At 48.1% G+C, this 270,344-nt stretch overlaps 3 protein-coding genes across 24 annotated transcripts in view; 1 reads left to right on the forward strand and 2 right to left on the reverse strand.

Moving 5' to 3' along the window:
• Positions 1-25,286: 25,286 nt before the first annotated feature.
• On the forward strand, positions 25,287-32,141 carry RMI2 (RecQ mediated genome instability 2). Of its 2 annotated transcripts, XR_003793255.1 has the most exons (3): positions 25,287-25,587; positions 28,761-29,698; positions 32,057-32,141. XR_003793255.1 is itself a non-coding variant. In XM_029221349.1 (2 exons), exons 1-2 carry the CDS (start codon positions 25,287-25,289, stop codon positions 28,907-28,909), a joined length of 450 nt encoding a protein of 149 aa, XP_029077182.1. In that variant the 3' UTR covers positions 28,910-30,178. The 2 variants fall into 2 exon arrangements, 1 of the variants encoding a protein (XP_029077182.1); XM_029221349.1 differs by lacking the exon at positions 32,057-32,141 and having other exon boundaries at positions 28,761-30,178.
• A 26,717-nt stretch (positions 32,142-58,858) lies between these two features.
• Positions 58,859-233,344, reverse strand: LOC114894854. Of its 17 annotated transcripts, none has more exons than XM_029221940.1 (73): positions 233,223-233,344; positions 209,874-209,927; positions 208,243-208,403; positions 203,074-203,144; positions 201,099-201,264; positions 200,888-201,022; positions 200,022-200,196; positions 198,007-198,152; positions 191,744-191,847; positions 189,506-189,671; positions 182,338-182,523; positions 182,058-182,210; positions 180,482-180,626; positions 177,992-178,150; positions 177,054-177,178; positions 174,406-174,600; positions 167,833-167,988; positions 167,058-167,242; positions 165,948-166,130; positions 164,741-164,832; positions 163,261-163,424; positions 160,994-161,153; positions 160,682-160,761; positions 155,946-156,132; positions 154,705-154,860; positions 154,147-154,280; positions 152,791-152,949; positions 146,866-147,046; positions 141,476-141,687; positions 139,684-139,872; positions 139,124-139,263; positions 137,923-138,085; positions 137,724-137,810; positions 135,374-135,511; positions 135,159-135,278; positions 133,942-134,034; positions 130,429-130,646; positions 128,210-128,394; positions 114,420-114,728; positions 113,526-113,755; positions 113,313-113,450; positions 112,244-112,321; positions 109,673-110,026; positions 108,461-108,820; positions 106,877-107,230; positions 104,800-104,931; positions 103,776-103,919; positions 103,566-103,682; positions 101,750-101,957; positions 98,972-99,138; positions 97,434-97,546; positions 96,298-96,379; positions 92,816-92,953; positions 90,043-90,205; positions 87,696-87,817; positions 86,971-87,111; positions 85,416-85,529; positions 85,186-85,314; positions 84,399-84,560; positions 82,869-83,033; positions 79,846-80,014; positions 79,243-79,427; positions 78,922-79,014; positions 78,566-78,770; positions 77,101-77,285; positions 76,922-77,019; positions 74,504-74,688; positions 71,691-71,896; positions 71,374-71,572; positions 70,517-70,737; positions 70,121-70,237; positions 69,835-69,976; positions 58,859-59,562 (listed from the first exon to the last, which is right to left on the reverse strand). In XM_029221940.1, exons 2-73 carry the CDS (start codon positions 209,887-209,889, stop codon positions 59,558-59,560), a joined length of 11,415 nt encoding a protein of 3,804 aa, XP_029077773.1. In that variant the 5' UTR covers positions 209,890-209,927; positions 233,223-233,344; the 3' UTR covers positions 58,859-59,557. The 17 variants fall into 17 exon arrangements, 14 of the variants coding, with proteins under 14 accessions (XP_029077773.1, XP_029077777.1, XP_029077774.1 ...); XM_029221944.1 differs by having other exon boundaries at positions 70,517-70,626; positions 71,374-71,554; positions 113,313-113,465; XM_029221941.1 differs by having other exon boundaries at positions 71,374-71,554; positions 113,313-113,465.
• A 12,787-nt stretch (positions 233,345-246,131) lies between these two features.
• The window catches only part of LITAF (lipopolysaccharide induced TNF factor), a 110,796-nt gene continuing 86,583 nt past the window's right edge, over positions 246,132-270,344 (reverse strand). For all 5 annotated transcript variants that reach the window (XM_029219668.1, XM_029219665.1, XM_029219666.1 and 2 more), the window contains 3 exons: positions 253,459-253,683; positions 250,762-250,918; positions 246,132-247,729 (listed from right to left, as the gene is read on the reverse strand). In XM_029219668.1, coding sequence (XP_029075501.1) covers positions 247,621-247,729; positions 250,762-250,918; positions 253,459-253,678 — 486 coding nt within the window. In that variant the 5' untranslated portion in view covers positions 253,679-253,683 and the 3' untranslated portion in view covers positions 246,132-247,620. The remainder of the gene's footprint in view (positions 247,730-250,761; positions 250,919-253,458; positions 253,684-270,344) is intronic.

Genomic DNA, 270,344 nt, shown 5'->3' on the forward strand with positions numbered 1-270,344 from the left:
TCTTTTTAGAGGCACTGTTCAACCCACTCCATGGGAGATGCAGGTAAATATGCTGAAAGGACTCAGGAAGCTGTCTGAAAATAACAACCAGGATATGAATAGTAGTTATATCAGCCTACAGCCCAGTGCCAGGCACACTGTGGGTGCTCAAAAGAATGTCTACATTTATTTCCATATATAAAATGTTCCAGCTCAGAGAAAACATTTGGGCGCTGCGGTTTTGCCCAGTTTAGAAGTTTTAGCAAACGCCAGTGGGTTTGACTGCAGCTGGGACCCCTTCTCTCGGGACTTTGTTGAAACCACCTTTAGTCTCATTCTCCGCTTGGGAAACAACCACTATTCCAGCTTCAGGTCTGTGCAAGTCCCTCCTGTGACACTTTGCCTGCAAATTGGCCTTTGTTTGCCCAGCCTCAGGCCTCCGCTTCTCCCTGCCTAGACACCGTGCCCCGGCCTTCGCCCTCCCGGCTGTTGAGATGTGTTTTGTAAAAGCGCTGGCTCTGTCCACCCCCAGCTCCAAGAGGACTTGGCCAAGTCTGGCCTGTTCACTGCCCCGTCCTCTTGCCTAGAAAAGAGCCAGACACTGGCCCCTACCCACCTTCTTACGCATTATGTATGGCCCCCTTTCAGTTCCCAGAATTCCAATCCTGTTCCCACCTCAGGGCCTTTGCCGGGCTGTTCCCTCTGCCTGGAATGCCCTTCTTATCATCAGATCTCAGCAAAATGTCACAGGTCTGCCCTGCCCTCCCAGGCACAGGGAGCCTTTCCCAGCCTGCTTGCATTCTCTGTCCTCCACACAGCTGGACGGTCCCGCCTCCTTATTTGTTTGCCGCCCTGTGCCAGATCTCAGTCCCCTTGAGAGCAAGGACATGGACCAGCTCATGGCTGCAGCCCCAGTGCCTGGCAAATCACAGATGCTCAGAGAAGAATGTATTCAGTGTATGGTTAGGTTCTTACCAGTGGGCTTCAAAGGATGGAGAATCCCCTATAATTATAGGCAAAAATGTGGTCACCATAAAAGCATTTCCCATTGTGTCCATCAGATTCTCTATGGGGTGGGCACTCCCCAAAGACTGAGAAGCACCACTTGATTTAAAACACTGATGAACCCATCGCCTGCCCTTGCAGTCGCTCTGCCCTCCCATCCTCATTCCATTCATTCTACTCGTGGTTAAACAGAGGCCAGGCTAAATAACTAAATAACATGAAGGAATGTCTCAGTCATTGGATCATTTGAATCTCATGGTGCCAGGCATACAGTTGGCACCTCATTAATGTTGAACAAGTGGAGGGAGGAAGTCAGATCCACTTCAGCAGTTCCGTCTGCAGGACCCTGGGCTGGTGACACAATCCCCTCTCTGAGCCCCAATTTCCTAGTCTGTGAAATGGTGCTCATAAGACCTGCCCTGGAATCTTTTTTTTTTTAATTTATTTTTTATTGCGGTAACATTGGTTTATAACATATGTTTCATGTGTACAACATTATATTTCTACTTTTGTATACACTGTAGCGTGCTCAACACCAAAAATTTAGCTTCTATCCATCACAGTTGATTCTCTTTACCCATTTCGATCCCCCGCCCACCCCCCTGGTAACCACCACTCTGTTCTCTGAATCGAATTGTTTGTTCTTGTTCGATGTGTTCATTTATTTTGTGTGTGCGTTTCTGTTGTTCTTTCCATTCCACATATGAGTGAAATCATGCGGTATATGTCTCTCTCCGTCTGACTTATTTCACTTAGCATAATACCCTCAAGGTCCATCCACCTCATCACAGATGGCAAGATTTTATCTTTTTTTTATGGCTTGGAGTTTTGAAGGAGTGACAGCAGGGATTCTCCTAGTCTGTCCAGGGAGCTTTACAAATCCTGTCCTGTCCCCTCCCCTCCAACTAATTGGATCAGTCTGGGATGGGGCGGCCACATCAGTATGTTTTAAAAGCTCCTGGGTGGGGACTTCCCTGGCGGTCCAGTGGTTAAGCCTTTGCCTTCCAATGCAGTGGGCGTGGGTTCGATCCCTGGTCAGGGAGCTAAGATCCCATATGCCTCGAGGCCAAAAAACAAAACAACAACAACAAAAAACATTAAAAAAATAAATAAATAAAAGCTCCTGGGTGGGACTTCCCTGGTGGTGCAGTGGTTAAGAATCCGCCTGCCAATGAAGGGGACAGAGGTTCGATCCCTGGTCCAAGAAGATCCCACATGCCGCAGAGCAACTAAGCCCGTATGCCACAAATACTGAGCCTGCGCTCTAGAGCCCGTGAGCCACAACTACTGAGCCTGCGCACCTAGAGCCCGAACTCTGCAACAAGAGAAGCCACAGCAATAAGAAGCCCACGCACCACAACGAAGTGTAGCCCCCGCTCGCCGCAACTAAAGAAAGCCCGCACACAGCAAGGAAGAACCCCCCCACCACAAAAAAATCAATCATCAATCAATCAAAAAAAAAAAAAAAGCTCCTGGGTGTATGACAGAATATCATTTGGGGATAAAAATGAATGAAGTCTCTTTATCTGTGCCTCTATTTCTGCCCTGCGAACCGGTTCATCAGTACCTTGTTTCTAGGTTCCACATATATGCGTTAATATACGATATTTGTTTTTCTCTTTCTGACTTCCTTCATTCTGTATGACAGACTCTAATTCTGGATGTGGTGGGGGGTAGGGGGTGGAATGAATTGGGAGATTGGGATTGACATCTATACACTAATATGTATAAAATGGATAACTAATAGGAACCTGCTATATAAAAAGTAAATAAAATAACATAAAAAATGAGTGAAGTCTGACACAGCATTGTAAAGCAATTATATGCCAATAAAGATGTAAAAAAAAAAATAATGAAGTGCTGACACATGCTACACCGCGGATCAAACTTGAGAACATGCTATTTGAAGGAAGCCAGACACAAAAGACCACATTTTGTATGAGTCCATTTATAGGAAATGTTTAAATATGAATCCATAGAGGCAGAAAGTAGACTAGTGGTTGCCTAGGGCTGGGGGGAAGTGATGTGGGGCGGGACCGTAAATGGGTACAGGGTGTCTTTTGGGATGATGAGAACGTCCTGAAATTGATTGTGGTGATGGTTGCACAACTCTGAATGCACTAAAAAGCACTTTCAATGGGTGAAGTGTATGGTTTGTGGGTTGTATCTCAATAGAGCTGTTATTTTAAAACTTTCTAGAAGAGAAAATCTTCTCGCCCTGGCCCAGAACCATAGTGTTGGGGCAGGTGAGCACAGAGGACCCGGTACCCACGGGCCCCCAGAGGCAGAGGAGGCCAGGATGAGGTGGGAGCCGGGTAGTTCCAAGCGTGGACTGTGGCCTCTCCTGCAGTTTTATTAAAATGCAGGTTCTGGGGGTCCACCCCAGCCCCGCATCCGATGCTGTAGAGAAATGGGGCTGGGAATGTGGATCTTAATACACCTCCACATGCGAGGACTAAACCCTCTGGTTTAAGACAGCTGTGTGCGTGAGGGGGCCCAGCTGCCGAGCGCTAGGACCCTCTGCCCAGAAACTGCACGATGCCGAGATCTCAGGGGCTGGAGGACCCCTGGGCCCTTGGGACACAGGACACAACCGCGAGCAGCTTGTAACTGAAGAGAAATCAGCTTGGTGGTAACAAAGGATTGGAGGGCAATAAAGTAAAGTTAAAACTGTCCCTTTTTTTTTTTTTTTTTTGCGGTACGCCGGCCTCTCACTGTTGTGGCCTCTCCCGTTGCGGAGCACAGGCTCTGGACGCGCAGGCTCAGCGGCCATGGCTCACGGGCCCAGCTGCTCCGCGGCATGTGGGATCTTCCCAGACCGGGGCACGAACCCGTGTCTCCTGAATCGGCAGGAGGACTCTCAACCACTGCGCCACCAGGGAAGCCCAAAACTGTCCCATTTTTAATGACCCTCAATAACTCACTCCGTTCTTTGTAAGAAGCCTCCCTCCACATCTTCATGGCCCCCCGCCCCCCACCCCTACTAAAAAACAGGTAGATCCTGGCCTTCAGGAAAAGAAGGCAGCCTTTGGATTTTCGGTGGTTTTGGTGCTCCTCGAGGGGGTTCTTTCTCCTGGCCCCTGCCCCACTCTGTGAGAATGACTGATCTAGGGAGATCAAAACCCTTTCTAGGGTCTGGGAGCTGAGTACAGAGGCTGTGTGTGTGTGTGTGTGTGTGTGTGTGTGTGTGTGTGTGTTGTGGGGGTGACAATGGTGAAAATAGTAACAGTAGCTGATATGCTAAGTGCTCTCCATTATTCACCCCGTAGAGATGAGGACATAAGGATGGAAGGTCAGAGAGGGAAATTGTCTGACCCAAGGTCACACAGTTTGACAGTGCCTGGGCTGGGTCTCCAACCCAGTCTGACTCCAGAACTCTGCCTTAGAACCTCTGTCCTGCCAGCCTCCGTGCCTCGTCATTTGTGGGTGTGAAATCGTAAAACAAAATTGTGCATTTGCACAGTCACGTTCATAGCAGCATTCTTCACAATGGCCAAAAGGTGGAAACAACCCAAGTATCCATCACGGGGGAATGGATAAACAAAATGTGGTGTATCCATACAATGGAATATTACTCAGCTTTAAAAAGGAAGGAAATTCTGACATCTTACAGCATGGGTGAAACTTACGGTCACTAGGTCACTACGCTCAGTGAAAGAAGCCAGTCACAAAAGGACAGCTATTGTATGATTCCACTTACATGTGTCCCTAGAGTAGTTACAGTCACAGAGACACAGTGGAATGGTGGTTGCCAGGGACTGGAGGGAGTGGAGAGATGGGGCGTGGTTTCTTCCTAGGTGTAGAGTTTCCGTTTCGTGAGGGGGAAAGAGATCTGGAGATTGGCTATCAACAATATGAACCTACTTACCACTACTGGATGCTTAAAAATGGTTAAGATGGCAAGTTTTATGTGTATTTTGCTACAATTAAAATAAATTTTACTGTATTGTAAAATAAATTACTGTGGGAAAACGTAAATAGCAGAGTTCCCAGAACTTTGATGGAATGTTACATGTGCGCACGCCTGTGTGCACGCTTGTGTGGTGGCCACCAGACTGAGACAGAGGACAGGCAGCTCCCGGCAGCTCCCACCCGCCCTGCACAGCCGATGCCCCTCCCCCAACAGGTCCCTGGCCATCAGACTGTGTCACCAGAGTCCCTGCCCTGTTACTCGTAAATGCAGTCCTGCAGGCGTCCTCTTTTGTGTCTGGCTTCTTTGTCTGAACGCTAGGTCTGTTTTCCTCACTCTGTTGATGTGTGTGGTTACGTTAGTTCATCCTCATCGCTGTATAATATTCTGTTGTATGAATAGACCACAGTTTATTTATCTGCTCTATTATCGATGAGTTCTACGTCCCCATCTGGGCTGTTATGAATAGCGCCGATCCGAGCACTCTTGTCTGTCTTTTGGTGCAGCTGCATTTCTCTGAGTCTCGCAGAGACTCAGAGGTGGGATTGCGGGGTTGCGTCCAGCCTCAGTCAATGCTGCCAAGCAGACATCTGCAGCGTTGTACCACCTTCACCCCAGCAGCAAGCAGCAGCTCTGCCCTCCCTCGCCACGTCCGGTCTCTTTTTCATTTTGCAACTTCTGGTGGGTGTGTCCTGAGTGGCTCCTTATTTGGGGTTGGGGACACTGGTGAAGCCAAGGCCACAGGCCGTGGGGTGGGGGTGGGCACACATGAGACCTTTCGTGAGGAATCCCTGGTCTGAGGGCCTTGATGACCAACTCATACCTATGGAGTCAAGAACTTGGGGGGTGTGGACAGCACAACATGTTTTAACAAGTCCCCCAGGGGCTGCTGGAGCTCACCCACCCGTGAGAGCCACTGCCTGCAGCTTAATGGTGAGGACATGGGCTCTGCTCCTCATTAGCTGTGTCACCTTGATGTGGTTCTTAATCTGTCAGGCCTCTGTTTCCTCATCTGTAAAATGGGCATAATAACCATACCTACCTCACGGTATATTTTCAAGGATTAAGTGAACTAATGTCTACACAGTCACTGGAACTTGAAATAAACACTGGCGCCTAGCTAGCATCCAACAAATAGCTGTGAAAGTAAAAGAGGGGCTCTGCCTGGCCCAGGGAGGTTAGCACCAACGCGTCCTGGCACGTCGCTGCCGTATGACCGTCGATGAAGTGAACACACAGAAAATCTTCCGCTCCTTCCAGGCCCTGGTCCAAGGCAAAGCTCAGGTCTGAGAGGCCTCGAAGGATGTGAGTGGGGTGGGTGTGCGGCAAGGCTGTCCCCCAAGACGTTCAGGGAAAGGGAAGCTCCAGACCCTTATCTCTGGAGAAGTAGCTGCACAGCCAGGTCCCTCTCTCCCAAGGAGCTGCTAACACCTTTCTCTGGTTCCATTTTTAGTTTCCTGGAAAGCACTGACCTTCCCTACCCTGGGCCCCTCCCGTCAGCCCCCACCCTGGATCTGGGCACCAGAGGCTCCAGGCATCTTGAGCCCTGTCCAAGGCTGGCAGATAAGAAATGCCCCTTGTATCTGCCAAGCCTGAAACCACACACACCCAGGGCTGGGCGTTCCACCTCTAGGTGGCATCTTACAGAAAGGTTCATCGGAGCTCGAAAGAATGGGAGTGCAAGGGGCCTGGGCACAGCAATGCTGTGGTCATAAAAGACTGGAGACGACCCGTGTGCTGGGCAATCTGGAGGCAGCGAGGTGAATTACAGCACAGCCAAACCATAACCCGGGTTTTATAGGCTGATAGGAAGACGAAGTGTAGGGCGGTAAAAGCAAGGAGCAGGTCTGGATATAGAGCATGCCCCCATTTGTACAATATAAGTGAGAAAACACAGTATGTATTTCCGTGTACTGTCCACGCAGAGCATCTTTGAAAAGGGGCACGAGAAATTGATCACAGGGATTGCCTCCAGGGAGGGCCATGGGAGGCTGGGGATGGCGTGGGAGGGAAGCCGACTTTCTCCTGCAAAGCCTTTGGATGCTTTGAATTTTTGTTTACATCATGTGCATGCATTATTCTTGTGGTTGGGTTTTTCGGTTTGTTTTTGTTTTTTCCCAAAGGAGGAAAGAGAAGAAAGAAGCTTTCTTTCTCAAACTAGCTTGCTGGAGGGACGTCCCATGTTGCTTACTGTGTGAGAGACTCAGGTTAAGATCAGTCAGGGCTCTGGATTCAGACAGAATGGGTTCAAATCTTGGCTGCACTGCTTTGTAGTGATCTCGGGAAAGTTGTCTAACCTCCCCAAGCCTTGGTTTTCTGCCCTGTAAAATGGCCCGTTATTGAGATGATATATTTGTATCAATATGGTGTTGATATTAATAACAGTTCCTGTCTTCTAAGCTTGTTGGCTTAAGTGAGGCGGTGCACAGACATGCCTGAGAAAGTGCCCGGTGGGGCACAGGCCCCGTGTTACAAGGGCTCCCACGGCTGTGGGAGGCGGTTGGGAAGAGATCTTTATGCCTATTTGCAGATGGGTAAGTAGAGACCCAAAGTAGCAACGTCCAGGGCAAGAGGCCTGGTTGGGGCAACTGGTGCCCTGGACCCGTTAGTCACCTGCTGTGTGACTCCCTTCCCTCCGCTGGAAAGGCTCTCTGAGCAGTCGTGAGAGAGTGAGGCCTGGTGAGAGAGTGAGGTCCAGGCACGGCTGAGCCTGCTTCCAGACCCAGGACCTGATTGATCCCCTGGGGTCTTGTTCAGTGGAAGCAGATTCTGACCCACGCGAGATGCTGGTGGGGCCTGCAGTTCTGCATTTCCAAGAGCTCCCTGGAGAGGTGGATGCTGCTGGTCTAAGGACCACGCTTGGAGTAGCCAGGGCTCGAATCTTGATCTGGGTCTCGGTTTACAAATGTGTACGTAGGTGTAAAAATTCACAAAGCTGTACACTTTACTGTATGTAGGTTGTAGATACCTCAATGAAAAAAACCACACACACACACACACACACACACACACACACACACACGCACGATCGATTTTGGGTGCCACATGGACAGGGAATTAAACAGCATTAAATAACATTCAGAAAAAAATTCAGCCCAAAAATGGTCTCAAGAGGAACTCAGAAAGGTTAATGAACCCCGGCCTGGCCTTGGCCACCCACAGGGCCCCTCAGCCCTCTGCCTTCCATACCCCACCACATTACCCTTCCCATCCACCCTTCCCACCAGGTGCTGGGGGGAGGGGAGCGCCTTACACCCAGCAGCCTCGCCTTTCTCAGGAAATGTGTGTGGTCCCCGGGCTGAGAGACAAAGCCACCCTCTTAGTAGCTTAGCCCCAGGAGGAGGAAGGGGAGAATTTCCTTAGGAGGGTTTCCAAGAAGTGGGATTACTGCTGTGAAGGGAGTGCACGGCTCAAGGCGGCTGATAACTGATAACTGCCTTCCGGAAGGGCCCAGACAAGCCCTGCTTTGCTTAGTGAGGCCCAGGCAGGGGTGATTCTGCAGCAGGGCCCGCTCTCCCCGCTGTCCCCCCCACCCCTTGCTGTCGGAGACCCCCAGGGCTTTCTGCCCAGCCCACCTGCCCCCACCCTTGGCCGCTCTCACTGTGTCCTGCCCGGCTCCTCCAGACCCCACTGCCTCTCTCTATTCCTTCATTTCCCCACTGAGTCTCTGGTCCCCCAGGGCCACAGAGCTGAGGGGTGCCAAGTGTGGGCTCTGGAACCGGTGTGTGAGGTCAGAATCGCTCCACACTGACCTGCTGTATGACCGTGGGCCGCTACCTAACTTCTCTGTGCCCTGATTTTCTTGCCTGTTAAAAGCGACCTCGTGGGGACGTTTGTGAGAATGAAATGTGCAAATAGTTTAATATTAAAATTCTAAGACTTCCCTGGTGGCACAGTGGTTAAGAATCCACCTGCCAATGCAGGGGACACGGGTTCGAGCCCTGGTCCAGGAAGATCCCACACGCCACGGAGCAACTAAGCCCATGAGCCACAACTACTGAGCCCATGTGCCACAACTACTGAAGCCCATGCACCTAGAGCCCGTGCTCTGCAACAAGAGAAGCCACTGCAATAAGAAGGCCGTGCACTGCAACGAAGAGTAGCCCCCACTCACCGCAACTAGAGAAAGCCTGCGCGCAGCAACGAAGACCCAATGCAGCCAAAAATAAATTAATTAAATTTTAAAAAAATGTACAAAGTATGGAGTTTTGAAGAAACCAACTAATATCTACCGTTTTCATCCCTTCCTAAAAGGAAAAATGTTCACTGTGCATGTGTACATACACACACACACACGTGCACACACGCACGCACACAAGGAAGCTCATAATGTCAAACGCAAGCTAGTCCTAGGCAATAATTACAGTGATCAGCGCTTGCAAGGTGCCAGGTCTGAACTCACTGAGGTGCAGCCCCAGGAGCCAGACACGTCGTTTCCATCTGGGAAGAGGATGCTGCGGGACATGAAGGGATGTGCCTGAGGCCACAGAGCTCTTAGGTGGCAGATACATAACTCCAGCCCACGGGGGCCAGCTCTCCACCTGTGCTTTGCACCCCTAGGCCAGTGGTCCCCAACTTCAGGCATCAGTGAGAACGTGCATTCCTAACAAGTCCCCAGGTGACGCTGGCCCGGGGATCACCCTCTGGGAACCACTAGTCTTTGTGATACTGTCCCTGTGGTTAGCTTTAACTCTAGGAAACACCTGCTAACTTGTTCTGCTTTTCTCTTTTTGCTTTGAAGATGTTGTCAGGGGTCAGACCTAGTCTGGGAGCCAGCACATGGTACCCTCAGTGGGGCCAGGATGCCAGATTTGGGCTGCCCCCCTACCACCAGGGCTCAGTGGTCCCATCTGACAAATGGGACTATTATGACCGTCTCTGTCTCTCTCCAGGGGGCAGGGGAGTACGGAGGGGAACCAGGAGATGACTGGTAAGGAATCCTTTTTACCAGGCGCCCTCAGATGATAGATAGCGTTTACTGAGCATTCACAGTGTGCCAGACACGGTTTTATGTATTTAGTTATCAAACATTTATTGAGAGCTCTCTAGGTTCCAGGCAGGCACTGCTCTGAGGTTTTATGTTTATCAACTCACTTAATTTCCATTACGAGAAGGATAATGGACTAGCTTATCCTCATTTTACAGGTGAAGAAACGGAGGGACAGAGAGGGTATTTACTTGCCTGAGGTCTCACAGCAAATAAGAGGTAAGGTCAGGATTCCAAGCCAGGCTTGAAGGCTCCAGAATCTGTCCCTTGTCCCACCTGTGGTCTTGGTAATGATAGCCCAGATCAGGGCTGGGGTGTGGGGAGAGCTCTGCCTGGTACTAACCCTGGCTTACTGGGTGTAGTGGGTTAAACAGTGTCCCCCAAAGAGATAGGTCTCTGTCCTACACCCCCGAACCTGTGAGTGTGACCTTATTTGGGGAGGGAGGAAGGTCTTTGCAAATGTAATTAAGGATCTGGAGATGAGACCCTCCTGGATGTAGGGTGGGCCCTAAATCCATCACCAGGTGTCCTTATAAGAGAAAGGCAGAGGGAGGTTTGAGACACACAGACATGGGGGTGGGGAGCGGGGAATGGGGTGGGCGGGGGCCATAAGAAGATGGCGGCAGAGACTAGAATCATGCAGCCACCTAGATTTGAGACTTCTGGCCTCCAGAACTGTGAGCGAATAAATTTCTATTGTTTTAAGCCATCAAGTTCATTTGTTACCACAGCCCTAGGAAACTGATATGCTGGGTAACCCTGGGCAAGTCCCCTTCCCTCTCTGGGCCTCTCTATCCTCGCCTCAGCTCCCACCGTGCAGCTGCCAGGTCCCCTGCTCACTGGCCCCTGACGCCAGCTGCCCGGGGACCCCTTCAGGACCTGTGGGGAGCGTGGCGGGCCGGGGAGCCTCCCCTGGGACAGCACTGGATGGGCCGTGGTGGGTTTGTGCCTAGACCTGTCTCCCATGCAGACAGGTGAGGCTGGGGTCAGTAGATTGGGCTCCGCTGCTGACCTTGGTGACTTGGACAAGACACCACGACCCGCAGGGTCTCAGTTTCCTCTTCTGTGAGATGAGAACCCTCTGGCCTCCTGCAGTCACTGGGAGAATTCAAAGGGCTCCTCCTGTAAACGTGGCCAGCCTTCGTCTGCCACAAATGTCATTCTTGTTCCTTTAATGAGCTTTTACTGAGTACCTACTGCCTGCTTGGCTGGCCATGCAACCCCTCTCAAGGACAAGGGTTCTTGTTATGATTATAATTATCTCAACTTTAGTAACGAGGGAGACTGAGGTCCAGAGAGGGTAAATCCTTTGTGGAAGGCACCAAGCCAGCTGAGAGAGCGAGCCAGGACCCCAGCCCATGTGTCCCCCACTTCTGAGCAGCAGTGATTGCTGGAGGGGGCTTCCTGGTGGGTGGGGCTGGTGAGAGCCGACCACTTGGATGGGTGGTGGTTTGTAGGGGCAGGAGTGTGTGTGCCTTGCACGTGCCTGCCTTATGATCGTCTCTGCATGTACCTGTATGAGGGGTGTGTGTGTGTGTGCACATATGCATGTGCACACACATGTATGTGCCTGTGTGTGTGTGTGTGAGAGAGAGTTTTGCTTTCGCATTCAGTGCTGCTCAGAGGCCCCGATTCCTGTAAACCTCTTGGTCTGGTTTCCAGCAGACGGTGCAGCAGTGGCGGTGGGCACCAAGACCTCGGCTTGGTCTGATTTGTGGCTTCCTATTCTCACTCCTCTGGCTGCAGTGGGTGGAGGGGATATTAATGAGGGCAGGACACCTGTCCCCACTGCCAGCTGCAAGCTCGCAGGCTGTGGCATCTGTGGCATGAAGCCAACTGTAAGAGCCCGAGGAAAGTCACACACTACCTAGGCTGGCCAGGGCACAGCTGCCTCAGGAAATGTGGGTGCATCTTGGGACCCCTTCTCAGGGGTCACCCAGGTCCAACTGGCCAGAGTGAATGACTGGTGTAGAAATCCACTATCAGGATATCCAGCCATATGGCCCTGGGCTTGTTTCCCCTCCTGTAAAAGAGGGGTAGTAAGTCCTCAGTGCAGGGGAACATGCAGTCATTCATGCATCCATCAGTGAGACCTTGGAGACTCAGCCATGAATGGGACAGTCCTCGTGGGCGCCAGCCTCTTCATACACCCATATGTGCTTCCCTGAGTGAGCACAGAGGCCTGAGCACGGACGTATCAAAGAGCAGTTGCTTCCCCACGCCACTTCTGTTCCACCTGGAAATAACACTGACTAACCGTCTTTATGTTGGAGTGGCCAGATGAGTGAGTGGTCCTTTGTTAATCCTGCACCTACCCACATGTGGTGGGTACTTTTATTTTCAACCCATTTTGCAGATGAAGAAACTGAATCCCATTAAGGAACTTGCTCAGGATCCACTGCTGGGAGGTGGTGAAGCGGGAATTCTAATCAAGTAGGGACTGGCTTTAGAGCTGCTGCCCCAGATAGCCCTTCAGAGGCCTCCGTAGAAGCGGGTGGGGCTTCCACTCAGTCCCATGAGGAGGGAGAGCCCTCAGGCAAGAGGAACAGGCTGGAGGAAGGGAGAAAGCAAAGGTGAGGAGGTGGGACCGAGCGTGAGCGTGGCGTGTCAGGGGAGAGAGTGGGAAGAACCCCTTGTGGAGCAGCGTGAGGTGGGGATGAGGATGGAGAAGCCAGAAGGTCGGAGCACAGCGGTGCTTGAACGCGGCCGTGAGCACTAGGCTTTTCGGGCGGGGGGCGGGAGCGGGCGATGGGAGTCACAGGGGGAAGGGCAGAGTCAGTTCCTGGCTGGGTGACTTGCTCATATCGTCCTTGTCTCAGTCACCCAGTTGCTCAAGCTCCAAACCAGGCCATCATCCTTGACTCCTCTGTCACCCCTTATCGGGCCACAGGGGTTGGGCTGAAACCAGCCACTTCCCCTCATCTCGTACCTCCTGCCCAAGCCTCGGCATCTCCAGTTACTGCAGGCCTCCTGGCTGATCTCCCTGCGCCTCTGCCCGGACAGCATCTGCTAACAATGGAAATCAGAGCACACCTCTCTTTCCCTGTCTCTCTCAACCCTCCAGAGAATCCCTGTTGCATTTAGAACAAAACGTGAGTCCCTGCCTGATCAGGCCCCCGCCGACCTCTTGACCTCACCGCACACTACCCGCCACTCAGGTCACCCACCCATGCTGGCCTCTCTGCTCCTCTCACAAGGGTCATTCCCACCTCAGGGCCTTTGCCTGTGTTGTTCCCTCTGCCAGGAGTGCCCTTCCTCGAATCACTGGTTCCTTCTCATCCTTCAGGTCTCAGACTAAACATCGCCAGCTGACAGAGCCTTTCCAGATAAAGACCCTCTCCCTGGCCCCCTGTGTACACATCACCCGTACACATACACGGCCTCTATCTCCTCACCCTTCACGAAGCTATAAATTTCCTAAACTCAGAGTCCTCGTCTCTTTTGTTTACTCCTGCATCCCACTGCCTGGCATATAGCAGGCATTTGGTGAATACTTGTTTTTTCTTTGTTCGTTTGTTTTTGTTTGGCTGCGGCCGGCGGCATGTGGGATCTTAGTTCCCTGACCAGGGATCGAACACATGCCCCCTGCAGTGGAAGCTCAGAGTCTTAACCACCGGACCACCAGGAAAGTCCCAGGTGAATACCTGAAGTGGAGAAATGAGTAGAGAGATCAGACTCAGTCTTTCTGTCTGTAAAGTGGGGCCTCATCAGAGCTCCCTGACAGGGAGGTGTGGCTCAGAGGTAATGCTTGCGCATAGCCGGAGTTCTTCTCCCCTCGTCCAAGGGCTCCCTGGAAGGAAGGGCTGTCCTGCAAGCTCCTGGACTGGCACTGCCCAGTCCAGCCGGCTCTCTGCAGCTGGCTGTCTGCCCACAGGTCTCTGAGGATGGCTGAGGGCCTGGCCCCCAGAGCCCCAGCCCCAGGCTCATGCAAACTCTGTCTCCCAGCCCAGCGGCTGTGGCACCCTAATACAGCCTTTTTAAAAGAACTTTTGGGGTTGACTCATACTTCCTTTGTTCCCAGCTGGGTTCACTCAAGAGTGCTGCTGTTTTGCAAGGCTGAGGTTTGACTCTGCTGTCTGCCTCAGTGACCCTGTAATGAGGATCATGCCCCTCCTCGAAAACCTCAATCTCAAGACAGTTGGGAAACGACTCTTTCTGGCACTTGGGGCATTCCGTTTGGAGAAACTGCTTTGAGGCTTCTGCGGGCAGTCATCATGTCTACCACTTTGCCTCCCAGCCTAAGACTGCCTGAAACCCAGCAGAAAAAGGCACCTGCTGCCCTTGGGGGGCCATTTCAACATCACATGTCGCGTACTTTCCCTTCCTACCCCACAAAATAAGGCATTCCTATTCCCTGTCTTGCTCAGAAGGGTTTTTTTCTGTGCAAATGTGCACAGTGGTGCCCAGCCTTGATTTTCTAGAATAGTTCTACTTTCACAGAATTGTGATCCTTTTGGGAAAGCGGTTAATTACAGTACAATATATTGGCCCAGGTTTCTTGTTTACAGCCCTGGAAGACTTTTCATGTAAATCAGGTCACACCATTCAGGGAGGAAGGAAACCTGGACTAGGCTTTGTGTCCCTGGTTTTGGTTTGAAAAATATGTTCTGTGAAGCCACACGTATACTGATCAGCGGTTGTCCTTGGCAAAGGAGAAAAGGTCGGCTAGAGCTTCTAGGTAATAACCACTCACTTTTGGGGGTAATATTTAACCCATTCTATCACATCTGCCCATGGAAAGGACTCAAGCTTTGGAGGCAGACTGACTCAGGGTCAGCCTCCTACTGGCTGTGTGGCCTTGGGCAAGTTACTTCACCTCTCTGAGGCCTGGCTTCCCTGGGGTAGATTTAGGGCACAGTTATCCCTGGATACTTTTTTTTTTCTTGTTTGAAACTTCTTAAAAAATAAAGATGAAATTCACATAGCATAAAATTAACCATTTTAAAGTGAACAATTCAATGGTATTTAGCACATTCACAATGGTGTACAACCACCACCTTTATCTAGTTCCAAAACATTTCCAGCAGCCCAAAATGAGACACTGTACCCATTAGCAATCACTCTCCCCACTCCTTCAGTACTTTTAAGCATTAATTTGCATAATGCCAGACTTCCCTGGGTCTCCTAGGCTGAGTCCCTTGAAGAAGAGATGGTGTTTTCCAGCTGGGCCACAGCCAGTGACAACAGGCAACCTGCTGTCCATTTCATGGAGTTGCCTATCCTGGGGCTAGGATTCTGCTTTGGGTGTGTATGTGTGTGTGTACAGTTCTTTGAACTTTAACACAGGTAGACACTGTGTGATGTAACTACCACCACAGCCAGCTCACAAAATAATTCTAGCACCCCAAAAGTTCCCTCCTCATGCCCCTTTCTAGTCAGCCCCCTCCACCTCCCCCAGCCCCTGGCAATCACTCATCTGTTTTCTGTCCCTATAGTTTTAGCCATTCAAGAATGTCGTATAAATGGAATCCTACAGTATGTGAACTTTTGAGTCTGGCTTCCTTTGCCCACTGTAATGGATTTGAGATTCGTCCAAGTTGCTGTGTGTCTTAGTTATCCATTCCTGGTTAAGGCTGAGTAGTATTTTGTGGTGTGGATGTACCGCAGTTTGCTTCTCCATTCACCTGTTGAATGACATCTGGGTTGTCTACAGTTTGGGGCAATCATGAATAGACTGCCATAAACATCCGTGTTTTTGTGCGAACCTAAGTTTTCATTTCTCTAGGCTAGATTCTCAGGAGTGGGAACGCTGGGTTGTAAGGTGAGTGTGTGTGATTCTTCTACATTTGACCCTGGGTAAGTTAAACCACACTGGGCCTCAGTCTCTCACATCTGTAAAATGGGCGTAATAACACTGCTGCCTCATCAGGTTATTGTGAGGATGAAATGCAATGACGTTCATAAGGTATGGAGTAAATGTTCTAGCTCTTTTAGGGGTGTGTGGTCATCCATGTTTTTGGCCAACTTTTCACCTTCAGTTGGGGGGTTACCAGCCAATGTTGGCATGGGAGCTGAGATGTGAGGATTTCCTTGGGACCAGAGGATTTCCCTTCTGGGGCCAGATGTTGAATTCCTGGGGAATTCATTTTCAAGTCTGGCTGCAGACAGAGGTCCTATCTGCAGGAGAGCTGTGAGTTAGGATGACCTCGCTCCTTAAATCCACAGAAGGGGAAACTGAAGCTCAGAGAGGGATGGAGTCTTGCCCAAGGCCACCCAGCCAGCCTGTGGCAGAGAAGGACCTGGCCCCAGGGCTCCTGATGTGCCAGCCCAGTGTAGCCCCACCTTGATTCCAGGGCCCAGTGTTTGATAAATGAGCGAATGAGTGAGTGAGAGCAGTGTAACAGGTGTGAGCACAGGCTCTGCAGCCAGCCTTCCAGGTTTTCACATCTAGCTCTTCCTCACATAGAACTGTGTGACTTGAGCATGTGTCTTGACCTCGCTGAAGCTCAATTTCTTTTTTTTAATCTATTTTTTTAAAATATATTTATTTAATTTATTTATTTTTGGCTGTGTTGGGTCTTTGTTGCTGTGCGGGCTTTCTCTAGTTGCAGAGAGCGGAGGCTACTCTTCGTTGTGGTGCATGGGCTTCTTATAGCGGTGGCTTCTCTTGTTGTGGAGCACAGGCTCTAGGCGCACGGGCTTCAGTAGTTGTGGTTCGTGGGCTCTAGAGTGCAGGCTCAGTAGTTGTGGCGCATGGGCTTAGTAGGTCCGCGGCAAGTGGGATCTTCCTGGACCAGGGCTTGAACCCATGTCCCCTGTGTTGGCAGGAGGATTCTTAACTACTGCGCCACCAGGGAAGCCCCTAATTTATTTTTCTGAAGTATGGTTAATTCACAATGTGTGTTAGTTTCTGGTGTACAGCAAAGTGATTCAGTTATATATATATATATATATATATATATATATATATATATATATTCTTTTTAATATTCTTTTCTATTAGGTTTATCACAGGATATTGAATATAGTTGCCTGTGCTGTACAGTAGGACCTTGCTGTTGATCCATTCCCTATATCATAGTTTGCATCTGCTAGTCCCCAACTCCTAATCCACCCCTCCCCCCTGCCCCTTGGCAACCACAAGTCTGTTCTCTATGTCTATGAGTCTGTTTCTGTTTCTGAGATAAGTTCATTTGTGTCATTTTTTAAGATTCCACATATAAATGATATCATATGGTATTTGTCTTTTTCTTACTTCACTTAGTATGGTAATCTGTAGGTCCATCCGTTGTTGCTACAGATGGCATTATTTCATTTTTTATGGCTGAGTAATATTCCATTATACACACACACACACACACACACACACACACACACACACACACATATATATATATTCCATTATATATATATATATACAACATCTTCTTTATCCATTCATCTGTCGATGGACATTTAGGTTGCTTCCATGTCTTGGCTATTGTAAATAGTACTGCATTGAACATAGGGGTGCATGTATCTTTTTGAATTATAGTTTCGTTCAGATATATGTCCAGGAGTGGGATTGCTGGATCATATGGAAACTCTATTTTTAGTTTTTTGAGGAACCTCCATATTGTTTTCCATAGTGGCTGCACCAATTTACATTCCCACCAACAATGTAGGAGGCAGACCTCAATTTCTTTATCTATAAAATGGGCATAATGATTGTGTGTACCAAATACAGTCATCAAGAGGCTTAAATGAGTTAAGTATGCAAAGGCTCGTATCAGTGCCAGGCACACAGTAAGTGTCAATAAAAGCAACTTTCTTAATGAAGGAATTAATGACAGGAACATGGCAGGGTTGCAAATAGACTTCAGGGCATTGATGGATCTGCCAGAGACAGAACAGATCTGCTTCTCAGTGGTTTGTGATTTATTGAAAAGTCAAGGAAAACGTGGCTCAAGTCACGCCCAGGGCCCTGTTGCCAGCAGCTGAGAGTGCCCCACCTTCTACTCAGAGCTTCACTGTCTAGCACGGCAGCCACTAGCCACATGAGATGACTGAGCACTTGAACTGTGGCTAATGTGAGTTGAGATGGGCTGTCAGTGTCAATACACTGTGGATTTCAAAGACTCAGTATGTGCAAAGGTCCTGAGGCAGGAGGGTGCCTGGTGTATTTGAGGCACAGCAGGGAGGCAAGTGGGGTGGGAGTGGAGGAAACGGAGAGAAAGAGAGAGGAGATGAAGGCAGAGAGGTGACCTTGTGGTGTCTGTTCCTGTGTCTGTCCCCCCACTTGAGTGTTGCTCCTTTGGGGCAGGGGCTGGGTCTGCCTTGTAGGTCTTTATAACGCCAGAGGTCAGCACAGTGCCTGCCATATAGTAAGTGCCTGTTATATGCCTGGTGAATGAATGAATGCATGTCAGTGGGAACTGAATGTAGCTGAGCTGAACCGAGGGAGAGGACAAATTGCTTGTTGCAGTGGCGACTGTGGTGTTGCCTGGATCCACCTTCTGGACTGAGGTGCTCACTCCTCGGCTGCTGAGAAAGTTGGTGGCTGACTGATGGCACCGACCTGAGTCCCTCTCTGGAAATGACCCAAAGTCATACATACCACTCCAATGACTGGCCTATGTGGAGTACAAAGGTCCAGCCCTCTTTCCCCAGGTAGGACACCCCTGTGGGGCTGTTCCAGCCGGACCAGCATTCATTCATTCAACAAATATGTATTGAACAACTACAATGTCCCAGACATCGTTTTGGGGCCCAGCAGCAACTCCAGACAGACCAGGACTCTTTGTTTGAGGGATGTTGGCAATCAGGTTTTCAGACTTCACCAAGACCAACTCATCTCCCAGCCCCACCATTGCCAGCCCCACCCCCTGCCGCCATGGCCAGGTGATCTGACTGTGCTTCAGCTCCCTGGGCTGGCCCGTAGAGGCCCTTAGAGGGTGTGGGCTCATGTTGGGGTGCGGTAAGAGAGCAGACCCAGGAAGCTCAGGGCTCTGGAGTCAGACAGATCCAGGCTCAAATTCTAGCTTAGTGCTTTTGCATCTCCCTGATGACTAATGACATTGAGCATCTATTCATGTGCCTATTGGCCATTTGTATATCTTCTTTGGAGAAAATTCAAGTCCCATTTGTAACTCGAGTTGTCTTTTTGTTACTGAGTTGCAAGTGTTCTTGAATATATTCTGGATACTGGACTTTCATCAGATATACGATTTGTAAATATTTTCTCCCATTCTGTAGATTGTCTTTTCTTTCTTTATAATGTCCTTTGATGTGCAAACATTTTTAATTTTGATGAAGTCCAGTTTGTTTTTTTTCTTTTGTTGCTTGTGCTTTTGGTACCATTTCCAAGAATCTATCACCATATCCAAGGTCATGAAAATCTATCCCTATGTTTTCTTCTAAGAGTCTTATAGTTTTAGCTCTTATATGTAGGTCTTTGATCCATGTTGTGTATGGTATGAGGTAGGGGTCTAACTTCCATCTTTTGCATGTTGTTGCAGCACATTTACTGAACAGACTATTTTTTCCTCACTGAATGATCTTGTCGACCCTTGTCAAAAAGCAGCTGGTCCTAGGTATATGAGTTTATGTCTGGACCCTCAATTCCATTCCCTTGATCTATATGTCTCTCCTATGTCAGTACCACATGGGTTTGATTGTTTTAGGCTTAGTGCCTTTTTGAGCCTCAGTTTCCTCCTCTGTAAAGTAGGGGTGGAGGTAGGTCCCCAGCAGGGGTTTGTGGATGAAATGAGCTGATTTAGATATAGCAGCTGGTACTGTGCCTGGCCTGTAGTGGTCGTGGCAGAAGCAGTTGCTTTTATTATTATTATTAGCCTAGAAGGATGGTTCTTACTTTCAAAATGTGGGTTGTGCTTTGGGGCTCCTCCAGGAAGCTGGAAAGCGGCTGGCCACCTTGAGTATGCAGTGGAGAGCAGACATCACCATTGCTTCACAGGGCCCAGGAGTGCCAGTCATCATGCACTAAGGCATGAAACTCCACCTCTTCCTCCTGATCTCCTCTGAGCCCAGCCCAGAGCTAGCCTGCACTGCGGCTTCTATGGCTGGGGCCTGTGGAAAGGAGGACATCGTGCTCTGGCGTGGAGTCATGAAAAAGGGGTGCCAGAGACCAAGAAGCGACCAGAGACGGTTCTGAGACCGTCTGGTGATATTCTGTGATGAAGGAATAGGAAGCATGCCGGTCACTGGGTGGGGGCTGGGTGTTGGCTGGGCCTCAGAATCATCTAGGTTCTCACTCTCCGAGATTCTGATGTAGGAAGGCTGTGGTGAGGCCCTGGAACCTAGAATTATCCCCCATCACTGTATTATTGAAAGAATTGTGCAGCGGACCCCCATTGCATCCACCACTTAGATTCTACAATGAAATTTACTCGCCATATCACGTATCTAGTCTCCTATCCTCCCCTCTGTCCACCCCTCAATCTACCTTACTTTTTGCTGACCTTCAAAGCAAGTTGCAGACATCTGTACACCCACATATCCCTGTGTATTTTGTTAACTAAAGTTCAAGAAATGTCTCTTATTTTTTCTTTTTCTTTCTTTATTTTTTGCCTGAGTCAGGTCTTAGTTGCAGCACGTGGGCTCCAGGGTGCATAAGCTCTGTAGTTTGCGGCACGCGGGCTCTCTAGTTGAGGCACCCAAGCTCAGTAGTTGTGGCACGCAGGCTTAGTTGCCCCAAGGCATATGGGAGTCTTAGTTCCCTGACCAGGGATCGAACCTGCGTCGCCTGCATTGGAAGGCAGATTCTTTACCACTGGACCACCAGGGAAGTCCCCAAGATATGTCTTTTTGATAGAACCTGTACTTAAAAATGTTTCCCCAGGGAGTTCATCCTGGTGAAGACCCAGGATAGTGGGTAAGACCCCACCTTATCTGGGGTCCTGATTATTGAAAGACACGGGAGAGGGATGCTTTGTTCCAGATGAGGATTGGAATCCCTGGCCCTGCCTCTTACCAGCTGTGTGGTTTTGGGCAGGTCACATCACCTGTCCAAGCCTCAGTTTCCCCATCTATAAAATGGGCTTAAGAAAAGCACTTACTAAAGAAGATGTGGCACATATATACAATGGAATATCACTCAGCCATTAAAAAGAATGAAATAATGCCGTTTGTAGCAACATGGGCGGACCTAAAGATTGTCACACTGAGTGAAGTAAGTCAGAGAGAGTAAGGGAAATATTGTATGATATCGCTCATAAGCAGAATCTAAAAAGAAATGGTACAAATGAACTTACAAAACAGAAACAGACTCACCGACTTAGAGAACAAACTCATGATTACCGGGGGGAAGGGTGGGGGGAAGGGATAGTTAGGGAGTTTGAGATTGACATGTACACGCTGTTATATTTAAGCCTGCGAGCCACAACTACTGAGCCCGCGCGCCACAACTATTGAAGGCTGTGCGCCCTAGAGCCCGTGTGCCACAACTGAAGGCCACACACTCTAGGGCCTGTGTGCCACAATTACTGAGTCTGTGTGCTGCAGCTGCTGAAGCCCACACGCCTAGAGCCTGTGCTCAGCAACAAGAGAAGCCACCGCAATGAGAAGCCCTCTCACCGCAACGAAGAGTAGCCCCCGCTCGCCGCAACTAGAGAAAGCCCGCTCACAGCAACGAAGACCCAACGCAGCCAAAATAAATAAATAATAAAATAAAATAAAATGGATAACCAACAAGGACCTACTGTACAGCACATGTAACAACCTAAATGGGAAAAGAATTTGAAAAAGAATAGATACATGGGATGGCTAGTGGGAAGCTGCTGCATGGCACAGGGAGATCAGCTAGATGCTTTGTGACCACCTAGAGGGGTGGGATAGGGAGGGTGGGAGGGAGGCTCAAGAGGGAGGGGATATGGGGACATATGCATACATATAGCTGATTCACTTTGTTTTACAGCAGAAACTAACACACCATTGTAAAGCAATTATACTCCAATAAAGATGTAAAAAAAAAAAAAAAGGATACATGTATAACTGAATCACTTTGCTGTACACCTGAAACTATAACATTGTTAATCAACTATATTCCAATATAAAATAAAAAGTTTAAAGAAAAAGAAAAGAAAAGCACTTACATCTTAGGGTTGTTCTGAAGAGTCACAGACTCTGCACATGGAGCATCTGGCATGGCGTTTAGTACATAGTAAGCACTTGGCTAATGACAGTTTTGCCATTTTGTAGATGTTACTGCGTGGATAATCTTCCAGAACAAACTCTTTTCCTTGGGCGCTAGGGTTTGGTTTTGTTCCTGGCAATCAGAAGCGTTTATTGGCCTGATCTGCCCAGGAACTGGTGAATGTGTAGGTTGAGTGTGAGGCCAAGGCCCAAAATTCCCCTTGCCTTACCTTTGTCCTCAAGGTGGCAGGAAACCCCCTTGCAGGAGTCTTTGATCTCACTGGGAAGCTGGGGCCCAGGAAGGCCCTGCACAAGTGTGATTGGCCCCTTTATTGGGGCCTGTGAAGGCCAGTGTGTCACTGCTCCACCAGGGTTACCTGCCTGGCCGCTGTTGGCATCAGAGTTTGGACCCCTGATCTGCTGGTGAGGCGGACTCAGACTCAAGTATTTATGGTTCAAGACAGAATGCAGTGAGTCTGTAGATGCCTGCAGTGGATCTCAGCAGGCGGTGATTTCACCCTCCAGGGGACATTGGCAATGTCTGAAGCCACTTTTTTGTTTGTTTGTTTGTTTGTTTTGCGGTACGCGGGCCTCTCACTGTTGTGGCCTCTCCCGTTGCGGAGCACAGGCTCCGGACGCGCAGGCTCAGCGGCCATGGCTCACGGGCCCAGCCGCTCCGCAGCACGTGGGATCTTCCCGGACCGGGACACGAAGCCGTGTCCCCTGCATCGGCAGGCGGACTCTCAACCACTGCGTCACCAGGGAAGCCCTGAAGCCACTTTTGATTGCCACCTTGAGGAGAGTACTACTGGCATCTAGTGGGTGGAGGCCGGGGATGCTGCTCAACATCCCACAAGGCACACAGGACAGCTCCCTCAACACAGGATTACCCAGCCCCAAATGTTGGTGGGGCTGAGGCTGAGAAACCCTGGATTAGGGGTGTCAGCAGCCTGGTCTGGAAGGGAGGGGTTGACTCCAGTTGTGAGCTCAAGAATGGCTCCCTGAAGAGAAGAGGTCTTGGTGGTGGCAGGCACGTGGTGACTGAGTTAGCTGGGAGAGACTGGGGGAAGGCATGTCAGGCAGAGAACAGCATGAGCAAAGGTACTAAGACATCTTTTTTTTTTTTTTTTTTTTTTTGCAGTACGCGGGCCTCTCACTGTTGTGGCCTCTCCCGTTGCGGAGCACAGGCTCCGGACGCGCAGGCTCAGCGGCCGTGGCTCACGGGGCCCAGCCGCTCCGCGGCATGTGGGATCCTCCCGGACCGGGGCACAAACCCGTGTCCCCTGCATCGGCAGGCGGACTCTCAACCACTGCGCCACCAGGGAAGCCCCTGAGACATCTTTGATGGGGAGATGGGCGATAGTGTGGACAGTGAGATGGCAGGTGTGGTTCAAGGAGCATGAAGTTTGGGGTCAGATGGACTTGGGTTGAGTCCTGGCTCCACCCCTCGCTAGCCATGTGGCCTCAGCCTTGTCATTAGCCTGAACCTCAGTTTCATCATCTGTAAAATGGGAGTAAGAAGTGAGGTTATGTAGGTACAGCCTCCTATATCCCCACTCCTCTGTTTGCACTCTGTGTCCCAGCCGTTCTGATATCCTGGCAGTTTGCTCAATGCTTCCTGCTCTCCCTCCTTTCTGGGCCCTCCTTGTACATTTTGCTCTGCCTGGAGGGATGCTCATATTCCAGGTGGAGGGATGACACCATAGGAGGTTATAAACTGGGACATCCCTCAAGCTCCATGCGTGTTGCTGGCAGAGTGATCTTTCCAAAACACTAGTCTGAACATATCAGTGCCCAGTGTGTGTGTGTGTGTGTGTGTGTGTGTGTGTCCGTGCACACACACACACACAAATTTGAAGGCCAAGAGAATGGTGGGAAATTCCCAGGCCTTTACTTCAACTGCCTTCCCCATCACTTTTCTGGGCTTCAGGTGCCTTGGGGAAGGCCAGTGGGGACTCACCAGGCTTGAAGAGGGTGGGATTCTCTCTTGGTTAAAATCTCTGCTTCCTTCTCAAGTTAGAAGCCTGGTTACCCTACAACTTAGGGTTGAGGTATAGAGGCCAGGATCCCACAGAGGCTACTGCCAGAGAGGCTGTGGGCAAGCCACCTAGCTTCTGTGAGCCTTCGTTTCCCCCTTTGTAGAACAGTATTTACAGGGTGTGGGTACATGGGATACTCCCTGCAAAGCTCTTAGGTCAGAAACTGGCTGAGTATTTCTTAGCTGCTTTATAAAAATCGACCTCTTGGTGAATACCCTCTGTAAGCCAGGTATTGCGGGAGGCCCTGGGAGGACAAAGTCTTCTGACAACTGGTCTTGACTTACAGGATTGCTTGGTTTAGGATTTGTGGATTTGACTGATTGGGGACATGCAATTTTTAGGAGCAATTCCATTTCTAGAAAGTTATCTGAAACATGCAGAAAGATTTAGCTCTAGATAGGTTCACAGTAGCGATTTATAAAGTGAAAAACTGGAAATAGCCTAATGTCCACCTCTAGGATATTGGTTAGGTAGGTGATGAGACAAATAGAATCTTAACGCAGTCATTCAAGAGGAAGCAGAGGGATATTTGTTGATATGGAAAGATGTTTATTATTAAGTGAAAGTAATATACAAAACAATATTTGTGTATAAAAATATATACACACATGTATATATTTTAAAACCTGAATGCTAATACACCAATAGTGGGTAGATATCTCTGAGTGATTTTTACAATTCTTTTCTTATTCTAGATTTCCTTTTCTAAATTTTCTACAATGAACGTTCATTCCTTTTGTAAAAAATATAGTAATATATCTTATTAACTTTTAAATTATTTTGTTATTAAAATATAATAAATAAAAATAGTAATAAAAGAAAGGGCAATTTTACTAGCTGTTCCTGTCCCTCTTTACAGCCTTATCTCTCGACTCGATTCTTGATAACTCCCAATAAACATAGGCTCACCATTGCTACAATCCATTTCAGTATTTGCACGTTATTTGTTAGCCTCAGAGAACCGTACTAGGCAAGGCGATATAAAGATGAATACTCACATTCTCCAGATGATTTGCGTGCACGCCAAATTTTGAGGTGCCTGGAAACAGGGAGTTCTGTACCTCCCTCCATTTATTTTTTCTCTTTTAATTCATTTCATCCATTCCTAGCTTGCGGGTCGGTTATTTACTTTACGTACGCCTGCGCACTCCTGGGGTGGGAGTGGGGCCGCTCTGTCCGGCGGCCCCGCCTCCCAACGCCGACCACTGGCCGGCTCCGCCAGCGCGCCCCTGATTGGTGGCTGCGGACCGGGTCTCGCCGCTCATCAAGGTTGGCGGGAAAGAGGAGGCGGGGCAGAATGGCGGCGGCGCCCACTGCCTCCTCGCCCGGCGGGTGCCCCACAGCTGTGAGGCTGCCGCGGTCGCCGCCGCTCAAGGTTCTGGCGGAGCAGCTGCGGCGCGACGCGGAGGGCTGCCCGGGTGCGTGGCGGCTGTCGCGGGAGGCGGCGGGCCGCGGGCCGCTGGAGCTGACGGCCGTATGGATGCAGGGCACGGTGCTGGCGGCGGGCGGCGGCGAGGCGCGGCTGCGGGACCCGAGCGGGGCCTTCTCGGTTTGCGGCCTGGAGCGGGTGCCGCGCGGGCGGCCCTGCCTCGTCCCAGGTAACAGCCGGAGTCGACACCGCGGCTGACCCTAGGTTTGTACCGCCCGAGGGCGGGGCCTGGCCGTCCCACCTCCCGGTGTTTGCGGTGCTGGTCCCCCGCCTCGATACCCTTTCTTCCCTCCCCTCCCCAGCCAAGCGCCACCCAAGCAGTTCTGATTATAAGCATCACCTGCAGCCCATTCAAAAAATAGTTTCCGAGGACTCCACCAGCCCTCCCAGCTGGAGTCTCCGGGGGAGGGACCCCCAGCATGTGTATTTGTTAACAGAGTCCCTTCCCCACGGGTGACTTTTTTTCTCCCTATCAAGTTTTGGAAAATATCATAGTGGGGAACTTGGTTCATCCCTAACGACTCTACTCAAATGTACCTTCCTTTGGGAAGCTTTCCCCAGTTCCCAGGAATGAGGAGCCCTGCTGTACCCCTCATTCGTGGGACTGTCTTAGGCTGTAGTTCACTACTGTTTGCTTTTAAACCAGTGGTGCGCAAATTTGAGCATGCATCAGACTCACCCTGAGGGCTTGTTAAAACTGACGGCTGGGCACCGCCCTCAGAGTTTGAGTCTGTTGGTCTGGGCGGGTTGAGAATTTGCATTTCTAACCAGCTTCCAGGTGCTGCTGGTGCGCGTGGCCTAGTGGCCACACTTAGAACCACTGGGCCAGACCATGGCAGGGCGGGCTCTGTGTCTTTCTGACAACTATTCTCAGTATTAGGTTGAACTTTTTCTGGCCCTGGCCCTTTCTGGCTGAGCTCCCAGGAGCACTTTTCTTAACCTTTCTGGACCTCTTACCAAAGGGACCAATAATTCCTGCCTGTTGTGTGGATTCAATACATTCAAAAAATGTCCTTAACACAGCTCCTAGGCCATAGTGACCATTGTTTTTTTTTACTAGGCAGTGCTCCTGCACGCTTCTCACCCAACCCTGGCGCCATCCTTCAGCCTCCCTCTCTGTCTGCCCTCCATTGCAATGTTAGTCTAGCACAAGACCGGCAAACTACAGGCTGCCGCCTATTTTTGCATGGCCCATGAGCTAAAAATGTTTTCAAATGGTTAAAAAAAAAAACAAGAAGATTTCATGACATGGGAAAAGTATCAATATATGAAATTCAAATATCCGTGTCTATAAGTAAAGTTTTATTGGAGCACCGTCATTTAGGTATTGTCTAGGGCTGTTTTCCCATTACAGCTACAGATCTGAATAGTTGCAACAGAGACGCGATGGCCTCAAAGCCTGAAATATTTAGTATCTGGCCCTTTACAGAAAAAGTTTGCCACCCTTGGCGTAGCATGTAGCACGAGCTGTTTGGTGTGCTGGTCCCCAGGCAATGCTCTTTGAAGGCAAGCTGGGGCTGTCTCCCATGTCTGGCCCCAGCCCTGGCATAAGGTTGGCACCAGTAGGTACCTGAGTGGGCATTGCACGTTGGTGAACCCATCTGACTTACCTACTGGCCTGTGTGCCTGGGCCGTACCATTTCCTCTTGCTAATTAATACCAGGGCTTGATTGACAAGTCTGACACTGGCTTCAGGTAGGGAGCCTGAGGAGTAAGCAGGCCACTGAAACACAAAGTGATGTCGTGGGTGCAGAAGAGGGACAACTGATCCAGGCCTGTATGGTCGGGGTGAAGGCCTGATAGAAGGGAGGGGCGTGATGGGGAAGGAGAAGGAGAGACAGTGGAGAGAGACTCTGGCTGGGGGAGAGAGTGTGGGTAGAATGAACCAGACTAGTAACCAGGTGGTCTGTTCTCAGGAGGAAAGAGCTCAGGCCTTTGAGTTCACCCGTATAGTTGTGTTATACGCCTTGGTGTATGTAGGTTTTGAGTATGTGGATTCTGTGTTTACCTCACCTGTTGGGACTCTCTGTGGGCTTGTTCTTCCTTTCCAGGGTCTTCAGTCATTTTCTGAGGGCTCCATCTCCACCAGCTTTTTAGGCCCATTCAGAGGGTATGACAAGTGTATTTTCAGAATGAGCCTCCGTCGCTGAGGAACCCCACGTTACTTGCTCAGGTAGAACGTAGGGATGGGTTCAGGGAAACCTAAGTACGCCGTGCCAGGAGCTGATAGACCAGAGGGTAAGGTGTCAGCTTGCCTGGCTTCCTTCAGTCAGAGCCCCAGGCCCGAGTACAAACCCAGTCCTGATGTTGGAAGCAGCGTGATTAAAGCAGCCTCGCAGGGGCACTCAGTGGGGGCTGGCGACGTGCCTGCTCTTCCTGCTGTGTTTGGGGTTTTTTACACAGTTGAGTTTTGTGTGGTTAAGACTGGCCGTTTTTGCTTTCAAGGAGAGCCACTTCCCCAAGGGAATGGGAATAGCGTCGTGGTTAATATGTCACTAGATCCTTGTGATGGCAGCCTGCCCTCTTGTTGATTTGCTTGTGTATGCCCAGCTGGCGGCAGGAGGTGGCAGGCATTGGTCGCAGGCAGTTGCAATAACAGTGGCATGGGGGTGCTACCACCTGCCCAGCTCTTTCGGCAACATAAAGGGAAAATTGGATTTGCTTTGGGGCTGTCAGGGGTTGTCTTTGCAGAAGGGGGACCAGTCCTGTGTAGAGACCAGTCACAGGCTCTGGCGTGGAGCAAGGAACAGGGAGAAGAGAAAAGCTCGGGTTTTCAGGCCCCGCCTTAGAGCAGTCTGTCTAAGTGCAACTCTTCCTCTGATGTGAGAGACTCTTCCACTCTTTGGGCGTGATAGCTTTATGCAGTGTGCTGTGATTTTGTTTTAGCATTTTATTTTATTTTTTTAAATATTTACTTATTTATTTGCTTGTGTGGGGTCTTAGTTGCGGCTCACTGGCTCCTCTCCTTAGTTGGGGCACGTGAACTCTTAGTTGTGCTATGCATGTGGGATCTAGTTCCCTGACCAGGGGTCGAACCCGGGTCCCCTGTACTGGAAGTGTGGAGTCCTATCCACTGCGCCACCAGGGAAGTCCCTGTTTTAGCATTTTAAAACCAGAAACCAAAGAAGATACAAATGTCATTCTCCAGGTTAAATGCGGAATTTGTTGGCAATATATGTATTTTGACCACTGGCTGCCTTGGCACTTTGGTATCTACTCTCTACTTCTTTTTTGTCTCCAGTTTGCCTCCCTGATAAATTTAAGCCCTCTCAAGGACTTAAGGTGTCTGTTTTGTTTTTATCTTCTCTATCAATGTGAACTTTACCACTTTTCTTCTTCTAGGAAAGTATGTGATGGTGATGGGAGTGGTTCAGGCCTGCAACCCGGAGCCATGCCTGCAGGCTGTGAAGATGACAGATCTTTCTGATAATCCCCTCCATGAAAGCATGTGGGAGCTGGAAGTGGAAGATTTACACAGGAATATTCCTTAGAGGATGTTGGAACCGTCGATAAAAACAACCGAAATTCAGAAACAACTTAGATTCTTATACTGTATGGATTTCATGGACATCACTCAATATGTACTTCTCAAAAGTTTATCAGAGAGCTTTGCTTCGAGGAGTCTGGATGTAGGATTTCTAAATGCTGGGACACTCCAGTGAACTCAGCCCTGCTGCCCCTTGCTAGGACTGTTTGCTGATGAAAAGCAGATGTTTTGTTCTCTTTCTCTTTTTCCTCTCCTTTTTTTTTTTTTTTTGCTTTATGTGTGTTAATTCTCTCTCTCTAAAGCACACAGAAATCTCATGTTGCGTTTTCCAAGTTTTCCAAGTGATGATACTTTTTCCATTACCACTGCAACCCTACTTTACGAGGCAGAATTTGAACCTCAGTCATTGTCAGAAGAGGGTAAAGTGTGTGGTTATGGGCAGGAAAAGAGGCTGCATAAAAAAGGAATGACCTCATGGCTCGGCAGTCTTCTCCATCAACAGCTCCGTATCCAGTTTGCAAGTCAAACGGCATTTTCTAACTGCAGGCACTGGGGCCTCTCAAAGACACAGCCCTCTTTCTGCTTCAGACACCACGCAGCCCTAAATGTGTAAGGTCCATTCCCTGCAGATGTGGACGATGATGTCTGCCCTTCCTCCTTCACTTAGGGCTGTTGAAACACTTTCAGAATTTCTTGTTGAAACTAAAAATCAAGACTAAGAACAACTTCCAGGCATGAACTAAACTTCTGCCTCATAACTTTTGGTGAGACACTGCGAGGAGGCAGCCTCCTGGTTAGAGTCTTTACGTTGTTTTTGGTAGGGAATGTCCTTCTGTTGTGATTGTGTTCGGTGTTGGGTGGCAGCTCTTCACTTCTTACACAACCTTCACTTTACCTTAGACTGTAAATATCAAGGGGGTCAGGTTATGTTCCTCATTGCTATGGAGTTTTGCTGGATTATTTATCTCTACCACTAGTAAATTGTTTTCTATGCCATATTTTTAAAAATAGATTTTATTTTTTAGGCGGCTTAGATTTCTAGAAAAACAAAAAAGAGCACAACCTATAGAAATGACCTTTACATGCCCTCCCTCAGTTTCCCCTGTTACTAACATCTTGCACTGGTGTGGTACCTTTGTTAAAATCAATGAGCCAGCATTGATACGTTATTATTAATTAAAGTCCATTGTTTACTTAGGGGTCATGCTTTGTGACGTACAATAGGCATAATATCACGTATCCACTGTTACAGTATCATACAGAATAGCTTTGTTCCCCTAAAAGTCATCTGTGCTCCACCTAATCCTCCTTCCCTCTGCCGTAACCCCTGGCAACCACTGATTTTTCTACTGTCTCCATAGTTTGCCTTTTCCAGGATGTTATATAGTTGGAATCACACAGTCTATAGCCTTTTCAGACCAGCTTCCTTCAGTTAGCAATATGCATTTAAGGTTCCTCCATGTAGTTTTGTAGCTTGATAGCTCATTTCTTTTTATCCTAATCCTCCACCGGATGGATGTACCATAGTTTGTTTATCCATTCACTTATTGAAGGACATGTGCTTGATTCCAGTTTTCGGCAATTATTAATAGGGCTGTTGTAAACATTCATGTGCAGATTTTGTGTGGACATAGGTTTTCAACATACCAGGGTAAATGCCTGGGAGCGCGATTGTTGGTTACACGGTCAGCCTATGTCTAGCCTTGTAAGAAACGGCCAGACTGTCTGTCTCAGACTGCTATAACTAAACACCATAGAGCTGGGGCTTAAAAACATCCGACATTTACTTTTCAAAGTTCTGGAGGCCAAAGTCAAGGTGCTGCTTCCTGTTTCACAGGTGGCTGTCCTCTCACTGTGTCCTCACATGGTACCAGGGGGGCAAGGTTGCTCCCTGGGGTCTCCTGTAAGGGCACTGATCCCGTTCACCTCCCAAAGGCCCCACCTCTATACCATTACACTGGGGGCTAGGTTTCAACATATGAATTTGGGTTAGGGAGAATACAGATTCAGTCTCTAGCACGTTGGAGGGGACATATTCAATCTGTAGCACTATCTTCCAATGTGGCAGCACCATTTTGCTTTCCCATCAGCAGTGTATGGAGTTCTTGTTCTACAGCCTCACCAACATTTGATGTTGTCAGTGTTTTGGATGTGCCATAATTTTAAACTCTAGCATTTTCTTTTAAAGGTGGGGAAATTGGAAAGTGTGCACTGTTTTTTTGTTTGTTTTTATAGTTTATTTATTTTTGGCTGCGTTGGGTCTTTGTTGCTGCATGTGGGCTTTCTCTAATTGCAGCGAGCGGGGTCTACTCTTTGTTGCAGTGCACAGACTTCTCATTGCAGTGGCTTCTCGTTGCGGAGCACAGGCTCTAGGCGCACGGGCTCAGTGGTTGTGGCTCGTGGGCTCAAGAGAGTAGGCTCAGTAGTTGTGGCACACGAGCTTAGTTGCTCCGTGGCATGTGGGATCTTCCCGGACCAGGGCTTGAACCCATGTCCCCTGCATTGGCAGGCGGATTCTTAACCACTGCGCCACCAGGGAAGCCCCCAAGCCCTTCATTTGTCTTAAACTTGCTGTGTGACTGTGAGCAAGTTACCTACCTTCTCTGTGCTTTAGTTTCCTTACCTATAAAATGTAGATTATACCGAGCTCACAGCACTGTTGCGAAGGTGTGTGTAAATCACTTTTACATGTGTCTGGCACATGGTAGGCCCCAAATGATTGTTGCTGGGAAGAGCAGTAAGTTCCTACTCACATCCATTAGTTGCCTCTTAAAAAATTTATATATTTTTATTTATTTTTATTATTATTTTTTTCTTGTTTTTGGCCACGCCACACAGCTTGCGGGATCTTAATTCCCCGATCAGGGATTGAACCTAGGCCCTCGGCAGCAAAAGTGCGAAGTCCTAACCACTGGACTGCCAGGGAATTCCCTATGTACTTTTAGAATAACTTTAGATCCACAGAAAAATTGCAAAGACGATACAAAGAGTTCCCATACACCTGCACCCTGTTTCCTTTATTATTAACATCTTACATGAATATGACACATTGGTTACAATTAGTGAACCAGCACTGAGATGTTATTAACCAAACTCTATCCTTTATTCAGATTCCCTTAGTGTTTTTCCTAATGTCCTTTTTCTGTTCCAGGATCCCATCCAGGACACCCTATGACATGGAGTCATCTTGTCTCCTTAGGCTCCTTCTGGCTGGGACGGTTGACCAGTTGCTTTTGATTACATTGACATATAATTTTGATGTAGTCCATGGCCTCTCTATTATAGGATCCTTAGGTCAACACTTTATTCCAAAACTAGTATGGGTTTCCCAATAGTAGCCCCTGAGCTGGGTGTGTGGTAGCCTCCCGAAGACCTTAAAACCGAAGTCGACCCTACTGAGGTTCCCTTATGTGACGCCTGCTCTTCTGCTAGAAGACTGACCCAGGCTGCTGAGAACCATATCCTGCCCACTTTGTCCTCACCTAACTTCTGGTAACAAATGCCTGATTGAAAATCGCTGATTGGGCCGATATCGTCGCCTGGGCAGTGAACAACCTCAGGAGTGTGGGAGGTGGGAAAACGAGGGTGTCCCATGTTTTTCCGACAGTCCGCACAGACTGCCGACGGCTCCCGGTGGCTCCGAGCTGGCGGTGTGCCATCTCAGCATGTTAGCTGTTAGCTGAGCTGTTGCGGTTTCCCTGAATATTAAGAACTCTCACTGTTTCGGCTAGCGTTTCCTCCTTGACATCACAAATGAAAATGCATCTCGGGCGGGGGTTTTAGTTTTCTGATGCCAAATCAAAGCTGGTTTATCAGCAAGCTCCCCTCACCAGACAAGGGCAGGCTGTGTGCTCTGGCTGCAAAGCTTCCCTTTTGAAATTGGCTCTTTTCTAAGAACTGAAAATAAGCACCCTGGGCTGTGACTTCACTTTTCTTGGAACTGCTTTACATTATAAGAAAAAAAAAAAAAAAACCCTCATTTAGCTAGTTTTGGATCACTGAGTTCCCTAATTCTTTCTGTTGCATATTCTTGTAAAGCTGAAGTTTTACTGCAAAATTCTTATGCATCAGGTGAAGCAGGAAGGAGAAGAAATGACCACATGAAAAAGTCGAGTGTTTTGTCTCCTGGCCTGTTGTGTGTGATTTAATGGTGAGAAGGCAAAGAACCTGGAGAACACACCGCAGACAGAATCATCTTCGAACCCCAGGGATCCAGCTGTGACTGCGCGGCCCTGAAATCCGTTGGGCCACCAAATGGGCTAGGCTGGTGTTACTAAACCTCAGGCCATGGTCCAGATTCACTGAGCAGCTGCCTGTGTGTCAGGATGAGGGGAAAACACACATCCTCGGCCATAGTGACCTACATTTAGCAGACATCGTGGAGCCTGTGCAAAGGATGACTTTCAGGGGCCCCTGCCTGCTGAGGATGAGGGAGAGAGAGGCTTAGCCACACCTGAGCAGTCCTGGTCCTGCTCTTGCCTATCTGACCTTGGGCTTTTTTTTTTTTTTGGCGGTCCGCGGGCCTCTCACTGTTGCGGCCTCTCCCGTTGCGGAGCACAGGCTCCGGACGCGCAGGCTCAGCGGCCATGGCTTCACAGGCCCAGCCGCTCCGCGGCATGTGGGATCTTCCCGGACCGGGGCACGAACCCGTGTCCCCTGCATCGGCAGGCAGACTCTCAACAACTGCGCCACCAGGGAAGCCCTGACCTTGGGCTTAGAGGTCAGTCTGTGAAGTGGATGGTACATGGTAGGGTCATGGGAACTGGATTAGATGCCACTTCCCAGTGCGGTTTGTAGACAGGCACATAAATTGTTCTGAAATGTCTGTTAGTATCTCTGTCCCTGTCGGAGGGGCCTCTGGTGATGTGACTGTATCTTATTTATCTGTCTCCGTACATGCATAGCACACACGGCAGTCAATAAATGTTCCGTGAATGGCTGGTTTTTAGGTAGGAAGGCAGAGGAAACACACATGGAAAAGCACCATGTTCTTGAATTTACACTCAACACTCCAGAGTTCCCAAATGCCAGGAGCCCCCTGACAGGCCATCTAAGAGGGCCTTTTGAATCAGTCTTCTTTGGTAGTTTATAATTGGCCTGAGGGCGCATGCCAGAATGTTTGAGAGCCCTCTGAAGTACAAATAGGGAAGACTTGGTAAAAAACATAAAAGGAAAAGGAGAGAGACAGCTGAGTCAAAATAAAAGATTCATGTGGTTTGGGCAGAATCTGAAATTATAGTCCTATGAGAATCATGGAACATCTCTTGATAAAGAATGCAAATTCAACCAAGGGTTGCAAGCCAGGGACTGGGCTAGGAGCTTTCCCCTGTGTTACTTCATTCTGTGTCAGTGCCCCTGGGAGATGCTTTCCCCCTCCTCTGGGAAAAGTGCCACCAAGGAAGTGGAGCCCTTTGCCCAAGGACATCTGGCCAGCAGGCTATGGCAGAGATGGGTCTCAGGCCAGTTGGTGTCCCTCGCCATGGGAGAAGTGGCCAGGGCCTTCATTCTGAGAAACTCCTCAGACCCTCTGGGAACGTTAGGTCTTTACTCTTGGGTGCTAGCACCCTCTGCTGGTCTGTCCCGGGCAGAGCTGCCCCGTTCCATCAGAAACGGGCTGACAGCCAGTGACCTGAATGAAAAGCCACAGAAGGAAGCAAAGGAACAAATGGGGCCACGAGCAGTTTCGAGGCTGTCCACCCCAGCAGTTTCGCCCATTATCGCCAAGCCCTAATGGGGTGGGTAGAGTTTGGCAACCAGATGGGTTCTGATGGTCCCACTTTTGAATCTCAGCCCTGCTGTTTATCAACTGGGTGACCTTGGGTGAGTCACTTCACCTCTCTGAGCCTTATTTCTGTCATCTGTAGAAAAGGGATGATTTGGGGTCAGAGAGGTGAAGTAACTTGTCTACGTGGCTGTTATAGAATCCAGTCTTAGCAGGTGCTCAAAAATTTTTCACTTCACTGACCTTTCTGTCACCAAGCACTTCCTGAGAAGTTCCAGGCTCGGTGACACGAAAAGTCACATGAACAAAAGACATGTGGTTGTCTCTCTGCCCTCCCACTCTGCCTCATCTCTCCTTCTTACCGCCCAAGAAATTTCCCTACTTTTAAGGACTCCTGTGATTAGATTAGGCTCACCAGGGCAATCTCCCCGTCTCCAATCACATCTGCAAAGTCCCCTTTGCCTTGAAAGGTAATGTATTTTTACAGGTTCCAGGGATTAGAACATGGACACTTTTGGGGCAGGGCATTCAGCCTACCCAGCCCGCCCTCTGCCCCACAAAGATGCACGTCCATCCCAAATGCAAAATACATTCACCTGGTCCCAAGTTCCCCGAAGATCTCATCCCATTTACAGCACAACTCAGTCCCACATCTCAGCCAAATCTCATTATCTAAATTATCTATGTCTGGTGGGGGGAGGGTCTGAACGTAATTCATCCTGAGAGCAGTTCCTTTCCATCTGTGAACCTAAATTATCTATGTCTGGTGGGGGGAGGGTCTGGACGTAATTCATCCTGAGAGCAGTTCCTTTCCATCTGTGAACCTGTGGATCCCAAGAAACAAGTTAATCTCCCAAAATACAATGGGTGGCAACCCAGAGGGGATGCAGTCTAGCTCTGTCCCTGATCCAAGGGGACCAGAGATGTGTTATGGGCCAGAAAAAGAAGAAGAAAGAAGAAACAATGAGGCTCTAGCACCTGAAAATAACAAAATACTAAGTAAGCTTCTCTTCCACCTGGGCAAGAAGGAAGAGGAGAGGAGTTTCTCTGAAGGGTCTGTTAGCACCTAATACTGTGTCCACTGAGGAAGAAGCAGAACCAGAACTTCTCATCAAACAGGTAGTGCCTGTTTTAAAACGTCAGTCAGACTCAGGCCCTGCCCTGGGGTTTCAGGGTACAACTGCGCTGCCTCTGGTTGCAGACTTTCCCAGAGAACCGCCCAGCCTGGGCCTCCTGCACGGCAGCCTCAGGGCTGTCTAATGTGGCTGATTATCAGCCCCATTGGGCTGCTTTTAACCTCTTCTCTACCCACATCTTTATTTATCTATTTAATTGAAGTATAGTTGATTTACAATGTTGTGTTAATTTCTGCAGTTATACATATATATTCTTTTTCATATTCTTTTCTGTTAGGTTTATCACAGGATATTGAATATAGTTCCCTGTAGGACCTTGTTGTTTATCCATCCTATATGTAATAGTTTGCACCTGCTAATCCCAAACTCCCAATCCATCCCTCCCCCACCCCACCCTCCCCTTGGTAACCACAAGTTTGTCCTCTATGTCTGTGAGTCTATTTCCGTTTTGTGGATAAGTTCATTTGTGTCATATTTTAGATTCCACATATAAGTGATATCATATGGTATTTGTCTTTCTCTTTCTGACTTACTTCATTTAGTATGATAATCTCTAGGTCCATCCATGTTGCTGCAAGTGGAATTATTTCATTCTTTTTTTTTAAATTTTTATTTATTTTTGGCTGTGTTGGGTCTTTCTTGCTGCATGCAGGCTTTCTCTAGTTGCGGCGAGTGGGGCCTACTCTTTGTTGCAGTGCATGGGCTTCTCATTGTGGTGGCTTCTCTTGTTGCAGAGCATGGGCTCTAGGCGTGAGGGCTTCAGTAGTTGTGGCTCGTGGGCTCTAGAGCCAGGCTCAGTAGTTGTGGCGCACGGGCTTAGTTGCTCCGCAGCATGTGGGATCTTCCCGGACCAGGGCTCGAACCCGTGTCCCCTGCATTGGCAGGCGGATTCTTAACCACTGCGCCACCAGGGAAGTCCTTTCATTCCTTTTTATGGTTGAGTATTATTCCATCGTATATATATACACCACATCTTCTTTCTCCATTCATCTGTGTATGAACATTTAGGTTGCTTCCATGTCTTGGCTACTGTATCGTAAATAGTGCTGCTATGAATACTGGTCTGCCAACATCTTTAATTTGAATCCGCATGGGTGGGGCTTAGGAAAATATAAGCATTAGAAAGCTCTCCAGGCAAGTCTTATAATCAACCAGGTGTAGCAGCTGCAGATCTACAGCTTCTTGGCTTGGAGGCACCTGGCGGAAGTCAGAGCTGCCCCCGCACTGGTTGACTGCTGAGCGCTTTGCCTCCTCGGTTGGGGATCCTGCGTCCAGGGGAAATGGGCCTTGGCCAGAGGAAGGACAAATGAAGAACTCAGGAGCCCATAGGACCAGGACCAAGGGGGCCACTCACCCCCCAGCTTCCCTGAAGAGGAGGGGAAACAGAGGATGGAAAAAGCCAACAGGGAGGAACTGGGCCGGACCACCTACAAGCGCTCTTGGACGTCCTGAGGCATCCTCGGTGCTGCGCTGCTGCTAATGATGTCGTAAGGTAGTGATATGCCGTTTCCTTTTTTTAAAAGTGAGCGCATTTACAGGAAAATGTTAAGTGAACGGTAGTGGGGGGTGGTACGTGAACAACCCATGTTTGGACAGCCCGTGTGCTTTGACTTGATGCTGTCCACTATGGTAGCCATTGGCCTCAGGTAGCTACTGAGCACTTGACGTGTGGCGGGTACCACTGATAGGGTTGCCAAATTTAGTAAATAAAAATACAGGATGGGCTTCCCGGGTGGCGTAGTGGTTGAGAGTCCGCCTGCCGATGCAGGGGACACGGGTTCGTGCCCCGGTGCAGGAGGATCCCACATGCCGCGGAGCGGCTGGGCCCGTGAGCCATGGCCGCTGAGCCTGCGCGTCCGCAACGGGAGAGGCCACAGCAGTGAGAGGCCCGCGTACCGCAAAAAAAACCCAAAAAACAAAAAACAGGATGCCTCCCACTCCTTAAGCACGGGCGGTGTGTGGTAACTCCATTCCAGAGAGGACACCGTCGGGGTGGGGGGAGGAGGATAAGAGTAAACACAGTGGAGGAAACCTGACAAACACACCTCAACCAGGTGATCAAGGTCAGCATCAGCTGTGGTAGGTCATGTTGAAAGCATGTGCCCTTTGGGAATTCCCTAGTGCTCCAGTGGTTAGGACTCCATGCTTCCACTGCAAGAGACATTGGGTTCAATCCCTGGTTGAGGAACTAAGATCCCGCATGCTGTGCTGTGTGGCCAAAAAAAAAAGGAAAGAAAGAAGGCATGTGCCCTTGGTCTGATGTGATGAGAACAGCACCTAACCTCTGTGATCTTCCTCCCCCAAACCCATAACCCCCTGTCTCCTCATGAGAAAACCATCAGACAAATCCCAGTTGAGGGACATTCTACTAAACATTCTGCAGAACTGTCAAGGTCGTCAAAATAAGGAAAGCTTGAGAAATTGTCATGGCCAGGGCAAGCTGGACTGCTCTGGATCCACACTGAGCACTACCACATGTGGCTGTTTAAATCCGGGGGAGCCTAAGGAGGCGTGATGACTCCAAGTAACATGGGATCGTGGAACAGAAAAAGGACACTAGGAAAAAACTAAGGAGATCTGAATAGAGTATGCACTTTCATTAATAATAACATAGTAACATTGGTCCATTAATTGCAACAAATGTACCATATGAATGTAAGACAGTAGTAATGGGTACTGGGTGTGAGGTACTTGGGAACTCTGCTGTTGTCATGATTTTTCTGTAGATCTAAAACTGTCCTTAAAAATGAATTAGTAAAAAAAAATAAGGCTGGCCAATTAAATTTGAATTTGAGAAACGAAAACTTCTTTTAGTATAAGTATGTCCCATGCAATATTTGGGACTTGGTTATACTAAAAAATTATCTATTTACCTAAAATTCAAATTTAACTGGGAGCCCTGTATTTTATCTGGCAAGCCAACTCACCAAACTGAATTTTTTTTTTTTTTTCTTTTGCGGTACGCGGGCCTCTCACTGCTGTGGCCTCTCCTGTTGCGGAGCACAGGCTCCGGACGTGCAGGCTCAGCGGTCATGGCTCACGGGCCCAGCTGCTCCGCGGCATGTGGGATCTTCCCGGACCGGGGCACGAACCCGTGTCCCCTGCATCAGCAGGCGGACTCTCAACCACTGCGCCACCAGGGAAGCCCCTGAATTTTTAATTCTAGTTAATTTTCATGAATTTGAATTTAAACAGCCATTTGTGGCTAATGGCTACAGGTAGTCTTGGGTGGCACAGGTGTAGAGCTGTCTAGCTCACCCTGAGGTCAGCAGTTAAAGCAGGTGAGGCCCTGAGAGGCTCAAGACTTGCTCAGGATTTTCTAATTCCAAGGGCAGTCCTCTTCTCACTGCACTTACCTGGTTCCTGCAGAAAAGAATGGTGCTCTAAGGGCCTGTGGGAGCCCGAAGGGGCAGCGTGAGGCCTCAGAGGCCTGCAGAGGCATTGAGCATGCAGTCTTTGGAAGGTGTGACAGCTGGGACTGGTGCTCCAGACCATTGGTCAGGGACTGTAGTGCCTCCTAACAAATCGGCCCGAACTCAGCAGGTTCTCTGATTCGGCACTGTTGCATTTGCAGGACTGAGGTCCCCTTCCCTTGCTGGCTGTAAGTTGGGGACTGCTCTTAGCTCCTGGGCCATCCTCATTCCTTGCCATGTATCCCTCTCCATCTTCAAGCCCCAAACAGTGTCAAATTCTTCTTGTGCTTCCAATCTGATTTCATTTGTCCTCTCAGCCCCAGTTTAAGGGGCTCATACGATAAGGTCAGGCCCATCTGTCTCAAGGTCAGCTGATTTGGGACTTTCATTACATCTCTAAATTCCCTTCACAGACACACCTAGATTAGTGTTGGATTGAATGACTGGGGAGAAGATGTGTACACACCAAGGGTGGGACTCTTGGGAGGGGGCATCTTAGAATTCTGTCCATCACAAGGACCCGCTGGATGTAGCAGCATAAGGGGTCAAGCAGGTTCTAGAGACAGACAACATGGTTTCAGCGCCCAGCTCCACCACCACTCAACGTGTGTGTGGCCTGGGACACAGCCTCTTCAAGCCTGTTTCCTCATCTGCAAAATGGGAATCAGAATGACCTTGTTAGCTCACCGGGCGGCCTGCATCCGGCACTGATGCTCTGGCATTCCTGCTGTTCTCTTTCTGCTGCCGGAGCCGCCCTATCCATTGTCAGACCCACTTTGTAGACGTGAGAATGGTGTTTCCCCTGCTTTCCCCACATTGCCTGACTTTCTTACACGGCTCTTTAAGGAGAATGAGCTCATGGCTTGGGACCTTGGTCTCCCCTCCTTGGCAGGCTGGACCAGACTTGACAGGGGGTAGAAATGTCAGCAGGGAAAATCTTTTTAAAAACGTATGCGCATAGTAAAATGTATATCCAAATCCAAAATAAAGGTAATTGCACGCATTGGACTGTGTTAATAGCCCGAGGTGGGGAACATTTGGTAGGTAGAGGTTAATTTCCATCTCCTCCCTCGTTGCACGGCTCACGGAAGATGGGACTTTTGGCGTTGGGATTCTGGTGTAGGCATTTTGACATGGTTTATTCCACGTTTAGTCCATGGTTATGGGCCTTTAGTACCAAGTCTGCCTGAAAACCTTGTGAACTTATTAATGCAGAAAGAAAGAATGAGGAACCGTGGATAATGCATAAGCGAGTGGCCAGTTTTGCAAAAGTTCCAATATGGGTGGTTTATAACTAATTGGAAAAACATGCCTCTTCTCGGTTGCCTTAATCCTTTTTGCAGTGCTCAGGCCTTACGTGTTCCCAGAAGGTTTAAGGGGGGCTAATAGGCTCCCAGGGTGGTCATTACGGTGAAGAAGGGGGCAAAGAGCTCATGCCTGCGTCTGAGAGTCCTACAGCTATTGCCAGCTCGGTCTAGGGGAGCAAAGACCTGGTGGGTCACCAGCCTTCCTGGCGAGGGCCAAGGGGTAGGTGTCAGGCATAGCAGAGAGTAGGGGTTGATTCTGGCTTTAAAGTTAGCCTTTGGAACTGAGAAATCTGGAGGCAGAATTTGGGACCCAGACAGGAAAAGGAAACTGTCAACAGTCCTCCCTGAGCTGAGAAACCCCTGAGCCTTTGATTGTAAGCACAGTGCTTGCCTCCTTCCATTCTTTTACGAAGTTCTTTTCAGAGATGCAGAAGTTGATGGTCCCACGGTCACTTCCTTGCTGGATTTCTCTGTAAGAGAATGTTCCCAGGGACAGATGGTCTGGCTGGGCCCTGCCCCACCAGTGTCCTTAAGAGGGAAGCCTCTGTCAGCAGAGTGAAACTCAGCCCTGGCTGACACCACCGCTCCTCTGGTCCAGGTGCTGTAGAAACAAATGGCCCACCTCAGGCCCCCAGGTCAGAGAGACTCAGCATGTCCCTGTCCCGGCTTTGCTGGCCTCTCTCAGTGCCTGGGCTTCATCTCTCACAGCCACTATGGCGTTGCTTATAAGATGGGAGAATGGGGCTTCCCTGGTGGCGCAGTGGTTGAGAGTCCGCCTGCCAATGCAGGGGACACAGGTTCGTGCCCCGGTCCGGGAAGATCCCACATGCCGCGGAGCAGCTAGGCCCGTGAGCCATGGCCGCTGAGCCTGCGCGTCTGGAGCCTGTGCTCCGCAACGGGAGAGGCCACAGCAGTGAGAGGCCCGTGTACCGCAAAAAAAAAAAAAAAAAAAAAAAAAAAAAGATGGGAGAATGACACCCTCCCCTCCCCAGGGTGGTTTCAGGATGAAATGCAGCACATGCAGCTCCCTCCCCCATCCCTCCACCCCACCCCCTCCTAGCGTGTCTCTAGGAGGGGGCCGTGGACCAAAAGGTGACGCTGTTATTAGAGTTATAAGGGTTTGTGGTTTCCTCTCTGTCTTCACTTCCTTCCAGAAGAGGCTTCTCGGGAAAGGAAGGGCCTTTCAGATCCCGGCACGCAGCTGGGAATGGCTTGGAGCCCAGGGTGACTAGGCTGGGTTGTGGGTTTGATCCACCAGGGCCACTGAGGCACAGCTGGCCAACCGCTGGGTGCTACCAGCCATCCTGCAAACATCGCCTTTGTACACCCCTGAGAGGTGCTCCAACACAGATGAAGAGGATGGTCAGGTCTTCTTGTGCTCAGGACATGCCACTTAGAGTAACACCATAAGGACAGACTTGGTCCTGTGCCTCCCAGGAATTTTAGCACAGAACGCGTACAACAGGTCCTAGTCCTTTGGCACTGGCCCCTCTTGTTACTGTTAATGCCACAGCTATGTGAAACAGACCTGCTCTTGCAGCGGTGGGCTGCCAATCTGAAAATAGTCTCGGGGTCGGTTACCAAGCTGTTTAAGGCTCCATTAGGAAGTGGCTCCGAGACAGTGATTCTAGAGCCAGGGATGGGTCTCCCTGTTGGGAGGGGTCCCATGGCTGGCCAGCCTCTTGTTTTATGGACACTCTGACCTGTTCCAGTCACCTGAGGACCTGCGTTAAACAGCTCTGAAGCAGGACCTGCCACCAAATTTGGTGGGCCCAGTATAAAATGAAAATGCAGGGCCCCTCATTCAAAAATTAAGATTCAAGGGACTTCCCTGGTGGTCCAGTGGTTAAGACTCCACACTTCCACTGCAGAGGGCATGGGTTCAATCCCTGGTTGGGGAACTAGGATCCTGCATGCCACACGGTACAGCCAAAAAAAAAAAAAAATTAAGAATCAAGATGGTGACACAGAGCATGCAGGAAAGTGTGCGCGTCCTTCTGAGCACAGGGCCCTGGTTGTATACTCTGCTCACCTGTGAAGCCAGCCCTGGTCTGGAGAGAGAGCACAAGGCAGGCAGCTGGTCCACAGTACTCGGGTGGCCACCCTACCCCCTGGGTGAGTGGACACGGCTCTTTTCTAGACTGTTGGTTGGGGAAGGCGGTGAGATGAGCAGAGCTGAGAGTTGGGCTGAGTGTGACATGCAGTGACAAAGAGGGGGCAGGGCTCCAGGCAGCGTCTTTTCTATAGAACAGAAGGTCCCTGAGCGTGGACACCTGGTCTGATCATCTTTCCCAGGGTTCAAAGTAAAACCAGACAATGACGTTACAATTGTCCCTCCCCAAGTCAACATTTTCAAAACCACTTTTTTTTCCTAATTTGTCCTATCTGTGATTTTGGATTATGCATCTTTTTTTTTTTTTTTTTTTACTGCTACTGGAGAAAACAGACCAAATTGATGAACTTCAAAAGCAAATCCATTACTGCCAGACCTTACTAACCATGGGCATGGAAGGATAAACTAAAACATGGTAAAAGCACTTACTCCTTGTTTCCTTGGCCTTTGGCCCTCAGCCCTGGGCATTCCTGCTAATGCTTTGCCCATGGCCAACCTTTGTGAAAACCTCAACTTTTCTGTCTTAAGTGAGATTTCAAAATAAACTTAGATTGGCTGGAAAAGGACAGTTCACCTGGAGAGCAATTTGTATCTGAAGAGACTGGGTCAGAGGTTGCTAAGGAAACCATTGTTTGCAAAGTTTGGCATATATAAATTATTGGCGAAAAAGGAAAAACGAGTGCCACTTTATTCTTTCTTGCAGATGGTAAACAGGAAGGGAAGGCTGTTACTGGGTAAAGTGAGTCATGGAGTATGGGAGGCTCAGATCTAAGTGGGGCTGCGGGACTCCTCTCTCTTTACTTGGGACCCATTTCTATTTTACCTGCTGGGCTCCAAATTCAAAGGCAAACAAAGGCCTTTTATCTGATTGGGTGGGAGCACACAATAGATTCTCTGGGTGGGTGGATGGGGGGATGAAAGAAGTCTGCAGAAACTGAAAGAGATTTCTTTTTCTTCCTTCCTTCCTTTCTTTCTTATTTTTTTTTTTTGAAAATCCCTTGTTTTATTATGCAACCAAAATACCATTTGCAGCACTTTCCTTCTCCTACTAGTCTTTCTTAAAGAATCGAGGTATAATTCACATAATATACAATTCATCCCTTTAAAGTGTACAGTTCAGTGTTTTTAGTGTATTCGTAAGGTTGTGCAACCATCACCACTAATTCCAGAACATTTCCATCACCCCTGAAAGAAACTCTATACCCATCATCTCTCCAGTCCTCCCATCCCCCTCATGCCCTGACAACCATGAATCTACTTTCTGTCCCTTTGGGTTTATCTGTTCTGGACATATCCTGTATAAGGAATCATATAACGTGGCATTTTGTGTCTGGCTTCTGTTGACCTAAAACAATAAAACAGCCAATTATTTTACCAGTAAAATAGGTTTATTAGGGAACAGCAAAGAATTGCAATTCAGGACACGCAATCCATGGCGAACCACAGGCAAGTATAGAGAACAAAAGAGAGGCAGGTTCTTGTATAGAGGAGAAAGGAGAGTTGGGAGGGGCTGTTATAAGCAGAGTCCATTGGAGGAAACTGGGAGTTTGAAGTGTAGTGGCTTTTCACTCGCTGAATTGTGACAGTCTCTCATTGGCTGGGCAGTTGCTGGGTGAGGAGAAAAATCTTCCTTCTGCTGGGGTAGTAAAGTAGTACTGTGGAGATGCAAGGTACATCCCCTCCTGTTGGGGTCTGGGATTGACATCCAGTAGTGGGGCATGAGAACTCCCCCTTCAGGCCTCCTGACTCCATTTTAAATGAGGTTTCTGTTTTAATTTTCACACTTCTTTGACTTAGCATAATGTTTTCATGGCCCATCAATGTTATAGCATGTGTCAGTGCTTCATTCCTTTTTATGATTGAATTATATTCCATTGCATGGATAGACCATATTTTGTTTATTCATCAGGCAGTTGGTTGTTTCTAGTTTTTGGAAAAAGGGACTCCTAACACCTAATGAAACAGGAATCTCAGAGCTGTGCCTGGCTCCTAGGAAACAGAAACATTTACTTGGAAGTTAGGGAACAGATAGTATAGTATTTGGTATTCCTCATTAAAAAAGCCCATTTCTCAGTTTTTAACCATTCCATCCAAAAGTACTGAAGGGTAACAGAATATGCCACCCCAAAATATGTTTCTTTGACATAGGATTATTTTGAGAAATAGCAGATACATGAGAAGCTTTAAAAACAGAGCAGAAGTTACACTTTTGTAAGGGAAATTTACATTTTTAAAGGAAATCTCTATTTGTAAGGGTGCCTCCCTCTCTTACCCTTGTTAACTATGCTTTTCCTGGTAACCTCCCCACAACTGACTTCTCCACATCTTTCATCTTTAGCTGAGGATAGCATTTAAGCTGGTGGCTTAGGTCACCTGGGGTGTTAACTCATTTCCCCCCCCGCCCGAGTATCTCCCATGTTTACATGAGGTAGACATATTAATAAACTTCTATTCATTTTTCTGTTGTTAATCTGTCTTTTGTTACAAAAGTCTCAGCCAAGAACTAGGAAGGATAGAGGGAAAATTATGTTTTCTCCCCTTCAGTTTCTGGTGACCCAGATGAGACCCACTGGGATGCCCTACTTGCTCTGGAGCCTGAAGATGGGATTCTGAGTAAACTGGCAGAAGCCAGTGGAGGATAAAAATTCTTACCAAAGTCAGCTCTTCCAGATCTCTCTGTAGTGCCCAGTCGAGAGAGGAGGGTAAAATTTCTTATCCTTTCCTTCCCAATTCAGATTAGCAGGAGTAAAACACTTGTAAAAATCAGTCCTTTGGATTGTTTCTCATCCTGTTCTGCAGATTTGGGCTTCCACATAGGATCATTTCTCTTAGGTGTGAACAACTTCTTTTTCTGTGTGTGTGTGGTACGTGGGCCTCTCACTGTTGTGGCCTCTCCCATTGTGGAGCACAGGCTCCGGACGCGCAGGCTCAGCGGCCATGGCTCACGGGCTCAGCCGCTCCGTGGCATGTGGGATCTTCCCGGACCGGGGCACGAGCCTGTGTCCCCTGCATCGGCAGGCGGACTCTCAACCACTGCGCCACCAGGGAAGCCCTTTAACATATTTTAAAGTCCTTGTCTGCTAATTCCAACATCTGGGTCATGCATGGATCTGCTTTTATTAACAGTGTGTTCCTGTTTCACATAGCTAGTAATTTGGATTTTATGCTGAGCATTGTGGATAACATGTAAAAATTCCAGATATATTATCTTCCTCTAAAGAATGTTGAGTTTTGTTCTTGCAGAGAGTTAAATTAGTGACTGATCACCTTTGAACATATCAAGGCTTGGTGTTCAACTTTGTCAGAATGGGTTTTCCACTACACCTCATAGAGTTTCATTGTATACAAGCATGGTTTAGAATTTGGCCAACGATCTGAGGATCCTCTGTGCAGATTTCTGTGCCTCCTTCTGTGTGGCTCCTTCCCGCTCTGTGCCTTGTCCTGGAAGTCCCAAATTCCCTAGCATCCTTGAACTCTGATCTCCATTTCCTCCAGCTAACAAGACTGCTGCTTTCTATTTGAACTGTACATCCTCACTCAGCAGTTTGGAAAGTGCTCCTTTCCAAAGAAAGCCATGGTGAGATTTTATCTCATGTACTTCCCTTCTCTCAAGGATTGCACCTCTGTGCTGCACTGCCCAATTCCTGCAAACAACTGGTATGTATATACTGTTTACTTTTAGAGTTGTTTATGATGAGGGAGGGATAATCCTTTGGGGCTGGCCATGCAAACTTCTACAACTTTTTATTATATATATATATATATATATATATATATATATGATTTCTGGGTTTTGAGTCATGCTTAGAAAGGACTTCCCTAACAAGAGATGGTTTAAAAAGTTTCTTCTAGTACTTCTACTGTTTAATTTTTTATGTTTAAATCATCTACTCATTCAGAATTTATTTTGGTGGAAGGAATAAGGTAGAGGGACCTAACAAGTTTTATCCCAGACGCTACCCAGTTGTTCTAGTACCAGTAACTAGAGAGTGCCCCCTCTCCACTGATTTGAAATGAAGTCTTATTTATATACTACATTTTTGAATGTATGGTGTGTATTTGACTTTTTCTTCTGTGCCATTGATTTGTTATACGTATGTATACATATACATGCATAGATATTTGTTGGTATGAAATTGTTTTAATTACTGTAGTATAATATGATTTAGTGTCTAGTAGGGTTAGTTTTACTTCATTATTCTTTTCAGAAATTTTCTGGTTGTTTAAAATTTCATAAAATTTATTTTTTTGTAAATTTATTTATTTTTGGCTGCGTTGGGTCTTCGTTGTTGCGCACGGGCTTTCTCTAGTTGTGGAGAGTAGGGGCTATTCTTTGTTGTGGTGTGTGGGCTTCTCATTGCTGTGACTTCTCTTGTTGCAGAGCACAGGCTCTAGGTTCGCGGGCTTCAGTAGTTGCAGCATGAAGGCTCAGTAGTTGTGGCTCATGGGCTCTAGAGCACAGGCTGAGTAGCTGTGGCACACGGGCTTAGTTGCTCTGCAGCATGTGGGATCTTCCCAGACCAGGGCTCGTACCCATGTCCCCTGCACTGGCAGGTGGATTCTCAACCACTGTGCCACCAGGGAAGCCCAAAAGTTTCATAAACTTTAGAATCAGCTTGTCTAGTTTAAAAAATATGCATGAGCATATACACACACATGCACATATATCCCTGTGAGGTATTTTTATTGAGATCATGTTATTTGTATGTTAAATTTATGAAGTTAATTTTTTTCCTCAATTCTTTTTTTTTTTTTTTTTTTTTTGTGGTACGCGGGCCTCTCACTGTTGTGGCCTCTCCCATTGCGGAGCACAGACTCCAGACACGCAGGCTCAGCGGCCATGGCTCACGGGCCCAGCCGCTCCGCGGCATGTGGGATCTTCCCAGACCAGGGCACGAACCCGTGTCCCCTGCATCGGCAGGTGGACTCTCAACCACTGCGCCATCAGGGAAGCCTCGAGAAGTTACTTTTTTAATGGCTTTATTTTTATACTATAAAAATGACTCATTTTAAGCATACATTTCAATGATGTTTAGTGAATTTAGAGTTGTGCTGCCATCTTTACATATTTTAGAACATTTCCATCACCCAAGAAGATTCCCTGTGCCCATTTGCAGCCACTTTCTCTATCCACATCCTTAGACAACAACAACCTGTTTTCCCTTTCTGTCTAATTTCCTTTTCTGGACATTTCATATGAATGGAATCATACAATATGTGGTCTTTTGCATCTATCTTTCACTTAGCACCATGTTTTTAAGATTCACCTCTGTTCCTTTTTATTGCTGAGTGGCATCCTGTAGTATGGACATACTGCCTTTTGTTTATTCATTTAACAGCTGATGGGTGTTTGTGCACAAGTCTTTGTGTGAGTGTACATTTTCATTTCTCTTGAGTAGATACCTAGGAGTGGAATCATTGAGCCATATGGTAAATTTATGTTTAACTTTTAAGAAATTGCTAGTTTCCCAGGGTGGCCACACCATCTTACATTCCCACAAGCATGCGTGAGAGCTCCAGTCCCACACACTCCCTAACGCTTGGTATTGATAGTTATATCTTTGTAGTGTTGAACCTTTCTAGATCAGAACATATGCAGTATGGCTTTCTTTGCATTTGTAGTGTTTTACATCCCTCGCAGCTTTCAATAGATTTCTTCACATAGATTGTACACATCTTTGTGCATTTATTTCTGGGAGGTTTACTGGGGAGGGGTGCTGTTGTAAGCGGGATATGTTCTTCTGTTAACTTTTCCAGCTGCTTGCTGTTTGTACATAGGAAAGCTAGTTGTTTTGGTAGGTTACTTCTCTATCTGACCCCTTAGAGAAATCTCTCACTGCCTGCCACATTTTTGGTTGCTTCTCTTGGAGTTTCCAGAGTAAACATAATTATTTCACCTCTTTCTTTCTCCTTAAATTGCTTATTTTTTCTCTTGCCTACTTTCATCAGTTAGAAACTTTCAAACAAAGTAGTGGTGCAGGGCATTCTTTTGTTCCAGAGTCTCATGGGAACTTGTTGCTTCCTGCCATCACAAATGATGCTGAATTTTGGCTGGATGTGTGTGCATTCATTTGTGTGTGTAATTTTATCATGCTAATGAAGGTGTCCCTTTTCTGATTCTGTGAAAGATTTTCTAACAAATGGGTAAATATTGTCAAATGCCATTTAACATCTCTTACAATCATGATTTTTCTTCTCTGATATATTAATATAAAATGAATTAAAAGATGTCCTAATATCAAACCGTCCTTGTCGTACTGTACAAGTCTCACTCGGTTCTGGTGATTTTTCCCTTTTGATGTTCCTGTGGATTTTATTTGCTAATCTTTTATTTTGGACTTTTGTACTGATTTTTACATAAATGAAATTGGCCTGTGGTTTTCCGTTGTTGGCTTTTGGCATCAGTGTTCTACAGGTTCCTGATCAAGAATTTGGAAGTGTTTCTTCTTCTTCTAGGCCCTGGAGCAGTTTAAATAGCATTGGAGTTAGCATTTAAACTGGCTGACTTCACCTGGGAAACCATCCCTGCCTGAGATCAGGCTCTGTTCCTCACCACCACCACCACGGGGGCTTGGGGGATGGTTGTAGTTTCTTGTAGTCTAGTTAGATACTTTCTGTTTTGGTACTTGTGGGTACTTTTTTTTTCCCCCTAGAAAATATCCATTTCCTCTAAGTTTTCAATTTTTTTTGCATAGACAGCCTTGATTGTCCCCTTCTCGTCTTGATTAGCTCAACACCCCCCCACCCCCAATAAAACAACTTTTGGATTGACTTAAGGTCAGCATTTTTCTGTTCATTTATTAATTTGTGAAAACTTTTACATTCAGGAAATGGACACATGCTTCCAAGGAGAAATACACTAAGACACACATCACATCCCAGACCCCCTGGGGCAGCAGGAACTCACTGGAAAGCATCTTTGTTAGACAGTCAAGCATCTTGCTCCTCTCCGGGCAGCTCAATTCCAAGTTTACTGACCAGAGTGCTTCAGCGTGACCTCATTTCCACCCACTCCTTCCCTGTCTTTGGAAAGAATTGAAAAGCGAGGTTAGGTAATAAAAGCTAAGTTTTTCATAAGATGTGGGTTGACTGGGTCACTTTCCTCCTCACTTGACAAGGGTCAACATGAACTGTTTTTCCTCTTCCACTTCTGTTGTAAAACTCAGGCTCACACTTAAACAATGGCCACCCTTTAATTTGGTCGTAACCCCAACACATGGCAAGAGTGGGACTGATGGTGGTGAAGGGGAGCAGAACATGGCACCCCAAAATATGCTACTTCGGTGTAATGGTTATTTTGAGCTGAAGGCAGTTGAGAAGAAGCAGATATAAGAAAAGCTCTGCCCTCCCCTTATTCGCCTAAAAGCAGGACGTAATATGTAAATGTGTCTCCCCTCCTCTCTACCAGAGGGACAGAGGTTAATTACTGGAGACAACACTAGACCCTTGTCTGCACAGAGTAATCTACATAACAAATCCTGCCAAAAACTAGCCTTTCTCTACCCCTAGTTCCCCATATATTTACCCTCCCACCACAATTTACCGCCCCTAGAAGCTCCAAGTCCTTTTCCTTTATCTGGTCACTTTTCTAAAAATGTATTGTTCTTTTGTTACGATGCTACATAAGCCCAAGTGCTAACCACTCCTTTGAGCTACTAATCTCTGAGTGCTCCCATGTGCATGCCTGATGCAGGTGCTAGTAAACTTCTGTTTCTGTCTGTCTTTGCTCAGTCTCATTTACAGGGCCCCAGCCAATGAACCTAAGATGGGAAGAGAGAAAAGCAATTTTTCCTTTCCTTACACAAGTTTCTGCCAGCAAATGGCTTGCATGTTATTTTCCCTGAAACTAGAACTCCACCTTCAAGTAGGAAAGGGTATTTGCTTCCTCACCAAGCTGTCTCTACCTCCTTCCTCCTCCTCCTCACTCACTGCTGTGTCTACCTTCGCACACCCTCTAGGCTTCTGTCCCTATAAACATGCACTGGTCATTGCTCCCCAGCCCCTCAATTTCAGAAAAAAAAATCCTTTGAGCCTCTTCCTTCCTTCCTTCCTTTCTATTTTCCTTAAAAAAAAATTGTAGTAAAATACATATAACATTTACCATTTTAAACATTTTTAAGTGGATAATTCAGTGGCATTAAATACATTGACGGTGTTGTGCAACCATCACCACCATCCATCTCCAGAACATTTTGGTCTTCCCCAACTGACACTCTATACTCCTTAAACCCTAAGTACCCTTCCCTCTCTCTCCTGCCCTGGCAACCCTCACCTACCTTCTGTCTCTAAGGGTTTGACTACTCTAGGAACCTCAGATAAGTGGAATTCTATGACGTTTGTCCTTTTATGTCTGGCTTACTTCACTTAGCATAATGTCCTCAAAGTTCATCCACGTTGTAAGATGCATCAGAATTTTCTTCCTATTTAAGGCTGAATAGTATTCCATTGCATGGAGAGACCACTTTTTTATTTTAAAAATTTTTATTTTATATTGGAGTATAGTTGATTTACAATGCTGTGTTAGTTTCAGGTGTACAGCAACGTGATTTAGTTATCCATATATCCATTCTTTTTCAGATTCTTTTCCCATATAGGTTATTACAGAGTATTGGGTAGAGTTCCCTATGCTATACAATAGGTCCTTTTTGATTATCTATTTTATATATACTGGTATGTATATGTTAATCCCAACCTTCTAATTTATCCCTCTGCCCCACCTTTCCCCTTTGGTAACCAAAAGTTGTCTTTTTGGTTTTTTTTCCCTACGTTTGTGAGTCTGTTTTGTAAATAAGTTCATTTGTATTATTTTTTAGATTCCGCATATAAGTGATATCACATGGTATTTGTCTTTCTCTGCCTGACTTACTTCACTTAGTGTGATAATCTCTAGGTCCATCCATGTTGCTGCAAATGGCATTATTTTGTTCTTTTTATGGCTCAATAATATTCCATTGTGTGTGTGCGTGTGTGTGTATACCACATCTTCTTTATCCATTCATCTGTCGATGGACACTTAGGTTGCTTCCATGTCTTGGCTATGTAAAGAGTGCTGCAATGAACATTGGGGTGCTTGTGTCTTGGTTTTCTCCAGATATATGCCCAGGAGTAGGATTGCTGGATCATATGGCAACTCTATTTTTAGTTTTTTGAGGCACCTCCATACAGTTCTCCATAGTGGCTGTACCAATTTACATTCCTACCAACAGTGTAGGAGGGTTCCCTTTTCTCCAAACCCTCTCCAGCATTTATTGTTGGTAGACTTTTTGATGATGGCCATTCTGACTAGTGTGAGGTGGTACTTCATTGTAGTTTTGATTTGCATTTCTCTAATAATTAGCATTGTTGAGCACTTTTTCATGTGCTTTTAGGCCATCTGTATGTCTCTTTGGAGAAATGTCCATTTGGATCTTCTGCCCATTTTTTGATTGGGTTGTTTGGTTTTTTTTTTATATTGAGCTGCACGAGATGTTTGTATATTTTGGAGATTAATCCCTTGTTGGTCGCTTCATCTGCAAATATTTTCTCCCATTCTGTGGGTTGTCTTTTCGTTTTGTTTATGGTTTCCTTTGCTATGCAAAAGCTTTGAAGTTTAATTAGGTCCCATTTGTTTATTTTTGCTTTTATTTTCATTACTCTAGGAGGTGGATCCCAAAAGATATTGCTATGATTTATGTCAAAGAGTGTTCTGCCTATGTTTTCCTCTAAGAGTTTTATAGTATCCGATCTTACATGTAGGTCTTTAATCCATTTTGAGTTTATTTTTATGTATGGTGTTATAGAATGTTCTAATTTCATTCTTTTACATGTAGCTGTCCAGTTTTCCCAGCACCACTTATTTAAGAGACTGTCTTTTCTCCATTGTATATTCTTGCCTCCTTTGTCATAGATAAATTGACCATAGGTGCGCGGGTCTGTTTCTGGGCTTTCTATCCTGTTCCATTGATCTATATTTCTGTTTTTGTACCAGTACCATACTGTTTTGATTACTGTAGCTTTGTAGTATAGTCTGAAGTCAGGGAGCCTTATTCCTCTAGTTCCATTTTTATTTCTCAAGATTGCCTTGGCTATTCTGGGTCTTTTGTGTTTCCATACAAATTTTTAAGATTCTTTTTGGGGCTTCCCTGGTGGCGCAGTGGTTGAGAGTCTGCCTGCCAATGCAGGGGACATGGGTTTGTGCCCCGGTCCGGGAAGATCCCACATGCTGTGGAGCGGCTGGGCCCGTGAGCCATGGCTGCTGAGCCTGCGCGTCCGGAGCCTGTGCTCCACAAAGGGAGAGGCCAAAACAGTGAGAGGCCTGTGTACTGCAAAAAAAAAAAAAAAAAAAGATTCTTTTTGTTCTAGATCTGTTAAAAAAAAATGCCATTGGTAATTTGATAGGGGTCGCATCAAATCTGTAGATTACCTTGGGTAGTATACTCATTTTGACAATATTGATTCTTCCAATCCAAGAACATGGTGTATCTTTCCATCTGTTTGTGTCATCTTCAATTTCTTCATCAGTGTCTTATAATTTTCTGAGTACTGGTCTTTTTGCCTCCTTAGGTAGGTTTATTCCTAGGTTTGTTTTTTTTTTATGCAATGGTAAATGGGATTGTTTCCTTAATTTCTCTTTCTGATATTTTGTTGTTAGTGTATAGAAATGCAATAGATATCTGTGTATTAATTTTGTATCCTGCAACTTTACCGAGTTCATTGATGAGCTCTAGTAGTTTTCTGGTAGCTTCTTTAGGATTTTCTATGTATAGTATCATGTCCTCTGCAAACAGTGAGAGTTTTATTTCTTTTCCAATTCTGATTCCTTTTATTTCTTTTTCTTTTCTGATTGCTGTGGCTAGGACTTCCAAAACTATGTTGAATAAAAGTGGTGAGAGTGGACGTCCTTGTCTTGTTCCTGATCTTAGAGAAAATGCTTTCAGCTTTTCACTGTTGAATATGATGTTAGCTGTGGGTTTGTCATATATGGCCTTTATTATGTTGAGGTATGTTCCCTCTATGCCCACTTTCTGGAGAGTTTTTATTATAAATGAGTATTGAATGTTGTCAAAAGCTTTTTCTGCATCTATTGAGATGATTATATGGTTTTCACTTTTCAATTTGTTAAGTGGTGTATCACACTGACTGACTTGTGGATATTGAAAAATCCTTGTATCCCTGGGATAAATCCCACTTGATTATGGTGTATGATCCTTTCAATGTATTGTTGGATTTGATTTGCTAGTAGTTTGCTGAGGATTTTTGCGACTATGTTCATCAGTGATATTGGCCTGTAATTTCTTTTTTTGTGGTGGTATCCTTGTCTGGTTTTGGTATCAGGGTGGCTTCACAGAATGAGTTTGGGAGTGTTCCTTCCTCTGCAATTTTTTGAAATAGTTTCAGAAGGATAAGTGTTAACTCTTCTCTAAATGTTTGATAGAGTTCACCTGTGAAGCTATCTGGTCCTAGACTTTTGTTCGTTGGGAGTTTTTAAATTACAGTTTCAATTTCAGTGCTTCTGATTGGTCTGTTCATATTTTCTATTTCTTCATGGTTCAGTTTTGGGAGATTGTACCTTTCTAAGAATTTGTCCATTTATTCTACATTGTCCATTTTATTGGCATATAGTTGCTCATGATCCTTTGTATTTATGTGACGTCCATTGTTAACTTCTTTTTCATTTCCAATTTTATTGATTTGAGCCCTCTTCCTTTGTTCTTGATGAGCCTGGCTAAAGGTTTATCAATTTCGTTTATTTTTTCAAAGAACCAGCTTTTAGTTTCATTGATCTTTTCTATTGCTTTCTTTGTCTCTATTTCCTTTATTTCTACTCTGAACTTTATGATTTCTTTTGTTCTGATAACTTTTGGGTTTTGTTCTTTCTCTGGTTGCTTTGGGTTTAAGTTTAGGTTGTTTGTTTGGGATTTTTCTTGTTTCCTGAGGTAAGACTGTAGTGCTATAAACTTCCCTCTTAGAACTGATTTTCCTGTGTCCCATAGGTTTTGGATCATTGTGTTTTCATTTTCATTTGTCTCTAAGTATTTTTTGGTTTTCCTTTTGATTTTTTTCAGTGATCCATTGGTTGTTTAGTAGCATACTGTTTAGCCTCCACGTGTTTGTGTTTTTTACAGCTTTTTTTCTTGTAGTTGATTTCTAATCTCATAATGTTATGGGAGAGACCTTTTTTTTTTTTTTTTTTTTGCGGTACGCGGGCCTCTCACTGTTGTGGCCTCTCCCGTTGCGGAGCACAGGCTCCAGATGCACAGGCTCAGCGGCCATGGCTCACGGGCCCAGCCGCTCCGCGGCATGTGGGATCTTCCCAGACCGGGGCACAAACCCGTGTCCCCTGCATCGGCAGGCGGACTCTCAACCACTGTGCCACCAGGGAAGCCCAAGACCACTTTTTTCATCCATTCATTCATTGATGGACACTTGGGTTGCTTTCTTCCTTCTTCCCTCCTTCCCTGCTTTTTTTTTTTTTAATTAATTAATTTATTTTATCCATTCATTTTTGGCTGCACTGGGTCTTCCTTGCGCACGTGCTTTCTCTAGTTGTGGTGAGCAGAGGCTACTCTTCATTGCGGTGCGTGGGCTTCTCATTGTGGTGGCTTCTCTTGTTGCGGAGCACAGGCTGTAGTCATGCAGGCTTCAGTAGTTGTGGCTCGCGGGCTGTAGAGCACAGGCTCAGTAGTTATGGCACACTGGTTTAGTTGCTCCGTGGCATGTGGGATCTTCCCGGACCAGGGCTTGAACCCATGTTCCCTGCATTGGCAGGCGGATTCTTAACCACTGAGCCACGAGGGAAGCCCCCTCCTTACTTTTTAATTTTTAAAAACTCTCTGGGACAAGAAGCATCATAATATTTATAAAGGAAATTTTAAAAGAAAAATAATCAGCTACAGTGTCCTGCCCTTCTTATATGAACTGTTTTCATTTTCCTCTATTCCCTACCAGCTTTTGTCCACATGCAGTCACTATTAGTGCAGATTTTTATGCTGTCTTGTCTTCTGCTTTACTTGGAGGCTAATCTTTTTTTCATGTTAATACATTGCCTCATGCTGAACTTTTTGACAGATGAGTTCAAGATAATGTTTGCAACTAATACAACTTTAAAAAATCATTTCCCTGTTGGCTGTTTTTAATTTTCCATTATTTTGAATAATGAAATTATTTTGAAATCTTTTGGAATCATTTATGTCTTCCTTCCCTCCCTCACTTTGGATAAAGGCCCAGGAGTGGGCTTATTAGGTCAAAGGAACGAATGGTTTTAAGACTTTCAAAACATGCTACTGAGGTTGTACTAATTGAAACTGCCCTTTACAGAATTTGAGGGGATGGGTTTTGCTGACAGCCTCACCAGTTCTGGGTATCATTATTTATGTATCTATTTTGCAGTAGATTAAGTTATAATCACTATTTTCATTCATATTTGATTACCAGTAAAATTAAATTTTCTGCCTAATGTTTACTCCTCAGTTGTATTTTTCTACTTTTGAATTGCCTTCTCCCACACTTTACTAAGTTATCTCATGGCGAGTCAATTTCAAAGAAATTTATCTGTACCTGCTCTTTGTTTGCTGTAGGTATGAATATTTATAGGTATTTTTTTAACATCTTTATTGGAGTATAATTGCTTTACAATGGTGTGTTAATTTCTGCTTTATAACAAAGTGAATCAGTTATACATATACATATGTTCCCATATCTTTTCCCTCTTGCATCTCCCTCCCTCCCACCCTCCTATCCCACCCCTCTAGGTGGTCACAAAGCACCGAGCTGATCTCCCTGTGCTATGCGGCTGCTTCCCACTAGCTATCTATTTTACGTTTGGTAGTGTATATAAGTCCATGTCACTCTCTTACTTTGTCACAGCTTGCCTTTCCCTCTCCCCATATCCTCAAGTCCATTCTCTAGTAGGTCTGTGTCTTTATTCCCGTCTTACCCCTAGGTTCTTCAGGACATTTTTTTTTTCCTTAGATTCCATATATATGTGTTAGCATACGGTATTTGTCTTTCTCTTTCTGACTTACTTCCCTCTGTATGACAGACTCTAGGTCCATCCACCTCATTACAAATAGCTCAATTTCGTTTCTTTTTATGGCTGAGTAATATTCCATTGTATATATGTGCCACATCTTCTTTATCCATTCATCTGACGATGGACACTTAGGTTGCTTCCATCTCCTGGCTATTGTAAATAGAGCTGCAATGAACATGGTGGTACATGACTCTTCTTGAATTATGGTTTTCTCAGGGTATATGCCCAGGAGTGGGATTGCTGGGTCATATGGTAGTTCTATTTGTAGTTTTTTAAGGAACCTCCATACTGTTCTCCACAGTGGCTGTACCAATTCACATTCCCACCAGCAGTGCAAGAGTGTTCCCTTTTCTCCACACCCTCTCCAGCATTTATTGTTCCTAGATGTTTTGATGATGGCCATTCTGACTGGTGTGAGATGATACCTCATTGTAGCTTTGATTTGCATTTCTCTAATGATTAATGATGTTGAGCATTCTTTCATGTGTTTGTTGGCAGTCTGTATATCTTCTTTGGAGAAATGTCTATTTAGGTCTTCTGCCCATTTTTGGATTGGGTTGTTTGTTTTTTTTGTTATTGAGCTGCATGAGCTGCTTGTAAATTTTGGAGATTAATCCTTTGTCAGTTGCTTCATTTGCAAATATTTTCTCCCATTCTGAGGGTTGAATATTTATAGGTATTTTTAATGGAATCCTTCCCTCTCTGTTTTTCTTTAAATGCTGTACATGTGCATGCACACCCACCCACACGCCCCAAATTGCCAAATGTTGATCTTAAATCAGCCTGGAGAAGGGAGAACTGCTCTCCCTCCTGGGGCACCCACTGTGCCCAGCCCACTGCTGGGTTCCTGGTAAGCATGTGAGGGACAGAGCTGGGAGGCAGGCTGGGAAGTCTGCAGTTTCCTTTCTGGACCAGAAATCGCTGAGCCATTGCACAGATTTAGAAATCTACAGGTGGTTGCAGATTGTAGGCGCATCTATCTCCGGCCTGCTCAGGCCCCTGCATTCCAGTTTTCTCTTCCGTTGTCTCCTTCCCTCCTCCAGAGCCAAGTTCCCAGCAACAAGGCCTAGCACAGCACTTCAGACAGTTGTGGGTGCGTTTCTGCTTGGGCGTCACACGGCTTACGGGCTGTTTTGATGCATACTAGGAAAGGATGAACAAGCACTACACATTATGGCTTGGGACAAGGCTAAAGTTAATTTGACTCTTTCTTAAAGTAAATGGCAGACTACAGGCACACCTCAGAGATACTGGGGTTCAGTTTCAGACCGCTGCAATAAAGCAAGTCACATGAATTTTTTGGTTTCCCACTGCGTCTGTTATGTTTATACTATACTGTAGTCTATTAAGTGTGCAATAGCATTGCTTCTAAAAAAACAATGTACATACCTTAATTAAACCATAACACATATAATAATAACGAAAACGTCTGAAATATTGTGAGAATTACCAAAATGTGACACAGACACGAAGTGAGCAATGCTCTGTGAAAAATGGCACTGATAGATTTCCTCGACGCAGCGTTGCCACAAACGTTCAATTTGTAAAAACAAAAACAAAAACACAACATCTGCAAAGTGCAATAAAACAAGGTGTGCCTGTAGATGGCACAATGCTGTTGAGAATGTAGAAGGCAGATGGCTGTTGTTGGGCAGCCTTGGGGATCAGCGCCAGCCTGGCCATCTGCTAGTTGTGTGACCTTGGGTACATCCCCTGGGCTCTCTGAGCCTGCTGCTTCTATTACATGGGGATCGTCCACTCCTCATTGGGTTATTATAAAGTCTGAGAGAAGAGCAAACGTCTTTCAAAGAGCAGTGCCTGTACTCTGGGATCGTCTAGTTGTAACCATGGCAACATGGCATCTGCTCAACCAATCACGACAGCCATCCCCTCCCCCTTCCCTCCAGAGTGTGGGAATGAGCAGGACCGGCTCCCTGATTCCCATTCACTCCTAAAAACTCTAAAACTCTCTAGAGCTCCTTCTTCTAAACTTCACTGAGCATCTGCTGTGTGCCAGGCATTTACGTGTGGGGAGGCCAGGGACAGTCTGGCGTCTGGCCCTCTGGTGGCCCCATGCCTCATGGCTGACGCTTCACCCTTTGCTCTGGACTTGGTGTAGAGAGGGCCCTGGGAACCCCCTACTGGTGGGCAGGTTTCACAGCCACCCAACACCGCCCACCCCCCCCCCCCCCCCCCCGCCAATCTCTCCAGTGGATGGCTAACCCCAGCAATCTAATGGACATGTTCTTGGAATCTGCCAGCTTTATTTTTTCAGTTGAAAACTCAACGGAAAAGCCTCCCCCCAAAGAAAGTGAACAACTTTTAGGGCTGTAACTCTTGGGGTCTGAGTGCCCAGGTGCAGAGCACACGTCTGTGGAAACCGGCCCCCTGGAGCATTCAGTCTTAGAGTCAGGCTCTACCCCAAAGAGGGAAGCACCCAACCAGGCTTGTGGTTAAGGGATTTGGGACCATCAGTTTCCCCTCAAGGATCCTCATGCCTCAGGGGAGACCCTGAAGAGGGCAGGGGAAGCCAATCCCAGGCTAGGAGACCCGGCGCAGCCTGGCTCATACAGCTGAGGCTTCCAAAACAGCAGCCAGCGAGTGACTAAATATCTCAGGCAGAACAGTTGCTGGAGTGGCTTCCGCTCTCCAGAGCTGGGCCCGGCAGGCCAGGCTGCCTCCTGGAATTACAGGGCAGGTGTTGAGGGAGGTGGAGCATTACCCAGACCAGTGTGGGCTTTACCGCCCCCAGAAGCATTCTGAAATCAATGCCTAACAGCCCTTCTTTCCTGGATCTGTATCTTTCCTGGTCTTCTCTGAGTTTCTTGGCATTTCGTGCTGCTTGTCCTGCCCCAGACAGGAATCTTGAGCTTGCTGACGAGATGGGATTGTGGTAGGAGGAGAGGGAGTCTGAAATCTTTGGCAGCCTGGTGCTGGCTCAGGCAAAATCTCAAACTGCAAAGAAAAAAGAAGAGAAGTAAGGCTTTGCTGTAGGCCCAGAGGACAGGGAGCTCCCGCTGTTTCCTGGAAGCGAGCTGAGGGCCCCTGTTATAGCCCCTGGCGTGCTGTAGGCCCAGCAGGGTCAGGCCTCGAGTGGCCCTCATTAAAAGGACATCTCCCCCTTTGGAAGAGCAGTGGGTATGGTTAGATGGTTCCCTGCACTTGTGAGACATGCCCTCACCCCCACCCCAGGAGTTCCTGGCCTGGGAGAGGGCTGAACCCCAGCACGTGATGCTTTGGGAGCATGGAGGGTGCACCCAAAGTGGGGGGTAGAGGGGAGTTCAGGGGCTAAGTCCTGATGAAGAGATGGTATCCAGGTCATGAAAGCAGCAGGGACATTCAGATGTTTCCAGAACATTTGGTGACATCTGAATGACTTTTCTTTACTTTCAGAAGGAGCCAGCCTTACCCCTTGGATATCCAGCTCACACTGAAGCAGGGACCTCTTCAACTTAGGGGTCACAGACCCAGGAAGACCCTCGGCACCTCTCTGGGCAAGGCACACCATCAGCAGGTAAGGCTTTTTTTTTTTTAATTTATTAATTTTTGGCTGCGTTGGGTCTTTGTTGTTACGCGCAGGCTTTCTCTAGTTGCAGTGAGCGGGGGCTACTCTTTGTTGCGATGAGAGGGCTTCTCATTGCAGTGGCTTCTCTTTGTTGCAGAGCATGGGCTCTAGGCGCACGCGCTTCAGTAGTTGTGGCACACAGGCTTCAGTAGTTGTGGCTCGCGGGCTTAGTTGCTCCGCGGCATGTGAGATCTTCCCAGACCAGGGCTCGAACCCATGTCCCCTGCATTGGCAGGCAGATACTTAACCACTGTGCCACCAGGGAAGTCCCAGCAGGTGAGTTTTAATCTCTGTACTTCATTTCTTTTTCTGGTCTTACTGAGTGTGATGGGGTCATCAATACAATATGTAATAGAAACAGAGAGAAAGAGTGTCTATCTCCTTGCTTCTGATGTTTCTCCATCAACTGTGATGTTAAAGGCTGGATACCAAATACCTCAAGTTACCAGGTTAAGGAAGGTCCCTCCTAGCCCTCATTTGCTAAGAGAATTTTTTAAAAAGAAAATATGAGCATTAGACAATCTTATTAAATTCCTTTTCTGCCATCTGTTGATATGATATCTTTGGTTCTTTCCAGATATGATATTTTTAAAATTTTCTAGTTCCCTGCCAAAATTTTTTTTAACATCTTTATTGGAGTATAATTGCTTTACAATGGTGTGTTAGTTTCTGCTTTATAACAAAGTGAATCAGCTGTACATACACATATATCCCCATATCTCTTCCCTCTTGCGTCTCCCTCCCACCCTCCCTATCCCACCCTTCTAGGGGGGATCAGCACAGAGCTGATCCCACCCCTCTAGATCAGCACCGAGCTGATCTCCCTGTGCTGTGCGGCTGCTTCCCACTAGCTCTCTGTTTTACATTTGGTAGTGTATATATGTCCATGCCACTCTCTCACTTTGTCCTAGCTTACCCTTCCCCCTCCCCGTGTCCTCAAGTCCATTCTCTAGTAGGTCTACATCTTTATTCCCGTCCTGCCCCTAGGTTCTTCATGACCTTTTTTTTTAGATTCTATATATATGTGTTAGCATACGGTATTTGTTTTTCTCTGACTTACTTCGCCCTGTATGACAGACTCTAGGTCCATCCACCTCACTACAAATAACTCAATTTCGTTTCCTTTTATGGTTCCTTTTGGTTTCCTTTTATATTCCATATATACAATGGAATATTAAATATTCCTTTAATATTCCATTGTATATACGTGCCACATCTTCTTTATCCATTCATCTGTCAATGGATACGTAGGTTGCTTCCATGTCCTGGCTATTGTAAATAGAGCTGCAATGAACATTGTGGTACATGACTCTTTTTGAATTATGGTTTTCTCAGGGTATATGCCCAGGAGTGGGATTCTATTTTTAGTTTTTTAAGGAACCTCCATACTGTTCTCCATAGTGGCTGTATCAATTTACATTCCCACCAACAGTGCAAGAGGGTTCCCTTTTCTTCACCTTTTCTTCACCAGCTTCACCCTCTCCAGCATTTGTTGTTTGTAGATTTTCTGATGATGCCCATTCTAACTGGTGTGAGGTGATACCTCATTGTAGTTTTGATTTGCATTTCTCTAATAATTAGTGATGTAGAGCATCCTTTCATGTGTTTGTTGGCCATCTGTATATCTTCTTTGGAGAAATGTCTATTTAGGTCTTCTTCCCAATTTTGGATTGGGTTGTTTGTTTTTTTGATATTGAGCTGCATGAGTTGCTTGTTATCCCTGCCGAAATTTATGGTCTGTGTTGGATAAACCCATTTCTGAATTCCTGTGGGTTTGTGTCTATTGTCTGACTCTGCTGGTTCTTGCTCTTAGAATTTTGTCTCCTTAAAGTGCGTTCGTTTTTTATAATTACAGTGGTTATAAGTTCAGTGTTCAGAGTTGTATCACCATGCCTAGCATATGAAGTAGGTGCTCAGTAAAATTTTTTAATTAAAAGATTCTTAGTTGTGGCAAAATATACATCACAAAAAAGTTGACCATCTTAACAAGTGCACAGGTCAGTAGTGTTAAGTACTTTCACTTTGTTGCGCAACCATCACCACCATCCATTCTCCAGAACGCTTTTCATCTTGCAAAACTGAAACTCTGTCCCCATTAAACAACTCCTATTACCCTCTTAGACCAGCCCATGGCAATCATCATTCTGTGTTCTGTCTCTATGAATTTGACAACTCTAGGTACCTCGTAGAAGGGGAATCATATAGTATCGGTCTTTTTGTGACTGGCTTATTTCATTTAGCATAATGTTCTCAAAGTTCATTCATGTTGTAGCTTGTGTCAGAATTTCCGTCCTTTTTAAGGCTGAATGATATTCCATTGTATGTATATATACATTTTGCTTATCCATTCAATTGCTGATGGACACGGGTTGCTTATAACTTTTGGCTGTTGTGAATAATGATGCTATGATGGGTGTATAGATATCTTTGAGATCCTGCTTTCAATTCTTTTGGGGTATATACCCAGAAGTGGAATGACCGGATCATATGGTAATTTTATTTTTAATTTTTTTGAGGAACTGCCATGCTGTTTTCCATATTAGCTACACCATTTTACATTGCCACCAACAGTGCATGATGGTTCCAATTTCTTCACATCCTTGCTAACACTATTTTCTAATTTTTTGATAGTAGCCACTCTAATGGGTGTGAGTTTATATACCATTGTGGTTTTGATTCACATTTCCCTAATGATTGGTGATATCGAGCATCTTCTCATGTACTTGTTGGTTATTTATATATCTTCTTTGGAGGAATGTCTGTTCAAGTCCTTTGACCAATTTTATTTTTTTTATCAGAGTATAGTTGCTTTACAATATTGTGTTTGTTTATACTTTACAGCACAGTGAATCAGCTGTATGTATACATATATCCCCTCTTTTTTGGGTTTCCTTCTCATTTAGGTCACCACAGAGTATTGAGTAGAGTTCCCTGTACTATACAGTAGGTTCTCATTAGTTATCTATTTTATACATAGTATCAATAGTGCATATATGTTAATCCCAATCTCCCAATTCATCCCCCCACTTCTCCCTTGGTATCCATACATTTGTTCTCTACATCTGTGCCGCTGTTTCTGCTTTGTAAATAAGATTGTCTTACCAATTTTTTCAGATTCCACATATATGCGTTAATATATGATATTTGCTTTTCTCTCTCTAACTTACTTCATTCTGTATGACAGTCTTTAGGTCCATCCATGTCTCTACAAATGACCCAATTGCGTTCTTTTTTATGGCTGAGTAATATTCCATGGTATATATGTACCACATCTTTATCCATTCCTGTTGATGGACACTTAGGTTGCTTCCATGTCCTGGCTATTGTAAACAGTGCTGCAATGAACATTGGGGTGCATGCATCTTTTTGAATTATTATTATTCCCAGTAGTGGGATTGCTGGGTCATATGGGAGTTCTATTTTTAGTTTTTTGAGGCACCTCCATACTGTTCTCCATAGTGGCTGTACCAATTTACATTCCTACCAACAGTGTAGGAGGGTTCCCTTTTCTCCACACCCTCTCTCCAGCATTTATTGTTTGTAGAGTTTTTGATGGTGGCCATTCTGACTGGTGTGAGGTGATACCTCATTGTAGTTTTGATTAGCATTTCTCTAATAATTAGTGATGTTGAGCATCTTTTCATGTGTTTGTTGGCCATCTGTATGCCTTCTTTGGAGAAATGTCTATTTAGGTCTTCTGTCCATTTTTTGACCTACACTCTTTTTTTTTTTTTTTTTGCTGTACGTGGCCTCTCACTGTTGTGGCCTTTCCCCTTGCGGAGCACAGGCTCCGGACGCACAGGCTCAGTGGCCATGGCTCACGGGCCCAGCCACTCCGCGGCATGTGGGTTCTTCCCAGACCGGGGCACGAACCCGCGTCCCCTGCATTGGCAAGTGGACTCTCAACCACTGTGTCACCAGGGAAGCCCCTCTTCTGCCCACTTTTTGACTGGGTTGTTTGGGTTTTTTTGCTATTGAGCTGCATGAGCTGTTTGCATATTTTGGAGATTAATCCTTTGTCAGTTACTTCATTTGCAAATATTTTCTCCCATTCCATAGGTTGCCTTTATACTCTGTTGATTGTGTCATTTCATGCACAGAAGTTTTTAATTTTGATGAAGTCCAGTTGGTCTATTTATTCTTTTATTGCTTGTGCCTTTGGTGTCATATCCAAGAAATCAGTGCCAAATCCAATGTCATGAAGCTTTCCCCCTGTTTTTTTGTAAGAGTTTTATAGTTTTAGTTCTTATATTTATGTATTTGATTTATTTTGAGCTAATGTTTTTATAGGGTGTAAGGTAAGGGTCCAACTTCATTCTTTTCATGTAGATATTCAATTTTCCCAGCACTGTTTGATGAAAAGATTATACTTTCTCCATTGAATGGTCTTGACATACTTGTCAAAAATTATTTGACCATATATGCAAGGGTTTATTTCTGGGCTATTTTATTCCTTTGGTCTATATGTCTGTCTTTATGCCAGTACCACAGTGTTTTGATTACTGTAGCTTATGTTAAAAGTTTTGAAACCAGGAAGTGTGAGACCTCTAACTTTGTTCTTTTTCAAGATTGCTTTGGCTACTTGGGGCCCCCTTGAGATTCTGTATGAATTTTAGGGTAGGTTTTTATATTTCTGCAAAAAAAGCCATTGGGATTTTGACAGAGATTGCGTTAAATCTGTAGATCACCGAGTAGTGTTAATATCTTAATGATATTAAGTCTTTCAATCCATGAACATGGGATATCTTTCCATTTATTTGTATCTTCTTTAATTTCTTTCAGCAGTGCTTTGTAGTTTTCAGTGTATAAGTTTTTCACCTCTTTGGTTAAGTTTATTCCTAAGTATTTTATTCTTTTTGATGTTATTGTAAACGGAATTATTTTCTTAATTGCCTTTTTGGAATGCTCATTAGTGTATAGAAACACAATTGTTTTTTGTGTGTTGACTTACATTCTGCAACTTTGCCAAATTTGTTTACTAATTCTAATAGGTTTTTAAATTTTTTTAAGCTTTAGCATTTTCTACATATACATGGTTTTTTAGATATATATGATTGTGTCATTTGAGAACAGAGATAACTTCTTTCTTTCCAATTTGGATGCTTTCTGTTTCTTTTTCTTGACTAATTGTTCTGGCTGGGACTTCTGATACTACTTTAAATTGAAGTGGCAAAAGTAGGCATCCTTGTCTTCTCCTGATCTTAGAGGAAAAGCTTTCAGTCTTTTACCATGGAATATGGTGTTATCTATGGGCTTGTCAAATATGGCCTTTATTATGTTGAGGTAGTTTCCTTCTATTCTTAGTTTGTTGAGTGTTTTTATCATGAAAGGGTGTTGAATTTTGTCAAATGCTTTCTCTACATCAGTTGAGATGGTCATTTTTTTTTTCCTTCATTCTTTTAATGTGGTGTATTACATTGATTTTCCTATGTTGAACCATCCTTGCATTTCAGGAATAAACCCACTTAGTTATGGTATATAATCCTATTAATGTGCTCTTGAATTCTGTTTGCCAGTACAGTTGTTCCTCAGTATCCACGGGGATTGGTTCCATGGATACGAAAATCTGTGGATGCTGAAGTCCCTTATATAAAGTCCCTTATATAAAGTGACATAATATTTGCATACAGCCTATGTACATTCTCCTGTATAGTTTAAATCATCTCTAGATTACTTATAGTGCCTAATACAATATAAATGCTATGTAAATAGTTGCCAGCATGCAGCAAATTCAAGTTTTGCTTTTGGAACTTTCTGGATTTTTTTTCAAATATTTTCAATCCGTGGTTGATTGAATCTGTGGATGTGGAAATCATGGTTTTATTTTTTTTTGATGATGATTTTTGCATCTATATGCATCAGGGATATTGTTCTGTAGTTTTCTTGAAGTGTCTTTGTCTGGCTTTGGTATCAAGATAATTCTGGCCTCATAAAATGGATTTGAAGATGTTCCCTCTTCAGTTTTTCTTTTTTAATATAATTTAAATTTATTTATTTATTTTTGGCTGTGTTGGGTCTTCATTTCTGTGTGAGGGCTTTCTCTAGTTGTGGCAAGTGGGGGCCACTCTTCATCACGGTGCGCGGGCCTCTCACTATCGCAGCCTGTCTTGTTGCAGAGCACAGGCTCCAGATGCGCAGGCTCAGTAGTTGTGGCTCACGGGCCTAGTTGCTCTGCAGGGTGTGGGATCTTCCCAGACCAGGGCTCGAACCCATGTCCCCTGCATTGACAGGCAGATTCTCAACAACTGCACCACCAGGGGGGCCCCCCTCTTCAGTTTTTTGTACGAGTTTGAGGAGCCTTGGTTTCAATTCTCTAAATGCTTGGTAGAATTTACTAGTGAAGCCATCTGGTCCTGGGCTTTCCTTTGTTGGGAGGTTTTTGATTACTGATTCAATTTGCTTGCTAGTTTTAGGTCTTTTCAGATTTCTGTTTCTTCGAGATTCAGTTTTGGCAGGTAATATGTTTCTGGGAATTTATCCATTTCATCTAGATTGTCCAATTTGTTGTCACACAAGTGTTCATAGTACTCTCTTATAATCCTTTTTGGTTCTGTAAAAATCAGTTGTCATGTTCCCTATTTCACTTCTGATTTTACTTACTTGAGTCTTCTTTTTTCTTATTAGTCAGTCTAACTAAAGATTTGTCAATTCTGTTGATCTTTTCAAAACACCAACTTTTGGTTTTGTTGACTTTCTCTCTTGTTTTTCTACTCTCTACTTCATTTAGCTCTGCACTAATCTTTATGATTTCCTTCCTTCTGCTAGTTTTGGGTTTGATTTGTTCTTTTCCAGGATCCTTAAGGAGTAAAGTTAGGGTGTTGATTTGAGCTCTTTTTTAATGTGAGGATTTACAGCTGTACATTTCCTTAGTAGCACTGCTTTCTCTAAATTCCATAGTTTTGGTGTGTTGTGTTTTTGTTTTCATTTGTCTCAAGATATTTTCTAATTTATTTTGTGATTTCTTTGACCCATTGGGTGTTTAAGAGTGTGCTGTTTAATTTTGTACAATTTGTGATTTTTCCAGTTTTGTCTGCTATTTCTAGTTTCTTTCCATTGTAATTGGAAAATAGTTTGTATGATTTCAGTTTTTAGAGGTTTATTAAGACTTGTTCTATGGCCTAATATCTATCTGTCTAATGTCTATCATGGAGAATGTTCAATGTACACTTGAGAAAAATGGATACCCTGTTGCTGTTGGGCAGAGTGTTCTGTATATAGCTGCTAGGTCTGGTTGATCTTCAATGTTGTTCAAATTCTCTATTTCCTTATTGATCTTCTCTTTGGTTGTTCTATCCATTATTGAAAGTGTGCTCTCTTTTGGTTACTATTTGTATGGAATATTTTTTTCCATCCTTTCACTTTCAACCTGTGTGTGTCCTTAGATCTAAAGTGAGTCTCTTGAAGACAGCACAAATTGAATTTTTCACCTCCAGAATTTGTTTACTGTAATTTCTACATCTTCGTTGATATTCTCATTTTTCTCATATATTGTTTTCCTGATTTCACTTAGTTGTCTGCCATCTTTCTTCTCCTTCATCTGATTGGGCATATTTAAGACAGTTGTTTTAAAGCCTGTCAATAAGGGGCCTATGTTTCTTGAGAGTTAGTTTCTGGAGATTTACTGTGTTCCTCTGAATGGGCCCTATCTCACCGTTTCTTTGTATGTCTTGTCATCTTTTGTTGGAACTGGGCATTTGAAAAGACATCCACCTCTCCCATTCTTTGCAGACTGTCCCTGTGCAGGGGAAGGCCTTCACTAATCAACCTGGTATGAAAGCTCAGGGTTCTCTCAAATACTTTCTATGGGCGCATCTTCCCTGGGCCTGAGTGTGTGTTTTAACTCCACATCCCCAGTGGACACAGCTGCTTTTAAATGTCCTAATTTCCCCAGCTTTCACCCCTGCTTCTTCTCAGGGGCTTAGATATAGTATTGTATTCCTCTGTCCAAAGTCTCGCTCCCAGTCACCTACAGGACTGCAGACTCTCTGCAGCTGCCTCTGGCAGCAGCACCCACTCCTGCTTTCAGCAATCACCCACATGATATCCAAACTATGCCACCATTCTCATCATCACTAAGTCAAGAGAGACCTGTTCCTCTGGCAGGTCCCAGACAAGTCAGAACATTGCAAGCAAGTTCCACTCCTTTCCTTCCCTCCCAAGGGATGAGCCAGGAGCTAGCTGGCTTCTTCAAAACTGTATTGTGGAAGGCAAGCACAAATGCCATGAAATTTCCTGCATTTAGAGTGAGACGTTTTCTCAGTCAGGCAGTCACTTGGTTGTTGCTGCTGCTTAACTGGTTTCTAGGGTTCTCACAAAGCTACTTTGGTCCATATATTGTTCTATATTCAGTGTTTCCATGGAGGACTGAGGATTTGTAGATTCCTAGCCTGCCACCTGTTGATGTCACTCTCCTGTCTTCCCCTGGATTTTGATCCAGATATTTCCAATACCCCATTTTCTCTATCTTGTTTAACATTATTAGATATCCCACCAGAAGGACTGTTTTGAATTACCTAGTTTAAATTGCCTACTTTAGTACACTGTTCTTAAATACCATCCTTGGGTTCCAGAGATTACTTCCAATTGGTTAAGATGTTTTCTTAGCTTATGTCTCAACGTATTTTTGAATTTCACTAACATATTAGTAACATCTATGTTCAAGTTTGCAGTTGGGCTTCTAACTTTCCTCTTGTATTGTCCTTGGGTTTTTATCTCCCATAAGATAACATTAACTTCATTAAAATTTAAAATGAGGTAGGAAGAGGAAGGTTTCCTTTTTATACTCTGGAACAGTTATAGTAAATTATTACAACTTGCCTATAAAACTGTGACTCTGATGTTTTATATTTAATTTTAAAGCCTTTTTATTTTAAAATAATTATAGAATTGCAGGTAGTTCAAAAATAGTACAGTGTCCTGTATATATTTCATCCCATTTCCCCCAATGGTTAAATCTTCCATAATTATAGTACAATATCAAAACCCAGACATTGACATTGGTAGAATGTGTGTGTGTAGAGTTCTATGACATTTTGTCACAGGTGTGGATTCATGTAACCACTACCACCATCAAAATACAGAACTGTTCCATCACCACAAACATCTCCCTTTTCCACCCTGTTGTAGTCACACCCACTCCTCCTCCCAGTAGCTACTACTACTAACTGTTCTTTTGCGAGGTTCATGAATAATGGCTCTGTTATCAGGGGGTCCACTGCCATTGTTTGTTGCAGTCGCCAACTTCTGTGTCTATGTAGTGGGACTTCAGCCGTGGGAATCATGCACGACCTTGGTTTCAGGTGTGCCCAGGGGTTCCCAGACCTTGTAGGGCATGTACATTCACATCCCCTAACAGCAAGTCTGTGGTTCTGAGTTTTCAGCAGCTGACTTCATAGCTGCCTGACCTCCCCGAGCTCTCGTCTCCTGTGCTGTATGTCACAGGGCTCACTGGACCTGGGGTGGAAGGTGGAGGTTGTGGCCCTCTTTTTCTCTTTCTTAATAAGTACTCCTTCACACATAACTTTGCTTTGACTCTTAGCTCACTGTACAATAACTGAGTGCCTGTCCTCTCGGCGGAAGCTAAGAGGAAAGAATTGGTTTTCCCTCTGGGATGGAAGGCAGAGGTCAACCTTCCGCCCCCAGGCAGGGGTCAGACTGCTTACCACACTGTGCAGGAGGGTCCAGGGGCACGAAGCCCCGGGCACACAGGTGGATGTAGGCGGCCGCCAGGTTGCAGGCAGGTTGGCGCTCCTGGGTGCCACAGGTGTCCTGGACACATAGGCTGAGGAAGGGTGTGGGGTCCACCTGAAATCCAGCACCCAGAGTCAGTGTCCTTGCCCACCACACCCTGGGGAGCAGCACAGAGGAGGGCTATAGGCTAGGTCAGGGCAAGGGCCTTCTCTGTCCTGCAGTCCACCTGCTGAGTGGCCTCTGCAGCTGCACACTCACCACCCTGAAGCAGTTCCCCAGGCTGGAGTGGGGGTCCTGGAAGAAGGCCCGGCAGGTGAGGCTCTGTACTGGGCATGCCAGCCGAGTCTTCTCCATGGCCCTGCAGTCACCGCCCACCTGGGGAGAAGAACCCAAGACTCAGGCTCCTGCCTGGACCTCCTTTCTCCAGGCAGCTCCACTGGGGGCTGCAGCCCCAGGAGGGAACCACCACCCCCTCGGACTGAGAGGTTCCCTGCAGGTGTGGAACATGCAGGCCCAGGAGCCTCGGAGGTGGGGGCCCCACCCTCCTCAGGTCCACGGCCACTCCACACAGAGGCTCCCCTCTCCATCCACAGCCACAGCGTCCTAGTGATGACGCCCGGCCCTGAGGGAGGGAGGGCTGGCTAGCCAGCTCACCTGCCAGGCGGGGGTGACCTCCTCCAGGCTGCTGGCCACCGTGCCGTCCGGCAGCATCAGCTCATTGCTTGCCTCATTGTCGTTGGTGCCCAGAAGGCCAGCGGACAGGCCTGTGGGGCAGGAAAGGCTGTGAGAGCCTGCTGGCCAGGGTTGGCGGTGGGGCATGGCCAGACCCTGCACCCTCCACGCCTGACCCCCCAACACGGGTCCTGGCTCTGAAACTTCACCAGAGGGAGAGGAGAAAAAGGACTGAGAAAAGCATTTGTTCCCTCCCCCATCCACCAGCCCCATCCCGAGTGGTCAGGATGCAAGCCTTTTACAAGTGTTCCTGGGGCTGCCCAACCAGATCAAGGGGAGCGGCACGTCCCAGAGAAGGGGGCAGAACGTGGGGTCAGAGCTCTGGGCTCAAAGCCTGGCCCTGATGTTTGTGGCTGGAGGAGTGGGGGGCCCGTAAATTAGCCTGGGTCATGTCACATGTCCCAGGGGACAGCAGCAGGAGGATCACGTGAGAAGGAGCAGGCCGTGCGCGCTGTAGCACCTGAAACGGGGCAGCGGCCAACCAGCGGGGCTGCATCCAGAGTTGCGCTGCTGCTGGAGTAGGGGCTGTCCCAGTGCTGGACGTGATCAAAGCCGGGAGAGATGGCCTTTGACCCTCTCCCAGTTCTGAGCTGTTTGGGCTGTTCTGATACCCACTTGGGTTGTCAGCCCTGAGGAGCAGCAGAGGCCCAAGAGTGTCCTTGGGCCTCCTGCCCACAGCCTCCCAAGGACTCGGAGTGCTGCCCACTGGGATCTGTCAGTCTCAGCCCTGGAAGCTGACCGCACTGGCTCAGAGGCCGCCAGTGGGGGCCCAGACCCACCATGCTGCCAGACGCTGAGAGTCAGGCTGCAGAGGCTGGCGTGGAGGTCACAGACAACAGAGACACCGTCCTCACTGGTCAGCTCGATCCTGGGGACGTTGTTCCTCCTGGTCTTGGCGGGAGGCAGATCCAGGTCCAGACAGCTCTCCCCAGGCAGGGAGGAGTTGTACAGCCTGTAGGTCTGTGGGCCAGACAGGGGCTGAGCAGGACAGGTGACAGTCTCCACAGGGCACAGGTGTGTGGACGTGACAGGAGGCAGGAAAGTGTCTGGGCGACGTGCCCCCCCGCCCCCCCCTACCCTGCTCTTGCAGGCTCACCTTCAGGCCGGGGTAGAGGACGAGGGTGGTGTGGTTCAACTCCACGGTCAGGGACGTGAGCCCCGAGCCCGCCCGGTTTAGCGTCAGCGAGAATGTGTCGTGAGCGAAGTCCTGGGCCAGCAGCAGGCTGCTGCAGTGGGCACTGATGCCCCACACCTGGCCGTCGAAGGTCACCACATGCCTGGTGCCGGCCACCACAGCGTGGTCTGCAGGGAAGAGGCCGGACGCAGGGGGAGTGGGGCAGCCCAGCCTGTCCAGAGCCTGCTCCCTGGCCCTTGTCCTCATGGGCAGCCCACGTGGGGAGTGGGGTCTGTCCCCAAGAACCTCCGGCTTCAAGATGACTTGAGCTCTAGGGGTCCCCTAAGGTGAATGAGGTGTGATGCACGCTCCAACACTGACGAACCTCAGAAACTTTACGCTGAGTGAAAAGCCCGTTATAAAAGGGCACGTGTTACGTGACTCCATTCATACGCGGTGTCCAGAACAGGCAAATCCACAGAGACAGAAAGTAGACTGGGGGTATAGCTGAGGGATGGGGACACAGAGCTAAGGGATGCAGGGTGTCTTTTTGGGGTGATGAAGGTTCTGTAATTGACCGTGGTGATGGATGGCACACTAGCCACTGAATCAGACACTTTAAATGGGCAACCTGCAGTCTCCCAAGGCAACAGAAATAAAACCAAAAATAAACAAATGGGACCTAACCAAGCTTACAAGCTTTTGCACAACAAAGGAAATCACAAACGAAAAGACAAGCTACAGAATGGGAGAAAATATTTGCAAACGGTGAGACCAACTAGGGCTTAATTTCCAAAATATGCAAACAATTCATACAGCTCAATATTAAAAAAACAAACAACCCAATCGAAAAATGGGCAGAAGACATAAATAAACATTTCTCCAAAGAAGACATACAAATAGCCACTAGGCACATGAAAAGATGCTCAACATCGCTAATTATTAGAGAAATGCAAATCAAAACTACAATGAGGTACCACTTCACACTGGTCAGAATGGCCATTATTAAAAAGTCTACAAATAACAAATGCTGGAGAGGATGTGGAGAAAAGGGAACCCTCCTACACTGCTGGTGGGAATGTAAATTGGTACAACCACTACAGAGAACAGTATGGAGCTTCCTTAAAAAACTAATAACAGAACTACCATATGACCCAGCAATCCCACTCCTGGGCATATATCCAGACAAAACTCTAAATCAAAAAGATACACGCACCGCTATGTTCACAGCAGCATTATTCGCAATAGCTAAGACATGGAAACAACCTAAATTGATGAATGGATAAAGATGTGGTACATATATACAATGGGATACTACTCAGCCATAAAAAAGAATGAAATGATGCCAGGTGCAGCAACATGGATGCAACTAGAGATTATCATGATATCACTTGTATGTGGAATCTAAAATATGACACAGGGACTTCCCTGGCAGTTCAGTGGTTAAGACTCTGCACTTCCAATGCAGGGGATGCGGGTTTGATCCCTGGCCAGGGAACTAAGATCGTACATGCCATGGGGCAACTAAGCCCATGCCCTGCAACTACTGAGCCCTCGCACCACAACTAGACAGCCCGTGTGCCACAACTACTGAGCCCGTGTGCTCTGGAGCCCATGTGCCACAACTAGAGAGAAGCCTGTGCGCTGCAACGAAAGATCCTGCATGCCACAACTAAGACCCAATGAAGCCAAATAATATTTTTGTCAAAAAGAAACAACAGAACGCCCCCACAAAAGTCAAATGTCTTCATTAAAAAAAAAAAAAAAGTACGGCCAAAGGCTCCATCCAACAGGAGGGAGGTGCCACGTGGGCCAGGCCCAGCCCTCTTCACGGTGGGCAGGAGGTGGCCCGAGAGAGGGCAGTTCGGACCCCCTGAGCCAGCACTGCTGCGGAGCAGAGGCTTGCGTGGGGGTCGGGTAAGAGAAGCCCCACCCGTTGAACACACGCCCAGGCCAGGTACCCGGCAGCTGCTGGCCCGTGCCAGCCCATGATGGCCTCACGAGGAGGGAACTAGGAGCCCCTTGTCAGGTGTCAGAGCTGAAGGTCACAGGCCGGTCCCAGGTCGCACACATGGAACCCAAAGACCAGGCTGTTTCCAGTCGCCACGCTGCCTAGCGGACAAGTACCCCAGACTCGGGGGGGGGCTCCCACCTGCCCAAGCCTCCGCGTTCCCACCTGTGAGATCACAAGACCCGATGCTACGTACCAGTCCTTGCCAAGCTTTCCCACTGACTTGAGACCCTGCCGGGCACCAAAGGCACACACTCGTTACCACACCAGTGAGCCACGTTGCCCCCTCCAGGTGACAGAGAGGTGAGGAGACTCACCAGATCGCACTCAGGGCAGCGGATGCAAACTCCAGGGGCTCCAAGCCCCCAGGGCCCCCAGAGCTGCGTCTGGTCCCAGCACTGCCTGTGGCTCCAGGCCTTGCCTGACGGACAGTCTGGACTCAATTAGTGGCCTTCCAGCTGCAGCTGGAGGTCTGCCTGGTGCTTCTCCTGCAGAGTCGGCCTGGAGGGAGCTGGCCCTGGCCCTCAGTCCCTCGCCACGCCTCCGCGCTGGGTTCCAGGCTCAGGCTTTTACTTTCTGGACAAAAGCCTGGATCTGCAGCCCAACCCTCATCCTGTTTGATGTTGGGAAGTCAGCCTGGGATCAGATGGGCCCAGCACTACAATGCTAAGGCTTCCCTGTACTACTGGGGGATGGTCCCACTGTCTATCTGGCCCTGCCAGGTCCTGCTACCACGTTCCAAATGGTAGAGGGGTCCCGGGGAGGAGGGCGGTGTAGGACTCACATCCAGAGGGGGCCCCCAGCAGACGGCGTTTGAGCCGGTGGTACTCGGCCAGCACGCTGGTCCCATACAGCTCTCGGAGTGGCCGCAGCAGCTTCTCCTCCACCAGGTGGCTGGTCACCCGGGCCACGTCCAGGGGCTCGTCCCCTGCAGGCAGCATCGGCAGTGTCACCACCACTGAGTGGTCCCTGGAGGGAGCACAGAGGAGCTGGGAGACCCCAGCACAAGTCGCGCCTGTCGGAGCCTCACTTTCCACAGCCGCAGGATGGCCATGTAAGGGTCCGGCGCAAGCTGACCTCCACGGAACATCAGCCTCTTAGGGAGGGCACAGGCTTTGTTTGGGGAGGTGGCACAATGAGGTGGAGGCTAGGGGTAGAAATGACTGTCCTATTTTAAGGACGCAGGCATCTGATCTCCTGCCAGGGGCCTGAACGTATGTGCCTTGGCGGGGCCTCCGGCCTGTGTGGGGAAGGGGCTCCTCAGGCCTGTCCCTGAGGCTGGCTCTGCTGCTCCTTCAGGGCCAGTGACTCCTCCAAAACCTCCAAATTGCTCTACGGCCCAGGCCTCAGAAAGCTGCCTCAGTGGGGTGTCCTGATGGCGTCTCAAACTCAGCAGGTCAGAAAGAGCTCCAGACCACCCACTCCCACCACAGCAGGCTGAGCAACAGCCCCAAAGACGCCCAAGTTCCTGGAACCTATGACTGTGTTATCTTAGGAGGCCAAAGGGACTTTGCAGGTGTGACTACACTAAAGATTTTGAGACAGATTTCCAGGTGGCCAATGGAATCACAATGGACCTTATAAGAGAGGCAGGAGGGTCAGAGAGAAGATATAAGGACAACAGTCAGAGGGGAGAAGATGCTGCCCTGTTGGCTTTGAAGATGGAGGTGGGGGGCCACGAGCCGAGGCAAGCAGGCAGCCTGCAGGGGCTGGGAAGGGAAGGGCTATCCCCTGAGCCTCTCGGAGGAACCTGACATTCATTTTGAATTTCTGACCTCCAGAACTACATGAGAACACATCTGTGTCGCTTAAGCCACTGAACTTGTGGTAATTTGCTATGGTAGCCACAGGAAACCAACAGAGCTCCAAGCTGCTCCCTGCACACCAGTCATCCCCATTACTCCGTAGATGGACCCTCCATCCTTCCAGTCATCAAAGCCGAGACCCTGGGAGTCATCCCTGGCTCTTCTCTTTCACCACCTACATCCAATCTGTCAACCAATCCTACAGGCTTGTCCTTACAACACCCGGAACCTGACTGCCTCGCACCCCCTCTGCGGCTGCCACTGCTTGGCGCAGCTACTCTCCCATCTCGCCTGGACCATTCTAAACTGGGCTCCCTGCTTCTATCCCCCTCCCTGCCCCCAGTCTTTATTCTCAACACTGGGGCCAGAGGAATCTTTTTAGATGAAAGGTAGATCATGTCCTTCCTCGGCTCAAAATCTCCTGTGTGTTCCCATTTCAGAGTAAGAGACAAAGGCCTCAGGCTGCCCAGAACCCGTTACCCACCCCGCCCCGACTCCTCCACTCTCCACTCCAGCCCCCTGGCTTCCTTCAGATTCCTCAAGCAGGAAGTGCACTCCCACCCCTGGGCCTTTGCACCAGCTGTGCCCTCCGCCTGGAACGCTCTTCCCATGATGTGCACCCGGCTCACTCCCTCACCCTTCAAGCCCTTGCTCAAATGCTACCTTCTCACTGAAGCCAACCACAGCCTCACTCTTTATAATGCCCCCATCGGGGACTTCTCTGGCGGTCCAGTGGTTAAGACTCTGCGCTTCCACTGCAGGGGGCACGGGTTGGATTCCTAGTTGGGGAACTAAGATCCCGCGTGCCCCCCAGCCAAAATAAACAAAAAGATTTAAAAAATAAAAATAAAATGCCCCCATCAACCCACATGTCCTGCCTTTTTTTTTTTCTGTAGCACTTGGTACCTAACATACTAGCTCAGAGGTCGGTAGACTGTGGTCCGTGGCCGAATCCAACCTGTGTCCTGCTTTGGAATGGCCTGCAAGCTAAGGATGGCTTTTACTGTTTAAAGGATTCTTAACAAAAACAAAAAACGAAGGCTACGTGAGAGACCATCGGGCTACAAATCCTGAACACATCACTCTCAGGCCCTTTATAGGACGGCCTGCCGCCCCTGAGGGTAGATAACCTGGTCGTTGTGTTCAGTGACCGTCTCCCTGCTCAGCCATGGCCCTCGTGAGGGCCAGGATCTATCCCACTCGCCGCTGCGTCTGCAAACCTAAAACAGCGCCTGCTCAAAGAGTGCTCATAAAATATCCACGGAATGAAGAATAAGCCTCAGTTTCCTTATCTGTAAAATGGGGCTAAAAATGTCTCTATGGAAGGGCTGTCAGGGGAGCAGATGAGACGGAGGGTGTGCCTGGCGTGGGGCAGGACCCCAGAGGGGACAAGTTACCTGGCTGAGAAGCTGTACAGGTCCAGCAAGGGTTTGCAGAGCCGCCTCAGTGCCTGTGAGAACACAGCTTCAGCCCAAGACAGCATCTGGTGGGTGGCCTGGAGCAGGTGGGGGCAGTGAGAGCCGTCAGGGCCATCCCTGCCCGCAGGGCCGCCTCCCTCCCCCTCGCCCCACCTCACCAGCTCCAGGGCGCCCCTCGTGGCCTCCAGCGCCGCCGCGATGGGCCCGGACCCCCAGGTCCCCGGCGTCCCGGACACCCAGGCCTGCAGCCGCTGCACAGCCTCCTCGGCCCGCTCCTGCCACACCTTGTCCAGGGGCTGCACTGTCACCTCCAAGTAGGCGTCCTTCAGCGTGGCCAGGGGCTCTGCAAAGGCAGCCACCACCCACCGTGAGGCCTCCCGGTCCTGGTGGCAGGTGAGATGCTGCTACCTGCATCCCAGGCCCACACAGGAAAACCAGCCCCCCGGCGACCCGGGCCTCCAGGAAAGAAATAGGGCCTGTGACCTGGAATGAGGTGGTGGCACTAGAGACTGGAAAAGAGTTAGCCCGGCAGGCCTGAGACTGTCCAACTGCAAGGCCTGTTCACAGGGTCAGCCCTGGCTGGATTCTGGTGGATTCCCACCATTCCCAGACCTGATAAGAGGGCCTCACTCTGCCTGGATTGCACGAACAATGTGGTTTACGCTGAACACCCCCTTCTGCGAGTCTGGAATGTTGGTCTGTGCCAGGCAGAGGCTCCTACGTGACCAGCCCCCAGTGAGAAGCCTGGACGCAGGGTCTCTAATGAGCTCCCCTGGCAGACAGCATTTGACACGTGTTGTCACAATTCAAAGCTGGGGGAGTGGAGGGAGTCCTGTGTGCCCCCACTGGGAGAGGAGTCTGGAAGCTCGTGCTTGGTCTCCCTAGAACCTCCCCTGCACCTGTCCCTCCGCCACCTGGCTCTGTATCCTGTCCTTGCAGCAAATCATAGCCGTGGGTGCAACTATGTCCTGAGAGCTGTGAGTCCTAGTGAATCACGAGGCTGGGGGTGGCCCTGGGATTCTGACAAAGGGACACAAGCAGGGGTGAGAGTACATTTAATAGCCTGTCTGGCCCGAGCACTGGCCAGTCAGAGGGATGGCCGCCCTGGTGCTGGGCAGGGTCCTGGGGCTCCCTGCTGGGCCAGCTGTCAGCCCTGGTGCTCCTGGGAGAGGCTGGGGGGGGTCCCAGCACCACCAGGAGGGCGCTCGGGACAGCAGCCTTCACGACCCGCACGGTCTCACTGGTGCTTATCACAGAACCAGAAATAGGCCCTAGAATCTATGACAGTGGGCCTAATAGAAGTAAAGCTATATACCCAAAAGAAATCAGGCGGGGACTGAAGAAACTTGGGCAGCAGTCCCAGAAGAGATAAGGCAGCAGGCATGAGGGATATGAGCTTGGAGACTGACAAGAATGGACACTGTTCCAAAAGTCTGAAGGCTCTAGATCCATGAGAAATAAGGCAGAGGGTCTAAAGGAAGTTGGGCTGCAGGCCTGCCAGAAATCAGGTGGCCTTTCTGGTTGAACCAGTACCGCAGGCCGAGTGTGAGGGACCTGGGGTCGGGGGCCCTGGGATCAGGTGTGGATCTGGGTGCAGGGTCACGCCCTGTCTCCTGCACTCACGTTCCAGCTCATCCCGCAGCTGCTCCAGCCCTGCCTGCAGCCTCTCCAGGTAGAGCGGCACGCGGTGTGTCAGCCCCTGCCTGGCCCGGCTCTGGTCCCACAGCGCGGCCACCACGCGGCCACTCTCCCGCACGGCCCCCAGCCCCGCCTGGCACAGCTGCAGAAGGGAGCCTGCCGCACCATCCAGGGCGCCCGCCGGCTGCACCTGGGCAGGGGAACGGGGGCACAGAAAGCTCCAGAAGACCCTCATATCCATGAGGGAGGCCCGGGACAAGCCAGAGGGGTGACCCCCCACAGCCTCACGCTCCCTCCCGTTCTCCAAGGGTGCCCCCGACATCGCAGTGCACTCTACCCACCAGGCGCTGGAACCTTCTCACGTAGGCGTCCAAGCCATGGATCTTCTCCTCCAGCCGGGCTTGCACCTGGGACCCAAGAGCAGCCACCCTGGACTGCGGACACAGAGGGACAGGCTGGGCCTCATGGGAATGAAGTGGACAGAATGCTCTCGGTGCCAGCAGCAACGCCCAAGGATGTGTTGGCCACACTATGGGCTGTCTGCCTCTGGTTTCCTTGGTACTCCTGGACTTAGGGATCCTGGTCCTGTGGCCTCTGCCCGGGCAGGGTGGGGGTGGGTGGGTAGGAATAACACCCCTCCCCCCAGCCCTTGGCCCTCTCACCTCCACGTGGCCCAGCAGGGTCCCCTGGCAGCCGTATGCAGCCAAGCGGAGGCTCTGGTTGGCAGCCTGCAGGGTCAGGCGTCCCAGGGGCTGGATGGGCTGCCCGCTGTCCTGGAGCAGGGCCTCCACCTCCGCAGTCCGCCTGTGGGCACATGCCCGCAGCACCACACTCTCCTCTTGGCTCCCTGGGGCCAGGAAGGGACCCACCGTTGTACCCAGGACTCGTCCATCTGCCTCCCAGCTGCCCACTCCTCCCTCTCTCCACAGCCTTCTGTAGCTCCCCACTGCCCACAGTCAGAGTCTCAAAGGCCCAAGGATTTGAGGGCCTTGAACTGAGCTGCCTAAATCAACCTCCAAACCCCTGAAACCTGGTTTCTTCCCCATCCCCCAGCCCACACCCACCTCTGGTCCAGACTTACCCAGCCTCTCCTGGCACCACAGGTGACCACAGGAAGTTCATCATCACCTCCAAGCTGGGGGTGCCACCAAGTCCTACCAGGGTTTCCTCTGACTTCAAGCTCTCAGCACCCCAATCTCTGTCCACTCTTGGGCCAAGCTGGGGCCTTGGCCAGGCCGCTGAGCCACACCAGTACCTCCACTCACCTTCCTTGTGGGCCACCGAGGCCTGGAAGCAGTTCGGGGCCCGGGACACCAACAGCCTCACTTTCTCGTCCCCGTCGTCCACGTTTCCCTCCAGCTGGACCAAGCTTCGAGCAGCTGAGGTGGAGACCCGACCCAGCAGGCCAAACTGCTGAGCCTTGGGGCCGCGGAGCTGGGAGGCGAAGGGCAGAGGCCTGAGTGCAGCCTGGCCTCTGGCCTCTGGCCCCTGTTGGCCCCAGGCCCAGGGAGAGGTGGCTGAGGAGGGTGAGGTTGAACCTGCAGGGAAAAGGCAATGCCCACCCGCCTCCACATCTTCAGGGGCACTGGGTCCCCCCACCTTCCACCCCTGCCACAGGGCTCAGAATCCTACCAACTGCAGAAAACGCTTATTAAAATCCACATCCAGGGACCTAACCAAGCGCGGCGCACAGCATCCAAGTAGCTTAAAAATTCCTGCTGCCGAGGCCTCACCCCAGAGATTCTGACTTAACTGATTGGGGGAGGGGCTGGGCACTGGCATTTTTACGTTCCTAGTGCCCAGGTGTCTCCACCTACAGGCCAGGTTTTCCATGTTTGCCTGAGAACCCCTGCAAATGTCTCCACAAGTTCAAGGAGACATCGTGGGTAGCACCTGGCATAAAGGCCGGCACTGAGCAGTTCATCCCAGCCCTTGCAGCCACCAGCCTTGAGGGAAGGGGACACAAGACAGGAGGGTTTCGAATGGGGTGGGGCAAAGGCAGGAAAAGCCTCAGAGGCCTTAAGAGAAGGAACCCTAGGGAGACCTTGCAGGGGGGAGGCCAATGGGCTGATTAAGAAGCCGTTGTAGGGGAGGGGAGCCACCTCTGGCCTGAATTCAGCTGCTCTGTATTCTAGTCCAGATATTGCGGCTAACAAGCTGTGCAGCCTTGAGTAAGTGTGTTACCCTCTCTGGGCCTCAGTTTCAAAATCTATAAGATCAGATATAGAATGGTGGTTCTCAAAATTTATCAGGAATCTGTGTGTGTGTGTGTGTGTGTGTGTGTATGTGTGTGTGTGTGTGTGTGTGTGTGTGTGTGGTGTGTTATGGGCTTATATTCCTCAAAAAGATCTGTTGAAGTTCTAACCCTTGGTACCTGTAAATGTGATGTTATTTGGAAATAGGTTCTTTGTAGATGAAATAAAATTACGATGACATCATACTGGATTAGGGTGAGCCCTAAACCCAATAACTGGTGTCCTTATAAGAAGGCCATGTGAAGACAGAGACAGAGATTGGAATAATGCCGCCACAGCCAAGGAACGCCTGGATTGCTGGCAGCCCCCAGAAGCTGGAAGAAGTAAGGAAGGCTTCTTTCCTGGAGCTTCTGGAGGGAGCATAACCCTGCTGACACCTTGATTTTAGATTTCTAACCTCCAGAACTGTGAAAGAAGAAATTTCTGTCGTGCTAAACCACTGAGTTGGGGCTAATTTGTTACAGCAGCCCTAGGAATCCAATTCAGGGTGCTCAATGAACATGCAGCTTCCTAAGTGGGTGGGAGGGGTGGAGCCCAGGAATCCTTAGGGGATTTCACAGTGCATGAGGTGAGCCTGAGGGGGGGTGTCCTGCAGACCACAGCTGAGGTGTCCGTCCTAGTCACTGTCACTGAGTGGCGAGCGCCCCAGCAGCCGGGGTGAGTGCCTGACCTCCCGAATCTGTCCCTCTTCTCCACCGGGTTGGTGTAGAGACCAAACAAGGCTGTGAAAGGCCTCTCTCCACACCACGGACCCCAAAATGGGGCAAGCAGAGAGGGGGGTGGGCAAGGGAGAAGCGGTTAGAACCAGCTGCGCACATGCTCGGGATGGAAGCAGGAGGACCAGCCACTCCCTGGCCGCCCACCGCGGGCTGGGCCCCACGGGGCTCACTCCCAGTCCTCCGATTCTGGGGAAGTGAGCCTTGGGGCACCCGGATTACAGGTGCGGGAGTGGCTGGGGGCCTGGCTGGCAAACGGGGAAACGAGAGCCAGCCTTGGCGAAACTCAGAAAGGAAAACTCTTTTGAAACTGCCACTGCTCCTGGGCTCGGAAACAGGAGCTGAGTGAGCTCCAGACACAGAAATGCCTCATCCAGCGCTAGATGCTGGAAGGAAAATCCCATCTCATGAGCACCTACTGTGTGCACGTGCTGTGCAAACTGTGTTTCTTTTCCTCCCAACAATTCTGCAAAGGACATGGGATTTGTTCCCATTTGACAGAGAAGACTGAGGCTTGAAGAGGGAAAGTCACAAGGTCAAGGTCACCCAGCCAGGGAGACACAGAGATGGGTGGATGACAGCACTTATGGAGCACCTCCTGTATGCCCGTGCTGGGTGGGTGGAGGGGAGGTGTGCCCAGAACCCCACTGACCACCCTGTGAAATATACCTGATCCCCACTTACAGATGAGGAAATGGGGCTCAAAGAGGTCCCTTCCCAATAGCCCTTGGCTAGGTGGGAGCAGAGCAGGTATTGAACCCAGCTCTGCCCCCTTCTACCTCCCTGGGCTGCTGGGAGGTGGAAGGGGTAGGAGAAGATTCGGCCAATAATAGCTAATAATAATAGCAGCTAATACTTACTTAGTGGCTGCTTTGTATCAGGCACTATTCTACGCAATCTATACATATTAACATACTTAATCCCTGCAACATTAATGCCATGGGAAGTAGGGTAGGTGCAATGATTATCCGCCACTTAACAGCGAAGGAACTGAGGCACAGAGAGGCGAAGTACGTTGCTAGCCAGGAAGAGGTGGGGCTGGGATCCAAACCCTGGGAGTCCAGCCACTGCCTCTCGGTTATAGGAAGGGCTGATGTTGGGGCAGCAGAGGAGCTGCTCAGGGTGGGGGGGCCAGCCACAGGGGGTCCCACCTACAGTTAAGCTCAGGTCCCCACTAGGGTGCCAGTCTGCAGTTCTAATACTGGCCACTAGATGGCAGGGCCACCCAGGCAGTGGTGGTCCACTGGGCAGAGAGGGACAGAGGGACATCAGAGTATCCTGCCTATGGGGTGGGCAGCCCCGACCCAGCCACCTTACCTCTAGCTCCCCGGAGAAGTCAGGCATCCGGGGCCTGCTGTGGTTGCGGAGGGTCAGGCTGAGATGCAGGCTGTGGTCTGGGTCTGGGGCGAGGCCCAGCTGGCATTTGGAGTGTAGCAGAAGCCCACCGCTGCCCAAGGTGTGCTCCCCGGAGACCGAGAGGGCCTGGAACGAAAGGGTGGGGTGTCAGTGGTCAGGGAGGTGCAGGAGCACAGCTTCCTCTCCCTATGCCCTGGTCCAGGCTACTATCCCTCATGCCAGGACTGTCACAATAGCCTATCAGGTCTCCCAGCCTCCATTCCTGCCCCAGCCCACAGCCCCTCCTCCACTTGGCAGCCAGGCTAAGTTTTAAAAAAATGCAAATCAGACACTGTCCACCAGGCTCAAAGCCTCTGCCTTCCCATTGCGCTTAGAGGAGAAGCCGGTCTCCTTGGCAGGTCCTATGGGTCTGCGTTATATTCCTAACCTCGCCCTCTCGCTCTCTCTATAAGGGCCACCCTGTGTTCCTCAAACACTCTAAGCATGCTCCTACCACAGGGCCTTTGCACTGGCTGTTCCCGCTGCAGTTTGCATTTGTCAGCAAGGCCCCCTGCAATCCCCTGTCCACTCTCCCTGCTTCATTCCTTCACAGCATTCACCACACCTGACTGCATATCATGCATCTTGTCTGTTTTTTCTTCTTCTACCCACTGGATTGTGAGCTTCAGGAGGGCAGGCACCTCGTCTGTCCCTTTCACCATCCTTGCCCCTGCACCTAGAACAGAGCCTGGCAGAGGTAAGACCTACAAATGCTTTCTGAATGGATGAACAGATTGGGGGTTGGCAAACTATGGCTCATGGGCCAAATCTGGCTCACTGCCTGTCCTTGTAGATAGATTTTTATTGGGAATGGCCATACCCATTCATTTACATGTCATCTATGGTGGCTTTCATGACACAATGCCAGAGTTGCAACAGAGACCATATGGTCTGCAAGACTTAAAATATTTACCATCTGGCTCTTTACAGAAAATGTTTGACCCCTGGGATGTGGGGAATGGGAGGATGGAGGGATGAATGGATGGAGGGATGGGAGGGAGGATGGGAGGGTGGGTAGATGGATGGATGGATGTTTGGATGGTTGAGAAGATGGGTGGGTGGGTGGGTGGAAGGAAGGGTGGAAAGAATGCAGGAAAGACCAATCAACCAGCTAACAAACTCAGGGGAATGTTGGGGGGATAGGGGTCCCAACACCTCCCCCTAACAATAATGACGAAAGCAGCAGCTTTTGTTTATGCGTTGAGCACTCTCCCAGTGTCACATCTTAAATTTCACAATCACCCTACATGCTGGAACCAACTGCATCTTCCATCCTTCAGATGAAACACTGGATGTTCAGAGAGGAGAGAGCCCTGCCCAGGGTCGCCCAGTGGCATGTGCAGAGCTGTGATGATGGCACCCAGCTCCCTCACTCACACCCCTGACCTGGGCGGGCACCCTCCTCTCTCCTCACCACCAGGGTCCCTGGGCCTTTCCCTGGGACAGACTCACCCTGGGCAGGTGGCAGAGCCCCAGATGCAGGGAATGGCGCAGCCAGTGGGCATAGTCAGTCTCCATGACTCCCTGGAAACTTTGCGTGGTGCAGGAGGCCGTGAGGACGCGCTCCAGTGTGGCCTCTGCACGGATCTTGTCTGGGCGGGATGGCTGGTGCCTCTGGAAGGAGAAGGCACCGTGGGATGGGGGTTCGTCCCGGAAGAGAGGGTGCCCATGGCCAGCGGCAGTCAGGAGACCCTCACAAGAGGAGGGAGATGCCAGAAATCCCACCATCAGAGCCCTGGTCAGCCCCACAGCATCCGTTTACACTCTGAGCAGGACTTCTGTTGGGAGACTGAGGGGGGCTGGGCCTAAGGAGACCCAGAAGGGGCAAGGGGACTTCCAGGGCTAGCTGTCCCTGTCTCTCCATAGCCCATCAGGAGCCCCAGGCAGGCGATGTTGCTGGAGAGACCTTGACCCTGACACCTCTGGAAACCTGACCTCCCGACCTCCCCCCACCCCTCCCCAGAAGCCCACTGGCGTCACAAGCTCCTTCCCCGTCTGCTCCCCAAGTGCTTGCCTCATGCTGGGCGCCTTGCGTTCCTTACCTCCCAGAGCTCTCACTACACTCCAGTCAGGGAAGGATTACTGCACCCATTTCACAGATGAGAAAACCAAGGTTCACAGTGGAGAAATGAGTTGCCCGGGATCCACAGCACAACTAGCACTTACACCCAGGACCCTAGGGCCCCAGAGCCAGGCACTTCCTGAAGCAGGTGGGGACCCCCAACCCCCCATGCCTCACCTCATACGTCAGGTTCTGCTGCACCCGGCGTCCGTCCCAGGAGAGATCGAGCCACTCGCTGAACACGGCTGGGGTCTGTGTTAAGGCCCCACAGGCCCTGAGGGCACCCAGGCCCCAGGTGTCCTGGAGCTGAAGAGGATGGAGGACGTGACTGGGGGGGAGGGAGGGCAACACAGGACTCAGAGTTAGCGAAAGGCCCGTGCCTGCTCAGCAGGGCAGCCAGTGCCTACCTGCCCCGGGGAGGTGGCCACGCAACCATCCCAGGAGGTGCTGTGCGCCAAGGACCTGTCGGCCCAGGTGAGCTGCAAAGTTGCAGGCTGCCCTCCATTCCAGGCAAGCTGTACCTGCAAGGAGATGGGGCCAGTGGCAGGCGGAGGAGAGAGATGGGGAGTGGAGACGGTGCCTCCTCTTGCGGCTCGTGTTTGTAAGAGCTTAGAGCCACGCTCAGGCTGGGAGGCCAGAGGCGTTTAGATGGAAAACTCCTCATTCTCAACACCCAGACTCATCATTCTCAAAGACAGAATGAAATCTGAGTCCCTCACTGGGGTTCGTGGGGCTGCTGTGGACTGACTCACATCACCCCACAAGTTCATATGTTGAAGCCCTAATCCCCAATGTGACAGCATCAGGAAGTGGGGCCGTTGGGAGGTGATTAGGGTTAGATGAGGTTTGGGGCGGGGGGGTCATGATGGAATTAGTGTCTTTGTAAGAAGGACCCCAGAGAGCTCTCTCCCCGACACGTAAGGACACAGTGAGATGGCTGCAGGCCAGGAAGAGAGCTCTCACCAGAACCTGACAATGCTGGCACCTTGATCTTGGACTTCTAGCCTCCAGAAGCGTGAGAAATAAATGTCTGTGGTTTAAGCCACACAGCCTGTACTATTTTGCTATGGCAGCCCGAGCCAAGAGAGGGGCCCTGCGTGGTCTGCCCCTCCCCTGCCCTCATCTCCCCCCTCACCTGCCCCATCGCGTCCTTGGTCCTGGTCTTAATTGCCTCTGGCTCTTCCTGAAGCACCCAGCCCGTTCCCACATCGGGGCCTTTTCGCTTGCTGTTCCTCCTGCCTGGACTGCGCTGTTTCTCCAGCTTGTCACAGGCAGCTCCCCCCCATCCGCGGGTCCTCAGCTGACAAACCACCTCCTCCAGGAAGCCCTCGCTGTCCACCCCATCTAAAGTAGCCCCACCACCACTCCAATGTTTCTCTCTCTTAGCACCCTCCTTACTTTCTTTATGGTGCTTACCACAACTCTTAATTTCTTTATTCATTCATTCGCTTGAGTTTTGGTCTTTTTGCCTGTTTTGCCCGGCACGCACTGGCCTACTGTCTTCCATTTCACAGAAGAAAAAAACTGAGGCTTAGGGAGGTGCTGTGAGCTGCCCACGGCCTCCCAGTCAGATGCAGAGTCCAGCTGCCCTGCTCAAACCCCTGAAGTGACTGACTGAACAAACGAACACTTCAGTGATGAATTGGACATACTTGTAACTATTTCTCCCACTAAAATGTGAGCTTTATCAATGCAGGGACTGTGTCTGCACCTCAACACTGCCTGGCACACAGTAGGTGCTTAATAAGGTACCGATGAAGGAATGAAGGAATGAATGAAGGTCCCTTTGGGGTTCCAAGCTTCAGGAATCTGTGATTCCAGAGATGTCCTTGTCTCTGATGAACAAATGGGATCCTCCTCCCCCACATGTGGTCCCAGATGCCCCACCCGTGGGCTCAGCCATGCAGCTCACCAACCCCCAAGACCCCTACATCCAGGGCCCCTCAGATGCTCCCTGCTCACCTGCCGGCTCTGCCTGCCACCCCTGCTCTCAGCAAGGCCACTGGCCTCTGCCCGCCACCAGGAGAGGCTGAAGGGGTGAGCCAGGGCCAGGTGGGCGGCCAGCTCGCCCTTTCCCAGACGAAGAGAGGAGGACAGCACCACCTGGGGAGGGGACAGGCTGAGGGGGAGGGCTCCCCCAGAGAGGCCAACCCCCTCCCCACCACCCAGTGCAGGCAACCTTCTTCATCAAGGTCATGGGAGTGAGGGCTGCTGGCCCAGCACTGTGGGAGGCCCTCCAAGAGCTTCAGCCCATTTTGCAGAGGAGTAAGTTGAGGCACAGAGAGAAGCAGATGGGGACAAGCATATGACAAAGATGGGACTGGGAGTGACACATTGTGGTGGCTGGAGGCATTTCATGGGTTCAAATCCCAGCCCTGCCTTCCAGTAGCTCCGTGACTCTGGGCAAGACCTCATGCCTCTCTGAGCTTCAATTTCATCTAGAAATGGGGCTGATGTGCCTGGCACACAAGAGGCCTGCAGTATGCGTCAGCCACTGGTCTTCCTGTCCCAGGTGGTACTGGGACCCAGGTTTCCTCCTCCCACCCAGTGCCCTTCCAATGGTCCCTTGGGGACCGGGGCCCAGCCCTGTTGGCCCTATAAGGCTCCTCGGGCAGGGCAGGGCCCCAAGTGCCCCACTCAGGCCACAGGGTGGGCTTCCCAGGTATCCTTCCAGCCCTGACGCCTACCTGGTTTTTGCCATCCCAGCCCACGACCAGGTCATCCTGGTGGGTGCGTCGCGAATGCTCGGAGGCAAGGCGGAGGCTGCAGTGCCGAGGCAGGGGGAGCGGCAGCAGGTGGGTGAGCTCCACTGGAGGCAGGGACACAGGGAGGGGCGGGAACATGAGCTGAGGACATCAGCTCGAGGCCGAGAGGGTATAGGGGGCCACTTTGGGGCCACACGCTCAGGTAATCTGCACAAAATTCAGAAGCTACACCCTCATTTGGTCCCCATACCACTCAGTATAGTACCTCAGTGTCCCCATGAGAACTCCAAATCTCTACTCCTGCAACGAGGCTTTGTACCTCCTCCATCAAGAGGTGGAATTTGTTTCCCTGGCCCTTGAACCTGGGTTGGCCTTGTGATTTGCTTGTAGAATTTGGTGAAGTTGACACTGGCAAACCCCAGCCTAGGCCTAAAGAGTCCTCAGCTCCCACTGGCTCTCTGGGATCCCTGCCCAGCCACTGTGAGAACAAACCCAGGCTGGCCTGCTGGATGGTGACACCACACAGAGGAGAACCTGAATGTTTCAGTCGAGGCTGTCCCAGACCAGCTGACAGGCAGCCAGCCCCCGAACACGTTAGAAAGCCCAGCCAAGATCAGCAGCACCACCTACCCAACTTGGGGCTGACTTTGATGCGTGAGTAAGACCAGAAAAGCTGCCCAGCTGACCCACAGGCCCATGAGCAGTGATAAATGCTCATTACTATAAGTCACTGAGTTTGGGGTCATTTGTTACACAGAAATAACTGACTGATGCAGTCTCCTTCTTGTATCACTCTCAGGTCCCTCACACTCATGGTTGCCCAGGCCTCTCTGAATGTCCCACACCTACCTGGCCATACTCACCTGCCCTATGATCTCATTCCACCTTGGGGTGTGACACAGGTGGTACCTTCATAGCTGAGGCCTCACAGCAGACAGTCTCCTTGCCCTCGATTTTCTTCCTTCATCCCTTAAGGCTGAGTCCAGCTGCCCTGACCTCCTGCACCACCTGATCCCATCCTGTGAGGCAACCAACTGGTCCTGCCTTCCTAGACCCCCAGAGCAGGAGTCCACCAAGACCCCATTGCAGACAACAGCCACCATGCTGCCCTCTGAGCCCTCTGGAAGGGGTGCTGCCTGTCCCCACACAGACTCTGGGGAGCTGTGCCCAGAGACGGTGGCACTAGCTGGTTCTCAAGGCATCATCTGGTCACCAGTCCAGGGAGCACTGACCACATTTGCATGCCACACACAGAGCCACACCCCTCATTCCCTCCACCCCTGAGCTGCTGGCTCCTATGCTCTGTAACCACATGGCAGGGTCCACGGACTGCTCAGCCCACGCATGGGCCCCCGAGCATGCACACGCTCATACATGCACACAAGGGCATACACATACCGCCTTGGCATGCTGAGGATCTTCTCATTTCCTCTGCCTTGCAGGGCACATGTGTGGCAACCGTGATCATGGGGAACTCCACTGGGCCACTCAGCAAGCCGTGCCCCCGGGGCCAGGGTCTGTACCGTGTCTCCCACTTGGCAGGCCAGCAGGTCGGGCTCTGCTCTGTGTAAGGGGGCTCCTCAAACACTAACTGACAGTCTGTGTGCATAGACCCTTGGGGACAGGGTTGTTTCCTGGAGGGCCGCAGGGGTCACGGGTGCCACCATTGGGGCTGCACTTACCTCCCCTGCCAACCTTCAGTCTGTCAGCCTCAGCTCTGAAGCCTCTCGGGGATGCTCAGGGTTGGCACACCTTCCACGCCCTGGCCCTACCCTCCTGTCTTAACACACTCAGGTAAAACCCCAACTCCTTGTCCGGGCCTGGGATCCTGTGTGACCTGGCTCCCCTGACCTGTCCCACCTCATCTCCCCCCTGCTCCTCCCTTCAGTCCACTCCAGCCACACTGGCCTTGCTGCTGTTGCTCCAGCCACAAAGCCTGTTCCCAACCCAGGGCCTTTGCACCTGCTGTTCCTTCTGCCTGCAATGATCTCCCCAGAGCTTCGCCTTCTTGTCACTCGGGGCTCAGCTTAAACATCATCTCCTGAGACAGGCCTTCCCCGACCACCCTACCTGGAGGAGCTCCAGGCCCCCAAACCAAGCCCTGCTTGTTTTCTCAGCCCTTCTCTCTAGGAGACACCCTGACGTTATCTTGTTCAGTATGTGTCCCTGCTCACAGCCTGCCTCCCTGAAGGCGGGGACCTGGGCCATCTTATTTCCCAGTGGATCCCCAGCACCTGGAACAGCACCTGGGATAAGCAGGTGCTCAATGATGGTGCTCTGAGTGACTGGGTGAATGGGCCACCCCTGCTGCAGCCGCTGGGAGACTCACCCTGCAGGCTGAGGGTCCCGGTGGGCTTGAGGAAGGGCCCGGAGAGGCTCCCGTTGATGGCCATCTCCTGGCCGTCCCACAGCACCATGTGGTGCAGGACACGGGTGCCACGGGCTCGCTCGTATGAGGTCTGCAGGACCAGCTCCCCAGGAAGGGTGTGAAGCTGGAAGAGAAAGATGGAGCTGGGTCACAGGGGAACCCAGCCCATGTTCCTGCTGAGGGTAGGAAAGGAGAGCAGCTTTCAGAAGAGGAAACACAAGAAACAAAGTTCTAACAGTTTACTGGGCTGGGCAGATAATGTAAGGGAGGGGAGTGAGGGGGTGCAAGGGGTGTGACATAGGAGACCGACGCCCCCTGTAAAGAGGACAGCCGCCTCTCAGCTCCACTTCCAAGCTGTGTGGCCTTGGGCCAGTTTCCCAACCTCTCTGGGCCTCATTTCCTTGTGTATAAAATGGGGTAAGAATAACAGTGCCAACTTCAGTGATATAATGGGTGTGATGTGCTCAGCCCAGGGCTGGACCCATGGACAATGCCATGTGGGGCTGCTGCAGTTGGTAGTAGGATTTCTCAAACATTTAGTGAGCACGTATTATGTCCTTGACCCAGTGCTGGGGGTTGGGGTACAAAGATAACCAAGACTGGCCTTGGCCCTTCAGGGGCTCCAGGCTGGTGGGGAGACAGTCACAGAGACAGAAAATGGTGGGACAAGGTGACAAGAGTAGCCACGAAAGATATTAGAGGGACAAAGGAACACAAAGAAAACAAGCAGGGAAGGGCATTCTAGGCAGAAGGAACAGCCTGTGCAAAGGCTCAGCAAGGAGCACTCTCCCTGCTGGTGGGTGCCACAGGTGGAGGGTGGAGGGGACTTTTGGTGGGACGAGGGGAACTGACTCTTAAATGTCTCTAAAGCCCATCACTACTGCCCCCACCTCGGTCCAAGACATCATCATTCTGGCCCTGCTCACCGGCTTCTTCACTGTTGTCTCTGCTGTCCCCTGTAGGTCCCCCCGACCCACAGCAACCAGAGGAATCTGAAAGCACCCCTTGGATAGTGTCCTCAAAAGGTGTCCAATTTCAGAGAGAATAAAATCCAAACTCTTCCCTGTGGCCTGACATGCCCTGCATGATTGGATTCCCACTACTGCCCACCATTTCCCCCTCACTTACTCTGCTCCAGCCTAGTGGCCATTCCTCAAATATGCCAAATTCATTCCTGCCCAGGCCCTTTGCACATCTTGTTCCCTCTGCCTGGAATGCTCTTTCACTAGATTTTCTTTTTTCTTTTCTTCTTTTTTTAAACATCTTTATTGGAGTATAATTGCTTTACAATGGTGTGTTAGTTTCTGCTGTATAACAAAATGAATCAGCTATATGCATACATATATCCCCATATCCCCTCCCTCTTGCGTCTCCCTCCCTCCCACCCTCCCTCTCCCACCCCTCTAGGTGATCACAAAGCACCGAGCTGATCTCCCTGTGCTACGTGGCTGCTTCCCACTGGCTATTTTACATTTGGTAGTGTATATATGTCCATGCCACTCTCTCACTTTGTCACAGCTTACTCTTCCCCCTCCCCGTGTCCTCAAGTCCATTCTCTACAACTGCGTCTTTATTCCTGTCCTGCCCCTAGGTTCATCAGTACCATTTTTTTTTTAGATTCCATATATATGTGTTAGCATACGGTATTTGTTTTCCTCTTTCTGACTTACTTCACTCTGTATGACAGACTCTAGGTCCATCTACCTCACTACAAATAACTCAGTTTCTTTTTATGGCTGAGTAATATTCCATTGTATACACGTGCCACATCTTCTTTATCCATTCATCTGTCGATGGACACTTAGGTTGCTCCCATGTCCTGGCTATTGTAAATAGAGCTGCAATGAACACTGTGGTACATGACTCTTTTTGAATGATGGTTTTCTCAGGGTATATGCCCAGTAGTGGGATTGCTGGGTCATATGGTAGTTCTATTTTTAGTGTTTTAAGGAACCTCCATACTGTTCTCCATAGTGGCTGTATCAATCTACATTCCCACCAACGGTGCAAGAGGGTTCCCTTTTCTCCACACCCTCTCCAGCATTTATTGTTCGTAGATTTTTTGGTGATGGCCATTCTGACTGGTGTGAGGTGATACCTCACTGTAGTTGTGATTTGCATTTCTCTAGTGATTAGTGATGCTGAGCATCCTTTCACGTGTTTGTTGGCCGTCTGTGTATCTTCTTTCCACCAGATTTTCAAATGGCTGATATTTGCTTGTCATCTCCGGTGAACTCAAATGTCATCTCCTTAGTGGGGCCTTTCCTGGCCACCTAAATAGCTCCCCAGTAATTCCCACTCATATCACCCCATTTTGTTTTTTCTATAGTATGTATCATCATCTGGTATATTTTCTTATTTGATTTTTTTGTTAGTCAATCTCCCCACTAGACTGTACACTTGATGAGAGGAAGGACTCATCAATCCTGTTCTAAGCAACATCCCCAGTTTCTGGAATAGTGTCTGGTCTGGCACCTAGTAGATGCTCAATAAATAATGTGGAAGGAAGGAAGGAAGGAAGGGAGGAAGGGAGGGAGGGAGGGAGGGGAGGGAAGGAGGGAGGATGGATGGATACAGAGGCCAGCTGAGAATCCATTCCAGCAAATTTTGCCCATATCACAGCTCTGCCTGCATTGGATCCTCCCAGGAACCAGGACAATTCCTCTTTTCTGAAAGGGCTGCCCGAGGAGCCTCCCAGCCTGCCCTAGCCCTGGCTCTAGCCTCCTCCACGCACCTGGGGGAAGGTCTGTTCCAGCGTGATGATGTTGGTGAGTCTGTTCTTAGCAGCCACCAGCCTGGAGCCAATGTGGAAATGATGCTCCTCCACAATCAAGGCAAATGTGCTCTCGGCTCCACCCTCAGAGTATCGTAGCTGGGCCAGAAGAAAAGCAAGTCAGATCTCCTCATCCAAGTCTCTGACGGAACACTGAGGAAGATGCTGGTTCTGTAAGCAAGCTCGGCCTCCCACAGCCCCGCGCCCGAAAGACGCACAGCTCCCTGGATGGGACAAACTCTGATGACGTGAGGGTCCTGAACCTCAGTTTAGACCACCAGGTGTGGCCATGACAACAATCTCCCTGTGCCCTTCATGCTGTTAACACTGACTTGTAGATAGCTACCAGCCTGGGGCGGGCAGGCAAGAATTCTAGTTGTATTACCATTGTGAACAGCAGGGGGCAGTCTACTGCAGAGGACAACACACAGGCATTGCATTAAACAGACCAGGGCCCCAATTCGGGCTCTAGCAGGTATGGAATGAATGACCTCTAGCTAGTTCCATAACCACCTTCACTTTCTTATCAGATAAATTGGGATAATGATACCTACTTTATTAATGGGTTGATATGAAAACTATATGAAATCATGTGCTAACTTCCAGGCTGGCTGAATAGCAGAATCACTTAGGGCACGTGCCGAAAATATAGATTCTGGGCCCCCACCCAAGACCTATAAAAACAGAGCCTCTGGAAACTGGGTCAAGAACTGGTATTCTTAAGAGCTCTCCAGAAGCATCATTAATTTAGTGACGCCCCTGTCAAAAACGTTCAACCTGAATCATGTCTCACACAAACAATCTGACAAATTCAAATGGAAGATTTTTGCAAAACAACTTCCTGAACACTGCAAAATCGTCAATGCAGGAGTTCTTTCAAAAACTTAACTATAGCGTATTTACAATATTGTGTTAGTTTCAGGTATACAGCTTCCGATTCTTTTCCATTATAGGTTATTACAAAATACTGAATACAGTTCCCTGTGCTACACAGTAAATCCTTGTTGTTCAATGCAGGAGTTCTTCTTTAATGTGGTTAATGACAATGAAATGCTTAGGGGCAAGTATATCAATATCAGCAACTTACTTTGAAATGCATCAAAAATTAAGAAGGATGGAGAACTATGTGATAAAGTAGAGCAATATATGAATGAAAAGAACCTAGGTGATGGGTACGTGGGTGTTCACTATAAAATTGTTTTAATTTTTCAGTGTCTGAAAAGTGTAATAATAAAATGTAGGCGGTGGGAAGAGAATTTCTAGATCAGGGGTCAGTCTTTGGGCCAAATTTGGCCCACTGCCTGATTTTGTAAATAAAGTTTTATTGGAACACGACCATGCCCATTTATTTACATACTGTCTATCGCTGCTCTTTTGTTACAATGGTAGTAGTTGCGACAGAGAGGGTATTGGGTGTAAAGGCTAAAATGTTTATTATCTGGCCCTTTACAGTAAAAGTTTGCAGACCTCTGTTCTAGATTAAGAAACTAAAGAGATTTCGGATTAAGAAACTGAATTTCTAGATTAAGAAACTGAATACCCTGGATGATCCTGATCTGCATTCTGGATTTAAAACAAACAAAACAAAACCGCTCGAAAGAACATTATTGCAAAAGAATGCGACAACTGGGAAATTTTATGATGAACCATATATTCGATAATGGTATTATGTCACATGTTAAATTTCCTGAATTTTGTAATTCTGTTGTGTTATACAAGAAAATACCCTTGTTATAGGAAATACTCCCGGCAGTATTTAGGAGTAAAGAGATGCCTCCGGAAACAACTCAATATTAACTCACAATAATACAGAAAATACGTGTACGAATATACAAATGTATATAACATGTAAGTATAAATAGAAAGATGTGGTAAGATATTAACACTTGGTGATATAAGATAAATACCAGGGATGTATGTACAACAGGATGACTACAGTTAACCCTGCTGGACGGTATATTTGAAAGTGGTTAAGAGAAGAGAAAGGTACAAATGAACCAATTTACAAAACAGAGTCACAGATGCAGAAAACAAGCTTATGATTACCAAGGAGGAAAGGGGGGGAGGGATAAATTGAGAGATTATATATATACACATATATAAAATAGATAACTAATAAGGACCTACTGTAGAGCACAGGGAACTCTACTCAATGCTCTGTAATGACCTACATGGGAACAGAATCTAAAAAAGAGTGGATATATGTATACGTACAACTGATTCACTTTGCTGTACAGCCGAAAGTAACACAGCATTGTAAATCAACTATACTCCAATAAAACTTAATTTAAAAAAAAGAGAGAGGAGATTCTAGGAGTTCTCATCACAAGGAAATATTTTTTTTTTCCTTTTCTTTTTCTGTATCTCTATGAGATGATGGATGTTGACTAAACTCACTGTAGTTATTTCACAACAGATGTAAGTCAGGTCAGTATGCTGTACATGTTAAAGTCATACAGTGCTGTATGTCAATTACATCTCAATAAAACTGGGGGAAAAACCGATTGGTAAATATCCACTGTCCTACAATAACTTTTCTATAGGTTGGAAATTATTCAAAATAAAGATTAGGGGAAAACTAAGAGGTTCCCCAAATGATGGTGCAGTGAAATCTGGGGAGCACCGAGACTCTGTGTGATGTGTGGGTACAGGGCCTGGCACACAGTAGGTGCTCTATAAACAAAGGCAGCCTGGCCCAGGGCAGGGAGGGCTTTTAACAAAACTGGGTGGCTGGTGGGATAATGAAGTGACCAGCTGGTGATTGTAATCACTCACTCATTTACACATCCTGTCATTCATTCATTCTTTCTTTCATTCATTCACTACACGCACCTACTATGTACTGGGCCCTGTGCCAGGTGCTGGGCACACCTTCCAGGATCTCCTGATCTGGAGAAGAGGGGCAGACAGAAATAAACAATGGCAGCAGCACGGAGGGAGGGGGAATCGTGGGTCTCATGGTCCTCCTGTCTTCCCCCAGGACCTCCAGATGCTACACACAGGGCAGATGCATGAGTGCGGGAGATACTGGGGGTTTCAGGTAAAAATGGGATTTGTGGACAAGGGCACGAAGACACGCAAAGACCCGTGGGAAGGCAGACGGGACACCTGGGAGGTGATGCTGGCTCAGCTCAAAGGCTGCGTCATCTGATCCAGCGACCGGGAGCATGCCAGGCCGGGTGAGGTGGGACCAGGCACCAGGCGGGCAAAGCCTCCCCTGGCTCCTAAGGGTCTCGTGGGCCCGGCTGGGGGCCGCAGGGGCTATAGCCCAGGAATGTAAACCTGGGCCTGTTTGGGAAAGCTGGAGCCAGGGGTTTCCGAGAGTCGCCCACGGGGGCCTGTGCAGCTGGCAGACAGATGTGGATGTGTTAACACTCTCCACACCCGCCTCGGGCAGGGCATCTGGAACCAGTTAGGAGCTCAAGGGAGGCGGGGACACTTACCTTGGCTGAGGCTGAGGCTCTGCTGGGGCAGCAGCCTAGGAGGATGGGGAGGTGATGCCGGCCTGAGAGCCGCAGCTCTTTGCTGGAAAGAAAGAGGATGTGAGAGGTCTGGCTTGAGGGCACCCTGTCCAGGGCCTCCAGGGCCGGGTCAGGACCAAGCCAACCTCCCCAGCAGAGGGGTGGAGACTCAGGAACACAGCAGCAGAATAGCAGATAAAGGGCTATTCACACGCCCAGAGGCCTGAGGGCCATGGGTTGTTATGGTCGGGGCTGCAGCCTGCCCCCAGGCGACCTGAGTTTGAATCCCAGCTTGGCCTCTGCCTGGTCCTGGGCAGGGACATTGGGCAAGTCCCTCAGTTTCCCCTTCAGCACAGGGGCTGGGTGGTACCGGGAGGCACGTCTTCTGGAGACCCACCGATGGGCCCCCTCGGGCTTGGCCAGTGGAGGCTCAGCAGAGTAGACGGTGGGATTTAAACCCGGGCTCCCTCCCAGCAGCCCTGTGCACACAGCACCCCTTCCTTGCCTCTTCAGGCTGGGGTGTTCATGGCTCCCCACTGCTGCCAGCCCTGGGGGCTGTCCTGGCCTGGTGGTGCCTCTACACCAGGGTGTCTCAACCTCAGCGCAGCTGACACCTTGGGCCACACGATTCACTGTCGTGGGCTGACCTGTGCGTTACAGGAGTCTGGCAGCACCTCTGGCCCCCGCCCGCTAGGAGCCAGTAGCATCCCATGCCGAGTCGTAACAACCAGACATTTCCCCAGACATTGCCAAACACTCCTGTGTGGGCACACTCGCCCCCAGGTGAGAACCACTGGCCACCTGACTTCATCTGACTGTAAGACCCCCGACCCCGGCACCCAGTAGGTCCCTGGATTGAAGAGCCGTAATAGTTACTAATATGTACTCGAGGCCTGGGATGCATTTAGTTTGTGAGACCAAGAACTCCTCATCCATGTCCTGCCCCCAGAGGTCAAAGATATTTTATCAGCTGTGTGACCTTGGGTAAGTCACTTGGCCTCTCTGAGCCTCCCTTGTCACACCTGTGCAGTGGGGCTGTAGGTCAGGAGTGCTCAGCTGTGGTCTCCCTCACTCATTCCTCTCCTCTCAGGGCCCCCAGAGTGTAGAGAACCCCTCACCTGAGCGCCCGGTTCTGGCCACGGATGTTGAAGACCAGGCAGGCTTGAGAATCACAGGTCAGCTGCAGGGAAGAACTCATCTCCTCCTCTGTCCAGAGCTCCCAGAACATGAGCTGAAGAGGGATGGGGGGGAAGGCTGTGAGGTGTGGGGAGGGTAGGGGCCTGAGGACCCTCACAGGCCAGGCCATGCTCCACAGCCCCAGCATGTCCCTGTCCCCCCCCAGCCCAGCGTGGCAGACGCCCATCAGGCCTGGCCCCATCTAACAACCTCTTGGACGGTGAGGACCCTTGGGCAGGGCCTGGACTGGCTCCCTCACTGCAGCCCAGGTTGCCTACTGTGGGCCCCCAGTGCAGACCTGCGCCCCTGACGTCGGCAAAGAATGACCTCCCCACGGGTCTTCCATCACCCGGTCCTGAGGCCAGGAAAAGGGGATTCAGATGAAGTCAGGGGAGAAGGGAGCTCGGGCTGCTCCGTTGTGGGTTACAGTGACGCAGACCCTCTGCGTGAACAGTGACATCCTGGCCCTCCAGGACTCCTCCCACAGGAGAGTGCAGTGAGGGGCAGGGGGATTGCTGGATAGTCCAAAACAGGAGGCTGGAAAAGAGGCTTTGATGCGTGCGCTCTGTGACTCGTGGGGGAGTGGGAGGGCCCAGCCAAGCAAGGTGAGTTCACACCAAACGACAGTGGCTGGGACATGGCGCCATGCAGTGGGGCCACAGCACATTTCCTTTCTCACAGGTTGTTGGCGGCGAGCATCTCAGGGAAGGGCCCCGTACCAAGCCTGAGTCCCTATTTTGATGCCTACTTGTTTTGTGACCTTGGGCAGGTCACCTAGGCGCTCATGTGTGACCCAGAGATGACGATGATTCCAGTTACCACCGTCACCACCACCAGAGCAGCAAAAGCTTCTAAAGCATCTGCTCCAGCCACACACCGTCCCAGGTGCTCCTCGCTCCATCCTCGCTCCATCCTCACAACCCCCACATTATCGATACAATTATTATCCCCATTTCACAGATGAGGAGATGGAGGGCACAGAGAGGTTAAGGAATTTGCCCAAGGCCACACAGCCAGCAAAAGGCAGAGCTGGGACTGACCTCCGGAGACGGCATTCCGTAACAACTGTGCCGCTCTGCCTCTCGCTGGGGTGTCAGGTGATGAGTCAATGCATATAAAACCCTTCGAATGGTGCCGAGCACGCAGTAGGCGCTCTACAAATGGAAGCTGAGCTTTGATTTTGATTAAAAAGTGGAAGGGCGGAAAGGACACAGCATCAGGAACTGGAACACAGAGATGCAGGGGACCAGTCCACACCAGCCCCACAGCTGGGAATACAGAGGTCACTCAGTAGACACTGGTAACAATTATTACTATTATTAATAAAGCCTTTACAAACTGTAAAGTGCTGGAGAGACACAAGGCAAGAGCATCCCGGTCAATCGTGCACACAGTGGTCCTCTGCTCCCGGGAACAGGGTGGGAGTTGACAGAATTAGGAGGGAGCCTGCCCCTGCCCAGGCTGGCCACCCACTCCTCACCTGGCTGGCGAAGGGCAGGCCCAGCCTCCGGAGAGCGGGCGCCGTGTGGCTGACATTCACCACCAGCTCCAGAGGGCCGTTCACCGGCCAGGCCACCAGGGCTGCCACGTCCACGCTGATCCCACCATCCCCACTTTGGAGGACCACATGGGCCTGGGTCTGGGTCTCTAAAGGCAGAGAATGGCAAAGGCTGCTAGAGACTGGGGTTCACCTCCCTTCCCAGTTTAGGGTCGCACCCTGAGGATACCAGTGGGATTGACCCTGGGCAAGTGTTTCACCTCTCTGAGCCCCAGTGACATCATCTGTGAGGAGGCGTCCCCCAGTCTAGGCCTGGCCAGTTCCTTCTCTCACTGGAGTCGCTGCTGATAGGACAACTCCTCCGAGAAGCCCCCCATGACTGCCCATCTAAAGTACCTCCCAGCGCTTCCCGCTCCCTCCCCTGCCAGAAGGTCAGCTCCATGATGGGAGGGCCTTTAGTCTGTTTCATTCCCTGCTATAACCCCAGCACTTAGCACAGCCCCAGCCAGACACATCATAGGTGTCCGGTACTTGTTGAGGGCATGAACAAACCAATGATGCGTCTCTTCAGGGTCAATCAAATATCAAATCAATATCAAATAATACTGACCTGCAGCTTGCCTGGCCCAGGCTGGAGGGTCTCTGTCCCCTCCCACCCCACAGGGGCATCTCTTCCAGTCCCCTGCCTCCCGCTGGGCTGCCCCTCATCTTCACAGCAGGTAAAAACTCTCCAGAAAAGGAGAGTCCAGGATCTGGCCCAGCCCTGTCACCTGCCACTTGGGCCTAGCAGGGTGGGTGGCCCTCTCTGGCAGACACAGACAAGCCTGGCAGCTCTGAGCCTCAATCTCCTCACCTATAAAGTGGGCACAGCCCACCCACCTTGAGGGACATTGCCAAGATCAACTGAGATACCACATCTGCGAACACCTGTGCATGGGGCACATAGTAGGTCTCAGGAAGGGGTCGTTTCCTTCCTTCATTATGCAATGTTCAACCACGTGCACCTACTATGTGTGTGTGGGGGCATGAGGAATGAGGGGACACACAGTGAAGGGGACCAAGTCCTCTTGCCCGGGGAGGTTCCAGATTGTGGGAAGTCACCAAGAATGCTGATGCCAGGCAGAAAACGCCCCCCGAGGGACTGGGACGGCAGTGGGTGGGGGCTGAGAGGTCACCCTGGCTGGAGGCCAGCACACCAGGCCTCCTGGCCCCGTTCAACTGGAGTGTGGAAATTATCCCTGGGACGACTGTCCTATTACTTTCCCCCCACACCCCCTACAAACCCTTCCTCAGAGCAGCCTGTGAGGTCAGCGCACACCGAGACAGTCGCCTGTCCGATCCAGGCCCCCGCCCACCCCACAGGATGCTGAGAGCTGAGGATGGAAGAGTTTGAGACCAGAAGAAGATGACCCAAGGGACTCGGGGACACACAGGGATCCTGATCTCCACAATCTACACAGGGGTCAGAGGGTGGCTGTGGAGTCATACCACCTGGATTCATCATTAACCAGCTGTGTAGCCCGGAACAAGTGACTCGACCTCTCTGTACTTCTGTTCCTCCCTTGCAGAATGGGGATGGTGTCACTAACCCCGCTCTCATATGTTCACACATTCACTCAACAGATGATTCACTGAGCACCTACTATCTCCCACTCTGCAAACAAACATCATCCCCGTCCTTGTGGAGTGTACATTCTAGTGTGGGGTGAGTGGAAGACAGGCAATGAGAAATAAAGATATTTAAAAAGTAAGTTACACAGTATGTTTGAATGACAAAGCCAGGGAGAGGGATGGGGAGAGCTGGAGAGAGGTGGGGGTGCAAATAAATAGGGGGAGCAGGCAAGGCTTCACTGAGGAGACGACGTTTGAGAAATACCCAAAGGAGGTGAGAGAGTGACTGTGGGGAAGAGCATTCTAGGCAGAGGGAACAGCCTGTACAAAGGTCCTGAGGCAGAAGCAAGCCTCATGCGTTGGAGGAATATCAAGGAGTGGAATGAGCAGGGGCCAGGAGAGAGGTCAGAGGTTACGGTGTGGCTCCTGAGGGCCTGAAGGCCCCACTGGGGGCTTCAACTTTCCCTTGGTGTGCATGGGATGGCTGAGCAGATTCCCTTAGCTCCTGTGTATTGAGGACTTGCCTGGTATGTATGCAGTAAGCATTCAATCAATGGTGGCTCTTATCACTGTCATCTTCCCTTCCTCCTCCAATATGGGTTAAACTGTTTCCCCCTAAAAATTATGTTGAAGTCCTAAGTCCCTGACCTGTGAATGCGACCTTATTTGGAAATAGGGTCTCTGAAGCGGTAATCAAGCCAAGATGAGGTGCTAGATTAGGATGGGCCTCATCCGATGACTGACATCCTCATAAAAAGAAGAGAAGAGGCAGAGACACAGGGGCAGAGATTGCAGTGATGCAGCCACAAGCCCAGGAACACCTGGGGCCACCAGGAGCTAGAAGAGGCAAGGAAGGATTTTCCCCTGAAGACTTTGGAAGGAGCATGGCCCTGACAACACCTGATTTCTGACTTCTGGCCTCCAGAACTGCGGGAGAATAAACTTCTGTTGTTTTAAGCCACCCAGTTTATGGTACGTTGCTTTGGCAGCCCTGGGAAGTGAATAGACGCTCCCTTAGGAGTGAGGCTCCAAGGCCAAGGGTGTCCTGGTTAGTCCTGGAGCTCAGGGTCAACTGGGCCTTAGGCTGGCGGGCAGTCCCCACATGGGGGAAGCCAGCTCTCATCCATGGGCAGTGCCTGGTGGCCTTACCGCGTGTCTGCAGCTCGGCGCTGATGCGGGCCTCTGCTGGGAACCCCGCCTGCCATAGGGCCTGGCTGTCGTGCTCACTCCAGCCAGAAAGCTCCAGGCGCCCATCGCGGTGATGGCAGCTCACAGAGTAGTTCAGAGACGTGGCCCCTGCCGAGACGCGTCCCGAATTCTCAAAGCCAGAGTCACTGTCGTGAACGTCCACGGAGACCTGGAATGACACCCAGGAGATGCTGGACCACCCTGCACAGAGAGCATCAGCCCAGCCCAGCTGGCACCAGCTCCTACAAACCCTGGGGTTTTGTACCACCCATGCCGCTGGGATGGGAAGAACCAGGACCCCTTCAAGGAAGCAGGTTGGAGGAACAACTGGGTTACACGTGGCCAACGACACGTGTGCTGTTTTGCTGGTGGCCAGGGGCTCTGCCTGCTGAGGAGTGACTGCTACCAGGTACAGCGTTCCCATCTGGGGCGATGAAAACGTTCTGAATTAGAGAGTAGTCGCACAAATTTATGAATGTACTAAATGCCCCTAAATTGTACACTTTAAAATAGTTCAAATGGTCAATACATAGTTTGCCACAATAATAAAAGTTAACAATAAAATTTTTTAAAATTTTTTCAAAAAGTTAAAAATACACACCTTGGCCCTCAAAGGCCTTTGAGTTCGCAACCTCCCCACCATATGTACGTAAGTTAATCACTGGAGCCACGACAGCACAGCAGCCATCACTGGCCGAACACGCAGTGCGTGGCAACAGGTGGCGAGGCCCCTCACTGCTTTATGTCACCCACTCTATAAAGTGGGAAGTGTCACTCCATCATTCAACGATGCTGACTGAGCACCTACTACATGCTGGGCCCTGTTAAACCTAGGGATACTGTCATGCACACGACAGACAGAAATGTCTGACCCCGTGGAGCTTAAACACCAGCAGTGGGAGACAGACCAGGACAAGGTCAAAGGCGTCACATGTCAAACAATGGGAAGATGATGGAAAAGAGGAAGCTGGGAAGAGGCTAGGAAGGGTGTGAAATAAGAAGAAAGATGTAGATATAGATGTCTCTGCCCCGGTTCCTGCTAATATTTGGTCTTTGACCCCAGTCCTGACACAGAGCCCCTGTACCCTTGTAAATTCTTGAGTGATGGGGGTGACAGGAGCATCTGACATGGAGCTCCTAAGTCCCTTAGAATTTCCTGGGTGATAGGAGAGTCTTTTGTGCTAATGAGGTGACTCTTGGGGGGCTTCTGGGTGGAGGCTGGTCAATCCAGGTTGACTTCAAGGGTTTGACTGCACGACTGGAAGGATGGACGAGGTGCCATTTGCCGAGATGGGGAGACGGGGAGGGGCAGGTCAGGGGTGTTGGCCTGTCTGGTTTGGAACAGTCAAGTCGGAGGTGCCTGCCAGGCATCTGAGTGGAGATACAGCAGACAGGTGGGTCTACGGGTCTGGGGTTCAGTGGAGGGAGAAATGGGGGACATGGCAGTGCAGAGATGGCACTGGTGTGAGACTGGATGAGCCCACGAAGGGAGTGTGTGTGGAAAACGGGGAAAAAGAGGGCTGAGGACAAGCGCCAGGTCTGCTGGGAGCGCGGGGAGCTCTGGAGGAGGAGAGTGTGTAACAGCCCCAGTTCACATGGCTGGGCAAGAAAAATGAGTATTAGCATCCCCAATTTCCAGATGAGGAGACTGAGGCTCAGAGGGAAGTCCGAACCTTGTTCTACCATCCCCTTGTCTCCGAGGTATTTCCAGAAAGGTTTGTTGAATGAATGAATGAATCAATGATTTCCACTATCACTGGTACTTGCTGAGGCTGACCTGCAGGCCCAGCTTGTCCTCCACCCACAGCGTCTGCAGTGTGGGGATGTTGTGCTGGAACGTGCAGTCTAGGGAGATGTGCTCCGGCCACCTAGTGAAGGTCAGCTCCTCAGACACCTGTCAGGGTGGATGACCGTGGGACTGGGGCCATTGGGCTGGGCCATCCCCACAGCCCCCAGTCCCCCAAGGCCCCGTCAGCAGAGCCCCCACCTGTCTGTCATCCACTCCAACCCGCAGGGTGTGTCTGTAGCTGGGCCCGAGCCTCTCGGTGGTCAGGTCCAGCAGGACGTGGGCTGGGAGGGCCAAGGGCTGAAGCAGGTTGTGTGTGAGCAGCAAGTTCACCTCCTGCTGGGTCTACAATAGAGCAAGAGAAACCAAGACTCGTGTGAGATATCATGAAGAGATATTTGTACACCCGTGTTCATAGCAGCACTCGTAACAATAGCCAAAGGGTGGAAGCAACCCAAGTGTCCACTGATGAATAAACGGATCAACAAAATCTGGTCCATCCACCCAAAGCAATGCTATTCAGCCTTAAAAAGGAAGGAAAGCAATAGAGCTCGGGGGAGGGGAAAATGAGGAGTTATTGTTTAGTGGGTATAGAGTTTCAGTTTTGCTAGATGAAAAGAGTTCTGGAGATGGATGGTGGTGATGTTTGCACAAAAATGTGAACATACTTAATACCGCTGAACTGTGTACTAAAAACGGTTAAGATGGTAAATTCTGTTATGCATATTTACACCACAATAGAAACAGTTTTAAAATAAAACAAAAACACGTATGTGATTAATAAAATAATATACAATAAGAAACTGGACACTGCCCAAGTGCTAATGGATAGGATAGATAGATGAATTGTGATAGAGGCACACCATGGAATACTATACAGCAGTGAAAAAGGATAACCAACACAGAGTGGGTGAATCTCACAAACATAATGTCGAACAAAACAAGGCAGATGCAAAAGGGAGCACGCTGTGTGCTTCCATGAACATGACATTAAAGAAGTCGTATGAACGGTGGCTCCTGGGGAGTTAGGAAGGGGAAAGGACAGCTGAGGGACTTCTCCTTGGAAGCCTCATTCCTCTACTCATGGACCTTGATGCTCTCATATGCCAGGGTCCTCTTTGGAGCTCCGCGGGTATCCAAATGCTTCTCCTCGGGCCTCGGGGGCACATGGCCTCAGCACCCCTTCCCAGGCCACCCTGGGTACCCCACCCATCCACACCCTCACCTCGGTGGTATTGAGAATGAGCAGCCCCCGTAGTGTGTTGGCATCCATGGTGACCAGCACCTGGGCGTCCACAGCCATGGAGTTCACCATGATGTAGCCAGAGCCATCCACTCGACCCGGGACCCCCAGGGCCTGGAGGGGTTTAAGGAGATGGAAGCAGGGCTTCTTACCTAGGGTGGGGTCCCAAGTGGGCATCAGGGAGGGGTGCTATAATCCCCCTTGAACTGACCACAAAATGGGGCATGTGCCCATGAAAGTCTCTACAGGAGAGGGTTTGTGACTTTGATCAGGTTCCCAGAGTGCCCAAGGTCCCCACATCGGTGGCCCTGCACAGTTCAACGAGCTTCCCCCACCCCCTTCCACCTCCCCAAACTACGAGGATCGCATCTTTATACCCAAGAGAACCACATCCTTTGAAACCAACTGGCCAAGAGTCTTCCAACCACTGGCAGCTGCGAACGTGCATCTCCCCACCTCTCCTCCCCGATCCCCTCCGCCTTCCCAGGCGCACAGAACTCAAACACCTGCTCCCAAGAGGCAGACGGGAGCCTGTCCAGGAAGCAGCCTGCAAGGCTGGCCCACATGGGCAACTCTCTCTGCTGCTCCCGCAAGCACATCCCAGAGCACATCGGCGGTGTGGTTTCATCTAATCCTGAGAGAGGAGGAGGCCTTTGCACCCCGTTTATGATGATGAAACTGAAGCCCAGGGAGGAACAGTGATTTGCTCAAGGTCACCAGAGACGGGGCAGAATTGCCATTCAGAGTCTGGCGCTTCCTGGCCTCAAAGGCGGCCTTCCCAGCACCCAGGTCGGCTGCCCAACTCTCCCTGTCTGACACAGCGTTTGACTCTGGTAACCCTTCCCTCCTCTTGGAGTCCTTTCCTCCCCAGCCTTCTCCCTTGGGGTTTCTCCTCCTCTTGGCCTGTTCTTCTTGGTACCCTTGGCCACTTCCTTCTCATCCCTCCAGCTCTGCAGCCTGAGTGCTTAGTCTCCACCTACCCCACAGCCATGTCAGCCAGTCTGTGGCTTTAAATGTGACCACCTAGAGGTGGAGCCCTCCAGTCCAGACCACAGCCGACCTCCCGACTCGAGAGCTGCCCCCAACATCTCCACTTGAGCGTTTAAGAGCCCTGTCAAATTTAACACATCCAAAATAGGCCTGGAGTTGGTGACACCACTTCCCCAACCCTCCTCCTCCATCCACCATTCTCCCCACTCGGAGAACAGCAGCCCCAGACCTCTCATCATGTACGACAAAAGCACAGTCGCCATCCACTCCCCTCTTTTTCTCACACCCACATGCAATTTCTATCCAGTCCTCTGTGATGGATCCTGAATCCAAGTGTGCTCCCACCCCATGGGCTTTTTATAAAACAGGAGTCAGCAAACAATGGCCCACAGGCCACATCCAGCCCACTGCCTGTTGTAAATAAAGCCTTATTGGAACACAGACATGCCCACATAGTGCATATTGTCTATGGAGCTTTGTACTACAAGAGCAGCACCCAGCAGTTACAACAGCAGCTGAACGGCCTGCAAAGCCAAAGATATTTACTATATGAACTTTTATAGAGATGGGTTGCTGACCCCAGTCCTAGAGAATGCCCTTCCCTCTCCAGCCCTGCCTCAGGGCCTTTGCACTGGCCATACTTAGAATACCCTTTCCCCAGACACAAAACAATGCTACTCCCTCCTCTCCTTCAAGTCTGTGCTCAAACGTCATCCTGTCTTTGGGGCCAATCTTGACCGACTATAAAATTGCAATATCTGCCCTGTTTTTTACGCCCCCCTTTCCCACTTTCTCTCTCCCCTTAGCCCTCACCACTGTGTGATACACTCCACAGTTCAGTGATTTATTCTGGGGGTTGCCAGTCTGCCCCAGGCAGGCATTCATATCTGCTTTGTTTATGGGCGTATGTCCAGGGCACAGAGGAGCTCCTCAATAAGTATCTGAGGAGTCCATCCCTCCAGGGTTCACCCGATCTCTCTGGTTTGGGCAGTGGTCAAAAAGGAGGCCCTTGTCCTGTCCCCTGGAGACTCTGGTGCCCACCCCTCCTGCTCACCCCTGGCACACCTACCTGCAGGGCCTCGCAGGAGCTCTCGGACAGCACCCGCCATTGCAGCCAGGGGTCCAGCTGCAGCTCGCCGCTGCCCCAAAGCTCGCAGGCCCCCGCGTGCAGCTCCAGGCCCAGCTGGTGTCCGGCCTCCCACCCAAGCTGGACGGTCAGCGAGGTCTCTGGGGGAATGGAGTGCAGTGAAAGCAGCGTGTGCCTCATCTTCGCTCGAAGTGTGGCCTCGGATGGGTGCAGGGTCACCGCCAAGGTCAGGGAGGCAGTCTGGCCGGCTGCTGCGAGGACCCCTGAAGCTTCCGCTTCCCTACCTGAGGCCTGCAGGGAGCCACTGAGCTGCAGCCCTGCTGGGAGGCCCAGGCCCTGCAGGGCCGCAGAGAGCGGGGTCAGAAGGTGGTCCCACATCAGGAGTGACCCTGATTCTCCATCTTCTACCCTCTTACCCCTCCAGCCCTGCCTACCAACTCGTGGCCCTCCCCCATTACGGTAACGACAAACTGCAGCAGCAATCGTGATACACAACAATTGTCCACCGTAGGACACTTGGTACGTGCACAGCCTCCTGCTGAGTAACTCACAAGAATGTTCTCTCTTCACCCTATCTGATGGCTCTGAAATGGGTAGGTAATAGCCCCATATTACAGATGGGAAAACTGAAGCTCAAAGAGGTGAAGTCATTGTCCAGGGTCGTATAGCTAGTAAGTAGCAGAGCCAAGGTTTGAACCTGATCTGTCTTCAGTCTATGCTTCAGACTGGGGCTGGTTCAATTTAAATTAAAAGAAAGTAAAAGAAAGAATTCAGGTTCTTCTGTACCACTAGTGAACCCATTTTAAGCTACACATGGCTGGCAGCTCCTGTCCTGGATATCAAATAATGAAACATTTCCATCATCATAGAAAGTTCTAGTGGGCAGACCTGCTTTATCCCGTGATGCATGACTGTCTCATGGCCCAATCCTGTGTTGACCTGATTAACACTGACAGAGCATCCGTGGGCACCCAGCCCTATGCTCAGGGATGCCGAGTGGACCAGACCCTGTCTCTGTGCCCAGGAAGCTCCGTCAGGAGACAGGGGAGTGACCTGTCCCACTGAGACGAGGGCACCAGTCCTCTCTGCTGACCCAGACTCCAGCGTCAGGGATTCCCCTCCCCCAAACATCACAGGACAATTCTCAGACCATCTCTCAGCTCAGATAAAACCCAGCCTGTGGTTTTTAACAGGTTATGAAACCAAGATGTGACTGTTCCCCACTGTCAGCTGAGGACAGCTTCCCTCATTCCCTTCCTGCCCTCAGAATTTTACTAAGAAGACAGAATTTTATAAGAGTTTATATTCAGAATTTATATTCTGAATCTGTGGTCCTTTAGTTTCACAGCGTGCCTCTAATCTCTCCCAGCCTCGATTTCCTCATCTGCCGAATGGGAATGCGGGATTAGTGATAAGAGGAACCAAGTATCCAACAGGGTTTTTGGGAAATAGTAGCTGGGGTCTTGGGAAGCCCCTGGACGGGAGTGTCAGCCAGGCTCAGGCCTCACGCTGACAGGGGCTCTGGAAGCTGCCTCTCCAGTCACTTTGCTGGCCCGCCATACTCACCTCCAGCAGCGGGCAGCCCGGCTCAGTGGCCAGTGTCCATGTGCTATGGTTCTCAGCTTGCTGCTCCAGCACACCCCGCAGCTGGCACGGCCCCATCCGGAGGGCCAGGGAGCCACGGCTGGTGCGGGGGCCGGGCCGGGCAGTCAGGCTGATGGCGCTCCCGGGCGGCAGGCCCAGGCGACCCAGAAGGGGCAGGGAGTGGGTCAGGTGCCCCAGGGCAGAAGGCTGGGCCCCGCAGGTACGGGCCAGCTGCAGGTGGGCGTCTCCGTGGTCACTGCGGAGGCCTGCGGCCAGGTCGAATTCACAGGGTCCCCAGCTCAGGCGGCCCTCGGAGTGCAGGGCCTGTGGGATTCCAGTTGCCTGGAATATGGGGAAAATTGTCAGATATAGGGGCAGCTCCAGAAGCCAAGGTGGGGGAGCTGGAGACGGGCCTGGGTGCAAAGAGGGCAGCGGTGGACCCACAGCCTGAACTCTATCAGCACCTCCCTCTGCAAGGTCACTGATACCAAGGGTATCCCATGGAGAGGTTCGGGCTCAAGTTCTGGCTCCACCACTAACTCGGTTGTTCCAAACTGCAACCTCAGCTTACCCATCTCTAAAATGGGAGTTGATTTATAGCATCGTAAGTTGCTGGGAGATGTGAGAAAGTTAATACTTGTGAGCCCAGAGCCAGGCACCCAGAAAGCACCGGCTACTGGAAATACATCACTAACATCAATGTTCCCTGGCTGGAGGGCAGACACCTTAAGCAACTCGCTCCCCTGGGGCCCAGGACGCACCCCACATGGGGGCAGGGACCCGAGATGGGAATGAAAGGAGGGGTACAAGCAGCCCCTCCTCCCAGGGCTGAGGGGGCCTCAGAGGGCACTCAGCGCACGTAACGGCTGCTGCTTCGTACTCTTCTCGTTCTCGCTCCCGGAGCCTCAACCCCAGGAACGGGGCAAGTGAGATGTGAGGACAGAATCAACTTGAGCCCCAGAAAGGAAGGGAACCGGTGTCTCAGGAAGGCCCTTTGCAAAAGGGGAGAAAATTCAGTTCTGGTCCCATTTTTGGCTCAAAGCTTTGTAGTCAACGAGTCCCCCAATTCAAGTGACAACGGCAAAAAAAGACTAAAGTTTCTCATGCTGAGTGCAGAGCTGGGCATGCAGCAGGCGGTTAAGAACTTGTGGAGGGAGGTGGGAACCTACGTTGACCGGTGGGGTGGGGGCTTACCTCCAGCAGGGGGCAGTGATTCACCAGGGCCAGGGTCCAGTTGCGTGTGGTGTTGGCCTCTGTCCTGACGTCCCCATGGGCAGTTAGGGTGCATGGGCCCAGGGCCACCTCCAGCTGGGCCCTGGGGGGTTCGTCTCCCCCAACGGACACTCGGATGTGGTTGTCGGGGGGTACCCCCAGCGCTTGAAGTGGAGGCCATGTGTGCTGGAGGCTGGTGTCCAGGCAGGCATGGCGGCCACAGGCTGTGTGGACGTGGGCCCGGGCGAAAGTGTCCCCAGAAGATACCTGAGCCGCCAGGCTGGCCCCAAAGGCGTGGACCAGGAAGGAGCCATTCAAGGTAAGCACAGCTGGATTCTGCCACCAAGAAAGGCAAGGTGAGCCCGAGCGGGTGTCCCTACAACACCCCACCAAGCGTGTCCACCGCCTGCCTGTCCACAGGTGGTCAAGGGAGCCCCCATCCCCCAGGGGCACCCACCACCACCCCTTAACAGGTGATGCTCAGGTGAAGCACTTCTCTCTGAAGAGCTGAAACCGGCCTCCCAGGGAGTCAAGAAATTCGACCGTTCAGAGCACTTTAGGGCCCCTGATGCCCGCTCCCCTGCTCCCCATGAGGCCTCTGGGTCCTCCCTCCTGGTTCCTCCTCTCTTTTCCATAAGGGAACCTCGGGCCTCTCAACCTCTCTGGTCTGGACACGTCCCGCTTAACGCCTCGAATGGAAGTCACTGCATCTCTAAGTAGTGTACCTGGGGGTCCTGGAGTGTCTGCACGCCCGTGACAGAACCAGGAGCTGCTCTCAGCCCTTTCCTGTCACCCAGTGCTCATCTGTCCACCTGGGGTGGGGACAGCACCACTGACGACAGGGTGAATGCACGTATCACCCCCACCACAGCTAAATGGAGGCCACAGAGGAGCCACGGAGCTCGGGGTGGCCGCCCACGGGGCACAGCCCACGGATTCTCCCACCTGGACGTTGCTGACCTGCTCTAGGACTAAGGAATGCCCAATTTCCAGCCCTTTCCTGGAATTCCAGACCACGGCTCTCGGAGGGAAGGGCCGTCCATTCATGGCTCTTGTCCTAACCTTCCCACTCAGTTAGTCTTTGCCGAAGTCACCCTCGCGCCCCAGCCCTGAGTCTTTCTCACAGGTGTAGCTGCTAACTCCACGTGCCCCCTCGGTCTTAGGTTTCCTCTGGGGGGAGGCAGCCCATCTGTCTAGCTCATTAAGACCCTTTCAATCCTCATCCTCAATTCTCTTGGCTAACCCTCCTGCCATTCAGGCCACTGTGTGACCTTGGGAAGGTGACTTCACCTCCCTGAGCCTCAGTTTCCACATCTGTAAAATGAGATCATGATTCCCTGGTAGCTGAAACGATGCCAAAAGAGAAGATACCAAATTGAGATGGCACCTGACATGCGCTGGCCCATTTCATGCTCGACAGTGTAAGGTAGGTGTTGCCACCTGCAGTTTACTGATGACGAGGCTGAGGCTCAGAGAGGTTAACGCCTAGCTAAAAGTCACACAGCAGGTGAGTGGCAGGTCTGGGCAGGAAGTTGTGTTGGTCTGATTTTCTGGTCCCTATACTGGGTGGAGCTGCTACCACTGCCAAGCTGGAGGCATGAAAGTACTGCATCTTTTACGCTCACAGAGGTGAAGCTGGCAGAAACAGTCCTCCCAAGGAGGCCATGTTCCCTCTATCTGGACAGCCAGGCGGTGAGCCCATAGCACCAGCTCCCAGGACCCCCAGGCAGTGCCCCAGGCCAGATACCCTGCAGCATCCACTCAGCACCTCCAGGCTCATGTCTGCCTGGTCCCGGAGCAGATCCTCAGGAGCAGAAAAACCTCTGTCCTCCTCCTCCCCCAGGCCATCCTCAGGGCTGTGCTCACTGGCTGGCCCCCCAGAGCCAACTGGACTGAGAGCTCAGCTGAGCCAGGCCTACCACAAGCCGCCCGCCCAGCTGCCCACAGGGCAGCACTGACAAGGTCTGCAGGCAACCCCAGTGGCCGCCCCATGTCCAGTTCACCCACAGCTCTTGGCCCAGGAGCCACAGGGCCCCGCTGGAGATCAGGGAGTCCAGGCCTTGTGCTCAGGTCTCCCAGCCATGCCTTGCCTTCGAAGGAGAGGACCTACTATCCACCTGCAACCTGGCCCGGGAGAGCTCGGAGCTACTTAAGCCGTGCTGTGCCCCAGCCTGGGCAGCATGTGTGCCTGTGAGCCCCACGGTCTGTCTCCCTCGAAAGACCCAGATATGCCTGTCACCAGCCCAGCTCCCCGTGGCAGAGGCTGGCTTGAAACACTTGGATTCTGGGTCACTGTCTAAGTGTGCTTACAGAAGGAACCACCCATCTGCTGTCAGGTTGGGCTGGGTCCCCTCAGGGCTGGGAGCCCAGATGCATGTTACTGGGGACGTGAAGGGCTTGGAGGAGGGGACCATGTGGGTCGGCCTGGCAGTGGCCACAGGCCCTAAGCCATCCAGCAGGCAGCCCCCGGTGCTCAGCCTGTGCCCACCCCAGCCCCCCGGAGGCAGACCACCATCTCCCACCCTGCCCTGCCTGTGACAGAGACCCTTGTACCTCGTGAGGCCACCCAGTGACGTCCCCCCAGCAGAGCCCTGACAGCTGGGCGGGCGAAGCGTCTCCACAGCAGTTGACCTAGGGAGACAAGCAGGGTGGGTAGGGGGCATGTGTAGGCATGAGGTGTCTCTCCCCGATCTTAACCCTGCACAGAGTACTGAGATACAGCTTGACCCCATCTTCCTTTGTGAAGGCCTCCCTGGGAAGATAACCCCCAAAGAGAGGTTTGTGCAGACCTAAGTGCTAACCCACAGAATCGTCAAAAACAGAAGTAACCAGAAAAAAACAGAAGTAACCTGAGTGCCAGGTTCTAACTGGTTCCTCGTCTGATCCTCAAGGTAAACGTGGGAGGCAGGGACTATTAACAGTCCCATTTTGCGGACGAGAGCACTGAGGCACAGAAAGAGTAAGCAACTGGACTAAAGCTGCACAACTGGTAAGTGATGAAGCAGGCTGGATTCGGGCCGCATGGCTGGCTCGCTCACCCTGACACTCGGACACGTTGGATGGTTTAGCCACACCTGTGCCAGGCCCAGAGGTGGTTTCCTGCCTTTTGTTCTTGAGAACAATGCAAAAGACAGCTGTGTGTGTGTTTCCTTGTCTAGTGTTCCGGGTTTCTCCAGGGGAGGTAACCAGGAACACGAGCTGAAGGGTGAGAGTCTCAGCAGTTTTCATTTTACTAGATAGACCCAGAGTGCCTCTGAGGGAGCTGCCTCAAATACACTTCCATTTATGAGGGCGGGGGAGGGAGCGTTGACTGAGGGACAGGAGGACAAGTGGACAGAAGACAGAGAAGAAGAGTAGAAGGCAGGGTGGGGAGGAAGGAAGGGAGGGTGGATGGATGGGAGGAGAGGGTGGGAGGAAAGGAGAAAGTATGGATGGGAACGGAGGATGGGAAATTTGGTGAGAGGCTGGGAGGGAAGGTGGGAGGGGCTGGGACGGTGAGAGGGGCAAGCTGGTGGGAGGGGCTAGGGAGGTGGGAGGGGCAAGCTGGTGGGAGCTGGGAAGGTGACTAGAGAAGTTGCATAGGCAGTGGGCCCCGCCCAAATGGGGACTTTGGGTCATTTACCTGGAGCCTTGAGAGGCCGTGGTGCAGCCCCAGGGCCAGCCCCCAGCGGCCGCCGGCTCCCCTCCTCTGCAGGGCTACATGAAGCTGATCGCCATCCACGTTCACCACCAGCGCGACCGCCAGACTGGGTCCCACGCTCTGGGAGAAGCAAAGCTGTGGGTGTCTCTCAGGCCCACTGCCCCCACGGGGCCCGGGCCCAGCCCCCTCACCCACCTGCAAGTGCCCGCGGCCGTCCACGGAGAAGGGGAGGCCCCAGTGCCTGAGGCCGGGCACCGTGTGGCCAAGGCTGGCACGGAGCCGGCTGCCTAGGGCGCTGGTGACCGGGCCCTCCAGGTCAAGGGCAGCATCCAGCTGACGCTCTGCAATACGCAGCATCACATGCACTGAGAGGTTGGAAGCCAGGTGGCTGTGCAGTAGGAGCATCTCTGCCTGGGAGGGGAGTCCTGGGGATGAGAGGAAGCAGAAGATGGTACACAACACGGGAGCCAGAACGGGGTCACTGACAGCCCTCCTTCTCTCTGGAGGGTCCCCTGAGCCCTGAGGTAGACAAAACCCCCAGCTCCCACCTACTACCTACAATGGCCACACCTAGCAAGTGATAGGCCCCGTGTCCCCTTTGGATTCCTACCTCCCCAAAGACAGGGCATGGGCTCTCAGAAAGCACGAGGGGAACAGGGGTCTGATCCTGTGCTCTCCTCTTGTTGCTGCACCTTTGGGCCCCCCCAGGTCCCATGGAAGTGTCCCCAAGAAGCTAGAGCTGGGGGTGTCCAAGCTATTTCTTAACCTCAGTGCCGAGAACATCCTGGAGGCCCTGCTAGACCAGGCTTCCAAGCTGGAGAAGCCAGACTGGGGGCGGGGAGTCCTGGGGGAGGGGCCAGTGGCAGGGGCGCCTGCCTCCAGTTTGGAGGTGTGTCTGTACTGGGTAGCAACCAGTGTTCTGGCTGAATAACAGCCCAGGGAAGATGGAGGCACTGGGGGAAGCTGGTAGGGGGAGGAAATAGAGCTGGAAGGTGGGTTTGGGGACTGGGGGCTCCTTTAACTCCCTAGGCTTCAGGCCCTGGGAGTCTTTGGGGGAGGAAGCCATTGGGCCCTATCCACCCCTCCTACCTGCCTCACTCAAGGTGTTGATGTTGTGACTCAGTGTGACCGAGAGCTGGCCGTGCCCAGGGCCCCAGATGCAGACTCCACCCAGAGCTAGGCTGGCCGTGTCAGCATGGAGGCTGGCCTGGCCCTCAAGGCTCCCCGTCTGGGCCTGCAGTCGCCCCCTCAGCTGGAGCTCTCCTGGCAAGGCCTGGCTGCCATTCTGGACAAGGATGCAGGTCACACTGTGCACACTGGTGCCATTCCCTGCCTTCTCATGCTTGTCCCGCAAGAGGAATCCCAGCACAGCTGAGTCGGCAGTGACCTTGATGGTACCTGCAGAGGATGGAAGAGAACCCATACAAAGAAGGGGGTCAGCCCAGGGTACTAGGCTGCTTTGGGAAGGAAGGCAAAGAATCCTGGGGCAGGAAGTTCCTAGATCCATGATAAAATTCTAATTCATGTCGGAGAGAGCATATCTGGGAAATGGACCAAATTAAACCGCCTCTCCTGCAGGATGCTCCGAGGACCAAGCAAGCTAATTCACAAATAAAAGAGCTTTGGCCAAAAAGCAGCAAACCTGATAAGGCGTGTCTGTTAATACCAGTGCTGAATCCTGCTCAGGAGAGTCACAGATCAAAGTGATAGAAAGCCCCCATTTTACAGACAACAAAACTGAGACCCAGAAAGCCTCAAGGGGTCCAACCTGGAATTCTACGGAGAGAAAAATTGCTCAGAGGTCTCTTCCACCCACTTGAGAAAAAGATTCCACACCCTTAAGCTAGTCCCACACACCCTTAAGCTAGTCCCATTCCAATACATAACTCATGCATTTAGAGAAATTCTTGCTTTTATCAGAGCCATTTACATCTCCTGACCCCACTGGGCTCCAGTAGGGTCTTGACGTGGTTCAAGTGCCCTTATACCTCTCTCCTTTCATTCAAGGTTTGACTCGGGGGTCACCACCTCCAAGAAGCCTTGCTTGGCCTTTCTGCACCCCCAAGCTGGGTTAGACACCCTTGTTCCGTGCTACCAGACATAGAGCTCTTGATAACCTCTATCACAGAGTCCAGAGCACTTTCTGTACAGATGGAAATTTCTCGCAGAATCTTGAAATCATCGTTTTACAAATTCCTTACATTTTAGGGCCCTATGTCACCACGCCCTACAAGATGTTAACCAGTGTGAAATAATGTCAATGGAACAGTGTGGAATCGAGGAATAGACCCATACACAAATTGTCAACTGATTTTTGACAAAAGTGCAAAGGTAACTAACCGGGAAAAGGATAGTCTTTTTAATAAATATGCTGAATTGTTTGGAAATCCACATGTGAAAAAACTACCGTGAACTTTACCCATACATATACACAAATTAATTCAAAATTAACCATATAAGAAAAGGGAACCCTCCTACACTGTTGGTGAAAATGTAAACTGGTGCAGCCATTATGGAGAACAGTAAGGAGGTTCTTGAAAAATATAAAAATAGAGTTACCATATGATCCAGCAATTCCACTCCTGGGCATATATCCAGGAAAGATGAAAATTCTAATTCGAAAAGATACAGGCACCCCAATGTTCACTGCAACAGTATTTACAATAGCCAAGACATGGAAGCAACCTAAGTGTCCATCAATAGATGAACGCATAAAGAAGATGTGGTACATATATACAATGGAATATTAGCCATAAAAAAAGAATGAAATATGCTATCTGCAACAGCATGGATGGACCTGGAGATTATCCACATTATATTAAGTTAATTAAGTCAGACAGAGAAAGACAAATATCATAGGATATTGCTTATATGCGGAATCTAAGAAAAAAAGATACAAACGAACTTATTTACAAAACTTATTTACAAAACAGACTTAGAGAACGAACTTATGGTTACCAGGGGGGGAGGGTGGGGGAGGGATAGATTGGGAGTTTGGAATTGACAGGTACACACTACTATATTTAAAATAGATTACCAACAAGGACCTACTGTATAGCACAAGGAACTCTGCTCAATATTCTGTAATAACCTAAATGGGAAAAGAATTTGAAAAAGAATAGATACGTGTATATGCTTAACTGAATCACTTTGCTGTGCACCTGAAACTGACACAACATTGTTAATATGCTCCAATATAAAATTAAATTTTAAAAAAATAAATAAAAGAAAAGATACATGCACCCCAATGCTCATAGCAGCATTATTTACAAAAGCCAAGCCATGTAGGCAACCTAAGTGCTCATCAACAGATGAATGGATAAAGAAGATGTGGTATAACAGACGTAGAGGACAAACATATGGACACCAAGGGGGGAAAGTGGCAGGGGTGGTGGTGGTGGTGTGATGAATTGGGAGATTGGGATTGACATGTATACACTGATGTGTATAAAATAGATAACTAATAAGAACCTGCTGTATAAAAAAATAAATAAAATAAAATTCAAAAACCCAAAAAAAAAAAGATGTGGTACAGATATGCAATGGAATATTACTCAACCATAAAAAAGAATAAAATATGCCATTGCAGCAGCATGGATGGACCTGGAGATTATCATACTAAGTGAAGTGAGTCAGAGAAAGACAAATATCAATATCATATGAGAGCACTTATATGTGGAATCTAAAATATGACTCAAATGAACGTATCTACAAAACAGAAGCAGACTCACAGACATAGAAAACAAACTTATGGTTACCAAAGGGGAAAGGGTGAAGGAGGGATAAATTAGGAATTTGGGATTAACAGATACACACTACTGTATATAAAACAGATAAACAACAAGGTCCTGCTATATAGCACAGGAAACTGTATTCCATATCTTGTAATAACCTATAATGGAAGACAATCTGAAAAAGAATATATATATATATATATATATATATATATATATATAAATAAAACGAATCACTTTGCTATACACTTGAAATTAACGCAACATTGGAAATCAACTGTACTTCAATAATAAATAAATAAAATTAACCACAGACCTAAATTTAAAACCTAATATCATAACACTTCTAGAAAAAAAATATGAGAGAAAAATTTGTGGCCTCAGCCAAATATTTCTTATATGACATCAAAAGCATGATTCACAAAAGAAAAAAATGATAAATCAGACTTCATCAAAATTTAAAACCTCCACTTTTCAAAAGACACCATTAAAAAAATAAAAAGACAGATCAGGAGAAGATATTTTAAAACCCCTATCTGATAAAGGACTTGTATAAATGGTTCCCTAATTCAATAATAAAAAACAAGCCACTTGATTTTTTAAATGGGCAAAAGGTTTGAATAGACACTTCACCAAAAAAGATTTACAAGTGGCAAATAAGCCAATGAAAAGATGTTCGACAAAATTAGTCATTAGGGAAATGCAAATTAAAACCAAAATGAGATACAACTACAAAAACAATTCGACTGATTCAAACAAACAAACAAAAAACCCAAAGCCAAAAACTGCCAGTACAGATTGCTAGCGAGGATGCAGAGCAACTAGAACGCTCACACATTGCTGGTGGGAATGCAGAGCAACTAGAATGCTCACACATCGCTGATGGGAATGGACAATGGTGCTGCTACTCTGGAAACAGTCCGGCAGTTTCCTATAAACATATACTTGCCATACAACCCAGCAATCCCACTCCTAGGTATTCACCCAAGAGAAATGAAACCATATGTTCCCACAAAAACCTATAGACCAATGATTATTGAAGCTTTATTCATAATTGGAAATTACGGGAAACAACTCAAATATCCTTCAGCTGTGAATGGATAAACTGCAGTATATCCATAGAATAGAATATTACTCACCAGTAAAAAGGAAAAAGAACTACTGATACATACAACTTTGATGAACCTCAACCACATTATGTTGGGCAAAAGATCCCATACTCAAAGCTTACGTGTTGTATGATTCCATTTCATGTGACATCCTGGAATAGCCCAAACCATAGGGACAGACAACATCTCAGTAGTTGCCAGGGACAGGGGGTGGGGGAAAGGCTGATGACAATGAGCAGCAGGAAGGAAATTTTTGGGGTGACGGAACTATTCTGTATCAGGACTGTGTTGGTGGGTACACAACTGTATGAGTTTATCAAAACTTGAAGGGGTTTTCCCCATATGTAAATTGTACCCCAAGAAATTATACCTCAATAATTGCCTTCAAAAATGTGGGCCTCCCTGGTGGCGCAGTGGTTGAGAGTCCGCCTGCTGATGCAGGGGACACGGGTTCGTGCCCCGGTCCGGGAGGATCCCACATGCCGCGGAGCGGCTGGGCCCGTGAGCCGTGGCCACTGAGCCAGTGCGTCCGGAGCCTGTGCTCCACAGCGGGAGAGGCCACAACAGTGAGAGGTTCCCGTACCGAAAGAAAAAAAAAAAAAAAAAAAAAGAAGCAATGTGGGACTTCCCTGGTGGTCCAGTGGTTAGGACTCCACCCTTCCACTGCAGGGGGCACGGGTTCAATCCCTGGTCAGGTAACTAAGATCCCACATGCTACATGGCATGGCCAAAAAAAAAAGAAGCAATGTGTGTTAAGAGATCAGCAAGAGGGTCTGTTAGTTATCAGCTGCAAATGATAAACTTCAGAAAGATGAAGGGGAGACCATCAGTGTAACTCAAAGTAAACTTGAGAAGAACAGCACGCTGCTTGATTGTATTTAAATTTTTTCAAACCCATGTCATTTGATCTTTAGACAGGTATTTTATTATGCAATTTGGTTTTGCCACAATTTAACCAATTAGGAATTAGGAGGGTCAGTGTTAATATTAAGATTAGAGAATGATACTATTCCCCCAAGGTAGGTGGGAAAGCAGAGTCTTTAGATTCTGAAACACAGGGCCCTGGACAGATGTCCAGCTAGGGTGCTACGGTCAAGGATGCTTGGGCAAAAGATCCCATTTTGTATAATTCTGACTTTTGGAAACTTGTTAATGTTTCACATAATCGAAAACTAAATGCACAAAATCAATAAAGATAGGGAGAACCTGAAAATGGAATACAAACCAGTGAACCAATTGTACTTCGAATGATTTACAACATCACACGGGGTGGGTGGGAGATTAACTCCAACTAACATTTAAACACCGTGTTTGCGGACTTTCCTAGCGCAGTGGATAAGACTCCACACTCCCAATGCAGGGGGCCCAGGTTCGACCCCAGGTCAGGGAACTAGATCCCACATGCACGCCACAACTAAGAGTTCTCATGCCACAACTAAGGAGCCCGCCTGCTGCAACTAAGGAGCCTGTGTGCCGCAACTAAGATCCGGCACAACGAAATAAATAAATAAATAATATTTAAAAATAAACACCGTGTTTAGATTTATACCCTCAGGCCAAAGACAAGAAGAACTCTAAACAAATATTGAATTCTAGTTAAAAGGGTTTATTTCCTCAAAGGTATGGGTTAGTAATTCTGACTACTTTCTATGTATCCTAGGGCTGAAGAAATAACTAAATATGTTGTGAATAATTGGAGCCAGGTTTCTTACTGTTGAAGAAGGGAATAAGAAATATGAAAAGGGGGAAGAAACAGAATGAGCTTTTTGATGATGGATTGGAATTAAGGACTAATGGTTGTAAACTTATTTATCTGTAGATAGACAGATACAGGTGTGTGTGCATGTATGTACACATACATATGTTTTCTTGGTCTGTCCATTGAGAAGGCCTAGAAAGACAGATACTTCAGTAGGAGTAAATACACCTAGAACCCAGATCTTAGTTTCTAAATACCGTTTCGCACAAAAAGGAACCAGGAATCCTTGGAGAAATGACTTATTCCATCTCAGGGAAAATACAACATGAGATTGAAACATCTTCTTGGTCATAAAGGAAGGAAGTGGTCAAGGAATGATAGGGACATGTCAAAAGGACACAGGAGGAGTTCTATTTCCATTAATGGTGGAGACACTTAAATGGACCAACCCTCCCAAGGTAACAATTGTACACTCTGGACAAAATATATGAAACAGTTACCTGAAGTGGCTGGAGACTGACCATAAACAGGCAGACAGTGGAGGGGAGTTAAAACTTGAAGGAAAGGACCAGCAATAGTTGAGTTGTGTGTTTTTACTCTTTTTTGGTGCCATGCAGGGTGAAGAAAACTCACACAGAAATCTATGGTCTTACTGATTAAAGAATCAAAGAACAGAGTTCAAGGTGACAATAGCAAATGGAAAGTGAAGTGGGAAATTCCAGAGAGAGCCACATGGGGGAATCCCAAATTCTACCTATAAACTCTCTCCAAAGCTAATCCTTGAACTTCACAAGGGTGGCACAGACTCCAAGCAGACCAGCTAAGATAAAAGAGCTGAAAATTATTTCCACTGCAGCCCACCAGAGGAAAGACAGAGTTTGGATTTTGAGCCCAGCCAAGTTAACTGCATGCTAAAATTTTAAAAAATAACAATACTCTTTAGAGAAATATAAAAGAATCAGAGTCTTAACATCATTCAAAATGTCTAGAATACAATCTCAAATTACTAGACATACAAAGAAACAGGAAAATGTAACCTATATTTAAGAGAAAGGGCAATCATCAAGGGAGATCAACCCCAAGATGACCTAGACATTGGAACTAGCAGGTAAGGATTTTAAAACAGCTCTTACAACCATGCTCAAAAATATAAGGAAAATATAAATTAATAAAAAGAGCCTAGTGGTGATTTTAGAACTAAATAAAATACATAAAATCTGTGATTGAAAAGAAATTATTGGATGGTCTTAACATTTTTATTGGCTGGTGTTTGGAGAAGAAAGATTAAAGAGCCAGTGAACTGGAAGATAGATTGATAGATATCTGAAGAAAAGAGAAAAAAGACTAAAAAGGTCAACAGAGCCTCAAAGATCTGTGGAACAATATAGAAACTTCTAAAGCACATGCATTAGAAATCCCAGGAGGAGAGGACAATGAGAATGGGACAGAAAGAAATCTTTGAAGAAGTAAATATGAAAAACTTCTAAATGTGTTAAGAGATATACATATGCATTTTTAAAATATCTTTCAAGAATCAGGGCAAAATAGAACATTTTCAAATAAATGAAAACTAAGGGAGTTCATTGTTGTAAGCCAGACTTACAAGAAATGCGAAAGGTGATCCTTTTTTTTTTTTAAAATTTTTATTGGAGTATAGCTGCTTTACAATGTTGTGTTAGTTTCTATAAAGGTGATTCTTTATACTGAAGAGAAATGATACCAGAAACTCTAAGTAGAATGTGAAAGAACATACAGAAACATATATGAAAGAGCAACAGATAAATTAACACTGAGTTCTAAAATTTTTAAAAAATCAGCCAAAAGAAGGCAAAAAAAGGGTAACATAGGAACAAAAAAATATATGGGAAAGTAGAAAACAAAACAGCAAAATAGTAGACCCAAATCTAATCATATCAATAATTACATTAAAGATAAATCAAGTAAATACCATAATTAAAAGGCAGAGAGGGCTTCCCTGGTGGCGCAGTGGTTGAGAGTCTGCCTGCTGATGCAGGGGACACGGGTTCGTGCCCCGGTCCAGGAAGATCCCACATGCCGCGGAGCAGCTGGGCCCGTGAGCCATGGCCGCTGAGCCTGCGCGTCCGGAGCCTGTGCTCCGCAACGGGAGAGGCCACAACAGTGAGAGGCCCGCGTACAGCAAAAAAAAAAAAAAAAAAGGCAGAGATTGTCAGACTAGAAATAAAAGCAAAATCCAACTGCATGTGGGCTACAAGAAACGTACCTCAAATATAGGAAATATATATTTGAAAGAAAAAGCATGGAAAAATATATACAGTACAAATTCCAATAAAAAACAAAAGTGGCAACGTTAATATCAGACAAAACAGACTTCAAGACAAAGAACTGCGTGAGAGATAAACAGTCCACTTCACAATGATAAACAGGTCAATTCATCAAGAATGCATAACAATCATATTTGCTTATGCACCTAATACTAGTACATCAACATACATGAAGCAAAAAAAGACTGAATGAAAGCAAGAAATAGAGAAATCCACATAGTTGGAGAGTTTAACACACTTCTCTCATTAATTGATACAATAACAAGACAAAAAAAGTCAGTAAAGATGTATAGCAGAGCAATACAACCAAGGACCTTGACTTAACATTTATAGAACATGACACCCAACAACAGCAGAATACCAATTCTTTTTAAGTGCATAAGGTATGTTCACAAGATAGATATAGACTGGCCCATAAAACAAGTCACAACAAATTTTAAAAGACTTATCCTACAGAAGAGATCCTCTGATCACAATGAAATTAAATATTAAAAAGCTATCTAGAAAAATCTCAAATATTTGGATATTAAGCAACATACTTCAAATACATGGGTCAAAGAAGAAATCACAAGTTTGAAAATATTTCAAAATAAATGATAATGAAAACACATGACATAAAAATTTGTGGGATGCAGCTAAAGGAACTTAAGAGGAAAATGTATGGTTTTATATGCTTATATTAGAAAAGAAAAAAGGTCTACAAATCAATGGCTTGAGGATCTGCCATAAATAAACTATAAAAAAAGAGCAAAAGGGTCTTCCCTGGTGCCTCAGTGGTTAAGAATCCGCCTGCCAATGCAGGGGACACAGGTTCGAGCCCTGGTCTGGGAAGATCCCACATGCCGCGGAGCAACTAAGCACATATGCCACAACTACTGAGCCCGCGCTCTCTAGGGCCTGCGAGCCACAACTACTGAGCCCACGAGCCACAACTACTGAAGCCTGCGTACTCTACAGCCCATTCTCTGCAACAAGAGAAGCCAGCGCAATGAGAAGCACTCTCACCTCAACAGAGTAGCCCCCACTCGCCACAACTAGAGAAAGCCCACGTGCAGCAATGAAGACCCAACACAGCCAAAAATAAATAAACTTATTAAAAAAAGAAGAGTAAAGTAAACCCAAATTAAGTGTAAGAAAGGAAATAATAGAGATAATGGCTGAAATCAATGGAATTGAAAAGAGACAAGAGAGAAAATTAACAGATCCAAAATTTGGTTCTTTGAAATGATTAACAAAATTGATGAAATCCAAGTTAGACTAATAAGGAAGAGAGAGAAGAAACACAAGTAACAACTATTAGTGATGAAAGCAAGGGTATCACTATAGATCTTGCATACATGAAAAGGATTATAATACATATAATGAACAACTATGCCAATAAATTTTACTACCTAGTGGAGATGGACAAATTCCTTGAAAAATATAACTTACACAAACTGACACATGATGAAATAGAAAATCTGAATAGCTTTATATATCTATTCATTTTCAAAAAAAAAAAATTTCCACAGAGAAAAGTCCAGATGGCTTCTCTCCTAGAGTCCATCAGACAATTACGGGAGCATTCACACTAATCTTATATAAACTCTTTCAGAAAATAGAAGGGAAGAAAGTACTTCCCAACTTGTTTTATGAAGTTAGCATACAAAGGGGAAAAATGCTTAACAGTGAAGAAACTTCATAGACATTACCTTAATCAAGTGATCAAGACTGATGTCACCAGTAGCACTGGGACAAAATGACATCAGGTGGTATTCTGCCAACGAGGCTTTTTTGAAAATAGTCATGAGGAAGCATCTAACAAACCCCAAATGAGGGATAGTCTACAAACTTTGAAATATAATCATGAAAGAGAAAGAAATACAGAGGAACTGATCCAGAATAAAAGAGACCAAAGAAACAATACGACTAAATGTAATGCACAATTCAGGATTTTCTTTTACTATAAGGGACATTAATGGGATAACTGGCAGAATCTGAATAAGGTTTGTAGATAACAGCCTTATATAAATGTTAATTTTCTGATTTTGAGAACTGTATTGTAGAATGTAGGAGAATGTCTATTTTTAGGAAATAAACATTGAACTATTTAGGGGTGAAGAACTATCATGTCTGCAGCTTAGTACAAAACAGTTCAAGAATAAAAAATTTTAGGGACTTCCCTGGCAGTCCAGTGGTTAAGACTCTGTGCTTCCATTGCAGGGGGCGCAGGTTCGATCCCTGGTGGGGGAACTAAGATCCCGCATGCCGCATGGCTTGGCCAAAAAAAAACTTATATGCAAATAATAATGTCTTATATACACACACACACACACACACACACACACATAGAGGGAGACAGAAAAACAGACAAAGAGAGAGAATAAAAATGATAAAGCAATTGTGATAAATGTCAATAATTGGTGAAGCTAGGTAAAGAGCCTATGGGATTCCTTGTAATATTCTTGCCACTTTTCTGTAAGCCTGAAATCATATCAAAATAAAAAGTATTAAATGTAGCCACTCTGAAAAACAATATGGAAATTCCTCAAAACGTTAAAAATTGAACTACCATATGATCCAGCAAATCCACTCCTGGGTATTTATCTGAAGAAAATGAAAACAGTAATTAGAAAAGATATATGCACCCTTACGTTCATTGCAGCATTATTTACAATAGCCAAGATATGGAAGCAACCTAACTGCCCATTGATAGATGAATGGATAAAGAAGATGTAGTGTGTGTGTATGTCTCTCTCTCTCTCTCTCTCTCTATATATATAAAATGGAATACTACTCAGCCATAAGAAGAATGAAATCTTGCCATTTCCGACAACATGGATGGTCCTAGAGGGTATTATGCTAAGTGAAATAAGTCAGACAGAGAAGGAAAAAAACTGTATGATTTCACTTATATGTTGAATCTTAAAAAAAGAAACAAATAAGCCAACAAACATAAAATGGAAACTGAGTCACAGATTCAGAGAACAAACAGGTGGTTGCCAGAGGGGAGGTCGGGGGGGAGGAAGAGAGAAATAGGTGAGAGATTAAGAGGCACAAACTCCCAGCTGCAAGATAAATGAGTCACGGGTCTAAAATGCACAATGTGGGGAACAGAGTCAATAACTGTGCAATATCTTTGTATGGTGACATATCATAATTAGACTTATCGTGATCAGTTTGAAACACAGAAATATTGAGTCACTATGTTGTGTAACAGGAATTAACACAGTGTTGTACTTCAATTGTACTTCAAAATTATACTTCAAAAACAAACTCATAGAAAAAGAGATGACTCTTCAATAAATGGTGCTGGAAAAACTGGACAGCTACATGTAGAAGAATGAAATTAGAACATTCTCTAACACCATATACAAAAATAAACTCAAAATGGATTAAAGACCTAAATGTAAGACCAGAAACCATAAAACCCCTAGAGGAAAACACAGGCAGAACACTCTTTGACATAAATCGTATCAACAGCAATATTTCTTTGGATCTGTCTCCTAAAGCAAAGGAAATAAAAGCAAAAACAAACAAATGGGACCTAATTAAACTTAAAAGCTTTTGCACAGCAAATGAAACCATCGACAAAACAAAAAGACAACCTACTGAATGGGAGAAAATGTTTGCAAATGATACGACTGATAAGGGGCTAATATCCAAAACATATAAATAGCCCATATAACTCAACATCAAAAAAAAACCCCCAAACCCACAAACAACCCGAGTAAAAAATGGACAGACATTTTTCCAAAGAGGACATGCAGATGGCCAACAGGCACATGAAAAAGATGCTCAACATCATTAACCATCAGGGAAATGCAAATTAAAACCACAATGGATATCACCTCGCATCTGTCAGAATGGCTATCACCAAAAAGAACAAATAACAAATGTTGGCGAGGACATGGAGAAAAGGGAACCCTCGTACATTGTTGGTGGGAATGTAAATTGGTGCAGCCACTATGGAAAACAGTATGAAGGTTTCTCAAAAAACTAAAAATAGAATGACAATATGACCCAGCAATTCCACTCCTGGGTATATATCCAAAAAAATGAAAACACTAATTCGAAAAGATACATGCACCTCAATGATCATAGCAGCGCTATTTACAATGGCCAGGATATGGAAGCAATTCATCCATCAACAGATGAATGAATAAAGAAGATGTAGTATATATATACAGTGGAACACTACCCAGCCATAAAAAAGTAATGAAATTTTGCAATTTCCAGCAACATGGATGGACTTGGAGGGTATTATGCTAAGTGAAGTAAGTCAGACAGAGAAAGACAAATACTGTAATGATATCACCTATACGTGGAATCTAAAAATTAAACAAACTAGTGAATATAACAAAAAAGAAACAGACTCACAGATATAGAGAACAAACTGGTGGTTACCAGTGGGGAGAAGGGAGCGGGGGACGGGCAAGAATGGGGTAGGGGATTAAGAGGTATAAACCATTATGTATAAAATAAAAAAGCTACAAGAATATATTGTACAACACAGGGAATATAGCCAATATTTTATAATAAATATAAATGGAGTATAACCTTTAAAAATTGTGAATCACTGTGTTGTACACCTGTAACTTATATAATATTGTACATCAACTCTACTTCAATTTTTTTTAAAAAAGATTAGATTTGTGGTTACCAGAGGTGGGGGATGGGCAGGGATTGGATGAAGGCAATCAAAATGTACAAACTTCTTGGTGGGAATGTAAGTCCGTGCAGCCGCTGTGGAATACAATATGGAGGTTCCTCAAAAAACTAAAAATAGAACTACCATATGATCCAGCAATCCCACTGCTGGGCATATACCTGGACATAACTCTAATTCAAAAAGATACACGCACCCCTATGTCCATAGCAGCACTATTCACAATAGCCAAGATGTGGAAACAACCTAAATGTCCATCAACAGATGAATGAGTAAAGAAGATGTGGTACATATATACAATGGAATACTACTCAGCCATAAAAAAAGAATGAAATAATGCCATTTTCAGCAACATGGATGCAACTAGAGATTATCATGCTAACTGAAGTAAGTCAGAAAGAGAAAGACAAATACCATATGATATCACTTATATGTGGAATCTAAAAGATGACACAAATGAACCTATCTTTGAAACAGAAACAGAATCACAGATATAGAGAACAGATTGGTGGTTGCCAAGGGGGAGGGGGTTGAAAGAGGGATGGAGTGGGAGGTTGGGGTTAGCAGATGCTTTTATATACAGAATGGATAAACAACAAGGTCCTACTGTATAGCACAGAGAACTATATTCAATATCCTATGACAAACCATAATGGAAAAGAATATTTAAAAAAAGAATGTGTATATATGTATAACTGAATCACTGCGGTACATCAGTAATTATCACAACATTGTAAATCAAGTATACTTCAAAAAAAATTTTTTTAAAAGGTACAAACTTCCAGTATTAAGATAAATAAGTACTAGGAATACAATGTACAACATGATAAATATAATTAACACTGCTCTGTTATATATGAGAGTTGTTAAGAGAATAAATCCTAAGAGTTCTTACCATAAGAAAAAAGTTTCTTTCTATTTCTTTAATTTTGTGTCTATGTGAGATGATGGATGTTCACTAAACTTATTGTGATAATCATTTCCTGATGTATGTAAGTCAAATCATTATGTGGTACACAAACTTATACAGCGCTCCTTGTCAATTACATCTCAATACAACTGGAAGAGAAAAAAGTGTTAGAAAAAATTTGTTTGGGGAACACTGCACCTAACTCTCCTACCTGGATATTTCCAACGTCCATTAGCATGTTAAGGCTCTGACAAGTCCTGCACAAGGAAGCCTGTTTAGTATTTAGAGAGCAGAAGATTCACTTTGTCTGAACGGGTATTAATTTCTGACAGAGGGGTTTCGCCAGTGTGTCAGACACTGGAACAGAGCATCAGTGGACTTGAAAATGTATAGGATTTCATCTACGCTGTGGACCCACGGAAAGTGTTTGCCAGATTCCCACTGTCCCTGCCCCATGGCGTTCCCCAGGCTCTCACCTTCTGTGAGTGTCTCCTTCTGCTTCAGCACACCTGTGAGGGTCAGAAGACGGGGCACGGCTGCCCAGGTGTGCTGGGCTTGGCTCTGCAGGGTCAGGACCTGGCCTCCCCTCTGCTCTTCAGATGCCTTGAGAAAAAGCTGCACTGTGTTCTGGTCTAGCAGTGCCTTGGAAAACAGCCAAATCCTAGGAAGGAAAGTGATGGGGGCATGGAAAACGTTGGCATCTATCCCTGCAGGCAAATGGTATTTTACCTCTTCAAATAAGCAGGCCAGCCCATAAGAGGTGCATTCCTGAACCCCACTGTCCAGATCCATCAAGGGACTGCCTTACTGGCCCTCAGCCCACAGGGATACAGGGTAATAGGGGGTTAAGATCATGGGCCTTGAGGTCAGTCAAACATGAATTCGAATCCCAGGGCTACTGCTCAATCAATGTGTGGCCTTGCACAAGGACATGACCTCCCTGAACCTCAGTCTCGTCTTCTGTAAAGTGGAGGCAAAAATGGAACTACTGATGTTGATGAGCTGACATTGCTAATGAGTTATCGATGTATGTTATTATGGTGAGGGACAAGGGAAAAAACAGCCCCAGGAAGCCTGCTGTTAAACTTCCTGGAGAATTGGAGCAGGGGACATGGTCCCTATCATCCCTGTGGTATGTTACTGACAGGACACCATAAGAGATACTTCCCTCAAGTACCAAGACCAGGAACAAGGTCAGCCATGCTTTCCCTGGTGAACATTCACACAGGTATGTGAGGGGGTGTGTGTTTTCCCATAAGGAAGGGCACTGTTTGCAAATAATGCCATTGGTTGGTTTCTCTTTTTGGCACTGGCTACTAGGAAGCCCAGAGACAAATCTTCAGCTCCACTCTAGAAAATGGCATGCATTTTGTTTACCAATGCCACTTTGAGCACCTTCCCATTTTTCCTTCCCTTCACCCTAATTTCCTTATGTATTTTTTTTAAACCCAGAACAAGAGTTGGCAAGCTATGCGCCTGTGGGCCAAAACCAGCCCACCCCCTGTTTAGTAAATAAAGTTTTACTGGAACTCGGCCACACCCATTCATTTACATGAGTACTTGCAACAGAGACCATATGGCCCACAGGTCCAAAAGTATTTACCATCTGGCCCTTTCCTGAAAGTTTGCTAATTCTTGACCTAGAACAATATATATTTTCATATCTGCCTCAAACCATTTTTAGATTGGGAATAAGGATGCGCAGATGGATGAATAGGCAGGTGGACAGACAGCCGTAGATGGTAATTCCGGGGACAGGGTTATCTAGGACCATGTCCAAAGCCTTAAATCTCCTTGAATTCAAAAAAGCTGCCAGGGGCTTCCCTGGTGGCGCAGTGGTTGAGAGTCCTCCTGCCGATGCAGGGGACACGGGTTCGTGCCCCGGTCCGGGAAGATCCCACATGCCGCGGAGTGGCCGGTCCCATGAGCCATGGCCGCTGAGCCTGCGCGTCTGGAACCTGTGCTCCGCAACGGGAGAGGCCACAACAGTGAGGCGCCCGCGTACCGCAAAAAAAAAAAAAAAAAAAAAAAGCTGCCAAAGCTAGGACTGCAGAGGAAAAAGGAAACTAACATTTAACAGAGACCTAATATGTGCCAGAATGTGCCATACTCAAAGGAGCAGCTCTATGGCAGCTGGAAGCGAACGTTCTCGCTGGCCAGAAGCTGGTTTGGAATTCACACGTGCTGTCCAGTTAATTCTAGGACAACCCTAAGAAGCAGGTTGAGAAACTGAGGCACAGAAGGGCACAGTGTCTCACCCAAGGTTCCCGAGGCAGCAATGGCAGAGCTGGGATTTGAACCCAGGCTGGCTCCCTATCCCAGGCCATATCATAGTGAACATGTCATTATGTGAAAATATAGTCAGAGATGACAAACTGGAGGGAAATACACCAACATATTCCCCATGACTGCCTCTAGTGATTTTTGGTTTACTCCTTATTCATTATTATAATCTTTCAAGTCATCTAAAATGAATGCTGTTGTAACTAAAAAAGAAAACAGATCAAAGTGGAAAATTGAATGCCTCCTCCCTTCCATTCCCTCAAAGCCTTAAAAATCAAGAACGGCACAAACGGGGGTAATTCAGGCATGGTTCCAGAGGCACCTCTGGATGATGATCTTCCATCTCCCAGGACGCCAGGCCTTTGACCTCGGAGGCCCCCTCACCCCTCACAGGCCACTTGGGGATGGGTACCTGTCTGGGGCGACCTTGCCGGACAGCTGCAGCTGAACAGCTCTGGGGGCTCTGAGGACCTCCTGGCGGAGAAGGACGTTCATGCCCCAGCCCCAGCTGCTCCTCCAGGTATCCTGGCTGGCAGTGGCCTCCAGCAGAACGAGCACCTCACCAGACACGTGCACAGACAGGGAGCCGTTGAGGTTGCGCTCTTTGTAGCGCCCAGCAGCTGCGTGCACCTGCAGGGAGGCAGGAGAGAGCTCAGAAGTGGAGGGGGGACAGGAAGGATCTGTGGGAGCTGGGAATGCAGAAGGCCCCTTCTTCCAGGAAGTCCTCCTGAGCCACTCCAGCTCTGAGCATCATCAAATGCAGCAGACTGCAAACACTCAGGAGGAGAAATGAGACAGAGAGAAGAACGGGGGACAGCCTTCCCTGAGCCCAGCTCCTGGCCCAGGAACAGAGTCTCATCTTGTCCTTTCCACCACATATCAAGTGGGATTACTTTCTTACAAATGGGGGAACTGTGGCTCAGAGAGGGTCACATATTCAACCTGGGCCTGCCTGGCTCTAAAACTCATGCTTGTCCCTGAAAGGGGGCTGCTGGAGAAAGCAGAGGACCCCTGTGCAGCTCAGTTACAGAAAAGGATGCTCCTAACAGTGTGCCCTGGGGACCAGAGGACCCCTAGAAGCTCTGGAGGTCAAAGGGGAGAGTGCCCAGTGCATAAGGAGAGGGCCACACCTGGGGTCGGGCTGGAGCAAAGGCTTGACCAGGGCAATGGTCGGGGGGCGGGGAGGAGTGGGGGTGGGAGCAGCGAGGCCCACTCCTCCACCAGCTCTGCAGGACCTGAAGCCCCTTTCCTGATCTGGGCCTCAGTTTCCCCATCTACGGGGTAGAAACTGGCCTAGCCTGGTCTGCACATTACAATCACATGCGAAGCTTTTATAAGTAAGCCTGGTCCCTCCATATTTGAATTGATAAACTGTAGATCCATGTAATGCAATATTATTCAGTGATAATAAGAAATGAGTTATCAAGCCATGAAAAGACATGAAGGAAATGTAACTGCATATTCTAAACGAAAGAAGCCAATCTTTTATTTCAAGGCTACATACTGAATGAGTCCAACTATATGACGTTCAGGGAAAAGGAAAAACCAAAAAGACAGAAAATGGCTCAGTGGCAGCCAGAGGTTAAGGGAGAGGGAGGGAGGAATCGGTGGATTGAGAAGGACTTTTAGGGCAGTGAAACTACTCTGTATGATACAGTAAAGGCTGATATACGACGTTATGCATTTGGCAAAACCCACAGAACGTACGACACAAAGAGTGAACCCTAAACGTAAACTATAGACTTTAGTTAATAATAAATTAACACTGGTCCATCAATTTTAACAAATGTACCACACTAATGCAAGATGTTAATAAGATGGGAAACTGTATTGTGGGGAAAGGAGGTATATGGGAACTCTCCGTACTTTCTGCTCAATTTTTCTGTAAACGTAAAACTGCTCTAAAAAATGAAGTTTATTAATTTTTTTAAAAAGTGTGCCTGTGACCCCTTGACTAATCAACTCAGCATCTCCAGGCTGGGGTCCAGGTAGGTATGTTCTAAAAGGTCCCCAGGTGATTCTAACATGCAGCTTGGGTTGGGACGGTCCAGGGTACTCCGTTCTTTCTCTGATTGGCTTCTGTGGGCCTGAGGGTTCCTACAGAGTGTGCGTTCTCAACAGGGGCAATATCGCCCTAAATGCATAATTGGTTCTTAGCAGGTAGGTTAAAATAAACAACAACGTCTTATATAAGGCATAGGTACGTATCAGCACATAACAGAAATACAGGACATCTGTGGACTTCAATTTTCATAAAAGGGACGTTTAGAGGAAAAAACTGTCTAAAAAGTCTCCTTGGGCAGGGAGGCAATAATGAAAATTAGGTTGTGAAACACCAGTGGAAAGATACCCCGCAGGGATTTCAAGAGGGAGGATGGGGTTGAGAAGGCCAGCCTCCTGCCCCCAGCCCCAGCCCCCATTCAATCACAGAGATAATGTGAGCGAAGGATTCTGCTGCTTTAAAAAGTAATAATAAAGTACAAACCCATTAGGTGACCCAGCATCCAAGCTTCCAGCAGGACCACCCACCCACCACCTGCCTTGAGTGCCGGAGGCTACATGGGCTCTGCAGCCAGACTGCCTGAGTCCCCATGCAAGATCCTGCACTTATGTGCTCCATGACCTTGTACAGGTCACGTCACCTCTCTCTGTCTCACAGTCTCATTTGCAGAATGCCGAGACAGCAGCACCACGAGGCATCTGTGAGATGATCCACATAAAGGGTTTAGAACAGAGCCTGGCACACAGTAAACACTCAACGGACATCAGCTCCCGTTACAACTGACGACAGCGACGGCACGGTTTCAAATCCTAGATGCCAGCTGCCCTCAGATGTGCCATGATTTTATATATCTCCTTGAAAGTGAAAAGGCTGCTAATGAAACAATGAACCAGCGTGGATTTGAAGACACATCTGATTTCACCGATGCCGACATGTGAAAAAACGTGCCTCTGAGAATGATCAGTTTCCATAATTCAGAGCCCTTCTCAGGCTCCACTCAAGTTTTCAAAACCCACAGGCACAGCAGGCATTTAAAAATTGCTATCGAGGGCTTCCCTGGTGGTGCAGTGGTTGAGAGTCCGCCTGCCAGTGCAGGGGACACGGGTTCGTGCCCCGGTCCGGGAAGATCCCACATGCCGCGGAGCGGCTGGGCCCGTGAGCCATAGCCGCTGAGCCTGCGCGTCCAGAGCCCGTGCTCCACAACGGGAGAGGCCACAGCAGTGAGAGGCCCGCGTACCGCAAAAAAAAAAAAAAATTGCTATCGAATTCCAGTCCTCATCCCTGTTGGGATTACCCATCCACAACTCCATCTCCCCCGCCCACGGCCTAATTCCTGCATACACAGCACACACGGCTTCCTTAGGGAAGCAACCGACGTGGGGGGCTTTCTAAGGAGCCAGCCCTGGAAGAGCAGAGCACAACCTTCCCACCTGGTCTCCTTTCTCTGCCCCTTCCTTTCCTTGTAGAGTGAAATCCTTTAGTGTTTCTACCCCACACTGGGCAAAATACTCTGGGGTTGAAAAAGCCATTCTGAAGGATCATACAGCTTCTCCCAAATCCAGCTACAGAACAGGGTTTGAGGACAAATTCTGCTTCTCTCCATTTTCAAGGGTGAAATGTGATCCTTACACACACACACACACACACACACACACACACTCACACACCCTGCCAGGGAACTGAAAACCCTTCTTGCCTGGACAATCACTTCCAAATGATGGATTTGGAAACCTCCCTGCCATCTGTTCTTGATTCTGGAGGGGCTGTCTGGCTAAGCTTAACATCGTGATGTGGCCCTCCCTCTGCTCCCTCCCCGGGGTCTCCATCCTCCTTTCCTTCCACCCCATCTCCCAGCAAGCTGGCTGCTTGGAGACAACATTTGGCAGGTAGTTGAGGTCATCCCAAAGGGACCACCATCCATACCTGTAAGTTTGGAGGAAATGCTGGTCTGTGGGGATGTCTGAGCTGGAGGGAAAACACCAAGTGGGAGTCAGACCCGTTCAGCTGGACTGAGACCTGTTGGGAGGGGGAGTTGGAGAAGCACGGTCAGAGGGAGCAGAAGAATGAGATGCAGAATCCCAGAAGGTAGCTTGCTGGCATGGAGGAGGGACAGGTCATCCCAGAGTCTGCCCCAAACCTGGGCCCCATGGCAGATGCCAGAAGCCACCACCCTCCCTGGATGGTTCTCAGCCTAAATCTCACTGAGGCTGCATTACTCGGAAGCTTGAGAAGTGAGGCCCAAGACACAGGGCTGGGAGGACAGCTCTGGGACCCTGCGCCCCCTCCTTCCCCTGCCATGGTGCCTGCTCATGCCTCCCATGTCCACGGCTGCCATTTATTTGACCCTGGCCATGAACTAGGCACTGGGAAGCTGGCTTTACAATTATCGTCTTATTTAATCATCACCCCTGCTCTCATATGCTGGTATTACTATTCCCATTTCACAGCTGGAAAAACTGATGCTCAGGGGGGTTAAGTAATTTACCCAAGGTGACACAGCAAGTCAGCAGTGGAGCTGGGATTTGAACTTTAAAGTTCCTTGGAGATGGGAATAGACACACAGTCATCTGTGCAGCCCTGGTACATCACACAGAGCCTGGCACACAGCAAAGACAATCTGTATATGGTGAATTAATGAATATACCTACAGTGGCTGCTATATATTTACCAAAATGTATTTCCTTTCCCTCCAGGACACATGGCTAAAATTACATTTCCCAGCCTCCCTTGCAGCTGGGTGGGGTCATGTGATGAGTTCTGGCCAATGGACTGTGGGCAGGAGTGGCATGGACTACGTATGGGCCTGGCCAATGAAAACCTCCTGCATAATTCTCACCCTCTTTCTCACCATCCACCAGCTGGGCAGAGCCACAAGGTGGAGGGAGCCTGGGTCCCTGACTGACTGTGGCAGAGCCACACTGAACTGTGACGTGACTGGGGAATAAACTTTCACAGTAAAGCAAGCTTTTATTGCAGTAGTGCATCCTGATTCATCACATGCACGCTGCCAAAATAAGGGCTCTGTTGTCAGTTTGCCAGGGCCACCCTGCCACCTCCTGTGCTGTCCCATACAGGACACCTGCTTGCTAACATTAAATCCCCTCCTCCCTCAGCAAGGAGGCAGAGCTCAGTCTTCTGACCTGGGACATGACACTGTGGTTGATGGCAGCCCGTGCATCCACACCGCAGTCAAATGCTCCCTGGTGACTCCTCCTGAAGACAATGTCCCCATCCAAACTCAGGGCCTGGGGGAACCTCAGCTAGGAAGGAACAGACAGTACCCTTTACTCTCACCAACAGTCAAGTTCTGCCTGGAGGCCACCAACCAGCATTTGCCCGATGCGGGGATGGGTACCTGGGAGGAGTGAGCCACATCCAGGGCCAGGCTGTGCCAGACTTCCCCACGCCGAGATCGGTCATGGTGCAGACCCTTTAAGTGCAGCAAGACTTTCTGGTTGACTTTCAGAGTGACCTCGACGTCCCTGTTCCTAGCCTGGGTGTACAAGAACCAGCGGCCCTGAGAGAGGGGACTTCCCGTCGCTGAGTGCCCGCAGAGGCCACCCTTGGAACCCAGCAGTTAAAGTGGTTCCCAAGATTGATGGGTGAAAGCAGAGTCTACACTGTCCTGCTCACAGGAGAGAAAGTGCAGGGCAGGTAAACATGGAGTCTTTGAACAGGTATGGCAAACTCCAGAGCCCACAGGTAGGATTAGTGGGGTGGGCTTGAGGGTCTGTGTCTCATTCACAGGGAGTGCCCTGGTATTAGTCTGTTCTATTCACTGCTACATTCCTAACACTCAGCACAGGACCTGGCATATAGTAGGTGCTCAATAAATATCTAGAAGAACGCAGAATCACTAGTTGTAGTTGTAGTCTGAAACCCCAAAGCCAAAGCCACGCTAAGTGGAAGAATGTTTAACTCACAGTGTGGCAGGCAGAATAATATTCGCCCTCCCAAAGATATCCATGTCCTCAACCCTGGAACCTGTGAATTTGTAACCTTACAGGGAAAAAGGGACTTTACGGTTAAGGATCGTGAGATGGGGAGATTATTCTGGATTATCCAGTGGGCTAATCACAAGGGTTTTTTTTTCTTTGTTTGTTTTGGGGGGTATTTTTTGGCCATGCCACGTGGCATGCAGGATCTTAGTTCCCTGACCAGGGATTACACCCGTGTCCCCTGCAGTGGAAGCATGGAGGCTTAACCACTGGACGACTAGGGAATTCCCATCACAAGGGTTTTTATAAGAGGGAGGCAGGAGGGTCACAGTCAGAGAGAGTGGAAGATGCTACTCTGCTAGCTTTTAGCAAAATGGACCATGAACCAAGAAACATGGGTGGCTTTTAGAAGCTAGAAAAGGCAAGGAAACAGATTCTCCCTTGGAGCCTCTAGAAAGAATGCAATCCTGGCAACACCTTGATTTTAGCCAAGTGAAACCCATTTTGGATTTCAGATCTCCAGAAATGTTAAGATATATTTGCGTTGTTTTAAGCTGCTAAGTTTGTGGTAATTTGTTATAGTAGCAATAGGAAATGCATACACATAGCTAATCACTTATTCACTCAACAACCATTTAGCTTCTGCCCACGCAACGTACAAGTAGCAGGTTGCCACCTTTTCCCACCTGTGCTGACTGAGAAGTTAAAAATTTCTTGCCACAGAATTTTATCATTGGTGTACATCTTTAAAAGAATACACAGCTTTATTTTAGAGCCTGGATGGAGGGAGAATAAACAAAGGTCCAAGAGAAGAGAAAAATGTGTGTCATTAAACAAAGACAGGGTTTTAAAAAGAACGGACAGCCAAATTAAACTACATTAAAGGATCCCCATCTACTTGGTTCTAGCCTGTTGTTGGCGGGTGGGTTAGATCTTCCGATTTTTTTTAAATTAGAAGCAGAGATCCGGGTTTTACTCCCAGTCTTCTGATTTTAAATGTTGATAATTTATTATTTTTTTAATTTAAATTCTGACCAGGCCAAACAAAACACATCTGCAGGTTGGATTCGGCCCACGTCACCATCTTGCAATGTCTGGTTTAGAAAACAGTACACATCACTGGGAAACATTTCTGCAGGTGTTCTGGGTGGCCATCCTGCCCGCTGTTTCCCCTCAGGAGCTCCAAGAACTTCAGCTCCCAAACCTGGGGGCTGCTTACAGCCCACTTTAACAGGCGGGGAAGTGAGGTCCCAGAAGCACAGGTCTCCATGCTCAACAGCTGGCCCGGTTTCACCCTCAGGCCTTTGGATATTCCACAAGGGAGAAACCACCACTATCTTCCTTGTCCAGGGCCCAGCACACAGTAGGTGCCAATAAATGCTTGCTGGAGAATGGAGTCACCTCCCAGGTGCTACTCCTAGAGGGGTCAGGAAGGAGACTTGGATGAGGGCCTATGGCCATGTCGTAAGTACTCGAGAGAGATCACTGTACTACACTTTGATCCTCACAACCACTGTGTAAGAGGGTTGCTGTCTCCATTGTACAGATGAGGAAACTGAGGTCCAGAGACATGAGATAATTTGCTAAGGACACAGAGGCAAAATGAGTTTCACTCCTAGGAAGACTAATGTCAAGTAGGTTGGATCAGGCAGAGAAAGTGGAACAGAAAACTCAGGCAGGGGAATGTTTTGTTCATCCAGCTGAGAGAAGATGACAGCTTGAACTGGGGACCGCTGGGGTGAAAAGGTCTCTGGGATCCTCACTTACGACGTGCTGGTTCCACATAACCACGCACCCCTCCAAGTTCCTGGGGATGGCCTTGCCGTTGTATGGGTGGGTCAGGCCCGCGCAGACCTGGGAGGGACAACCACACACACACACACACATACAGAGATGGGTCAGAGGCAGATAGGGCCCTCCCTCCCGCTCTCAGGCCCCTTCCCACTGCACCCTGGAGCCCACTCACATATGGGTGCCCGGCCTGGTAGCCCAGGACTATGGTCTGCAGGGTCTCCTCCTGGCCATCCAGAACAACCCTTGTCTCCAGGGAGTAACGCTGGTGCTGCCTGTCCGCCGTGAAGGTCTCCTGCAGGAGGATGCTTTGCGGGATGGGCAGAGTCCACGGGTGCCTGGCGTGGAGAGGGGGAAACAGGCTGAAGTCATTAAAGCATTAAAGGGTCAGGGGACAACTGTGGCCCAGGGGCTCAGACTGGGCCTGTCACTGTCTTGCAGAGTTAAGACTTTGTCACAGACAGGAGAAGAACATCAGGACACACAGCAGCCCTTGTGCGCTACATTTGCCAATCAACACCCATTCAGCATCCCGCTGTGCCCTCTCGACAACCCAGTGAGCTGGACACAGCTAGGGTCACCACTTGGCAGCAGAGACCCAGGGCCAGGCAGCACATGGTGTCAGGAGTCACACAGACTGGGGCTGGAATCCAGGCTCAGCCTTTCACTAGCTCTGTGACCTTGGGCAGCAGAGGACTTGATTGACTTCTCTGTACCTCAGTCTTCCCATCTGTCAAGTGGGGGCTAAAATAATAATACCCAACTCACACAGCAGTGGAGTTATTAGGGATAATGTATGTGCCATGAATGCAAATGCCCTAGGGGCAAGGATTTCTGTCCTTTTTATTCTCTGCTGTTCTCCACAGGCCCAGAAGAGTGCTTGGCACATACTAGGTGCTCAATAAATATAAATGAAATAAAGAAATGAATGAGACCTTTGCAAATGACAGTTGCTGTTACTTTTGGGTTATTGCTGTTGTTTTGACAGTAGATGGCTAAGGTCCCTCAGCTGGTCAGTGCACAGCCTGGACTTCAGGCTGTTGACTCCAACCCTGTGCTGTTCGCCCCCCACAAAGAACAAGCTTTTTAACCCCTGTGCCTCCAAGAACTGAAATGGTTCCCCAGAGCAGCTTTCAGGCTGGGGTGATGAGACTGATTTCTGTGCCCACCGTAGCACACTAATGGAAGGGGGTGAGGGACATGGGGGCTTTCGGGGGGTGGGGGGCAACTCGTCTCTGAGCTCTGGGTTCTGTCTGGGCCCCTCCAGGCAGCACTGCACACCCTGCTCCCTGGTGACCCTCCATGCTGGAGAAGGGGAGACCCAGGCCGGCACCACACCTCAGGGGAATCGGCCTAGGGGAAGGGGCCAAACATACCTAAGGAAGAAAGTCCCCTGCTTCTGGTACGACCTCCTGTCTTGCATTAGCTCCTCCAGTTCACCCTCCAGCTGCAGGCCCTGACGCTGGCCCCCAGCACTGGCCCCCAGAGCCGTCAGCAACACGTGGCTCTTCCATGGCTGCAACGAGGACCAGGCGGATGCAGAGGGATGCCCGCAGGGTCCAAGCTGCTAAACATCCTGCCCTGGGGGTCACCAGGGGCAGCTCCCACTGCCCGCTCATCACCCTGGGGATGACCACCCGAGAAGGGCTGCTGCCTCCACCTCACCAGACCACGAGGTGGCACAGGGACACTGCCATGGCCAGACTTCCTCAGGTGCCCAGCAGGAACGAAGGACTTGGGCTTCCAGCTCCAGGTGGCTGACCTTTGCTCTGAGGTCTGTGCTAATATGGCTGGGGCCCATTTTACAGATAAAGAAACTGAGGCTCAGGGAGGCCCAAGGTCATAGGCCAAGCTAGTAGCCCTTTCCCATCCCAGGTGATGGATCTGGGGTCTCTCGATGGCAGAGCCTCCAGCACGGGCTGCCTGAACCCCTTACCTGCTCTGTATGCCTGTAGGCCACCGTTAAATTCAACTCCTGCTGGGGGCCCTTCAACCAGCCGTGAAGGATCTTACGGTCCTGACTGTTCTCGGCATGGATCTCACCCTGCATTGCTGCACTCCAGGCTGATTCTACTTCACTCCAGCTGCGAAAGATGCTCTGTGCCACGGCTGTCACTGTGGAAACCTGCAGTGAGGGTGAAGAGGCTGGCCAGTGCCTTTGCACACCCTATTTCCTCCTCCTGGGATGCCCTTTCTCCCCAGTTCCACTTGGTGAACTCCCACTCATCCTTCAAAACCCCTCCAATGCCATCTCTGCGAGGCCTTTCCCAATGGGTCCAAGCAGAATTTGTTGTTCCGTACAGGGTGATGAGGAAAGAGGAAAAACTGCTCTCTCTCTCTCAACCCCGAACAGAGAGTGAATCTGAGTTATCAGAGAAGACCATCTCTTCCCCTCTCTTCCCTTCAGCTCAAGGATGGAATAGGATCTACTGAGTCACTGTTATTAGCAGGCAGGGTCTCTGTGTCTTGAAGGGCACACGCTTGCAGGTGGCTTTCTGTCCCTGCATCATCGTCATGGTGTTCAGAGCCCTGGGAGGAGTGTTACTTTGGCTTGCACTGGGGCTGGGGGAGGCATAGCACTTCAGCCCTGTGCTGGGCTGTGTACCCCAGCACAAGCCCTACTAGGAACATCAAGGTGCCTCATGCCCGGCTGTCCCTTGTTCACACAGCTCCCTCGGGGGACTCATGAGGAGAGGTGACAGGGCCAAGATGGGCTTTGGGAATTACTGAACCTCCTGACAAATACTAGAACTCCCCAAGACCTTACCCCCTATGTCACCGACCTCAGGTCACCCCCAGAACCTGCAGGCCCTTCACTGCTGGCTTCCCCATTTCAGCAAATGGCACCTGCTTCCACCCAGCTGCTTGAACCAAAAATTTGGGGTTACTTGCCTTTTCCTCACCCCCTCCCCCAACCAATCCATCAGCAAATCTGTCAGCAAATCAGTCAGCTACACCTTCAAACCACCAGGCCACCATCTGCCCCTCCCTGGGCTGGGTCATCTGAAGGAACGGGCTGGTCAACCCCACCCTGTATACTGTCCTGGGTCTGTCTGTCACACAGTGGCCTCCTCAGGGTCCCTAAGCTTGCCAGGAGTCACCTGCTCCTTCCGACTCCACTGGTGCCACCTGGCCCCTGCCTCAGAGGGGACTGAGCTGTCCCCTAGCACGCCCACCGAGCTGCCTCCTTCTGGGCCCCAGGCCTGGACCACACCCTGTGTCCGCTCATCATCCCAACACAGGGAGAGGCTTGATGTGCCAGGATTCCATGTGTGACACCAGGGAAGTCCTTCTCTGGTTGGTTTTCTTCCAAACTCTGCTATGCTTCTACGGCCAAACGATCAAATGTGTGCAAAGAAGCAGACTTACGCTGAGCAGGTGGTGGGAAACTGACCTACATCCTTGAAGTTTCCATTCTGGATTTAAGCAAAAGCCTGATGTCTACCTGTTTCCGAGGTACCACTTCAAACTACTTTAATATTTTACTTTATCAGCTGCTAAGCAATATGGGAAATTGAGATTTATTTTGTTTCCTTCTCCCAAACTCACTTGGCAACAAATTCTGAAGAATGTTAATAGTGTGTGAGCCAGATGTCACACATCTGCGACCTGTTATCGACCCCGGACCTCGGTTTTAACCCCCTGCACAGATCTAAACTGCAGGAAATCAGGCTCCCTGTCTGCAGGGCTGGGAGTGAGGGGCAGGTGGTGTGGCTGAGCATGCGCACCCGGAGGTAGGTGGTAGCTGGGGTGTAGACGTGGATCTTGCCCTCCCTGTGGAGGGCCTGGCTCTTGCAGGCCATGTTCATCACCAGATTCTTGAGGGTCCAGGCCTTGCCCAGCGTCAGCTCCAAAACAGCCTGGAACGTGGCTCGGTGGGGCCAGTACAGCCTGTGAGCCGCCGAGACCATCAGCCATGGACTATCCAGGTTCAAGGCTCCTGAGAGAGGCAGAGAGGAAGAAACTGGCATCCCCGGCAAGAGGGGAGTTTTTGAAGAAGGGCGCACAGGCAGCGAGCTAGAGGCTCCCATAGTCTCATCACGGTCACTATGGGTGTATCTCAAAACTTGGAATGACTGGGACGGAGCATAAGGGAACTTTCTGGAATGATGGTAACGTTCTGAAATTTGGCAGGCGCTTGGGTTTCACGGGTCTCTGCACCTGTCGAAACTCATCAAATGGTACCTTGGAGATGTGTGCAATTCGCTCTAGCTAATGATATAATACTGAAATGTGTAGGGGTGAAACTGTACTGAAGTTTACAACTTAATTTGACCTGCACCAACAAATAAGATGGATGGATAAGTGGGCAGATGTGTAAGAAGGCAGGTGGAGTAATTAATGGTAGAATCTAGGTTGAGAGTATGTTGGTGTTCCTTGCACAACTCTTTGCACTTTTCTGTATGTTTGAAATTTTTTCATGACATACTAGACAAAAGAAATGCTGGGACAGTTGGAGAGGGGGCACTGGGGTGGGGTGATCAAGAACATGGCCTTTACTCTTCCAAGCTGTGTGACCTCTTCAAACCTGTGCTTCCATCATCTTTAAAATGGGTACAACAGTACTGATCACTGGGTCTTGGGATAGAGGAAGCACCCATTCAGAAGAGTAAAGACCAATCGTCACCATCATCAAAAAGCTGACATTTTGCGGGCTTCCCTGGTGGCGCAGTGGTTGAGAGTCCGCCTGCCGATGCAGGGGACACGGGTTCGTGCCCCGGTCCAGGAAGATCCCACATGCCGCGGAGCAGCTAGGCCCGTGAGCCATGGCCGCTGAGCCTGCGCGTCCGGAGCCTGTGCTCCGCAACGGGAGAGGCCATAACAGTGAGAGGCCAGTGTACCGCAAAAAAAAAAAAAAAAAAAAAAAGTTGACATTTTGCATAAACTTTTGCCCTTCCATGATGAACTAAAACCAGGTTGCTGGACCCCTCTCATATTTTGTAATAAATACTCCCAATCACTCAAGGACTAATTCAGTAAATATTGCTCGAGACACTTGGGACTTGGCAGTGAACAAGGAGGCATAGTCACTGCCCTCATGGAACTTGCAGTTTGGGGGTGGTAAGGGGATGGGGGAGAGATCTCGAACAAATAAACATACAATGAGACCTACCCTAAGTAGAAAATGCTGAGTGCTAGGAAGGAAAAGAAAGAGGGAGTTAGACTAAGGTCAGGCAGGTCAGTGAAGGCTCCCATAAACACATAACCATTGAGCTGAGCCCTAAATGAGAGGCAGTGGAGTCTGTCAAAGGGAAGAAACCCTCCTCCACCTCCTGCTGGAGATGGGAGATTCACTATGTGGGGAAACTGAGGCAGAGAGGCCAGGATGCAGGGGGATCCAACACAGTGAGGGCAGTGGGTAAGCTGCCAAGTTGAGAACAGGGAGATACTGAATACAGAGCAGCCCAATGCCCTGCCCTGAGGTACCAGTCCCACAGGAGATGGGAAGATTGCTCCACAGAAGAACAGAGTAACTGAAAAAAAAAAAAAAAGGTCCACAGATATGGGCCCCAGGCCTTCAGGGAGAGCCAGGACCCCACCCAACCACGCAACAGGGAAGCCCACCAGTCAACAAGAGCACGTCCACACATACATATATACGACGGAATACTACTCAGCCATGAAAAGAATGAAATAATGCCATTTACAGCAACATGGATGGACCTAGAGATTATCATACTAAGTGAAGTAAGTCAGAAAGAGAAAGACAAATACCATATGATATCACTTATATGTGGAATCTAAAAAAATGATACAATTGAACTTATCTATGAAACAGAAACAGACTCACAGACACAGAGAAGAGACTTGTGGTTGCCAAGGGGGTGGGAGGTGAGGGAGGGATGGATTAGGAGTTTGGGACTAGCAGACGCAAACTGTTATATATAGGATGGATAAACAGCAAGGTCCTACTGTAGAGCACAGGGAACTATTCAATATCCTGTGATAAACCATAATGGAAAAGAATACGAAAAAAATGCACATATATGTATAACTGTGTATATGTATGTTATATGTATAACACTTTGCTGTACAGCAGAAATTAACACAACACTGTAAATCAACTACACTTCAATAAAATAAAGATTTTAAAAAAGAGCAACACCCCCACACACATAGAGCATCCTTCCAAACAAGTTCCAAGTGACCGACTCTTAAACAAAAGCACATATCCAAGTCTTGCCTGGCATGTGGGAAAAGCCACTAACAGGAACTTCAGAAATAAAAAGAAAAAAGAAACTCAGGGAGAACAGACCAAAGCCCCCCAGTTCTATAATTTATGCTTTCAGAGAAGAGAATATAATGTATTCATGGAGCAGGACACTCTAAGAAAAGAACTTTCAGGAACAAAAAATGAGCTCTTGGGAATATAAGCTAGCTAAAATTATAACAACACTACAGGGGCTGGCAGATGAAGTTGAGGAAATCAGCCCTCACAACAGAACAAAAGGACAAAGAGACAGAACAAAGGAGAGAAAAGAAAGAAAATTAAAGGCTTAGTTTCTGAGGAAAACATCTGACCAACAGGAATTCCAGAACACAGGAGGAAGGAAATTACCAAAGAAACTGTACAAGAAAATTACCAAGACCCACATGGTGTGTCTCCAAATGGAAAGGGCCTAAGTGCTCAGTACGGTGAATGAAAAGAGATTCATGCCAAGGCTCATCATCATAAGATTTAAAGCTACTAGGAATAAAGAAAAGCTCCTGGAAGCTTCCAGAGAGTGAGAAAAGGGTCACAGACAAAAGATGATGGATCACAAATAGCACCAGACCTCTCAACTAATTCAAATCAACAGTGGAGCAATGTCTTCAAAAATCCCAAGGGAAAATAATTTCCAGCCTAGAATTCTCTATTCAGCCAAATCAAATAAAGACAGTTTAGGGACTTCCCTGGTGGTCCAGTAGTTAGGAGTTTGCCTTCCAATGCAGGGGGTTGCAGGTTTCATCCGTGGTCGGGGAGCTAAGATCCCATATACCTCGCGGCCAAAAAACCAAAACATAAAACAGAAGCAATATCGTAACAAATTCAATGAAGACTTTAAAAACGGTCCACATCAAAAAAAAAAAAAAAAAAAGAGTTTAAACATTCAGGGTTTCAAAATGTTTACATCCTGTTATAGGTTGAATTGTGTCTGTCAAAAAGATATGAAGTCCTAACCCCTGGTACCTAAAATGTGACCTTATTTGGGAATGGGGTCATTGCAGATAAAATTAGTTAAAATAAGATCATACTGGAGTAGGGGAGGCCCTAAATCTGATGAGTGGTGTCCTTATGTGAAGAGAGAAATTTGGACACAGACATGGACACACACACAGAGCACCATGTGACAACAGAGGCAGAGATTAGAGCAATGTAGCTACAAACCAAGGAACATGAAGCCTCAGTGGTCACCACTAGAAGTAGGAAGAGGCGGGAAGGATTCTACCTAGGGTCACAGAGAGAAAGTGGCCCTGCTGACACCTTAATTTCAGAATTCTAGTCTCGAGGACTGTGAGAGAATAAATTTCTGTTGTTTAAAGCCACCCAGTTTGTGGTAATTGGTTAAAGCAGCCCTAGCTAATGAATGTATCTCCCATGCACCCTCTCTCAGGAAGCTACTGGAAGATGCACTCCATCGGAACAAAAAAGTTAACCAAGAAACCACAGACTTGTGGTTGACATGAGTGCATGTGACATGAGTGCAAGATGACATGAGTGCAAGAAGCAGGGGCTGTGACCCAGAGAAGTGGAAGGCACTCCCAGGATGATAGTGAGGGGATGCCCTAGGACTACAGCTGTGCAACTGGTCTACACTGGAGCAGCAGAACAGAGGCTCCAGGAAGAGGGTCTACAAGAAAAATATGAGCACAGATTGAAACTGGTAAGTGATCTGACGTGTTCAACAACCTGGAGAAGAATTTTGCATTGTTGCTAAAAATTCTGGGAATAATCAGTAGGAGGAAAATAAAAAACTAATCAAACAGGGAAAAAAGGCTCTTATAGCTCCAGGAAAAACAAAATGTTAGAATCCTAGTATACCATGTGCCTCAGCTGTGAGGGACATTTATCACCACAATGATGTAAACATTGACTATTAACAAACTATAACTCTTTTAGGGGGATGGAGGGAAATAGGCATGTGAAAAGGGCTGGTGTAAGAGTTAAATTTTCTTCCTCTCTAGTAAGAAATATATTGAGAATGCCTATGAAATAAAAATCAAGAAATAAGTGTGGGGCTTCCCTGGTGGCGCAGTGGTTGAGAGTCCGCCTGCCGATGCAGGGGACACCGGTTCATGCCCCGGTCCGGGAAGATCCCACATGCCGTGGAAAGGCTGGGCCCGTGAGCCATGGCTGTTGAGCCTGTGCGTCCGGAGCCTGTGCTCCGCAATGGGAGAGGCCACAACAGTGAGAGGCCCGCGTATTGAAAAAAAAAAAAAAAAAAAAGAAATAAGTGTGATTATTTTAAAAGATCGAGGGTCTGACAAGAAACAGCAAAAAGAATTTACAGTGCTTGCCATTTTCAGCAAAATTTGGGATTGGAAGACATGAAGCAGAAAATTACTGTATTTGCTATAATTTTAACTTTTAAAAACTTAAAATTTTTTCAAGTACATATTACATGAACACAGAATATTATGAGCTCCCATATAACACTCACCCATCTTCAACAATTACCAAGTCATAGTCTAATTCACTTTTTAAACTATGTATTACTACAATAAAAATAAAAATTAGTTCAAAAAATTAATTCAAGGATAAAACCATGGTAAATTCATTTTCTAAAGGAGAGAAAGAGTGTTCCAGGGAGAAAGAAGAGCAAGTGCAAAGGCCCTGAGGTATGTCTGGGGAACAGAAGAGAGGCCAGTGGGGCTGCAGGATGATGGGCAATGGGAAAAGTAGGGTGAGATAAGGTTGGAGAAGTAGGCAAGGCCCTGTAATGTAGAGCTCTATGGATGAGGGTAAGAAATCAGGATGTGATTTTAAGTTTCCTGGGCCGCATATGAGGTCTGAGTCTTGAATTACCCAGGCAAACAAAAGGGAAGGGTGTTCCAGTTAGTGGGCATGGCTTGAGCAAAGGCCTAGAGGGCAGGAGTCTTTACCACTAACCAAGGACACTCCCTAGACGACACTCACCTTCCCACTTCCACAGGGTGGCCCTGGATGTGTCCTTCCACTGCAAGCCTGCCACAAAGGGCAGCCGCCCATTGTACTGCACCTTCAGGTATGTGCTGCTCTCCACGTGGGGCTGGCGGAGGCTCAAGTGGTGCAGCTGCGTATGGAAATCCACCTGCCTCGCGGGCACCTGCAGCACAAACTGGAGGAGACCCACACCCAAGATGCAAATCAGATCATGCTGTTCCTGACCTAGAACATTCCATTGGCTCTCCACTGCAACCTGAGATCCCTGGCTACCAGGAATTGCCACACCCCACCCCACCCCAAAAAGAAACCCTGCACTCATTAGCAGTCACTCCCCATTGCCTCCTTCCCATAGACCCCGGAAACCTTTAACCTACTTTCTGTCTCTATGAATTTACCTAGTCTGGACATTGCTTACAAATAGAATCATACAGTCTGTGGCCTTTGGTGTCTGGCTTCTTTCACTTAGCATGATGCTTTCAAGGTTCACCCATGCTGTAGCAGGTGTCAGAAGTTCATTTTTATTACTGAATAACGTTCTATTGTATAGATAAATCACTTTATCTATTCATCCATTGATGAACATTTGGGTTGTTTCTCCTTTTGGGTTATTATGAATAATGCTGCTATAAATGTTTTGTGTGGACATAAGTTTTCAATTCTCTTGAGTACCTAGGAATAGAATTGTTGGGTCATATGGTAACTCTGTGTTTAACATTTTAAGGAAACACCAAACTCTTTTTCCAGTCACACCATTTTATGATCCCACCAATATGAGTTCTAATTTCCCTGCATCCTCACCAACACTTGTTATTGTCTTTTTTTTTTTTTTCCGTTTCAGCTATGCTAGTGGATTTGAAGCAGCATCTCACTGTGGTTTTGATTTAATTTCCCTACTGACTAATTAGGTTAAACAACTTTTCGTGTACTTATTGGCCACTTGTGTACCTTCTTCAGAGAAGTATCTATTCAAATCCTTTGTCTTTTTCTTGTTGAGTTGTAAGAGTTCTTCATATATTCTGGATACAAATCCCTTATCAGACATACGATTTGCAGATGTTTTCTTCCCTTCTGTGGGCTGTTATTTCACTTCCTTGATGGCGTCCTTTGAAGCACAAATGTTTTTAAGTTTGATGAAGACCAAAGTACTTTTGTTATTACTTATACTTTCAGTGTCATATCTCAGAAACCCTTGCCTAATCCAAGGTCATAAAGATTTATGTTTTCCTCTAAGAGTTTCATAATTCTTAAATTTAGGTCTACAACGTATTTTGAGTTTGTTTTTATATATGGTATGAGGTAAGGGTCCAACTTCATACTCCTACACGTGAATCTCCATTGTCCCAGCACCATTTGTTGAAAAGACTATTCTTTCCCCTCTTCAATTATCTTGGCACCCTTGTCGAAAATCAACTAACTGTAAATACGAGGGTTTATTTCTGGATTCCCAATTCTACTCTGTTGGTCTATATGTCTATCCTTACACCACTGCCATAATACTGTCTTAATTACCGTAGATTTGAAGTGAGTTTTGAAATCGATAAAAGTGTATCCTCTAACTTTGTTCTTCTCTTTCAAGACAGTTGTGTCTACTCTGGGTCGCTTGAAATTCCACATGAATTTTAGGATCAGCTTGTCAATTTTAGCAAAAAGATAACTCGGGTTTTGATAGGAATAGATGGGAACCATTGAATCTGTAGATCAATTTAGGAAGTATTGCCACCTTCACATTAAATATTCCAATCCAAGTACATGGGATGTCTTCCCATTTATTTAGGTTTTCTTGAATTTCTTTCAACAATGTTTTGTAGTTTTGAGAGTATTAGTTTTACATTCTTTTGTTAAATTTATTCCTATTATTCTTTTTGATGGTAATGTAAATGAAATTGCTTTCTTAATTTCACTTTCAGGTTTTTCATTGCTAGTGTAGAGAAATACAACTAATTTTTGTATTTTAATCCTGTATCCTGAAACTTTGATAAACTCATTTATTAGCTCTAATAGATTTTTTGGTGAGTTCATTCGGGTCTTCTATATACAAGATCGTATCATCTGTAAATAGAAATAGTTTTACTTCTTCCGTTCCAATCTAGATGCCTTTTCTTCATTTCTTTTTTCTTTTTCTTTTTGGCCTAATCAACCTAGCTAGAACCTCCAGCACAATGTTAAATACAAATGGTGAAAGCAGACATCCTGACATCCTATCTTGTTACCGATCTTAGAGGGAAAGTACTTAGCCTTTTGCCATTAAGTATGATATTAGCTGTGGGTTTTTCATAGATGGCCTTTATCAGGTTGAGGAAGTGCCCTTTCATTGCTAGACTGTTGGGTACTTTTATCATGAAAAGGTATGGTGTTGTGCCGGATACTTTTCTGTGTCTATTGAAATTATCATGTGGTTTTTGTCCTTTATTCTATTAATATGATGTATTACCTTGATGGATGTTCAAGTGTTAAACCAACCTTGCATTCCTGGGATAAACCTCATTTGGTCATGTTGTGTAATCCTTTTTATATATTGCTGAATTCAGTTTGGTAGTATTTTCTTGTGGATTTTGCATCTGTGTTTATAAGAGTAATGGTCTTTAGTTTTTCTTTTCTTATGATGTCTTTCTCTGGTTTGGGCATCAGGATAATAATGGCTGCATAGAATGAACTGGGAAGAGTTTTCTCTTGACAGATCATTTAGTCAATTATTTTATAGTAAATTTATTTTATAGTAAATTAAGTCTGGCACTATTCAGTCCAGCCAAGAGGCTAAGAGCCTGAGGTTTGAAAGGAGGCAGACTGGACTTTCAATCCCAATTCTGCTACATAGTAGCTGTGAGACCTCAGCTAAGTCTGTTTACACCATTTCTCTTCCGTAAAGTGAGAAGAGATAATTCTTGCCTCACAAGGATTAAATGAGATAATACAAACAAAGCCTCTGACACATAGTCTGGCAATAATTAATGGCTCACCATTGATCACTCTGCCTTTCCCTCTTCTACTCACTGTCAGCTTCTTAAAGATAAAGATTATCTTACTCATACCTGTCTCCCCAGAACCTAGCATGGTGTCTGCCACACTTATGAAGGCTTGCAGAAATGTTGCCACAAACCTCTAATCTCTTCACTAAAACCCTTGGAGCCAGATGTTTTCCAGAAATAAGAAACTTCTTCTGCTTCTGTTGACAGAAGCAGGGTATGATCAGAGGTAGGTAAGGTTATCCAAGGATGACTTCAATCAAGAATATGATTCAATAGGGGCTTCCCTGGTGGCGTAGTTGTTAAGAATCTGCCTGCCAATGCAGGAGACATGGGTTTGAGCTCGGGTCCAGGAAGATCCCACATGCTGTGGAGCAACGAAGCCCATGTGCCATAACTACTGAGCCTGTGCTCTAGAGACTGCGAGCCACAACTACTGAAGGCTGTGTGCCTGGAGCGTGCTCCGCAACAAGAGAAGCCACCGCAATGAGAAGCCCGCACACCACAACGAAGAGTAGACCCTGCTCGCCGCAACTAGAGAAAGCCCGTGCACAGCAACGAAGACCCAACGCAGCCAAAAATAAATAAATTAATTAATAACAACAACACGTGAAGTTCTCCAACGTCCATTGCTAAAGGACATACAACATGACTCACCAAACAAAACTAAGTGCTTGTGACAGCTCCACAGAGCAAACATATAGAAAAAGATCTCCTTTCCAGTTCTCCAGATTATAACCATGGTTCTCTCCAGGCAGCTGAGGAGGGGACCAGGAAAAGTGATGGTAACTGTGAAAGGGAATTTTAGCCTTACTTTAAATGTTATATTTTTTCACAGGGAGAATTTATTCATGGAGTATTGGTATGATTTAAAATCAACGTAATACTTAGGAATGAAGTTAAGCAGGGAGGCAAAAGACTTGTACACTGAAAACTACAAAACATTGCTGAAAGAAATTAAAGAAGACATAAATAAATGAAAAGACATCTTGTGTTCATGAATTGGAAGACTTAATATTGTTAAGGTTCAATACTACCCAAAGCAATCTACAGATTTAATGCAATCCCTATCAAAATCTCAACGGTATTTTTTTTGGAAGAAATAGAAAAGTCCATCTTAAAATTCATATGGAATCTCAAGGGACCCCCAAATAGCCAAAACAATCTTGAAAAAGAAGAACGAAGTGGGAGGTCTCACAAAGCTACAGTAATCAAAACAGTATGTTGCAACATAAAAGACAGACACATAGACCAATGGAATACAATAGATTGCCCAGAAATAAACTCTCACATTTATGGTTGGGGGAAAGGACTGTCTTTTCAACAAATGGTGCTGGAAAAACTGTATATTCAATGCAAAAGAATGAATATACACAGTTTATCTCAAAATGGATCAGAGGCCTAAACATGAGAACTAAAACCATAAAACTCTTAGAAGAAAATATGGGATTGAAAAGCTTCGTGACATTGGATTTGGCAATTGATTTATTGAACATGACACCTAAAACACAGGCAACAAAAGTAAAAATAAATAAGCTGAACGACATCAAAATTAAACATTTTTGTGCAACAAAGGATGCTACTCATAGAGTAAAAAGGCAACCCACGGAATGGGAGAAAATATTTGTAAACTATATATCTTATAAGGCGTTAATATCCAGAACATATAAAGAACTACAATTGAACAACCACAACAACAAAATCAAGAAACCTGATTCAAAATGGGCTAAGGATGTGAACAGACATTTCTCTAAAGATGATAATTAAACAGCCAATAAGCCCATGAAAAGATGCTCAATGTCATCAATCACTAAGGAAATGCAAATCAAAACTACAAGCTCCTCCTATGTATTAAGATGGCTACTATTAAAAAAACCCAGAAATTAAGAAGTGTTGGTGAGGATGTAGAGAAACTGGAACCCTTCTGTGCTGATGTTAAGATGGTGAAATGGTACAGCTCCTATGGAAAAGAGTATGGAAGTTTCTCAAAAAATTAAAAGTCAGATTATTGTATGATCCAGCAATTCCACTTCAGGATATACACCCCCAAGAATGGAAATCAGGGACTCATACAGATATTAGTACACCCATGTTCATAGCAGCACTATTCACACAAGCCACATGTGGAAGCCAAGTGTCCACTGATGAATGAATGGATCAAAAAAACGGGGTCCATCCATACAATGGAGTATTATCCAGACTAGGAAGGAAATTCTGACTCATGTTACAATGTGGATAAACCTTGAGGACATTATGCTAAGTGAAATAGGCCAGTCACAAAAAGGCAGATGCTATACAATTCCACTTATATGAGTTTACCTAGAGTAGTGAAATTCAGAGAGACAGAAAGTAGATTGGTGGTTGCAGGGCCTGGGGGAGGGAAGGATGGAGAGTTACTGTTTAATGGGTACAGAGTTTCAGTTCTATGAGATGAAAAAATTCTTGAGATAGACGGTGGTGATGGCCGCGCAATATGAGGGTGCTTAATGCTGCTGATCTGTATGCCTAAAACTGGTGAAAATGGTCAACGTCATGTTACGTATATTTTACCACAATTAAACACTTTTAAAAACAATTAGGAAACTCAGAAAGGTAATGTGTGCCTTATAAGAGCACATACCTGTTCAGGGGCTAAGCACTCAGTTACTCCTGATTTACCAAAAAGAGCTCACCCTCCAGGAAAACCTGCAAGTGAACCGTTTCCAAAATGCATTTTTACGCTGGAAATCTGTATTTCCCAAGCCCCTCTTGCAAACTGCCCCTTGCCACACCAGCAAATGTTTAACTGCCCCAGGGGCGAGGGGGCTGGAGATGCCACAGGTAAGGTCTCTGAGCCTGAGTTTTAGCTCCTGCGTCCTTGCAACCAAGACCTGCAGGGACAGGCAGCGGGGCTGCCCAGCTGCCATGTGCAAGCTGAGCCCCAGGGACGCAGCTCTGCGGAGGCTGGACTCACCTCCATGAAGTAATTGCTCAGGGCTGGGCCCGAGTCGTTCTGGAAGGTCTGGTTGATGCGGAGGTGCCTCTTGTTGCGGCTGTCATCCCAGTGTCTCCCATAGCTCGCCTCCAGCTCCCAGTGGAGGCGGCCTGAGCCCTCCTCATGCCGCAGCTGGACCTGGGACACCCCACCAGGGAGACCCCCAAGGAAGCCTTGTGTACGCAGACCTGAGCCTCCTCACAACCACCCGCCCTGAGATGCAGGCTTGCTTATCTGGGGTGACAGCTCTGTAGGAAGCACAGATTTTTTTGCACTGGTTTTGATCTTGTAAAATATTGCATTAGAATATGATTCACCTTCACAGTTTCTGGTGTCCCCTTAAATTCTGGCCCCGAGGTGAAAAGCTAACCTGCCCCACGCTGGTCCATGCCCTGACAAGGAGTAGAAAGAGTCAGCTGCCATGGGAAGATGACTCCTGATCTGCTTCATATGAACCCAAAATCTCCCCCTCCCCTCACTCTCCCACAGCAGCCTCCGGCTCCCTGGACAGAACCTCTGTGGATCGGGCCTTCCCACCTGTGGGCTCCTGGCAGCCACTGTCTCCTCCTACCTCTGAACCACAGGTCGAGGCAACACAGGCTCATCCATTTATTCACTCACTGAACACGTTTTCCCCCAAGTACCAAGTAGATACTTCGCTGGGCACTAGATAGCCAGGAATGAAGAAGCCAGAAGCCCCCTCCCTTGTGGGGGCAACAGTTCAGGGGGAGAAGCAAACTTGTAACAATTAACAAAGGAACAGTCACTTCTCCCTTTTGCTCACCCCACCAGCCACTCTGATGAACTGCCAGTTCTTTAACCGCTCCAATCACCCTCCAGCCCCAGGACCTTTGCACTTGCTGTTCCCTCTGCCTGTGGCACACTTCCTTGGGAACAGAACTATCTCATATTTTAATTTTCAGCTTAAAATTCATTTCCCCCAAAGAAGCCTTCCCTGCTGCCCTGTCCAAATTAGACTCCCCTGTGCTACGTTCTCTCGGCCTCTGCCCTGTTTACCACCCATGGCACTTAACGTTTCCTTTGATTTGGTCCATGTCTCTTGCTCTCTACCACACACCCTCCCCCAGCAATGGAATGGCAGAGACCAGGTGCTGCCTTAAGCACAGCTCTCCCCTAGTGCTGGGCAAAGAGTAGGTATTTAATAAACACCAACTGAACAGGGGAAAGATGAGACTAAAGTTCCAATTCCTAATCCGTTCCCATTCACAACCTTGAGTAAATACATCTCTCTGAGGATGGGTTCAGGGTGCTCACCCACCACTTCCCTAACCCCGGGGGCTCTCTCCAGACCCCCCGCCCAGCCCCGGCACCCACCTTGTGGCTGAATGCTGGGATCTGCGTGCAGTGGAGCTCGTGGTCCAGCTCCAGCTTGTAGGTGGCCTCTGAGCCGCTCTCCACCCGCAGCTTCTGCCTGGTGCTGCACTCCTGTACCAGCTGCTTCGCCTGACCTGTGCAGGGCAACCCAAAAACCCCTGCCCTTCCTCTGCCAGGTAGCCCTCCATCCTCACTGCAAGCAGAGGAGCGTCCAGTACAGCCCAGCTTCAGCCAGCCCCCTGGATCTGCCTCACCTAATGTCACTCATTGGAACCTGCCGATGGGGAGGTTTTAAGAGACCGATTGATGTCCCCCCCCAACACACACACACACACACACAAACACACGTAGTGTTTTTTGTTTGTTTTTTTTTTTTAACAGGCAGGTGCTCAGTGCCACACAAAGCCAATGGAATGACTCACTAGCTAGGGAGCCTCACGGTGAGGCCAAAACACCCGAGGTGACAGTGGCACCTTAGCCCTCGGAGCCACAGCCCCAGGAGACGGTGCAGGTCCAGCCACTCCCCACCTCGCCCGCAGCCAGCATGTGGTGTCGTACCCAGGAGGCCATACTTGATCCTCAGGGAGCTGGTCCAGAGGCGGGCCCGCTGCTGCAGCAGGCCTTGGGTGCGCAGCCCCACAAGTCCTGGCACGAAGAGCTCGCCACCCAGGGCCACCACCTGCTGCCCTTCCTCCGCCTTCTTCTCCAGCAGTGCTGCGGGGAGAGCAGGCATGGTGTGGTCATGGCCTGCGCCCCAGAGACTGACACCCTACCCCCAGCACCAGGTGAGGAAAGGAAGTGGGAGCCGCCCAGGTGGGTATCCCGATAGAACCAGTGCCTGAGTCTCCGCCAAGGAATGCTGCCATCAGGGCCACTGACAGTGTTTTGCACTGTCCAGGTGGCAACCCCAAAAGTCACTTTTGTGGGTCCAGACCAAAAGTTTTAAATAAAGTAGAACAAAATAGAATGGACCAGAACATAAATGACAGTGCATCAAGGATCATCAGGTAAATTTCACCTTCTGAAACTTGTTTCTGCTACACTGATATTCAGCCAAATCACACAGGTATAGCCATGCAGGTTAAAATATCAAAAATGCATAGGCTTCCCTGGTGGCGCAGTGGTTGAGAGTCCGCCTGCCAATGCAGGGGACACGGGTTCGTGCCCCAGTCTGGGAACATCCCACATGCCGTGGAGCGGCTAGGCCCGTGAGCCATGGCCGCTGAGCCTGCGCGTCCGGAGCCTGTGCTCCGCAACGGGACAGGCCACAACAGTGAGAGGCCCACGTACCGCAAAAAAAAAAAAAAAAAAAAAAAGCATAGGCCAGCTAGTCAACAGCCCTAGCCACTCACATCACTCCCCAGGAATCTCCGAGAACACCCCACGAGCGGCATCACCAGGAGGGCTCCAAGCCAGCTCTGGCACCAGGGTGGGCATCTGGTCAGATTGGTCAGTACCCAGGCCAGGCTGCGTGTTCAAGATACAAACAGTGCCCCATGCAAGTCGGGTCAAAATGCGAAATGTGTTTTTTACACATTGTGTAACATGTAATGTGGGTCAGAATCCAAACACCCCAAAAGGTGCTGGTTGACAGTTCCTGCAGAGCAGTCGAGCGCATTGGAGGGGCATCTGGGGGACTCAGGCAGAAGCTGCGAGCAGATACAGAGCCTGGATTTTCCTTGGATGGAATGTGAATACTGGGGGATCGGGTGATGGGGACTCCAAGTGGGGCACTCCGCCCTCCCCTCCCCAAGCCTGGCCATTGAAGAAAAGTGGCAGAAAGGGGTCCCTCCTCCTACCTGACACGTGGGCCTGGTCACTCAGCAGGTTGCTCAGTGACATGGAGAAGGCCAGCCTGCTGCCTGCCTGCCGGCTGAGGTTCCCGGCGAGGACCACAGGGCTGCCCGATGTCACCAGTTTCACCTCCAGCTGGGCCTCGATCCGCTGAGCCTCACCACCTGCCGCTGGCCACAGGTTGCTCCGGCCCTGGAAAGGCCCCAGCATCCCTTGAGGGGACAGGCTGTGCCAGCAGGCTCCACCCGGACCGCAAGAACCAGGACCGGACAGAGGGCAGGAGACACAGCCTGGCTAATGGGCTTCTAGGCTGATCCTGCTGCAATTTCTTAAGCTCGATATTGTTCAAAATAGGTCATCTCTGTTCCAAATTCAGACATAAGTTTGAAGGACCCTTCCCCCCTATCCCCCCAACCTCAACACCCCATCCAATCTATCAGGGACTCTGGCCAGCTCTCCCTGCAGAATATTCAGGGACCCGACCACTTCAGCCACCTCCACCACTGCCCCGGCTTGAGCCTGCTCATCACCACTGTGTTCCTGTGACATTCTCCTCCCGGCTCTCCTGGCTCCCACCCTGGTGACCAGGGCAAGCCCTTCCATAGGATCATGGCACACCTCTCTTCCTCAGGGTAAAAGCCAAAGTCCTTGCAAAGGCCAACAAGGCCAAGACTTTCTCCGGAAGTCAGCAGTGCAGCCCTGGCCAGACGCAGGCAAAACTGCCCACAGACACCGGGAGGCAGGACACACAGATGGCCCCAAACGTGCTCTGTGTCTCCATCATTGAGGTTTTCCAGAGCAACTACAGCCCATAGCCATGGCAGCTGTCATCTCTGACGGCCACCCCAACTGTAGACCAATCCCAAGGACCTCTCTGCTGCTGCCAGCTGATCTGTTTACCCCAAAGATGTAAAAACGACCTATTTCCAGACTGTCCACTACTTTATACTCTCTTGTAAATCCTGTTTTTGCCTTTGTTCCTTGACAACGGTCACAAATCCCTCTCTTCTGATTACTCTCTGGCAAAGCCTTACGTGATCTGTCCTCCCACCTTTCCGTCCCTTCTCCTATTCCGCTCCAAGCACATGGGGGCTCAGGCTGTGCTTCTGTGCACTTTCCTGCCCCAGAACTTTTGTACACGTTGTGCTCTTTACTTGCAATACCCTTCCCCCAGAGAACCACATGGCTCTCTTCTGCACACGCTTTATGTCTTAGCTAAAAGCTATCTTCTCAATCAGGCTTACCCTGTCGGTCTATTTTAAACTGAAGCCGTGGGACTTCCCTGGTGGTCCAGTGGCTAAGACTCCACACTCCCAATTCAGGGGGCCCGGGTTCGATCTCTGGTCAGGGAACTAGATCCCACATGCCGCAACTAAAGATCCCGCGTGCCACTACTAAAGAAAGATCCCGCATGCTGCAACGAAGATCCCGCGTGCTGCAACTAAGACCCGGCGCAGCCAAATAAATTTTTTTTTAATAATAAAAATTAAAAAAAATAAAACTGAAGCCAACCCTCAGACCCTTCTTCTCACATAACTTCAGACCCCTGGATCCAGCTCACTGATTCCCTTTTCCTATAGTGCTTACACTCACCTATCACCACAATTTGCGTATTTATTTTACTGATTATCTCTCCTATGAGAATGTAAGCTCCAAAAGGAGAGAATTTTGTGTGTGTATCTCTTTTGTGTGCTGTTTTCCCGGCACATTGTAGGTGCTTGATAAACAGTCGTTGAATAAATGAATAAAGACAATGAAAAATATAGGTTTCATTCCCCTTCTTGGTCTCCCAGTCTCCCTCAAGGCAACCACTGTGTCCACTTCTTGGGCATCTTCCAGAGACAGCATGGGCCTATATGTATGAGCCTGTATGTATGTGTGTATATGTGCGTGTGCACGCACGTGTGTGTACGTGTGCACTCCATCACACACGTGCACGTTCCCTCTTACTCTGCACAAAAAACAGGTGCAGGCTCTCCACTCTCCTCTGCTTCTCTCACTTAATGGTGTGGCTTGGAGATGATTTTCTCTGGTTTGTATCAGAAGCTTCTCGGCAGTAGCTGTAGTTGTTCTCAAAGTGCAGTCCATGAACAGGATGATTGTAGAATTTCTCATCCAAACCAGGACACTTAACGGTTAAAGAGACCACTGATCATATTGAGCTGGGTCAACGGTAAACTGGGGCTCTCCAGGTAACCTGGGACTTGGGGATGCTCTATCATTGCACCCAGCGGAGGGGGCACTGAAATCTAACACTTTCCTCCACGCCATCCTTAAACCCCATAAACACTCAGCTGAGTCGAACCCAGCTTTGCTGCTTTGCATTCCTGAGCTCATCTGCCTTAGTTTCCTCATCTCCTATGGGCTTACCAAGAGGACTAAAAGAGGGACCCGGGGTCAAAGTCACCCGTGGCCCGCCCCCCACCGAGAACAGCCTTTAGAAAGTTCCAGAGCCCCAGCTGTTACCGTTAATCATGATGGCTCTGAGGCAGCTAGAACTGGAGTTTCTCTAAAGGCCAATGTTTCCAGGCTGCAGACAGCCCTCTGGAGAGCGGCAGGCAGGTCTGCAGGGAGGTGCAGGCAATCAGCACTTGTGCGCTTAGTGAACAGGGATTGCTTCGAGGGCTCCCGGGAGCTCTGAAAATGATTTGTAGTCTCAGCCGTCAAGCAGCTGGGGCTTTAGGGGGAAGATGCTCTCCCCTGATACTTGGTCTTCCCACCCGGACAGGAAGCAGATCTAGGAGCTGAGTGTGTGTTTATGTAGCAAAAATTCCAGCCCTGGCTCCAGATTTTCAACCCAGACCTCTCTGAGAAATCACTGGAGACCGAGGCAGAATCATCAGACTCACGGCCAAAGGGGCCCAGAGGTCCTGCTTGGCAGGAGCGAGTCTACACCTGCTGTTTTTGTCCTTTTTGGAGTCACTGACCTGCCTGAGCATCAGATGGAAGGTCTAAACCCTCTCCCCAGAAGGGGGACAGACACAAAACTTCTGCACAACTGCAGGGGCTTCAATGGACCCACTGAGTCCCATCCAGGTCCTCCTGGTTGAGAACCTTAAAAAGTACCTATAACGAAGAGAAAAATGCACACACCTTTGCTCCAGGAATTCCACTGCTAAGAATTTACCCTGAAGGCGGAAGGGTGATTTATAAGACCAAGAACCCGGGAAAAACTCCAGAGCCCTCCACTACGGAACCAGCTAAATAAATTCCATCCCATTGACTATTACGCGGCCATTCAAAATATATGGTAGACATTCTTGTTTTTAAAATAAAAGATGGGGGGGAAATATATTGATATCTATTTGGGGATTGTGGGCATAGATGATATCTAAGAGGAGTCACAGAAAATGAACAATGATTGGCTTTGAGGAGGGGCGTAAGGGAAAGTTTTTAACTCTATACCCATGCTGACCAATAGAACTTTCTATAATGATGGGAAAGTTCTAAAAAGTGGCCAGTGCAGCTGAGAAACCATATCTTTAACTTTCTGTTACTCTGACTCACTTAAATAGTCATGTGTATAGGGGCCATCGTACTAGACACTCAGTTCTATGCCCTTCTGTACCTTTTGAACTTGGAATCATTTAAATGTATTACCTATTTTTTTTAACTAAATTAAATTGTACCAGTATGTGCTGGTACAAAAAGATATATTTTTGACTGAAAAAAAAAAAGCAGCATGCAAAGAATAAAACTAAACTCAAAACTGAAAGGTTTTATAAATCTGTAGTATTATGGGTTGAACTGTATTACGGGTTGAACTGTGCTCCCCCTCAAAAGAAGTTGAGGTCCTAACCCCCAGGACCTGTGAATGTGACCTTACTTGGAAAAAGGGACTTTGCAGATGATCCAATGAGGTCATTAGGATGGGCCCTAATCCAACATGACTGGTAAACTTACAAAAAGAGAAATTTGGACACAGATACCTATAGAAGGCAGACAATGTGGAGATACAGGGAGAAGACAGCCATCTACAAGCCAAGAAATGCCTGAGGCTACTAAAAACTAAGAGAGAAGCATGGACTAGATTCTCCCTCACAGCCCTTAGAAGGAACCAACCCTGCCAACACCTTGATTTTGAACTTCCAGCCTCCAGAACTGTGAGGGAAAAATTTCCATTGTTTAAGCACCCCCAAATTTGGGGCACTTTGTTAAGGCAGCCCTGGGGAACTCATACAGATCTCTTGGTGTGTGCATTGACATTTCTTCTGGAAATCTGGGGAGTGGCACTCTTTCACTTACCTTTTTTTTTTTTTTTTTTGCGGTACGCGGGCCTCTCACTGTTGTGGCCTCTCCCGTTGCGGAGCACAGGCTCCGGACGCACAGGCTCAGCGGCCATGGCTCACGGGCCCAGCCGCTCCGCAGCATGTGGGATCTTCCCGGACCGGGGTACGAACCCGTGTCCCCTGCACCGGCAGGCGGACTCTCAACCACTGCGCCACCAGGGAAGCCCTCACTTACCTTTTTATACCTTTCTCTACTCTGAATTTTTTAAAGCATGCTCCTGTGTTACTAATATTATCAATTTATGACATCAATAGTGGTGAGATTTGAGCTCATTTTTTTCTTCTTCCTACCCTTCTGGGTAACAAGAAGTCACAAACGTTATTGGTAGGTGGAAGGAGAAGAACAGCTAAAACACCAAAGGAGGTGGTGATGAGTAAACAGGGACTGGGGCTTGAAATGCCCAGGGAGGTGGCAGGAGCCAACGCCGGTGGGCTGAGGACAGGGAACAAACCTTGATGTAGTAGACGTCCCTGTCGTCCAGTATCAGTTCCAGGTGACCCATGCAGCCACTTTGCAGAGTGTCAATCTTTCCTGGGAGACAAAACGAGAGTTTAGAGACCAGGGTTCAATATCCTGGATCCGCCCCTGTGTTCACCAGGGGATGTCCTGCTGGCTTCCTAATCTCCGAGCCTGTGGCTCCTCGCCCATAAAATGGGGCTATATTTAGTGCCGACCTCAGAGGGTGGCTGAGGAATCCACAGTGAGCCGGCTGCATCTGGCACATGGTCGAGGGCACGGTGATGGGTAGGAACACTGTCATTACCGTCCAACTCAATTTTCTTCTTGGGATGGAGAAGCTTGAGCCGGAACTTCCTCTGGGGCCAGCTGTAGCTGACATCCACCCCGACGTCCCTGGGCACTTCCGACCTGGGTGTGCCCATGAAGACGTGGGCTGAGGCTTCTTGAGGGAGCCAGCAGTCCTTCTGGAAACACAGCAGAGTCCTCAAGATCAAGAACCCATCCAGGCCCCCCACCTTCAAAAACTTGAGTTCTTATGCTTATCCTTGTCCTGTTAAGAACAGATAAGAAGCCCCAAACCAGGAATTTGGGGATCCGTATCCTGGAGGAGAGTCCTACAGGACAACTCAGGACCACAGGGACAGGATCTCAGTTTGTTCAGCAAACAGCCAGGGAAGGAGGCTTATCGCACACCATCGGCACCCTGCCCAGATCCCCTCAGACCCCTTGACCAGCTCAGCATGCTCATCTCCCAGCTTCCGTGCACTTTGCTCTTAACCCCTGGCACCTGGGACCTCCAGAGCATTGCCCTCCGGCACAGGAGGGAAAAACATCCCGGCTCCTTAGCCTCAAGGGGACCAAACTCTGAGATAAACTCCTGCTCCAGGGCTGCCCAGGGATCACGCTAAGGCTGCCACCGCACCTGCCATCACTCCTGCTCAGCTTCTTCCCCCTCCCTACCCTATTTTCTCCACCCTCTTCCTGGGTCCTCCTGGAGTCTTTTCTTCATCCACACTTTTACCCAAATCCTTGGCTCCAGTCTGCTTCTGGGAAAACACAGCCTAAGACACGGGCCCCCTTTAAAAACCTGCACCAGGGACTTCCCTGGTGGTGCAGTGGTTAAGAATCCACCTGCCAATGCAGGGGACACGGGTTCGAGGCCTGGTCTGGGAAGATCCCACATGCCGCAGAGCAACTAAGCCCACGCGCCACAACTACTGAGCCTGCACGCTAGAGCCCGCGAGCCACGACTACTGAGCCCGCGTGCCACAACTACCAAAGCCCACGTGCCTAGAGCTCGTGCTCCGCAACAAGAGAAGCCACAATGAGCAGCCCACCTACTGCAAAGAAGACCCAATGTAGCCAAAAATAAATAAAAATTAATTAATTAATTTTAAAAAAACCCAACCCTGCATCATCGTCATTCATTTAGTACCAATAAATGTTGACTACTGTGTGTGAGGCACAGTTGCAGGCACAGGGAATGCAACTGAGTGTTAGACAAAAAGTCCCGCCCTCTTGGCACCTACATTCTAGAGGCGGAGGCACAGGACCTCCAGACACAGAAGTAGGTAAGCCAGCAGCTCACCACCACCAGCTGCTGAGCGCTCTGCTGACAAACTCAGAGGGTCAGGGGTCCTGACAGGGTCATTGTTCTGGACTGGGTGGTCAGGGAGGGAAGCTGCCTCTGAGGAGGGGGCATTTGATGAGACTTGAAGGAAGCAAGGGAAGGAGTTGAGTGGATGTCTGGGAAAGACTGTTCCAGGCAGAGGAAACAGACAGTGCAAAGGCCCTGGGGCAGCAATGCACTTGGCATTTAATAAGAAGGAGGTCCGTGTGTCTGGAGAGCGGTGAGCCTGGTAAACATTTGCGGAGATGGGGAGGAGAGGCCGGCATGGCTGGATCAGTGAAAGCCTATTGGTCAGGGCGAGTGGGTCCTACTCTGAGAGGAATAGGAGCCACTGGAGAGTTCTGAGCAGGGGAGGGACACAGTCATTTTGGGATTTTGGAAGGTCTGTCTGGCTGCTGGTGGAGAACATATGGTAAGGAGACAAGAGCGGGAACTGGGAAATCAGGTAGGGGGCTGCTGAGTGCCCATTCTGTGCCAGGTGCTGGGGACACAGGGGTGAGAAAAACAGGCACTGGATCTGTTCCCAGGAACTGAGTGACTAGTGGGGAAGACAGATCTTAACCAACTGGTTTCAGTAATGAACACAAATGTGATCTAAAGGGAAGGAACATGATCGTACTAGAGCACATAACAAGGGAATATGACCACTTTGGGGTAATCAGGGCAGGTTTCACTGAGGAGGTGACCCCCCTAAAGTGAGCTCTGAAGATTGATTCAGAGTTATAAGTCATCAAGCCAGGGACAGAGGATCCCTGGCTTGATGAGCATGTGCAAGGGTCCTGAGGCAGGAGGGAGACTACAGCAGGACCAGCCCAGCTGGTCCTGCTCCAGGGAGGAGGCCCATGTCTTTATGAGTGATCCCCAAGGCTGAGGCCTGAGTAGAAGACCTAGGGAGACCCAGAACCTGGCTGGGAAAGGAGGAGCCATTCCGTAGGGCCTACCGGGGGGTGGAGGGCACAGGCAGCTTCCAGCAGATAGTGTTGGAGCCCCCGGTCCTGCTTCTTCAGCACCACAGCCGCAGACACAGGCACGGAGAGCAGGTAGGGCTGCCCGGCTGGAGGCCAGCTCACTTCAGTGCACAGCTGCCAGCCCCAGGTGCGGGACGCTGTGAGAAAGGGAGCAGGCAGCATGGTCAGTAGAGAGCCAGAGGGCTCGAGGCAGGCCATGGATGCTCCCATCAGCAAAGAAGGAGCATCTCTACATTCTTTTGAGAAACAGTATTGTGTAGACATTAACTGTATGAGGCGGTACTGTGTAGACCAGGGTTTCTCAGCCTTGGCGCTATCGACACACTGGTCTGGATAATTTCTTGTTGTGGGGTCCTGGACTCAACCCACTAGATACTGGTAGCACCTCCCGCACCAGGATGACACCCAAAAATGTCTCCAGACATTGCCAAATGTCCCCTGAGGGGCCAAAAATTGTCCCCAGTTGAGGACCCCTGGTGTAGACTATCAGAGTGTCAGGCAGTACTGTGTAGGACACAGGCTCTGGAGCAAGAATGCCTGGATCCACATTCCAGTTCTGCCACTTCCCAGCTGTGTGACCTTGGACAAGTTACTTAACATCTCTGTGCTTTGGTGTTTCTCATCTGTCAGCTGGGAGTGGTAACAGTTCCAGCCCCATGGTGTAGCTGTGAGGATTAACAGCTCAGCAAGCATTTAGGACAGAATTTAGCCTAAAGAAATCATTTAAGTAGGCCCCTCCCCCACCTCACCCCCAACATGACTGCAAGATCTGTGACTGTTTGGTATACCTCCTTCCCCTCTGTTTTCAATTTTGTTGCCTTTCACCTGACGTTACTATCAAAAAATTTTCTCATGCTATTAAAATATGTCCTTCATTACAGAGCTTAAAAGTTATGGGATATCTCAGTACTTTACTAAACCAGGAATTGGCAAACATTTTCTGCATATGGCCAGATAGTAAATATTTGAGGTTCTGCTGGTCACACAGTCTGTTACTCAACTCTGCTGTTGCTGAAGAAAAGCCACAGGCAACGGGCGTGGCTCTGCACCAATAAAACTTCATTTATGGACACTGAAATATGAATTTCACAAATTTCTCATGTTATGAAATAGTCCTTTTGATTATTTTTCTGCATTTGGAAATGTAAAAGCCTATTCTTAGCTCAAAGGCCCTTATAATAAGCCATTCGCCTACTGCTGGATATTTGAGTTGCTGCCTATTTTTTTGCTCTGTAAATAATGATGCAACGAACATCTCTGGGCACAGGGCATTTTTAAATGATTTTGGTTTATTTTCATAAGGTAGAGTTCTAGAAGCAGCACCATTGAGTTAAGGGGCATAAGTACTTTTAGGGCAGAAGAGTAACTCTGGAATTTGTACCTGGCATCTTACCCCTCAGCCCCCAGGACAACCATCTTGGGACAATGACACGGAGGCCCTGCTGGCACCTACCTTCCTTGTCGGTACAGGATTGGGCCTCAGAAGGGATGTGAGCGTGACTGAGGCTCCTCATGCCATCCCCAGTGATGAGAAACAGCTGAGAGCTGGGTGGGAAAGGAGGAACGTGCCAGGCGAGTTGTTTTCATTCAACCATAAAGCCACCAGGGCAAGGCACTAGGGCAAATCCCACTATCAACAGGACAGGCCTTTGGGGAGTCTGCACACTGGTGGGGGAGACACTCCATGAACACAGAGGGTGACAAGCACTGTGAAAAACCTAAAATAGGGCACGGCATGGGCATAGGGTCTGTCCTAGAGACAGAGCAGGACATTCTTCAGCTCAGCGTTTGGAAAGGACTCTCTGTAGGGGTAACATTCGGTCAGAGAATCAAAGGATGAGAAGGAGCCAGCACTCCAAACAAAGGGAACAGCAGGTTCAAAGGCCCTGGGGTGGGAGAAAAGGGGGCTCTTTGGTAGCACAGATAAAAGGGTGGTGAGAGGGGGTCAGAATGGAAGGGGGTAGTGAGGGGCAGGAAGGAGTGACAGGAGACAGGTGAGGGGGGTGGGCAGGGCCTCCATCGGGCAGGAGAATCATGTGGAGCTGGGTTATCCTAGAAGCAAGCAAGGGATTTTAAACAGGGGAGGGGGGAACACGATAGGACTTAACTGACATTTTAAAGGACCCTACTGGCTGCTGCTGGGAGAGGGTCAGGAGGGCAGCAGTGCCTCCAGCAAGGGTGGGACACAGGGAAGGAGGCAGGTGGAGGTGGGGGCAGCCTGGCTTCTCCCGTTTCCTTGGAAATCATTGTTCTCTAAGTGTCACCTCTCCAGGGGGCTGGGGACAAGCAGGCCTCAGGAGGGACCCCCGTAAATTGCTGAGGAGTGTGGGAATCCCCACCTCTAGGCTGCCCTCAGTCCCTGTCACAGACACACCCACCCCACCTTGACACATGTGCACACACACGCACGCCCACGTATAGCCCACTCACTGACATGCGCACACACTCTCACAAACACGCCCACAGACACACATTCACATACACAGACTCACAGGCACATCCTTAGGCGCACACACTCACAGATACACGTGGTCAGACACAGGTGCACATGCAAGGTGATCGTGCACACACTCTCACAGACACATGCACCCACACCTGTGCCCAGCCTGGCTCGCACACAGGTGCACTCACGGGCTCCCTCTCCAGGTGCGGGAACCCACCTGAAGCGGAGCAGCTCCACAGCCTCCTCGGGTGTGTTCAGATGCACCCTGAGGTCCTGGCCCTTCTTTATCCGGATCCCTCCATCCAGGCTGGCGGTGCCACGGACGCCGGTCACCCACCTCAGCCCAGCCTGCCCCAGGGTGCCCACTGTGCCCATCTGTGCCGAGATCTGGAGCAGGGCGCTGAGGAAGAGGCACACAACTGCATCCTGCAGCCCCAGGCAACGGCAAAGCCAGCACCAACCCACCCGGCTGCTCTCCGTGGTCCTGAGCCAGAGCAGCCCCTCCACCATGGACACCACTGACCATGCACTCCATGTGTGCCAAGCACTCTACACATCGCCATCGAATCCTCACCATCACTAGTCTCATTTTACAGATGGGGAAACCGAGGCTCAGAGAGGTGACACCAGCTGTGTGGGTCCCACAGTTGGGACATGGAACAGCCAGTTCTGGAGCCCCAGCTGACTGAGCCCAAACCCAGAGTCTCCAATGCCAAAAAGCAGCCATCACAGGACACCCACATACCCCACGTCAGACCCAGAAACCAAGGACAGGTCGGCTTAGTGGCTGGGACAGTCGCCCAGCAGGCCTGGGAAGGTGAGCATTGTCAAATTCTGCTCAAAGCCCTTCGTGCCGTGTGGCCCTGGGTCGGCTGTGCAGTCATCCTGAGCCTCAGTTTCCTCGACCCTTAGTGGGAAGAAGGAAAGTGTCCGCCTCGTGAGTGGCCGTGTGAGTTCAGCGGGCTCAGAGCCCATGTGCCTTAAATGCTTCTCCCTCTCTCCCATCTCCCCTCCCCTCAGAGGCAGAGCGGGCAGAGGGAAGAGTGGAGTTGTGGCACGAGACGAATCCCAGCTGCCTCTCACTGCTGTGCCACCTCGGGCATGGAACCTCACCTTGCCAAGCCTCAGTCTTCTCACCTGTAAAGTGGGTGTAGCCGCCCACGTTCTCCTCAAAGTCTCTTGGCACAAAAAACACTCCATCAACAGTAGCTGATATAACAGGTGGTCAGCAGAGCGGGGCTCCCCTCCAGCCCATGCTGATGCCCCAGCTCTCTGCAGGGGGAGGCACCCACCCACCCACCTCCCCCAGCTCTGAGGAGCCAGCTACCTGGGCTTGACATAACCATTCACAGAGAAATCCGAGCGCTGCTGGAAGTTGGCTGTCCCTCCGACCTGGATGTTGATGGCAGCCGAGGCGTTTAGGGTCAGCCGGGCTAGGAGTCCAGACATGGTGGGAAAAGTGAGCTCCTCCATGGCCAGGTTCAGCCTTCGGTTCACCTGCACTTCCTGCCCCTGCAGTCAGAGAACCATAACAGTGCATGTGACGGCCTCACTTACCCCTCACACAGCCCTCAGAGGGGACCTTATCATTGTCTCCAGTTTCCACATGAGAAAACAGAGCCCACAAACAGATAAAATAACCCGGCCGAGCCCATGTAGCTAGAAACAGGAAGAGCTGGGGTTTGAACCAAGATAATTTACCAAGGGACATGGTCAGAGGTCAAGCATCCAGGGTCAGCCAGGTAAGGAGGGGTGTGGGCCCTGCCTGCGGTACAGAGCACTTAGTATGTGCCAGGCACACTCTAAACGTGTTGTTGCAATTTTACTGCATGAAGTCACTTGATGCAACAGCTCTATGAAGTAGATATTATTATACTATTACTAGTCTATCATTCCCATTTCACAGATAAAGAAACTGAGGCCGTGGCAAGTTCAGCAACATGCCCAAGGTGGTAAGTGGTGCAGCCAGTTTTTGAACTTGGGCAGTCTGGCTCCAAATTCCATGCTCTTAAGTCTGAAAGTACTTTAGTATTTCCCCAAAGCATCAAAGGAAACATCTTCAGACCAGACGACAGGGAGGGGCCAAGCCCTGCCTGAGGTACCTTCAGGAGCTTGACAGCAAGCTCGGCCAGGTTCAGGGACTGGCGTGTCACATGACTCCCCATCGCCCCGCAGTTCACAAAGCTCAGCTCGTGCCCAAAAACCTTCATGCTCAGCTTACACTGCAGCGCCCGCCGCTCCCGATGCCTCTGGGCCACCTGTGACCAGGAACAGGTCTGGGTTAGCCGGGCAAGGTACCTGGACTTTGGGAGGGGGAAGGGGCTCCTGGAGAGAAAAGTGAAGGGCTTGTGGGGTCCAGAACAGGGCTTGCAAAACTCACGGCCCAGAGACAGAACCTGCATATGTGTTTTCTTGGACCTGCACAGTCTGCTCAATGCCCAGTGCAGTGTGTGTGTGTGTGTGTGTGTGTGTGTGTGTGAGACAGAGAGACAGAGACAGAGAGAGTTTTAGCAAACTTTATTTCGGAATAATTTTCGACATACAGAAAAGTTACTTCCCCAAAGAAGACATACAGATGGCCAAAAAGCACATGAAAAGATGCTCAACATCACTAATTATTAGAGAAATGCAAATCAGAACTACAATGAGGTATCACCTCACGTCTGTCAGAATGGCCATCATCAAAAAATCTACAAACAATAAATGCTGGAGAGGGTGTGGAGAAAAGGGAACCCTCCTGCACTGTTGGTGGGAATGTAAATTGATACAGCCACTATGGAGAACAGTATGGAGGTTCCTTAAAAAACTAAAAATAGAACTACCATATGATCCAGCAATCCCACTCCTGGGCATATATCCAGAGAAAACCATAATTCGAAAAGATACATGCCCCCCAATGTTCATTGCAGCACTGTTTACAATAGCCAAGACATGGAAGCAACCTAAATGTCCATTGACAGATGAATGGCTAAAGAAGATGTGGTACATATACACAGTGGAATATTACTCAGTCATAAAAAGAACAAAATAATGCCATTTGCAGCAACATGGATGGACCTAGAGATTGTCATACTGAGTGAAGTAAGTCAGACAGAGAAAGACAAATACCATATGATTCGCTCATAGGTGGAATCTAAAAAAATGGTACAAATGAACTTATTTACAAAACAAAAATGAGTTACAGATGTAGAAAGCAATCTTATAGCTGCCAGGGGGGAAAGGGAAGGCAGGGATAAATTGGGAGACTGGGACTGACATATACACACTACTATATCTAAAATATCTAAAATAGATATAACTAATAAGGACCTACTGTGCAGCACAGGGAACTCTCCCCACTATTCTGTAATGACCTATAAGGGAAAAGAAAATCTAATAGAGAGTGGATATAGGTATGGGTATAACTGAGTCCCTTTGCTGTACACCTGAAACTAACACAACATTGTAAATCAACTCTACTCCAATAAGAAAATATTTTTTGAAGTTGCAGAGATAGTACCGAGAGCTCCTATGGACCCGTCACCCTGTTTCCTCCATTGTTAACATATTACATGACCAGGAAACATGGTGAAAACTAAGAAATCAACACCGGCATGTTATTAACTAAACTCTGGACTTTATCGGACTTTTCCATCCCATCCTCTTTCTATTCCAGGATCCAATCCAGGTGCCACATGGCATTTAGTGTTGTGTCATGTCTCTTCAGTCTGCCCTGGTCTGTGACAGTTTCTTGGTCTTTATTTTTCATGCAGTGTGTACTTTTAAATTTATTTCTGATATTTAAAAATTGGGAGATTTTCTATAAAATCCACATAGCCAGTGTCTCAAAAAAGAGATATATTGGCCTGTCTCCCCTCCCTCCCAGCCCACACTCACAACAAGGGGCAACAAGTGTTCAGAGCTGAGCAGTGGCTGCCACCCTGAGCTGAGGCCTGTGCTACATGCCTGACTGCCATACTCCCCACCATTCCCTGCTGTCTCTCCAACACTCAGGCCAAGGACTGTTGCCATTCGTCACTGTGCTTGTGCAAAATATATCTTGGGATGTGAATCTATCACAAGGGAGAAAACAACAGACCAAAGGGATTGTGGATTCGAAGAAAAAACATTTATATCCAGCCCACTGCCCTTATTCAAGTTACTTGCTGGCCCCAGATCTGGTCCAAGAGGCTTTTGATGGTAGGGACCACGTCCTGATCATCTTTGTGCTCCTGGGCCCTGGGGTCACAGTTGGTGGTTAGTAAACATGAACACGTTTGAACAAATGCCCCAGCCACCACCTTGATTACCCCCAGATGTATGTGTAAATGACATTTATAAGAGCAAAAAGATGCTAACGATCTCATTGTCTATTGTTGGGGCAACGGTTATGTAAAGTGAGATCCCCACCCACAGAAAGGGTGTCAAAATGTATGCGTACAATGAGTTTTCAGTAAGAAAATACTCAAGTAACAATATGAAGTGGGAAAGCGGGGAAAGCACACACACACCCTAGCAGTTCCACTGCTAGGTACACACTGGACAGAAATGTGCACATATATTCACCAAAGAGACATGCACAAAATGTTCACTGTACTACCCATAATAAGCCAGGAACTGGAAACTACCCAAAAGCCCACCAAAAGTAAAGGGATAAAGAAACTGTGTTATATTCACACTATGGGATGCTACACAGCAAGGAGAATGAACAGGCTGTAAGTACGCACAGCAACATAGATGGATCTCATGAACACACTTTAAGCAAAAGAAGTCAGACACAAAAAAAGAGGATGTGAGCAGCATTATTCACAATCGTCACAAGATGGAAACAAACCAAGGTGAAGGGACACACAAAACGTGGTCCATCCATACAATGCAATGTTATCCAGCCTTAAGAAGGAATGAAGCACAAAAACAGACATATAGATCAATGGAACAGAATAGAGAGCCCAGAAATAAACCCACACACCTACAGTCAAGTAATCTATGACAAAGTAGGCGAGAACATACAATGGAGAAAAGACAGTCTCTTCAGCAAGTGCTGATGGGAAAGCTGGACAGCCGCGTGTAAATCAATGAAGTTAGGACACACCCTCTCACCATACACAAAAATAAACTCAAAATGCCTTAAAGACTTAAACATAAGACATGACACCATAAAACTCCTAGAAGAGAATATAGGCAAACATTCTCTGACATAAATTGTAGCAATGTTTTCTTAGGTCAGTCTCCCAAGGCAAAAGAAATAAAGGCAAAAATAAACAAACGGGACCTAACCAAACTTACAACCTTTTGCATAGCAAAAGAAACCATAAACAAAACAAAAAGACAGCCTACGGACTGGGAGGAAATACTTGCAAATGATACAACTGACAAGGGATTAATTTCCAAAATATATGAACAGCTCATATAGCTCAATATCAAAAAAACAAACAACCCAATCAAAAAATGGGCAGAAGACCTAAGTAGACATTTCTCCAAAGAAGACACACAGGTGGCCAAGAAGCACCTGAAAAGCTGCTCAACATCACTAATCATTAGAGAAATGCAAATCAAAACTACAGTGAGGTATCACCTCATACCAGTTAGAATGGGCATCATCAGAAAATCTACAAACAACAAATGCTGGAGAGGGTGTGGAGAAAAGGGAACCCTCCTACACTGTAGGTGGGAGTGTAAATTGGTACAGCCACTATGGAGAACAGTCTGAAGCATCCTTAAAAAACTAAAAATAGAACTACCATATGATCCAGCAATCCCACTCCTGGGCATATATCCGGAGAAAACTCTAATTCAAAAATATACATGCACCTCAATGTTTACAGCAGCATGATTTACAATAGCTAAGACATGGAAGCAACATAAGTGTCCATTGAGAGATGAATGGATAAAGAAGATGTGGTACATATACACAATGGAATACTACTCAGCCATAAAAAAGAATGAAATAATGCCATTTGCAGCAACGTGGAGGGACCTAGAGATCATCATACTAAGTGAAGTCAGAGAGAGAATGACAAATATCGTATGCTATCACTTATATGCGGAATCTAAAAAAAATGATATAAATGAACTTATTTACAAAACAGAAACAGACTCACAGATATAGAAAACAAATTTATGGTTACCAAAGGGGAAAAGGGGTTGGGGAGGGATAAATTAGGAGTTTGGGATTAACATATACACACTACTATATATAAAATAGATAAATAACAAGGTCCTCCTGTATAGCACAGGGAACTATATTCAATATCTTGTAATAACCTATAATGGAAAAGAATCTGAAAAAGTATATATGTGTGTGTGTGTATATATTCAGTTATGTATGTATGTATACATATATGCGTTTATATACATACATGTATGTATGTATGTATACATATACGTATGTGTGTATACATAAACGTATGTATATATATAACTGAATCACTTTGCTGTACACCGGAAACTATCACATTATAATCAACTATACTTCAATTAAAAAACTATTTGTGCAATAGAAAAAAGAAAGGAATGAAGTACTGATACATGCTACAGTACAAATGAACCTTAAAAACGTGCTCAGTGAAAGAAGCCAGACACAGAAGGCCACATATTGTATGATTCTGTTTATATGAAATGTCCAGAATAGGTAAATCTATAGAGACAGAAAGCACACTAATGGTTGCCAGGGGCTGGGAAATGAGGGAACGGGGCATGACTGCTAATGAGCGTGGGGTCTCCTTGGGGTGATGAAAATGTTTGGAACTAGACAGAGGTGGTGGTTGCACAACGCTGTGGATATACTACGTGTCACTAAACTGTAGACTTTAAAATAGTTAATTTTATGTTTACGTGAGCTTCACCTCATTTTTTTAAAGAGTACACGGTGAATGATTCCATTTATATTAAGTTCACAAAAGAAGCTAGATGTGACCTCTGCTGTCAACCATATTGAAGTAACAAGGACTGGATTTATCTTCCCACGTGGAGCAACAGATGAAACAAAAGTTCCCAAGACATGAGACATCAGGTAATGTGAGACAATGAACCCAAGAGATGGGAAATAGCAAGGTGAGCCCCAGCTTACTGCCTGGAGAGAGCTCAGGCTGAGGTGCAGGGAGGGGAACAGCGGGGCATGACAGACTCTCAGGGTTGAGGATCTGGGAGTCCAGGGAGACCAAGGTAGCTGGACTTTGCAGGGCAGAGTACAAGAGAGGAAAGAGCCACACAGAGAAAGAACTCTGGAAATCTCCAGAGGGTCCCAAGGATCTCTGTAACATTGCATTAGGCAAAGATTTCTTAGATGTAACACCCAAAACTTTATGCGTAAGAGAACTGGATAAACTTGAGTTCATTGAAATCAAGAACATCTGCTCTTCAAAAGACACTGTTCAGAGAATGAAAAGACCATGCCATACACTGGGAGAAAATATTTGCAAGTCACATATCTGATACAAGCCTTGTGTTCAGAATAGAGCAGGAATTTTCAAAACTCAGTCATAAGAAGCCAACCAAATTTTTAAAAAAGGATAAAATATTTGAACGTACACTTCACCAAAGAGGTATGGATGACAAGTAAGCACCTAAAAGATGCCCAACATCAGTAGCATTAGGAAAATGTACTTTAAAGCCCCAAGATACTACTACAAACAATTAGAATAGCAAACACTAAAAAGTCTAATCCTACCAAGTGTTGGCGAGGATGTACAAGAATTAAAACTCTCATACACTGCTGGTGGGAATGCAAAATGGTACAACCACTTTGCAGAACAGTTTAGCTAGCTCTTACACAAGTAAACATACAACTACCGTATGATCTAAGCCATCCCATCCTTAGATATTTACCTGAGACATGAAAACATATATTTATATGAAGACTTGTACACGAATGTTCATAGCAGTCCTACTTGTAACAGCCCAAAACTGAACATAACACAAATATGCACCAACAGGTGAATACATAAACAGACTGTGGTTCATCCATACCATGAACCACTACATGGCCACAGGAAGAAATAAACTATTAGTATACTCTACAATATGGATGAATCTCAAAATACTTACACTGAATAAAGGAAGCCAGGCCAAAAAGGAGTACATGCTTTAAAAACAAAAGTATACGCTGCATAATTCCATTTATGCAACATTCCAGAAAATACAAACATCTATTTTGACAGAAGAAGCCTATCACAACAGGGAGCAGGAGGAAGGGATTAAGAAGCTCGAAGAAAACTTTGGGGGTGATGGATATGTTGATTTAGTTGGTGATGGTTTCATGGTATATACATATGTCAAAACCTATCAAATTGTACACTTTAAACACATACCATTTATTGTAGTTTGATTATATCTCAACAAAGCTGATTTTAAAGTAGAGTTCATTGATGCTTTTAGGGGTCAGAACAGTGGTTACCCTTGGGTATGGGTGGGTAAACCAGAAGAGGGGGGCCGAAGAGGGTGTGTGGGGAGCTGATGAGGGTCTGGGCGCTGGTTGTAAAGATGTGTTCCACTGGGGTAAACACATGAGGTGGGCACTTCTCTATGTATGTGATACAGCTCACTACTGAGATCTGGACCGGAAATTTGCTTCTGTAAGCGGGTGGGAGGGCAGGGTCAGAGTTCATGGACACCTGGGTCCCCCAGTCCCAAAGCCCAAGCTGACACCTGACAGCGTAGAGGAGTGGGCGTGAGGTGGGCTTGGGCGTTTCCCTTACCTTCCGCTGCAGGTCTCTCATCTTTGTGGACCTTTCTCCTGGACAGGCAGGGCCGGCTGGCTGCGGTGTAGGCCCTGGTCCTGGCTCTGGGGGCTTTTCCGCCTGGGCCTGTCTCTCCTCTTCCTGCCCCCAGAATGACTTCGGGCCAAATAGCCTGCCGGCTATTTCCTCGGCATTTTCCAGCCGGAGCCCCAGCTAGGAAGGAAAGGCAGGGGCTCAGGGAGGAGTAACCCAGTCACAAGGTTGACCAAGAGCTATGGGGTTGGGAGCTTGAACAGGGGTCCCTGGGCTCCCCAGGGTCCATCCAGGCCCAAGTGCCAAGAGGTACAATCTTAGAAAGTCATCAAGCTCCAGATCTACTTGGCAAGTGCCACAAAGCAAGAATTCCTACTGATTCTTTAAGCCCTGGTTCAAATGTCACCACCTCTGGGAAGCCTTCCCTAAATTCCCATATCACTCCCTTCACACATTCCCCCTCCCCCCCCCAGCCAAATTTATCACTCCTTACTCTGAGTGTCAAGCACACTACTCCAAGGTCACACTCAGACTAATTTGTGTGTCTTCCTTGCAAGATCCTGAGTTCCATGAGGGCAGGGACCTGTGTCTCATTCACTAAGCACACTCAGCCCCTGCTGGTATGGTTAATTCTGTGTCTACTTGATCGGGCCATGGAGTGCCCAGATATTTGGTCCAACATTATTACAGGCGTTACTGTTAGAGCATTTTTGGATGGCTTTAACATTTTAGATCAGTAGACTGAGTCAAGCAGATTGCCCTCCATAATGTGGGTGGGCCTCATCCAATCAGTTGAAGGCCTGAATAAAACAAAAGTCTGCTGTTCCTCCAAATAAGAGGGAATTCCTCCTGCCTGACTACCTTCAGACTGGCACACTGGCTTTTTCCTGCCTTCAGACGGGAACTACACCATCAGCTCTCCTGGGTCTCCAGCATGCTGACTGCAGGTCTGGGACTTGTCAGCCTCCATAATCCTATTGAAATAGTTCTATGTCTCTGGAGAACCCTGACTAACAGATGAGCTGGTTGATTCTCAAAATCTGATGGATGAATGAACAAGTCCCTCCTTCCTTCCATCTGCCCATCCATCCACCCATCTGTTCACTCACTCTTGCATCCCTTCTTTCCATCCTCCCATCCAAGTGTCTCTGAGAGCATTTGCAGAGAAATCACCAGAGGGTCAGCCTTGAGCCCCGCGGGCAAAGTTTGGATGATAGGTTCCCTGTTCTCCATAAATTAGAAAGGGTTGGGATACGGCACAGAGCACCCTCCCTCAGACAAGCTACAGGGACCTGGGGGGGAAGAAATGGAAGGGTCCCAAGTCAATCCATTACTTTAAAGTTTGCTGGACAATAAAGAAAAATCAACACTTGCCAGACGCACACACACAAAATAAATAAAAATAAAGTTTGCTGGACATATCACTTGCCAACTCAAAACCCTTCCTCGACACGGCCCTACTCCCTCACTGTGCTCCCACGTTACCATTCTCCTGCACTTACTGTTCTCTACTCTATTTCTGTTCCTTAAACACACTAAGCCCTTTCTCTTAGGAACTCTGCACATACTGGGCCCCCTCCCTGGAAGGCTCTTACCTCAGCTTTTCACATGACTGCTTTCGTTCATCCTTCAGATCTCAGCTGAAACTTCACCTCCCTAAACACACTACTTAAAGTTGCCATCGTTTTATCAATGTGTCTACTCATTTCTTATCTGTCTACCTCTCTGGGCTGTGAGCACCAAGCGGGCAGAGATATGTCTCTCTTGTTCATCATCATATTCTCAGAGCCCAGCACAGGGCCTGGTACATGTCAGGTAGAAGATGGATATTGTCCAATGATGACAGGTGGATAGATGGATGCAAGGATGGATAGATAAGTGGGAGAATAGATGAAGAGATGTGTGGGTGAGGAGACTAATAGATAGATGTATGGGTGGGTGGAAGGGTAGATGAATAAATAGGTGAATGAGAGGGTAGATGGAGAGATGGGTAGACAAGTACATAAATGAATAGATGGATGAGGATAGAAGGATGGATAGGTGGATGGATGGACAGAGAAGAGGTATAGACGTATGGAAGAGCAGGTGGATGGATGGGTACGTGGGTAGGTGACTAGGTGGATGGATGGGTGGGTGACTGAGAGAATAAATAGATGATTGAGTGAAAGTGTAGATGGAGAGATGAGTGGGAGGGTAGATGGATGAGAGGGATTAATGAGATGGATAGATGAATAATGGATGGATGACAGATGGGGTGTGAGTGGATGGGTGGGTGGGTGGGTGGAAGGATGGATAGGTGAGTGGATGGATGATAACTGGAAGAATAGATGGGTAGGTGAGAAGGCAGATGGAGAGACGACGCAAAGTACATAGATGGATGAGATGGATGAGAAGGAGGGAGGGAAGGAGGGAAGGAGGGATGGGGTGGGTGGTAGTTGAATGGATTTATGTATCAGTCAGTAGGTGGGTGAATAGATGGGTGGATAGGCAGACAGACGGGTGGGTAGACATCAAAAGCTGGAAGTATAAGATGTGAAAGTAGATCTATAGATACAAGAGGTGATGGATGGAAAGGTAGATGAATGGCCCCAAGCCCAGGAGAGGCCCTGAGGAGAAGCAAGGCCCCCTCTTACCTCTAGGAGGTTGAAGGCACGACCAAGGGCATGGACAGTCAGGTTGGCTGTGGCAGAACGGGGAAGGAAGGAGGCCGGAGAGAAGAGAAGGGTACCCTCCAGGTTGGCTCCCAGGCTGCCCGATGCTAGAACAGACAGAGGATCAGTATACACCACACCGTTAACCGGGTGGGAGCTGGCCACCAAGGGGCCATCGCCGGAGACAGGGCCAGACACACAGTGCATCCACTTGGCCAGGATAGGAAGCTCAGACCTAAGCCTTACCAAGGGCAGAGGGAAGGTCAGAACAGAAGGGTCACAAATGTACCCACACCTGCTGATAGGCAGAGAGGGGGCAGCCAGAGCACCCCACCCCCAGACTTGCTGAGCAGTTGAGGGGGTTTGGGTACCTAAGCTAGAACAGGGTCCCTTTTTGATTCTGATTAATTACAAGGAGGCAGCTGTCTCTCTTCGATGCTAATCTCCTTTTTTCACCCAGGAAAAAGCAGTTCTCAAATTCACAGCCCTCGGCAGGCAAGGATCCATGAGAATTGAACAACAGTGTTTCACGGATACTGCACTTCTTTTTAGGATAACCCTATTTTTACAGAGTTAAACTGATCTTCCACTAATGGTAGGGATAAAAGGTTTCCTTTTAGAATAAGTGTAAGTTTAAAAGAACCAGTTTAGAGAAAAGATGGAAGTACTATTCAGTTGAAGGCTATGAAGTGGCTCACACTTAACTATTTTTTAACTCTTCCAACAAAAATGGCAGGTGCTATTTTGGATACAGCAAAAAGATAAAAATAAAAAATAAAAAAATCAAGGAAGTGGCATGTGAATATTTGACATTTGGGAAATGGTATCTTTGATCCACATGTCCTCAGGAGTTAGAACTCCCAGGTCCCCAAGCCTTTGTGGTCCCAGAGCAGGACAATACCTGCCCCGGATGCCCATACCTGAGCGGAAGGTGACGTCAGAGTAGGACGAGTGTTTCCAGGTCTCTGGATGGAACTCTTGGCTGACAATGTCCTCAGGGATGGCCTCCCGGAGGGCCCGTTTCAGGGGGTCGCCCGTCTCCAGCAGCTGCAGGAGGTGACTCCACACAAAGGAGCCCACTGGAGTCCCAGCGCAGCCAGTGGGGAGGGGAGGGGGGAATGGTGAGGGAGGACCCGGAGCTGGCACAACCCAGAGAAAAGACCCCGCAACCCCCCTTCCTGGGTCCTGCTATTTCCACCCACCAGGGGCTTCTCAGGAGCCTAGCTACTGAGAACCACGTCCTCTTTGAAGAAAGGGCGGCAAAGAGCAGTGCCTTAATGGAACTTAGAAATCTAGCCTGTGCAGGGCATTCTGACATGCTTTCCAGAAGGAAAAGGGGGGTATTGTGGGCAAAGTCCTGGTTTGAAAGTCAGCCCTGAGTCTGAATCCCAGTTCCACCATTTATGAGCTGTGTGACCTTGGGCTGGTTACTCCACCTATCTGAGCCTTAGTTTCCTCATCTGTAAAATGAACTATAATGACCTATCTCTCAGGGCTGTTTGCGCAGATCAGTCAAGGGCAGTGCCTGGACCTAAAGGACTGAGTATCTTTCAGGGCTGGGAGAGGGGTGACATGCAGTCTGCGATGGGGACCCTCTGAGGCTCTCTAGAGTGGTAAAAATGAAATGAGAGCACCAATGAGAAAGTCCAACAGAGGATATTATTCTAACTGGGAACCCCAGTCCTCTTGCCTGTCCCAGAGGATGTCTCAGAATGCCCAGCAGGGAGCTTCTGGAACAATCCACACGGAACAGAGCTGAGTCTGCCTTTTGTTTCCATCAGGCAACATGCAAGCCTGATACCCCAGGGCCTCCATCGAGGCTGTCCCTTGGCTGATCCCCTCTGAGGGGCTTGGCCCAGTGGCCTATTGATGCAGAACAGGCCCCTCTCCCACCCCCATTCCACCCCTGAACCTGCCAACAGCGGTCTGCAACTTCTAGTAGCACCATTTCTTTTCCTTTTGGCAAGGGGGCGGGGTTTGCTGTTTCTTTAGAAGGCAGTTTAGCAGTATCACTTCAGACTTTTAAATGTGTGCCCCTGGGCTTCCCTGGTGGCGCAGTGGTTGAGAGTCTGATGCAGGGGACACGGGTTCGTGCCCCGGTCGGGGAAGATCCCACATGCCGCAGAGCGGCTGGGCCCGTGAGCCATGGCCGCTGAGCCTGCGTGTCCGGAGCCTGTGCTCCGCAACGGGAGAGGCCACAACAGTGAGAGGCCCGCGTACCGCAAAAAAAAAAAAAAAAAAAAAAGTGTGCCCCTTTACGTTGGCTACTTCTCCTCTGGCTAGATTAGCACAAGGGCCCAGGAGTGGATATAGAGAGAGATTCATTTTGGTTGTTGTTCCTCATGGCAGAAGGCCTGAAACAACCTAAGTGCCCATCGGTGGGGCTGGTAACGTCGATGACGGTTAAGCTCCTAGTGGAACACCGAACAGCTGTAGCTCAGAGTCCAAGTGTGCCGATGTGGAAAGAGCTCCCAGACGCACTGAGGAGCAAAATGGCATGTATAACATGATCCTGAGTTGCTACTGCTGTTAAGGAGATACACGCCCATGTTCATACATACACTACACGTTCTGATGGGACACACAAGAAAACTGGTCACAGTCAGTACCTTCAGGAAACAGGACTTAGGGATCAGGAGACATGGAAGGCAGACTTTAACTTTCCATTTATATTTTGCCATCTGCTTTGAAATTTTGGCTACATAGTAGTAATAACAATGGTGATAATAACATTAAAAGTAACAGCTATGCACACAGCTCTTACAATGTTCTAAATGTCTTCCTGTACCAACCCATTTTATGCTTCCTCTGCGAGGGAGGTATTGTTATTATCCCCATTTCACAGATGGAGATGGAGGCTCATAAAAGTTTAGTCACTTGTCCAAAGGCATACAGGTAGGAAGTGGCTGACCTGGGATTTGAACCCAGGCTGGCAGGCCCCAGGCTCTCAGCTCACTGAAAATTATGTCAACTCACTGTACATTATGTAAAAACTTTTTGAAAATTAGTTGAACCTATTTTTTGAATTTCCACCTGTTTAAAGGGAACTCTCTGACCCCACAAGGGATCTGAGATTCGCAGACACCGTCCCTCCTCTGCCTCGAGTCTCTCCTCCAGGTACTGTGCCATGACCTGACCAGGGCTAGAAGGGAACTCAGCGACTTCCACCTCACTTTACAGATGAGGAAACTGAGGACCACAGAGAACCAACTTCTCCAAGGTTGTTCAATTGCCACATGGGGGAGGGGAGCATGCAAGGCCACTTGTCCAGACAGTGTGCTAAGAGAAGGGGAACGGGAAGGGGACAGAACACCTGATGGATGGAGCGTGAGCATGCTCCTGAACCCCTGCACCCACCAGGTGGCACCAGGCCAGCACCAGCCCCCCAAGCCCGACCTGCAGCTGCTCACCCTGGGTGGACGGCTCTCCTGCCTGGGTGCGCCGCACCTGGGCAAACACCTCCTCGTCCGGGCACCGCATCAGTGCCAGGTAGGCATTGATGCGGATCTCAGCATCCTCCTTGGGGCTTTGGTACAGGCTGGAGAGCACGGATCGCTGCCTCGGGCAGGGGGAAAGTCATCACTCAGGGACCACCCACCTCCACCCAGGAGCACGATGTCCCCTCATCTGCACTGGCTCCAGCAGGTGGCCCCGATGCCCTGCCCCAGCTCTCCTGACGTCTCCAGAGCTGCTCTAGACACTCTCACCTGTGGCCCGGTTGTGGGAGGTGGTAGGTTCCCCAGTCACTGCTAATCCCCATCCTCCCACAGGCCAGCCAGAGCCTCATCAATTTCCACAGGTAACAAGGGATAAACAAGTGGGCGTGGCTGCATTCCAAGAAAACTTCATTTACAGGAACAGTACAGCACAGCAGCTGACACACAGGAGGTATTCCCGACCCCCCTCCCTAAGCGAGCCACCGCCCCTACCCTGTGATTCTCTGCCCCATCACCTGTTGGTCTCCTTCATAGCACAGCCATTTACCCATCCACTCACGCAGCAATATTTACTGAGCACCCATTATGTGCCTGGCAAGGTGCGAGGTGCTGGGTGACAATTATGAACAAGACAAACCCAGCTTTTATCCACCTGAAGCTTACATTTTAGTGCAGAGACAGACACTAAATAAGGTTAATATGTGAAATATATAATACGTTAGGTGATAATAACTGCTAAAGAGGGAAAAATAAAATGGGGAAGCAGGAGGCGTGGGGGGCTTGAAGAGGTCAATTTCAGGTGAAATAGCCAAGGAAGACTGACAGCAAAGTGATTTCTAAGTAAAGGCCTTCTAGAGATAAAGGAGTAAAGCCTGGGGATATACAGGGGAAAGGAATTCCAGGAAGGGAGAAGAGCACATGCAAATGGCCTGAGACAGAAGTAAGCCCTGCAGGCTTGAAGAACAACAGGGAGACCAGTGTGGCTTATGGGGGGGGGGGTGGCGAGGGAAGTAGGAGGTGAAGCCAAGGGGTGCTAGTGGGTCAGTGGTCAGACCACAGGTCCTGATAAGTCACTATAAGGACTGTGGCTTTGACTGTAAGTGAGACAGGACCCACTAGTACAGGGCTACTCAACTCTGCTGTCGTAGCAAAAAAGCAGCCCAGGCCGCACATAAATGAACAGGCTGTGTTCCAACAAAGCTTTACATACAAGCTCAGGCAATAAGCTGCATGTAGACCATAGACCATGTCTTGCCGACCCCTGAACCAGAGCGTTTGCAGCACAGGTGGCTTATATATAGTTTGTTTGTAATCATATACTTATTTGTATATTTATTTGATAAATATATGCCTCCCACATAGACTCCCACAGGCTCTATGAGAACAGAGACCTGGACACCTGTTCACGCAAGTACCTACCACAGTGCCCAGCATATAGCAAGTGCTCGGTAAATGTGATGAATGAATGAGCAAATAAAGAAGTGAACAGTGGTCTGAGACCCACTACTGCCCAATGCCAACCACAATGAAATAACATGCAGAAGCTCACGTTTGCAGAGCAGGGAACCCTCCGGAAGGCCTGGATGGCCCCCAGCCGGATCTCAGTTGGGCAGCTCCTCAGGGACGCATAAGTGCTCAGCTTGGGGGTGAGAGCTACGGCCGCCAGGCCGGCATTGCCAATGGCCTTCAGCACGAGCTGGAGCTGAAACAAGATGGTGGTGGGGACTTGAGGCCTGATGGGTACGCCCAGCCCACCCATTCAGCCTACAGCTCGCCCACTTGACAGGGACCCCATCAAGGGGCCGTGCCCAGGATGGGGCTGTCCTCACCTGATCAGCATCTGAGGGCTCCTGGAAGGTGCAGTTGGCACCCAAGGCGTCTTCCAGGATCCTCATGAGGGAGCCAACACCAGGCAGCTGCCCACAGGGCCCGTCCAGAGACACACAGAGGTTATGCACCAGAGCTGAGATGCCCAGGAAGGCGCTGGGGCTGGCCTCCGGGGTCTGAAGCAGTGGCTGGGGACAGAAACCGGCCCCCCGACCCCAGCCGAGAAGCCTGGTAAGTGGTCCTTCACAGGTCTCGCCACGTGCAGATCTAGGGTGCTTCCTAAAAATACAGAGGCCCCAGCCCCCCACCCCTGAGGGTCTGAATAAATTGTCCATGGTGGGACCTGCATGGGACATTTCTTAAAACACCCCAGATGACCATTCATGTGCATCGAGGATGGAGAACCACACCTCAGGGTGTGGGGACAGGGGACATTTGGCGATGTCTAGAGATGGGATGTTGTCACAAATGGGGGACAGTGCTGCTGGCATCTAGTGGGCAGAGACCAGGGATGCTGCTAAACATCCTCCACGACAGCAGACAGCCCCACAACAAAGAACCCAGCCCCAAATGTCAACAGTGCCAGGGTTGAGAAACCCTGGGCTACATCACCAGTCTGGGGGAGCAGGGTGGGGGTGGTGAGGTTCTTCTGGGTGGAATATGGTGAAGAATCTCCGACAAAGTGTCAGGGCCCACCCCGGGTGGTGGCACGGCTCTGCCACCTCCCAAGATGTATGAAACATTTAAGAAATAAAACCAAAGTTCTCTCTCTGTGATCAATGGGCAAAACAAGTAAGCCAGCTTTTTACGCCCTTCTGTAAAGCCGCACAAGAGACCAACCATCTCTTCTGGGACCATAGGATCCCCAAGTAGTGGTCACAGTCCCCTGTCTACAGCAGGGGAGACGGAAACCAGACAAGCTGTGTCCTGGCCACCCAGCCAGGCTGGTTTTCTCCAAATAGCATCACCCGCCCCCAGTTCTGGGAGTGAGAGGGATGAACTGGCAAGGGCTGAGAGAGCTCCCAGGCCACTGTACCTCCCGCCTGTCAGCTGGGGCGACTGGGACCATGCTGTCCTGGACCTGGTGGGGGCTTGAGGGCACCCAGCATTGGCTTTGCTCTTCTCCCAGGGTCTTGATAGGAAGTTGGGCAAAAAGGTGGAAAGAGGAAAGGATGTGCTCTGAGTGGAGACTGTCTTTAACAGAGGCGGCCCTGGGTCCAATCCAAAAGAACCCAAAGGGAAAGGCACGGCCAGTAGCATTAGTGTAAATGGTGAGCAACTGCCCAGCCCACCTACTGATGAAAGCAGCTCTTTTGCCCCTTTCCTGTTCACCCATTTCTGTCCTCCCTCTAACCCTAAAAGCCTAATTATAGGAATGAGATCACTAAGCAGTTAAAACAAACTCCTCCTGACTTATGCTTTTCTGAATGCACACCATGCCTTGCCTAACCTGTTGATTCTTTTCCTAGATAAAAAGAAGTAAGAATAAAGAAGAAAGTAAGAATAAAGAATGACTAGCTCTCTACCCCCAACAGCCCCCTAAGGAGTCCTGCAAGCAGATCACGCGGGCAAGATAACATCTGAAGAGACAGTCAGCCAGTCTGCATGCACAGAACAATGCAGAACCCAATCTCCTGCCCCAGTGATTCACTGAGATTCTCCCCCCCCCCCACCCCGTGTTTCCCTTTAAAAACTGTCATGGCTGAGCAGAATCTTCAGAGTTGGTCTCAACACACAAGTCCACCTTCTCCCCAGACTGCCGGCTTTTCTGATTAAAGCAACTTTCCTTTCTACTGACACTTGCCTCTCGAATTATTGGCTTTTTAGTAGTGAGCAGCTGAACCTGAGTTTGGTAACAGACCCAGGAAATAAGAAAGTCCCTTGTGTATAGTGCTTGCCAATTTCCATGGTGTAAATGCTCCCACGCTGGAGATTTGAGCTGAGTCACTACAAGGGATCTGGGAAGAGATGGGGAGTCAGCAGCAGGCACATCTCCTGTGACTGGTCCACACACGACACAAGCAATGCAAATAAGCCTGAGGGTGTGGACACGGGATCGCATAGTAAGACCATTAGAAATTATCCATCTCTCGGGGCTTCCCTTGTGGCGCAGTGGTTAAGAGCCCATCTACCAATGCAGGGGACACAGGTTCAAGCCCTGGTCTGGGACGATCCCACATGCTGCAGAGCAGCTAGGCCGGTGCGCCACAGCTGCTGAGCCTGCGCTCTAGAGCCTGCGAGCCACAACTGCTGAGCCCGGGTGCCACAACTACTCAAGCCCACCCGCCTAGAGCCTGTGCTCCACAACGAGAGAAGCCACCATAATCAGAGGCCCGCTCACTGCAACAGAGACCCCATGCAACCAAATATAAATAAATTATCCATCTCGTACCTTTATTTTAATATGATTTCTCTAACTGCAAGCTTAGATCATTTAATTTTTAATAATGGCTATGTTCATCAATCAGCTCGAAAACTACCTGAAAATCAAGACTCTCCCACAGCACATGTTGGGGCCCTTTTCGGTCTGGTTCCCTGAAGAGCAGGAGGAGACCCAGCCCTCCTTAGGGGGTCAGACTGCCCAACCCACCCAGTTCAAACAGGCCCCTCTCTTCCGGGGGCCTCACAGTGGCAGGGACTCAGCCCAGGCTGAGTCGGAGGAGGGTCATTCCAGCTGCTCAGCAGAGCTCCCCCAGACGCTCAGCCACCCTTACCCCGGGCACTGAAGCGTTCAGCTGAGAGGAAGACAAAAGTGGGGGGGCGGGGGGCTCAGAAGAGGGGAGCGCTGGTTCTAGGCCTCTCGGAGGAAAACCAAGAAAGACGTATTTTATTTAATAAACACACAGCACTCCCTATGTGCCAGGCTCTGCTGTTAACAGGGCACACATGTCACCTGCTTAGAGCCTGAGACACAGAGAGGTTAAGTAACTTGCCTAAGGTCACCCAGCCAGAAAGTGGTAGAGACAAACTTGACCCTGTAGGGTCTGGTTCCCAGGCTGGGCGCTCCCCCTGCACTCACTGTTTCTCAAAATACCTATTCTGGACTCATTTGTGAAAACCAGACCCGGGCACTGGGCATCAGGCAGTGGCCTCTATTATTCCTACAGCCCAGAGCAGGGACCGCCTGGCAGCCTGGGGGAAATACAGCCTCTGCACCAGCTGTTCTTCCCTTGGGTTCATGGTCTTAACCAGGTCTGTGTGTCCACGCAAGGGTATCTGTGTGCGTGCATCTCAGTGTGTGTGTGTTTTAGAATCTCAGTGTTTGTGGGTGTGTGAATTCCTGTGTAGGTGTGCACGTGTCTCAGTGTACATGCATATCCCAGGGCACGTGTCCCAATGCGTGTGTGTGCACTCATTCTAGTGTGCCCTGATGTGTGTGTGCGCAGGTACTGACGTGGGTGTGTCCCCGTATGTACACATGCAAGTCGCAGTGTGTGAATGCACACTTGTCCCAGTTTATCCTGGGGGGGGGGGCGGTGTCCAGGTGTGGGTGGATGTCCCTACTTGTCCCTGTGTGTGAGTTTCCTGGTGTGTGTGTGTACATGTATGGCATGTCTGTGTGAGTACATCTGCATGTCCAGGTACACGTGTGAGTCTTGGTATGTCTCAATATGTCTCAATATGTGGGTACGTGTGGATATGTGTCCTCCTCCTGTGTCCCCATATGTTCCCATGTAACCATCTTCAGGGTATACGTATGTGAGTCTTGGTATGTGTGTGTGTGTATGTGTGTATGTGTTTCCTTTGTGGAAGGAACGGGGACCTGTGGCTTGGAAAAGCATGTGCAATGTTATTCCAGATTTGGCAAATGAAAACAAACACTCTGTTTTCTTAACACAGAGGAGGGAAAGCAGGGCTCGGCTGGGATGCAGGGGTTATGAAAAGATTGAGGGAAGCCACTCAGACCTGCGGGATGAGGGTTCCTGCCTGCCAGAGGCCTTCACCTCTGCCCGCTCTGCCCCAGGAAGGCTGCCAGCAGGAAGGCAGGGCAGACTTGGGCCCTCCCAGGGCCAAAGATGGAGCCAGAAGCCAGAGGGCAGGACAGCTGGAGCCACTTGGTTTGCTGGGAGCCAGGCCCCACCTGGGAGCTACAGGGCCAGGACAGCTGGGCCAGTGTCAGGCCTGGGCTCTGAGAGGGTCCAGACAGTAATGACCCTGCTTGTTTGATGGCTGCCCTGGGGGTCTGTCCAGAATTGCCAGCCTCCCTCAATTTCACAAGAGTCAGAACACCAGATCCTAATGCCAAAATCTCTGACTTAAAAAGGTTTGGTTCGGGACTTCCTTGATGATCCAGGGGTACGGTAAGACTCCACACTCCCAATGCAGGGGGCCCGGGTTCAATCCCTGGTCAGGGAACTAGATCCCGCATACATGCAGCAACTAAGAGTTCGCATGTCACAGCTAAGACCCAGTGCAGTCAAAATAAATAAATAATAAAACAGTATTTTAAAAAAATAATTCAATTAAAAGTCTGCCTAAAATATTCAACTTTCTTTTTTAATCTTTAAAGATGGAAAGATAAAATCATCCCTAAGCCTATGACCACTTTTCCAATGTGAATTTAACACCCATTCATCTTGTCCCAAACCCAGTTCCTCATATCCAAACCAACCCTCCCCAAAAGGCCAAGCAATTAAGCTGGTAGGAAAAAAAAAAAACATAGGAAGCACCATGACCTTGGGGAGGTGAAGCAGTAGCTGGAAAAGACTGATCAGCTGGACTTCACCAAAACAAAGAACTTCTGTTCAGCAAAACACACCATTAATACAGCCCAGCGACAGAACAGAGCAAAGTCCCGACACACACGTGTGCATGCACACGCGGCACGGACAGAATCTCACAGAGAACGTGGGAGAAAGAAGCCAAACTCCAGATGCACACGAGCCCACGGGTGTGAATGTCAAAAGCAAGCAAAACCTAGCGATGGTCAGAAAAGTCAGAATCACCATGACCTTTGGGGTCACCGACTGGGAGCTGGAAATGTCCTATATCTTGTCCAGGGGTGGTTACACAGGTGAACACGGATGCGAAAACATCAAACTGGATACTTAAGAGCAGGGCAGTCTCCTGAATGTATAGTTTAAAATGTAAGAACACACACCCCCTAACTGCAACGTAGGACCCTAGGCGGGACCCTGGAACAGACAGAGGACATTAGTGGAAAAAGCAGTAGGATCTGAACAGCTGGAGTTGGTTAACAGTAAGGTAGCAAGGTCTGTTTCTTAGTTGTAGCAAACACTTTCTGGTGATTTAAGATGTTAATAAGGGGGGAAGTGGGGAGGGGTGTACAGGAACCCTGTATTATCTGCAACTTTTCTGTAAATCTAAAACTATCCTAAAATAAAAAGTGTATTAAAATAATCTCTTGCCGGGCTTCCCTGGTGGCGCAGTGGTTGAGAGTCCGCCTGCCGATGAAGGGGACAAGGGTTCGTGCCCCGGTCTGGGAAGATCCCACATGCCGCGGAGCGGCTGGGCCTGTGAGCCATGGCCGCTGAGCCTGCGCGTCCGGAGCCTGTGCTCCACGGCGGGAGAGGCCACAACAGTGAGAGGCCCGTGTACCGCAAAAAAAAAAAAATAATAATAATAATCTCTTGCCTTCCTCCCTCCCCCTCCCTCCTCCTCCCCTTCCCTCTTTTTCTTAACCCCCTCTCCCTTCCATCCTCCCGCTTCAGGCTGCACAAAGCAAGCCTGCATCCCCAGCACATGCCCAGCACAGCACATGTGCATCCTTGTGACAGGTTGAGAGAACAAGCAAATACAGTCCAGAGAGGTGCAAGTTCTGGTCTTGCAGGATGAGAACCTACGAGAAGCAGGTGAGAGAAGATCCTGGGCTCTGAGACAGCCGAGACACCGACCTGCTCTGCTCACGGCGTGTCCCTGGCAAGTGGTCACGGCAGCGACACCAGTGCGTACATAACACTTAGCCCATGTCATACAACTATTAGTCTGCACCATCACTCTACGAGTTACCCCCACCGCACAGATGGGCACCTGAGGCACAGAAGAGTGAAGCATCTTGCCCAAGTTTGTGCTGGTAGGGACAGGGTTGGGTTCTGAAGCAGAGGGATCAAGCACCAGAGTCTGTGCTTTTGGCCACTGCATTCATGCCGAACAAACAAAGAAGGAATAGGGATCCCGACCCTGCCCACCACTGGCTAAGCCTCCGCAGGCCCTGGATGGCGCTGATGTCCCTATGGTCAGAGTGTCACCTGCTAGGCCATGAGCTATGGGTGATGCCTCTTGGGGCCCGGCCCTCGTCTGGCTCCAAGTCAGTGCCCAATCCCCTAATGAATGGAGCCAATCACACAGCCTAGAACAGCCCCACTGCAAACTCTGGAGTTGTGGGTCAGGGGTCAGGCCAGGGGTGAATGCCCCCTACACTCCAACTGGAGAGTGGCCAGAGCCCCTCCAGCATGAAGGACTGAAAGATCCTGCTGGAGACCCCCTCATCAGCCAGCACAGGGGTCCAGGGACCCTGGCTGGCCCATCACCGCTTCCACTCCCCACTGGTGACCTCTGAATCCTGGCCCACTACCAGTCTGGGACAGCAGGGTGAGGACTGACAAGTGACCCCACCACCAGCTGAGTGAGGACACCCCCCATGGTCCAAGGGAAAGGCACAGCAGCCGCATCACCCAGCTACCCAGCCTCCTTGGGCCTCAGTTTCCTCATCTGTAAAATGGGAATAATAAAAGCACCTACTTCATAGAGGCATCGTGGGGGTTAAATAAGACCTTGTGTTGTCAGAAATTATTGGCCTAGTTTCACATGCTTTCCTAATCTCAAGATTCATTAAATATGCTTGATTACAGGAATAATAGCAGCTCTAATTTAAAGCGCTTGGACTCTGTGCCAGGCATCAGGAGAACTGCTTCACATTCAGCATCTCATTTCTCACCATGAGCCCAAGAGGGAAGTACTGCTCCATCCCCATCTTACAGATTGGAAAACAAGCTCAGAGAGGTCAAGTCACTTGCCTAGGATCACATAGCTGGGAGGGACACTGCTGAGACTCAAACCCGGATTTCTCTGACCTGCCTCCACTGGTCCCACGAGGCACTGGCACAAAGCCCGGAGGACAGAAGGTTCCCCCACCCCTCCCCACCGCATCCAATCAGCAGTGGAGCAGGGGAGGGATGACACGGGGCGGGGTGGTATGCAGAGGCTCACCAGCAGCGCGTGGACCATAGCATCTGTGGGCTGCGGGACAAACGCCAGTGACCAGAGCCATGCCTCTGTCTCATCTGCCTCCAACTCCCCGGACACAATGAGCTCCGCCATGAGGCTCACGCAAGGCTTGGTGCCACAAGAGGGCAGGGCATCCACCAGCGGTTGCCTGAGATGGAGAGAGGCCCAGGGAACATCATGATGGTGACCCACACACCCCAGAAGCCTTCCAGGACATCTCTTGTGAAGCCTCAGGTCATCCGGGAGCGATCGGAGGCTCGGAGAGGTACAGTAGGGACCTGTCCACACTCACACCCCCGGGAAGGGGCCGAGCCGGGCCTGGGAGCCAGGCAGCCTGGCCGGGGGCCTGTGCTCTTAGGGCCACAGAGACACCAGCAGTCCAGTCTAAACCTCTGCAGTGCTGCCCACCTTGGAGACACAGCGGTTTGGGGTGACATGAGTCCCTGCCCACTGCTCTCCAGAAACCAACCATGGTCACCATGTAGGGTGAGAACCCCTTGCATAGAACAGGAATCAACAATTAGCAGGTTGCCTCCCATTAAACCTCTAATGCTCTCACCCAACATCAGGATCTTTTCCCTTTTTTTTTTTTTTTTTTTTTAAGATTACTGAAAGGTTGAGAAGTTCCAGAAAGGTTTCCAACCTTTGCACAATGATGGGTCTAAACAGGAAAATGATGACTGAACGGGGGTGGGTGCATAGGTCACAGTAGAAACGGGAGGTTCCCAGAGCTGGGGTCACATGAGGCAGCAGGGCAGGGCACACGGGGCAGGGGGTAGATTGGGACCCCCCACCCCATCAACCCTGATGAGTGGCATCCATGGCCACAAAGGACCAGGCACCCCCACTGCCCCGCTCCACACACACCATCTGCCCATAAATAGTCTCTGGCCTCAATTTGCCCATCTATAAAATGGGAATGCTGATGACAAGACCAGCCCCAAGATGAGCGTGAGCCCTCAGGAACACAGGCCACTTCATCTGAGAAATGTCCTACCTGTCCTTCCCATCTCTTGCCCTTGTGTTTCCTCTCTTTTCCTCATAGATTTGGGCCTTGGAAAACCAGCCTCTGGGCAGAAATGGAGGAGGAGGTGAGGGCAAGAAAACTCTCTCAAGAGTGTCAGTCCTCTTGGAAACATCTAGAGCTGGGGAGGGTCTCCCCTCTCCCTGATTCCCAACATCTAGGTAGACAAGTGAGACACAGGGGCTTGTGGGAAAATCCTGAGTGACAAGTAGGGTGAGTCACGAAGGGAACAGGCAGCTCCACAGGAAGACTCAGGGGCCCCTTCCTACACCAAAGATAATTAAAATGTGCCCAAGTCAAATATCATTTATCTTTAAGCCCATAAGAATTCGATGGAGCGGCACAGACCTCCCGGGTCAAAAATCCCGACTCTGCTGTGTAGCCTTGGGCAAGTTTCCTAACTGCTCTGTGCCTTGGTTTCCTTCCACAGCTGTAACATAGGAATAATAAAACCACCTACCTCATGGGGTCATTGTGAGGACTAAATGAGTGAATAAGAGATAAAACGCTTGGAAGTTATCTGTGCATTATTAGCTACTAAGTTTGGTGGTCATTCAATCAGACATTTGGTAATGTTGATTTGGGGATGGGGGTCTTTTATAGTTCCAAGTAGATAAAATTTTTTCAGGTCTCAAAATCTTTTTGAGAGCCTTTGAAAAGCTCACAAGCCTGAAATCCGGATCTCAGGGGCCCAGTGAACGGCTGGACTCGAGGAAGGAGCCGCAAGCTTTCCCCTGCACAGCCCTCAGCCGATGGAGTTAGGTCCTCAGAGGTTCCCCTCCACGCTTGGGGGTCTCTCTACACCCCTTGCTGGCCTCACATCAGGCAGGTCCCAGCCCTGCCCAGCACCCCTCCACCCCCAGAAGAAGGGTACCCAAGGCGCATTGGAATGCTAATTCCAGCTCTCAGCAAGAGGGTCCCTGTGTGGGGAGGGAACAATGCCTGTCTTTATCCGGCCAGGTCCTGCAGCCTCCAGTCTCCCGAAGCCCCCGTGGGAACCCTCCAAGCTCCCCTCTTAATCGCCTTCTTGGCAGACGTCCCCAGACTGAAGGACGACAAGTCAGTATCACAGGGATGAGCTGAAATGTCGCCATCCATCTCTCAACGGGGACCTAGGACAGCATCAAGACTACCCAGCCCACCAGGACCCCCAGGCAGCTCCTGGACCAGCCCCCAACTCGGGGAGAGGCCCTTACCAGTTGTCTCGGCATTTGAAAAAAGAATGTTCCCAGAGTTCCATGAGCTCATCCGCAGAGAGGCCCCGGAGCTCAGACACCAGAGTCAGGAACAGCTCTGCGGCCTAGAAATCAGAGAGGAAAGTGTGAGAGGCCCCAACTGCAAGGGTCACCTCATCCATCTCCTTGCCTCCAGGCATGGCTGGAAACACTAGGATCTCCTGCCTACGGTGTCACAGACCCAAAGAGATGAGGCTGCTCGTCTGGGCTTCCTTCCACTGAATCCCAGCTCCTGGCACACAGGCTGGCCCATTCTTTTTCTTTAATTTAACAAGCATTTATTGGGCACCTACTACATGCCAGACATGCTTTAGGGGCCAGGGATGTGCGGGTGAAGAAGAGACACGGCATCTGCATTTGTGGGCTTTATGCTCTAATAAAAGCTCAATACATGTTCACTACGATTATAATCTAGTTATTATAATGAGTCAGCGTATTTCACAAAGTTAGTGAGATAGCCATCTTTTCTGATATTTTTAATGAAAAAAATATGTGAACGTTTTTCAGAGTTATGAGCAGTGATGGCTAATCAACAGGGGTTTGCAGTTTTTGCCCCTTGTCTGCAGGTCTGACCAGCACAGTCACCAAGTCTCCAAAAACTCAAGGAAATAAAGGACTCTATTCAGAGCCCGCACCTCTCGGGTTTCAGGAGATGCTTGGCTTGGGATGCCGGCCCCACATCCTGCCTTCCCTCCCCGGTGCCTCTTCAGTCTCAGATTCGTTGCCTCGGCCCGAGCCCAAAGCCACAGAAAGAGTGACGAGGTCCTGGCTTCCTGCTGCACTTGGCGAAGGCCAAGAATGAGCCCTCACCCCACCCAGCCAGGGGTCCACTATTGCTGGGACGGGTTTGCCTCACCTCAGGCCTCCTCTGCTCTGAGCAGCTGGGACTGAGTCCCCGTGCACAGAGCTTGACCTCAGCAAGACGCAAACGCGAAACAGGCCCCTCACAGGCCAGCGTAACCCACCCTCCCCTCCCTTCTCACCAGCATGTCTGCCCCCAGGGTCTGGGCAGCATCCCCATCGTGTGCCTTCTGCCGGTGGAGCCGATGGGGACCCTTCATTCTGCCTTTAATTCCTCATGCAGGACACACAAGCAGCCCCCTGTCGGGGCCGACCACCACCTTTAGAGTGGCCCTGGCCAGCATTGGCCTAGTTTGGGGCAGCTACCCCAGGAGCCCTGCCGCCTTCCGGACAGGCTCAGGTGCATTTCCCTCCAGCTGGTGGATGCCTTGCCCGGGCATCATCTGTGATTCCCTAGACTCGGAACACATCTGCTTCTAAGACCTCCAGCACGTGTGCAGCCGCCGGGCCTGGCTGGGCATCTGCTCAGGAGCAGGCCTCCTGCTCTGGGAGGCCTCAGACTGCAAGTGTTGGCTTCAGGAACAGCTTTCCAGAGCCAGACACAGCAGGAGGGGGCTGTAGCAGCTCATCCCGGAAGGCTTGCGGGTGGAGGAAGGAGGATGTCATTCCTGCCTCCTGGGTGAGAAGCCCATCCCCACCATCGCCACTAACAACATCTATGCAAACGATAATAACAACGGTTACTTTGTTTGGAGCCTCAGCTGTGTGCCAGGTGCTGTTCTAGGCACTTTACAGGGACCATTTCATTTGACCTTAACCCTGTGAGGGGCCGTCATTATCCTCACTTAACAGAGAGCATTTAAGTCAGGTGCCAGTGGACACAGAGCTACTAAGTGGCAGAGCGAGACTTGAACCCACACTCTTAACCAGGATCCTACACTCAAGGCCATGGGAAAAAAGAAAAGCCAGCCCTGTTTGCCCATTTCCGAGGTGTGAATACTCCCACTGCAGCCCATCACGAGCGGCCCGTGTGCCATCACTGAACGCAGACGTGGGGATCACTGTGCAGAAGCACAGCACTGCGTCACAGGTCCACCCTGCGGTAGATGCAAATAACCTCCAGTGCAAAGATTAAAATGTAGTAAGATAACTAGGTAGTGATGATTTTGAGCATTCATTACCTTTGTTTCGAATATGATTCATTTTCATTGTAAGTCGGTATAACTTAGTCTTTAGTAATGTCCGTTTAACAACCAGTCTGCAGGATTTCTGGAATCTAACCATTGGCTCTGGCAAATCGGTACAAGCCAGCCACGCACACCACCGTCCACACTTCGCTGTACACAGTCGGTGCTGAATCAGTATCTGTGACTTGGGTGTCCTATTACGAGCAACCTGGATGGTGGTCAGGAGCTGTGCCCTCCCCAGGCGTCCTCCCTGGCAGCCCTGGGAGGGGGTGGGGCCCGACCCGCCTTGCTTCTCTCCCCATCCTCTCCCTTCACTCCATCAGGCTCTTGGCCATCCCAGCCCGCTGCCCCCCACGTGGAAAATCGGGGGGCCTCTCTGCAGAGGGGTCAGGCTGGGGAATTTGCTCTCCATTGAGTCCTGAGTCCTGGTTTTGTTTCCAGACTGAAAAACCAATCTTGTCTCCTGCCCATCAGCAATGGGGAGGGGCAAAGGCATTCTTAGCTGAAGCCCCCGGGGTCGGTCCCCCCGGTAACCGACGGGCCCTCAGTCCTCCCGGGGAGGCCAAGGCACTGCTTGATGTGCACCAAAGCATCCCTGAAAAGCCATTTTCAGGAACAAGGTCCTTGGTAATTCACCCCCAGCCCAGGGGACCTCCCTAGTGGGAACAATTTGCTTCCTTGTTAGCACTATAAATACAGGGCAGCCGCCCTGCACCCTCTGGGGCCGGCACTGCCAGTCTCCAGGAGGGGAGACACAGGCCCACAGCATGCCTGGCCCCGAGCCACCTCTGTCAGGGGAAATGCCCAGTCAGGGGGCCAGACGGGAGGAGGGGGGTTAGGACACAGGATGTAGAGCGGCGGTTCTCAGTGGGGGTGACCGTGCTCCCCAGGGGACGCTGGCAGCCTCTGGAGACACTTTGGGTTATCATGACTGGGATGTGGGTGATGCTGGCATCTAGTGGGTAATGCTCAGGAATGCTGCTGAACATCCGACAGTGCACAAGGCGGCCCAAGGAGTCAGGAGTGCCAGGGTGAGAATCCCCGCTGTGGGCCAGGCTGCCTGGACTAACAGCCCGCTCTGTCAGCCACTAGCTGGTGGGCTTGGACCACACCTCGCAGGGCTGAGGGCCCTTTCCTTGGGGCTGCTCTCTGACTCCCGCGAGGCCCACGAGATCAAGGATTCCAGAGAGCAATGCGCATGGGCCTTGGCTCCCTCCCGGTCCCTGAAACAGTGAACAGCCAGCTGCACACGAGTCTCTGCTATACACACGCAAAATGTATAATGTGTGTGTACATGTGTGAGTGTTCAATATGCATTCGGTATGTGCATATGTACTAGTCTATATTTACTGATGAAATAGTCAACATATTTTATACATATTCAACATATTCTTAGATATGCTTTTTTCCACATTATATCTGAATCTGATTCTTCTCCCCACCCCACCCCCGCTATCACCCCAGACCAAGCCTCCTTCATCTCCTACCTGTGTTACTGTAACAGCCTCTTAACCTGTCTCCCGACATCCCATTGGCCCTCAGTCTATTCTCCACCCGCAGCCAGAATGTGAGCATTGAAATGTACATCAGATCACAACACCCTCCAAGGTTCCTCATTTACCCTGAGTAAAAGCAATCTGGGGACTTCCCTGGCGGTCCAGTAGTTAAGACTCTGTGCTTCCACTGCAGGGGAAGTGGGTTCAGTCCCTGGTCGGGGAACTAAGATACCACATACCGCACGGTGAGGCAAAAAAAAAAAAAAAAAAGCAATCTGTGTGCCCCCCTAAGGGGGTGACCCTGTCCCCTCTCACCCTCCCACTCTGCTCCAGTCACAAGGCCTCCTTGCCACTCAAACTGGTGCTGAAACTCGCTCACCGTGCAGCTCCTGCCCTGGCGCACATGCTGGGCCCGCCCCCTCTGGCAGTCCCCCCACCCCCAAACCCCTATCCACCCCACTCACTCCTCACCTCCTCCTGGTCCTTACTCAACATCACCTCCCCCGTGAGGCCTTCCCAGGCATCCATCATTTAAAACTGCATCTCATGCCTGCCCCACATGCCCCCTTCACCCCTCTTCCCCTCTCTACTTGTCTCCCCAGCCCCCTGGGGCCCATGATCCCAGGCGCAGTGGGACCTGGCTCTGCTTCCTGCATCTGAGCAGGACACAAGGGTCTGAGCCATCTCAGCCCAGCCCCCCAGGGACCGAGGGGGGCTAACCCCAGTCTGGATGCCCCCAGCCCTGTTCTCTTCTGAACTAAACGCTTCGCCTCACGCAGCCAGAGGCATCCATGAGGGCCTCTGGTGCTGAGAATTCCGGATGGAGACATTTCCGGCAGTAAAGGCACTCCTGGATCTGAGGCTGTGGCTGGACGGGCACTGGCCTCACAACATCCTTCTCCACTGACTTCACGTGAGCAACACCGAGAAACACAAAGCTTTGCACCCAGATGCCTGGTTCCCAGCCCAGACCTGCCAGGCCAGGACGTCAAAGGTTGGGGTCTGGGCATCCATATATCTGACAGGCCCCCTACCCAAGTGCTGCCCAGAAAGCTGAGCTTCCGGAGGGCAGGGGGTGTGCCTGGCACACCTGGCACCATGCTTAGAAGTGGTCCTGCACCCAGCCCTGTCCACACCTGGAACGACCTATTTCTGTCCAGCTGGGTACATGACAGCCCCCAAGTCCTCGGTCCTATGAAAGCAGCCAGTGAAACAGGCATTTATAAATTTGCGGCACCCCAAATCAACAAGCAAGTATATTTTGAACCCTCCCAGGCTGTTGTGGGATCAAAGTAAAAACACCCCATGCTTCTCTCCTCGGCACACAGGCCCTGGGACTTGAATCAGAAAAATCCCAGCAACTTTAATGCCTTCCAGGAAAGACTAGGGTTGTCACGCTGAAGTCATCAGCAACGCTGAGATGGGCAGAAATAGTGGACACAGTGAAAGTCCCCAGAATGTCACTGGTGACATCCAGCCCTGAGCTGTGGATGGCAGGGATGTTACAACAAAGATTACTATGGGCCTAGAATGTTCTGGAAAGCATCCTGACCACGAGGCCCTGCAGGACCTGACCCCACCGGTCCTCACCGTCGAGCTCCAGCCAGGCTGAGCTGCGTGCTCCCCAAACACGCCCAGCGAGGTTCAGACTCAGGACTTTGGCCCTGGCCAAACCCTCCTTTTGGAGCACTAGTCCCCTGGATTCCCAAGGGACCAGCCCAGGTCTCAACTCCAGTGTATCCTGCTAGACCCCTGGCCTAAGGTGGCCACTCATCCACATCCCCGCTCTGTTCTCTCAGTGCCCATCAACAGCTAAAACCCTTGTACATTTGCAGTGGTTACCATCCATCTCCCCCACGCTGGATCTTAGGCTCTGGGAAAGCGGGGACTATTTCTGTCTCATTCATCATAAGGGCACAGAGTAAGCCCCTCATCTTGCTGAACAAACCGAAGAGTTCACAGGCTAGCCAAGCCAGGGCCCTGCCAATAGGAACATTGTTCCTGTGATGTGGAAGGTCCCATCAGGAGGAGAATGTGGGAAGGCCGGCTCCACACGGAGCCCAGATGCATCATTTTCTTTCCCCAGGGGGGGCATTACACCTTCCTCAGGGCTCTCCTCTTACAGGCAGGTGGAGGGCTCTGTCTCAGAACAAAGCAGGCAGGGAGAAGGCACATCATCACAGCATGGCCTTGGTACTCTCAGAAACACTGTCATCAGTCACAAAGGAGGGAACCAGACAGATGTCTCAGAGACCTCTGAACCTCTCTGAGCTATGAGACCTCGACATCATGTCCACCCCTTGACTTTAAACGGCTGGGAATTCCAAGGAAGGCCTGGGCCATGTGTTTTTGACTTGGTGGAAACTCCTCAATGCTGAGGCTTTGGTATGGCTGGAGATTTCCTGAGAGATCTCTAGGACAGGCCAGGTCCAGAAGGTTAGTCCATGAGCCCAAAAGGACCATTTGCCCAAAGACAGACAGAGGAGAAAAAGGCCTCCTCTAAGCTCATATCCAACGTGCACTAGGCCAAGGCTTGCACACACCAGCTAGATTTCTTCCCCTTCTTTGCTTTCACAACCAGGCATAGTTGTGCAGTGCACAACCTACCCGACAGTACACAGCAGTCCTGATACTGAACATCTGAGCAAGTAGACCGGAAAGGATCTGGTAGGAAGAGGAAGGTGCCCCAGGGAAACAGGCCCCAGGCAGATTCTGGCCTGTGGCTGGAGAAGCCACTTACCTCGAAGCTTGTGGTCTGAGCCAGGCACAGCTTCCTCACTGATGCAGCCACCATGGCCACTGTAGCCTGGGATGGTGTCTCCTCCCATTCGTACAACAGGCTGCTTGGGGTTAAGTCTCCATCGTCTGGATCTGAGATGGGAAGTGCTGGCCAGGGATGACCGCATGGGGGACATGCCAGAGTGAGTAAAAGGACCCCTGGGAACCACGCCCTCACCCTGCCAACGCTTCCTTCAGCATGTTTCTGGCAACAGGTGAGGGGAACATGCATAAGGAAAATCATGGCAGTGTTACTGCTAACAGCAAAAGACGGGCAACAGCCTATGTGCCCATCAGTAAGGGATGGTCAAATAAGCTGACTCCAAAGCCCTCTTGGGACTGACAGAGAAAACATGAAAACTCCATCCATGCAATGGAGGGTTATTCAGCTGTGACACATGTTACAACATGCATGAACCTTGAAAACATTCTGGGAAGTGAAAGAAGCCAGTCTATAAAAGGCCCCATACTGGGAACTTCCCTGGCGGTCCAATGGTTAAGACTCGGCGCTTCCACTGCAGGGGCCACAGGTTTGATCCCTGGTCAGGGAACTAAGATCCCGCATACCACACAGTGCGGCCGAAAAAAGAAAAAAAAAAAAGTCACGTACTATATGATTCTATTTACATGAAATGTCCAGAATGGACCAACGAAGAGAGTAGATTCGTGGTTGCCAGGAGCTGGGGGAACAGGAGGTGACAGCAAATGGGTGCAAGGTTTCTTTTGGGGTGATGAAAACGTAGTAAAGTTGATTGTGATGATAGATGCACAGCTCTGACTCTACTAGAAGCCACTGAATTGTTCACTTTACTTTTTTTTTCTTTTTCTGGCCACGCCACACGGCTACGGGGATCTTAGTTCCCCAACCAGGGATCAAACCCAGGACCCCAGCAGTGAAAGCACCGGTTGTAACCACTGGACCACCAGGGAATTCCCTGAATTGTTCACTTTAAATAAATGAGTTGCACAGTATGTGAATTACATCTCAACTACAGCTGTTTAAAAAATGTATGTATGAAAAGCTCATTCCACTCAATGGGGAACCACCAGGTCCTAACACTAGATGTCCCAGTCACTGCCAGTGTCTGTGCCTGAGGGAGGGCTCAGGGGGCAGGTCAGCCTGGGATCTCAGCCTGGGCTCCGTGGAGCCAGGGGGAATGCTGGGAAGACCCAGGGCTTCAGTCCCCACCTGCTGGGTTCTCCCCAGGGTGGTGCAGGCAGGGAGTCTGTCCTCCGAGGCAAACATGATTCAACCCACCAGGGCTACAGAAAAGACCCCGGGGGTCCAAGTCCCAGCTCTCATTAGCTCTGTGACTTCAAACAAGTCATTTTATCTCTTGGTAACATTTTCCTTAAATGAAAAATACAACTAATAATAACAGTAACTTCCTAGTGGGGTCATGATGAGAATTAAATAATCCCCATAAAGCCCTCAGCACAGATACTGGCCCACAGTAAATCCTTCCTAACTGTCGGCAGTAAGAACTAACTACCCTTATTTCATTATTCAGGGAAATAGCCATTTTTCCATCATGGAAAACAAAAACAAACAACTCTTTTCCTCAGATGCATGCCTTGCTTGTTTCTTTCTGTGCGAAATCATAGAAAGGACCCAAGCTCCAGGGGATGCTACATGTTGGCAGGAACTTTCCAGAAAATCAGGAAACCTGAGTCAGTTTGCCCCCAAAATGGTCAGGTTGAAAGGTCATCAGATGTAAGGTGGATTCTCCCACAAAAGCTGGGAACCAGAAGATTCCATCTCCACCCAGGGAGGAGGCCAAGACCAAGCCTGGGCCATGTAAGCCGAGAGAAACTTCTAGAAAGAGAGGCTCACTCTCCTGACGACGGCCACTTTCAGAAACAGTTCAAGAGTGTCCAGACAGGGACAGAGGGATGGAGCCTAGGCTTGCTTGAGCCCCTCTGGCCAGAGGAGGCTGTGAGGCTCAACTAAGGGTCTCTGTACCCACCCTCATTCACCTGCGACAGCCGGGTCCTGGGGCATCTCATACAGCAGGGTGAGCGAGGAAAGGGTCCGCATCTGCACAGCACTTGCCTCCCCGGAGAGGGGCCCCACGGTGTCCAGCTCCATGCAGGATGCCTCCCCCAGCACTCCGGCCTGGAAACTCTGGACGCAGGTCAGGCGGAAGGCCTCCTGGACCGTGAGGGGAAGAGGCGGAGGCTCAGGCCAGGCCTTGGCAGTGAGGGAACCCCCCCTCCCCGGGGCCCCTGAAACCAGCAGCAAGGGCCAAGGCTGGAGGGCAGCCCGCTGCGGGGGAGCCCTCTGGGGGCTACCTTGGAGCTTCAGCACCCCCCTCCCCATAGAGAGAGGTGGAAGGCCAAGAAAAGCAAGAACGTGCAGTAAGCAGTAACCCCAAGGAGAGGAACGATAAAGCCTCAGCTGGAAAATGAATACCGCCACCAGAGTCTGCAGTCCTGCGTCAGCCTCTAGATGCTGAGGCTTTGCATAATCGTGTTAGCAGGGATCATCCCTTATCCTTATACAGTTGCTTACTATTTACACAACACTTTCACCTGCAGGGAGCTACGGACCCAAGAGGAGGAGAGGGGAAGAGGAGGGGAGAAGAGGGGATAGGGCGAGGGGTGGAGGGAGAGGAGGATGAGAGAAGAAGTGGGGGGAAGGGAAAGGACAGAAGCAGCGGGAGGGGAGCAGGGTGGTGGGCAGAAGGGCTGAGAGATAGAGGGGGAGGGGAGCAGAGAATAAAGAGAAAAGAGAGGGGGCTAAGGAGGGAGGGGGGCTAAGGAGGGAGGGGGGCCAAGGAGGGAGGAGGGGAAAGAAGGCGGCACTGCAAAGAGGATGGGAGGGTCTCGGGCACAGTACTCACCTCCGCTGCGGGCAGGGCCTGGGAGCGCAGGGAGGCGCGCACCCTGCGCAGGGAGCATCGCGCCAGGTCCTTGGTCTTGTGCAGCCTGGTTCCGCGTTGCTGGTACATGGTGGGACACCTGCCCAGGATATCCTCCTGGGCGAGCGGGGCCCAGTCAGCCCCCTGCTCCCCCCTCACTCGACCACCCACCCCCTCCAGGCTCGAACCTCACCTCCTCGACGGTCTGGGGGCTGCGGGTGCCCGGGCGACCCTGCAGGAGGCTCAGCACAGCGCGCTTCACGTTCAGCGTCCAGCGCGGCTCGGGGTGGCCAGGACACAGGCGTGACACGCGCCCTGCCTGCAGGACGAAGCGCAGCGGCACGCGGCCCAGAGCGGCACTGCGCGGGGACCGGGCGTCAGGGGGACCCCTCCAAGGTCCCAGGCCACCTCTTCCGCATCAGGGCCAGAACATCCCTGACCCTCCTGCGCGCCACCCCATAGGTCAGTCCCATGGGAAGCACCCAGGTACCCCCATATCCCCCCAAATGGTCCCGCTTCCCTCATCTGCTCAGCTCAGCTCTCCAGCTACTCCTCAAACAACACAGGAGGCAGCCAACTCTCTGCTCCAAGCTGCTCCCAACCTTGCAGCCACTTGGACGAAATGTACCTGTGTCAACCCAGCTTGAATAAACAAAAAGCTGAGCTTCCAAGGGCATCCTGCATTGCAAAGCTTCTCATTTTCCCAGCTCACCAGGGAGGAAGCATCCCCCACTCACGCTGTATATGAGGAAGCTTAAGGCTCAGAGTGCTCAAGGCCACAGCTGGGATTCTAACCCAGGCAGGATGGCTCAGAGTCACAGGTCTCAGGAACCCTGAGCTGGAAGTGTCTGAGACTCCAGTACTGTACAGAGGAGGAAATGGGGTGGAGGGAGCTACTGGAGGCGATCACACAGCCAGTCTGCGAGGAGCTGGGACCAGAGTTCTGCCCAATACTCTCTTCCCGCCACCCCTCGCCTGACAACAAGGAGCCTGTGTCTGGTATGGCCTGGTGAGGGAGGGGATGGGGCAGGTCGGGGGTGAGGGCTGGGGGAGTGCCCACCTTTGTGGACAGTGGATGGAGGTGGAAGAGAGAGATGCCCCACGATAAAGGGGAAACTGCTAAAACCCCAAACCCCACCAGCTAGCCAGCAAGCAGAATCTTGAGGGATAAAAGTGGCCCTATTGAATCTCCCGGGGAGGCTACCGCCCCCTCTCCAGCTCCCAGTGGAGTCTGGGGCCCCCAACCCTACCCCCACTGGAGGCAGCCCCCAGGGCCTCAGGCCTCGGGCTAGAGAAATGCTAATGGCGCCCGCCCCTTCCAGAATAGCTAGTGTCAGTCTGGTCTCTCAGGAGCTGACAGCCCTGCCCACTCGCATTTCTGACGAGGCGTCCAGGGACAATAGCCCAGGCTGTCCCCTCCGAGAAGACCACCCTAAGCTTTTCAGTAGGGCTCCATCTGCCCCCACAGCAGCATCCCCCATCCCTGTATGCCCACACAAAGGCTTTATTTTTTTAACAAATGAATTTGCAATAAAAAAGGAAGAGGAATCTGTGGAGATGGGCTTGTCCTCAGGCTGGTGGCTGGACTGAGCTTTGAGGCCACTGAAGCCGCTGCCGGAAGCCCTGGGAAACACAGCCCAGGGAGAATTCCAGGCTTGGCTGAGTCACAAAGGGGAGCTTGGCTTGGGAAGGGAGAAGCTATGGGTCTCCAGGAAAACCCCCATCTTAGCGGGGGTGGGGAAGGAGAAGGGCAGACCTCAATGGGTGCCCAGTGTCTTCCAGAATGTTCTTAAGGATGAAGGCCAGAGAGTGCTGGGCAGACACAAAATCTGGACATGCTGGGCGTGACAGCCAGGAAAATATGGGGCGAGTTCCTTCCACCAGATAAGGGAAGGCCGCCTGAGGCAATGTGGACTCATTCAAGGCTCCCACATCACGACAGCTCACAATGGTCCTCATCAATGGTCTGGTCTGGGAGTTTACACGGTCAAAACAAAGGTGGAACCCTCTTTGAACTTCAGTCCAAGACAGCCTCTTTCTGCTGCAGCAGGGTCACCCGAATCGGGTTCTTCCAATATAATTTGGTGCACCCAGTGCCCGGCGGCCGTTGGAAGAGGGAGCAGGGCTCACATATCCAGCCCCATCGGGAGCAAGGCCCAGCGTCTTACCTCAAACTCTCTGACTCCTTCAGAACTTCCACCTTGGACCCCAGGATGGATGTCACCTGGAAGTGTTGGAGCTGAAGCAGAAAGCACGGAGAGCTGGTGACCTCTCCTGGGGAATTCCATGACCGCACCAGCACCGGCACCACCTAAAGTAGTTCTGGGACCCAGCATGACCCATGTGGAGGGTTAGGCAGAGAGATCCATCCCTTGAGCGGAAGGGTCTAGTGTCGGGCTGGTAGATACCGGATGTCTCTAGGGATAAATAATTTAAATAGCCAGGCACCTCTGCTCCCCACTCAATGTACAGAAAGTTCTCATTAGCTTCTCGTTTTGCCCCAAAAGGCCCTGGAACTTTGAGTGAGAGATTCATATGGCTCCACGGTATAAACAAAACTAAGTTAGGATTGCAAAGCAAACCAAAAAAAAAGCGTTGTCATCTTGCATAAAAGACTTGGATGTCCCAGTACCACCATGGTTGCACGTGTGTGTTTGGGAGGGTGAGTGTGTGTGTGTGTACTTATTGCAAAAGATGGGCTCTCTAAAGATGAATAAAATCACCCCTAAAACCTGCATGCCTAACCTGACTGGTTTCATTTTTTTTTTAATTAGAGTATTTTTAGAGCAGTTTTAGGTTCATAGCAACATTGCGGGGAAGGTACAGAGATTTCCCGTATACTCCCTGCCCCCAAATATGCACAGCCTCCCCATTATCAACATCCCCACCAGCGTGGAACATTTGTTACAACTGATGAACTTACACTGACACGTCATTATCACCCAGAGTCCGTAGTATACATATGGGTTCCTTGGTGTCATACATTCTATGGGTTTGGACAAATGTATGATGACATGTATCCACCGTTACAGTATCACATGGTTTCACTGCCCCGTGATTTCACTTTTTCAAAGTAACTAGTCCTCATTCATCTTGTCTAAAACCTAATTCCCCTGTCTCCTCAACACCAGCTCCCCTCCCCCGACAGAGGGTCTGTCACCTCCCCAGTAACCCAGGCTTGAAATCTTAGGGTGAAATACAGTTCCACTTGACATTGAGATGTGGTCCAGGACAATGAATCCCTCGGCCACATTACCAATACCGCTTATGTCTGACCACTTGCTTGAAAGCTATCCATGATAACTGTATTTTTAAAGCATATGTTTTAAAAGTTTAGTAGAGACAGGAGAGAGATTTTTTTTAAAAAAAAACTACTGAACTGCACACTTTAAAAGGGTAAACTGGGGCTTCCCTGGTGGCGCAGTGGTTGAGAGTCTGCCTGCCAATGCAGGAGACACGGGTTCGTGCCCCGGTCCGGGAAGATCCCACATGCCGCAGAGCGGCTGGGCCCGTGAGCCATGGCCGCTGAGCCTGCGCGTCCGGAGCCTGTGCTCCGCAACGGGAGAGGCCACAACAGTGACAGGCCCGCGTACCGCAAAAAAAAAAAAAAAAAAAAAAGGGTAAATTGGGATTTCCCTGGTGGTGCAGTGGTTAAGACTCAACGCTCCCAATGCAGGGGGCCCGGGTTCTATCCCTGATCCAGGAACTAGATCCCACATGCATGCCGCTACTAAGAGTTCGCATGCCGCAACTAAGGAGCCTGCGTGCCGCAACTAAGGAGCCCTCAAGCCACAACTAAGGAGCTCACCTGCCACAACTAAGGAGCCCATGTGCTGCAACTAAGAAGCCCATGTGCTACAACTAAGAAGTCGGAGAGCTGCAAATAAGGAGACTGTGAGCCACAACTAAGGAGCTTGCCTGCCACAACTAAGACCCGACGCAACCAAATAAATAAATATGAAAAAAAGGTAAACTTTATAGGGTTTTTACAATAAAAAAATAAAACCTAATTTTTTTTAAAGGGAATGAAGTCCTGGGGACTTCCCTGGCAGTCCAGCGGTCAAGACTCCCTGCTCCCAATGCAGGGGCATGGGTTCGATCCCTGGTCAGGGAACTAAGATCCTACATACCGTGTGGTGTGGCCAAAAAATTTTTAAAAATAAAAATATACACTTTGAATTAAAATAAAACACCAACATATTTTTAAAATAAAGGTGGGGGCGACTTCCCTGGTGGTCCAGTGGTTAAGACTCCACACTCCCAATTCAGGGGGCCCAGGTTCTATCCCTGGTCGGGGAACTAGATCCCACATGCATGCCGCTACTAAGAGTTCACATGCCACAACGAAGAAGCCCGCGTGCTGCAACAAAGACCCGGCGTGGCCAAAATAAATAAATAAATATTTTAAAAGAAACAAAGCTGGAAAGTATCACATTAAAAAAAAAAGGGGGTAATGACGTTCTGCTACATGCTACAATGTGGATGAACCTTGAAGACCTTATAAAAGGAGAAAGAAGCCAGACACAAAAGGTCACAGGTTGATCGTGAGTTGTTTGTGATAAGTGACTGCACTTACATGAGACACCTGGAATCGGCAAATTCATAGGGACAGAAAGTAGAATAGAGGTTACCTGGGGCTGTGAGAAGGAGAAAAGGGGAGTTAGTGTTTAAGGGGTACAGCGCTTCTGTTCAGGATGATGAAATGTTCTGGATATGGAGAGTGGTGATGGTTATACAACATTAGGAATATACTTATTGCTACTGAATTGTACACTTGAAATGGTTAAAATGGTAAAGTTTATGTTATGTACATTTTACCACAATAAAAAAATTTTTTTTAATCAAATAAAAAGAAGCCAGGCACAAAAGAGAACATCCTGTATGATTCCATTAAAGAGAAGTTCAGGGACTTGCCGGGTGGTCCAGTGAGTAGGATTCTGAGCTCCCAATGCAGGAGGCCCAGGTTCGATCCCTGGCCGGGGAACTGGATCACACGTGCCATAACTAAGAAGCCTGCATGCTGCAACTAAGAGTCCACATGCCGTAACTAAGAAGCCCGCATGCCGCAATTAAGACCCGGCTGCAGCCTAAATAAATAAATAAATATTTAAAGAGAAGTTCAAAGACAGGCAAAACTAATCTATGGTGCTAGAACTCAGGAGAGCCTTTGGCAGAAGTGACTGGAAGAGAGAATGAGGGCGGTTATCGGGGTTTCTTGATCTGGGGGTGGCTACAGAGGAGTGTTTAATCAGTGAAATTCATTGTTCTCAATACTTATTTTCACCCTTTTCCCTCAAAAATATATTTAATTGATTGCATCCTGAGTGGCTGTAAATTTTCCATTTATGCCACAAATAGATTTTTTTGTTTTTTGTTTTGGCTGCGCCACGTGGCTTGTGGGATCTTAATACCCCAACCAGGGATTGGACCTGCGCTCCCTGCAGTGGAAGCGCAGAGTCCTAACCACTGGACTGCCAGGGAAGTCCCTGTGCCACAAATCTTTGAAATGAGCCAATTCTTTCTACCCTTGCCAACATTAGACATTATCAATTTTATTAATGCTAAAAACAAAGCAAACAAGCAAATAAAACCGCAGTACACAATTTGCCTTGTGAAAACTGGCCCTGCAGAAAAAACAACTACTAGTGTTTTGATAGACATTAAAGGACAGCAAAGACTAGTAAAGTGGCAGCTCTGACCAGGACTAACATTTTGGGTAGTTTAAGAATTCAGAGGCAGCTCAGAGCCACCCCATAAAAGACCCCATCCGGAGGTCTACATGAAACATAACAAAAGAGTTTGGGTTTTGTTTTTTGTTTGTTTCTTTGCTGCGCGCCTCCCGGCTTGCAGGATCTTACTTCCCCAACCAGCCCTGGCAATGAAAGCGCCAAGTCCTAACCACTGGACAGCCAGGGAATCCCCCAAAGCAGTTTTGAGAAACTCTTGTCAGAAAGTGCTCCAGCCAGTTCAAAAACGCTTCCCAAGTAGGACATAAGACTTTAATGAAAACTAAGAGACCATTTAGGCAGGGTGGGAGGGTTTGTCCAGGAAACACGTGAAAGTCATCAGAAAGGGGACAGAGAAGAATGGGCAGGCATTTCCACTTGCAAGAACATGGAGGAGCTTCAGGAAAATCTTGATGAAAAAGAAACCTACAACCACCAAGAGAATCTGCCTCATAATTCCACCTTGACTGAAGCCAGTACTAACACCACCACTGCCCAATATAGGCATACCTCGTTTTATCATGCTTCCCAGATATTGCTTTTTTTTTTTTTGCGGTACGCGGGCCTCTCACTGTTGTGGCCTCTCCCATTGCGGAGCACAGGCTCCAGACGCGCAGGCTCAGCGGCCATGGCTCACGGGCTTAGCCGCTTCACGGCATGTGGGATCTTCCTGGACTGGGGCACGAACCCGTGTCCCCTGCATTGGCAGGTGGACTCTCAACCACTGCGCCACCAGGGAAGCCCAATATTGCATTTTTTATTGTACAAACTGAAGGTTGCATCAAGCAAATCTATCAACACAATTTTTCCAAGAACATTTGCTCATTTTGTCTCTGTGTCACATTTCAGTAATTTTAAAAAGATTTCAAAACTTTTCGTTATTATTTTGTTAGCATGAGCTGTGTAAGTGATCTTTAATGTTACTATTAGATAGTACAACTCACTGATGGCTCAGATGATAATTAGCATTTTTTAGCAATAAGATACTTTTTATTTAAGGCATGGACTTTCTTTAGACATCATGCTATTGCATACTTAACAGACTACAGTATAGTGTGAACATAGCTTTGATATGCACTGGGAAACCAAAAAACTTGTGTAACTTGCCTTATTTCAATATTTGCTTCATTTCAGTGGCCTGGAACCGAACCTGTAATATCTCCGAGGTGTGCCTATACAAAGGAACCCAGGGGAGGCCTGGAGGCCCCAACCAGGTCTTCGGTGTCCACCCTAGTCTGCTCCTTTATCTACAAGACCTTAACTTGCTTTGACTTTGCTCACCCCTGGGACTTGCAGCTTCCCCAGTTGTGACCCTCAGTCCTCCCAAGGACACAGCCTGTCCTCATCCTGTGGCTCTACTTGCTCCAAGAAATACCCTTCACTCCTTCTTTAACCCCTGCTCCTCCCCGCACTGGACCTACCATGGTACCTCCTACAACCAAAATGGCACCATGTTCCCACGTTACTCTAGAGCCCTCACTCGCTGAATTTGAGATTCCTCAGAAAGCTCCTCTCCATTTATCAGACAAATGGGAAATTTCAGGGGACTGTGGCTTCCCCTTGGCCATCCCCCATGTCAACGTGACCTCCTGGTTACCCAAAGATACTCACCCGTAAAGCCATCTGGCAGGGGCCAAGCACATCAAGGGTGACCAAGCCTTGGAGACCAAGGCCACTCCCTTCCTCCTGGGCCCCCTGCAGGCTGGTGCTGGTGTTGGTGGAAAAGTGATAGGTGTATCTGGTGCCCAGGGGGAGGTGGGGATCAGCTGAACCTGGAGGGCAGAGGACGCAGTGTCACCTTGACAATCCGAAACCTTTTGAGACTCAACTCCACCTGGACTACTTAGCCATCCTTACTGCCACCTCCCTCTCTCCTTTGGTCTATGAGCTGCCTGCTCCCAGCTCAGGGGAAGGCTGGGTGGCTGCAGACCCCAAGAGAGTGAAGGAGAAAATAAAGAAAATAACAATAAGTGCTTAATAAATGTTACCCAGTGTTTCATGTTCTAGGTCCTCTTCTAAGAGCTTTATACACATCAGGGTTTTTCAGCCTCGGCAGTATTAATATTTTGGGCCGTATAATTCTGTTGTGCACTGTAGGATGTTTAGCAGCATCTCCAGCCTCTACCCACTGGATGCCAGTAGCACACCCCAGTTGTGACAAGCAAAAATGTCTCCAGAATTTGCAAAATGTCCCTGGGAGATACAATCATCCTTGTTGAGAACCACTGATCTATTTTATATTAACTTATGGAAGCCTCATAACAACTTTGAGGTGGGCACTCTTATTTTCTCCATTTTACAGAGTTGGAAACCAAGGCTCAGAGAGGTTAACTAACTTACCCAAGGTTGCACAGCTGAGATCCAAACCTTGGCAGTCTGATGGACTGCCTTGGTGGTTATCAGTGGGGGCAGGAGGTGGGTTGGAGAGATTATCCTGATCTTTACAGAAAACAGAGCTGTAGGGCTGGCCAGTCTGGAGGTATTGGAGGTAGTGGGGAGGTGAAGTAGGTGCTCTGGGGAAGATCAGATCTAGGGAGCAGTCTGTGATTCTTTCTTTCTTTCTTTCTTATTTATTTTTTTAATTGAAATCTAGTTGATTTACAATGTGCCAATCTCTGCTGTACAGCAAAGTGACTTGGTTATACACATACAGACATTTTTACATATTCTTTTCCATTATGGTTTATCAGAGTCTATGATTCTTGAACCTTCTCTTTAGACCAGCGGGCCAATTGCAAAATACTATTAAATTATTAATTATGACACCTCACCCTTTTCCTGGGCTTGGAATTGAATTAACATATTCATGTTAATTTCTTTGTGCTCAAATATAACCACATCTCACATTCCCAAAATGCTTCTTTCCAAACAATTTGCCCCGAGTTTCTCTAATCTACTCTACCCCAAGATGCAAATAGAATCACTTGGCTGAAGTCTTTTACTCCACCTGGAGACCACAAGGTATGAGGAAAAAGCCCAGCGGCCTTAGGGCTGGGATGGCTTAAGGCCATTTTAAGCTGAGGGTGCTATTTGCTTCTCTAAATGCTGGTGACTTGGTGGCCTTTGCAGAACGGGTCTTGCTCCTCCCAAATGGCCTCCCTGGGAATGTGGCCAAGACACTCTGGGGTTGTCCCTAATCACACCTGGCAGTGGTCAGCTTCGCCTCCCCAACCACCTACCGGCCCTGTCTCAGGTTCAGCGTCACCAAAAGTGTAATAAGGTCTCCGGAGAGACTCGCTCACCTGAGCATGAAGTCATGCAGGAGGCCGCCTGCTCCACCGGCGAGTCTGGAATTTCTGAAACCACAAATCAGATGGAAGCAGGGCAAGGCCAGGAGGAGGCATGCGACAGCCCCGCCCCGTGGGCTGCTGACCTGCTCTTGAAAGAGGACATTTAAGGGTCCGGGGGCCAAGGGGACAAAAAGAGATAATTCCAGCTCTCCTCTCTCTCATGGGGCTGGGAGTGACTCCCTGCCCCGTCCCCACCCTGCTCTTCCCCATCTTGGGCACTGGCATCACCGTCACCCCATTGCTAGAGCTGGTACCTGGGAGTCATGTGTGCTTCCCCTCTTTTCCCTTATCATCACCCCAAGTCCCATGTGCCAGCAAGTGCTGCCAATTCCATCAGGTCTCCCCCCTCCCTCCATCTACCCATCCATCCCCCCCTCTATTCATTCCTCCCTCCCTCCCTCCATCCTTCTCTCTCTCCATCTCCATCACCATCACTCTAGGCAAAGCCACATCTTCTCTCACCTAGACAACTGCAGCAGCCTCCTAATTATCCCCCATGTCTACGGTTCATCCCCCACAGTCAGTCATGTTTTAAAAGTCTAAATCCAGTCACATCACTCCCTGCTTAACAGCCCCTAAGTCTCTCGCCTCACCCACCCCAACCCATATGCACTCATAATAAAAGCCTTCCCATGAGAGCTGGCCTCTGTCTGCCCCTCTGGCCACATCTCACTCCCACTCCTGACCTCCAGCCATGCTGGTCCTTCTCCAGCTCAAGGCCTTTGCACATGCTGTTCCTTCTGGCCTCAACACTCTTCCACCTGCTCTCACATCCTAGGCTCCTTCAGGCCTCAGCATAAACATCTCTCCCCGGCGACTTCCCTGGTGGTCCAGTGGCTAAGACCCGCACTCCCAATGCCGGGGGCCTGGGTTCGATCCCTGGTCAGGGAACTAAATCCCGTATGCCACAGCTAAAGATCCCACATGCCTCAACTAAGACACAGCACAGCCAAATCAGTCAATCAATCAATCAATAAAACATCTCTCCCTGACCTCACCTCTCAGTGTCTATCTCTGATACAGACCTGGTAGTCTATCTTAGCATCCTATTCTCTTCATAACGCTTGTGAAACTTTAATGATTTCATTATTTTGGTCACCTTTGTCAAAATTGTATCCCCCAGCTCCTGATCCCCAGGACAGACTGGAATGATTAAATGAATGAATACAACTAACACTTGCACAGCAGTTACCGTGCGCCAAGCACCGTTCCAAGCAATTTATACACTAAACGCCGTCAATCTCCTGGGAGTCCCCTGAGGTAAGGGCAATTATTACTCCCATTTTACAGATAAAGACACTGAGGCATAGAGACGGAGAGCACGCAGTTAGGAGGGGAGCCAGCATTTCAACCCAGGCACCCTGAGTCCACAGCCTTAACCACTACATTATCATGAAGGAATGAGTGAGTGAATAAAGGAACAGGTGAACCAACAAAGGCAAGACCCAGAGGCTACAGCAGTAAAGGACGGTTATCTAGTTTGGCTCCCCAGCAGATCTCGTAATACCTCATTTAGCCACCATCTAAGCTGCAGAACAACCAGAGTATGAACAGAACGGCCAGGGACCTCCTCAGGCTGCTGAGGATACTCTGCAGGGGATCCTCAGACCACCTGCCTGGGGAGGGTCAGCATCTCTCCATCTGCCTGTCCCAACGTCACCTGAAAGCCTCCCCATTTCCACCTACTGTCAACTCCTCATTTGTCCTTCCTTCCAACCACACGCCTGGGCATTTCCTGGGCATCATCCATACCCTTCCAGAACAGCCTTAGCCAGGGGTCCATCTGCAGGCATTTTCATACAATGACGTTCCAATAATACCATTTCTGTCCTCAAAACCACCCCACTGTGCCTCAACTGGTAATCATTACACGTACCACCCTGTTTAATCCCTTAAGAAAAATACACTTGCCCAGAATGGGGGGAAAGTGCATTTTATACCATTCCATTTAAACCCTTTGAAATAATAGAACATGTTAGGGTATTTGGCAGGGGTTTTTCCCCCCTGAATGTTTTGGCTCATCCAACAAAATGCTCTTTGCATTAAAGTAGAATATCAATGGATAAAATCACATTTCAAAGACATTTCAGTCAATCAGTCTCCCTTTCAACTTTCTTTCAACTCTGATCACTTGGACCCTGGGCGTCAGATTGAACATGTGTGTGCATAATCTTTAAACTCCCAGTTGTGCACAGACCCAGCATTCTGGCTTCTTTGCTCCACCGAACCTCTACATCTGCTTTTCCGCCCTGCTATGCGAGGGCAGTGATGCCTACAAGCCCAGGTCCAACACGAGCTCCCAGGAGTAAAGTGTGTTCTCAGAGCATTCTGCTTGAACCAAGTCTGTTTCCCTTCCACTTCTCAAGCACTTAAAAAGACATATCTAAAGTTTAAAAAAGGTTTCAGAAAAACAAAGACCATTCGATGATCCTACTAAATAAATCAACCAAGAAGGGGAAAACAGTGAGTGCCGGGAGGTAATAAATCTTTCCATCACCTCTAGGGAGAGATCTGAAATGGATTGAAATTATTGTCATCTCATTTCAGAAATGAAATCAAGTCTCATTTCAGCTTTCTCAGATGTCAGTCGTGATCCCCGTTCATTTATATATCCAGCCAGCACAAGATTCACTAAACACCAGCTGTGTGAGAGGCAAATAGGTGAAAACACAGTGAGTAAAACAGCTGTGATCGGACGGGCACTGTCTGGGACAGTAGCCACCAGCCACATTTCACATGTGGCTGGTGTTATGAAGAAACCTTTAATTAAATTTAAATTAAAAACTGTGCTCAAGTCAGTTATTGGAAAACTTTTAAGTATGTTTGAAACAACTTAGTGTACAAAAGTACTTTTTCAACTTGAAATTTTAAGAAATCTAAAAAGAGATCAAGTATTTGCAATGAAAATTTGGCATCCAAATTGAAATATGTTCTAAGTATAAAGTACACACTGGGTTTCAAGGAACAGGAAATACATCTTGTTAATACTTTTTATATCGATTACATTTTCTAATGATATTTTAGATATATTGGGTTAAGTACAATAATTATTAAATTAATTTCACTTGCTTTTTTTTTTTACACTTTTTAAGTGTGGCTGCTTCAAAATTTTAAATTACATATTGGCTTGCATTGTATTTTTAATGGATAGCACTGTCCTGTACCTTCCTGCAGTAAATAGACAACAAATTAAAGTTCATTCCACATTGTTACCCTGCATCGGAGTATTAGTATCCCTGCAGACAGCTAAGCATCCCTACACCCAGGCTCAGGAGCCTGGAAGTCAGCATTTTCTCACTCAGGATTTCAGATCTGGTCTCAGTTTCCAGAGGATGTTGGTGAAAGTTGGGAGTGAGAGATGAGGGATCCACCTGTAATCTCTCCCTCCTTTTCCCCATGAAAGGCAAAACCAAGGGAGGCAGCAGCAGGACGGGTAAACATACATGTGGCTATAAAAACACTGTCCCCAGTGCATCTGGGCTGCCGCCATTCCACCCCGGAAGGAATAGGGTTGCAGCAGCTTTACTTACTCCCTGAAGTCGCGGCCGTCAGCACCCAGAGCAGGACCAGACCAAGGAGCCCCATGGGCGCTGGCACTGCCGCTGGCTCGAGGGAGACACAGCCAGCCTCTCTCTCCAGAGCGGCTCAGAGCAGCCCAGAAAGGAACCTTCTTTCCCGAAGCGGAGGGCTCAGCTTCAATTCACACTCCCAGCACAGGAGTTGGGGATGGGAAGGGGCGGAGGTGGCTTCCAGGGCGAGGACCCAGCCAGTCAGGAGCCTCCAATAAAGTTCTTAGCACGAGGGAGGGAGGGAGGGGCTTCTGACCAGTGAGGGGGAAAAATCCCTTTTCAGTCTAGGGGAAAAAAAAAGGTTTGCCTCTTCAAGCCTTGGAAATGAAGCTCTCAGGGCAGAAGGCAACATAGCATGGTTTGCCTTTTTGTGTGTGTGGTCTAATAGATATAAAATTTACCATTTTAACCATTTTAAAGTGGCGATTGGTGGCATTGAATACATTCACAGCATTGTGTAACCGTCACCACTATCGAGTTCTGAGGTCTGATTTTGGGCTTGTCTTTCCCAGCACTCATGGTGGGTGAAGCAAAGAGAAGGGCCAGCCCAGCCTCGGAAACGGCTCTCAGCAGCTGAGGGGTGTTTCAATCCTTCAGGCCCAAGGCCTCCCTCCTGCACACATTAGGACCACCAGCAGAGAAGGGGCGCAAGTCTTCTGGGCGGCCGGGGGTCCTCTCACACGTGATCCCAAGCCCCACATCTACCTGCACCCTTTGGTGTTTAGGCTCCAGGCAGCAGAGTTCCTCAGCCACCACCTCCGTCAGGCCCCTGCAGGCCTCGTGGACCAGCCCCTCCTCTTATGCACCTGCTTCCCACAATAAGTGTGCTTTTTTATAAACCACTTTATTGAGATAATATATCACACAATTCTCCCATTTAAAGTACACAATTCAATGGTTTTTAGTATATTCACAGACTTGTGCAACCAACACCAGAACCAATTTTAGAACATTTTCATCACCATAAGAGATAATCCCAACCCCCCATAAGCAGTCATTCCTCATTCCTGTCACCCCAGTCCCTGGTCACCACTGCTCTGCTTTCTGTCTCCATGGATTTACCTCTTTGGGTCATTTCATAGAAATGGAATCATTCAATACGTGGCCTGTCGTGTCTGGCTTCTTTCAGTGAGACCATGCTTTCAAGGTTCAGCCATGCTGTAGTGTGTGTCAGTATTTCATTCCTTTTTATAGCTGAATATTGTGTCATCAAATGGATAAGCCACATTTGTTTGTTCGTTCATCCCTCAATTAACAGTTAGATGTAATTTTGTTAAAGTTAAATTAAGACCCACTTGACTGGTTGACACATCATGTCTTATGGAAATAATTAATTATGCTTTGTCTTTTTTTGGCCATGCCACGTGGCTTGTGGGATCTTAGTTCCCTGACCAGGGATTGAACCCGGGCCCTTGGCATTGAAAGCACTGAGTCCTAACCACTGGACCACTGGGGAATTCCCTAATCAGGCTTTTAGACTTGGGCCATTTTCTTTTATATTTTGAAACCAGTAATTTCACCTTCCCATCCTCCAGCTCAAACATCTTCACTGGTTGAGCGCAGAAACCCCCATAGGGCTGAAGATTCAAACAGCCCTTCAGCTTACAGCTGCCTGGGGGCCCTCGATGTGTTCTGGGGGGCTACTAAATGCTTTGAGGAAAAGCAGAAAACTACATCTGACAGGGCTGGCCTGGAGGAGCTAAAATTCTTGAAGGGAAATGAGATGCACGTGCAAAAAAACAAGAAATGTACCAAGGAGACCTCTGGTTAGAAAGGAATGGTTATTGTGTGGGGAGTCACTGGGGGCAATTTACAAAGGAGAGATTTCCCCGGGACTTCAAAAAATAGATGGTAATGTTACTAGAAAACTGTATACTTGCAACTAGGAGAGAAATGAGTCCTGGAGACCTAATACACAGTACAGTGATTATAGACAACAAAATGGTATCGTAAACATTGAACTTGCTAAGAAACTAGATGAATTTTTCCCAACACTAGATGATAATTATACGATGCAAGAGAGGTGTTAGCTAATGCTACGATGGCAACCGTATTGCGATATAAATGTATCAAACTAATATGTTCGAGGCCTTAAACTCACATAATGTCATATGTCAAATATATCTCAATTAAAAACAAACTGGGGGCTTCCCTGGTGGCGCAGTGGTTAAGAATCCGCCTGCCAATGCAGGAGACACAGGTTCGAGCCCTGGCCCGGGAAGATCCCACATGCCGTGGAGCAACTAAGCCCGTGCACCACAACTACCGAGCCTGCGCTCTAGAGCCTTTGAGTCACAGCTACTGAAGCCCTCGCACCTAGAGCCTGTGCTCCGCAACAAGAGGAGCCACCACAATGAGAAGCCCGCGCACCACAACAAAGAGTAGCCCCTGCTCGTCGCAACTAGAGAAAGCCTGCGCACAGCAACGAAGACCCAACACAGCCAAAAATAAATAAATAAATAAATGCATTTATTTATTTATTTAAAAAAAAAAACAACTGTACGGGTACAGGGCAAAGCACTCACTGAATATCAACTCATTCAGTCAAACCTCCCCGCCTGCCCGCCCGTCCCTACTAACAACAATCTGCAAGGTTGAACTAGCAGCATCCCATTGTACAAAGAAGAGACACAGAGAGGTTAAGTCACTTGCCCAAAGTCACACAGCTTGTGAGGATTTTAAACCCAGTGCTGCTCCAGAGTCCCTGTTCTTTTGACTTGGGCAGCTTCGCTCAACGGTTATCACTTCCTCCATCTCTTCTTCCTGGAGACTCTGGTCTGTGCCCACAACTCTGGATTCCTTCTCCTTTCACAGTCAGGAATCTGAAAGAAAACCGTGCAACCTTCCATGTGGTGTTTCCCAGTTAATACAGCGACATCACAGTCTAGGCCTGGAAAATCAGAACCATGGTGGGGGGCGCCTCCCCCCAGGCCCTTCTCATGACCATCGGGGTCTGCCGATCTACCAGAGTTCTCGGGGGTAGGGCTCCAGGCATCTCTGGCCTCCCTTCCCCGTGTCTGTCATTACTGGACAAAAATCTGATGCCCTGATAGGATGGAGCTCCGGGACTCGAGGACTTGATTCACAATCAGATCCTCCTAGACAAGCCTTCCCACCTCTTCATCCTCCGACGAAAACTGGGTCCTGCTTCCTCCTTGAAAGAATTTGGGATTGGGTTGGCAGACAACTGGAGGCTGAGCTTCTACTTCTGAAATAAGGCAGAGGATAAACTAAGGTCCATCACACCCAAGTCAGAGTTACCAAAAATAAGACGACTTCTTTTTAGACCATCAAAAGACGCTTGATTTTGCAGAGCTGCCGCGAGAGATACCCCATGGCAGAGAAGACCTGACCAGTAGGGGGCGCAGTGAGCTCTTCTTACATGGGTAGAGGATCTCACAGAAGATTTTGTCCTTACAGCCATATTTTGTAAGACCTTATTCTTCAGAGCAGTTTTAGGTTCACGGCAAAATTGACAGGAAGGCATAGAGATTTCCAAAATACCCCGTGCTCTCGTGCACGCACAGCCTCCCCCATGGTCAGCATCCCGCATCAGAATGGTATCGTACATTTGTTACCACTGACGAACCTACACTGACACATCATCATCACCCCAAGTCCAGAGTTTACCTTCGGGTTCACCCTTGGTGTTGTACATTCTGTGGGTTTGGAGATATGTATGATGACATATATCTACCATTATAGTATCATACAGAGTATTTTCACTGCCCTAAAAATACTCTGTAATCAGCCCCTGCAACCCTGGCAACCACTGTTGTTTTTACTGCCTCTGTAGCTCTGCCTTTTCCAGAATGCCATATCATTGGAATCACACAGTACATAGCCTTCTCATATTGATGTCTTCCACGTAGCCATATGCATTTAGAGTTCCTCCATGTCTTTTCATGGCTTGATAGCTCATTTCTCTTTAGAGCTGAATAATATCTCATTGTCTGGATGTACCACAGTTTATTTCACCTACGGAGGGACATCTTGGTTGCTTCTAAATTTTGACAATTGTAGATAAAGCTGCTATAAACATCCATGTGGAGATTTTTGTGTGGACATAAGTTTTCAATTCATTTGGGTAAATACTAAGGAGCACTATTGCTGGATCATGTGGTCAGGGTATAAGTAGTTTTGTAAGAAACCACTAAACCCTATTCTAAAGTAACTGTACCAGGAGTTGGCTGGTGGCCTAGTGTTTAGAATTCTGGGTTTATCAGTGCCGTGGCCTGGGTTCAATCCCTGGTCAGGGAACTGAGATCCTGAAAGCTGTGCGACTCGGCCACAAAAGACAAAAAAACAAAGTAGTCTTACCATTTTGCGTTCCTGTCAACAATGTATGAGAATTCCTGTTGTTCTACATCCTCACCAGCATTTGATGTTGTCAGCTTCAGAGCCCAGCCACTTAAATAAGTATGTAGTGGTATTCATTGTTGTTTTAGTTTTCATTTCCCTGATGACATATGATGTGGATCATCTTTTCATATGCTTATTTGCCATCTGTGTATCTTCCTTGGGGAAGTGTCTGTTAAGGTTTTTGGCCCATACTTTTTTTTTTAACATCTTTATTAGAGTATAATTGCTTTATAATGGTGTGTTAGTTTCTGCTTTATAACAAAGTGAATCAGCCATACATATACATATATCCCCATATCTCCTCCCTCTTGCGTCTTCCTCCCACCCGCCCTATCCCACCCCTCTAGGTGATCACAAAGAATGGAGCTAATCTCCCTGTGTTATGCGGCTGCTTCCCACTATCTATCTATTTTACATTTGGTAGTATTTATAAGTATATGCCACTCTCTCACTTTGTCCCAGCTTACCCTTCCCCCTCCCAGTGTCCTCAAATCCATTCTCTACGTCTGCGTCTTTATTCCTGTCCTGCCCCTAGGTTCTTCAAACCAACTTTTTTTTTTTAGATTCCATATATATGTGTTAGCATATGGTATTTGTTTTACTCTTTCTGACTTACTTCATTCTGTATGACAGACTCTAGGTCCATCCACCTCACTACAGATAACTCAATTTCATTTCTTTTTATGATTAATATTCCATTGTATATATGTGCCACATCTTCTTTATCCATTCATCTGTCGATGGACACTTAGGTTGCTTCCATGTCCTGGCTATTGTAAATAGTGCTGCAATGAACACTGTGGTACCTGACTCTTTTTGAATTATGGTTTTCTCAGGGTATATGCCCAGGAGTGGGATTGCTGGGTCATATGGGAGTTCTATTTTTAGTTTTTTAAGGAACCTCTATACTGTTCTCCATAGTGGCTGTATCAATTTACATTCCCACCAACAGTGCAAGAGGCTTCCCTTTTCTCCACACCCTCTCCAGCATTTATTGTTTGTAGATTTTTGATGATGGCCATTCTGACTGGTGTGAGGTGATACCTCATTGTAGTTTTGATTTGCATTTCTCTAATGATTAGTGATGTTGAGCATCCTTTCATGTGTTTGTTGGCAATCTGTATATCTTCTTCGGAAAAATGTCTATTTAGGTCTTCTGCCCATTTTTGGATTGGGTTGTTTGTTTTTTTGATATTGAGCTGCTCGTAAATTTTGGAGGTTAATCCTTTGTCAGTTGCTTCATTTGCAAATATTTTCTCCCATTCTGAGGGTTGTCTTTTAGTCTTGTGTATGGTTCCTTTGCTGTGCAAAAGCTTTTAAGTTTCATTAGGCCCCATTTGTTTCTTTTTGTTTTTATTTCCATTTCTCTAGGAGGTGGGTCAAAAAGGATCTTGCTATGATTTATGTCATAGAGTGTTCTGCCTATGTTTTCCTCTAAGAGTTTGATAGTGTCTGGCTTTACATTTAGGTCTTTAATCCATTTTGAGTTTATTTTTGTGTATGGTGTTAGGGAGTGTTCTAATCTCATTCTTTTGCATGTAGCTGTCCAGTTTTCCCAGTACCACTTATTGAAGAGTCTGTCATATCTCCATTGTATATTCTTGCCTCCTTTATCAAAAATAAGGTGACTGTATGTGCGCGGGTTTATCTCTGGGCTTTCTATCCTGTTCCATTGATCTATATTTCTGTTTTTGTGCCAGTACCCTACTGTCTTGATTACTGTAGCTTTGTAGTATAGTCTGAAGGCCAGGCACCTGATTCCTCCAGCTCCATTTTTCTTTCTCAAGATTGTTTTGGCTATTCGGGGTCTTTTGTGTTTCCATATAAATTGTGAAATTTTTTGTTCTAGTTCTGTGAAAAATTCCAGTGGTAGCTTGATAGGGATTGCATTGAATCTGCAGGTTGCTTTGGGTACATAGTCATTTTCACAATATAGATTCTTCCAATCCAAGAACATGGTATCTCTCTCCATCTGTTTGTATCATCTTTAATTTCTTTCATCAGTGTCTTATAGTTTTCTGCATACAGGTCTTTTGTCTCCTTAGGTAGGTTTATTCCTAGATATTTTATTCTTTTTGTTGCAATGGTAAATGGGAATGTTTCCTTAATTTCTCTTTCAGATTTTTCATCATTAGCGTATAGGAATGCAAGAGATTTGTGTGCATTAATTTTGTATCCTGCTACTTTCCCAAATTCATTGATTAGCCCTAGTAGTTTTCTGGTAGCATCTTTAGGATTCTCTATGTATAGTATCATGTCATCTGCAAATAGTGACAGCTTTACTTCTTTTCCGATTTGGATTCCTTTTATTTCTTTTTCTTCTCTGATTGCTGTGGCTAAAACTTCCAAAACTATGTTGAATAATAGTGGTAAGAGTGGACAACCTTGTCTTCTTCCTGATCTTAGTGGAAATGGTTTCAGTTCTTCACCATTGAGAATGATGTTGGCTGTGGGTTTGTCATATATGGCCTTTATTATGTTGAGGTAAGTTCCCTCTATGCCTACTTTCTGGAGGGATTTTATCATAAATGGGTGTTGAATTTTGTCAAAGGTTTTTCTGCATCTCTTGAGATGATCATATGGTTTTTCTCCTTCAGTTTGTTAATATGGTGTATCACATTGACTGATTTGCATATATTGAAGAATCCTTGCATTCCTGGGATAAACCCCACTTGATCATGGTGTATGATCCTTTTAATGTGCTGTTGGAGTCTGCTTGCTAGTATTTTGTTAAGTATTTTTGCATCTAAGTTCATCAGTGATGTTGTTGGCCCATACTTTAATTGGGTTGTGTGTTTTCTTATTGTTGAGTTTTAAGAGTTCTTTGGGTATTTTGGATAATAGTCCTTGATCAGATGTATCTTTCGCAAATGTTTTCTTCCAATCTGTGGCTTATCTTTTCATTCTCTTGACAGTGTCTTTTGCATGGCAGACATTTTAAATTTTCATCAATTCCAGCTTATCAATTTATTCTTTCATGGATTATGCTTTTGGTGTCATATTTAAAAAGTCATCATTAAATCCCAGGTTATCTAGATTTTCTGCTGTGTTATCTTCTAGGAGGTTTGTTGTTTTTTGTTTGTTTTTAAAATATTTATTTACTTACTAATTTGGCTGTGTCAGGTCTTAGTTGAGGCACGAGGAATCTTCACTGCAGAGTGCAGGATCTTTGTTGCAGTATAAGTGATCTAGTTCCCTGACCAGGGATCGAACCCTGGCCCCCTGCACTGAAGAGTGGAATCTTAGATACTGGACCACCAGGGAAGTCCCTTAGGAGTTTTATAATTGTGTTTTACATTTAGGTCTGCAATCCATTTTTTAATTATTTTTTGGCTGTGCTGCGTGGCTTGCAGGATCTCAATTCCCTGACCAGGGATTGAACCATCCTCAGCAGTGAAAGCACAGAGTCCTAACCACTGGACTGCCAGGGAAGTCCCTGCAATCCATTTTGAGTTAATTTTTGTGAAGGGTGTAAGTCCTGTGTCTAGACTTTTTTTTTTTTTTTGCATGTGGATGTCCAGTTGTTTCAGCACCATTTGTTGAAAAGGCTATCTTGGCTCCATTGTGCTGCTTTTGTACCTTTGTCAAAGATCAGCTACGTATATTTATGTAGGTCTATACCTGGGCTCTCTATTCTGTTCCATTGATCTATTTGTCTATATTTTCACCAATACCACACTCTTAAATTCTGTAGCTTTATAGTAAGTCTTGAAGTCAGGTTGTGTCAGCCCTCCAGCTTTGCTTTTCTCTTCCAATATTGTATTGGCTATTCTAGGTCTTTTGCTTCTCCTCAAACTTTAGAATCAGTTTGTTGATATTGACAAAATAACTTCCTGGGATTTTTATTGAGATTGCATTGAAACTATAGATCAAATTGGGAAGAACTGACATCTTGACAATAATGGGTCATCCTATCTATGAACAAGGAATCTCTCTCCATTTATTTAGTTCTATGATTTCTTTCAGAGTTCTGTGATTTTCCTCATGTAGATCTTTTACATATTTTGTTGGATTTATACCTAGGTATTTCATTTTTGGAGTGCTAATGTAAACGGTATTGTTTTTAATTTCAAGTTCCACAGGTTCATTGCTAGTAGATAGGAAAGCAATTGGCTATTGTATATTAATCTTGCATTCTGCAACCTTGCTATAATAGCTTAATAATTTCAGGATTTTTTTGGTTGATACTTTCAGATTTTCTATATAGATGACCATATCATCTGCAAAGAAAGGCAGTTTTATTTCTTCCTTCCCAGTCTATATACTTTATATATCCTTTCCCTATATTTTTGCATTAGCTAGGACTGCCAGTATTATGCTGAAAAGGAGTAGTGAAGAGATGTTCTTGTCTTGTACCTGATCTCAGGGGAAAGCTTCTAGTTTCTCACCATCAAGTATGACATAAACTGTAGATTTTTGTAGATTATCTTTATCAGTTTGAGGAAGTTCCCCTCTATTCCTCAGGGTTTACTGAGAGTTTTTGTCATGAATGCATGTAAGGTTTTTGTCAAATGCTTTTTCTGCATCTATTGATATGATCTTGTGATTTTTCTTCTTTAGCCAGTTGATGTAATAAATTATATTAATTTTCAAACGTTGAACCAATCTTGCATAGTTGAGATAAACCCGCTTGGTCATGGTGCACAATTCTTTTTATACATTATTGGATTTGATTTGCTAATAATTTGTTAAGGTTTTTTGCATCTATATTGATAAAAGATATTGGTCTGTAATTTTCATTTCTTGTAGTGTCTTTGTCTGGTTTTCATAGTAGGGTAATTCTGGCCTCCTAGAATTAGTTAGGGGATTATTCCCTCTGCTTCTATCTTCTGAAGGAGAGTGTAGAAAATTGGTATAATGTATTCTTTAAATGTTTGGTAGAATTCATCAGTGAACCCACTGGGCCTAGTAATTTCTGTGTTGGAAGGTTATTAATTATTGACTCAATTTCTTTAACAGATATAGGTCTGTTCAGATTGTCTATTCCTTCGTGGGTGAGTTTTGGCAGACTGTGTCTTTCAAGGAACTGGTCCATTTCATCTAGGTTATCAAATTTATGGGCATAGAGTTGTTTATATTCCTTTACTATCCTTTTAAAGTCCATGGGATCTGTAGAGATGTCTCATCCCTCATTTCTGCTATTAGCAATTTGTGCCCTTTCTTTTTCTTTCTTAGTTAGCCTGGCTACAGGCTTGTCAATTTTACTTATCTTTTCAAAGAACTAGCTTTTGGTTTTGTTGATTCTCTGGTTTCCTGTTCCAACTTCATTGGTTTCTGCTCGAGTTTTTATCATTTCTTTTCTTCTGCTTTCTTTGATTTGCTCTTCTTTCTCTAGTTTCCTCAGGCAGAAGCCTATTGATTCTAGATATTTCTTCTTTTCTGATATATGCATTCAGTGCTATAAATTCCCCTGTAAGCACTGCCTTTATTGAACCCCACACATTTTGATAAGCTGCATTTTCATTTAGTTCAAAATACTTAAAATTTTCTCTTGAGATTTCTTTTTTGACTCATGTGTTATTTAGAAGTGTGTTTCAATCTCCAAGTATTTGAGGATTTTTCTAGCTGTCTTTCTGATATTGATTTAGAGTTTAATTCCATTGTGATCTGAAAGCAGACACTGTATGACTTCTATTTTTTGCCGTATCTTTGGTCTTTGAAATAAAGTCTGCTCCATGTTGGCTGTTAGTGAGACTGGAAACGCCAGGGTTTGAGGGGAGTGCTAGCTCATCTCTTTACTTTTTCAATTAGCTGTGTGATCTTAGAAAAGTCACTTGATATCTCTAGACTCATTTATTCATTGGCAAAACGAAGGGGTTGTAAATTACTGCTTAAGTGTCTTCTGCCTCCATATTATGTTCAAGTGGAAAAGAGAGAGGCCAGAAAGGAATCAAGTACACATGGGAATTATCACATGATGAAAATAGCATCACACATAGCTAGAGAGACAGATTGTTTAATAAATGGACAAAGTATATGAGCATCCTGTTCACAGAAAACAGTGCATAAATAGATTTTCATCAAACTAAAAGAGGCTCAACCTCAGGCATAAAAGAAATACAAAATAAAGCTACCAAGTGAGTTTCTTCAAAAGTCAAACATACACCTGCCATTTGACCCAGCCACTCCATTCTGAGATATTTAACCAAGAGTAAAGAAAGCACATGTCCATGCAAAGACTTGGACACAAATATTCATAACAGCTTTGTTTGTAAAGCTCAAAACTGGAAACAGGGCTTCCCTGGTGACGCAGTGGTTGAGAGTCCGCCTGCCGATGCAGGGGACACAGGTTCGTGCCCTGGTCCGGGAGGATCCCACATGCCGTGGAGCGGCTGGGCCCGTGAGCCATGGCCGCTGCGCCTGCGCATCCGGAGCCTGCGCTCCGCAAGGGGAGAGGCCACAACAGTGAGAGGCCCGCGTACCGCAAAAAAAAAAAAAAACAAAAAACTGGAAACAACCCAAATGTCCATCAACAGGTGAATGGATAAACGTATTTAGTACATCCATACAATGAAACACTATTCAGCCATAAAGAGAAACAAGCTTTTTTTTTTTTTGGCCATGCGACATGTGGGATCTTAGCTCCCTGACCAGGGATCAAACCCATGCCTCCTGCAGAGGAAGCATGGTGTCCTAATCACTGGACTGCCAGAGAAGTCCTGAGAAACAAACTATTGGTACATAAAATAACATAGATGAACCTCAAAATAATTATTCTGAGGGACTTCCCTGGTGGTGCAGTGGTTAAGAATCTGCCTGCCAATGCAGGGGACACGCATTTGTTCCTTGGTCCGAGAAGATCCCACATGCCGCAGAGCAACTAAGCCTGTGTGCCACAACTACTGAGCCTGTGCTCTAAAGCCTGTGAGCCACAACTACTGAGCCCACGTGCCACAACTACTGAAGCCCACGAGCCTAGAGCCCGTGCTCCGCAACAAGAGAAGCCACCGCAATGAGAAGCCTGCACACCACAATGAAGAGTAGCCCCCGCTCACCACAACTAAAGAAAGCCAGCACACAGCTGCGAAGACCCAACACAGCCAAAAATAAATAAATAAATTTATTTTAAAGAAAAAAATTATTATTCTGAAAGAAGCCGGGGCAGGGGCAGGGAGTACATGCTGTATGTCTCCATTTATATAAAATTCTTGTCTTTTGAAGTTTTTTTTTTTTTAATACTTATTTATTTGGCTGTGTCGGGTCTTAGCTGCGGCATGTGGGATCTAGTTCCCTGACCAGGGACTGAACCCAGGTCCCCCTGCATTGAGAGCGTGGAGTCTTAGCCATTGGACCACCGGGGAATGGGGGTCCCTATATAAAATTCTAGAAACTGAAAATTTGGAAAGCAGATCACTAGTTGCATGGAATGGGGAATTTACATAACAAAGAATGCGGAAACTTTTGCGGGGCATGAGTATTTTCCCTACCTTGATTGTGATCATGGTTTTACCAGTATAAACCTGTCAAAATGTATCACATTGTATTCTTTAAATATGTGTGGTTTGCTGTATGTCAATTATACCTCAATAAACTGTTTAAAATCTACCATGTGATATCCTGTTCATCCACCAGATAAAGATAAAGCACTGTGACAAATGGTCTTCTGGCTGCACTGTGGGGAAACAAGCATCCCATGCACTACATCAGGACAGAAATCAGCGCAAACTTTGAGGAGGAAATTTAGCAGCTGCTAAAATTTAAATGCACTTACTTTGGACCCACTTTTAGAAAACTTTTTTTTTTTTTTAGGAATTTATCTAGTTTTTTTACTATTGCTATAACACACATTACCACCACTCGAATGGCTTAAAACACCTGTTTATGATCTCAAAGTCCTGGAGGTCAGAAGTCCAGGTGCAGCAATAGCTCAGCTGCTTCAAACCTCACAGGCTGAGATCAAGCTGTTACTTGTCCCTGGTGGATCCTTCCTTCCAGGGAATTTTACACATTGACAAGCAAACCCTTGTATTTTCTCTCTTCCTTCTGTCTTGTCTTTTAACATATAATGGTGCCCTAAAATATGCAACACTGTGCCTGTTTTTTCTTTAATAAAAGATCACAGATCTGACTTGTTCTTTTCTGCAGCTGTGTACTACTCCACTGTGTGCTTCCATGTGCCATTTATGTAATCTGCCAAGGACTGTGTTCCTTTCTGGAGGCTCTAGGGATTGTCGATGAAAAATTAATCAGTTGATCTAAGAAAGAAATGGACAATTTTATTCAAGCCAAATTTGAGGATTATAACCCAGGAAGAGCATCTCAGAAAGCTCTGAAAATTGTTCTGCCTGTTAGAAGTCAAGGCACAGTTAATTTTTTTTTTGGACAGAGGGCTGTACATCAAATGACATATTGACAGATTATAATCCAAATCTAAGCATCATTGTGGTGGGTCACGTGACCCCTTACAAGATCTCGAAGGAATGTTATCTTTTAAGGAGTTGTCTTGGTGATACTGGGAGCATGTTGCTTTTTATGGTTGAGCAGGTATTCCTGCTGATGGGGGAGGTTTGGTTGAAACACAATGCAGATACACGACGCACTGCAGGGAGAGAGGAGGCCAAAGGACAGAGAAGAATTTTTATGCTTGAATTTTCTGGTCTTGCCATAAAATATGAATTTTATTTCACTGGATGAATCTGCTTCCAATCTCATTCAGGTTGTTGACAGAACCCGGTTCCTTGTGATTGTGGGACTAAGGTCTCTGTTTCTAGCTGGGAGCCTGGCTTTGCTCCCAGAGGTTGCCCACATTCCTTCTCAGGCCTTTCTCGTGGCCCCTCACATGCTTTGAATATTTCCTTCCATTACATCCTTCTGCTTCCAGCCAGAGAAAGTTCTCTGCTTTTAAGGGCTCATGTGATAGATTGGGAGTATTCGTTTCCTATGGCTGCTGTGATAATAAATTACAAGAAACTTAGTGACTTACAACCACACACATTTATTCTCTTACTGTACTGGAGGTCAGACGTCTGACAAGGATCTCACTGGACTAAAAAAGACAAGGTGTTGGCCGGGCTGATACCTTCTGGAGGCTCTGAGTGGAGAGAAGCCACTTCCTTTTCTTTACCAGCTTCTGGAGGCTTCCTACACTCATTGGCTTATGGCCCTTTCCTCCACCTTCAAGTGCATCACTCCAATCTCTGCTTCAGTTCTGGCGCATCTGCTCCTCTGATTCTGACTTCTCCTGCCTCCCTCTTTTAAGGACAACTGTGATGACAGTGGGTCCACCTGGATAATCCAGGAGACTCCCCCATCTCAAGGTTTTCACCTTAATCACATGTGCAAAGTCCCTTTGCTATATAAGGTAACATTCACAAGTTTGGGAGATCAGAATGTGAATGTATTTGGGGGCCATTATTCAGTTTACCACATTGAAACCACCCAGATAATCCAGGAGAATCTCCCTGTGTTAAGGTCTATAAACTTAATCCCATCTGCAAAGTCCTTCTGGCCTTGGGCTATGACATATTCACAGGCTCCAGAGACTCGTGCGTGGATATCTTCAGGGGCCACCTCCCCACCACATTATCCTACAACTGTACTTGCTTGTGGGGAAAACAGGAAACCTGTTACCCGAAAGCTTGGTTCGCCTCTTGGTGGGCATCAGGCCAAGAGACACAACCAAGCCAAAGAGCAGGAGAAGGATTTATTACTTTATCAAGTGAGGAGAACACCAGGGGTCTTTCTCAAAGCAGCGTCTCCCGAAGAGCAAAATTGGAGTTTTAAACTGAGGGTACATGTGTATTCATGAAGGGGCTTGAGCAGAGGAAAATTCAGCATAGAATTCCTCAACAAGAGTCCAAGCTTTAGCTGATTGAAATCAGGAGGGTCAATATCATTCCATCCACCACCTGGGTGGGGGCCTTAGTTCCTACAGAAATCAAAGACTGTATCAGAATGTTACCTACATCCCTTGAGGAAGAACTAGGATTCAGTTTTATTGCTGAACTATTGTTTCTTGACTACTTTTGCTTTGTTCCTGCACTTCACTTCCCTTAAGATGACGAATTACTGAGACTTGTTCAAGGGCAAGCCTTGTGGTCAGGCTTAGATCACAAAATGGCTTAGGCCAAAAATGGCTCCTTTTATGTCAAGAAAGCCATGCCTGGTTCTTTCTCCGGGAACCCACTATCCTATCTGCTTACAAATCCACAAGATCTTTCACAGCATTATTGCCTGTGATATCCAAAGACTGGAGACCATCGCCATGTCCTTTGTACGAGGTCGGGTGAATTACACAAAGGACATGTATATCCACACAGTGGAGTTGTATGTACTATAGACAAAAAATGGGCCGGATCCGTAATATTTTGTTAAAGCAAAAAAAAAAGCAGGATTCAGGGTGTTGCATGTTATCTGCCACCATTGTATGTTAAAAGATAGAAGAGAGAAAATACCCTTGTTAATGTATAGAACTCTCTGGAAATGAAACAGGAGGGAAGGGGGCAGGGCACAACCTTTGAAAGAATGACAGCCCGAGGACGTGACATAAACTGATTAGAACCAAATGGGTCCAAGATGGCGGACAAGTAGACTTCCACTAGACCTGGAGCCTCAGTATACGTCACTGTAACACATCAGCAAGGGAAATGACACACCCACAGACGCCATGACAGTTCCAAGGCCGACCACAAAGATCAAAAGTGGGCGCTGGCCCAATTTCTGGAAATCCCCGCCCCTTCCACTAATACTCCTCCCACACATTAGCCTATAAAATTTCCCACCCCTATAAAAACTGACAACCCCATACCCTGGGGCCCGTCTCACCTTCTGAGATGGCCCACGCTCTGTCTGTGGAGTGTGTTTCTCTCTAAATAAATCCACTTCTTACCTACCACTTTGTCTCTCACTGAATTCTTTCTGCCATGAGACATCAAGAACCTGAGTTTCATTAAGTCCTGAAACCAGGTAAGTGATCTCAGTTTGAAGACCGTGGGTTTTGGCCGGGTTCGAGTCCCAGCATGTGGGTTCAAGTCCCACTGTGAGTTGCACGGTTTCAGAAGGACCCACCAGGAACTGGTAACAGTGGTTTTGTCTGGGATAAAAAACTGGATGAGGGGCCAGAGGTGTAAGGGAGTCCATCTTCACTGTACTGATCTCAGAGAGGGAGAAGTGAGCCGTGTTGCTAAGCGAGATCTTAGTTCCCTGCCCCGGAATTGAACCTGCGTAGCCTGGATGAAAACCAGGAATCCTAGCCACCAGGCCAGCAAGGGCTAGAGGCCAGAAGCTATTCTTCCCTGGCTCTTGCCCCCAGTGAAAAATTCATTTCTCATGGAGGCAGAAACTGTAAAAACAGGTACAAAGTTTATTATTAGAGACATAGCACAACAACTAGTGGGAGAGCACACAGAGAAACAAGTTCGTTTAGCTAAGGTAGAAGCAAGGCAGAGATGCACACCTAGAGAGAAAGGGCATGGGCATCCTCCCTAATGAGGGAGAGTGCAGTAACGAAGCAGTTAAGTCATTTATATAGGGCAGGAACTGACACAAAGGTGTCTGGAAGAAGCAGGACTCATTATGGCCCCCAAGGAGATTTCCTGCACATGTGTGGTATCTCCCTTACCCCAAGGTGTTGGGGGGGATATGTGATCACTTGATCCTTTACTCAAATAGGGTTTTGCCCCTGTTCCTACCATGACTGTTATATTAGGGCATCCACAAGAGACAAAGCCTGGCTGTTTACCCTGTTTCAGTGGTTACTTCCATTTTGGAGAGCAAACAGGAGGTTGATGGTAAATGCCTTACCGGGAGCCCACCTATCTCCTGTCTCAGGAAATGCAAACAGGAGGCTAGTTGTAAGTGTCCAGCCTGAAGCCCACTTTTCCTGCCCTATGAAATGTAAGGAGGCCAATTATAAGTGCCTCGCCTGGAGTCCATCTATCTCCTGCCTCAGTACCATTTGAATTTTGTTCTGGGGCATATGATGTTTATTCAAAAATAAATTGTTAGGACTTCCCTGGTGGCACAGTGGTTAAGAATCTGCCTGCCAATGCAGGGGACACAGGTTCGAGCCCTGATCCAGGAAAGATCCCACATGTCACGGAGCAACTAAGCCCATGCACCACAACTACTGAGCCTGCGCTCTAGAGGCTGTGAGCCACAACTACTGAGCCCACGTGCCACAACTACTGAAGCCCATACACCTAGAGTCCATGCTCCACACCAAGAAGCCACCACAATGAGAAGCCCACACACCACAACGAAGAGTAGCCCCCGCTCGCCACAACTAGAGAAAGCCCACATGCAGCAACGAAGACCAAACGCAGCCAAAAAAGAAAGAAAATTTTAAAAATAAAATAAAATTTAAAAATTGTTTATAAGTGAAAGGGCCAAGACGTCTGGATGTAATATTGGCAGCTCCTGAAGGATGAGGACACAGTGCTATCAGGGAAAAGAAATGTGAAAAGGTGTTTGGACGTTCTGCAGGTGAAAGTGGGGCCCATAAAGGCCATGGATATGAAACACTTGAAAACCAACAGTATATCTTGTCAAGGGCGAAGCCCACCCCTCCCTCTAGTATTCCTCATCACAGGGTCAATTGTGATGAGAAAACAGCTGTTTTGAGTTGTTGCCTAATGCCGACTGAAAAAAAATGCACGATCTAAAAGTTGCCAGTTATGTTTTATTGTGGGGACTTTCTAAGGGCTGTAGCCCAGGGCAGATAGCTCTGAGGAACTGTTTCAAAGAGGTAAGGGAAGAGCCAGGATATATAGGAGTTTTTGCTGAAGAAAACATGTAATCGAATATCAAAAGATTATTGCTAATCACCAAAAGCAGACATCTCAAGTTAATGATTTTAGTGCTTTTCTATATATGGGAAGATGCAAGTCTGGGCTCACTGAAATTATTCCTTTGATATGCATCTTATCTAGGGCCAGTGTTGTAATAGGGAAGAAAAAATTTGACCCCATATTGGATCTGTTTCTTTTACTTTAACCTTTGTATTCTATTACTTTTGCTACAAGTTAATCATGAAAGGGATGTTGCCTATAAGCTTAAATTACAATGGCCCATCTCTGGGAACCCTGCTCCCTTGTAATGAGTCTTAAGCTAAAACACCTTTGTTTATCTCACAGTAAACCTGACCAGGCCCACCTGTGAATGGCTGCAGGAAGAAAGAAATTAACAAGTCCCCTCCGGAGCCTGAACAGAACCAGAAATTGACCCTCTCCTTTTTTAGTATAAAAGAAGCCTGAATTCTAACTCAGGGCAGATGGCTTTTGGACACTAGTTCACCATCTTCTTGGCCTGCTGGCTTTCCGAATAAAGTCGCTGTTCCTTGCCCCCCAAAACTCATCTCTTGATTTATTGGCCTGTTGCGTGTGGAGCTGATTTTCTCCATCCTGAATTCCCCTCTGGGGCAGCTACAGTGGCTGATGGCTTGGCAGCGGGCAACATTCTTTGTTTAATGAAATAGCAGGCAACATTTTTTTTGTCCACACCAAACTTTTTTACAGTATGACAACCCTGCTCACACCAGGAGTCCAGCCTTGTAGGATCTGAGTTTAGGATTCCCCTCCGCTACGCCCGCCAACCCTGCCAAGCTCCTGCTTTGTTTCTCTCAGGGTGCTTTGAAAAATAACCACTTAAGAGTTTAGCGTGAGAAAAGTGAGTGGACTTTGCCCCAACCACAGGCGGTAAGTCATAGGTGCTCACTGTCTATCTCCCGACCCCTCTGACCTGGGATGGAAGACTGCCCTCCCCACAGCTGACTGCATTATCACCTCCCCCACTGTTTCTGTCAATAATACATTTGTGACTTTACTTCCTTGGTGTGAAAGTACTGAAACTGTCCCTTTCATCAAAACGACCCTGGGGTTTTCACTTCCCTAAAGTGGGAGCTACCCGAGGACCCAAGTGGGTGGCTTGTGCCAATTTCAGGCAGTCACAATCGGCACATTCTAAATTCAATACACCAGCTCCATGCCACCCCACCCGCAGACATCATTGCACAATCAAAGGTCCAGCAACCCTTCCAGCTGATGTCGGGAGCGCGCAGCTTCAGCTTGCAGAGACCTGGTGGAGCTGCCTGGTGTCAGAGCAGCCAATTCATGCAACAAGCCCAAAATGAAAGGCGTTACACTTTGCGTCACTTCCTACAGTGGGGAAAGCGCTGACTCCCTTTGTTCCACTTCCCCCAGGGAACTGGCACCCGTGGAGGATCGGGGGATCAGCCCAGACGTGCTGCTTTTCTCACTTATTGAGGGAGCCTCCCAAAAAGTCTATGGCAGTTTTATGGACCCTGAGCTGGTGGGGGTGGGAAGAGGAGTGGAAGAGCATCTTCAAGGTTCCCCTCCTCCCCACCTATAGCACAGGGAAGCCTCAGCAGGGACACCTGAAGGAAACCATCGCCTGAGGCCTCAGATAAAAAGACCTAGGAATGCAGGTATGCAGAGCAGCATTGGGGGGCTGGGCCCTCGTCTGCAACTCCCCTCAGAGGCTGCAATTCATTGGCTGTCACCAAACACGCCAGGGAGGGCAGCTGCCTTCCCCCCTCCCCCGGGCAGGGGTCAGGGGTTGCCAGGTAGAGCCTTTGAAAGCACTTGGCCAGGCCTGAAAAAAATCACACTTAGGTTTCTCAAGGACCCTGAATCCTCAGCCCAGGGCCCGCTGAACAAGGCCATTCATCATTCTCACTTGGCCCAGGAATGAGGGCATCTGTACCTCGGGTTTGCCCAGCACAACCCTGCTTCACATGTGTTGCCCGGTATAATCATACATAGCAGCCCCTTTCATCCTCCAGAGTTCCAACCTTGATTTGCTACCATAATAAAAGATTTTAAAAGAACACAGAAGGAAACTAATAATCATTTTACTGACAAAGGGCGCACAGCTAATTCTTTCTTGAACAGCCACTACAATGAGTAGCCATTTTAGAACCATGAATTCCTTAGAAAAAGGTAGCTATCAACAGATGAATGGATAAACAAGATGTGATATATCCATACAACGGAAGACCATCTGATCGTCCAAAGGAACAAAGTACCAGTACATGCTACAACATGGATAAACCTCGGAAACATGCTAAGAGAAAAAAAGCCAGATGCAAAAAAAACCACACACTATACGATTCTATTTATATGAAATGTCCAGAATGGGAAACTCCAGAGGCAAAATAGATTAGCGGTTGCTTAGGACTGGTGGGTGGTGAGGTGGGGTAGATGGGTGGGTGATAACTAAAAGGTATGGGGTGTCTTTTGGGGGTTGATGAAAATGTTGTAAGATGGGTTGTAGTGATAGTTGTAAAATTCTGTGAATATACTAAAAAACTACTGAATTGTACACTTTAAATGTGTGGATGGCATGGTATGTGAATTATATCTCAATAAAGCTATTACCAAAACAAAAAACAAAAAAACACATAAGTTCTTACCTAGAAGCCCTTTTTCAGTGGCTGTTTACAGAGATTCTATAGTGGAGTCTGAGCACGTCTCTGTATTTGGAGGCCTGCTTCTCCCAGAACCTTCTCCCCCGACGCCTGCTACTCACAGACCCACCAGCCACTGCGCCGGGGCCTCAGCTTTATATTAACCTGCTTCCAACCTCCACCTCCTCCAAACAGACACACCTGCCCAATATTCCATTCACATCCGCTGCAAGGTAATAAGTGAGCTCACATGAGGACTATAAACATGCCCAAGCATTTATTTGTTCCTGCTTCCAGGGAATGGGCTCCATTAATCATGACCCAAGGAAGAAACCCTTCACCTTGGGTCAGTGAAGGTAAGAGAGTCACTGTAAACGTGGCATTCTCGGGCTAGCCAGGGAGGGAGGCGGCCTCCATGACCCCCCCTGTGAAAGGAATGCGGGGGCTTTCAAATGACTGCAGAGGTGGCTTCATCCCCATGGTAAGCCAGGTGTGCTGACACAAATGCTCACACCTGGCGGCAGACGGCAGGAAGGGGACCCGGGTGGCCAGTTCTTGTGGTTTAGTCTCCCTGCTTGGCTATTCTGATCCTGCTTATCAAAGCTGGCCACTGCCTGGTCCTAACTGAGACTCTTGGATGCCAAGCCTGTGTCTTGATGGGTTTCCTGGCTCGCCCAGGAGCTTGCCTATGATACCCCCAGAAAGCCAGCCCCTGGAATGTTCCAGCATGTTTGGGCATGTTCCAGAGCCTTCTCTCTGATCTGCCCATGTCCCAGCACAGACGTTTAGAGCTGGAAGGATCAGCCTGCCTCTTTTTAGAGAAGAGAGGAGCTCAGCCCGGGAAGTTGAAATGATATGCTTCAGCCATACAGCAGGTTGCACGTCACAGGCTCAGTCAGGTTCTTGATGGAACTGCTTTCAGTTCTTTTTGCTTCTCAAATTCATCAAGCTCATACTGCATACGAACTCTCATCCAGCATTGTACCAGTTCCAAAGACAATAGTACTGATGTCCAACCCTCAAAGTCTACTCTTGCTTTTAAAATATTATTTAATTGTATGTTATGTTCTTATTATACTTGTTAATGGTTATGACCTCATTTAAAGGTCCAATTTACGCTGCATTCACAATTCACTCCACCCCCATCTTACCAACTGTCACAGTAAATTATACAAACTGGCACTTTTTTTTTTGCGGTACACGGGCCTCTCCGGTTGCGGAGCACAGGCTCGGGACGCGCAGGCTCAGCGGCCATGGCTCACGGGCCCAGCTGCTCCACGGCATGTGGGATCTTCCCGGACCGGGGCACGAACCCGTGTCCCCTGCATCGGCAGGCGGACTCTCAACCACTGCGCCACAAGGGAAGCCCTGACACTGTTTTTTAATTGAGGTGAAACTCATGTAACATAAAATTAACCGCTGTAAAGTGGACAATTCAGTGGCATTTAGTACATTTCACGACGTGGTGCAACCACCCCCTCTATCTCGTTCTGGAACATTCTCATCACTCCCAAAGGAGAACCCATGCCCATTAGGCAGTCACTGCCCATCTCTGCCGACCCCCGGCAACCACCAATCTGCTTTCTGTCTCTATGGAGTTATCTATTCTGGACATTTCATTTTAATGGAATCATAGACTACACTGCCTTTGTATCTGGCTTCTTTCATCTACACCCTGTTGTCAAGGTTCATCCATGTGGTAGCAGGGATCCGTGCTCCATTCCTGTTTTTGGAAATGGACATATTTTACATGTTAACCACATGCTTGGATAGTGAGGGACACCCCAACTCCCAAACACGGGAAATGTTGGCTTCAACCCATGTACTTATCCCGGGGGTTCTCAGCGGGGCCATTTTGTCCCCCGGGAACATTTAGCAATGTCTGGAGAATTTTTGGTTGTGCTGAATGAGGCATGTGCTTGTGGTATCTGGTGAGTAGGGGCTAAGGATGCTGCTCAACATCCTACAATGCACAGGACAGCCCCCACCCAGGAAAAGACCTGGACCAAGGCGCCAATAGTGCCGAGGTCGGGGTCCCTCCCCTGGCCTGACTTCAGTTCCTTCTCTCTGGCTGATCTGGCCCCAGGCTATGTGGGACAGCATTTCTCAAACTCACCTGCCTTTAGGAACCACCTAGGTGCTTTTATATAAAAATGCATATTCCTGGGTCCCCTCCCAGGCCTTCTGAATCCAAATCTCCTGGCAAAAGGCCCAGAAATCTATGTTTAACAAGCCCAAGGTGTATTTTAGGACAAGAAGTCCTCACTATGCTGTGAGTTGCCCGGTAGCCCTGTGTAACTCACGCTTATTCTGTGTCTCGTTATTTTTATTTTTATTAATTTTTATTTTTTGGCCATACCACGCAGCACGTGGGATCTTAGTTCCCAGACCAGGGATCAAACCGGTGCCCCCTGCAGTAGAAGCACTGAGTCTTAACCACTGGACTGCCAGGGAAGTCCTTCTTCATTATTTTATCTGTAAAACGGCAAAGATGTTTTTCTTTTCCATCTGGAAGAGTTCTTGGCAGGATTGGTGAAGACAATAGGAGATGAAATTCTTATTTAAATTCCCCAAGAGCAAGGGGGCTGTCTCCTTACACATTACACACCCAATAAACATTTATTGAAAGAAGGGAGGCACGATTGAGTCTATCACGTCAATGGTAGACCAGGGCCTGCAACCTGGAGCCATGTGAGGACTTCCCTGGGCCCCTCCCTCCTTAAAAATATATTCAAAAGTGTATTTTAAGGCTGCGTTGATACAAAAAGGAATATAATCCAGGTTGGATTAATTATTATATATTCATTATTATTTTATTCAGGCTTTTCCCTCCTCATTAAAAAAATTTAAAAATCAAGCATTTCCCTGGGTCCCTAAAAATATCATGGGCCCCAGGTGCCCAGTGGGGAAATCAGCCCCAGGCTTTGTTGCAGCCTGGGAGATTCTGATCCAGTTGGTCTGGGGTGTGGCCAGATTGGGAGTTTTATAAATGCTCCCCCAGCCCAGGCTGAATGCAGGCCAGGCCTGGCCCTGCTGTGGAGGTTTCAATAAGTCTTTCCAAACTGGAGTCACCCCCTACCATGGGGAGTGATGACAAGGTTGGGGAGGCCAGGGTGTCCACACACACGCAGTATTCCAAGCAGCTTACATGTAGGGAGTGGAAGAAGAACGATCATTCTCACCCCTTAGTCCCTGAGATCAGCTAGGTGACAGCCATTCCCCCGCTGGGGTGGTTGGCCTGAAGTCCTTGGAGGCCTCCCAAGCTGAGGGACTGAAGCCGCCTTCAGGGAGCGCTGGAGGGAAACACACCTCCAAGTAGCTCTGTCACTTCTCTTTCTCCTGCAAATACCCAGGGACACATACACACACACACACACACACACACACACACGCACACACAGCCACTCACAGTGGCTACAGAGACACACATCACAGACACCTAGAACCATCCCTCAGCAAACATCCACAGACACACCCAGACACACACACAAGTCCAGACCCCCATGTACCCTCACAGAGGCTGTGCACCAACACACACACACACACACACACACACACACGTATGCTCACACACGAGATCTGGTCATTGATGAAGGCCTGAGCTAATCTAAGACTTTGGGACAGGGACTTCCCTGGGGTCCATGGTTAAGACTCTGCACTTGCAGTGCAGGGAGCCCGGTTTCGATCCCTGGTCGGGGAACTAAGATCCCACATGCCGCATGATGTGGCCCCCTCCCCAAAATTAATTAATTAAAAAAATAAGACTTTAGGACAGAGGGCAGGAAGAAGATAAAGTGAGGAGGAAGATACCTAGTTAGAAAAACAACAAGGTAGGGAAAGGTAAACCAATACAACCACAACTTACGTGTGAATTTTAAAAAGTAAACAAAAGAATATAACAAAACAGAAACAGACTCACGGATGTAGAGAACAAACTAGTGGTTACCAGTGGGGATGGACGAGATAGGGGTAGGGGATCAAGAGGTACCAGCTACTAAGCATAAAATAAATAAGCTACAAAGATATACAGGACAGCACAGGGAATGTCGCCAACATTTTATAATAACATTAAATGGAGTATAATCTATTGGATCACTATGTTGTTCACCTGAAACTAACCGTAAATCAACTACATATACTTCAACTAAAAAAAAAAAGACAGGCCCTCAGCGAATCTAGGGAAAGAATCCCTAAATCACATCATCACAGGCAGCAGTGATCAGATTCAGCTGATGGGGCCGATGAATTCAGAGCCTCCACCTGCCACCCCTCCCCCACACCCTCCCCTACAGCTGCTGGGAGCTCCTTGTTGTGCTAAGAGTTTCAAGTTCAAGCATGTGCAGAAAGGGGAGACCTCAACCCACCACCTCCCCATCAGGCTTATGATAAGCTTTTTTTTTCTACTACTTTAATTTCAGACATGAACAAGAAATGCAAATTATGGCTTAGAAAACAACCCTAAAGAGCTATGAGCATTTTTTTACCATATGCTCCCTTCCCGGTTCTCTCTGCTGGGACAGGCCCCAGCCCTAGAACAAAGCAAAAAAAAAAAATCTCCACTGAAAGAAAAAGTGATTGTCAAATGTTTCACTTTCCCTTTCTCCACAGTGTCCTTGCTGGGGATGCTCAGATGAGCTCAGGTTGGAGAGGGGATCACTAGCAGACGCCTGGGAAAACCCTGTGGCCCGCCAGGCAGATGGAACAATTTCTACTGACCACACCCACCTGGAATCCACCCACTTACTTGAAGTCAGCCTTGCCCTTCCTGCTTATCAACAGGAAATCTGGGGACAAGAGCTAGAGTAAAGGATTAGGTTTCACTCTTCCAAAGAAAATGGAAGGCATCCAGGGATTCCCCCCAGAGAGGGAGACAGAACAAACGAAATCACATAAAGACACAGAACAGAAATGAACTTTCCTAACACAGTTTTCAGACTCATCAGGCAGTGAAACCTAAAGGCCACCCCCTAAGCAGGTGAAAACATCAGAATGACTTGATAATTTGAAAGGGTGAGGTGCCCCTCCCCCAAAATACAATCACTACAAAAGTATCTGGCTACCCTGCTTGCACACTCCCCCTGTAGCTGATATACTGAGCTTGCAGCATTCATTTTGCCACAGTCCCCACCACTCCCTATCATCACACACTAGTCTTGCTTCACTCACAGGACTAAAGGGTCACCTGCTGACCCTTTAGGCAGCTGGTTTTGTCATTTCGCCTTGTTGAGGCTCCTGAAAGATCCTCTGATCCAGCCTAGAAAATTGAGGCCCAGGGGCTGGAGAGGAGAAGGGGTCACACTTCAAGTGGGGTCACACGACTACAGAGGAGGCAGATTTGGGGTGGGGACCAGGTTGCTTGACTCCTGTCCGGTTGACTTCCTATGACCCCAGGCTTCTTCCCGTGTGAATTGTTCAGAATTTATTATCGTGCCTGACACCAAAAGTGACTCTCTGACCTTGCTGTCAGTCTACTCCCAAACAGGTGTGCATTAAAACACGGGGCAAAAACAAAAAATAAAACAATGAGGGGCATAGGGTCTGAGACATAAAGGCTGGAGCCGTTGGGGGCCAGGACGCTTATTAATTTGAACGCTATTGTATTCTCTTTCCCAATTCCGCTTCACTAATTCAGCAAAACCAAGTCCAGGAAAAGTATAGCAAAACCTCAACAGCAATGCTCTAGGAATGCGAACTTCCTGGGGATTTTTCACTTTCTGGTTAACAAGGGTGATCTGGACGTCCTTTTTTTGTTTTTAAACTTTACAATCGCAGGATGTTTCTTGAGTGAATGGATGAAGGAATAGGTGGAGCTCGCGAGGGCCTCAGAAGGTGATACTTTCAACCCCCCATTTTTTCAGAACAGAAGGCCCAGAGAGGCACAGTGACTTGCTCACAGTCACACAGCAAGTTAGAGGTGGAGCGGGTACCCTGTTCTCTTCAGAACTTCCAGACCTGTTGCAGGAAACCCTCAGCCCACTTTCCCCCTGGTTAAGGAGAGCTGAGGGGTCACACTGAGCCTGTCTTTGCTGTCGATGACTTTGCAGGGCCGAGAGTTGTGCCATCTGCTCTGGGAATGAAGGTGGCTACGGGTTAGGACACACGGGCCTGGCACCGAGCACCTGGCACGTGCCAACACCTGTGCTGGGCACTGTGGCTCCAGCAGGGACTCTGCCTGAGTCTTGCCTTCACAGAACTCACAGACACAGCTGTCTGTCAAACAACCCAGGGAAAACAATTCTGTTTCACTGAGGGGTCAAATGAGATTTTAGTAAATGGGCTTCAAATGTACACTCATCTCTTGAAAAGGTGAATTTGCAAGGTCTTCTTTTACTCAACAGCTGGTTCAGAAGGGGCACCGGGGTCTGAATTCCCTGAAGCTGAGCTCTGCCTGCTCCACGGGGACCCCTCCACCCTCCTCTCTGCCTGAGCGGCATCCCCTGGCCCTGCTGCAATCCGGGCTTCTGCCCCAGGTCTGTTCGCTGAACCACATCATGTCCCCTCACCGCTGAAATCCACTAGCGGCTTCCCACACAATCTTCCCCAGCTTCATTGACATGTAAACGACATATTTAAGAAGTACAGTATGATCAGTTTAACATTTGTGTCCACCCAAGAAACCACAACCACTAATCAAGATAGTGAATGAATCCATCACCCCCAAAATTTCCTTGCCCCCTTGGTCATCTGTCCCTCAACCAAGCAAACACTGATTAGTTCGTGGTTTCTAGAATTTCATGTAAATGGAATCATACACCGTGAGCTCCTGTCTTGCTTCTTACACTCGGCATATTTGTCCTGAGACTCGTCCATGCTGTCGCGTGCATCAGTAGTTGGTTCCTTTTTACTGTTGAGCAGTCCACTGTCTTTCCCACTGTGAGCTGAATAAAAGTCAGGCCTCTGACTGGTGTTCCACAAGCCTGCACCGTCTGCCCTCTGCTCCCCTCCACAGCCTCAGCTCCTCCTCATTTCTCCACTCACTATGTGCTGACCGTCCTCTATTTTTCTCCATCCCTTAACACACCCAGCTCTGCCGGCCACAGGGCCTTTGCACTCACTGTCCCCACTTCCTGGAATACTCTGTGTGTGTGTGGCTCCAGCTTGTCGTTCAGGTCTGAACCCAAATACCACCTCCTCCGTGAAGCCTGCCGTGACTATTCTACCTCACCTCCCATCTCTGTGACTGTCCCGTTACCTTGTTTTACATACTTCACAGAACTTATCACCACCTGAAATCCACAAGAGCAGGATGAATGAATGAATGAAACTATAAACAACCCATTTCTGTCATGATGTTTAGGTGTAGGTTAAAAACTCCAGTACGATCCCAATAAGACAAAGACGAAATTATCCATCAACTACAGAGTTTGAAGAAACCTCAGAACATCTAGTTAGATGTCCAGACTTGAGCCAAGTAGTGCATTTAATTCCCACTTCGGGAAGCAGTAAATAAAGAGCAGTAACCAGAACCCTCCCCAGACTCAAACCCAGCTCTAGGGCTTTATTCACTCCTACTGCTTGCCATCTTATACTCAAAAGGCCTAGCTTCATCCCACTGAGATGATCCCAGAAATTAGACCCTTGTGCCCCCAGGATCTGTTTCCTGGGACACCCCCCCCCACCTCCACATTCTCCCTCAGTTGTGGGTTTGATGATGCCCACCTCATGGCCCACACAAGGGTCAGTCAACCTGGAACATGGGTTCTATTTATCATGTCATTTTATGGGAGTGGAAAGTGAGGCCCAGAGGGGTTAAGAATCTCACCCATAGTCACACAGTGAATACATGGCTGAGGCAGGATATAAGACCAGGTGTGTGACTTTAGGGTCTGAACCGCTGACCCCAGCCTCCCAAATAAGAGAAGAGCTATTGTTTAGAGTGGACCTAGAGTTCAAGAGGGATCTTGTAAGGCCATTGGCCAATCACCCCCTGCAGAGTAGTCTAAAGGAACAGAGGACCCCATAGCCTTACTCTCCAAGCAGCTGACCTGGGGGGACAGCATTTCTCTGTTCTCTGCTAACAAATAGCAGTAATAATAATAATAATTGGAGATAACATCTTCAGTGCTTGCGAGATGCCTTACAAACACGCTCTCCGAACGGAACTCATTCACATGTAGGGGACTTACTGTACGCTGTTTTCCTGCACTTTTCCCTCCTGGTTTGTAACAGGTTGGAAATGTTAGGTTTTCTTATTTGGTGTCTCTCTCTCCCCTTCTACCATCAATTCCATGAGGGAGAGGACAGCGTTTCCCACTTTACTGTTGTATCCCAAGCTGGGCATACAGGTAAACAAAGGACAAACAGTTGAACACCTTAGAGGGTCCACTCAGAGGGGCCGAGATGCACCATCCACCCCTCCTCATTTTTCAGGCTCAGTGGGACCCCCAGAGGATTGAATGGGGTTCAGATCAGCTGAGGAGTCTGGGCAGGACGGCGGGGGGAGCAGGTCTTCCTGCTCCAAATCCAGCTCTGTTGCCACCAGGCTGCTCCAAACAGCTCTCACTGCAGAAGAGGGCAGAATTCTCCAGGGCAGGGCAGTTCCAAATGGTAGCCTGTGCCAGATGTGGCTTTACAATAGGACACATTTCTTTAAGAAGCCATCGGGCAGCTCCTCAAAGAGTTAAACTGATTTACCATGTGACCCAGCAATTCCACTTGGGTATATTCCACGTATATACCCAAGAGAACTGTAAACATACTCTCACATAATAACCGGTAAACAAATGTTCACAGCAGCCTTATTCACAATCACCAAAAGGTGGAAATGACTCAAATAGGCCATCCATAGATAAAGGGATAAACAAAATGTGGCATATCCATACAATGGAATATTATTCAGCCACTAAAAGGAATGAAGCCCTGACACATGCTGCACTGTGGATGAACTTCAAAAACATGATGCTCAGTGAAACAAGCCCGACACAAAATGTCACATATTATGATTACGTGTATATGAAATGTCCAGAATAGATAAATCCAAAGAAACAGAAGCAAATTGGTGGCTGCCAGGTGCTGGGGGAGGAGGAATGTCTAGTGGCTGCTTAATGGGTATGGAGTTTTATGCTGGACTGATGGAAATGTTTTGGAACTCGATACAAGTGATGGTTGCACAGCCCTGTGAATCCACAAGATGTCACTGAATTATACACTTTAATGTTACATGATGGAGGTTGAGATTGACATATACACACTACTATATATAAAATAGATAATCAACAAGGGCCTACTGTATAGCATAGGGAACTCTACTCAGTATTCTGTAATAACCTATATAGGAAAAGAATCTGAAAAAAAATAGATGTATGTATATGTATAACTGAATCACTTTCCTATACAAGTGAAACTAACACAACATTGTAAATCAACTATACTCCAATATAAAATAAAAATTAAAAAAAATAACATTACATGAATTTTAGCTTAAAACAAAGAATAAAGAAGACACCAGAAATGTTGGCAGCGTAGTTCTAGGCCCAGTGCTCACTTTTCCCAGGCAGGACTGTGTCTGGTATCCAAGCTATACAATGCCTTGAATACAGCAGGAGTCAATCAGTGATACATGAAAACCACAGATGTGCCAGACCAGAGGTTCCCAGATGTCGCCCTTGGCACTCACTTTGCACTATGAACCCCCTGTAACAGAGCAATCTTCCCAGGACATACCCTCATGTCCTCTGCCTGCCTCTTGTATATAGAAAAACTTTGGCCAAGGAATAAATTTAATCAGAGAAGTGAGAAAATACAGAAGCAAAGGAAAATAATCAAACAAGACAAAATATTGGGTTGGCCAAAAAGTTCGTTTGGGTTTTTCCATGATGTCTTACGGAAAAACCCAAACGGACTTTTTGGCCAACGCAATAATAATAGTTTAGCCATTAAATGAAGTCAAGGACCTTTAGTTTCTCCTCAAGGGCTATCAATAATATTCCGAGCCATATCCTTTGAGCTGTTTTGCAGATACTAAATAAAACCCCCACCAGGTGGGAGAAGGTTAACTACATGATGACCGGACTGCAGCCATCACATAAGCTGCTCCATCTTACACAATTCTGAGAACTGGCCTCATAACAAACTGACCCTGAAATTAAAGATGAACTGTACCTAAAACAACCGTGATGATGCTGATCAGGCCACCGCACGACTAGTTTCAAAGGGATTGTTGGAGCTGACTGTGCTGTTCTGCATGTAGCCCCTCCCCCAACCCAGAAACACCCTCTTAAAAGCTCTTGCCCCCGATTGACAGTGGGGAGTTGGTTCTTTGGGTCATGAGTCCACCTTCTCCCCAGGATTACCAGATTCCTCAATAAAGCTATCTTTACTTTTACCCAACACTTGTCTCTCAGTATTGGATTCTTGAGCAACGAGCAGCCAAAGCTGAGCCCGGTAAACCCCCACCCCACCTAACACATATACAACTATATAAACACAGGTTTCACAAACAATACTGTGCTCTCTGACGACACTGATGTTGGACACACGAGCTACATTGATTTTGCCCATTTGGGAAACCAGGTACAACACCACTGAGACACTGCAGTACTAAGAACAGTATAGCTACTTACATGTATGGCACATCCAAAGGGATATTATCTGAAAAATAAAGAAATGAACTACCCAGCCATGAGAAGACATAGAGAACCTTAAATGCGTATTGCTAAGTGAAAGAAGCCAATCTGAAAAGGCTATGATTCCTGTATATATGTTTCCAACTCTGCATGCTTCCAACTGTATGACATTCTGGGAAAGGCAAAACTATGGAGGCAGTCAGATCAGTGGCTAGGGGCTAGTGGGGAGGGAGGGATGAATAGGCAACACATAGATTTTTAGGGCAGTGAAATTATTCTGTATGACGCTATGATGGTGGATACATGTCATTATACATTTGCCCAAACACACAGAATGAGGCAGTCCAGTGGTTAGGACTCAGGGCTTTCACTGCTGTGGCCCCGGGTTCAATCTCTGATTGTGGAACTAAGATCCCAAAAGCTGAGAGGCATGGCCAAAAAAATAAATAAAAATAAAGAAACACACACACAGAGAAATGTACAACTCCAGGAGTGAACGCTAACACCAACTATGGACTTTCGATGGTGATCAGATGTCAATGCAGGTTAATCAATTGTAACAAATGTAGGGGATGCTGCTGATGGGGAGGCTGTGCACGTGTGGGGACCGGGGATGTATGAAAACTCTGTACCTTCTGCTCAATTTTGCTATGAACTTAAAACTGCTCTAAAAAATAATTTAAAAGGGGGAAAAAAGGTATTTCAACGTGTGAACATTTTCCTAATACTGCAGAGAACAATCACAAAACAGTTAAATGCACTAGACTGTATACTTGGCCATGAACTTTTTTTTCCCTTCTTTCTTTAAATCTTTCCAAGCCTCAGATTCTTGTTTCTTTAAAATTCTTAAGACAAAAAAAAAAAAAAAAAAAAAACCTCCGGGTTTCTCTCTTTCATCGCCCTTGCTGGATCTACTTTCAATTCACTGGTGTGCCCATGAAAAACAGACAACTCATTATAAACATCTGAGTCATAAATGCAGGAGATAACTTTAATAGGATCCAAAATGCAAATCAGAATTCTGTTAGTAAAATTCCAACGTCTACACTTAACTCCTAAACAGAGATCTTTGAGCTCAAAATTCAGAGAAGGATTTTAATATCCCAAACACGAGAGGTTTGTTACTGGGGAGAAAACTGAGGCCAAATTGTGTGTGAGTATATGAAGCCACATTTATAAATAGTTCAGGGCCCAACAGAAGTGTTCTCGGTAGCAACTGGGAAGCCAGTTGTCCCAGAGAAAACATTTTCATGGGTAATGTTGTGGTCAGCCAGGAATCAGTCATGTGCTCAAAGTTGGCTTAAACAGATGCAAAAACTGAATTCTTTTTGATAACAAGGCACAAACCAACATTTGTATGTGTACAAGGCCTAGATGGACTAACAGTGTATAAGATGTACGGCCATTTTGGGTTTGAAATTGGTAAATATTCTTCTTTGAGGTCCAAGTAGATATAAAATAAAGCTCTTGCATTAATTGAATGTGATTCAGTGTTTGCAACAAACTCCAAAGTCCCCAACAAACAGGGGAAGAACAAAAGAGCCTTTTAATTTGTAAAAATATATGAATAAGCCCGTATTTCAATGAATAAACTAGAATATCTGACGAACACTTCATGCTCCAGGCATCTGATGTTATTTTTAAAGTTTCCCAATATATATATATATAGATATAGATATAGATATATATATATATGTATGTATGTATGTTACGGTCCTCGAAATAGGGCTCTTGTTTTGAAGACTCTGCATATGTAATTGATAACAGCTTGAGACCATTTATATGCCACCATCTGAGCAAAACTGCTAAATATGCATGGCCTTCAATTTTGTCAAATGCAAGAAAAACACATGCTCAGGATCGGCTGAGTGGCAATTTTTTAAGACCAGAAGTTAGGGTTTAAATGACAAAGTCGCACCAAGGTGGCATGATTTTCCGGCACCTTCCAAAATGAAGCTTTATCACCAGGTAGGAAAAGAGGATGACATTCATATTCCCGGCGAGTTACAATGCCCTCCTTCTAGCATCTCACATCTACCCGGATCAATTAACAAAGCATGTTTTGTTCGGAGCATGAATGAGGACGGCTTTCTTCTGTGCATTTTATTAAAACTTGAAAGCTATGGCTTGCTGCCACTGACGACGCCTATTGGGTTCCAACAGCCTAATGTTCAAATATGACTCGCTAGCTATCCACCCAACTCAACATCGGTCATCTTGACATCGGGGGATATTCAGCAAGTCTGTAGTTTTTATCATGAAGGATTTTCTACTGTTATGGAACAAATAAAGGGTTCTTTGTACCAACGGCTGGAAACACAACATGAGACCTTTCTTCACACCGTAAGAATTGATGAATAGTTCACAGAGTGAACAAAAGACTTTATTTTTGAAAAGCAGATAACACCAAAGTACTATGTAGTATCCATAGTCATTGCAAAAATAATTACTGGAACTTCCGAAACATCAAATGAATAAGCTGAATCAATGGGTTATGACTATAATTTTGAACCAATATACAGATTTTCGATCAAGGCCTAGGCTTGATTTCTACATAATATTATTCACATGCATTCCCTGTGCCTATTTAGTATCAAAATGGGGACTCTTGAAAGTCGAGCCCGGCTTTGTCTTGATTTCAAAGATGACACAGCAGCGCACAGAGAACTCTGGCTTGCTGCTTCAGTCCTAGAAATCATGTCTTCAGATGTTATACAACAAATTGATTTCTGAAAAATAAAATCCAGACTTCAGATGCCTTTGAAACAGTCAGGTCCCCACACTTTTCAGCACCATGATACTCAGACGTGCTCAAACACGCTTTCCTTCGTCTTTCCAAATATCCACCAGGAACCCAAAAGGGGACCCGCTTTAAGAGTTCCATTATGGAGGTCTTTAGGAACAACACTAAACCCAAGTAAAGGCAGTAGATGAAATTATCCCCGTTACTTTTTCTGTTAAGGAGAAAAAAAAAAAAAAAGTGAGAGTGCATTGGCAAATGGGAGAATGATACCAGTCATACATATGGTTAGGGAAAACAGTTCTATAAATCCCTCCTTTCAAAATTATGTTCAAAGGTGTTTAAGACCAAAAGGAGGTCACAAAAACTGTTAATACAAACAATTCCTCTACCAAAAAAAAAGCTCTTTGTGGAAAGTGGCTGAGGATCTCGTCCAAAGAAGGCAGATCAGTGGAAAGATCCAGCCTTCTATTCCTAGCCTGCGTTTATGACCTCATGGCTATGTGTCTGATGGGTGTGAATAACCCCTCCCTGTACTTAAAAACGAATTAAGAAATTAAAGTGAATTTGTGTGCTATTTAAAGGCCTGCAGTTACAGAATCTGAGAGCCAAGCCCTTAGACTGTAAGGCAAGATTTTTGTCATCAGAAGTGGAAACAGATGGCTAGGACGGTAGGCACTAAAGGTTGGTTCAGCCGTACTAGGGCCAGAACAGTTTAAAAACTAAGGCAATCTGGGGCTTCTCAGTTTGAGACCACCAAGAGAAAGGCCCACTGAGGCCAAAAAATCACCAGAAGATACTCAGGACAATGGTCACAGCTGGATGGGATGACTTGGGGTCACAGACGGGGAGGCAGGAAACCCTTGAACCAGCACTCAAGGAGAATGTCTTTGCATGTCCTGTGCACAACACCAAGCAGCAATTTCTGGGGTTTGGAGGTGTGTTATTTTTGCGATATTTTCCCCCCAAAAGAAGACACGAAGGTGGAGACCCTGGAGAGATGAGACCACCAAAATGGAGCCTTCACCAGGGGTGGGGCTGGGTGAGAGTCGGAAAGGCCTTCCTGCAGCACACGGCTCCCTTCAGGTCTGGCTGAGTCCTACAAACGCTTGTAGGTGCCCAGGAGAGCTTTGCAGTTGGGACAGTAGTGGTCCACATCCTGCAGGGCGTCCACACAGAAAGGGATGAAGCAGCAGCCCGCGATGCACCTAGAACAAAAAAGGCCACACGTGGAGAGCGTTACAGACTGTAGTCGTTTGGATGACAGCCGCCAACAAGATATGTCGGAGTCTTAATCCCTGGAACCTATAAATGTGACCTTATTTGGAAAAAGGGTCTTTGCAGATGTAATTAAGGATCCCAAGATGGGATCTTCCTGGATTATGAGGGTGGGCTCCTTAAACTCCAAGACAGGGATCCTGATAAGAAGAGAAAAGGACACACAGAAATACAGAGAGGGACAAAGCCCACGTAAAGACAGAGGCAGAGACTGCAGTGATGCACCACAGCCAAAGAACACCGGGACTACCAGAAGCTAGAAGAGACAAGGAAGGATTCTGCCCTTAGAGCTTTTGGAAGGAGCATGGCATCTTGATTTTGAACTTCCGGCTTCTAGAATGGTGAGAGAATAAATTCCTATTGTTTTAAGCCACCAGGTTTGTGGTAATTTGTTATGGCAGCCCTGGGGAACTAAGACCCCAGCCATTGCCAAGGCTGCTCCCGCAGACAGACTGCTCTGCGTGTATTATCAAGTCTTGGGACACTTAGGCATCTTTCAAAGTGTTAGATTGGAATCGGTGAATTTCTTTTGTAAAGGGCCACAGAGTATGTATTTCAGGCTACATGGGTCTTGTTCTGTCACTGGAGCATGAAAGCAGCCACAGATAATCTGTAAATAAAGGGCGTGACCTGTTCCAATAGAACTTAAAATAGGCTGGATTTGGCCCCGGGGCTGTAGTTTGCTGACTCCTGTCTTGGACTGACCACTTTTCCATACAGACAGCCTGCTTCTCACAGCAACAATCATATAAATTTCCACAAATCACGTCTCTTAACCTACATAATCCATCATCAGCGCGGGCAAGCAGGACCTCCATACAGCCTGAGGTGCAAGAAGAAACATATTTGGTCTTTGGTTCTCGGCACAGAGCTCCAAAACCCGTGGAACGTCCTGAGTGACCGGAGTGTCTTCTGTTACTCACAAAGAGCCCGTTTCAATCACACCTGAGTTTATTCTAGTGAGGTGACTAGGGTGGGTCCCTAGACAGGCTTGGGATGGGCTGGTCACCAGAAAGACCAAGTGACTAGAGGGCTGGAACTTTCAACCTCAACTACAGACCTCTGGGGTGGAATGGGGGGATGACGATTGGGTTATAAAAACACTTGAACAGCTAATTTGGAGAGATTCTGGGTTGGTGAATCCGGCATTTATGTGCCGGAAGGGTGGTGTACCCCAACTCCAAGGGGACAGAAGCCCCTGCACTCAGGACCTATCTGGATCTCGCCCTGTTACCTCCTCACCTAGCTGTCCATCTGTCTGTCTCCTGTATGATAAACCCGTAAATGTAAGTAAAGTGCCATGCTGAGTTCTGTGAGCCATTCATTCTAGCATATGATCAAACCCGAAGAGGGGACAGCAGGACCCCTGATCGGTCAGAAGTTCAGGGGACCTACAACTTGTGCCTGGCATCTGAAGTGGGGGGCAGTCTGTGGGACTGACCCCTTAAGCTGTGGGGTCTGCAACTCCAGGTAGTGTCAGAGCTGAACTGAAACACTGACACGCAGCTGGTGCTGGAGGCTTGGCCAGTGTCAGAAAACACCCCACAGCCTTACAACCAAAGTCTGCCAAAAAACATAGTTTAAAAAAAAAAAAAAAAAATCAACATTTTACCGGAAGACACTGATTTATATAAAGCAGAATCAGGAAATATCCTGAAGAGAAGACTATCTCATGAATGGAATTTCCTATTGCCTAAGCTTACCTGAGTTCAAATAAGGGCAGCCAGTGCATTTAGAGATCATCCTATCCTCCCGCCCGACAAGTGCGGGCATGGCTGCAAGAGGCGATGCACACACAGCCACCTACTCTATCCTCAACACCCCCGGAGGTGGGCGTTAGTACAACCCAGTTTACAGATGAGGAAACTGGAGCACAGAGAGGTGAAGTCACTTGCCCAGAGCCACACAGCTGTGAGAGGCAGGATCTGAACACACAGTACTGCATTTAAGGAAGAAAAGAAGAACGGATAGAAAAAGCTGCCTCAATTTGAAAGCGAGAGGCCAATATTCGATAAAAGTTTCCATTTTGTCCTTCCCTGATTTCAAAGACAAAAGTTCGTTTTAACAGGAAAGTCCAAAGGACGATGAGTTTTTATGTAATGTTTTCTGTCTCCTTTCTTCCCCTCTGAATGCAAGTCCTCAAGAAAGTTAATTAAGCTCTCAGGGGCTTTGAGCCTCTCTTCAAAATTAGGAAGAGAACCATGATTCCCCCTCCACCTAAGTCATGAGCAGATAATGAGGAAAGAGCCAGGCAAGGGCCTCTGAAAAGAAACCCACAAACACGGTTGCCTTCGAGGAAGAAAATGGAGCACTTATGGTTTTCTGAGTGACTTGCATGGCCAGGAATAAGGAGGCTGCCTTTATCTGTTTGGGAAAAAAAAAGTTAAATGGTGCTTCCTCAACTTTCTCCCAGAACAGAAAGTATTATCTCTTTCAACATAATACCCTTGGTGCAGACATAAATTTATTTACACATTCTCCTTGTGTAGGCAACAGAAAACTACTGGGGGTCCTAAAAGGATAAGAAATTTTGAAGAGATGACTATAAAATATTTTAATGTACAGATTGTTTAAAGCTTCTCTTAGAGTCAAGCAAACATTATTAATTAGGTCATGAAATTCTACAAAAAGAAATCCCCAAGGGTATCGCTGTACACAGATACAAATGGCTGCTATGCTTGTCCCTACACGCAGGGAGTGGTCTGAGAAGAAAGGATGGGACAGCGGCTTCCAGGGGCTGATATGCTCGAGGGCAGTGGTTCTTAACTGGGCACGATTTCTGGTTATGACAACGGGGGCAGGGGAGCTCCTGGCATCTAGTGGGTAGAGACCAGGGATGCTGCTCAACATCCTACAGGGCACAGGACAGGCCCCCACAACACAGAAGTAGGTGCTGAGGCTGAGAAATCCTACAAGAGAGGAATTCGGGAGAGCCCGGGGTCTGAGTGGACCTCAGACTTACCCCAACAGGCACAGGCTCCCGCAGGAGAGCCAGGTGAGGGCGCCGGCATTATAGGACAGCTGAGTCACGATCATCTTGTTGCAGGAAGGACAACACATCTGGACCGGGCGGTCGAAAAAGGAGATGGGCTGCTGCACGTAGACTGTCTGCACAGCAACTGATGGAAGGAACAGAACAAACCGGCCAATCAGTAAATGAGGAAGACATTCATTAAATGCAAAACAGTAGAGGCAGGATCTCGACAGATATTTGCTCACCCATGTTCAGGAGAGCACTGTTCACAAGAGCCCAGAGGTGGAAGCAACCCAGCGTCCATTCATAAATGAATGGATGAACAAAATGTGGTCCATCCATGCAACGGGTTATTAGTCAGCCTTAAAAAGGAAGGAAATTCTGACACATCTTATAACATGGATGGACCTTAAGGGCATCAGGCTAAGTGAAACAAGCCAGTCACAAAAAGACAAATACTGTTGATTCCACAGATAGGAGGCACCTAGAGTAGTTGAATTCATAGAGATAAAAAGTAGAATGGTGGGTGCCAGGGGCTTGGGAGAGAGGAGTGAAGGGGAGTTGCCATTTAATGGGTATAGAGTTTGTTTTGTATAATGTAAGAGATGGAAGGTGGTAATGATTGCCCAAAAATGTGAACGTACTTAATGCCACTGAACTGTACGCTGAGAAATGCTTAAGGTAATCAATCTTATGTTATGTGTTATTTTACCACAATAAAAAAAAATTGGGGATGGGTGAGGAGGGAGAAAAATGACAAAAAGGGAAGAAAACAGTGGCAGATTTCCAGAATTACCACTTGAGGGGCTCTGGAAACCTCCACACACGAGATGGGGGAAAGGACTGTGTGTTTCTGGAGGAGATTTGGCCCAGCTCCACCAGGCTTTCAAACTCAACTGTCTCTGGACTCAAGTGCGGAGCTTATTAAGAATGCACATTCCCTGGTCCTGCCCTCAAGACCGTCTGATTCGGCAAGTCTGGGGCAGGGTCCCCAAACTGCTTTTTAAGCTCTTGAGTGGTTCTACAAAGGTGGTCTGCAGATGGTAATTTCAGAAACAGTGATGTGATGGGTTTTAGCCTCAATTTTCTTCATCCATAGATGAGTGGTTGCCGGGGCTGGGGGGATGGAGGGTGACGGGGGTTTCTTTCTGGGGTGATGGAAATGTTCTGGAATTAGTGCTGACGGTTGCACAGCTCTGTGAATATGCTAAAACCACTGAATCGTATACTTTAAAAGAGTGAACTTTATGGTATGGGAATTCTATCTCAATAAAGCTGTTTTTTAAAAAAATGGAATAATAAGGGTTGTCGCTAGGATTAAATGGGACAAAGGCAGTAAAGAACCTCACCCCGTGCCTGGTACAGAGTGAATCCTCCATAAACAAGCCTGCATTTCACACGGTCTCCTTAGCAAACTCCAATGCCCAGTAATAAGGCTGGTGTTTACCAAGCCAGGGGATACTGGCCCAGTTCTTTACAAGTCGGGGGACCATACTGATACACGCAGTGGGTATATGAAATCATGCTAAAAAGAGAAAACTATGTGAAAAACACGCGCGGACATCCACAAGCATTAGAAGAGCACCTAGGGTGATGGAAATCACAAAGCCCTCAGAGCTTAGCACATTCTTTTGGTTTTCGGCAAAGTTGTTTAAGCTCGTAGTTCTGTCAAAGTGACTTTTTTCTGTTTTTATGTTATTGAGATGCCATTTCTGTGATCTATGTATTAGGAGACATGAACTGTTACCCAGAGCTAACCAGACAATATTCCCAGAAAGACCTAGAAAGCACCCCCACCCCCGCCCCCTGCAGAAGAGCAGCATCAAAGCATAATTCAGCACTTACACGTAAATTTTAATAAGGGTTATTTGGGGTACAAGAATGAGTTATTTATTGATCAGAGTGTGATCTAAAAGAGTCTGAAGTCGTTATCTTGCCCTCTTCCATCTCAAGGAGTCAAAGTCACTTGAGCACAATGACAACAATAGTTCACATTCATCCAATGATTACTCATGGAACCTTACTTAATCTTAACAGCCGCCGGTTGTAGGTACTCGATGGGCCCCATTTTACAGATGGGGAAACCGAGGCACAAGGAGGCTGGTGAACCCAGGCAGTCTGTCTCACGGGTGCGCTCTCTGAGCTGCCTGTAATACTGAATCAGCTACATACCTGGGTGCAGACGGGCAGCAGGAAGTACCAAAGGGCAAGGACATGAAGAAGTTGCTGGAGGGCAGGGGAGCCACTTGCACTAATGTTGGGCTGGGGGTGGGTTTCAGCTCACCCATCCCTCACTCACGGCTGCATCCTCTCCCTCTCCTACTCCAGCCCTGGCCTCGGGGCAGGGGTTCTCCCGCCAAGCCTCAGCAGGAAGGGCAGGAGCCCCCAAAAGCAAACTCCCACTCCCAAATTTCTCTGGGACGGTTTGTTGTGCCTCTGTGATAAGCACCAGAGGCTCAGTTTACAGTGGACGTGGGAAAGTTCATAAACTGTGCTTTATTATGGAAAAGCCAAAGCCTCACTGACAGGGAACCCAAGACTAGATGTGAAATTTCAGGACACGGGGGAAAGTTGGACTGACTGGCACTTTGCTTAGACTCTGGGGCACAGTCACTACGGCCACTCTCCGGAGTCCCAGGGCTGAGGGCCAAGGAGAGGTAAGGGGGCCCGGGAGGCCGTACGTACTTGCATTGGCATTGGGGACGGGCACTGGCTGGGTGTAGTACCCAGGCGGATTCATGCCCTTCCCATCTGGGCCCGTCATGAGCCCCGTGGCCGGCCCAGGCATGGGTGCTGGAGGTGTGGGGTAGTAACTGTTAACAGAAACTGTCTCTTCATAGGATGGGGGCGCAGTTGGCACCGAGGAAGGTCCAGCAGCCGCCTGGTAGGATCCTGGAGCAGACATTTTACCTAAAGCAAAACCAGAAGACACCAGATCAGAAATTCAATTGACAGGGGCCTCCCTGGTGGCGCAATGGTTAAGAATCCACCTGCCAATGCAGGGGACACGGGTTCGAGCCCTGGTCCAGGAAGATCCCACATGCCGCGGAGCAACTAAGCCTGTGTGCCACAACTACTGAGCCTGTGCTCTAGAGCCCGTGCTCCGCAACAAGAGAAGCTACCGCAGTGAGAAGCCTGCGCACCGCAACGAAGAGTAGCCCTGGCTCGCCGCAACTAGAGAAAGCCCGTGTGCAGCAACAAAGACCCAATGCAGCCAAAAATAAATAAATTAACTAATTAAAAAAAAATTCAATTGACATCTCCCCATCTCTCTTTTCCACTCTCAATCCTTTTTTTTTTTAACATCTTTATTGGAGTATAATTGCTTTAAAATGTTGTGTTAGTTTCTGCTGTACAACAAAGTGAATCAGCTATACTTATATATATATCCCCATATACCCCCCCCCCCTTGAGCCTCCCTCCCACCCTCCCTATCCCACCCCTCTAGGTCGTCACAAAGCATCGAGCTGATCTCTCTGTGCTACGCGGCTGCTTCCCACTAGCCATCCATTTTACATTTGGTAGTGTATATATGTCAATGCTACTCTCTCACTTCGTCCCAGCTTCCCCTCCCCCTCCTGTGACCTCAAGTCCGTTCTCTACGTCTGCATCTTTATTCCTGACCTGCCACAAGTTTCATCAGTACTGTTTTTTTAGATTCCATATATGTGCATTAGCATCTGGTATTTGTTTTTCTCTTTCTGATTTACTTCACTCTGTACGACTGACTCTAGGTCCATCCACCTCATTACAAATAACTCAATTTCGTTCTTTTTTTTAATGGCTGAGTAATATTCCATTGTATATACGTGCCACATCTTCTTTATCCATTTATCTGTCAATGGACATTTAGGTTGCTTCCATGTCCTGGCTATTGTAAATAGTGCTGCAATGAACATTGTGGTGCATGTATCTTTTTGAATTTCTTTCATTTTCTAACTGACAATTAGGAAATGACCTGTGTCCAGTCTTGTCCAAAAGCCAGAAACGGAGTTAACGTCATCCCTTCCAGACCCAAGAATGAGAACCTTAACAAGAGATTCCCTACATAAAGGTAAAAGGTAGGGGGACATCCCTGGCGGTTCAGTGGTTAAGACCTCAAGCTTCCACTAGAGGTTCAATCCCTGATTGGAGAACTAAGATCCCACATGCTGAGTCAAGTGGCCAAAAGAAAACAAAGGATTGCCTTGGGTATTGCTCACCCTTTGCATTTCCATTTAAAAAAAAAAGAAAGAAGGTAGATGATGACAAGAGAAAATTACCCAAATCCCCTGGGCAAACATCCGCCAAATGTGAACATAAATTTTTTCACACTTGAAACCATCACCCAACCAAGACCTATCTTTCATATCTAGTGTTTTTTCTTTTCTTTTCTTTCCTCCTTTTTTAATCTTTTTTTAAAAAATTAACCGCTGCAGTTTTTACTAACAGTGTTTCAAGTGACCGGAAAAGACAAAGGCCTTCAAAAGCCAACCACAAACTATGGCAAATACTAAGCAAAACAAGCCAGAGGCCAAGAAACCCACACGGTGAATGCCATGTACCCGAAGTCCAGAAGCAGGAAAAGGAATCTTGGGGGTGTAAGTTAAGAAAACGGTTACTCTTGGGAGGGGAAGGAGAGTCTGGAAGAGGCTGGTGGGTGAGGGTGTCTAGTCATGTTCTCTTCATCTGGGGGTGGTTACACAGGAATGTCCACTTTGTGAAAATTCGAGTTGTACAATTAAGTTATGTGCCCTTTTCTGTATATATGCTATAGTTTTTAAAAAGTAAACACACACAGGGACACACAAACCAACCAGTTCTCGTTTTGAAAAGTGAGAATCAGAGCAGCCAGGCACATATTTCCTTTTGTGAGGGCAAAGAACCGTTTTTTTTTTTCCCTGCAGAACGGATGCCCGCCTAGAATTACATGGCCTGGACCCAGGGTGTGTTCCTGTCTGCGGTCCCATGCTCGGCAGCCCCCGGGCAGCTGGAGAAGGACACAGTGCCGTCCTTTGTCTGCTTCTGTTTTTCCAACGGGGCAGGGCTAACGCTGCATTAGAAGATCCATTCAAACCTGTCTCAGGAGAAACGGAGCAGGGAGCTCTGAGGGCAGCGAGCCACAGTCCAGGGGCTTGGCCGGGCCTGTGCTGCTTCCCACGCACCATGCCTCCTCTTCTAGATCCCGTGGGAAGCAGAATCGATTCATTCTGCTGCGGGGAGAAGGGGAGAATCCTTCAAGGACGCTCTGCCTTTCAGCCCAGCCCGAAAGAGGAGATTTCTCTGGGGGAAGAGATGAAAGGGCTTTCAAAGTGGAAAGAGAGGCATGGGAAAATGACCATGCATAAAACAAAATCCATAAATAAAGCCAGATAGGTTGGAGCTGGGTTCTAGAAAATTGTGGAAGTCCTATGGAGATGTTTAGATCTCATTCTATAAGCCTGGGGCTGTCCAAGGGAAACTTTCCAGAAGGATGGAAATGGTCTCTATGTGGGCTGTTCAATATGGTCGTCAGCAACCACACCACACTGCCAAACACTTGAAATGCGTCCGAAGAACTGAATTGTTAAATTATATTTATTTAAATTGAAAATCGAATACAGGGAATTCCCTGACGGTCCAAGTGGTTAGCACTCTGTGCTTTCACCACTGAGGGCCCGGGTTCAATCCCTGGTTGGGGAACTAAGATCCCACAAGAAAAAAAAAAAAAAAAACGAAAGAAAGAAAGAAAGAAAGAAAATCAAATACACAGTTCATTTACTGGAACATTTTTATGTAAGTCTGGGACTCCTGGGGTATGTGAATCTACTTTCTCAACAGCAAATTTAAGGAACTCTGAATTGAGATCAAATGTTTTTGATAAAATTTTAGCATCCAATTTGGGATATGATGTCAACGTAAAATACACCTTGGATTTCAAAACTTTTTAAATGTTAACGTGAAACACCTCGTTCATAATTTTTATATCGACTCTAGATTGAAATGATAATACTTTAGATAGCCAGAGTTAATATGTTGTTCCATTTCATTTCACTTGTTTCTTTTTACTTTTTAAAATGTGGTTACTAAACAATTTTAAATTGCCTATGTGGCTCGCTTTCTGGTTCTATGGGACAGGAACCATGGAAGGTTACAGAGAAAAGGAAAGGTCCAACCCTAGACAGGGTAGATGAAGCAGAAGGTCTGGAAAGGAAACAAGAAGCAAAGCTCGGAAGGCCCTGTGTGTGGGTGGAAGGCCCAGGGTTGGGGGGAGTCTACAGTGGGGGGTTGACCCCAGAACATCTTTGTGAAAACAGGCTCAGGGTTTAAAACAGACTGACTGTGAAAAGTGGTTAAGGTATATAACTGTGTCAATTTCCTCTCACCCACAGGAACAGAAATGCAGAAGTAGGAGGGAAGACGGGCCACAAACATCGGCCCCAGGATGCCTCTCTACCAGGCTCACCTCCAACGCTGGCTGCTGTCCCCTCCCGGCTTGCCCCAGACCTCCCCACATCCGTGCACTGGGCTGGAAGAGACTTCAGCTGGGGGAAACACGGCTGCCTCGTGCTCCCGGGTATTTTACATCCGTGCAGAACGTCAAGGACTCACTGTCCCTTCCTGTCTCAGGAAAGGCAGACCCAGAGCTGCCAACACGATTTATTATGAAAACTGAGTCATATAAAAAAACCCACAAGAGCAGAAAGCACCATGCGTCCAGAAAGCCTAAAATAGCACAGTTTGCTGTGGTTGCAAACAGAGTGCTTCGGGAGGGGAAACAGAAGGTCTTGGGGTGCCCCAAATTCTGCAAATAGTTCAGGTCAAACCATTGCTTCTCTTCTCCAAAAGGGAAGAACCTCAGAGATTGAATTGTGCTGCTGAGAGCGATCACACAGGTGTTAGGAAGCTGGGGGGAGGTGGGGTTCTTGCCAAGACATCTAAAGGAAGGAAGGGCCTGAGCTTCTGGTTCTGGAAATTAATGTCTACCCACCCCTGCCCCTGTTTTAATTGACCATCATCATCTTTCTTGTGGTCACATCCTATTTTCTGGAACTTCAGGACACTCTCTCTCGGGAACATTGCTTTTGGATCAAACAGACACATAAACACACTCATAATTCTGAAAAGAACAAGAGCAACAGTCTAGAATGGTTTAAGGAAAGGAAGGAAGGAAGGAAGAAGGAAGGGAGAGAGGGAGAGAGGGAGGGAGGGAGGGAGGGAGGGAGGGAGGGAAAGAAAACATATAACCAGCTGCTTTGAAAGCTTTCTAAATAAATTCCACAGCTTGCCTTCCCCCAGGCCCCAGGCCAGGAAATGCCACTTCAGTCAATCCCATTTCCCTCCCTCTCTTTTTTCTTTTCTCTCCCCACCCCCATTTCTTTTTAATTTGGTTTCCCCCAGGGGCAGGAGGCCCACCTAGCCAGCCACTAAGCCGCCCTTCCAGAAAGGATTTGCTCAACTGGCCTCCACACTCCCCTCCTCACCTCCACAATGTGAAATTCTTAAGGGCAGACACACATGTGGACACAGACACACTCCACTGTCAGCAGAGAACCCTGCATCCCTCCAGAGCCGCCGCCTGTGTGCTGAGGCACTAGCACAATTCCATCTAATACTTGTGACCCGTTTTTCTGGGACAAACTGGAAACCACAGGAAAGTGTCTTTTAGTTTAACAAAACAGAAAAGCCAGTTTTGCCACGTAAAAGCACAGCCTTGAAAATCCTTTGGTGGCCCTGGGTGGCTGGGGTGCAGCCTCTGCAGAACCCAGGTTGCCACAGTTACGGGGAGCTTTGTGGGGGGAAATAAAGGAACAAACAAGGGGGTCTCCCTCCTCCCTCCCCAGTTGTTTAACTTTCTTATTAAGTCCCTGAGAGTGGCTTTTCTCGACTGTCTATTGAAAAGGACACATTGAAGGCGATTCTCCACCCACCTTCCACCTGCCCCCGCAGGAATCGAGGAAATGTTAAGGGCTGGAGATTTCTGTTTCCACCACCTCATAATGACTCTTATTAGCTCCTTCCAAATGCAGAGAGAGGCACTCCAAACCCCTTTTTTTAAATATGGAAAATTTGACCAGGGCTGACCTCACGGGCATGTGACCCGTGTAGGCCCACGGGGCCCTACACGCAGAAGGGCCCCCCAAGCTCCGTTGAATGCTGCCGCCATCTTGAAATTCCAAATACTTCTCGAACCAGAGGTCCTGCCTTTCCACGCTGCACTGGGGCCAAACGTTAGGTAGCCAAATCGTGACCATTGGTTACAGAAAAGGAAAATGAGGCATTTCTGATGCATGAAGAGATGCATTCCTGATGCAAGAAGAACAAGGGTGGGCTTCCCTGGTGGCACAGTGGTTAAGAATCTGCCTGCCAATGCAGGGGACACGGGTTCAATCCCTGGTCCAGGAAGATCTCACATGCCGCGGAGCAACTAAGCCCATGCGCCACAACTACTGAGCCAGAGCTCTAGAGTCCACGAGCCACAACTACTGAAGCCCACGTGCCGCAACTACTAAAGCCTGTGCGTCTAGAGCCTGTGCTCCGCAACAAGTGAAGCCACAGCAATGAGAAGCCAGCGCACCGCAACAGAGTAGCCCCCGCTCGCCGCAACTAGAGAAAGCCCACATGCAGCAACGAAGACCCAACACAGCCAATCAATCAATCAATCAGTAAAGAACTGAATAAAAAAGAACCAGGCTTGGACTTGGAAGTTGGCCCATGACCAGCTGCATGATCCTGGGCCCCAACTCTCTCATCCGTAAATATGCCAATTGGAAGTTTGGGGTCCCTAGCTGAAAACATCCCTTGTTCTGAGACAACGATTCGCTGGGTGAAAGATATTCTCTTAAATGGGCAGTGAGGGCTACACGGATATTTATTCCTGGACAGGCCTACGGGAATGAGTCTGGGAGTAGCTCATTCACTGAACTGAGTATAAAACAGGATTTCCCAATCTTGTTTTCATTACAGCCACCTCCCTCCCTCCCCTCCTACCCCTGGCCCCCAAGGAAAAAAATTAAATTATATTTAAATTCAATTAATTAACTTGAATATAATTTAATTTCTACCTAACAAGACAAATTAAACACTAAGAAATAAGATTTTGTTGGGCAGGGTTGAGTTTTGGAGGGCCACACATCACTGTAATATTTCAGATTTTTTTCACCTCTCCCCTCCCCCAAGAACCAATTTTCATTCCCTTGGATCCCCAGTGAGAACTCACTGTTTGGTAAGAGGTAGTTGGGCCCAATGAGTTCCGCCAATCACCCACATTTGTTCATTGAGTATTTCTAAATTATGACTCCTCCTTTCTTGGTGTCATAAACGCAATTGTCCGAACTCAGTTTTTAACCTTTTACGGAGCAAGTCCTAGGATCCCTTACATCTGCATGTTCTTTTCCAGGCATGCCCAGCCCTCTCGAAACTTAATCACATGAGCCACAAGGGAGGGAGGTGGACAGGGGTAGGGTGATCAGACGGAGGGACACTTCCTTCTGTTGTACTGGGGCCAAGCAGGGCTGGGCTGGCATCCACTTCCTCCTGCACCCACCACTCCTCTGGGTCTTGAATCTGCTGGGTTGTCACTCCAGGAAGAAAGTAAAGGGTGCTCAGGGGTTCAAAGACTGTTTACACCTTATTTTGGCATCTCAGAGTTCAGAGGTCCTGGCCTGATCAGAATCTACTACTCATCTCGCAACTGCTACTCCGCACCCCAACCCAGATTCACAACTGCATTAAGATGAACCGTAACGGGCTCTCAACTTTACCGCAGCGGGCCCTGTAATTCACGCCCTTACATGCATCATCCCATGTCATTCCCACACCACTGAGTCAGAAATTATTGTTGTCATCAACCCGATTCACAGGTGAAAAAACTGGGGCCCAGAGAGGTTGAGCGGCTTATCCAAATTTACACAGATGGAGTGGTTTGAACCCATGCCCCTCAGACTCTGGAGCTCTTTAGAACTCATCAAAATACCTCCCAGGCTGGGAGATCCAGACACAATCAGCAACTCGTTTTGCACACTTTGCCACCCCCCCCCCCAATGAAACGTGAAAGGAAAAATCAATTCTCAGTGGAAGCAACATATCTGAGCCCGAGGAGACAGGTCACCCCCTTTCTCTCTGCCTTCCTAACACCCGTGAAGATGCATATACACAGACTTTCACATGACACACCCAAGACAAGATTTAAAAAACTACCTGCCCATTATGGACTCCAACTAATTTTGTCATGAGGACTTTGCAGTTCAAAACGATCTACTTCTTTAATGAGAATCAGGGGTCCAGGAGGTCAGTGATCAGCCAAAGTTAGATATCCACAGAGCAATTCCTGCTCATCTGGGGGACACAAGCAACGAAGGGGAGATCTCAGAACTTCTGAGATGCCACATTTACTTCAAGCAGCAGTGGGAGGCTGGGATATCTCTGCCACCTGCTGCAGCTCCCAGGGAAGAAAAGGCAAAAGCCCATGCCAACCGAGTCTCAGAGCAGGCTTTTTAATATCGCTGTTGAAAGACTGTCGCAAAAAGCCCTCAAAATCCTGGAGAGAAGCCACGCCGGTGGGCGCAGTGATCTTCGCGCCTTGCGCTGAGATTAATGAATTGATCCTGAAACCTCGAGACACAGGAAAAAACTCCAAGTCACCTGCAGCAACAGATTTGTTCCTAAAAAAACTCAGCCTAAACAGTCTTAGAATTCCCGGAAACACCCCGGTGGAGCTGCTATTCCGGGCCCTCACACAAGCTCTGGGAGTCATCGTATTCGGTCTGAGCCTGCACCACTGTTCACTGGATAACTTGGGGTCCCAGCCTGGCAGCGTTTGCCTGGAATCCTAAATTCAGAGGCAGGGGGCTGACTTCCGGGAAGCCTAGAGATGGCTGGCCGACCAGCTCGATCACTGATACAGCGGTTCCAAAACATCGCTGGGATGAACCTCGAAAACATGATCCTAAGTGAGAGAAGCCAGACGCGAAATCATTGTATGATTCCATCCATTTATACGAAATGTCCAGGATAGGTAAATCCAGAGACAGAAAACCAATTAATGGTGCAGGAGCTGGGGGTGGGGAGGGGAGGGTACTGGGAGGAAACAGGTACAGGGTTTCTTTTTAGGGTGATGAAAATGTTCTGGAACTGGATGGAGGTGATGGTTGCAAAACACTATGAATGTACTACTTGCCACTGAACTGTACACTTTCAAATGGTGAATTTTATGTTTGGTGAATGTTACCTTAGTAAAAAGAAAAAAAGAAAGATAAAAGCAGTGCTAGAAATCTTTTATCTATCGTCTCCATGTCACAAGCCAAGGCCTGCAATTTGAGTCTCCAAATCCACCACTAGCCTTAGTTCAATGCATTCAGTGGCCCGTTTACCTAAAATTGAGACCACTGGGGCCTTTCTGACACCGGCCAACGTGTCCCCGACTAAGGTGACCTAAGGTCCTGAGTTGCCTGGGATGGAGGGGGTTCCCAGGACACGTTGAACCCCTAACTCCCCACCCTGCCTCTCACTTCACCTCCCACCACAGTTGCAAATTGATGTGTCTGCAGCCTGGCTTGGATGTCCCCAAACATGCCCCAAGCATGCTCTTTCCTCTTTGCCCCCTGTCTCCTTCCTTCCCTATGGGTTTGCAAATTCCTCTCACCCATCATATCCCTGCTTGGCTGCCACCTTCTCCAAGAGGTGATCTCTGGCTTTCCCAGAGGAGAACTAATTCCTCCCGAACCTCTCTCTACACAGTGCAGAAATCAAGGGTGCAGGGTCTGGAGCCAGACAGCCTGTGGTCGTATCAAAGTTACCCTGGGCATGACTTTGGTGCCTCAGTTTTCCCATCTGTAAAATAAGCACACTGGCAGCTTCTTCCTCATGAGGCTCTTGGGAGGATTAAACGAATCCACTTGCGAAAAGGACCCAGAGCAACGAGAGACACATATGCCCTCAGCACGTGCTAGCTGTCATTAACATATGTTTCTCTGCTGTACTTGTCACAGGGCACCTTTCTCGTCTAAGACGTCTTCCTAACCAGTCTGTGGGCCCTTTAAGGGCAGGGATTGAAATTATTAAAATCTGCATCCCTAGCACCTAGAACTAAGCTCAAAACATCATGGGTGCTTCATAGGGTAACCCACTGTCCCAGTTCGCCCAGGAAAGAGGGATTTTCCCGGATACAGGATTTTTGGTACCTAAATTGGGGAAGTCCCTGGCAAAGACCAAGACAATTTGGTCACCCCGATATTTCCACAAATGTTTGGAGAAAATGATACCTATGTGTAAAAAGGACACCAAGACCCATCTTGGATGGCATCAAGATTTGGAAGCAGACATAAATGGGAGGGTCTTACCCTAAGAGCCTCAACTTAGAATCTGACAAAAATGAAGGTTTTTTTTAATAGGAAGACGTTACTAACAACAGGTCTCAATAACAGATGGCCTCGCAGTTCAGCTCAAGGTAACATGAGGGTTTGGCCAAATATGCTCCAGAACTGGAATCACTTAATTGGTCTGGAATCCTTTGTTTCCTCCAGAATTCCCTGGGGAGAATGGTATTTCTCAGCAGGGCACCCTGTGATGTCCAGGCAGAAGGTCAAGGTGTGGGTGGAGGGACTTCCCTGGTGGTGCAGTGGTTAAGAATCCACCTGCCAATGCAGGGGATACGGGTTTGAGCCCTGGTCCGGGAAGATCCCACGTGCCATGGAGCAACTAAGCCCATGTGCCACAACTACTGAGCCTGTGCTCTAGAGCCTGCGAGCCACAACTACTGAGCCCGCGAGCCACTACTGAAGCCCGCGCACCTAGAGCCCGTGCTCCGCAACAAGAGAAGCCACCACAATGAGAAGACCGCGCACTGCAACGAAGAGTAGCCCCCGCTCGCCGCAACTAGAGAAAGCCCACGCGCAGCAATGAAGGCCCAACATAGCCAAAAATAAATAAATAAATAAGTTAATTAATTAATTAAAGAAAAAAAGAAAGAAGGGCTCTCCTCACACCCTTTGGAAAAAAAAAAAAAGATGTGGGTGGAAAGAACTTGAAAAGGGAAGTGTGGAGTCAAGTAAACACAAAGAAGACAAAATCAGAGACAAAAAAAAGCCACAGTCTCTAAACTTCAAGATCGGTTCATTTTTACTCTTTGATGCAAGTTTCTGAGGCTGCTCATCCCCGGGCTCTGCAGAAGGCGCCCCTGAATTTTGCCGACAACCACTGCTGGTTCTTGTTGGGGTTTCAGAAGAGAGCGAGAAGGAGGTGCTTCCTGCGGCTGCACCATCCGTCCAAGATCTGAACTTATGAGCAGGCTCCTCGCTGCCACCAGCCCAAACTCAGTAACACCTGTCACTCCATGTTCATCACCTGGTCCTTGGCATGGCTCTGAAGCCACTTGTTCTACATGGATGGTGTGTCAACCATTCTCCAAAAATGACAATCTTTTTTCATGGGTGTCAAGAAAACTCAGAGGCTCTAACAAGCTTCTACCCCAAGATGCCATAAGCATCAGTAACTGCTGCTGACACGCGTGGACAGGAAGGGGGGGGGACGGAGTTCACACCTTCGCAGCATCTCCACCCACAGTGCTTACCTACAACCAGCACGGATGGAAGGGGGACTCTTGGCAGATGAGGGGCTTGAGGAGTCTCAGGTGACTTTTTTCTCCCCACTCCCAATCCTTTCTGGTGAAATGACCGACAGGCAGGCAGGGTCCAAAAGCAAAGGAGGAGGAGGACAGATAGGTAATGCCCGATGCTGAGAATTCTCCTTGGGCAATTGTACAAGACACATGGGCTTCACAGGCGACTCTGATCAGGAACTGACCTGGTGGAGCAGCAAGGCCATGGCCACTGAGCTCAGAAATGTTACAGGTGGGATGTCTCTGCCTGGTACCCAAGATACGGTTGCATGTGGGGTCTTCAGAAACACCTGTGTGTGTTGCCTGTCATTTACAAGCATGGGCGGGCACCACCCACCTCTCAGGGGTCAGTAGGAATGACGTGGACCACGACCTGGCCTGCTGAATACCCAACAGTGATTTGGAGAAAAGAGAAGACATGGAAGAATGTGAGCAGATGGGGCACAGAGAGGGGAACAAAAAAGACCCAAAGAAAATTAAGACGATAGGATTTTAAGGTAGGTTGAATGTTTAACAGCAGTAACTGGGACCAAACTTCCTTGGTTCAAATCCCAACTCTGCCATGTCTAGGCTGTGTGAACTTGGGTGAGTTGCTTCATTTCTCTGTGCCTTGGTCTCCTCATCTGGAAAATGGGCTAACAATCGTACCCACACCTTCACAGTGTTGCAAGTTGGATGTGCCCAGAACACTGGGCACGTGGGTCACTACGAAAGCATTAGTTCTAATTACTTACAGGGAAGCAGAGTAAAATCCGGGGAGGGGGTCACTTGCCCTCAGTGACACAAGAGGTCTCACTGCCAGGAGGCAGGAGGACCCAAGCACAGACCCCATCACACCACGCACGTGCCCCTGTTCTGAGGCCTCTACCTTCACGCCTTTACTTGTTTGTCCAAACCCCCTACAGTCTGACCCTCCCAGCCCCACCTGCAGTGCATAGACAGAATAATGCCCCTTAAAGCTGTCCACACCCTAATCCCTAGAACGTGTCTTAAATGGCAAAAGGGACTCTACAGCTGTCATGAAGTTAAGGCCCTTGAGATGAGGAGATGATCCAGGTGGGCCTGAGGCAACCACAAGGGTCCTTAGAATAGGGAAGCAGGAGGGCCTGAAAGAGAGAAGAGGCCCACTGGCTTTGAAATTGGCCCATGGAGCCATGAACCAAGACATGCAGGCGGATGCTGGATGGATTCCGGCCTAGAGCCTCGAGGAGGAATGCAGCACCTTGAGTGTCACCCATTTTGGACTTCTGAGCTCCAGACTGTAGGATAATAAATGTGTTATTTCAGCTACTAGGCTTGTAATTTGTTACAGCAGCCAGAGCAAACGAACCTGCCCCCTCCTAGCTAGGTTGCCCAATCCCCCTCTGGCCCTGCAGACTCCCAAGGGGGCTCTCCCCCTCCCATGGTGGGTGCCCCCCATCAGAGACCTGAGCCCCTCAACCTCCCACCCCAGCTCCCAGGCATCTGTCTACCCACCCTCGGTACTGAAGGAGCCCTTCTCTGGTTCAAACTCCACTTAAAGCCCACAAGCGTGGCCACCCCGCCACACCCCACCACGTCCGGGGGACTTTGCTCCAACAGTGACCCCTCCTGCCAACCCTGCCCTCTCAGCTGGCTTCTCTCCTGATCTCTAGGCTGGTTCAAATCTTTCCTTATTAAAAGGTAAAAACCAGGGCTTCCCTGGTGGCGCAGTGGTTGAGATGCAGGGGACACGGGTTCGTGCCCCGGTCCGGGAAGATCCCACATGCCGCGGAGCGGCTAGGCCCGTGAGCCATGGCCGCTGAGCCTGTGCGTCCGGAGCCTGTGCTCCGCAACGGGAGAGGCCACAACAGTGAGAGGCCCACGTACCGCAAAAAAAAAAGTGAAAAAAAGGTAAAAACCAAAACCCCCTCTCTTCCCTCAGCCTGGGTCCTCAGCCCCTCTGGCTCCCTGCTTCTCTTCCGTGTCCACGGATTCACCCCTGACCACCAGCCTCCTTCCTCCCTTGGCCATGACCCCTCCAAGCCCACTTCCCGTTTCCTGTCCTCTTCTCCCAAGGCTGCTGGCATCTCCTCTGGAAGGACTGCCTCACTGGCCTGGCCCTGCACCTCTACCTTCAGGGGCTGTGCCTCCCCGTCAGCCCGTCCACAGCAGGTCCCCGGGGACTCGGGGGTCTGCACGCAATGCCCACGGTCCCCCGAACTCCTCAACCCCACACCCATCATGCTGACCACGACCCACCCCTGGACAGCTCCCCCCCACCCCACCCCACCCCGGCCAAGCCAGTCTTCATACAGAAAGATGCTTGTCTCTCTCTAAAGCAGGGAGACGCAGTTAAAGCGACTCAGAGACAGATGGTCAAGCTTAATATCATCAGTGAGGAGTCATGTGGACATCACGTACCTGCTGATCTGACGGAGTGAAAAGGGCACTCTGGCTTGGTGGTCCTGCTCCCCAAAACCCCTGACCCCAGGCTCATCACAAGAAAACCTCAGACAAACCGAAATTGGGCGACTTTCTACAGGGGACCAGGCCAGAACTCAAAACAGCCAAGGTCATGGAAAAAGGAAAGCTTGAGAAACTGTCACAGACCAAAGGAGAATGACAGGTGACAACCGAACAAAAGGTAGGATCCTGGATTGGACCCTGGAATGGAATCCACTGGAAAAACTGGTGACACTCAAAAAGTCTGGAGCTTGGTTAACAGGAAGTTACCAATGTCAGTTTCTTAGTTGTGGCGAATACACCCTGATGATGTAAGATGCTAACAGTAGGGGAGGCTGGATGGAGCATATGGCACTTCTGCACCAGCTCTGCAACTTCTCTGTATATCTAAAACTATTCTAAAATGAAAGGTTTGATAGAGATAACAAACTTATGGTTAACAAAGGGGGAAGGTGGGGAGGGATAAATTAGGAGTTTGGGATTAGCAGGTACACACTAATATACACAAAATAGATAAATAACAAGGACCTACTGTATAGCACAGGGACCTATATTCAATATCCTGTAATAAACCATAATGAAAAAGAATATGTATATATATGTATAACTGAATCACTTTGTCACAGGCCAGAAACTAACACATTGTAAATCAATTATACATCAATTAAATAAATAAATTAATTAAATGAAAGGGCTGTGTTTAAAAAAATCCACAACTGATACCCAGATCTTTTTCACCCATCATTAGATTTGCCATTTTCACCCTGGCAAAGAGCAGAATGTTTGATTGTACACAGAGCTGGCCTGGACGTGGTTGAACAGGCCTCTCTCCCAGAGCCGGTAGGAAGGTAACCTGAGTCTCACACAACACAAGCATCTACCAAAATTTAACATGCATGAGTCCTTTAACCTAGCAATTCCTCCTCTGGGAATCTGTATCAGAGCCGACCCCATGCCTGGGTGCAGTGACAAAATGACGAGCACACAAGGGTGCTCACTGCAATGTTGCCAGAAACCACCTAATTGTCCATCAGCAGAGGCCTGGGTAGACCAGTTATGGCGCATCCACACAAGGGAATAGTATGCAACCATCAAGAAAGAATGAGGGGGCTTCCCTGGTGGCACAGTGGTTAAGAATCCACCTGCCAATGCAGGGGACGCAGGTTCGAGCCCTAGTCCAGGAAGATCCCACATGCCGCGGAGCAGCTAAGCCCGTGTGCCACAACTACTGAGCCCGCGTGCCCAAGAGCCCGTGCTCCACAACAGGAGAAGCCACCACAATGAGAAGCCCGCGCACCACAACGAAGGGTAGCCCCAGCTCACCGCAACTAGAGAGAGCCCGCGCGCAGCAGCGAAGACCCAACGCAGCCACAAAAAAGACAGAATGAGGAAGTTTATGTGCAGAAACGCAGTTATCTCCGAGATGTATCAGTGCATGACAAAAGCCCAAATGGTGTTTATTGTCATAGGCCATCATTTGGGTACAACGAAGAAGGATATATGTATTTCTTTGTAAAATATGCATAAAATGCCTCCAAATGGATACACAAGAAACTGATAACTGGGAATTCCCTGGCGGTCCAGTGGTTAGAACTCAGCGCTTTCACTGCTGCATGATGTGGCCAAAAGGAAGAAAAAAAAAAGAAAAGAAGAAAAAAAGAAACAAAGAAACTGGTAACAGTGGTTGCCTGTAAGCAGAGGGGGGAGGTGCACTGGGGGATGCAGCCAGATGAATGCTTTTCACTCTTATACCCTAAGTTGATCTTTTGTATATTGAGCCATAGCAAGATTACAAAATCAAAAAATTAAATTAAGAAAAAATTAATAAGTTAAACATATTTATAACTTTAAAAATTTACAGTTCTATAATCTATAATTCATTTATATTAATTATGATGTATTTATAATAAAATAAGTTTTAAAATTAATGAAATTAAAAATAAAATACATTAAACCTTTTATTTTAATAAATTTATTTTATTTATTTATTTATTTTTGGCGGCATTGGGTCTTCGTTGCTGTGCACAGGCTTTCTCTTGTTGTGGCGAGCGGGGGCTACTCTTCATCGCGGTGCGTGCGCTTCTCATGGCGGTGGCTTCTCTTGCTGTGGAGCACAGGCTCTAGGTGCGCGGGCTTCAGTAGTTGTGGCACGCAGGCTCAGTCGTTGTGGCTCACGGGCTCTAGAACACAGCCTCAGTAGTTGTGGTGCACGGGCTTAGTTGCTCTGCAACTGGCATGTGGGATCTTCCTGGACCAGGGCTCAAACCCATGTCCCCTGCATTGGCAGGTGGATTCTTAACCACTGCGCCACCAAAGAAGCCCCAAAACTTCTTTTTTTTTTTAATGGGGAAAAAGAGCCTCTTCTGCAAACCCATATTTGCCCTCCCCAGGTTGGTCTCTCTTGTCCTCCCACCTCTGGGTGAAATGACGTTACCATTAAAGTTACTGATTACTTCTCTTTGGTGAAAAGATGTGCACTCCACCGTTTCTGCTATATCAGCCCCAAATCTGTACTAACAACATCCTATTGGCCAAAATAAAATTCTTCTCTTCACATTTTACACTATGATCCATTTTTCAGGCGGGAGGTTCTGAAGGCTGATGGCGGATGTGGGATTGGGGAGGCATGGACCCTCCCTCACTGGGCTTAAGGAACCCATTTAGGGAGGCAAAGTTAACCAACATGGGGAGATATGGGAGCAAACGCAAAGGGGAAACTGAGCCCAGATTCTAAGGCAAGTGGAGGGTCTAAGACAAGAGAAGGACACAGGCGAGGGCAGAACAGGAGGTGGGTGAACAGTGTGGCAGAAGACACAGAGGCAGGCACACCTGTGTCCTGTGGGGGCGTGAGCAGTGGTTGGCCAGGAGGGTGGGGTCGGGTTACAGGAGCACTTTCTACATCAAGAGCCTGGCCCTGGGACTTCCCTGGCGGTCCAGTGGTTAAGACTCCGCGCTTCCCACTGCAAGGGGAGCAGGTCCTATCCCTGGTCGAGGAACTAAGATCCCGAATGCCGCACAGCACGGCCAAGAAAAAAAAAAACAAAGAGTCTGTCCCAGGTGAGGTGGGGACCAGGCTACCAGGCTGGACCTTCTGGGGAGGGACCCCCACGCAGGTTCTGTTTCATTAACCAGCAGCCCAAAAGCGACTTGAAAAGCCCCCCAAAGTTTTCAACCCCTGCCAGGGAGAATTCAGATTCTAAAAATAAGCCTCATAACCTAGAATACCAGGAGAAAGCAACCACAGCAGAAGCCATCCAACAACTCCCCATCAGTATAAACACACATCAAAGGCCCAAAGACCCGTAGCCAAGGGGTCCTCTCCCCAGATCACGTCTCAACACAACAAAAACTCCAGTCTCATAACTTTTGGCGTTGCTTCATTCTGATCGAGGCCCCTTTTTCAATATCTCTCCCCTGAAAATCTCTTAACCATTTTCTAAAATGATCCCCTATTATTTCTCTCTGCCTTCTTAAAGTCAAGAAAGAAAGGAAGAGAGAGAGAAAGAGAGGGAGGGAAGGAGGATAGGAAGGAAGGAAGGAAGGAAGGAAGGAAGGAAGGAAGGAAGGAAGG

The sequence above is a fragment of the Monodon monoceros genome, unplaced genomic scaffold (assembly GCF_005190385.1).
Source record: "Monodon monoceros isolate NGI ecotype Baffin Bay Population unplaced genomic scaffold, NGI_Narwhal_1 Super_Scaffold_13, whole genome shotgun sequence".
NCBI classification, from domain to species: domain Eukaryota; kingdom Metazoa; phylum Chordata; class Mammalia; order Artiodactyla; family Monodontidae; genus Monodon; species Monodon monoceros.

Excerpts from the sequence above, each read along its gene's own strand:
- RMI2 (XM_029221349.1), top strand. The coding sequence starts at position 25,287 with ATGGCGGCGGCGCCCACTGCCTCCTCGCCCGGCGGGTGCCCCACAGCT. Across the intron at positions 25,588-28,760 it reads GCGGCCCTGCCTCGTCCCAG|GAAAGTATGTGATGGTGATG; the intron begins GTAACAGCCGGA and ends TTCTTCTTCTAG.
- LOC114894854 (XM_029221936.1), bottom strand. Across the intron at positions 152,950-154,146 it reads TCCCAGCATTCAGCCACAAG|GTCCAGCTGCGGCATGAGGA; the intron begins GTGGGTGCCGGG and ends GGGGTGTCCCAG. Across the intron at positions 71,573-71,690 it reads TCCTCTACCCCGGCCTGAAG|CCCCTGTCTGGCCCACAGAC; the intron begins GTGAGCCTGCAA and ends TGTCCTGCTCAG.